Source organism: Heliconius melpomene, chromosome 11 (assembly GCF_056956725.1).
Source record: "Heliconius melpomene rosina isolate 202511_hmr_F chromosome 11, ASM5695672v1, whole genome shotgun sequence".
Lineage (NCBI taxonomy): Eukaryota > Metazoa > Arthropoda > Insecta > Lepidoptera > Nymphalidae > Heliconius > Heliconius melpomene.
The window spans coordinates 9,734,380-9,936,894 of NC_140399.1; the positions used below are offsets into that span (position 1 = coordinate 9,734,380).

Genomic DNA, 202,515 nt, shown 5'->3' on the forward strand with positions numbered 1-202,515 from the left:
ATAGATATCTATTATTCTATAATATGATGTCGGGGTTTAAAATAAATAAATATGTCTGCACCGGATTCTCGTAAATACAATGTCTGGACAAAGGCTATTGAGAGCATTTATTTATTCCTCTCGCTTTAACTAGAATTTACTAGTGTATGGTGGAATTTGAAAAATGTTTTCTTTGAATTTATTCTTATCTTATCGAATTTAAAAAAAATACTGTGTTTTACAGAAAATGTTACATGCTTGTTTTTGTCTTTTCACGGTCTATCCCGCATAAAGTAGGGTAACTAAAGGTACCCAAAAGGTAAGTTGTCTTAACACTAAATTCCCTTTGCCCTATACCTTAAAGAAAATTACACATTAATAAAAATAAATTATATTTTAAATTATTATAAACGTAGCTTACTTAAAGACAACTGGGAAATCTTAAGAACTGCTGCAAGAGTTTTCTTTGTAAACTATAGAAAATCTTATTACATATTCACTGCATTCCAGCTGACCTTTTCTTTCGTGCTGCTATCGGTTTTACTTATATCTTCAGTTGTAATTTCTCTTGAGAATTCCTTTTGAAATTAGTTGTAGTTACTTGACTACTAAAATATGGTTAGCTTAGGGTTAACTGTTTTAAAAAAAATCATCCTCTTCACGCTGTATCCTGCATACAGCAGGTAGGCAGAGGGAATCTAGTGTTGAGACACTAGGTCCCTCACTTTCTGCCAATTTATTCGGGGCGTTGCGTGTTGAATGATGAAAGCTAACGTCAGGCTTTTGCCGTAGTGTCAGAGCGAAGAAATGAAAATATTAAGAAATAATACATTCACTTGGGGAGGAAATGTTTCTTAACAATATATTAAGAAATATTCCCTCTAGAGTGAAGATCGAACCCATAACTGTCGAGTTGTGTGCACCCCCTTGTGTGCCTGCACTACTACGGCCTCTAGCTGTTTTACAGTTATTATCGTTACCTGCAAGGTACCTGCAAAGTACCAAGGTACCTGCTTATGCGATTATTTAATGTTCCATTATTTTACTCTACTCTTCTTCCATGTAGTCGTTTAATATTAAAAATATTTATATTTTAGAAATGTCTTTTTTATCTCGCCCTTAACCTGAAAAAAATTGCAATTAAAATATAATATTCATATACTCGTATATTGGAATTAGTAATGTTTCTTGCAGCCTACTTGTCTTAGCATCTGCCGCATCAAGGCTAGCGGGTGACTGACTTCAGTGTAGACGCACACTGTTAACTTAACTATAAATATTTATTTAGCTTTCATATAGCAAGGTAAGTAGACGGAATTTAGTGTTTAGATTCTCCGTTCTCCACTTCCCGCTCTGCTGTCTGACATAACGTTTTGAGCGGAGTTTCTTCGTCTTAAGCAGAAAATTAATAAACAAATGTAAATGTAATCATAGCAAAACTATTCTTTAGTAATTAATATTTATCTATATATATAAAAGGACTTGTCCTCACTGACTGAGGTAACCGCTGATGGTAGAAACGTTAAATTTGGACAAAAATTTTCTTTCGTAATCTGGACATCCACTAAGAACGGATTTTGAAAAATTTTTACCCTAAAGGGGTGAAATAGGGGTTCAAAGTTTGTATGGAAAAAAAATTAAATCGGCACCGATAATTATAAAATTTGAAATTTAGATTTTTAAAAGTATTTAATTGAACACGTGTTTCATCGTTTTCTAGAATTCTCTCCCTAAGGGTGCAAATAAGGGGTTGAAAGTTTGTATAGGTTTTTTTTAAATCGTCACCAATTTTTATAAAATTTGAAATTCAGACTCTTAAACGTATATAATTAAACACATGTTTCATGGTTTTCTAGAATTCACCCCATAAGGGTGCAAATAAGGGGTTGAAAGTTTGTATGGAAAAATCTTTAAATCGCCGCCGATTTTTATAAACTTTGAAATTTAGACTCTTAAAAATATTTCATTGAACACATGTTTCATGGTTTATTAGAATTCACCCCTAAATAAGCTAGCGAAGCTGCGCCCGTCCGCTAGTAATATATAAAAAAAGTTAATCTCTAAAATATCAATTATGTATTAAATTAATATTAGTTTAGCACCAGTGTACGTCCATACTGATATTTCTCTATACACCACAGTACAACGCAAACAAAAGTAAAAGTAGCCTCATTATAATACCGGCCGCTGTTTATCGCATCTTGCTTGTATTACGAATTATATATATGTATAGAACATAAGTCAGTTTGTATATAGTATATACTAGCGGCCCGCCCGCGGCTTCGCCTGCGTGAACTACGTTATTATTTATTTCTGTCTCCATGAGTACCTACGTCCTATAAGTGACGTCCATGCAAAATTTGAGACTCCTAGCACTTATAGTTTCTGAGATTTCGTGATGAGTGAGTGCGTGACCTTTCGATTTATATATATAGATTAAGTAATTTACTTAATATATCTAAATATCTATTATATTAGAGCCCGTCGTGGCGCATCGGCACAATGTGTGACTATAAACACGACGGTGTCTAGGTTCGATTTAAGCCCGAAAATTAAATACTTCATATCCTAATTTCTTCTTTCTGGTGTCAAGGCAAAACGTGGCGTTGAAATCCGCCAATAATGTATGAATGGGATCTGAACCTAAATATTACATTTAAGCGGAACGATAATATAGATTTTTCTCTTCTTTATGCTACTATGAAAATGTCGTATAAATAACTTTTTTACCATATTAAAAATACATTTTTTTTTCAGATTGTGTCAAATATTCATATAATCAGTATAATCAATTACAAAAATGCTTAAACATGTTTCTTCACTATGATTTTTCGAATAAATTATAAGATCTGTACGTAGCCTTAATTATAAATAAAATTAAATATCACCTTAAACTTTAATATTAATATGTTTAATTATTTTATTTAGTAATTTTCGAAGGCTATGTTTATTTTTTATCGAGTACGTATATAATATAAATTAACTTTAGTTTCAATGCCTATACTCTATAGCATATTGGGCGACCGAACTTAACGCTAAGACTAAGTTAAAAGAAAATTTGGGAAAATATTTTAGTTGCACCGCTTATGAACTCTTACTGCCAGGAAGAAGAAGAGCTTATGAACTCTCACTCTAACCGCGAAGGCTGTGGGCTTGGTCCCCATTTGAAGAAAAGAATTATTTTCATTTTCTCGTTCTAGTAAGAGAATATACCGCGGCATTGGGTTCCATCACTCAACCCGCAATATCTCCTAAACGTGAAAGTGGAACACAGAGTGTCTTACTACTAGATTCCCTCTAGATATCATGTTAAATGCGGAATACGTAAAATTAAAAAACATCAACACACTTGTGCTTAGATATCGAACCCACGACCATCGCTATCATTATCGATGATGAAAAAACCTCAACAACCTACTAGAACCTACGCTACACATGTGGCTATAAATAATTTATTATAAAAAGCTTTATCAACATTCCTGTACGCATCTCCGCCTTGAAACGGACCTTGGGATTTCCTACCAGTTTGTAGGATATGTGCAAGAAATAATAAAAAATAAACTATTTATTTTACATCGTATATATATTTAAATAGCTTACATTGTTAATAATTGAAACAATAAAAAGAACTCACCTATCGATGTGTACTTTAATATATATTTAGTATACCTAACCCACCTTATATAGTGTCTCTATATTTTACCAAAAATAAATGATTAAAAATTTTGAAAAATAATTTGAAATTTCCCAAAATAATTTTAATAAAGAATTAATAAAATGTTGTTTTATTTATAGAAATTAATTTCACTTCATGAAATTATTTATGATATTTTTAATGAATACAAAAGCTTATAGCCAGAATGCAATCAACATTATTAAAATTAAAAACAAAAAAAACGTAAAAAAATATCGATTTTGTCTCGAATCCCATAAAAAACAAATAATAATTCTTATAATATTATCGATGTAGTCTTTGACGTAGTCACATTTAAAAAGGCACACAAAAATACTAGTTTTACTACTTGAAATATGCGGAATTATATGACAAAAGCATTCGCCTGTCATCTTCCTTTTTTGCCATTTTTTTCCCCCACGTGTTCATATTGTTTTACAAAACCGTAATATTTAACGGTAACCGATTTTCTCCTTTTCCCGCTATTAGTAAGTGGAAATAATAATATGGAATAGTCTATTTATAGTAGAGACCAATGTATATGAATATGGCTTTGAATAAAAATGAGCGGGACATGAGAGGCATGACAATCGATCTCAAATAGACCGCAAAGTTCAATGCACAACACTCATATATGATAAACTGAATAATTTAAGAAGGCAAGCAATTATTATGGGTTCGTAATAAGGAAACGTATTTCTCCCGAGTCGGGTTATAACGCGAAACAAGAGTGGTAGTGACGTTCACATTCACCTGCGCCTGCGACGATTCCTCAGTCCTACTTCGTGAACCAAACGCGACGCATATTTAAACGTTCTTTTTAATAATTAAAAATAAAAAAAAAAAAAGTGCGTGTTGCCAGTTGTAATATAAATAATGTAAGTTTTTTTTTTATTATTTATTTAATTAATTTCCTACGCTTATAGCTACAAATATTTTACCGATTTTGCCGATTATTTTCTATTCTAGAAATTATAGAAGTTTCTGCTAGGTCTACATATATGTTTTATAATAGATAAATCGCAACATATATTTATTATGTCACACATCAAGAACATAATATAGTGAAAGTTGTCTAATGTTGTGTGATAAATTATGAATATGTAATAATAAATAGTGTTATTATACAACTAATACTGTTATGGTATAATAGGTTCCCATAAAATTTGGTCAATAACATACTTACCTATTTTTCTATTTTAAAAAATAAAAAAAATATCTAAATTTAAAATATTTTGTAATAGCCATAAATTATTTAAATAATAGAGCTTTTAAAAATAATTCATTTTCAAATATGTTCATAGCATAATAGACAAATATTAAATGACATATATGTCATTAAAATTGAACCCTTCAACCGAAGATTTCTTTACAGTTTATAATATTGCAAAACAATAAGAGCGGTATAAGCACGAAGAATAAAATATTTTTTAAAAAAATATTAAGAAAACGTATAAAGTTTGAACTTAGTTCGAAACTACTAAGCCATATTTTCTCATCAAGCTAGGTAGAAATTCTTATACGCTTATCCCCCTTTTCCCACCACTACCTAAGGACACACTAAATTCTTAAGCTTACAAGAAATTTCTTGCAAACTTATGTCCCTAACTTACTATAAAGATACCTAGACTCAAGCCAGTCTCTAATTTCCCAACTCATATTACATACCATGTGTGTATGTCCTACTATCATTAAAATCTACTTTACCTATATTTACTAACTATCGGCCCGCCCGCGGCTTTGCCCGCGTGAACTACATAATTATTTATTTATTAATTTGTATTACTTTGTCAATAATATCATTTTAAAAACAATTTCTAAAATAATACTTAAAACAGTTATATATAGGAATTTTGTCGAGCTGCATTATTAAATGTACTTTTTTATTTCATAAACAGATTGGAGCATTATATTTTGAGAAACTTGCTAAAATACAATAGAGCAAAGTGTATTTAAATCGGTTCAGTCATTTCTGAAATAAGCGTGAACACAGAACGCAGACAAAAATTGAATATTGAAATTTATTAAATTTAAATTAAAAATGTAATTTAAAAAATTTACATTGCTTTCGTTCTATAAAATGAACATTTAAATAACATTTTTTCTTATATATGTACAGACCAACCCATTACGATTTTATTATAACTATAGATTACAACTTAAGTGACTTTTAAAACTTCTTCAACATGTCTTCCCAGTTCCCAAATCATTTTTTGCTTTTCAATCATTCTTTGTTTTTCTTTAATATCAAACCCAGTTTATAATTTTAAAATTCATAAAATATGAATTTAGAGGCTAAAGGAATAAATTTAAAAACAGTAAAACCCGCCGTTATGTTTCGTCGCCCCTTATGTATAACGAGTAAATTCAGCGGAAAGTTGGGATTGGCTGTTGAATTTTTAAATTTATTTTTATGTACCTTTTAATTATATAGATATCTAATTAATAGTAGCTGGTGTGTATTGTTTTTTTAAGCTTACAAAGCCTTCTCCATAATTAACGAGAATGAACATAATAAAGATTCACTCTGCTTTCCAATTTCTGTCCCATTTATAAACATTAGTGGCTAGATTGCAAAACGAACTGCACTTTCTTGTTTTCCCTTGAATACTATTTCTATACGTACGTGTAGTGTACGTATACGAATTCTTTATTATAAAATTTGCATCTTACTTGAACTTGTCAATGTCAACATAGTGGATTTTGCAAGGTTATTTTAAAAAAACCGGTCAAGTGCGAATCCGACTTGCCCATTGATGATTCTGTACTAATTTCAGTTTTAAAAGGTAACAAACTTAAGTTTGCGGGTGTATGTACTCATTTTCTATGAAATTAATTAAATTGATAAGTTTGTAATAGAATTGGTTTAATGTAAACAAAGCATTGATGCTCATATTTTTTACTATATATTTTTCACTCTACGTAATATCGAAATAAATGGTCTCGACAGACGGACAGACCCACTAAAGCGATCTTATAAGGGTGCCATTTTACCTTTTAAGGTACGGAACCCTACAAAAATAATGTTGTATATATATATGACGATTAAATAAACCTATACTACATAAAGCTCTCTAATTATTATATTAATGTTACACACTTAACATCATTAATGATTCCATCAGCTCCAAAAGTGACGTCCAACACGCGACGTATCGAAAATATAGTAGAGCATAGGAACGGAGGATCTTAAAGCTAGGTTCCCTTGACCTGCCTTCTGTATGCGGGATATAGAGTGGATATATATGATAAAAAAAAATATAAAAAACGCTATTTATGAGATAAGCTGATATCTAATTTTATACATAAAACTAGCCTAGTTTAGTTTGGAATGCCTACTTGTGCGATACATGACCTTTCAAGACATTGAATATTGTTTCTTAAGGTCTATTTTACCCTATCTCGATTAATTAAGTCGGTATTTATGTAAACGGATCCAGTTTTAGTATTGATTGTGAATTTATACTAAGATAGCGATTGAGAGCGGTAGTGTCTCTCTATATGGTTGTGTGTTCGATTCCAATTTGGGGGAAGTATTATATTAAATATATATTCATTTACCCATGCTAATTGATATACTTTAGCGTTGATTTACGCCATTCAACACACAATATTTCGAAAATTATACGCAATAAATAGAAATTCGGCGGAAATTTGGGAACGGAGTACGTTAACATTAGGTTCCCTCTGCCTACCCTGTCATATGCGGGATACAGCGTGAAGCTGAAAAAAAAAGATTTATTTCACTGACCTGTAAATCGTGATAATAATAGCGAATTCAAATTCCATTTGAACATATACATATATGTATATACGATATATAATATGTCTTATCTTAACAAAGACAAAGTAGAGAAAGTAAAAATATGGCACATAAAAACTTATTCTATATGATAGTAACTGTTAATTTTCCGGCTCTTCAGCAGTCAGCAGAACTGCCTCCTGAGCTGGTCGTAGGTTTCTGTAGGATACTACTGACATATTTATACAACTTGACTTAAAAGTGCTCGTAATGGCCTAAATGAATAAAAGAATATCTTGATTTTGATAAAGTGAAAGTTCTCAGCCCTAACGACCTGACCTTAATGATTCAATCTACATCTTGAAAAGAAATGAAATTTACGCACTCTTAGATAATACGTCTGAATTAGTAAGATTCTTACAATTTTGCTTAACTGTTTTCTGCTAAAAAGCTTTGGAAAACTTCATGGCATGAGCATGGAATTTCTATTTTTTCTTATCTTACGCATTTCCTAGATGGTAAGAGAAACATACATTTTTTAGATAAGCTATAAAAATTAAGTGTAACACATCATTATAAAAAAATTTGCTTCGTGCTATATCCCGTATTTAACGTTATTCAGTTTCCATCGTTACCAGATAAATACCAGAGCTTGCATTTTCTATGCAAATATAAAACATTTTATTACCTCGAATGGAAATCGAACCCACAACTTATCCTGTTTACTGGCGCACACTTGTAGCCTCAAAATAATATATAAGTAAAATGAACACAAAAACAAACAAAATTACCTAATTGCTCCGGCCATTATCTAAATAAATCCCTTAATTGTAATCTTTTGTCACCATTTTAACTATAAATTTAGATTTTCAGTTACGAACTTTTAGGTGTATACGCATAGTTAACACTAAACAAGCAACCCAACTGTTTCAAACTAAAATAAACTCTGTTTTAGTACGCCTCGGTAATTCCATTGGCATTGGCAGTTGCCATATTCTATTTTATTTTGTGATCAATTTTAAAAGCACAGTTTTCCCCAATTGGGGGATGTTTTATTTCAAATATTATTTTATTTATTTTTCTAGTTAGCTTACAGCATTAGGTAATATCATCTAAAACGTACATGTGTCTAAATAAGTAGAAAATTATGACATTGATCAGCTTAGGATTTTTTTCTCATGTTTTTCTATGTCAAAAGCAAAGTAAGAATAAGTCAGTCGTCAAAATAAGAATTTAGTGTCAAGACACTCCACTCTTCGCTTCCATCTGCCTTGCCTTACTCAAATTATTATAGGACCAACACATTGACTTTCCACTCACCTATAATTTCCAAACTCGACATTAATCATAAAAATATATTCATTTGAAATATACACTAAAATATGTTTTTTATTATTGAAACACTTCTATCTCTATTGAAAAGCATAATATAGGTAATGACAGTAATAAATACAGTCTAAAGAGTCATTTATGTATACAACTTGAAAGCTTTCTCGTTAATATCGAATAATATAACTTATTACAGTGCTACTTAATGTTTATTTTATGTAATAATGAACAAGGTAGGCAGAGGGAACCTAGTGTTAAAACATTCCATTCCCCACTTTCCATCGAATACTCGCTGAATTTAACGCAGTCCTTTGTCTTGTTACTAAAGGGAAGAAATGAAAATATTAATAAATAATAATTCATTCCCACGAGATGGAATCGAAACCAAACTGTCGCGCTTACAGTCACACGTTCTTACCACTGCGCTACGACGGCCTCTATTGTAGGTATTTTGTAGTAAAAAATAATAATTACGAAGTAACATCTTAAATATTTAGTGAATTTCTCTATTATTTTTTATTTAACGATTACGAACGTTATGTGTTAAAGCATTAGTAAATCTAATTTGTAGTTATTATCTAACATGTTGCACAATTATGCTTGTAAACCAACGGATAACACTTCCTTGTGTTATTACTACTGCCTCTTTGATGGTAGTGGGTTCTAATCTGATATTTTACTCATAAATTGTAGGGGGGTAGTCGTGGAGTCGATTTGGTTAAAATGATTTTGCTTAATATGTAGTAGACCAAGGTCTAGATTAGAGTAAGCCCTAATCTGTAAATATTCTTGATAATTATATTTTTTTTTGGGATTTACTTGTTATACTAGTAAGTAATTTTTGTGGTTGATTGCAACTAAGGAAGTTCGATTCCTACTAGAAGAAAATTTGAGCTTAAAATTTTTTTAATTGACCGGAATTAGATATAAACAAGGCGTTGAGGGTGCATTGTTGATATATCTAGATCTCGCGCGTACAAATATAAAAACAATATAATTTTCAGACCGTCGCGTCGTGGTTCAGCGGCACGATGGTACTGGGTTCAATTTCCTTTTCCCTGATAAAAAGATAAATAAAACAAAAAGAATAAAATTAAAATTTCAAGATTCCTTATCAATGGCACGATCAAGGTATTAGAAATTGAATTTAGTTTTAGATTTACTAGAAAATTTACATACTTTGGCCTCAGTACAAAAATGTAGACAGACGGCTGCAATCGTATAAAGTAAGGTCAAACGAATTATCTAATTACTAATTCGATACACACAAAATTGACTAACAGTTATATGCAAATGCCTAATGCAACTCAGCTAGTGATGTACCACTTTTTTTGCATACTTGCTCATAAAAAATATTTTAATAGTGTTGTCATATTTTTTTATTTATTATTAAATGTGACTTATTGGTAGGTTCTCTTTTTACAAAGATCTTTTCGGAGGTGCAAAATTTAAAAAGAATGATTTTTGAAAGTTTTTTTATATATTTTAACGTAATTTAAATATGAACGATACTTTGAAGATGAGACCGCTTAAATGTAATCGATAGTTATGGGTTCGATGTCCAGTGGAATGGTTTAATTTTTTTTTTTAAATTCGCCACCCAAAATGCAATGTCTGGAAAAAGATAACCTACTGTCTTGACACTCGGTTCTCTTTATTTTGCGGGATAATGCGTGAAGGTAAAGAATATATCGTAATATAATATTTTATACCAAAAACAAATTTTACATTTGATTTTGACTACTAAAATTTAAAGAACATTTTAGCTTTTATAAAACGTAACCATTTTTCTATACAACAAAGTACAGCAATCATACGCCTAAAAGCGTTTAGAACGATTTATATTAAAAGGAATAATTCTACATTGCCAAGATTCTCGTGTAAAAGGAAAAAAATGTATGAAAAATAAAGACTGTTAAAAATTTTTCTAAGATTGTTTTTTGTTACATTTTATACAAAATGTTGAAATTAAAATAATTTGCGAATATATTTCGTGTCCTATTTATTTTCTCGTTATCCTAAGTTACATTCACTGTAATAAAAGTAGGCTTTACGACAATTTTTTATGTAGAACATTCTTTTTCTTATTGAAATCCACAAAAAAATACTATTTTTTCGTATTACAATAAAATGGCTTTTATAAGCTTCTCCAATTAACCTAAAGAACTATTTGTAACAGTTATTTGTTACAAATAATAAACTTTGCTAAAATGACATAGGTCTGGGAACCCTGGGATCTCGGTCTAACACGCAATGCCCTCAAAATTCGGCGGAAAATGAGGAACGAAAGTATCCTAACACTGGGTTCCCTCTCCTTACCCTGGTGCTCTCCCTGGCTGCTGCTGCTCTCTGTAATCATAAAATTATTTTATATCAGGAAATAATATTGAACCATAGCAGAATTGGCTTAAATAGGAATGTTTGTTTTGACATTACAAATATGTTTATTATGCATTGCTTCTCTGCAAACTTTATTCCATCGATTTTGATTGATATGATCTCAACCGATCTATTTTCCTGCCATGAGTTTGATGTGCATTATACGTACAATCCACGAGGCGTAAGCTGAGCTTTACCTTTATGTGAGTGATTACCAAAAGGACAGCTTCACGCAGTATCCCGCATACAGCAGGGTAGGCAGAAGGAGATATTTCAAAGCGGGGCGTTTAGTTCCGCCACTCAACATGCAATGCCTCCAGAATTCGGCAGAAAGTGGGAAACGGAGTGTCTTAACACTAAGTTTTCTCTGCCGACCCTGCTATGTGCGTGATACGTGAAGCTTATTAATAATAACAAACATTGTATGTGATGATGATTTATGTTGTAAATTAAAAACATCAAATAAGGGATGCAGCACTTGAAGCCGTCATTCCAGCTAGTATTATTTGTGTACACTCACACAAGTGCAAAGCTAAAGTTTCGACTCGCCGGACTTGAAGTTATACATACCATAAAATTTTTTGTTTAAAATAAAAACACTATACACTTATTAAATAGTGAGTGATTTGACACTAAAATAAAATTATAAAAATGCATGTAGAGTTACCAAAAAGCTATACATATTCATCGAGCGTTCGATATAAAGTAATAAAATGAAGCGAACCTTGATCCAAAACTAATTTTGCAATGTTACATGACGAGTGGACACCCATCACTCTAGAATAGAATAACTTGATGTAAAACAATTCTATGGTTGCTAAATTCAACATGGAATCTTGTATTATATAACTAATGACCTAAAATCTAAGCTTAGAGCTACATAGAACTCGATTAACCGGATTTATTGTTCGAATAATCGAAAATCATTCGAATAATCGAAAATCCGGATAAACGAATGTTAAGAACCCTTCAACGCTTATTAAGAATTTTTTACATTTTCCAACATACGAATTATACATATTTACGTACATATAAATTTTCATAGATTTCCTCATAATAATCCGTCCGGAGTCCGAATAATCACGAATCCGTATAACTGAGGGCCGGATGATCGAGTTTTTACTGTAGTAAAAAAATATAATAAACCAATATTTATTTTTAATAATGTCATGATAAAGTAAAATAACTAAATTAATGTTCATTAATTCAATTTGGTCCAACAGTAATATAAATCAAATATTAAGAATACAAGAAAGAAAATATTCACTACATGTGGTCCTGTTACTAGAAGCTATAAATTTATAGCAAAAAAAATGCCTCTTACTTTAGATATATTTTTCTATTTCTCTCTGTATCTGACTATATATATTTTAAGATATACCCTTTTCCCGCAAATAACAGGAAAAACTGAGGGAACCAAGTTTTAAAACAATTATAATTTTCCTAGCATTGGTGAAACATACCACGTCGTTGGGTGGTCTACCATTGAATTATTTAAAACTGACAATTACATAATAAAACGTTAAACACTATTCGCTTCACAATTTACAAATCAATTAGAAAACTCTTCTCTGGCATACAAATAACAAGTGTTAGCACTTTTCGAAAACGTCACTTCATGTTAAATCTAATAGTCTTTAGTTATATAATGGCTGTTTCATAATGTGTGAACTAGGAACGTGAGAATAGCTTTAATGTATGTCTAATTTATATTTATTTGTTAACTTCACGCTGTAACCCGCATTTAGCATAGTAAGTAGAGGGAACATGGAAACCTAGTGTTAAGATTCTGAGCCTATTAAAACACTTCCGTTCCCCTACTTTCCTTCGAATTCTGGAAGCGCTTTGCCGTGTTACCAGAGCGAAGAAATGAAATTATTAAATACTAGCGGCCCGCCCGCGGCTTCGCCTGCGTGAACTATGTTATTATTAATTTATGTCTCCATGAGTACCTACGTCCTATTAGTGACATCCATGCGAAATGTGAGACTCCCAGCATTTGTAGTAACGAAGTTTCATACAAACTTTCAACCACAAAAACAACCCCTTAGAAGTCGAATATTGCAAATTCCCGTCTTAGCGAGCACTTACGTCCTATAAATAACTCCTATGCAAAATTTCAGATTCCTAACACATGTAGTTTCTGAGATTTCGTGATGAGTGAGTGACCTTTCGATTTTATATATATAAATTTCATTTATTCATTTTTTTATTATTATAACAAATTTATTAACTTCCTTTCCCCACCCAATAGATTACCTCAACTAATTGATACAAAGCGGAACAAGCATCTCTACATATTATAACGCATTTTTTTTACATTTGTAAGTTAATAACCGTATCTGGTTAAATTAAAGTTAACTATCAGTTATAATAGTTGATATAACGTATTGTTATAACATTCTTTTAATTATCCAACTAGTGTGAAAGTTAGTTCAGTTTTTGTTAGCGAGAGAGCGTGTCGTTCATTCTTCACATTCGTTTCGGAAACATCTTTTTCAATTATATTTATGGTAACTTTTTGCTTGTTTTCTATTTTTTTTTGTGTCTTAGTTATGTATGTCTATGTTATGTATGTCTTAGTTAGTATGAGAAATTCAAATGGTTTTCTAGTTATGGTCAAAAATTAGATTCATCATTAATTTCCTCATATCAGGATAGATAGAAGGAACCTAGTCTTAAAAAACTATGATCCGCAGCTAAATTTTCGAGATTCTCTAACTTTTTTTAATAGCAAAGAAGGCAGAGAGTACCTAATATTCTCCATTCCTCACTTTCCGTCGAAATTTTAATATATTGCATGTTGAGTAACGGAATTCAACGCCGTGCTTACCTACAGCCGTCATCTTAACAAACATATGCCCTGAACGGATTTATTAAGTGTAATAATGTTTATTATTCTCATTGAAATCATTTGTATCTAAAAAACATTAGATTTTTAACTTTTATTTACTTAAAAATGGCCTTCTTTGAAGAGTCAAATTACTTAAGACAGTCGTGTCTACAAGAGTACGTTAAACCATATATATACGAATATTTATGTAAATACATTAAGTATTAGTTACTAGATGTAATTAATATTGGAGTTTTCGTAGGGAAATCTGTACTGTACATGAAAATCGTCATAATATTCATTAATTACTGTTTTTATAGCTTCACGCTGGAATCTTGTGTTAAGATATTTCGTTTCTTATTTTCCGCCGAATTCTAGAAGCATTGCGTGTTGAGTGGCGGAACTCAACACCGCGTTTTGCCTCGACACCAAAGCGTATTATCTGGACAGCGTATTATGGTGGTGTATTATCTCGATTCTAGCGTAAAGTATAGAACGGAATGTATTAACCCTAAGTTCACTTTATTTACTCTAAATCTATATACATAAAATCGAAAGGTCACTCACTCATCACGAAATCTCAGAAACTGCATGTGCTAGGAATCTCAAATTTTGCATAGGAGTTACTTATAGGACGTAGGTGCTCGCTAAGACGGGAATTTGTATTATTCGACTTCTAAGGGGTTGTTTTTGGGGTTGAAAGTTTGTATGAAACTTCGTTACTACAAATGCTAGGAGTCTCAAATTTTGCATGGACGTCGCTTATAGGACGTAGGTACTCATGGAAACAGAAATTAATAATAACGTAGTTCACGCAGGCGAAGCCGCAGGCGGGCCGCTAGTTATAATATAAATTCACGTAATCTATCTATACTAATATAATAAAGCGGAAGAGTTTGTTTGTTTGTTTGTTTGTTTGTTTGAACGCTAAGATCTCTGGATCTACTGGATCGATTTACTTTGTTTTTGTTTTGTATGAAAGCTGCATTCTTCAGAAGTGCTATAGGCTATATAATATTACATTACACATATATACTAATAAATTAAAATACTTTCTAATTTGACATGCAATTTATTCTGCCATGTTAATAACAACCGTCGTCGCTACGCGACCGCGTGCGTTACCGCGTCATTTTGATATTCATCCTTATGAAAATAAATATAATAGTCACTTTTAGCATTTCATCTAGATTGAAATTATATTTCTATAGAAATTATATTCTTATATTTCAAGCAGGCGTAGCCGCGTCCGGGTCCGCTAGTTCTAAATAAAAGCTAAATTAATATAATACAACACAGTACATATACTGTAATATATTTTATAAGATTTTCCTTTTAAGTTGTTTCTTTACGTTTTCCTTAATGAATATGAATTTCTACATAAATTACTTTATAAAGCCTCTAAGAACGATTTAGTGCCGTCTGTAAATTATTTTACAGCTTCTACTAAACTCATTTACGTTGTTTCATAATGTGTTGTAAAGATACAATGTTAGTTCTACCTCTGAACTTTGATACCTAGAGATTACAAGGAAAACTGTATTTTATTTTCTTTTCTTTCTTTCTTTCTCTTTTTCTTTCTTGGAAAATTGTGTTTATAGAACTTATTACAATTCTATCAAAACGTCATTAGTTAAAAAGTAAAGTAAACTATTTTAAATGAATAGAGGCTATTTCTTTTACTTACTTACGTTTTCTTTTTGCAAATTGATCTAAGTGTTTAAATCCGAAGAAATTACTATAGGTAAATTCTTTGAACCTTATGCTAAGAGACATCCGTACCCCACTTTCCGGGGAATTCTAGAGTCTGAAATTTCTAGAATTCTGAGTGGCGGAACTTAACGCCGCGTTTTACTTAGTTACCAGAGCGGAAAAATGTAAATTTTAAATATTTCATCTCCTCGAGTGGGAATCGAACCCACAACCTATCTCGCATACACTCGCACGGTTGTGATATTCAACAAATATGCATAATTTTAGGTACTTAAATCTATCTTTGTAGGTACAAAATGAATATTTTAAATAAAATATGTATTTTCAATAAAGTAGGTAACTGATACAATAAATTCAATCTGCATTGATTGAACCAAAATACCACAAAAAACGACCTTCTCGTTTTAAATGAGAACTAGATATACGAGTATTTCTAGTTCGTCTTATTGTCACTCAATAGTTAAGTTTTGTTTTGTTTTTATTATTATGCACTTGAAAAGTTTGAAAAATAAATATATAATAGAATGTAAACTGTTTTTTAGTAGTAAAAGTAGTATACAGTATATTTGTAATTTGGTTTTCTGGGATTGGGTTCAAATCCCTAATTTACCGTGAAAATTTACAGCTTTCACTATAACGACTAGTGCGTGAAAATTTCTTTGTATATACATAGATATTTACACAAATATACTTTTTTTGCTTCATATTATACATATCAGTATATGAAGGGGGAACCTGGTGTTACCACTGTCCGCCGAATTCTCTAGGCATTACGTGTTAAATAGCGGAAATCAATAAATAAATAGCTTTGCAATGTTACCAAAGCAAAGAAATAAAAATATATAAATCAGTCACTTCTTCGAGTAGAAATCGAACCTACAAGTGTCGCGCTTACAATCACACGCTCGTGCAACTGCGCCATGACTGCCTCCACAGAATGTACTTAGATGATTTAATTTAATCTTATAGTTAGCAGGAAAAGTTGATAAGACTGTTAACTTTCTCAATTGGTAGTAATAAAACATTATGCAGTTTTTTATATAATCAGTTCATAGTACTTATTACGTATTACATCGTTACTACAATTGTAAACAATCTAAAGGTTAGCGAATACAAAATTCTTGTTTTTGCTGCCGTTTTATATTTTAAATTAAAAAATAAATGACACGTAAAGTTATATTTTATTTAGTTTTCAATAGAAATAAAAACAAATTTTATATTCAAAAGCTTCCACATTTTTTACTAATGCAATTTTAAGAAACCCGTTGTTTTTAAATCTAAAAAAATCCCCTCTTGTTTTTAAATCTAAAAAAATCTTTATCTCATATATTTTCCAATAACTAAAACCATTTCAACATAAACCAATCAAAAATGGTTTATCCACTCTTATATCAACGATATCAACTTAACAGAAGGAAACATACTTCCACCACCGTTTAAGGCGTCAACAGACGATCCGGTCTGGAGTATTCGATTACGTAGTAAATAATCGAGACTTTCTCTCGATTCTTGCAATTCTTGCAATTGCAAAACTATTTTTTCCCGAGGACCATCGCTGATGCAACGAGAACGTGAGAAATTGAAGATATATTTCAATAAAAACGCACTTTATATATAATAGTAATTGTATGATCGTATCTAATGACACTTGCAAGAAGAATTCTCAAGATGTTAATCGGTTGGCCTTAAGAAAAAAGAATTTTTATTGCAATGTTTTTCTTTATTATGTCTTTATGGTATTTTATGAGGTTTGCTTCCTCTTTGAGATGGGAATGTTCTGAGTAATTCGAGTTTGTTTGACTTTTAGTTAATTGCATGAGATGCGGAACAATATGCTTGTTCTTATATGCTATCAATAAAAATAAGTTGTAACAAGCAATAAAAGGAAATAAAAGGAAATTAGGAAAAATACAATAATTTTACACTTAAATAATATTAAATTATTCAATTTGTCTAAATAAGAATATTATTATTTAAAATATAAGAAAGTATCAAAAACCTTTTATTAATATTTAAAATAGAACTTATAATTTACTTCAGTGTAACGGAAAGCGAAAGTTCCAAAGCTTAACTAACTTTTCCTAAGTAAATAGCATAGCGCGTACAAGATAAATATTACTAGAAAAACATTATTTAAAATATCTAAATCATAATGGAATAATTATTATATGATAATATTTTTAACATAAAAAAAAGAGAGAGAAAACGGTAGAGCCTCCGAGAGCATTATGCAATTCTTACTTATTTCCATTTTACTTAGAGAATCAAGCCGCGTGTAAAACTAGTTATAATATAAACCAAATAAAAATAATTTACCATATTAAAGTACACAAGTACAAGGTGAATGGGCTATTTAAAGAAAATTTTCGAAAGTGGGTCAAAGAGAAACAAAAATAATATTTTTAACTCTCACAAAAGTTTCTCATTAGTTGGATTTTATAAAAATTAATTACACTATTTTAGTACAAGTGTTCTTTAAAAGAAAAATATTAATATTCAGAAAAATTTAAAAGAAATTGAAATAAAAAGATTGCTGTTAGACTTTTAAGACTTTTAGAAGCTTTTAAGGCTGTTTAGAAAAGCATCTATCTTAACGATTTATGTTCACAAAAAAAACACTAATAGTTGGTCTTAGCCATGTTTCATTGTTGGTATACTCATCAATCATTGATAGTAAAAAAAGCAAACATATAGGCAGCAAAAAAAATATGGAAAGGAAGTTGAACGGACAAAAGAAAATTAATGTTTTGCTTATATGCTAAACATAGATTTTTTTATATTTTCTTTTTAAGTCAGGCCGTCGTTGTCACAAGCGAGATGGTTGGGAGTCGATTTTCATTTGGAAGAAAGAACTAATTTATTTTCTTTTTCTCCTTTCTTTCCTAATCCTTTATTTTATGTATGTCAATAGTATAACATATTTTTATCAGATATTAATCAGCTATTGCTTCTAGTGTCGATACAAAAGCGTGGCGTTAAGTTCCACCACTCAACACACAATGTCTCCAAGAAACCGGCGGAAAATCTTAACACTAGTCTCTCTCTCTCTCTCTCTCTCTCTCTACCCTGCTATATACGGAATACAGCGTGAAGCTGATCATCTGATTAGAAATAAACCAACTGAAATTAAGCATATATTCACAAAATTATTAATCAACGTTTCATTATCTTATGTTTCTGCCATTTTATGTCTATACAAATATATCCGTATATAATTGGAACCACCCCTTAATTGCTGGATTGTAATAATTATATTTGATTAGGGGAGGTATTCAAGATTAATATCACGTTTTCCTTGTTAGTACTTAATTAGGGGTATTGTTAAGGCTACAAGTTAGTATGACAACTAAATCTATATAAGAATAATACGTAAAGAATATTATTATATACTTATTCGTGTTAACATTTTTAATTTAAAATTAAAATTTATACACAATAGAATAATATTTCGAGGCCGCCGTATCGCAGCGGCACAAGGGTGCGACTGTAACGTGACGGTTGTGGATTCGATTCCCACTCGAGGAAGTGAAATATTTATTTACGCTTATATTTCCATTTCTTCGCTATGGTGTCCAAGGAAAGCGCAACGTTGAGTTCTACCATTCAACACGCAATGCCTCCAGAATTCGGCAGAAATTGGAGAACGGAGTATCATAACACTAGATTCCCTCTGCCTATTCTGGTTGTGCGGAATACAGTGTGAAGCTGATTTAGAATAATATTTTTAATCATTTACTTTCACACGGTTTTTATGAGATTTAAACCCATAAACACACATCTAATTAAACAATTTCTAAATTTAGTATGAAATCTTTTACAGAAGTCAAATGAATAAATTAAATATATAATTATACTTACATAGCATGAGAACGTTTTAACTCTAAAATAAATGTTTAACATTGAACTATTTGAATATATAATATTATTTTCGTTGCAGATAAACCACAAAATGTCAGTCGGACGGTGTTGCTCCTCTCTCATAGGTAAGTACTTCTGTTAACGTTGTTTTCTTAGATTTTATCTGGAATAGCAAATTAAGTGAAAAAAACCTACTATTTAAGACACTACTCTCTACATTTTCCCCAAAATGATATTTTTTTCTGTAAAGAGCTTAGTGCCCCGAATGGATATAGATTTTGGGGGAAAGTGGGGAACGGAGCCTTACCACGAGATTCCCTCTGCCTACCCCTGTGTGCGGGATACAGCGTGAAGCTGGATTTTTTTTTGATAAATATATACATTTGGCGCTTAGAAGCTTAGATCTCAATAAAAAAACATTACTTAAGTACTTATTATTTAAACACCAATCTATATACGATAAAGGTCATCAAAATCGGACAAGCCGTTTCAGGGATGAATAAATAATGAACACAAAAATAAAACAACGCGGAAATAATTAAGAATTTAAAAAAAAATACAATTTTATCAAAATACGCTTTCATCGTAAAATGTTTAATTAAAATGACATTTTCTTTTAAATTAAATGTCCACAAAAACGCCATTTTTAAGCTTAATTTTAAAATAATTTTGTTAATTTATTTTGAAATATAAAATTAAAAATGGTACTTTATATTAACAAAATTTCCTGAAACGAATTTAATTCGAGAAAAGATTAATTATTTTAAAATGTATATCGTGGTAAATGGAACTGCATTTTACAGTATTTCCTCCTATCATTGCCTCCAGAATTCGGCAGAAAGTGGGGGGAACGTAGTGTCTCAACACTAGGTTCCCTCTGCTCAGGGATTCAGCGTGAAGCTAATTTACGATCAGAAGAAATTAATTATTTTCATTTACCTGTGCACAAGACAAAAGGCGACGTTAAGCTCCGTGGGCTAACGGAGTGTATTGTCAATATTACTTCTGTACCTACACTATACGGCGAAACACTACTCTATATTCTGTACACTATACGGCGAAAAGCTTTAAGCTGTTCTACACTGAATATTTCTAAGAAGAAGATTTCTTAAGTTAAATTTAAACCTAAGCCTGCTTATTAAAGACATATATACATACATACATGGTCTATATTTTCATATCCACATCTCTTTCAAACGGCCATCACGACGCAGTGGAACAGTGTCTGAATGGACATGTGATGATTGTAGGTTCGATATAATCTCTATTCGGGGTCATTTTTTAATTTTTTTTTCATTTTCCAGCTCCTATAGAATAAAAGCAGTCCTAATTATTTAAATAGTTTAGAAATATTACTTTTTCGGTGACCAAAACTAACAATGAGCTTTATATATCATTTTTATTTTCTAAACAATAATCGAACCTACAACCAACACGTATAGAATCAAAGGCGAATTAACTATGCCATTATAGCAACGTATAATGTTTTAAACATACTAAATATGTATTACCTATCGAGCATCGTAACATGATAATAGACAAATATTTACCAAAACCCCAAATCAATATGTAACTTAACTCTCATAATGCGTATATTATTTCGCTATAATACATACGAATAATTTTATATTGTAACTAGCGGCCCGCTCGCGGTTTCACCCGCGTGAACTATGTTATTATTAATTTCTGTCTCCATGACTACGTCCTAGTGACGTCTATGCAAAATTTGAGACTGCTAGCATTTGTAGTAACGAAGTTTCATACAAACTTTCGACCCCAAAAACAACCCCTTAGAAGTCGAATATTGCAAATTCCCGTCTTAGCGAGCACTTACGTCCTATAAATAACTCCTATGCAAAATTTGTGATTCCTAGCACATGTAGCTTCTGAGATTTCGTGATGAGTGAATGACCTTTCGATTTTATATATATAGATTATATCATGTGTACAGGAGCACAAACGTGTGACTGTAAGCACGACAGGTCTACAGTGGGTTCGATACCCACTAGAGGAAATAGAAATATTTCACAATTTTATTTATTGAGATTTGCCTCAACACTAGAGCAAATCAATGTTGTATATCTCATTTACCAAAGTAAGCAGAGGAAACCTAGTGGTAAAACACTCCGCTCTCCACTATCCACGACATTCTGGAGGCATTGCATGTTGAGTGACGCAGCACCCAGCTCGCATTCCCCGAATAGGAAACGAAACTGAGCATCTTTCTATTTTCTATTTTTCTTTTTCTTTAAAGAAATTCTTTTAAAATAATCAAATTAATATCTTAAAATACTTGAATTCATATTAAATGACTATAACTCCATTCCGCCATAGGTTGAAGGTGACATTTTGCGTCATACGTTACATTTTAATTGAGTTCTCAGCCCACATAGGCAATCTCCTAATGAAAGGTTCGTTCGTGTAATAACATCATAATTTGCTATTTCTAAGTTGATGACTTCGTAAAAATGTAATTATTGAAAGTTTTCTTTTTGCGTGGTAATTGAATATGGATTTATTATTCATTTGAGTGTAAACGTGATGGTTGTGATATTCGATTCTCACTCTGGGGAATGAATTATTTTCATTTCTGCCTGGTAAGAAAACAAATTGCACCGTGGATTTCTTTCACTCAATAAGCAATGTCTCAAAAATTGGGGATGGAGTGTATGGTCATCACCCTCGACTCAGCTATATGAGGTATACAGCCTGAAGCTAAAAAACGAAATATAACTGCAATATAATAAGGATAACAGAGAATCACTACGTTTTCTCCACCTCCACAAATGTAAAATACCATAAATATACTATATCCTATATCTTATAAAACAAAGTCGCTTTTTGTGTCTGTCTGAACTTTCTAACTCTTCTTCTTCTAAACCACCCAACGGATTTTTATGCGGTTTTCACCATAAGGTCGAGTATTTCTCAGGGAAGGTTTATATATAGTTTATTATTTGTACATTCTTATGTAAATTAACATAAATACGATAAATGTGTATAAAGTCCTACCCGCTGAGACACTTTGGCGCATGCGCTGCTTTAATGGTAAATACTACATGAAAATGTACTGGAGTATTGTTCCTCTTAATAAGATCTACAAAAAAGTCCGCGATGGCATATTCGTATCTTTTAAGAATAACGTGTAGTGATCATATTTCTGTCTAAAAATAGTAATTTAAATATATTTTTTATTGTGAGGGATATTTCTCCATAATGGTATTAATCCTTATCCTTTAAAATACTTTATTAAATTTCTACGTTAAACGAAGATAAAATTTGCTTTTTAAAATATTTCGAAATTGCGAATAGTTTTAGAGAAAAACGCATTTAATTATTGACACATCACGCCGTTCACACATCAACTGTATCGAGTTAAGTTTCACTTATCCCTTACTCTCAGCATATAAATAAGCATATTAGTTGGCCATTTAATGTAGATCAAAACTGTCTTTTCTGTTTTTCATTTTAATAAGTACTTTAGAAGTTGTTACAATATCAAAAAATCCTTGCTGCGAAACGCGCCTCGCGACGTTATGCTTATACAAGCGAGTCCGCCGCGCCCGCCTGCCTTACACGCATCGGTGGTTCAGTGGTAGAATGCTCGCCTGCCACGCGGGCAGCCCGGGTTCAATTCCCGGCCGATGCATTCTATTTAATTTTCGTCACAGGCAGCCACGTAGTGCTTGCTTTTCATCAGAGACAGAATACCCTCTTCAGCATTAACCACAAGATCGAAAAAAAAACCCGCCTGCCTTTATAGCAACGAAGATTTAGATGCGTTTGCACGTATTGGATAATTCGAGTTGAATGTATTATTTAATGTCATTTAACTATCTAAAAATAGTAATTTAAATATATTTTAATAAGTACTTGAAAAGATTAGTATCACAGATATAAAATTACGGTACCTACTAAAAAATCCTTGCTGTGTAAAACAATTGGAAAATCCTTATTGAAACTACGAAAATGCGGGTTGCATAAGGGGTTTAATTAATTTTCACATTATCTTAAGTGCTTTGCAAACATACATTATATGAATAATCCAGTAGTAAAAGCGGGCGAAGCCGCAATAGGGTCGCTAGTCTATATATATAAAAGGACTTGTCCTCACTGACTGAGGTAAGACGCACGCACAGCCGTCACCGCTGTGCGTAGAAACGTGAAATTTGGACAGATTACTTTCGTTATCTGGACATCCACTAAGAAGGGATTTTGAAAAATTTTAACACTAAAGGGGTGAAATAGGGGTTAAAATTTTGTATGGAAAAAAAATTAAATTGGCACCGATCTTTATAAAATTTGAAATTTAGATTTTTAAAAGTATTTAATTGAACACGTGTTTCATAGTTTTCTAGAATTATCCCCCTAAGGGTGCAAATAAGGGGTTGAAAGTTTGCATGGAAAAATCTTTAAATCGCCACCGATTGGCTCAGGCGAAGCTGCGCGCATCCGCTAGTATAATATATTAATCAAAGCCAAACTACATTTAACTCCTGAAAACAATAACTTAAAAAACTTATTAACGAAATTGTAATTTTTTTCGGGCGTTTTCGCTTTATAATTGATTTTCCCTCACAAGCAATTTTCTAAATGGACACTTCTGGTAATAACACTATAGAGTCATGTCGTGCTTTGTTCCACTTTGGGCCGCGTCATTTCATTCCAGTGGAAAGCCAACAGGGTTGAATATTAAAGTGTTATTTTTGTTTACTTTAAATACTGTAAAATTATATTTATATTTGTTGTAAAATAATAATAATGTATTATTATTACATTCAAATTAAGTTATTCGAGAGGAAGATTGCAGGTTCGATATCGTGGATGTAATGAATTATTTTCATTTCCTCGTTTTCGTAACGGAAAAAACACAGTGTTTAGTTACGCTGCATTACTACATGGTGTTTCTAGACGAGATCCCCACTGCCTACACTACTATAGATATAGGAGATATAGACCCATATTTTGAATATAAATACTAATTTAAATTATTAACGATAAAGTAAGGTGGATGAATAATATTACTTATGTTTTCTAGATACCCACGTAAATCTGTAGTTGTAGAAAACTGGAAAAATCGCTTTCACTTATTAGCTATAATTGCAAATATTATCGGCGGTTATGTATGTGTATAATAATATCATGCATTCACTTGACATCAGTTTCTCTTTAGTAAAATTTATTTATATACGTAAATATTATATTTTGTATCTAAACGCGGCAAGTAGTGTGTTCGATTCCTACTGGAGAAAAAAAGTGAAAAATGGAAGTAGAAAAGAAGTGTCCTAACACTGGGTTCCCTGGTTTCCTCTGCACTTTCACTATTTTGCTATGTGAGGGATTAAATTAAATAATAAATTATTTAAATTGATTACACAAAGTAATCAAGCCAATGCAAAACTTTGAGCTTTTAGTAAACAAAGAGTGTCCTTAGAAGCAGTGTTTAAATTGACTTTTCGTAGTTGACATTTCCTTCCTTTGTTAATATTTTTATTGTATGTATTTAATATATTAATATTTCGTAATAACTTTTCAAATTTGTTACACACAGACATACCGTTGTATATAGTGTTGCTGTTGAGACAATTCGTTGACCACGTAAACGTATCCAATTTTCGAAATTTTGTCTTGTGTTTTGATTGGGAATCGAACCCATTACCGACTCGATGGTTGCCGATCTATTTTAGATTTTCTATCCAGTTTTTTCGATGCGTACAAATTACTACAACGTTTACACAAAGAAGACTTGATGTGTATTTTAATTTAAATACAATAATAAAAACTCTTTTCTAGCTGTTTTCGGAATCCTATCCTATATCTTATAAAACAAAGTCGCTTTTCGTGTATGGCTGTTGTTTCTAACTCTTCTTCTCCTAAACCACCCAACGGATTTTGATGCGGTTTTCACCATTAGGTCGAGTATTTTTCAGGGAAGGTTTATATATAGTTTATTATTTGTACATTCTTATGTAAATTAACATAAATACGATAAATGTGTATAAAGTCCTACCCGTTGAGATACCTTTGCGCATGCGCTGCTTTAATGGTAAGTACTATATGAAAATAATGTACTGGAGTATTGTTCTTCTTAATAAGATCTACAAAAAAGTCCGCGAGAGCATATTCGTATCTTTTAAGAATAACGTGTAGTGATGACGTGATGATGACAGAAATATTCTGTCTAAAAATTGTAATTGTGATATTTTTCCATAATGGTATTAATCCTTATCCTTTAAAATACTTTATTAATTTTCTACGTTAAACGAAGATAAAATTTGCTTTTCACACTATTTCGAAATTGCGAATACTTTTACAGAAAAACGCATTTAATTGTTGAGACATCCCGCCGTTGACACATCAGCTTTATGTTACTCAAGTTTCACTTATCCCTTACTCTCAGCATATAAATAAGTATATTAGTTACGTTGGCCATTTAATGTAGACCAAAACTGTCTTTTACTGTTTTTCATTTTAATAAGTACTTTAGAAGTTGTTACAATATCAAAAAATTCTTGCTGCGAAATGGCTCGCCACTCGCCATGCGTCCGCCGTGCCCGCCTGCCTTACACGCATCGGTGGTTCAGTGGTAGAATGCTCGCCTGCCACGCGGGCGTCCCGGGTTCGATTCCCGGCCGATGCATTGTATTTAATTTTCCTCACAGGCAGCCACGTAGTGCTTGCTTTTCATCAGGGACAGAATACCCTCTTCAGTATTAACCACAAGCTCGAAAAAAAAAACCCGCCTGCCTTTATAGCAACGAAGATTTATTAGTATTTAGTTTCATATTTTTTGTAGTAGTTATTAGTAGGTAAGTTTTTGTTTATAATTTCTTCCGTTTAAAAATAGTCATTTAACTATCTAAAAATAGTAATTTAAATATATTTTAATAAGTACTTGAGAAGATTAGTAGCACAGATTTAAAATTACGGTACCTATTAAAAAATCCTTGCTGTGTAAAACAATTGGAAAATCCTTATTGAAACTACGAAAATGCGGGTTGCATTAGGGTTTAATTAATTTTCACATTATCTTAAGTGCTTTGCAAACATACATTAATTGAATAATCCAGTAGTAAAAGCGGGCGAAGCCGCAAGAGGATCGCTAGTATATAATAAAAATATCTTTCAAATAAAATGAAACAATAATAACTTTTCTCTAATAGGAATATATAGCAAATATAAAATAAACGAAAGGCCCATCTGCTGTCTAAAGTAACACAAGTCACTGTAATTTTGAAGAAAACAAACTCAAGAAATAAGAGAAATAAGCAATATATTTTACTGTTACATTTAACAAAGTTTCGTTCGCAATAATATATAGAAGGAAACTTCAAAACAATAATTGTTACTTTTCCTATTACGAGTTAGAAGTAACGATACTGTTCAAGTATTGTTAGGATTTTATCATTGTACTAGCGGCCCGCCCGCGGCTTCGCCTGCGTGAACTACGTTATTATTAGTTTCTGTCTCCATGAGTACCTACGTCCTATAAGTGATGTCCATGCAAAATTTGAGACTCCTAGCATTTGTAGTAACGAAGTTTCATACAAATTTTCAACCCCAAAAACAACCCTTTAGAAGTCGAATATTGCAAATTCCCGTCTTAGCGAGTACCTACGTCCTATAAGTAACTCCTATGCAAAATTTGAGATTCCTAGCACTTTTAGTTTCTGAGATTTCGTGATGAGTGAGTGACCTTTCGATTTTATATATATAGATAGATTTTTAAGGTCCTGTGCGTCAAAGGTAAAAACGGTTTGTTATAACCCGTTGTACATACTGTCAGAGTTCGTCACCAAAAACCTTAAGCACTTAGACTATGTATGTGTGTATGTCTCTCATACATAACTCACACAAGCGAAGCGAAGCTAAAACTAAAGTCTCATACAGTTCCTAATTGTCCTACCGTATCTAATTGTGAGCCTACGAAATGAATTGCAAAACCTATGTTTATACAATGACTGTGGGAGCTTTACCTTGGTGAGAGAATGCCTCATTAATTAATTATTATATATGTTTTAAGTAACGTTACTTAGATCTTAAGTTTTAGATTTTAGTATCACCTTGTAATATTTAGCTAATTTTAAATTAATATTAATTTGTAGTGCTAAGTTACTAATATTTGAAACAATGTCGACCATTATGAGTTCCATTTTCTTCGCGGAAAATAATATTATATATCAAAAAAAATATTTTCATTTTAGTTTAGAAAATTAATCGGAAAGCACGGAGAAGGGAGTGTCTTGACTCCCTGGTATATGCGAGAATCGCGTGAAATCTGTATAATAAAAATTTGTCTGCATAATAAAAAAAAGAATAATTCACCATGTAATTTTATTATTTAAATCTTATCAATTCTAACTAACGCAATAATTTAATTCATTTTGGTACTGAGATCCAATATAAAATGGCGGTATAGCATAATCTAATTCATAAATTTTGAAATAATATAATTGAAAGCTTTAAAAGCGCTCGATCCTCCTATCTGAATAAGAAGCCTTAAATCTAATACGACAGATTGATTATATTACAAATATAAATTTCAATTATTTTCAATAATGTCTGTCATAAAAGGAGACATTTTCTATTAAAAAATATGGTATTTTTTTATATTTTCACACACGAGTGATGTAATATAAAAAATAATAATTTTTTTAAATGTTAAAAGGCACCTTGTTACCTTAATAATAATTAAGAGGAATGTGAGGAACAGATGTGTTTTAACATAACGTTCCTTCTGTTTACCCTGCTAGATGGGAAATACAGTGAAAATATTAAATGTTCCTTTACAAAATATCGATATTATGACATCGCTTTATAAATTCGCTCAACATCGACCCGCTTCGCTCGCCCGCGTCTGCATCGCTTAACAGTATTAGCCGTCGTAACGTGTCCGCTTGGAGAATGAAAAGAAAATAAAAATTTTACACTCCCGCAAAGTGTTCGCCGTCTGGATAGATCCACTTTTATACTTAACTGTCAACGTGTAAACGGAGTTTATAGTTTTATTATTTGCGAAGTAAAAGTTTGTTTGAGGTTAGTCGTGTAATTACGACAGGTTGTAGGTTCGATTATCATTTGAGGAATTTTAATATTTTATATTATCGTCTTCTTGGCTCTGGTGACGAGGTAAACGGCGGCTTTGAATTCCACCAGTTAACATGCAATGTCCCCAGAATTCAGTGGAAAGTGGAGAGCGGAGTGTCTGTAGCAGGGACTTGCTTGCTTATTTTAGTAGTGTTACTTATGTTAGTAGTGTTTTAATTATTTTACGAAGTGAGATTGAAGTTATATATAAACTTTATTTGTGCCAATTATAGAAATTATAAGGTATATTAAAATTTGTATTATTTTTTTATTAACTCATATGATACACGAACATCAACATAAAAGCTATTTCCTATATACTCTATAGTCTTTATGTAAAATTAAGAAATAATGACATAAATAGAATTGAACCCATAAGTATCACGCTTAGTAAGGATTGGAGGACATCTATGTCAAGAAATCGTTCAAATATATATTTTGAAGAAGCACTTATTTAACTAAAACTCTTTTAAAAGATTTTTTTACTGAAATTGTATTAATTTACCAAAAATATATTTTTAGATTCTCATTAAGAAAGATGAAAGGATCAGTCTCGATTAATTAACGATTATCCTTGCTTTGTAATTGGACTTTTTATTTCTGATTTAATAATTGAAAAATTTTCACATTTTTGGTTTTATATCACACTAGCAACTCACGCGAGGCTTCGCCCGCTTACACTTATTGTTATATTATACATACATACACCAGTTACATCTGAATTTGTTCATTAGAATTTGCGTAAAAGTAGAGTATCTAAATATATACAAGTAGAATAAAAGAATTGTTTTTTTGTTTAATTCAGTCAAACAAATCTCAGCAACTCTAACAATTCGTTCTCCATCTCTATAATTATCATCTTTACGTTTCACTGGCGCTCAAATACTGAAAGAAGACAAGCAACTGACTAACAATATTATTTCCGTTAAGTAACGAATTCATAGGCGCTGGCGTTTTAGGAATGATTGTAAAAATTGACAATTCTTATAATTATTGCTGATATTAGAGCATCGTTCGTGGTTATATAATTATAAGGTTTGAATAAAACTATTTTAACTAAATTAATCTGACATATTTTAATAGACCACCTGTGGCCTGATACATGTTATAATGTTGATATTCAAATCACTCAAAAGTCCCACCCAGTCCGAGACTGAGATGATCATTAATTACTAATTAAATTGATATTTTACCAATTAAATCACAATAAAATCTAACTTAAATTAATCTTTTTCTCTTGAAAATTACTTTATCTTACTTTTTTATCTTTGCCTATTTGATTATCTGTGTAACATCTGAGTTATGACATGAGAAAACCTAACAGAAGCTTTAACCAGCGTATGTTGGCAAAATGAAATAATAAATAAAGGCATAATTTCATATGTAACCAGTTTTTAACTTGGGCCAAGAGCTCGTCTAGAATATTTGTTATCGCACCGATACATTTTCTCTCACGACATTCTCGTTCTCACGGAACAATGGCCATAACACTATAAGTATTTATTGACAATAATATTATCTGTAGGAACAATTGGGTTGAAACTAATATATTTTTTATTATTTAAATATTTAAGTGTTATTTATATTGTTAATTATAATTAAAAATGTTGAACTAGAATTTATTTTAAATATATTATGAATTATTAGAATTATATATTATTTTATTATTTTATATTATATTAGAATTTATTTTAAATATTTATTTTAATTATAATTATCTATGTCTATTTCGTTATTTATTTCAAATATGTCGCGCGATTATTCCTTCATCCCCTCAAATCATTAAAGCGATTACTTTTGTTCAAATAGCCTCAAAAATATATATTTGCTATACACAGAGTCTTAAAATTGTGATGCGGGTAAAATATATGTAAAGATATCTTTTCATTATTTTCAATTTTTTAAAAAAATAAGTAAAGATAAAACGCTGTGCAGTTGTTATTTGTGAAACAAAATCTTGTTCTTGATGACAGAAGTTGCAGATAAAAAGTAAAATAACGTCCCTTTCAATAAATAATTACAAAAATATTTTTTTTAATAATCCTTGCCCTAAGTGAAAATCGAATCTATTACAATTAAGCCACATGGTAATAGCCACATGCTGAAAAAAAAACACCAAGTTCTGACAAAAACATCGTTTGCCTAACTGACAGTGAAAAGATCACAGATAATAAACATTGAAAAAATATATTAGAAAGCAGACTATAAAAATTAAAAATAATTACTCGATTTCTTTCCTCAATTGTTTAGTGACTACATATTCAGTAAAAAAACTTACAAAACAATCTGAAAGTATTCTTATCATATTAATTCTTATCTCACGATTCGCGAGCACGCCACTTTCACAAATAGACAGTATATTATTATATCGTGACTTTTGACGTTTAACTGTCATAATTTCTCTAGAAAATATCTTTAAAACGATACGTTAATGTCAATTAGATTTAAAGATAGGTGTAATTAAGATTAAATATAATTAAAAGAAAGTAGTTTTTTAGCTTTACACAGACTTTAATGGACTTTGGCTTGGAAATTCAGGAATCAAACCCACAACAAGTTATCTATAGGTAAAATAAATATCGGAAAAAACTGCATTTAATTAATAATAGTACAGAATGCTCTGAATACACAATTTCAAAATGTGAATATATTATTTTTTTCGTAGTTTTAGTGTTTTAATGCCACCTGTAATATGAGCTGAGCTAAGATACATAACCCTAGTAATACTATAGTAGTAACAGAAGTAGAAATAGATAATAATAATATAATAGATAGATAGATAATAATAGAAGTAGAAATATAGATAAGTAGAAATCCGTGAAATTTTAAAATTTTAGCACTATTTCTCCATTTAAAAAATAATAGAAAAAGATATAAATCAATATAAACTAACATAAATATATGTAACATATATATATGTTTTTATATACCTAATACTGTCATTCGGTAGAACAATAAAATTGGTGATACAAATGAAAAGGCGATACTAAAAAGGACCCCCGTCAACGTCCTAAGCGGCCTGACACGTGACCCCCGTCACACAAATTGACCAGTTGCCTGCAATACGGTTGACAACGCTTACAAATAGATTTTAGATTCGGGCTATATTATATACTAGCGGATGCGCGCAGCTTCGCTTACTTATTTAGGGGTGAATTCTAATAAACCACGATACATGTGTTCAATGAAATATTTTTAAAAGTCTAAATTTCAAATTTTATAATAATCGGTGGCGTTTTAAAGATTTTTCCATACAAACTTTCAACCCCTTATTTGCACCCTTAGGGGAAGAATTCTAGAAAACCATGAAACATATGTTCAATTAAACACTTTTTTTACTTTTTTAAGAGTCTGAATTTCTAATTTTATAAAAATCGGTGCCGATTTAAAAAAAATTCCATACAAACTTTCAACCCCTATTTCACCCCTTTAGAGTAAAAATTTTTTAAAATCCCTTCTTAGTGGATGTCCAGATTACGAAAGTAAACATCTGTCCAAATTCCACGTTTCTACCATCAGCGGTTACGGCTGTGCGTGCGTCTTACCTCAGTCAGTGAGGACAAGTCCTTTTATATGTAACGATGAAGGTAGGCAGAGTAGGCAACATAGTGTTAGAACACTTCATTCCCATTGTGTATTAAGTGGAACTCCTTATCAATGTGAGGAAATGGACCTTAAAGTAAGTTCTACAATCAACATTTTTTTTTTGTTGGTTATTGAAATTACTTTATCATAGCTAAGGATCGAACTTATGGCCCTTTTCTTCTGAGGTTTGGAAATAATATGCTTTGGGTTTTATTGGTTCAATCAAAAGTTTTAAATTTTAACCTATAACAGGCAATCCTATTTAAGTTTCTCGACGTTTACAAGTTAAATAATATATACGTAATTCTTAAGAACTCCGATTCAGGTTATATCTAATATGGTGTAGAAGTATATCTGGAAATAGCGTTTGCGACACATCTACTGTACATCCTGTATATTTACACAACTAGAAGCATCCTATATATGAATTTGCTAAACATGTGCCTTATTTAGTATTTTTAAAGGCAATATTAAAATAGAACTACAGGTTCGATTTTCGTGCCATTTCTAAGTTAAAGTTGTGGCATTTAAGTATTTTTTTTATACTGGCGAGACTTTTATGCATTTTTAATTTCACTGAAACTTTTCATTAGTTTTGCAAAACCTATGAATTGTACAAAATTTAAGCATCGTCAGTTAGCTATATTTAAAATATTAATTTAAAAAATTAAATAATTTTGTGTGTATTTAAAAAAATAATAAAAAATATATTTTACAAATAAAATACAGACAAGAATATTTTATTCAAATTCAGGATTGAAATCTATAACATAAACTAATTACATAAGTTTTTGCAACTATGCCACAAACACCACTGCCCCCATAAAACACCCATAAGTAGCCCACGTATGTAATCCGCTTACGTAAAGTGGCATCGTTTGATCACCGACCAATTTACGAGGAACCAATCATATACGACCTTTTACGAATCGGCTAGTAAATTAAATATTAATTCATTTATTTTATGTTAAAAGCATTGGATACTAGCAACCCAAACACGGCTTCGCCCGCTTAAACTTATTTCTATATATATTATACCAAATCTTTATATAAATTCCGCACATTAGCAAGTTAAGCAAAGTTAACCTGGGAACCTACTATTAAGAATTTGAGATACTCAGTTCCCATTAAGACACTTCTCAATTTCCGCCGAATTCTAAACCCTGCGCTCAACCACTTTACCAAAACGAATACATGAAAATATTAAACATTTCAATTCCTCGAGTGGGAATCGAACCCAATTGGACCTGTTCCGTTAACAATCACACGTCACCCTGCGCCATGACCTGTCTCATTGAAATAAAAGCAAAATATATGCATATAAAATACTATATTAAGAAATTTAATAATTTCTTATACTTTTGCCATAAAACCCATGACAGAACATACTAGCAACATTTTCACTTAACAAATCAATAACTTCTTAAGCTTTTTCCTCAAAACCCATTCCTATTTAGTACATACCTACCTACCCACGAGTACTACCCACAATGAATCATCTCAATTGAGCACATGCACATACGAGCTCCCGTCAATGTCAGTTGCATAACTCGGAAGAACTTTCACCTGTTCGTAACACGTTATGAAGTATGGACGTAAGGCAATTTAGTGGGTACACTTGTATATACAAATGACTAGCGGTCCGCTCGCGGTTTCACCCGCGTGAACTATGTTATTATTAATTTGTGTCTCCATGGCTACGTCCTAGTGACGTCTATGCAAAATTTGAGACTCCTAGCATTTGTAGTAACGAAGTTTCATACAAACTTTCGACCCCAAAAACAACCCCTTAGAAACCGAATATTGCAAATTCCCATCTTAGCGAGCACCTACGTCCTATAAGTAACTCCTATGCAAAATTTGAGATTCCTAGCACATGTAGTTTCTGAGATTTCGTGATGAGTGAGTGACCTTTCGGTTTTATATATATATAGATTACATTTGTACCTACGTATATTAATAAGTACCTAGGTAGATATATACCTTGGGACCAGTTGTGTGACTGTAACGCGATGGTTGTGGGTTCGATCGCCATTCGAGGAAGTGAAATATTTATTTATGTTTATATTTCCATTTCTTCGTTCTGGTAGGTGGTGAAGTTTCAAGCAGGTATATTATTAAAGTCGTATATAATTTTGCAACAATTAAAATGGAAATGTCAGGTCACGCTGGGTCCCGCACACAGCAGGGTAGGCAGAGGGAACCTAGTATAACACTCCGTTCCCCACTTTCTGCTGAATTCTGGAGGCGTTCTGCGTGTTGACTGGCGAAGTGAAGAAATGGAAAAATAAATTGAAATAAATATTTCATCTCCTCGAGTGGTATCTCCTCTGGTCGAGTCTAGCGGAGTCTTAGTAATAGTTCCTGTTTTACCCTTTCAATACGGAACCATAACAAATAAAAAAATTAAAGTTTTTAACAATATTATAACCAACATTGTAATTAATAACTTTCCAAACGAATTATCAAATAATTTAACATAATATGAGCACATATATATACATAATAGAAACATATATATGTATATAAGCCTATATTGGAACTTCCTTATGCAAAATCACGTCCAAACAAATTAAATATCGCGTGTCTATACATAATTGTGTACTACGAGTATGTGCGAATACGTTATATTAAATTTGTTATAATTCACAGTTGATGATTGCTTTCCGCTACGTTGGACTTTTGAAGGCAAATTGATTTTAGTATTCAATTAGTATTCGCTAATTAAAACTGTTTTGATTGAAAATCAGATTAGTATAAATAAACTTATTTGATGAAATTTGTTATTTTAACTAATGAGTTATTAATTATTGTATGACATTGTTACTAGTGGTTAAATTCAACTCCACTCTCTGTCTTTGTCTTGACATGAAAATAATTAATTCCTCCAAGGTGGAAATGAACCTAAGACTATCGTTTGTACTGTCAGACATTTATCAATGCGCTACGACGGCCTAATCAATTGAAATGTTATATTGATATTTTGTACAAAAAAAACCAGCTTCACATCTATCCCATAAAAGCAGGATGAAAGAAGCCAAGAATTAAAAAGAACCCAAATTCAACACATTGCGTGCAAAAAGGCGGAACCCTACACGCTTACTTACATACAACAAATATAAAAAAAATGTTCTTTTTCAGTTCTTATCGCCAGTTTGATGGTTGCATCCTGCGCACAAATCGAGGATCCATGCAAAACGAAATCTCGTATAGTGGGCGATGATAAATACTGTGACAAGTACTGGGAATGTGATGGCGGTCAGTCTGTCCAGTATGACTGTCCCAACGGCCTCGTCTTCGCGGGGAAGCACCGGGGGGTGACTGAGGGATGCGACTACCCCTGGAGATCGAATTACTGTGAATACCCTAAAGTACAGATAAGTAAGTGTTTTTGGAAACTTCTTAATAAAATTATATTGAAAATAATAATCATTAAATATTCTAAAATGACCATAAAACTTTTTATATAAAAATATGTATATTAATTATACGACAACAATTGTATTGACATCATAACAAGTCCTGTCACTTCACTCTTTCATCGGTAAATATTTTTATTAGTTTTCGTAATAGTATATATATAGTATATAATATACATATTAGTATATATTATATATATATAGTAGTATAACTAGCTGATAAAGAGCTCGTCATACGAAATTCTGTCCTGATAAAGGACCAACTACTTCTGACTATCATATTCATGTACCATCAAACTAATTCTCCACAACCTTCCCGTCAGACCCACCAATCGGTACAGAACATTGCGACTGGCTGTACGGCATCTTCGGGCACGAGACATCCTGCACTCGCTACTGGACCTGCTGGAACGGAACAGCCACTGAACAGCTGTGTATCGGTGGACTTCTCTACAATGAAAACGCTCATTCCTGCGACTGGCCCGAAAATGTAGATGGCTGTCAGAAACATCGTAAGTTATTAGTTATTTTTATTATGGGGTTTTTATGATTTACGTAATAGTTATTCATCTATACTTCTATCCTAATATAATAAAGCTCAATAGTTTGTTTAAAAGAACGTGCTAATCTCGAGAATAGTCCAATAGTGTATTAAGGAAGGTTTTAGGCTCTATAATTACGTTACGTTAATGATTTCGATGTATCCAACGGTGCCTGCGGTCAGGGTATCCTCGGGCAGAATGTGTCATTCACATGTCAGAATAGCCACGAGGACCAAGGCCCATATAAAAGTTAAGGTATATAGAATATTATTTTTTTCAATTGGCAAAGTCTATATTTACTAACGCCCGATGTTAATAATCAATCCTAATCCATAAATTGCAACCATAGATTGAAATAGACAGAGATGGAGGACGGCATGCAGGTTAGTGATTGGATAGACATGTCAAAAAATCCAAGATTGACGTTAACTGGAGATCGGAAATACATTATTAACATTGGGCGTAAGTGTACTATTACAAACATTCCAAATGAAAAACGTTTAGCAGTACCAACTTTTTATTAAGAAGAACTTATGAAAAGAGTTACTTGTAAATAAAACGAGACTGTTAACAGTTTTAAATTTAAATAGACTACCTATGTACATATTTACCATAATTATATTGAAATAAGGTATTTAATTTCTCAGAACTCGCTTTAACATCCGTCTGTAGACGTAGCTTTCAAAGCATACTAAATTGTGTATCTTGCGCAAACAACTCTTAGGGAAGAAGTCACCGGAAATTGTAGTTAATATTTAAAGAATATTACTCTAGTAAAAAATGTCTGTATGTTTTTTCGTTAAATGTTTAAAAAGAATTAAAACAAAAGATGTTGTTTGATATATTGCAAAAAATGTTTTGTATAAAAAACTGTATATAAAGGTCAGACTGCTTCAGAAATAAACAATAAACTTTAACAACTACCAGAGCCATCAATTTTACCATTTTTCGTATTTTCTATTGACATTTCTTCTAAATAATATTTTCCAGCACTTCTAGAAAATATTTTTAGGCAGATGTAACTTACTGAATTTTTAAGGCTTTTGCATTGGAACCAAAGCGTAGACCAGAAATATTAATAAATAATAATTCAATCCTCCGAACGGAGGTAGAACCTGCAACCATAACTTTACAAGCATAGAGCCCTACGATAGCCAAAAATATTAAATGTAACAATTTGATTGATGTCGACCTCAATCACAATTTTTATCAGACAACGCTACCCTAATATATTAACGTTTACAATGCCCCAGGGGCATAAAAATAGTAACCCTAACAAAATCCATTGATTGATCCATTAAAGTAATGGTATAATGTAAGAAGCGCGTGTGCCTTGTTAACGAGTGTCCTCACTTTACATGATGGATCTTCTGACATTTCGAATACTTTCACTTTAATTACTTATCACGGATGACGTATGCCGGTCAGAGGCCAGTCGTGACGCAAGGGCCCAAGTTTCTGACTGTAATCGGGACAAGTGGGTTCGATTCCAATTCGAGGAATGTTTACAATGCCTTCAGAATTCGGTGGAAAGTGGAGAACGGAAATATTTTAACATTAGGCATATTATATGAGCGATACAGCGTGAAGCTTTAAATCGGTTAGAAAACAAATCGATTTATTTTTTTTATTAAATTTTCTTTACATCTCGTTCTACTGTAGAGACCTATCGTTCTCGAACTCCTGCCCCACGAATTTCCTCTTAACTAAAATAAAATGCCCAAACTCATTTCTATAGAAGAAAACGAGTAATATATATAAAAATCACTGCACAAAATGTTCAATAGGGTGAGCTTAGCTTTAAATAAAAAGTCAGTTCACGTCCCATAATCTTCGAAGGATCTCGGAACATAGTAAATTCAATTACTGATTCAATAGATGGATCAACAATACTTATTGTTGGACGTCTTGGTATTTCTTCCAAGATTTGTATGGAAGTCATATACTTATTTTCTCCGAAATGGGAGCCTTTTATAAGCGGTTTTCAAACAAAAGAAGATCTATAATACAATATATATTATTACACTATATATTCTAAGCTAATATTATAAAATTGACCCGAGAAACTACTAGCTAAAATTTCTAAAAGCTTTTGTATATCCTTTATTAAGCTTTTGTAGGTCAGTTTATTATTTGAGGATGGCCATTACATCACGTTAATCGTTTGGATACAACCCTCTGTACAGACGGACAGAGTTACCTTGAACCTTTAAAGCTTTCTCAAGTACTTTGGGTAAAATATCTCAAAGAATAATCATAATATAAAGAAATATATCTAAAGAGAATAGCATTTTTAAATTACTTATAATTTAAATTTAACGTAAAAATGACTTTTTACGTCTATTTCCTATGACTTAGTTTGAAGCTTACTAATTTTTGCTCAAATTCCAGCTCTTTGTAACGAAGATCCCAACGGCAACGTGCCCCTCGGCAAGTCTTGCAACAGATACTGGCAGTGCCAAGGTGGATACCCTCGTCTCCAGCGATGCCCAGCTATGTTGGTGTTCGATAGACGTTCCCTAAGATGCGTAGTGCCACCAACTGAGGAATGCGATGTTCCGACTACCACGCCAGCTCCTGTTGATGCTGAAGAGGAACTGAGACAGGTTATTGAAATTTGTTGATTGTTGTTTTATTTATGTTTAGGGTTTGAACGAGGAGGAAAATGGAGGAGAGTCATAACACTAATTTTGTATGTATTTTAATTGCTTTCGCTTTCTCACTCTGGTTGTTAAAACCCGACGTTGCTTGGCCAAAAAATAAAGAATGGAAAAAAAACTACTTTATATCTCATCTTATCTTTATTTAAAGTTATCACAATCAATAAACAAAAAAAAAACAAATACATAAAACATCTAAACATTATATAATAAATAATAATACAAAACTTGAACATCGTTATCTCTCTTTACATAACAAAATGTTGACTTCACAAACCATTAGCGGAGAGATAGCACACCTGGACCGAAACCCTAAATTCATTCGAACGATTGAATCCTCGATAACTGGTCGCTTTCGTTGCGACAGTACAATTTATATAAAATGGATACATAGGCAAATGGTTTATATTTATATTATATTAAAATTAAATTTACTTAAATAGTAAATATCTATGTTCTCTCGATAGTTTAGAGGTGTAGGGTAATTTCATTAACCATGCTAAATCTTATACTAGGGTAGCAAAATATTTTTTATTCTTTATGTAATATAATATATTCTTTATGTATTGTAAAATTTTTGAAAAAGAAATTAAAAATGATATTATTTTAATTATTTTATTTTACTAGTCTCAAAAAATGAGCGGAAATCAGGGAACTCGGTGGAACTCAGGGTTAATACTAGGTTCCCTGTATCCTACTTTATGATAAAAAGCGTAAAACCGTTTCTATTCCTTTTTTTTACTATATATTTGACTATAGCCATACATGCAAAATTTTAAGTCACAATAATTTAAAACGCGCGGAGCGCGTAGCCAAGTATTTTTACAAACAAAACTGGCGAGCAGCACCGTGTGTTATTTTACACGAACCATTTGAAGCCACTTTTTACCTATTCGTAACTCAAAAACTATTCCACCTAAAGCTGTCATATTTGGCTCAAATATTTAGACCCCCTACCTGTATACGTGCATTAAATTTCATAAACACAGCTCAAACAGTTATTTAGATAATGACGTCCAAAAATCGTAAATTTTTAGGGGGGTGACTGACCTATAGACCTTAATGTTAACCAAGTTCCAGATGATCTAGAATGGTGAAATTTAGCATCCGGTTAAGTAATTGGGTGTATGTCAAGGGAAAAATCCGAAACTAGTATTTTTTTAATATTTTCTTATAATTTTTCAATAAATAGATTCAATTAGGAACATTTACTTATAGCGCCTGTAATGAAAGCATAGCAATCAAAGTTCATGATAATTGATTTTTAGGCTTAGCGCCTGACAAAAAAATAAGAGCAATGCATTATTTATATATGTTGCTTTAATTTATGTCACGCGTTAGTAAATATTTTATTTGTTATGGAGACTAACTTCACTATTACTTACGTAAGCCATCTAAAACAACACGATGCTTTCAAGTATATTCTAAGATAAGATATGTCTCCATTTGTAGCTGAAAATGCCTCTAATTTATGTCCTGACAAAGCCTGCCTTCATGTGGACTTCAAGGGCTTCACGTAAAAATATAAAAATATAATAAATGGTTTAACATCCTTCATTATTATTTATTATAATTTAAGCATATGTTTTAGTACTTATTATACTAAGAGTATTGGCATAGTCGATTAACGTATTTGATATTAAATTATTATTACAATATTTAAGTACTAAGTCCTATATAAGATCCTATAAGGGTTCTGTTTTATTGCTTTCGAGGTACAGAACCCTAAAACAGAAAAAAATACACAAAAAAATAAATATAAAAAAAAATAATTATATTGATAGAAATATATATAAAATTTAATAATAATATACTATCTGTAAGGTCAGTCGTGGCACAGGGGCACAAAGTGTGACTGTTAAACCGACTGGTAGTGAGTTCGATTCCCACTCGAGGAAATGAAATATTTATTTAAACTTATATTTCCATTTCTTCGCTCTGGTGTCGAGGCAAGGCGCGGCGGAGAGTTCCGCGACTCAACACGCAATGCCTCCAGAATTCGATGGAAAGTGGGGTTATTGAGTGTATTAACACTAGGTTCCCTCTGTCTACTCTGCTGTGTGCGGGATACAGCGTGAAGCTGATTTTATTTTTAATTTGATATATTGTCAGCCTACCAGCTATCTTAACAGAAGTAATTGTAAAGTAATTATTAACAGTAAAAATTTAAGTAATCTATATATATAAAAGGACTTGTCCTCACTGACTGAGGTAAGACGCACGCACAGCCGTAACCGCTGTGCGTAGAAACGTTAAATTTGGACAAAAGTTTACTTTCGTAATCTGGACATCCACTAAGAAGGGATTTTGAAAAATTTTAACCCTAAAGAGGTGAAATAGGGGCTCAAAGTTTGTATGGAAAAAAAATTAAATCGGCACCGATTTTTATAAAATTTGAAATGTAGATTTTTAAAAGTATTTAATTGAACACGTGTTTCATCATTTTCTAGAATTCTCCCCCTAAGGGTGCAAATAAGGGGTTGAAAGTTTGTATAGGTTTTTTTTTTAAATCGTCTCCAATTTTTATAAAATTTGAAATTCAGACTCTTAAACGTATATAATTAAACACATGTTTCATGGTTTTCTAGAATTCACCCCCTAAGGGTGCAAATAAGGGGTTGAAAGTTTGTATGGGAAAATTTTTAAATCGCCACCGATTTTTATAAAATTTGATATTTAGACTCTTAAAAATATTTAATTGAACATATGTTTCATGGTTTTCTAGAATTCACCCACTAAGGGTGCAAATAAGGGGTTGAAAGTTTGTATGGAAAAATCTTTAAATCGCCACCGATTTTTATAAAATTTGAAATTTAGACTCTTAAAAATATTTCATTGAACACATGTTTCACGGGTTATTAGAATTCACTTTTAAATACGCAAGCGAAGCTGCGCGCGTCCGCTAGTTGTTAATAAAAAAATAAGAGAAAAAAAGAGAAAATTAAAAATTACTTAAACAAAATAATAAAAAATAAATAAATCCGCTTTACGATGTATCCCACACATAGCGGAGTAGACAGAGGGAACCTAGTGTTAAGACACTCAGTTCCCCTCTTTCCATCGAACTCTGGAGGCATTGCGAGTTGAGTTATTCCAATAAAATAATATAATTAATAATAAATATATCAGATTTCTAAACGCAGCATACATTAATTACTTTCTAATCTGACAACTGTCATTTAATCAACAAAATAATAACTATAGTCGAGATTCATAGATAAATATAATCTATTTTAATATATAATTAAATATCATCTTAAGAGTAATAAAATATAATATTATTGACCATAATAAAAAAGTAAATACCTAATTATATTACATATATTGTATTGTACGAAGGCGCTCATATTTTAATGGTTTTTTTGGCCTAGGTTTCATGATTTTACTGGTTTTAGGAACACTTGTGAAAACGACAGAGAACGAAGTCGACCTTGGGATCATATCAATTCAGATTGGTACCGTCAGCACTTAATAAACTTATTGTTTATATTTTTTCCAAGACATGTTGAACAATGAGTCGTACAATAGAATTGCTTGTGGTTAAACAAGAACCTTACACCGAATTGTTCCAATGCCTCCCGATGGGAGCTGTCTCTTCCATGCTATTGCATATTCTTTGTTTGAGCGTATTGATATACAACAAACTAATAAATTGCGCGAGACTATAGTAGAGTACGTATGTCGTAACTGGAATGATTTAAGTATCTACACTAGCGCTCGAAACGGGAATCCTTACTCTTCTAAAGAAGACATGCTTTGCTTAACTACGTACGGAGCTACTTCCGAAATAAAGGCTGCAGTAGATTTGTACAGTACTAGCGGACGCGTACTTGCTTATTGCTTAGGGATGAATTCTAATAAACTTTGAAACACGTGTTCAATAAAATATTTTTAAGAGTCTCAATTTCAAATTTTATAAAAATCAGTGGCGATTTAAAGATTTTTCTATATAAAATTTTAACCCCTTATTTACACCCCTAGGGGATGAATTAAAATAAACCACGAAACTTATGTTCAATGAAATATATTTAAGAGTCTAAATTTCAAATTTTATAAAAGTCGGTGGCGATTTAAAGATTTTTCCATACAAACTTTCAACCCCTTATTTGCACCCTTAGGGGGTGAATTCTAGAAAACCATGAAACACATGTTCAATTAAATATTTTTAAGAGTCTAAATTAAAAATTTTATAATAATCGGTGGCGTTTAAAAGATTTTTCCATACAAACTTTCAACCCCTTATTGGCACCCTTAGGGGAAGAATTCTAGAAAACCATGAAACATGTGTTCAATTAAATACTTTTAAGAGTCTGAATTTCAAATTTTATAAAAATTGGTGCCGATTTAAAAAAAAATCTATACAAACTTTCAACCCCTTATTTGCACCCTTAGAGGGAGAATTCTGGAAAACGATGAAACACGTGTTCAATTAAATACTTTTAAAAATCTAAATTTCAAATTTCATAAAAATCGGTGCCGATTTAATTTTTTTTCTATACAAACTTTGAACCCCTATTTCACCCCTTTAGGGTAAAAATTTTTCAAAATCCCTTCTTAGTGGATGTCCAGATTACGAAAGTAAATATCTGTCCAAATTTCACGTTCCTACGCACAGCGGTCACGGCTGTGCGTGCGTCTTACCTCAGTCAGTGAGGACAAGTCCTTTTATATATATAGATTAAGATAGAAGTGTATTATCACAATGGTGTCCTACTTGGTTTATTCGGCGAACAGAAATGTCCTTACTCTAAACTATGTTTTAAAAAGAGCAACTATTGAGTTTCTTGCCGTAGTAGCTTCCTATAGGAAAAGTACTTGTAATGGCCAAATTGAATAAAGAATATTTTGATTTTGATTACATTATAAACCTTTCTACTTATGATTTCTGTACAAAAAGTAATGATATCCCGTCAAAAACATAAATTTAAAATGAAAGCCAAGTTCAGTAATAAAACATATGCTTTCAGCGATAAAAGGAGTGAGATGTAAATGTATGCCAAGTTCAATGGTCAGTCCTGAAATTTATTTTTAACAATATAAAATATTTTATAACAACTGAAAATGTCCATTCTTCTTACAACTTGGAGACTTTATTTATGTGTAATATCTGACTTGGCCAGTTTTCAAATTAATTTACATCGATATAAATAAATGTATTCAAATTCTGTTCTATTCAGATTCTATTGTAAATTTATATGAAAACTGGCCAAGTCAGATATTACACATAAATAAAGTCTCCAAGTTGTAAGAAGAATGGACATTTTCAGTTGTTATAAAATATTTTATATTGTTAAAAATAAATTTCAGGACTGACCATTGAACTTGGCATACATTTACATCTCACTCCTTTTATCGCTGAAAGCATATGTTTTATTACTGAACTTGGCTTTCATTTTACATTTATGTTTTTGACGGGATAACGTATTTAACGGGAAAAGTAACATTAGCTAATTAAAAGACATATTCGTCTATGTGAATTATTACGATAAACTGTATTTATTTTCTATTTGTGCAAAAAAGTATTATTATTATTTAAAAAAAACATTAAATAATGATTTTCGTTACAGAGCCCCCCACATCAATCAAAGAGGCCTTCCAACAACGAATATCATGAATCTCAAGGCCAAAGTCGTCAGAGGACTAGAAACTAGAATAACATATACATTTTATATAGTATAAGTATGTCTATATATAATAATATAGTACTTCATGGGCATAATCTAAGATTACCAAATTTTCAAACAGTAATTATTTATCTATAATTTATAATTAAGTAATATTATAGGAAAATAATGGCTGTTTGTTTTTTTAATTCTATTATATTTTTTATTTTAATTTAACTGTCATTGACATTCAAAATAATAAATTTACAATAAATACTATTTAAAATATAAATTAGAAAAAATATTTATATTATAATATTAAAATTAACAGTACTTTAGTGATACCATTGTAAAAAGCAATCAAAGAAATACTCATATCAGCCGTTAATTTAAGAAAAATATCAGCTTCCATTGGTTTAGTCAAGTCTAGTTTAAGTTTATATTGTTCTAATTTTAAGGTAATATTAAATATAATTTACAAAATTTCATTGTTTTATTTGCCTACAGACAAAAGAATTACGGTAGTCAAATTTTAATATACCCAGTTGTACCCTAATATGACAGCAGTACCTAATACTCGTAATTCTAAGATTTTAAGAAGTTTGTTTATTTATTTATTTAATTACATGTACTTTTATAAAAACAATATACAGGTATACAGAGAAAGAAAATTTCTAAATATAAAATGAAAAATCTAAATATTCTTTCGAATCGTTAGGTGTCATAAGAATATCAGTAATGTTAGTCCTAAAGGAAGAGAAAAGTTAAGTTAAGTTAGTCCTAGAAGAAGAAAAGGCATTTCTGCTAAAAGGCGCCTGCAAGAAACTTAACAGAAACAACTAAAAAGTGCGTGTATATTAATATATTTTTCCTTAAAATATTTAAAAAACAATCATTTATACTTGATGCAAAAACTGTCAAACTGAAGTTAGTAAACATTATTACCCACGTCCTACAAAAGCAACGAGTTGCAATTTTCATCTGTAATAGGGTCAGTCACATAAGGGTGGAATTCCACCTTTTATTCCGTTTTTATTCTGTCAAAGTCCATTAAGTTTGGGATCGGGTGAAACGGTCCGCTCGATAATATTACATGCGGTGTACCGAAAACAGAATGCTGTCGAGAAATTGTTATTATCTAAGGTAGATATCGTTTAGTCTAAGGGATTTTTTTTTTATTTTACTTTCGTGAAAATAATAAAATTTCAAATGTATAATAAAAAAAATGCTTAAATGTAATTAAAGTATATCATTTTATAAACACAAATATCAGGTAAAAGCTAGGCTTATGTTGTTATCTATGAAAGTGATAAGAACTAAATTAAAATTATTTACACTACAATTGTAGTATGTAATAAAATATTGAATGCTTTTATAAGTAACAAGTCTACTAAATTATATATAAGTATAATCTTAAATTAAACAATGCAAAATTTACAATTATTTTCTTAATAATATAGATTAATTCAATATTAAGAAAAAATCTTTTCAAATACAAATTTCCGGAGGTTTTTTTATAATTTTTCATATACTTTTGAATAATTTCTAATTATTAAAAAGACTGTATAATACAGCATTCGTCACTGAACCTAAAATGAGTAAAAATAAACGAGACTAATTATTTTTACGATAAATAACTGTCACCTTGTCCGTATTTCTCCTGTTTAACATTAATCAATTTTATATTCAACTTTGAGCTAAAAATAAAATATTATAGTTTGCGTTTAATAAAATTAGTCTCCAGTAACCTTTCATGTCCCAAGCCAACAATATATCTAATTTGGATTAACCAGCTAATAGAATTACGAAATTTAGAGCATCATTTCTTACTAGCCGCTACTCGTAGCTTCGTTAGTATCGATTTTTTACTCTTTTCACAATATTTCCACTTCCTGTTTTCATTGAATATTGGGCTCGAAATTATATTTGGGCCCATAATTTTGCCACCTATCTGTCTGTAATTTATTTTTTTTCTTGAATATTCTTATATATTTATTTTGTCTATAAGATATTTGTCACTTAATTTAACGCCGTTTTTTTTATCTTACTATAACAAAATTAATTTAAATTAAGTGACCTTATTCCTGCTCGTTGAAATCGAAACCATAATCATCGTGTAGAGCTAGTCTACGATGCGATGATAGTCTCACGAATGTATGACACTTTCATATTTATATTTACAAAATATTGAAGAAACTTTATAAACGTACTTGTTAAATTCACTTCATTCGGATAAGTTTCCGAAACTTGTACAGTGCTCGTCTATGGATTAGAAAAGTTTAAGCTCACGTACAAATAGGACTTTCTTAAAGGATTGATTAAGATATTTTTTTTTACTTTCTCGCTTTATCCCTAGCGGGATAGCCAGAACGAACAGAACGCCAAAAAGTACGGTCCTTGTATACTACACTGTCATAGACCTCTGGCTTTTGTCCTTCAGAGAGTCCACGTTTTCACTCATCTTTCCTCATGCAATGAACGTATCATATATAATGATATATACTATAAGTGTAACCGAATTTATTATATGATAATACGATGAAAAAAATAAATTTAATTTCTTCTCCTACTTTGGTAACGAGGCAGAACGCGGCATAAAGTTTCGCAATTCAACGAATTATATTCTCTCCGCCTACCATACCACATGCGGGATAAAGCATGAAACTGGCAAAAAAATTATAGACTGGAAATGGAAATATATTTTAAATCTCAAACTTTAATTAAGCTTACAACAAGGTAACCAATCCATAGATTGAAAACAAAAAATAAACGTCTTAAAATTACTTACAGCTTTTCAAACAGGCCGATTACCTATTTAATACCAATCTCTGAGATTCATCAAAGAAGTGGAACAGAGCTTCCAGAAACTTCCCAAACTCTACCGCTAACGGTAAAAGTTTGGAGTCTTACAATACGCAAACAGAAAAGATTAATGGCCATTTTAATGGACGTTTACGCTGAAATCATATTTTATGAAGATAGAAACTTTTCTTTGTAGTAAGTAGGTAGGTATTTAAGAAGTACCTATGTAACTTTCACTCGCTTAGCTGGTTCATTATGTCTAATATAATTGATTTTATAGGAAAAGTATAAAAGTTATGGGTATAGAAGTTGTTTGTAATTGTGTAACACTATAGAGAACAAACTTAAGAGGCCAGGCCTGGTGCACGGGCACAAGCGTGACTGTAAATGCAAAGGTTTTGGGTTCAATTCCCACTCTAGGAAATGGAATATTTAATATTTTCATTTCTTCTCTGTGGTGTCAGGGCATAGCGCAGCGTTCAGTTCCACTACTCAACACGCAATGGCTCCAGAATTGGGTGGAAAGTGGAGAGAGGTGTCTTAACACTAGACTTCCTCTGTCTACCCTACTACATGCAGGACACAACATGAAGCTGAGGGAGACTTCACATTTACAAGTCCACGTAAGCAAAGTTGCGGGCGACGGCTATTAAATAAATTTGTAAATATTTTGTGCGTGTTTTATAAAAATAACTTGATGAAATGAATATGAATGGAATATACATTTGACATAAGCACACCATGGAGTTATAGGGCGGTTTTTTTGATAACCTATGTTATCACGTTATTTAAGTATACATAATAAAATACGTCTATAGCAGTATTTCACCATCATTTCGAGCAATCGTGCTCGCCCCGGAGTTAGCTAAAGACAGCAGCGCAGATTTTACTTTAGTTTAAAAAGCCTAAATTCAGGGCGACCACAACATATTGGCTCTACTTTAAAAAGTGAATGAACTCTCTTTGTCTAAGTAAAACAAGGAAAAATCTATATATAACAAAAATAACTGTTTTTATCATTTCCCATGTTGCCGAAACAGAATAGATCTACTTAAAAGTAAAGTAGATTTAAAAAAATTAGCACGTCCTGAAAATATAAAAGGATTAAAAGTATTAAACATTTAACTGTATAAACAAACACACAAATCTTAATAATAATAAAAATCTTATTACGTTGCATTAGTCATGTTGTATTGTAAGTCTGTCCCCACTCATTTAGTTATATTACATACCGCGCTCATAGGCAGTAGTGTAATTCATTCTGCCGGTATTTATTATATAATTATTTAAATAATTTACTTTGTTTATATAATTTACTTTGTTAAACTCGCTATATTTTTGTTATATGTTATTTAATTTAAAAAAAATATTTATTTTTCTATTTAAGTTTCTCAACGATCTTTAGAATCTTGATATTTAGCATTAACAATCTAATGTCAAATATGTCAAAATATTTTCACTTTTCAGGTAGCGATAATTCCCAACTATATTATCATTTAATATGTAAATGATTTTTGCTACATATAATCTTTAATGAAACGTAAATACAATGACATATTAAAATACTATAAGCTTGCCGCGTCACATTTACAGATTGTTTATATTTAGATAAGTATCTCTTGTAGTTTATTATAATATTATATTCTATTTTATCATGTATAGGTGGAGACGTCTTCTAAGTACAATAAAACAAAGTTGTGTAAAAGATCAAATAATAAATACAAAACGTAATTTGAGTGTAAATATGAGTGACAAATTCAAGTTACCTGCTCGTTATGGTGCCGGCGAAAAAAGTGTGTGGTAAGTGTTAGAAAATGTTAAAAAAAACTTATTTCTATTGAATCAATGCCAACCCGTTTATTGTATTTTGTATTACGTAACTTTGCAATTAGAACAACATTGATAATGGTATCACTGAACATAGAATTAAAATGTAAATGAAGATGTAAAAATAGCATTTAACAAAATAATTAAATTCTTATCTCTTTTTTCCATGCTATAACATATTTATAGAGTATACTTAATTATATGTTATATTTAGCATAACATATGTTTAAGTATCAAATAAAACCATGTTTACTTTGTTTTAATATGAAAGTTTCCATAGAAATGCAAATTAGTTAAACTTTGTTTAGTCTACAAAGTTGAATTATTCTAAGATTTATAATAACTAACTAAGGAATGGTTTTGGATAATTAATTATTGGTCTTTCTATCAATGATTTTCCTAAAAATAGAAAAACCAAGGCCATATGGTGCAGCAGCACAATTACTGTAGACACCGCAATTGTGGGTTTAATTTTCTTACTCTGGTAACAATGTGCGGTATACAATTTGACCAAGAAATATAATGTTTTAAAAATAGGATGAAAAATGAGGAATGTGAAATAATTCTGCTATATGCTGGAGATATAGAAAGCTAAAAAATGCACATTATATTATTGTAGTTCTAGCAGGCTGGGATCTGAACACTAGTTTTTTGCATATAAGAAGCAGATTTAATATCATAAAATTATTTTCCAGGGTGGAGTATATTCAGCTTGCCGCTGATTACAAGCCGGCAGTCAATCTTGGTCAAGGGTTCCCAGATTATCATGCACCAGATCATGTTCGGAAAGCACTATCTGATATTGCTATTGGTGAAAATCCTTTACTCAATCAGTATACAAGAGGATTTGTAAGTAAACTTTTTCTCTCGCTTGTATAGTATAGGCTGTTGTAGTGCAGGAGCAAGTGGTTCACTACAAACTTGGCAGTTATGGGTTCAATTCCCACTCAGGGGAATGAATTATTTAATTTCTTAATTTCCCCACCCTGGTAACAAGACAGTACAATTGCAATTTGTTTTTTCATGTTAACACTATACAAGTCCTTGTATTTATATAAAAATAGGATACACATAGTGGATAAATTGAATAAAATATTTTTTTTATAAAAATTATTTATCATTTTATTATAACTAAAATTACTTTCTTAATTATATATTTATTTGTCAACAGGGCCATCCTAGATTGGTACAGAACCTAGCCAAAGTATATTCCCCATTGATTGGTAGAGAATTAGATCCAAATAATGAAATATTGGTAACCAGTGGTGCTTATGAAGCTCTCTTTTCAGCTATTTTAGGTAAGTAATAGATTTATTATATTGTTAGATTAAACACTTAGACTATGTTGGTTCCATTCTCATTATGGGCAACAACAAACACAGGGTGTTGAATTCTACTGCAATTTCTCGAAAACCGTATGTATGCATAGAAGGGAATGATGTGTCTTGACACTAAATTATTTCTCTCTACTTTACTGTCTACTATAAGGAATGAAGTGTTAAATACGCTATTCTACACTAATGTATCCAACATTAGAATTTTATTCATTTATATAGTTAGTTACTATAAAAAAAACTATTTTCGTAAATCATTTACGAAACTATATTTTTTACTATAGCTCCTTCTCATGTAAAATATAAAAATAAAATACACAAACTGTTTATAAAAAGCTATATAACACTGCCGTTGCTCTAAAATATTATGAAAGAGACTTCCGGGGAAAAGGGGAAGGATGACGACCCTAACTTACGATAACCTTTTGCCGTACCAAATATCTATGGCGGTCAATTGTCATTGGGAGTAACGTACTTATGTTTATTTTATATCTTCTTATTATCTTAAAAGTGTATTAAATGCTACCAGATGCCATTGTTGGCTTTGGTTTTTTTGAATAAAAGTGATATTTCTTCTCTCTGGCACCAAGTTGCGCCACTCAACTCAAATGTCTCAAAAAAACCGACGGTATATGGGGAACAGAGTGCCTTACACTAGGTTCCTAGGATTTTTTAACACTCAATGTCTTGAAAATCGACCGGTGCGTGGTCAATGACTATCCTAACTCTCTACTTACCTTACTTTATGCGTGATAAAACGTAAAGCTTAAAAATAAATTAAATTTCTTATTCCAGGCTTCGGAAATAAATTATTTTCAATTTCCTCTTTCTGATGATAAGATAAAGCACGGCGATTAGTTCCAACACTCAATGTCTCGAAAATCGGGCGGAGAGGGGGGACACAGTGTCTTAACACTGGGTTTTGGCTAATCTGCTATATGTGAAACACAGCGTGTAGTTACAACTTACAACAAATTTTCATAAAATGAAGACCAACTTTAAGAAATCTAGTGTTAAAACACTCCGTTACCTTAGAAACACTAGATTTTCCCTCTGCCCCTCTGCATATCCTGCCATGTTCAGGTACATTAGCGTGAAGCTAAAACAAAAATTTTATTCCAGGCCACGTGGACGAAGGAGATGAAGTCATTGTGATAGAACCATTCTTTGATTGCTACGATTTTATGATCAGATCTGCGGGAGGAGTACCCAAGTTTATTGCCTTAGCACCTGTAAGTATTTAATTGTTTTACGTATATCTTTTATTGAGTATAATTTTGAGCATACTATTAAATTAATTTTTAGTGGTAAGTAAGATTCATATTTAGATCTTTTAAAATTAAATTGCACCATTCTCAAACTTTGCTAATGTTTAGCTATAGATTTAATGTTAGTACTTATTATACGTTAATGCTTTTTTTTCATAGGTGAATTTTTCTGAAGTTAGTAAGGCGGAACTTATACTATTTCTTTTATTTTATCATATATCTATCTATATCTTATATCTATCCACATCATACCTCGTAGTTACTTTTTATGAACAATAAAATTTCAACGACAGACTCAAACTCGTGCCTCTTGGAGCCGAAAAATAATTTGCACGATTTTCAAAATGCGAGTCGAAATCGAATTCGGGCCCCGCTATGTTAAAATTTTCATACGTTTTCTATAATACCTTCATTGTGGCGTCCCTTTAGGTATATAAAATAATATTTTCTTTTGCCGCAGAAATCATCAAAATCTCAAATGACATCAGCCGATTGGGTGTTAGACGAAAAGGAACTGGCTTCGCTATTCTCTGATCGTACTAAAATGATTATACTTAACACCCCCCACAACCCCCTAGGGAAGGTCTTTAGTGCCCAAGAATTGGAAGTTATAGCGAATCTGTGCAAAAAACACAATGTTATATGTTTATCTGATGAGGTCTATGAGTGGATGGTGTATGAACCGAACAAGCATATACGGATTGGTAAGTAGTTGAGGATGGTACGGGTTCGATTTTAAAAAGGCATTTGTATAAATTTTTGAAAATTATCCTAATTCCATCTAAAAATCTAATAACTCCACTATAAAAATATTTAATTTTTTTTGGAGTCAATAAATGCCATAAAAATATTTATAATTTTGCGCGGTTTCCAAGGATATGCTTTACGACAGGTTGTTAAAATTAAAAATGGAAGTTTCACCAGTGATGTTTTTTTATAAACTTAGTTCTTAAAAGGTGCAAGGTGTTAACTTCAACTCATGGCTTCATGCCATCCATTTGCCATTTTCATCAAATGAGTTGAAAAAGGAAAAAAATAAATAAAGTTCATTCAAATTCATACAACATCTTTTCAAATTAATTTATGATACATTAATCTTGAAGCTGTCGCGGCGCGGGTATGCAAGCGTGTTACTATAAACGCGACGGTCGTGGGTTCGACCCCGCTCGGGCAAATAAATGACGTAATATATTAATTTTCTTACTCTGGTAAGAACACAAAGCGTGGCGTTTAGGTCCTTCACTCAACACGCTATGCCTCGGGAATTCATCGAAAATTAGAGAATGGAGTCTTAATACTACAAAAAAAACTCTCTTTCCAGCAACCCTCCCCGGAATGTGGGAAAGAACGATCACTGTAGGCTCAGCAGGCAAAACCTTCTCAGTAACAGGGTGGAAGACAGGATGGGCGTACGCACCATCGTCCCTCATGAGGAACCTGCAAGTGGTGCATCAGAACTGTGTGTACACTTGCTGTACTCCTGTACAGGTGAGTTAAGTTACAGTGAATCTGGATGTGGATGGATGGGTGGGCGTTTTTGATTCAAATGTAACATCTCAACCATCTAATCTAATTTTAAGCACCATATGTTTATTGGAAAGGAAATTTTATATTTTATTTATTAAGAAAACTGGTTTCTTCTTATCATATTAAAAAAAATGTACACAAAGAATCAATATTATAATTATGAACACAATGCAATGTAATAGAGGTAATTTTAAATTGTTAATATTTTGCCATGCTGACATAAAAAAAGACATTTTTAGCATCACGCTGTATCCCGCATAGGGCAAGTTAAACAGAGGGAACCTAGTGTTACACTCCGTTCTCCAAGCACTGTCCGATTTTCAAGGCTATGCTTGAATGGCGGAATTTAACGCCGCCCTTTGTCTTGTTACCATAGCGAAAAAATGAAATTTGTCATTCAATCAAACACCGCGAAAAATAATTAGCGAGCGAGTTATTTTATGTACAAACCGTGAAACGTGACCTAATTTTGTTTTTGCTTTACTAAATATTATAATAAGTAGGTCAGAACGACATTTGTTAAAATTGCAATTTTACCTTTAATTAGGTATTTGTGCTTTTTTATTAAGTTTAATAAGTTCTTTAATTAGTCGTAATATTTTAGTATATCTGAAAGAAAATTGTATATTTATATTAACAATGCACATTTCTGTATATCTTGCCTTAGGAATGAAGAATTATTTTATATTATACTAGCGACACGCTCGCAGCTTCGCCCGCTAGACCTACACAGTTGTCAATTATTTATTTACTAAATTACTAACACGTTTTTTTTTTATTACACTTTTTCAGCTTCGCGCTGTATCCTTAATCGGAAGGTAGGCTGAGAGAACATGGAAACCTAGTGTTAAGATACTCTGATCTCATTAAAACACTTCCCTTACCCACTCTCGGCCGAGTCTCTAGCATTACGAGTTTATTTCTTAATTCTTTATTTATTCTTTAATTCTTTTGTTTTAGGAAGCAGTAGCACGATCATTCGAAAAAGAACTATCTAGATATAACACCCCTGATTGTTATTTCGTATCTCTTGCGAGGGAATTGTTGGACAAAAGAGACTTTCTGGTGAAAGCGTTGAGGGATAATGGGTTCAATCCCACCGTGCCCGATGGTGGATACTTCATTGTTGCTGATTGGACTAAACTTGGTAAGTTTTAAAAGGAAATATTTGTTTACATTTTTTTATTGAGTTGTGGTTTTTTTATAAATATAAAAAATAATTGTTTTCTTGTTCTTTTGCATGTTCGTCGAGCTTACTCTATAAAGGATAAAGTATAAAGCTGAAAAAGAAATGAGACTAAAATTGTCATACATTCTACAATTAAATATTTCATTAATAAATCTTGTATAGAAATACTTATGACTAAGATACTTTAGAACTATTTTTAAACATAAGTAATAAATTCTAAAACATTTATAAATATACCTTTCTTTTACAGAAAACAAAATAGATCTCTCATCAGAGCCAGATAAATACAAAGATTATAGATTTACAAAGAAGTTTGCGAAGGAAGCCGGTATACTAACGATACCACCCACGGCGTTTTACTCCGAACAGCATAAACATCTCGGCGAGAACTTTGCTAGATTTTGTTTTATAAAAGTAAGTAAAATTGGGATTTATTTTAAATTCTATCTCGCACTTGTTAGGGTAAGCAGTGAAAACTTGGGAACCTATTGCTAATACACTTTATTTCAATTAAAGCACTTCTGTTCCCCATTTGCCTTAAAATGAATATTACAACTTTTTATATAGATACCTTACTTTAACTTACTTAAATATTAATAAAACTATGTATCTTTGATTACAGAAAGACGAAAACCTGGCTCTAACTGAAAAACTACTCAAAGAATGGAATGCTAAGAAAAATTAAATATAATATGTAAATACCACATACGTTATAATGTATTGTATCCTTTATTTAAATAAGATTTCTTTTATACAAAAGGTAATGTAAAACTGTTAAAATTAATGAATTACATCATCATAATTCAGAAATTTGTATTTTTTTATATCTGTATTTACATTAAAATCGTAAAAATTTAGAATAAATGTAATCTTCGCATAGGGTGTATAACAATACAATACACAATGAAATAAATCTCAATTTTTGTTATTTTTTAGCTCTACAACGTAGCCTGCACATAGCAGGTAGGCAGAAAGACCCTGGGAACCTAGTGTGGTTCCAACTTTCCGTAGATTTTGAAAATATGCTTGTTGAGTGGTGTTGCTGCGCTTTTATTTCGTAACCGAGCGATGAAAAAATATTAAAAATATTTAATTTCCTCGACTTGGATTTGAATTCACAATCTGTTACTTTTATAATCTCACGCTTGTGTTCCTGATCGAGCTCTGATTTGTTAAATATTTAAAAAAAACTGTTTAGTATTATGTAACTTTTAAAAATAAACACTAAGTTTTTTCATAGCACATTGGACTCTGTACTAATGTTTGGAAATGAACATAAAGTGGAGAAATAAGTGTCCTATCACATATGGAAAAGTAAAAATTTATTTTAAAGTTATTCTAAGTAATAATTGGCTGGTTTCCAATATTGTATGAAGAAAATACTTAAATATTGTTTATATTTGAATAAAACTTTGTATATTGTTATCTATAACTCATTTCTTAACCAAAATACCGTTATTTCGTAAAAAATGTGAACTATGTATACCTACTTACCACAGCAAGGAAATGAATATAATTTCCGCGAGCGGGAATCGAACCTACAGTCTGTCGCCTATACGGTCATAAACTTGTGCTCCTGCGCCACGAATGGCAGCTTGTAAATTGGGCTAAAAAAATTAAAAATATATTTTCAAGTTTATTGTACTATAATTTTAGTAAAGAAATATTCCAATATTACAAAATAAATTGAAAAAATCGAATTCAATACCAAAAAAGAATCATAAAAGAGCATTAAAGAATCCTTTTTAAGATGTGAAGTCTCCCCGCAGCCATCTTTTCGCATCTCTAGTATCGTTGCCATAAGTTTTTCCAAATCTATTGCAGAGAAAAATATATAATGTACATTATTAGAGAAAAATATATAATGTTCATTATTAATTAACGTTTTAATTCATATTAATGAATTAAATCATTTTTCCTGCTTTAATCACTGAAATATCTTGCTTGCTAGCTTGCTAATAGATTGCTTTTTCAATGCGTGGTAGAGAAGTTTCGAAGGTACGTGATGGTTGTGGGTTATGCGGTGGAATGTTTAATACTCTAGTGATCCTCAAATGAAGATAGATTAGTGCGACATTAGTGGCCAATTTAACCCTTAATCAAATATTGGGAAATTATTTCCCACATGCCACTACTGTAATTTTTTTGTTTTATTTCGTTTTTGGCAACTCTAATCAGTACCAACCTTAGGGAAAAATAATCGTACAGAATTTTTTAATTTTATTTATTTGCAACATTTTGTCTTAACGCGCGAACTGTCATTGTATGTCAATGTCAAAAACACAGTTTGAAATATTTTGTGAAAAAACCGGTTCAAACGGAAGATTTAAAAGTTTTTGAAGAAAAAAAATCTGGTAAGTGCATAAACACAATAATATTGTAAACTAGACTTGTTTTCTGAATGTTTCTTACGGTTTTTGGGCTCGCAGCATTGATATTTGTTGTATTTTCTTAGGTTTAATTATGTGGGAAATTATTTCCCATTGTTTGTTCCTGCATTTGAAAAATACCAATTTCTATATATACAATAAATAATTTGTCTGTTGCACTATATAAGTACCTAAACAGGTATAGTTACTTATAATTTTATCTAACTTACACAAAATTGTGAGCGAGTAACTCATATATGGAGCTTTCTCGAGAGTTATGACTGCGATTGAGTGATTTCTCACTTGATTTTTATAACTATTATATTTTAGAACTATTTGTACTGCTCAGACTACCAAGTTAGTTTAGACTTCCTTTTATTTGTTTTAGCTATTTAAATATGGACGCTAAAAAGTTACAAAAAGTTCTACCAAAGAAAAAATTGGAGGAGGTGGTGCAAAATTTAGACAACTTGTCTGATTTATCAGCCTCAGATTCTGAAGATGAGTCATGCTATGTCAATAGCATTCATTCTCCATCCGATACTTACCTCAATCAGCTTGACGATAACCTAATTGAACAACGTCTTGAATATATCTTCGGCTTCGAATTGAATGAAGATAAACAAGAAACGCCTACTATACAAGCCCAACAGATTTCAACGGATGCCTTACTGACAGCCTTAGGAGAAACATCTCATATCACAAACTCACCAACAACAGATTGTGTTCCGCCTGTGGAGTAGCTTTGTGTGCTAAAAATTGCTTCAAAACCTTTCACACTGTTCCACCTTAATAATATTATTTTTCTTAGTAATTAAGTTTCAGTTTATATTAAAACTATATATCATTCCTAACGTTGTTGTTTCATTTTATAACTTTATTCACTCATATTACAGTATTTTTTTCAATTTTATTATATAAGACAAAAAAGAAACAAGTAAAGTAGGAGCAACTTACATGTACAGAACTTGTAGTAAAAATATATCAAAAGTTGAGAGCTATTCCGGATAATGGGAAATAATTTCCCACTTAATTATATTTTGCTTTGAAATACCGGATACTGGGAAATAATTTCCCACTGCAAAACCCCCATTTCCCCCCTTTTTATAAAAAAAAGGAGTTGTTTTTCGAAATCTACGGCACCCACTTACCTAAAAGCCGTGACCAGATTTCAAATTACTCGAAAAATAAAGTTTGTTTGATTAAGGGTTAAATAAAATATTAACAAAAAATCTCACAAAAATGTTTGAAAAATGGAGAAAACATTAATTGTAATATGTTGCTCTTTATAAAAAAAATTATTTTCTTTATATCAATATAGCAAAGATTTTTAAATTATAATTTTTACGCTTTCAAGTATGTACCCACGTTGTTTGTTTTACGAAAGCCGCAAGTAACCTATAGGTACTTACTGTAACATAATATTTTGACCTTTTTCCTTTCATATATTTTTACAATAACCATAATATTTTTAAATTAAAGCCCTCTCTAGAGAAATTGCGGTGTTGAGTTCCTCCTCATCACGCAATGTCTCGAGTTTGAACAAAAAAGTATCTTCACTGGATTTTATAAACTTGCGGTCCACGTTGAATACAATTTGAAGCTAAAAGAAACTATGAAATTATACCAACCGGAATGTATTCCCAGGCACGTGGCCGGCATAGTTGGGCAACATGCCCACGTGCTTGTGGTAGATCTCTGTAGGATTGATGGATAGGGGAGGATCGGGTCTGAAAGGGATATGAAAGTGTAATTTTTTTTAATGTAATTTTAATGAAAGTAAAATTATGAGTCTCGTCTCGTCTCGTCTGGTATACGAGAATTGAATTGTTTTGTTAGATATTTTTACTTTTTTTTATTATTCTTTAATAATAAATTTTAGTTATTTTCTGGCTTTACTCACATAAATGCAAAGGTCATCTGTATGCATCGTAAACCAATATATAAACGATTACCAAATAATATCAGTCGAATAATATCCGATGTTTTTTTATATCACTATTAAATTTTTGTGTCACATACCTCAAACAATATACCATTTATAATCAAAATTAAGTCTAAATAAAAAACCAATATACATAATAATTATTTATATACAAAATGTTTCAAATTTTCAAATCATCTTGACCATGTAGGGGCCTTCCAAATGATATCCGATTTTCGCATAATAATTTCTAGTGCCCACACCAGAAATTACTGCTATTTTATCAGATCCATGTTCCTCTTTTGCTATTCTTTCAGCTTCCTCCATTAGGAGCATTCCAAAACCTTGGTGCTGGAATTTAGTTGGATCACGCGCATTTACCTGTAATGCATAGAATTGAAAGTACAGAAAATTAAGAAAAAAAGAGAATCTTTTTTTAAGTTAAAGTTAGACGGCTCCTTGTAATAAGTTTAAAATGTCTTTAATGTATTTAGCAATTTTTTTAAGCTTCATGCTGTATCACAAACGGAGTAGTCAGAGAGAACGGTGAGCCAAACCACATGGTCTCTGCATACCTCTTTCACCTTCATAAACCTATTTTGCCATTCTTTTTTTTCGACGTGGTTCAACCACTTGAGCACGTTGTTCTAACAAAAAACGACATACAAAAACATATAAAAATACTAACCGGCACAACAGACCCGTAAACGTGCAGTTCCCTAACAATACTACACTGTTTAAACTTCGCATCGGGTCCCGGCTTCAATTCCGGCCTGTACGTATCTTTGGCACACTTTCTCAACCTTAGAAGGCCCACAAGAATATCTTGATCTGGATCTTCGTAGGAAAGGAAAGTTTCCCACCCGCCGTTTGCTACGTAATCACGTCTTATTAGTTCCACCTCGAAACAAACATTAATTTTAAACAATTTAAAAAAGTTATGAAACAATATCTGAATATAAACCAGACCGATTCCCACTCAGGGCAATTAATATATTTAAATTATTAGAAATTTCTCGCTCTGGTAAGACAAAATTTTAATTTAATAAAAAAAGAAATTGCGTTCTAAAAAACTTAATAAAAACTAAATAATGTAGTAATTACTTCAAAGTAAAGAACAATTTTAATTTTTAGCAATTTACGTAATTGTTGATACTTATATTATTCATACTTATAATATATCTATTTACTATACAAAAACTATTAAATTTGAAGTCAAAATTTATATCTGAGTTATCCATCCATGATATCCAAGCTTAGGCCGTAGTGGCGCAATGCGACAAGGCACAGTAAACGCGAAGGTTGTGAGCTCGATTCTCACTAGGGGAATATAATATTTTTGTTTCATCTCTCTGGTACCAAGACAAAGGGCAGCGTTGAGTTCCGCCAACTGAACACACAATTGGTTAGTTGATAGTTTGATAAGTTGGTAAATTGATTGTTTGGTAAACCCCACCTTACCTCATAGGGCCTAACTCTATTGTGTATCTCCTGTATGCCGACCTCCCTGCTCCTCACGTCCCTACAGTCTGTGCCGAGGTCCGCCATACGAGCTAGTGCTAACTCCCTGAGGTTACCGTGCTCTACGCCCGATGATACTAAAGGCATTGGTATGTCGCGTTGTACTCTGGATTTGATATGAAAGTTTTAAGAAAAAATATTAATTTTAGTTAATCTAATGTGTTCAGATGTCAGTTAATCAAAGCAAAGAGCGGCGTTGAGTTCCACCAATCAATATGCAATGTCTCGAAAATTACTATTTATTAATAATATTAAATTATTATTAATTATAAGGAATACAGTAGTATGTGGGATACAGTGTGAAGCTTAAAAATGATAGTTAATGAACAAACGTAAAAGTATGTCAAGTATTTTGCTGGTTTGATTAGATATAGCAAAACATTGAATCAATGCTTATTTAAAATTAACAGAATAAAGTAAAAAGTCAAGCATTGCGTCTTGATTTGTGCCGCATTTTGTTTTGTTACCGCGTTAAGCACTAAGCCTTGTTAAGTGAGATAAAATAAAATATTAAAAATATTTCATACTCAAATGGAAATCAAACCCACAACCGTTGCAAGTTTGTGCCATTGAGCCACAACCGTCTGATTTACAAAATGAGTGATCAAACATTATATATAAAAAATAGAATCATTTATCTTAGTCACCTATAGACCCTCGTCCACGGTGGAACCAAAGCCAATATCTTCGCAATCAGATCAACCAGAGTGGAAGGCGGATAACTTCTATATCTTCCTGTTTTCCACAACTCATATAAACCTGTGCCTCTTATCACAAGAGTTGGATAAATCTTTAAGCCGTCTGCTCTGAATGCAGGATTCTCAAAGAACTCCATGAATTGTTCTACATCTCTTTCGAAATCCACATTTGGTAGATCTGGCATCATGTGTGCTACAATCTGATTGAAAATTTATTTAATTGATGTAAAAATAAATCAGGAAAATAGGTTATTTTTGAAACTTAATGAGTGAAATATCAAAGCTATATAAAAATTAAAAGCATTATACCTTGTATCCAGCATCTTTAGCAAGACTGAAATTCTCACACACAGCCTTCACTGTGTGTCCTCTGTTTGTGTCTCTCGCTATATCCTCATATACAGATTGCACACCTATTTCCAACCTACAATAAACATAGTATTTCATTAAATATTTTTAATTAACATAAATTACTTATATTTGTTTAGTTAATAAAAAAAATTTTTCTAATACAGTGATTTTTGTTTTTTTAGTTTTATGCTTATTGCTAGTGATTCTATTATATATAATTATTTTCAAATAGTAAGAACAAATAGTTTAATTTCATTAGTTTTTTTATTTACATAACTTGCCTTGTACAACCATAATTGAGCATATCACTCATGTGTCTTTGCAAGCAATAATCTGGACGAGTCTCTATTGTAATACCAATACATTTAGTTTTTGCTCTTTCTGAATATTTCACAGCTTCTGCCACAGAACTCGATGTGTGACCTGATAGTGCATCATGAAGATTCCTAAAAAAATATTGTACAAAATGAAATGATTATTGTGTCAGCTTCATATTTATTATTGTATATAGTGGGAAAGGCAGAGAAAACTGCTACTATCAACACAGTGACATTATTTCTCCTTAATCTAGGCAAATTTGAGACATATGTAATGTCTTAAATTGAATGGAGGAACTCAATGTTGCACTTTGTCTCCCACAAACAAATTGGTATGAAAATAATTAATTTCTTCAAATAGAGCACATTCACTTATGCTGTCCCACTGCACCAAGCTGTGTTTTTACTAAAGTAAAAAGGACTGTTTCTACAATATTTTTATATTACTTTATATGTATTACCAATATAAAAATCAGCTTACCTTATAAAATAATCCCTATAATCTTCTGGCAAACTCATAAATGTGCCACCCATCACAATAAACTCGACTTTATCAACACTGTGACCAAGCTGTTTCAGTTGTTCCACCCTATGACGGGTTTGAAGATATGGATTATAGCGTGCCCTTATAGCCCTCATAGATGTGGGTTCATATCCAGTGTAACTTTGAGTTGAGTACTCAAAATCTGAATCAGGACCCCCAGGGCAATAGACGCATATGTTACCAGTGAAGTTGATATGAGGGCAACGATGAGGTTTACACATTACGGCGACTACAGCTATGCCGGAAGCTGTACGAATAGGCTTAGCTTTCAATTTGGGTAAAAGAATACTCTTTGCATCCGCCGGCACTGCAGCTATAATATCAACCAGCCTTGGTGATGTTCCCAGTCCATACTTGGAGGCAATTCTAGTCTTCATCTTGTTTAGGTTAACATCTTTACCTTGACGGTGAGCTATCAATAACTCTTGTATGATCTCAGATATAACGATCACCATTTTTTCCTCTTTCGAGAGATTCGGCATAATCTTTTTCTTTCCCATTTTTATTATTTTATTGTATACAAATACAACTTAAATTGTTTAGAAAACGCGTTTTAGAATATTCGCAACCTGACAGATGACAACAGAATAACGTCATACGTGACGTATAATTGGTGCTATGACAGCTGTCAGATACGTGAAACGTTCAATAATTGTAGTATTATACCACAATTTAATATACTTTTCATTAAAAAATTAGAAAATCACGAATAAAGAAAAGGATAAGCATATTTTTATTTTAGTTCGGAACACCATCTTAATTTTACAAAAGCATAACCACTACTATTCACTTACTTTACTACGTTCACTGGGGCCCACTCAGTACTTTGTCTTCGCCTGTAGTTAGATGAGAAATCACAAAGAGCAGAATTTGTTAGTTTCTTCGAAGAATCACCAAATCGTTGGAATCCGTAAGGTACATGTCCCGCAAATCCTGAAAATAATAAATTTTAAAATACTCAAGATAAGATAATGTATACACGCGCCGATATTCTAAATAGCTTGATGCAGTGTAAAGCAAATATTTTTTATCTAAAGAATTGACTTTTGCATCTTAAATTATCGACGGAAAGAACGTACGCGACTAACACTTCCGTCTCCTAATTCAAGTTCAAATAAATGCATCATAATCATTCTTAGAAACCAAGCTATCGTAAAAAAGCAAATAAAACAATTACTATAAAAATCACAACGGAAATAGACGCTTACTTATAGAGTCAGCGGGATTATATCCGTAAATTTGATTTTGAACGAAGGATTGATGAATTCGTCCATATGACATAGTATAACAATAAGAAACGAATATTTAGGGAATTTCATAAATAAAATTTTAGCAAACGTAAATATGTCAACGTAGAAATACTACTGTCATAATGACACTAACATTTTTTAAATCCCGTCAATTAATCATTTTTAATATTACAACAAAGAAAGCCTCTCTGTGGTATCTAATATTATCTAATTTGCTAAAAAAATACTCCATTAATGTAATTGTCTTTTTAAAAACCGTTATACCTTTCTTGATATATTTATTGGGATCGCTATTCTCCATAAAATAGGGGCTAACGGAGTGAGAAGGCGGTGATAATTGAGGTTCATCCATCGGCACATCTCGTAATATTCCTGCACACTCCGGCCTTACTACCACCAGCGGTAGTTTAAATTCTGCCGTGGCCGACTGTAGAAAAAAGTACAAATTTCTTTAAAACTTATGATTCTCATATCCGTCTATATTCTCAGTTTACAATATTTTCTTCCATTCCATTTATTTTCTTCTCTTACATTCTTCACCATCCAATCTTCTCTCTCGTTCTTCTTATAAAGTTTTCTTATTATAATGAAACTCACGAATCTATCTATCAAATCCCAAGGTTGTCCTTTCCCAGCTTGCAAATCGACCACTCGTTCCAGCTGATTACGTGCAGCTCTCTGATTTAGCTGCGACCTCTGGAATTCCGACAGGGCTTCCGTCGCGGACACCGTATAGCGCTGTCCGAAATGAGCGTTCAGGCGTGGCAAGAAACCTAACACATGGACTATGGCTTAATATATTTATTGCAAATACACATATCACGTTGTTAGGTCACGAAATTGAGACGTTTCAAGTAATTTTAGTACCTATATGCTATATAGGATTTTTGTTATTAATTACCATTTAAATACTAAAAGAAAAAAATTCTTAAGAAAAATAGTCAAAACCGAGAGAAATATCGAGAACGCCTGAACATTTATTCAATAAGCATTCATATCTTTGTACCTACTTAATATCGCAGACCAGTGTATTATTTATTAGCGACTAAACGAGGTAAAACGGTTTGAATTGCTGGACGCGGTGAATATTTCATGAGTTCAATTCCACGAAACGTATATTGATAATAATAATTGTGAGCAAGATATATCCCGTTACGTTCGATCTGATAGTGGCCACCAGCCACCAGGCACCAGCCAGGCGTAAGTGGAACGGATAGGACATGGTACCGTTTTCTTTAGTTCTGAGATACGACTCTGTTCACGTACAAATTGTAGTACAGATGATAAATGTACTGATAGGTACTGTTTAGACGTTTGTTAGAGTTTTCAGAAAACTGATATAGTGGGCAGGAACTACTAAAACTATGAGTTGTTCCAATTTTAATGTAGTAAATAAAATAAATACTTCAATCTTTCTCTAATGCTCTTGTTTATAGTGTTTATTATGACTTATTTTCGTATACAAACAAGTATTAATTTAAAGTGAAGTTTTTGTATAATGAAGTGAACAGGATTTGTGCTAAAACAATGCAGTAGCAAATCAACACGCAATGCCGCGAAAAATTCGGCGGAAAGTGGAGAAAGGAGTTTCTTAACCTTAGGTTACTTTACTCTACTATATGGTGGATGCAGCATGAAGATGATTTAATTTTAATTTAACTTAATAAAGAGTAGAATCATTCTATGCCGGATTCTACAGCATTATCTATATATATAAAAGGACTTGTCCTCACTGACTGAGGTAAGACGCACGCACCGCCGTAACCGCTGATGGTAGAAACGTGAAATTTGGACAGATGTTTACTTTCGTAATCTGGACATCCACTAAGAAGGGATTTTGAAAAATTTTAACCCTTAACGGGTAAAATAGGGGTTGAAAGTTTGTATGGAAAAAAAAATAAACCGGCACCGATTTTTATAAAATTTGAAATTGAGACTCTTAAAAATATTTCATTGAACACATGTTTCATGGTTTATTAGAATTCACCCCTAAGGGGTATACCCCCAAATAAGCAGGCGAAACTGCGCGCGCCCACTAGTAAATTATAATATACCTACGTCACCACCAAATCAAACACTCAAGAAAACAAAACACAAAATTTGTAACAATACACGAATATTCCTAATAATGTATTACAAGCTAATTTTTACATAATTATAACAAAAAAAAGACTGTAATATGAAGGTTATATAAAAAAGTAAGTACATTTATCCACAGGCACGAATATGAAAATAGCTGCAAGAAGGTAAATAAGATTATAGAGACTAACGACAGTATTGCTGTACACGTTGCATAACAAATTGAATGCAGCAATGTGATCGATGAGGTTTCCACCAGGCTACCGGCTAGCCAACTACTGAGTTACATATCATGTTTTATGTAATGTTGCTAAAGTAGCTCCTATGTTTTATTTTCTTTTTTTTTCGGTCTTGAGGTTAATGCTGTTAGCCCTATTGGCTTTTACAGCGACACCGGGTGGGGAAGAAAGAGGGTACTCTGTCCCTGAAGATATGCAGGCTGCCTGTGGGAGGACCACACAGTTTTATTTTCATATTGACGCATCTTAAGTAACAGATAAATATCTATAACTATATATTACAGGTCTTGTGTGTTGCTTTATCTGATATAACTGTCAAAATCTCATTTTTTTTTTGTTTTACAGAGTAGACGGAAAGAACGTATTGTTAAGATATTCCGTTTTCTAATTGCCGCTTGAATTTAAAACTCTACATTGCCTACATTAGGCGTAGAAATAGGGGAGGCCAGGTGGTCTGTGCCCACACCAGGATAGGCTGGTGTCTCTAGGCACGACCAGATTCAAGTTCCCAAATCTCTTATCTATAGGTACTCTTTAGTTAATAGTAGTACCTAGTAGTTGTTTTTGGTCCCATGTCCTGAATTCTTCGTCATAGAATAGAATCCACAGAAAATATTTAGACACAAGTCAAAACCAAACCATTGATCCAATGGGGCATAGTAAAATTGTTATAGCTTATTTTATTCATGGACTCCTTTCATTCATCTTGTGGGGTCTTATTTAGAACTGATTTGAGATAACGTTTAGTAGCTAATAGCCATAAACCGTACAGTAACCGTTGTTTCTACTAAGTATATCAATAAGGAAGACATTAAAAGTGGATATATTTTTAAAATAATAAAATTCACAAGTACTGAATCACTACAATATTAATACTTTTCAAAAATATTAAAGAAAATAGATAGATATTAGTTAATTATTTACTAGCTTACTTTTTGCTCTCGAATTATGAAATTTTCACTTAAAATGAATAACATTTTTTAACATATACATTACCACACCTATTTAAAAACCGTTTCAGATAAAAAATATTATGACATTTAGACATTAGGTAGGTACGTTCTGAAGAAAAACTTATTTGTCGTTAAGGAAAACAAAATAACATGTCATCATTCTAGATAATATTGAGAACTATCTAAGACTTAAAATATGTAGATAGGTACATCAAAGAAGTAAAAATGGTTAATTTTTATAATTTTATTTTCAGTTAGATATATGAGTTATATCTAATGTAAAGCGTGTAAAAATCGAAATTCTAAGAAAAAGTTTTATTATTGTTTCAAGCTATTTTGGAATGAAATATAAAAATATAAAACCGTCGTAGACCACACGCATGTTCGAATCCCGATCGGGGGAACGATTTATTATTTAAGCTGCCAATGTAATGTAAACAAATCCACTTTAAACAATAAAACAGAAGATATCTCAAGTACTTAACTATAAAAAAATCAACAAATCTAATAGTTTATTAAATCATTTAAATTTTGTAAATAACATAAACTTCCATATTTCGCATCATAAAGCATTATTATATAGTATTTTGATGTACTTTTTATAGGCTATTAAGAGATAACGACCTGGATGTTATAATCTCAGGAAAACGATGCATTCTGACCGGTCCAGCGCTGTGAGTCAGCTGCAAGTGCTGATTCATCACGTCTTACTGCATTTTCGTGTTTAGATTGAACTTTATCATTTCTCTAATGGCATAAGCAAGGCTATGATGAAATTATAGATGTAAACTAAAAGGTACTATGTCAGTAATAATAAGAAAAGTCGGCACCATGGCTATTTTTTATTTGAAATTTAAAACAATTTATTTCATTTCTTTGAGTGGGAGTGGAACCCACAAGATGTCATTTTCACAGTCACACGCTTGTGCCCCTACGCCAAGACTGGCCTAAAAATATATGTTAAAAATTCAAAAAGTCTATAAAGCAAAATAAGAATTTTCGTTTATAATAATAATAATAAAGAAAATTTTGACAAAAATTGAGAAATTTAGACAATTCTTAATAATCGGTCTTTAATTATTACCCTTATAGCAATTAACAACCATGACCCACTTCATTTAACATTATAAAATTTTACCTACTCCTGTGTTCAAGGTACTAAGTAATTTAAAACTCTGCTCTGAGTAATATATGGACACTAGCGGACGCGCGCAGCTTCGCTTGCGTATTTAGGGGTGAATTCTAAAAAACCACGAAACATGTGTTCAATGAAATATTTTTAAGAGTCTAAATTTCAAATTTTATAAAAATCGGTAGCGATGTAAAGATTTTTCCATACAAACTTTCAACCCCTTATTTGCACCCTTAGGGGGAGAAATCTAGAAAACGATGAAACACGTGTTCAATTAAATACTTTTAAAAATCTAAATATCAAATTTTATAAAAATCGGTGCCGATTTAATTTTTTTTTTCATACAAACTTTCAACCCCTATTTCGCCCTTTTAAGGTTAAAATTTTTCAAAATCCCTTCTTAGTGGATGTCCAGATTACAAAAGCAAACATCTGTCCAAATTTCACGTTTCTACGCACAGCGGTTACGGCTGTGCGTGTGTCTTACCTCAGTCAGTGAGGACAAGTCCTTTTATATATATAGATTACTCAGAACAGAGTATTGCATAGAGTATTGTATTGGCAATATTATTGAAGTAGAGCACACCTTTACAAAACATCATATCTATATAAGTAATATATTAATTATATATTAAAGAACCTTATCTCGAGTCCTGGTATTTATGACAAAAAACATATACAGTAGCGAAAATTGCAGACGTGCACAAAATAATGAATATAGCTATCACGAACTCTTGAAGATCGACGTAGAGAACGAAATTGAAAAATGTAATTATCACAAATAATATTCTATTGTATAATATGTATTCGGATGTAACTATGAGAAAATAGGATATTTGTAAGAATTTAAGTAATTGTTAGAAAAACCATATTTCCTTTCTTCTATCTCTCTCTCCTACTCCTACTTTCAGGGAACCAGGGAGAACCCTGATGTACAAAAAGCGGCAGTATATCGTGCTTTAGGTCACTTTCGTTTACTAAACCTAGGTATGGTATGGTAAGGTATATTTCTACTAGGTAAATGTTACCAAAGCACGAATTACTTACTGCTGTTTCATACGTAAAGGTAATTAGAAATACTCGACTGTCGGAGTTACTCAAATGTAACATGTACAGAGTAAAGTTTTTATTAAATTATTCATATAATACCTACAACCTTGGGCGTAGGAATAGGGGGTCCGGGTGGTCCGTGCCTACCCCTGAAATTTTATTAAAAAAATAATTGCCTCAAAAAAGTAAAAAGCAAAGTTTACACGATCATATTATCTGTCCAAATCTAAACTCCTGGACCCCCCGAAAATATCTCTAGATACGACCTAAAATATTAAAATAAATACATAAGAAACTGTGTGTCACTCTGTTACTCTATGTTTCGCTCATTTACGAAATATTGTGCGTCTAGAACTGAGAACTGGAAACTTAACTTGTGCCCTGAACCCTGAATGAAGTGTCGAACCCACTACCATCGCATACACCTCCCCCAATTAGGTACTAACAATTACGCCACTATGACGTCTGTTTACTTTAGCATGAGTAATAAATGTCCTTTCGAAATTTCGTAAAATTTCCATTTAAGCGCAAAACTTTTAGTCAGCTAGCTAGCTTTTAAGAGTTGATTAGGTGCGATTAAGTTAATGACGCATTTGTTTAGGTGCTCATTGGATTTGCGGTTTGGAACCTGTATCGATAATTACAATATGTATTTAACTGTTCACCCAATTTATACTGAGTCATTGAATTTGTCTCGTTTTTAAGTTAAAATTTAGCTTGTCCAGTTTTGCTTAAAATAACAATTACCACAATAATGCCAAAATTGGAATTTCAACCAACTTCATGAGATACTAGAAGCCGATAGTGATGCACGAGCGACAGGTTGTGAGTTCAATTCCTTTTGCCTTTCTTTCACACCCGAGGAAAGGAATTGTTTAATATGTTCGTTACTTCGCCGTGGTGATGAGGCAACCGTTCCACTACTCAATAGCATTGTTTCCAGAATTCGGCGGAATGTGAGGTACGACAGTGTCTTAATGGAAACGGAGTATCTTAACAATAGATTCCCATGCTCCCTCTTGCATACTTTTCTATGTGCGGCAGACAGACAAACAACAAGATATTGCTTAAAAAACAGAGTTTTTAATCAAAATGCAACTGTTATGTACTTATATATGTATCTACGTAAACAAATTGACTACGCCAATCTTATTATTATTTTTTAAAATTATGGGCGGCCACGTCACTGTTTGCACTTAACCCTCCCGTCACAAAGGGTACTCCCCTAACCCCTTCTATAGAATAATTAAAAATTCAATTGTCTAAGGGGAAAGCTTAATAATACGTAGGTAAAAATTTACATAAAACTATACTTACTATATTTAAATATAATGTCTTTATCAAAATAAAAAAAATTCAGGTCACGTCATACGATTACGTAACTCAATGTACACTCAAGTTTATCTCTTTACCTACATTTCATATAGATCTCGAGATGCTCGAACGTCATATCACAATTGTGAAATAGGTTTGACGCTAGCCACCTTTACTTACTTGTGGGCAAGTACCAAATGGAATTCCTTAAATATTACTGAGTAACATTTATTGACTATAGAGGTCAGTCGTGGCGCAGGGGCACAAGTATGGGACTAGTTGTGGGGTCGATTTCCACCTTCGACGCGTTAAGAGGGTCTAGAATTCGGCGGATAGTATTAAACGGAAGCGTCTAAAGGAGAACTGAGTAGAGAAACGGAGAAAAACCACTGATGAAAAACACAACACAACAACATTTCACAACACTTCTTATTTACCTGACAGAGAGTGATTATTCTAGGTATAAATCTAATTTTTATAAAAAAAAAAATATATCCCATTATTAAACATTCAAATTACTTTTCTCTGTCAACTCAACTATACAAAAAAAAACTATTGCTTTTTTTACTATATCTAGGTCCACGTTACCTTCGTATCCTGGTATCATAGGATGTTTGTACACGGGGTCACCATTGCGGAACCTCGCGTTCACGACGTCCACATCAGTTTGCGGCGGACGGTATATCTGATAAGGGAACCTTTTTGATTGTAATCTCACTTGGGCATGTTGGGGTTTTTGAAAGTTATTTTTGGGTATTTTATATAATAACTATGTATTAGCATAGGTTTGTTTTTTAAAATACGTATTAATTTTATTATATGTCTACCTAAGTTCACGTAGGCCGACGTGGCCCAGAGGCACAAGGGTGTGACTGTAACGCGACGGTAGTGGGTTCGATCCCCACTCGATAGATTGAATGATTATTTATTAATATTTTCATTTCTTCCTTCTGGCAACTGGTTGAGTGAGATTCGCCAAAATTGTTCAAACCTGAAAATCATCAGTAGTTTTGTCTGACAACACTAAACGCTCAGAATGGTTGATGTTGGGATCCAGGAGTATTTTGTGAGTGGTCGACCCATATGTATCGCCTATACGGAACTTGTATTCGGGACAGTGGCCTGTGTAACTGAAAAAGATGTTTTAGATACGTAATTTATATAGTTATTGCTAATTAAAAGGCTTAATCTATATATATTTTATATTATACTGTAATATAAAATTGAACCGTTTGTTTGGTTGGATGCGCTAATCTCAGGAACTAGAGGGTTGAATCTTTTTTTTTATTGTGCTGAATAGTCCATCTATCAAGAAAAGGTATAGGCTATATTACATAGCGTTATGTCCACCAGGAGTGAAGTAGCAATTGACAATGTTTCACAATAGTAGAACTTGAGAGCTTTCTTTGCAAGTAGCATACTTAGCTTCAAACTGTGAGTGTTAAGACACTATTAATATTAAAATACATCCGTTCCCAAGTTCCCCCCGAATTCTCAAGACATTGGACGTTGTTCTCAAGACATTTTTTTTCCCCAAGTGAGAATCAAACCGACAACCGTCGTATTTGCAGTCACATACTGCTGCGCCACGCCAGCCTCTAGAGTAGTATACTATGTGCTAATATTTTCATTTAACCACGCGGGAGAAGTCATATGTAAAAGTTAGTTAAAACCATTTGTATGTAGGTAATTTATTAAAGTAAATTTAAAGTATTTATTGGTACTTATTATTATGATAAGTTACATTAGTAAATAGACAGAGTGACAGGAAGGAATAAGTGACGTAACATCCTACTGGCCCTGTTTCATATTAATATTCATTTTGCGAGACGAGCGAGTTCCGATCATTTAATTGCTCTTATAAGTTATAGTCAGTTCGTTATTTAACCAAATAGTATAAAAGAGACCAATATGACGCAGTGGTAGATTGTCGCTAACGGGATCGTTTGAGGGTTCGATCGATTCGATTATGATCTCTTACAATACAAATTGCTGCGTTTAGTTCCACCACTCAAAAAGCAATGTCTAATTGCCACGAAAAGCGAAGAAAAGACACTACGTATCTCAATATTAAGGGGGGATTAATTTCAAAGTATGGTGCCGGTCAATCTATTAAAAGTTCTTAGTTATAAGAGAAAAAATGAGAACATTCACACTATCGTTCCGGTCAAGTTTCGGTACAATCACGCATATAAAAATACTTCTCATACTAGAATATTGAGGCCGTCCTGGCCAAGTGACACAAGAACGCGACTGTAAACGCGACGGTTTTGGGTTCGATTTTCAATCGGGGGAATGATATATTTAATACTTTCTTTTTTTCGGTCTGGCATTCGCAGCGTTGAGCTCCGCCATTCAACACACAAAGCCTCAGAAAGCCGGCGGATACTGGGGAAAACTAGTGTCTGAATGGAGAACGAGGAGTGCCTTAACTAGGTTCTCCGGATCCCCTTCGTCCTCGAAGACGAAGCAAGGACAAAACAATATATCAATAAAAGCAATTACGACAAAATGTTGAAACAAAAGTGAAATCGTTTTTCGCAATTCGCCCGTCAAAAGGACGTTCATCATGGTATTAGCAGCATGCAACATCTCCACCTCCATATATCACTGTTATCCTTTTATTTATAACTTCGTCTCGACGCTTAATTGCTCAAGCCTTTTAACATTGAAACCGGATTAACGATTGCGATGCTTATTTAGTGACATATTAATCAGCTTCACGCTGTATCCCGCACACAGCAGGCAAAGGGACTCTAGTGTTACAGACATTCCGTTCCCATTTTTCCACTGAATTCTGGAGGTATTGAGACCAGACCACACCAGAGCGAAGAAATACTCCATTTCCTCGAGTGGGGATCGAACCCACGATCAGCCGCGTTTACAGTCACAGACTTGCGCCCCTGCGCCATTACTGACTTACTCACCCAGGAATATAATGCGGCTGTGCAATACTGACTAAATCCAACGCCATGATTTTACTTTTAATGCTCTGTATATGATATTTACACTTAACTCATAATTTTTAAACAATAATATTACGCCATAGCACACTTGTGTCTGTAATAGTATTGTCAGAACAATGTCATTTGAATATTTTTTATTTTACAATTTACGAACTGTTTTTGGCCTTTTTTAATAAAAACTTAATATCCAACTAAAATTAAATAGATAATATTCCTCCGTTTATAAAAATAAGGAAAATTTTAAACTCCTTAATCTAATATTAAAATACTTATTTGGTCTTCATTAGCCTTGTAAAATACTATTTAAATTATTATTTTGTCATTATAAATAGAATATCTACTAATCCATAAAGGAATACTAAAAATCTATCTTTTTGCAATGCAAAAAACGATTTATTTATCATTAAGAAAAAAAAAATTCCGAATGGAAACTGAATCTATAACCATTCGCCTACACTTGCATAAGCAGGAACGCTTGAACTGTGTCAAGACGTCGTAATTATTTATATTATTAATATATTTAAGAATATATTATTATTATTTTTTATTTGAATCATTACAAAAATAACTTTAAATCTATACAAATTGTGAAAACTTGCACCAAATCACATTTGCTTTCATTCATTCCCAGATTTACTTATCGTTCACGTCACACAGTATCGTCGTTCCGTTCAGTTCGTTACATTCACCCGCCATATTGGTTTGAACTGCGGTGACGAGCGGTCGTGTCGATGGCGCGCCAAAGTGACAGACAGTTAACGATGTAAATTAAAACTTTTTGAACTTAAACATCGTTTATTATTTAACGTAAACTCATACTATTTGTGAAGTGTAATAATAAATAAAGTTTTTACAACGAAATCACAGCAAAATTAGACCGTTTGGAACTTCGGCCAGTTGAAATGCAAGCATTCCATGGAGAATGTTGAACTTTAGTTTTTTTGTTCGGTGCCGCTTTTCAATACTTTTCGAGTTATTTTTTAAGCCTATGTAACCTGCCTGCTGGAACTGATTTGTACTTCGCGTGCAGTGCTATTGTTGTGTTGTAAATGGTGTCTTCGATATAAGTAAGCATTTCACTGACGCGGATTACCGAAACATTCAAGGTTGGTACATTTTTGTTATCAAATTTTCGAAACATGTTTAGTTATTTAACATATTTTTTATAGTGATAACATCTTAATAAAGTATTAACGTGATTACAATGCTTTATTCATACAACATTTTGTATAATAGTTAATTAAATATTTTATCACTTAAAAGACATTTAGACCTATTTTAAGATTTGTATAATTATAGGATTGGGTTCGTTATTCTTTTTTATATATATGTACGAAACATAGTAAATATACAGCATATTCAAGTTAAAATAGCTAATTTAACCATTACACTTATCATGTTTATAAACTTATGCTAAAATAATATTAAAGTAATAAAACGTCTATAAAAACTTAGGCTACTTATGCTGATAACAAACAGCTGATAATACTAAAATTTAATTTCATTGTCTTGATTTTCTTCTTCATTTTTTTAATGTAAAACATCAATTTTAGTTAATTGTAAATGTAACTCCTTTTATTACGTGTCATTAATATTTTTTTTTTATACAAAATAACAAATTTAAATGTGCAAACAGGTTTATTCCACACTTTTATTGTCCTGAAGACAACGTTAAAATATAAAAAATCTTCGTTGTTATGTATAAAATTGTTTATTGTTTTAAAAAGTAATAGATAATAGGCCATATAAATATTTTATATAGCTTGGAATATTAAGTTTTGCATTTCAAAATTACATCCAAAGTTATATGTAACTACAAGTGACAGCATACGTCAGTTGCAGGTTCCATTCCTACGGAAACTGTTTTTTCTATTATAGAAATGTAGCACTGTATTTTCTAGAATCGAAAAGCTGACTGAGCCTCATATCTTATCATAGCCTGTCTTAAACGCGATTATCAGCATAAAATCCAAAACAACATTGTATTATCATAATAAAAGTAACTATATATATTAAATAGAATGAGATCACCGTGGCTGAGGGGCACAAGTGTGCGTCTGTAAACACGAGGGCTGTGGTTCGATTCACACTCGACTGGAATAAAATATTTAATATTTACTTTACTTCGCTCTGGTTTCGAGGCAAAACGCGGCGTTGAATTCCGCCACACAACATGCAAAGCCTGCAGAATTCGACAGAACGTGGGAGTGTCACAATCTTAACAATTCTGAATACAATATAGAAATTTCTATATTTCTATTTGTCCCGTTTTTAATGCCTTTTTTCATAAAGACTCCACAAAAAGACATTAAACGTGTTTAACATTACCTATAATAAAAGCAAAAATATTATTTGTTTATTTGAAATTGTTTAACTAAAATTACACAATATCTTATTTAACATCCTGCCCAGATGTCTTAATGGTATTCAGGAAGATGTATTATGTCAGTTATAATTAAGGCGTAAAGCGGATTCAATACTAGCCTTATATAATTTATAATATTTTTAAAATATAAAACAACCACGAGGCCAGTAAGGTTTTACCTAGGGTCCCTTAGCCTACCCTAAATGAGGGATACAGCTTGAAGCTGAAAAAAAAAGACCGCTATGGACACTTGTTGTTTGTACACGAGATGGTTATAGGTTCTATCTTTCATCGGATGTTTGCCTATGTTTAAAATAACTTGTTTTTCTCAGTTAGATTAAGTACGGCGTTAAATTCCGTTATAAAATACGTAGTATATCTAAAAACGTTTAAAAAATACCGATCGTGGTCTTTGCCTAACCCTCATGATGCGAGATGCGTGTAGATAAAGAAATAATAGCATTGTTTTCTATAGATAAGATGTGATACAAGGTTGAAAGTTAAAACGAGGTGACGGCTTATTATAGTCTAATTATATTCTAGGGCTTCACCTGGCTGTACTACTTCGCCTGGCTTTACATGGTGTTTCTTTATTTTATTCTTATTTTTTCCATTAAACAATTTAAAATGACGTGTAGAATATTATTTTGTTTAGTTTTTTAGTGAAATAGATTATATTTTAATTCATATTCTATCTATGTATTATCTATATAAAATTATCTGTAGAAAAAACTAGAAATTTCTATAGAAAGAAAACGACGACATAATTTAGAAATACAAAATAAAATATGCTCAGAAAATCTCTAAAAGCAACGGTCAACCGATTTACATACATAATACATATGTAACACTTCACTTCACTTCACTTCACTTCACTTGTTCTGTCTTTCGGATGCTGTCGTTTGATTTATATCTGGTCATTGCCAGTATTGACCGGTGTGGACCGGTTAGGAAGAGTCGTAGAGTGAAAAAAGCCCCGTGGCCGTTGAATTTCGAGGCCGTAACCCAATTGGGGGGCGCGGGTTTGTTTTATAGTCCACTTTCTCCGGTGCGTGAGTTGACAGAGAAACAGCTTCTTAGTGTTGAGACACTCCGTCTTTAGAAATGTGTGGCTGTATATAATGTTAGTATGATTTAAAGTTAAATACGTAGCTCTCCAAGTCATTGATGACAAGAATGTTCTTGAGTGCTTATATTTATAATTGGACTTGAGTACTTTTATCGTGTTGTTATATTGTGCTCCATCTAGATCTTACTTTTACTTGTATTATATTTTATTGGTTATTTTACAATAATGACTATTTTGCAGACACTGCGTTTCTTTCTGGCCAATTGTGGAGATATTAAATGGTGAATCAAGGAGTTCAACGCCGCAATAGGTCTACCAGGGTGAGGAAATGAAAATAAATTCCTCCAGAATTCAGCGAAAAGTAGAGAACGGAAATGTCTTAATGGGAACGAATTGGCCTAACTCTAGGTTCACAGGTTCTTTATGCCTGTTATGTGCAAGACCCGTGTGCGTGACGCTAAAAAAAATATTTCTTGATGGGAGATCGAACCCGCAACCATCGCATTTATGGTCAGCTCGTTGATTTTCGAGGCCATAACCCAATTGGGAGTCGCGAGCTCGCTTTGTAGTACACTTTCTCCGGTGCGTGACGCGCCAACGTTACTCCGCAGGTGCTTGACGATGGCCAGACTTAAATATGATGCGAAAGATAATAACTACTTGCGAATTGATGAAAGTTTGAATGAATTAGAAGATTTTTCTAGTATTTTTAGTGTGTACGGTAAACAGAGAGTTGTAGAATTTATAATTGTAGAAGCTATTTGCCTATCATATAGTGTGAAAATAATTAAAGAAATACCTAATTTCAATAGAGAAGACGTTTGAAAGTTTCTACCATCTGGAGCCTACTCATAAAATCTCTCAAATCCACCACACCAAACGGCAGCCCCATCTGCAAGAATCCAGGGCAATTAAGATATCGTTGGCGGTAGCTTATTATAATAATTATGTCCATTGACAGAAGGATTTGTATCCTCAGTGACCGTCGACGTAAAGTGTTCGAAACGTTGGGTATCTAAAATTATAAATGAAGTAAGGTCACCTCAAGTAAAATATATTTTTGAAATTATTAAATATATTTTACTTAACTCGTCATCTTTTAATCGCTACATCATTGTCTAAGTGTACTAACTGCCGCAAATTACCTGTATTCATGAATACATATAAACGGGACTGAGTCATGTATTAACATGTTCATTTTTTTTTGCTATATTAAAATCATATAGAGACAGACATTTATATATTTTTTTAATCACGTTGTATCCTATATTTAAGAGGGAACCTAGTACTTAAGCATGCCTGTTCCCTTGCCTGTTGAGTGACGGAACCCTTCACCGCTCTTTGCCTTGTTATCAAAGTCAAGAATTAAAAACGGGGTGAGCTAAATAAAACCGTTTAAAAATATTAAATAGTTTGATATCGGGTGAGAATCGAACCCATAACTATCGCATTTACCGCTATCCTTTGTGCCCCTGCTTATTGATGAAATGTATTGCGGCCGCATAAATAATAAGCGGACTCGGTCATAATTAAGTCTTCAGACTACATAATTAGGTGTCTCAGATTAAGATAAGGTAAAAGTGGGTTTGAAATTTTCGAAAAGCTATATGAATTTTAACATTCCACTGACCTGTTGAAAAATATACAAGTAAAATTGCAATTACCTTGCAAAAACAAGTAAGATAATGATCAACAATTATTGAAAATAATAGAAGAAATCGTAAAAAGTTGTTTGACGAGTATAAGAAAGATCGGGGAAAATTAATATTCATCACAAAAAGACCTTGGGACAGGATTTGAATCCACCGCTCGTCATTGTATGTATTAGATGGTCTATAAAATCATAAAATAACCATTACCATTCAAGTAAACCCAAGGACAAAGGAAACAAGATATAAAAACCTGTTCTGAAATCAAAAAGTTATACAGGTACTAGAAATCCACCACTGCTTCGAACAGAAATATTTTAAAAAATATTCTATATATTATAGCTTTTTTAGGTTCCTACTCTTCAGTCGATGTGTAAAGTACTAAACCAGGAACCTTATTAAAAAAAATGTAGGTTAAAAAGGTTTTTTTTAATTTATCAAAGTTAAGGAAGGAAAATGGAGTGATTTATCTCTGGGTCACGTACAAAAAAATTTAAAAATTCTATGTATGTAACCATTAATTTTAAGGCAAGAAATATATAGAATTTCTTCTATTGTAACTCAATTGTTTGAGATGACGTCTTCACTGGGTTTAACTCAAAAGAATAATTGAAGGCGATTTGTCTAAACATAATAACAACTATGTCAGCTATTGATTTAGCAGGTATCTACTTGTTATGCTACGAGTATCATCTTATCTTTATATATATAACTAGCGACCCCCTTGCGGCTTCGCCCGCTTTTACTACTGGATTATTCATATAATGTATGTATTTTCGTAGTTTCAATAAGATTTTCCAATTGTTTTACACAGCAAGGATTTTTTAGTAGGTACCGTAATTTTAAATCTGTGCTACTAATCTTTTCAAGTACTTATTAAAATATTTTTAAATGACTATTTTTAGATAGTTAAATGACCTACCTACTAATAACTACTACAAAAAATATGAAACCAAATATATCGCGCTGAAATAATACATTCAACTCCAATTATCCAATACGTGCAAACGCATCTAAATCTTCGTTGCTGTGCCTGTAATCAGGCGGGTTTTTTTTTTCGAGCTTGTGGTTAATGCTGAAGAGGGTATTCTGTCCCTGATGAAAAGCAAGCACTACGTGGCTGCCTGTGAGGAAAATTAAATAGAATGCATGGGCCGGGAATCGAACCCGGGCCACCCGCGTGGCAGGCGAGCATTCTACCACTGAACCACCGATGACTGCTCATGACGCGCTTGTATAAGCAAAACGTCGCGGGGCGCGTTTCGCAGCAAGGATGTTTTGATATTGTAACATCTTCTAAAGTACTTATTAAAATGAAAAACAGAAAAGACAGTTTTGATCTACATTAAATGTAAGTAATGACCTTATTTATATGCTGAGAGAAAGGGATAAGTAAAACTTGAGTCGGCACAGCTGATGTGTCAACGGCGGGATGTGTCAACAATTAAATGCGTTTTTCTCTAATACTATTCGCAATTTCGAAATAGTATAAAAAGCAAATTTTATCTTCGTTTAACGTAGAAAATTAATAAAGTATTTTAAAGGATAAATATTAATACTATTATGGAAAAATATCCCTCAGAATAAAAAATATATTGAAATTACTATTTTTAGACAGAAATATGATCACTACACGTTATTCTTAAAAGATAAAAATATGCCATCGCGGACTTTTTTGTAGGTCTTATTAAGAGGAACAAAACTCCAGTACATTATTTTCACGTAGTACTTACAATTAAAGCAGGGCATGCGCGAAAGTGTCTCAACGGGTTCCTACCCTTTATACACATTTATCGTATTTATGTTAATTTACATAAGAATGTACAAATAATAAACTATATATAAACCTTCCCTGAGAAATACTCGACCTAATGGTGAAAACCGCATAAAAATCCGTTGGGTGGTTTAGAAGAAGAAGAGTTAGAAAGTTCAGACAAACACGAAAAGCGACTTTGTTTTATAAGATATAGGATAAAATTGTGTTAAACGCTGTCTGTAGAATGTACCTACAATGTACCCACATGGTAGATAAGAGGGTAGGCAGAGGGAATTTAGTGTTAAGATAAAACTGCCAACACAATGTTTTTTTTTATTAGTGTCTATTAGTTTGTGCACGCTTACCTCCAAAACGGGTTAACAGATTTCAATGTACTAGGTATTGTCTTTAAAATTTTTGTTTGTTTTTTTTAGAACACGCAAGTAGTTCACATTAGTAAATAAATAATTGTGTAGTATAAGCGGGCGAAGCCGCGAGCGCGTCGCTAGTGTTACATATATATATACAAAATTTCTTAGACATGACTCACATCTATTAGTATGTAGATTTTCCTTCTTCGTGCACGTTATTTTTCATGCGTGAAAATATTCATCATATATCAACGCCATGTTTCTGCTTCGTACATCGGTTAAGGTAGAAAGCGACGCAGTTCTGTGTTTTGAGTGCTGATAATTTTATTTCAGAGATAAATCTGAAATTAAGTTATCTAAAAACAATGTTTTTTATATACATTATATAATTAATATTAAATAAAAAAAATTAAATAGTACCTACACAGAATATCTAACATAAAGTTTTTAAAATTATAATATTATGGAACTTAGTTGAAAAGAAATACAAATAAAAACTATATGTAGACACTGCTTTACGTAGGTAAGACGGTACGTCACTAATTAATGATAACAATCTTACATTTTAGCACTACAAAAGTGTTTAAAATTTAAACCACAGGTTGTAAAAGATTGTGAAAAAGGAACCTGTGAATTTGTATTGTTTTTGAAGATGTCAAATCGGGGCTCATCATCACATTGGTTATCTATACCGGAAACTATAAGTATAGTTCTTGGCTATTTATGAACCTTGAAAAGATTAAAAATTATAATAATTTAAAGAAAGTAAGCTTAGCATGTTAATGTTATTGCAAATGTTAATATATTTTTAAATATTTTTTATAAATTTTAAATTATTTAAAATTATATTATGAGTCCGTCCTGGCGCACAAGTTTATGACTGAAACGTAACGGTTGTGGGTTCGATCTCCACTCGAGGGAATGAATTATTGAAACTGATTTAAATACGCTTTAGAACGGTGCATACTCAGTAATTAATAACATAAAGTTGAAATATGAAGTTTCTGATAAAATAAGGAAAAAATCATTTTATTTGACAATATTTAAATGCTATTTAAACAATAATCATTAAAATCTATTCAAATAAAAAATGCATTTCTATAAACACTACCAAGTCATCTGTCACACGTACCTACTAATGAGAAAACCTTATTAATGCATCCTGGGGTGCATTTCATTTTCAATTGTAATATAGAACAATCCTGCGGTTTTGTATTACAAACGGAAATATTTTGTTCATGGACGCGGCTCTATTTCTTGGTGGCTTGGTTCGAATAATATTAATTATTAAATAAAACATCATTTTCTACATGATGGTACAGTGTTAAAGAGCTGGTTTTATGCGCGATAGATTTGGGTTTGATCGTAATTTTTATTTAAAAAAAAATTGAAAATTTGTATTAAGTTGTTTGTAGGCTGGGGCAGCGCAGTGTTTCGCTACTTAATTTATTATGTCTTTGTAAATACAAAGGAAAAAAAATCTACACTATATTCCACAATTTCTATAATTTTCAATGCGCGGCGTAGAGTTCCGCCACCCCCAACACGCAGAATTCGACGGAAAGTAGCGAACGAAAGTCTTAATGTAAACGGAGTATCTTAACACTAGATTTCCAGGTTCCCTCTGCCTACCCTGTTATGAGCGGGATACAGCGTGAAGGTAAAAAAACTTCTATAGTTCGTGTAATCAGACGCTTGCTGTAATATTTTTCTCTCTCTCTCTCTCTTGATAATGAAACATTAATAATTATCATTACTTTTTTGTAAACTGTCATGTTTATTGCTTGCTATAATTTAATTTGAAGATAATTGCATTTTATAATTACAATGCCTTATTCATTCGCATTAATTCTTAAACTTTGGAGCTGCCAGTGCAGCACACTGGCTGCTCGTTGTAAATATTTTTTTATAACTTCACGCTATCAAATTCCTTTCAGCGATAACCTATAATATAATACCGTCGTAAAAACGTTAAATATTAGAGATTAAATTTAAACTTTAGGTTTGTAGAAATAGTTGTGTAATATTATTTTAAAACTACAGAAATTCTTAATTACTGTTTTTTATACCTAATATTACTATTTATTTTATTTAAGCTTAAGCGGACAAAAGAATTTCCTTAGATTTTTTTTTTTAAATCTTGCTAACCTTTTTTTTTGAACATTCATATCGCCTTTTATTTGGCGACCCTCTGTCTAAGGGTGGTAAATACTGCGGGGTTTACCCAACGACAAAATTTACCTATATTATTATAATGCATTCTTCTAAAATATTTGCTTCATGCTTGTACACATTTTACCATATCATTAAGCGAGTGGTATTTCCGAATGCAAAGACAATTTGTATTGTTTTAAAATATATACAGTATTTTTATTTGAACAGCTGATATTTTATGTGACGTAGATAATTAAATAGTGTTTAATAGATGTTTAAATAGTTAAAACAAGGTGAAAATGACGTTTTTGAGAATATTATTTATAGCTCGTACGTATACGTATATAATAGGTCGTACGAGCAATCATTTCTTTTATCCAGATTGCATACAGTATAATTTATACTTTTAAGTCAAATAGTATAAAATAGTGTTTTTTTATTAAAACCATATTTTAATATTTTTTTTAGCTTCACGCTTTATCCAACAAACAGCATAGAGAATTTGAGAACCTTGTGTTAAGACACTCCGTTCCCATTTCCCATTAATACAAATCCGTTCCCCTTTCTGACGAACTCTAGAGCCATTGAGGGTTGAGTGGCAGAATTAAACGCCGATATATTTAATGTAAAATAAATAATTAAATAAGCATTACATATAATACAAGTTACAATATATTATCTTTATCTATATATATAAAATCGAAAGGTCACTCACTCATCACGAAATCTCAGAAACTACATGTGCTAGGAATCTGAAATTTTGCATAGGAGTTACTTATAGGACGTAGGTGCTCGCTAAGACGGGAATTTGCAGCATTCGACTTCTAAGGAGTTGTTTTTGGGGTTGAAAGTTTGTATGAAACTTCGTTACTACAAATGCTAGAGTCTCAAATTTTGCATGGACGTCACTTATAGGACGTAGGTACTGAAGGAGACAGAAATTAATAATAACGTAGTTCACGCAGGCGAAGCCGCGAGCGGGCCGCTAGTCTATATATACTTCCAATAAAAACTCACAATAAAACATTATCCAAATGCACCACGGGCGTCAAATATATCTATGTAATATTTGTTTACATATATAGTCTACCATAAATCATAATGACACTTACACGACCACGACCACATTTATCTACGAATGGGCCTATTAAAATAACAAATTCTTCGATCTGTAGATCTGTATCGACTCCATACATTGTATTAAGCAATGTTTTTTTTCGTGTACCTATCGATAGTGGGAAGGCTGGAGTAACGTTATATTCGTTTAGACATGTTTTTCGATATTTTATATTTTATTACCTTAGGCCAGTCTTATCGTAGAGGAATATACGTGCGACTGTAAAGGCGATAGAGTGTGGTGGTTCGATTCCAATTTGAGGAAATGAGATATTTAAAATGGGTTTTTAAATTTGGTGGCAGTTGGAAAACGGAAGCGTCTTAATAGGAATGGAATGTCTTAACACTAGTTAGCCAGGTTCCTTCTGCAATGTGCGGGATACAGCGTGAAGTTAAAAAATGTTTTTACCTGAAAAGAAACTTTATTAATATAGATAACCATTATATCAATACAGTACTTTCAAGCATTTTACTCTACTTATTTGTAACGTGTCGATAACATAAAATTTTGATAGCATTGTTTCGTCACTACAAAAAATATATTGTAAAATTTTTTACTATGTACTTAAATAATAAAGTTTTTATGAGTTTAATAAAATTAAAAAATATATATATATAAATACAGCTACTAATGTATTAAAGTAGAACTCAAAACAATTGCAATGTACAAAATTGTTAAGAAATTCTTAAGAATTAATAGAAAGAATCAAAGTAAATGACGCCAGTCGTGGCGTAGTTGCACAACGTTCGACTGTAAACGCGATAGGTTGTAGGTTCGATACCCGCTTGAGCAGATGAAATATTTAATATTTTGATTTCTTCGCTCTGGTGTCGAGGCCAAACGCGGTGTTAAGTTGCGCCACTGAACACGCAATACATAAATATTTACGTAGTACTCCGTATATCCCAGGATATGTAGACAGAGGGAACCAATATTAAGACAACTTTCCCCAAGCACCACCCAATTTCCCAGACATTGCCTATTGAGTGGAAAACTCAACTTCACGATTTAATATATTACCTACCAAAGCGAGAAAATGAAACTAAATAATTCCTCTGATCAGGAATCTAACTCCCAACCTTCACGTATACACATACTGTTCCACTGCACCACAGCGGTTCCAATACTGTATTAACACATGTAAACAGATTTGGGTCACAAAAACCTTCCTACCACGGTCCAATCGATCACGACCACGTTAATTGCGAAAGAGATAAATCTATTCCACATTAGTTCACGAAATGGTATTCGCCTTGAATTAGCTTTGTGGTCCCTTTGAGGCAAATAATTTAGAACACTCTATAGTTGTATTAGTGTCACGACACTCTGACCTTTTAAATAAATATTCATTTAGTAAAATGAGTGAGGCCAGAGCGATCCCCACTTGAGTTAATGAAATATTAATTTTAATTTATTTTCGCTGGTATGGAAATATGTGCTCAATATTTCACTTCCTCGAGTAAGAATCGAACCCACTACATGTCGCACTTTAAGGTGTTCTATAGTAAAATAACAAAAAAACAAGAAAAAAACATAAAAGTTCACAAAAAGTTGTACAGTTGGCAACAGAATCGTAATATATCTGTGAAACCTGTTCACCTGGTGAACGTGGCCGACTCCTATATTGGCTTTGGCGCAAGCCGAAATAAATTATATGTATATAATAGTCCTTGGCCCGCCCACGTCGTAACTAGAGCACTTATCTAATTTGTATTGTCTGTTTGTACGTACATTCTGTAAACAATATTTTGATAATAATAAATTATAATTTAAGATTTTTTTCTCTCAAAATATCACTTACATAGAACTAGTTAGTTTTCTAGTCCAAAAGTACCTTATTATATGCAAATCTAACCATTTTATTAACAAATTGACGTGCTTTTTTATATTATTATTAATTAAAACACTCGTCGTTTAAAACCTCTTTCGTATATACTAGTAAGAAATAGTGATAAATCCTACGTAACCTTTTAACCATGTCAACTTTTAAACTTAACACTATTTGTGGTGATTTCCTACGATAGAAATATTGTAAATTGTAATTGTTATATGACTAATCGACTGTCGTCTAAGATATTTGCAAAGAATGTTCCATATTACTCGTTAAGTTGTCTAAGTTTTAACAATATGGCCTAAGGTCCGAAGAAACTGGAGCAGAAGGCTATGTCCGTTTTGATGAAACTTCGACTCTTCTCTAAGTAGAATTATGAAGGTAAAATCATTTCGATACAACTTTTAGTTTCGGAGAAATTTGTGGACAAACGAAATTTACCACTAGCCTTTAGAAGGTTAAATAGATCATCCTCAAATTTTATCCATTTCCTAGAATATCACATAATTATGTACATAGAGGTCAAACTGAAAACCTCCTTTTTTAAATTCAGTTAAAACGTTTGTTAGACCAAATAGGAAAACTACCTTATGCGATCAACGACTTCAACGAACTCAATGGTGTTCTAACGTAGAATTAACAACAATCAAAGCAAATATTTGGTTAATTGTCCACGTGACGTTTATACGTTGTTTTACGTCACTATTACAAAATACATGTATGTACGTTTGTCTGACGTAATTATTAACTGTTTACCCAACTTTTTTTATTATGTTTTTCACTTAATCGCAACGAAATTTGCTATTATAATTGTATTGCGCCATCTTAAATGAAACTATTACATTAACTTTAAAAAAAGATGGCTGTCTTTTATGAGGACTTATTTAATATAGAAGCTCCAGTTCTATGGGCAAAAACAGGTGGTCTTTATATCTATCTGGATTAATTGCTGGTCCGGTTTTAATGTGAATTATTCAACTCGGCGCCTATCCAGACCTTACGTGGATAGTGTAAAAACTAGCCCAGTAATTAAATGGTCGTGGAGTTCGTTGTAACACAGTGGAATTGGTAACGAAATAAATTTAAATTACGTTTTTTTTTTAAATTTATAGTTAAGTCGTAGCCAGTCGTGGCTATAAAATCGACTGGTTGTGGGTTCCCCACTCGAGGAAATAAAATATTTATTTAAATGTATATTTTCATTACTTCCCTACGGTGTCGTAGCAAAAAACATTGTTAAGTTTCGCCATTCAACATGCAATGCCTCCAGAATTCGGCGAAAAGTGTAGAGCGGAGTGTCTTAACACTAGGTTCCCTTTGCCTTCCCTGCTGTGTTTGAAGCTGCGTGATTTACAAAAATGAAATATTAAAAAAAATACCAATATATTTTATATTTTATATAACGTTATAATCAATTTAAATTTGAATAAATTAATAGGTAATAGTGATTTTTAATAGAAATAACAGTAAAATTCACATTTACGTGTGGCAATTTTTATTGCTGACCGTAACACCATGGCTCACCAAACGGGTATAGCGTGTGACCCGTTTCTACAGATATGGATATCCGGTTGGCTTATAAGTAAGGATAATGGGTGCATAGCTGGCCGAATAGGAAAGCTTTGCTTTGCTATGTCTACACTATGAGAATAGAAAATTCTAGATTTTATATAGGTAGTCTAAAAAGTTAAATATTAGACGCATTTTATGTCTTCGTATATTTAAGATATTTGGTTCCAAGAGGCTGCAAGAGTTGTCTGGATTACAAGAGGCCCAGGTTCGAATCTCGCTAAGTATAAATTTTTATACGTTTCTTAATAATGTTTCTTTGCTTATTTTTGTGTATAAATAACACTTTAAAAATATTTACGATTTCTTATATTTTTTTTTAAATAATGTTGCTTGGCCGGTGTTAAATAACCCGTAAGGTGTAACGTTTGACAGGAAAAAAGTATCATTACAAGTTCTCACACACTCGTGTTCGATTCAGTTAATTATGCGTGACTGTGAAACAAAATCTTCGAATGCAGGAAAGAACTAAAGTTTATTATATAGCATTAAAATAAAAAGTTATTTTTTATGTATCTTAGGTTAGAAAAATCAGTGTTCAAACACTCTATTCTTCACTTTTTATCTGAATACGGGATATCATAAATGTAGAGTGGCAGAACTCTACGTCGTGTTTTATCTTGTCAATCCGGTAAAATGATAATATGTAATTTATTCTCCCGTACTGACTGTTGAACTTTAATATTAAACATCTAAAATATTAAATTAAGTAGGTAGTTTTTTTTTTTATTATTTCACGCTGTATCCCGCTCATAATAGGATAGGCAGAAGCAATCTGGGAACCTATCGTTAAGACAATGCGTTTCCTTTAAGATACTACCGCTCCCCACTTTCCGGCGAATTCTGCAGGCATTGATTGTTGAGTGGCGGAACCCAACGCAACGTTTAACCTCGGCTAGTAAAAACATCAAATATTTAATTGTTTCGAATGGGAATTGAACCTGTGCATATGACACAGCTACGCCTGGTTTCAAGTAAATATATTTTATTAAAAAAAAAAATTCTAGCCACCCATAGTGTTCTTAAAAAGGAATCCTGTAGTTTCCGTAACAACAGGATCTGCTAGTTTTTCGACTATTTCTTTAGACAAATAGTAGTCTGATGTTGAGAATCTGTACACAAAAAGGTCTAAAAATGTACGGAATGTTAACAGGTAGACCCGACCAGACCGAAACTGGTTTCAATCAAATACTTTTTCTTTTGCCGTACTAGTTTAATTATAATGTTTAATTTATATAAAAAAATGTGTAAATATGTAAATATATTTATATTACACATGATGATATTAATTTGCAAGTTCTTTTTTTTGTGGTTTTTTTTATAAAAAAAAAATATATCTTCGTTCTTATATTATTAAAATACAAACATAAACAAGGAAGTGTTCTTGGAATGGCAACATTGTTAAGTTTAATAAAAAAAAAAATAAACCAAAAGCTTAATCCGTTACGTATTAACCCGTGAACTCATTTTATGCCGTATTTACAATAAGATAAATTTTGAAGTTGACGCTATAAAGGCTGAATCGTGACCAGACCATTTAAGTAGTCAAGGCGGTCAAACAATGGGTTTTAATTTTATAACAAACACCATATGGCCCAGAGGTCGTTGTGACGCAGGCGAACAAACTTGTGTCTGCAAACGTGAAGGTTGTGAGTTCGATTGGCACTTGGAAGAATGAATTAATATTAATGATATTATTTTGCTCTCGCTTGCGCTTTGGTACAATGGCAAACCGTGGTGAGTGTCACAACTCAACACGCAATGCCTCCGAAATTTAGCGGAAATTGGGGGACGGAGTGTCTTAACACTAGGATCACCTCTGCCTATTGTGCTATATGCTCGAGATACAGCTAGAAGCTGAAAAAAAACAAAAAACATATAACCCAATCAAGGATTTCATTGACCTTAAAGCATACAATAAACTAATTAAATATCATGTTATAGAAATAGATAACAGAACAGAACAACTAATTTAATTACTATTATCGATTTTACTTGACATTTATAATCGTCTATACAAAATAAGGTTTTCTATTTAAACCTTAAATAGCTTGCTTGTACCTTTCTTATCTTACGACGATACATCAGTGACAAGGATCGTCGTATATGTCAGCCTTTGCAATTTTTTTCATCTTAGAAAAGATCTTTATCTTAGACCACACAAGGAGCTACAATTGCTTTGTAAATAGTACCTGACAATGTTTTGCTAACAAAGTTAATTTTTCCTTTTTTTTGTACGGTGTATCCTGCACAAAACAAAATAGGCAGAGAAAACCTGGCAACCCAGTATTTAAACACTCTGTTAACATTGAGACATTTCCGTTCGCAACTTTCTGCCGAATTCTCGAAGCGTATTGAGTGGCGGAACTTAACGCCGCGCTCTGCCTCGTTACTATAGAGAGGTTATTACAACAAAGAAAAATAAATAAAAGAATTATCCAGCAGAATGACTAGTATTAAAAAGTTATCGCATTTTAAGAGTTCGGTTTATTGTAAGTGCGCAGCAACGAGTTTGGAATGTTGACTTAACACGTAACAACTTGACCAATGACATGTATCGAAAATAAAAACGTAGTGTACGATTTCGTAATAAAAAAATATATTTTTGACACAATTAAAAAATATTATTATTGAGAATAAAAAATATGAAGATAATCCAGAGAGTTTTGTCACTTAGCAGGGTAGACAGCGTAACCCTGTTCCCCAATTATAGAGATATTGTATGCTGAGGGACTCAACAGGACTCAACGTCCCGTTTTGTCTATAGAATTGGTGAATGAAAATAATTTAAATGTCACGTTTACAATCAAAAAATCTTTAAGCATCTCGGTAAAGAACATAAATTACTGTGAAATTAAATTCCAATTGATTTCATTCAAAATTTGAGCTCTCCGTAAACAAGATATAGTCGCATTAGTTCTGAAACCAACCAGATATCGAAAGCTATTAAAGATTATAGCCGAAAATTAGATATCGCGGAAGTGTGTGAATTTTTTGTCTCACTCTTAATCTCAACGGCGAGATGGTCGTTGAACTCTAAATATTTATAAATCTTTTATTGTATTTGAAATCATAGGATTCGATATAATGATACTACTTTAGTGTCTTATATAAGAAATACTTATTACTTATTTATATTTTGCTTTAAAAAACACTATAAAACTGATACTACGAAAATCATTCTTTGAAATTCAACGATAATAAAACTTACATGCGTTATAATTATCTATTACATATATGTATATTGTTATTATTACTTTAAGTAATTTAAAAATGTTAGATATTCTATAATAGTCTTATTTATATAAATTTAAATTTGTGCTGGTAATCTAAATAAACATATAAATAGATGCAATTAAAAAAATCTAAATGGCTTAAAATATTAATTTAAAGTTTTTTCATGAATGCAGCTATGCTCTAATTGCTGCACACGTGCTTTTAATAGTTTACCTTAAAGATTATGCAGGTGTTATCAATAGTGACGTGGTTTCTATTTTTAGCAATGATCGTTTACTTCATTTTAAGATTTTATTTAATAAAATGAAAATTTACAGCGGTACAGTTTATGACTAAGCTCGACGGGTTATGGGTTCGATTTTCATTCGGAGAGTTTCTATTTTCATTTTCTCGCTTTGGTAATTAGATAAATGTATTGATGATAATTAAGTGGAAAGTGTAACCGAGTGTCTTAACTATATATAGATTTCCTCTGCTTACGCTAAAGCTAAAATAAATATGTAAATTGTTATAAATTTCTTTAAATAATTATATAAGCAAGCCTCTTTATTCTATGAAAATAGTTGATTTTAAATTCATTTTTACCGGCCGGCCGTCGTGGCGGAAGGGCACAAGGGTTCATAAGGGCTAGGGCTTCATAACACTAGCTTCCCTCTGCCGACTTTGCTATTTGCGGGATACAGCGTGAAGCTGATAAAAAAAATATATATTTTTAATAGGACAATATTATAAACCGTTAACGAAATTCATCGGTTCGTTCGCGTGTTTCAACGCCGTTAATTGAGTATTGTGCGACTTGCGTGTCGTTCCAGCTGATTGATTGCGGTTTAAAGAGATGCGATGATAAAGATGTGGCTACATTTAACTTACGTTTACGCTACATAATGCTAGGTTCCCGGGTTCTCTCTACCTTGCTATGTGCGAGAAGCGTGAAGCTAAAAGAAAAACTTCCACTTTTCTCTCAATTTTCGATTTATTGCGATTGTGTGGCGGAGTTCAACGCCGCGGAACAGGGAATATTACCTATTACAGCTGTTCCACTTTTCCACGTAATAAGCCAATAAATTAATAAAAAAATCTTCATTTGTAGAAATTTTATTAATCGACATAGCATCCGTGCGAAGTAAGATCGAGCTACTTGTTCTCGCCATTTAACTCTATAAAGAATTCTCATTTGAAAGTAGATGTAAATTTAATATCCTGTTCACGTAATCTAAAAGCATTGAAACATGACTGACAGTCGGTCAAAGTGTTATATATATATGTACTTATATGTACGCATAGAGTGCACCACTTCCTGTGCGTTCGCGTGTTTGTTTGCTTTTCCTGAAAGAAAAGTGGGATATTATCATATTTAAACACACGGTAAATTTAATTTTAGTCAGTCACGCCTATAACTGTTGTGAGTTGGTGTTAAGTTTTGTTAATAAGTTTTTCGACTTTAATAATTAAAGTTGGATAAGCAAGATATATGGATGAGAAAAAACATGGATGTCATTTTTATATCAAGTAAGGGTATACTAGTTTTATTTAATTTTAGTTACTTTGGATACTCTTCTCTTTTCTCCTCTTTTATACTAAGATTGTACGCAAAAATTGACACGTGATAGAACTTGTTAACGTTATCTTTTAACTTGTTTATATAACTGTCTGTTTAACTTATTTTAAAAAGTGTAAAAATACCTGTAGTTTTGAGTGCACTTTGCTTTACCAGAACAGGGAAATGTTAATAATTGGTAACCCCAAATGGTGATAGAACCCACAATCTATGTATTTGCAGTCAAATGTTGAACCACTACGCCACGATAGCTTCTATTTCACCATTTAAACAGTAATTGCAATATACTTGGGTAGTTTAACTATTGTCAGTTAATATCATAACCCGCTTGTTTCTCATTAAAGTTGTTGCAACTGCTTGTTTTCTCACATGCTTTGTTACCCTTTTCTTTGTTAATTGAAGGACATTTATACCGATTATGGTGTTTATTCAGTTTTATTAATTAATTTCACTTGTTCGCATACCTTATGTTTATAGAAATAGTTATTTATTAAATATTTATTTACTATAAGGTTTAGTGAGTAAGGATGGTTCCCAAAAGGCGTGAGTTCAAATACGTAATTTTTTCATACGTTATCTAAAAAAGTAATTTTGGTTTTATTATGAGATTATAAATTATATAAGTTTGCTCTTAAAACTTTCATATTATTTTTGAATGTCCTTGTAGTAAAATTCTACGAGCGACACTTAAAAAATCAATTTCAATAAAATTTCGCATGCTCGTCGTCAGTATCCATATCTCTGTGCTTGTGAAAGTAATTTAACGTTTATAGCTAGTACTATAAAATGGTATAAATTTATATCAAAATCTGAAATAAATCTATTTGTATTGTATACGTACCGTACCTACTTATTAAACATAAGTATAAAATAAGTATGAGAGATCTTCACATATGCATAGACGTAAAAAAATGGAAATCTTAATTTTATTTACATAATCTTAAACTAACTTCCTTATCATCCATAACATCTCTATAGAATTAAGTCGTTATTTTTTACTACACTCATTGCGTAACTTTAACTTTTCGACTATTACAGTAACTGCGGTACATATAAATCAAACTACAGGCTGTATAGTAAATTGCATACATTATCGCTATCGCTCATCTATCAACTGTTAATGGATTCGATCCGTCTATCAGTATGTCGATCGGCTTATCTAAATTGCTAAGTCCTTGGTGCGTTTCAACACTTTCAACGCCATTTTCGAGCACGATCTGTGTCTCTATTGTAGGCGTTTGTGTTGTCACTATAGGAAACGAAGGGATTTCTTTATGCATTAAGAAACAAAAAGCAATAAATCAACTGATATTTCATACATTTTGAGATCAGACAGCCAAAACGTTGGTTAATATATTATCATTTATCTTTAGCCCATCATCTTTTAAAGGCTATCTCTCACGTATCAGGGTAGGCAGAGAGAACATGAAAACCTGCTTTTAACATGCTCTGTTCCCATTAAGACACTTCTATTCCCTTCTTTCCGCCAAATTCTGGAGACATTGCGTGTTGAGTTGCTGAACTCAATGCCACGCTTTGCTTCGCTACCAGAGAGAGAAAATGAAATTAATAAACATTTCTAGTGAGTTCCTCGAGTGGGAATCGAACCTAGAACCTGTCACTCTTATCATCGTCACACGCTTGCACCACGACTGGCCTCAACACTATTAATTAATTAACTAATAATTAATTGTTTCAGGGTAATCGAGCCATCGAAAATTTTGATTGGTGCTTCAAAGAACAATTCAGCGTAGAGACACCATTGTTTCAATAAGAAGTCAGTAGAAGACGTAGATTAAAAAATTGAGTGACTGACACTTGTGTGATGTGCCGGCAACACCACAGCGAAGTGCAGTTGGAGGTTACCTGATCATATAGTATCTGAGGACTGGTGTGGAAGATGAAGTTCTCAACGGGCTCGAGCTCCAGCAGTCTCGCCAGCGACTCGCTGTCGAGGAAGTCTACTCTCTGCATTTATACTGAAGTAGATGCTGCTATGCCACCTTGCGAAAGGGTAAGTTTTTTTTGGGTATAATAGCATTCTTGTCAGCATGACATGTTTTTAGATTTCATATGCTAAGTAATTTCACTGATTAACATAGTTAAGGTATCCTGATAACATTTCTACATTTAGCAACGAAATTCGTGAAAAAAATAAGGTTTTCAAGGCAAAAAATCTTTACTTTTATTTGTTTTTTGTGGTAAAACATAGTGATTGATCATTTCGTTCACAATTTCTTGCTATTTTTTTTAACTTGTCATTACCCAATTAGTGTACGACAGCAGGGTTATTAAAGATATATTTATAAGTATATCTATATGATATGTTTACATAGGAAACGGAACTTATTATCCATATATATGTTATAATATATACTAAAACACAATTGACACGAATATAAAGTTTTATATCCTGCTATACTTGTCCTAATGTAGAGCGCAACGAGAACTGGCCACTAACTTATATAATGTAGTATAGGTGTGGGTGCACAATTTTAATTGTTAACGAACTTGTTGTATGCAAATGTAATCGGCTTATGAATTTTAAAATACTAGAGAATTATCTGGATTATGCTACTTTTTAGTTTAGTTTAGTTGTTTAATATGCAATTGGATTTTAAAGTCTTAGAATAAAAACAAACAAGACGCCATTCGTGGCACACAGGCGTAAACGTGGTAGGTTGTGAGTTCGATTTCCACTCGAGGAAATTAATTATTTAATATTTCATTTCTTCGCTCTGGTGTTAAAGTAAAGCGCAGTGTTGAATTACGCCAATCAACACGTATTGCCTCCAGAATTCGGCGGAAAATGGGGAGCGTAGTGTCTTAATAGTTGGCCCCCTCTGCCTATCCTGCTGTATGTAGGGTACAGCTTGAACAACAAATTAATATATACATAATAAACATACATGTTAATTTTAATAAAACTTCGGCCTTCTCGTGTTCGGTATTCCTTTATAAAATAGATTTATACTCCAATTAAATGGAATTTGAAGCCACAATCATCGCGTACACAACCAACTGCTCTAACATTACGATAAAATGTTTGACAATAAACAAACTAATTCCGTTATGCAAGTTGCAATTCATTTCAATTTCATATGATAATAACAATATTATATTATATTAACTGAAACAATGCAGAAACTTGTGCGTGTCCGGGTTTGGAGAGTTCAGGCATTCGAGAGAAAGTTACATGTCATATCAGCCAGTTGGTTTACACTTGGATTGCAACAGCCAATATCTTCAATATTATGTTAAAAATATAGCTACATTGAAATATCTTAAAATTTCAATTACTTTTTTAATAATTTAACTAAAAAAGTAAGAAATATATGATACCTTTTGAAGCATGTGCTACTGATATATCGTTATCGCCGGTATGATATTACCTATCTATTATAGAATAGAATTTTCCTCTTGACGCACTGTCTATATTAAAATCACTTTTTGTAACTTGGAAGACATACACACATACGATTGTTTTTATATTGTTTGAAGAAATATTAAATTTGAAGAAGAATTTTTGAATTTGAGTATCTCAGCAATAGGTTCCCTCTCGTATACGGGATACATAGTGAACCTAAGTACATTAAACATAACTAGCCAACAAACAAATTACTGTCAACATCACAAGTCTTTGTTTACATATAGTACATCTCTCACGAGATATTACATTTGACGTTCTTATAACGTATGACTAATGAAGCTACTAAACTAACATATAATAATAAATAGTAAAGTAGACATCACGTTTTTTAACTCGCTTATCGACAAGAAAGACATGGAGACAGCTCGCTTAGTCATCTTTTTATTGTAGAATCTGTTTGGAATATTTTATGTGTTTAGTTATTTTTAAACGTATTGTAGTGATAAAGTAAATTGTTGTTGTTTTTTTGTGGGAAAATTGTATGTTTTTTTCTTTTCCGCTTTTAGCGGAACCCAACGCCGCCGACATCTTAGAAAACCTAGAAATATATTTTATAATCCACATCCAACTAAATCAGTCCTACACATCCCATTTGAATAATAAAACATAACAAACTATAAAATAATTGCATACGATTTCGATACTTTAAAAGCTCTACATTAATGGGTATTGCATCTTGACAGCCTAGTTATGTTCAAATAACAAAAATTATAAACATATATAAACATTTAAAAAAACCATTGAATAATAATATAAAAATAAAAAATAAATATACGATCATCCCATTCTGGTCTCCAAAAACAAAAACCACGACGTTCAATTCCGTCACTAAATACGCAATGTCTCAAAAATTGGGCGGTACGGGAGAAACGGAGTGTTTTAACACTAGGTTTCCTTATAGGGCACAGTGTGGAAATAAAAAAAAAATCCATTATTACTTCAGTTATTGCAAGAACTCAGATGTAGTATTTAACGTCGAGCAAGTCAAGGTCGCCATTGTTAGCAGTCTCGACTATCACACGTGACGATCAAATGCTTTTGCACTTTCACGAATATAACATTTATATATAACTTTATTGATTTTGACATTGCCATCTCTATGCTAATTTGCTATCATTAACCTAGAAATATCTTGGTTTTGTTTGGATTCGTTTGTTAAATATTGTATTCTTATTTTATTGTTACTAAAATATTCTATTTAAAATATTTATTAAGATTGTTTTTTAAATATAAACTTGCTTATTTTGGATTTCGATTATTTAAAGGTTTCGATCTCCTATTTCTGACTCCTTTAAATTAAGAAATGTATTTAAATAATGTTGATAATAACTTCTCTCCAGTTAGTTGATGAGTTCCTAATGTTTAAATACTTCACGTGTGGGTTGATAAACAATTGTTATTTCAGTTCTCCTATTGCTTATTCGGTGAAATTGCAAATAATTGTATTAAACTTTCGTTTTTCTTCTTAGTAACGTTTTGACGATGTGTTATTTAAATAATGCTATATCCATACAATATAGTTTAATTTCTTTTTTGTCTAAATTTGTCTTTTCTCAGAAAATATATAAATTACAAATAAATAATATTGAACGATTACCTGTGAAAATGTTTCCCACCATAGTTAACCTAACCCGACAATTGTTCACCCAAGTCCGTTTCGTCACGATCTCATATTCATTTCACTTGTTTATCGGAGTGTGTTTTTACGGTCCTTTTATTTTATAGCTAACTGACACCACACCGCGACGGCCTGCGGTTAAAACGTTAACGTGAATTTAATGGGTACAATGTATACAGTATACAGGTTTGTTGTACACGTAGCTATCGATCTATTGGTTATCAGGGTTTCTGATAAAACCTCTCGAAACACTTACGTTTGTATCTACGTCATCTCTACAGTTTCATAATAGTTAATATTTTATTTTAAACTCTCATTCATTTAAATATAGTTATTCCAGCATAGCAGGGTAGATAGAAGTTACTGTCTACCTATTCTTTCCACCCAACTTTTGAGAGGGAGGATAATTTAAATATTCCCCCAACTGGATACCAAACCATCGCGTTGACAATCAGACGCTGCCCCATAATGCCATGACGGCCTCGAATATTAATGTAATAGGTAACTTAAAAATCATGTTCTTAATTTAATAAGCATCACAATTGTAACGACGCGTTCTCTCCACCGCGTGATCGTCCTTGATCTGCGCGTGCGCCGATGCACGATTCTTTTCGGAGCGTGCCTTGTCAAGTGTTACATCAGAAAATGCATCTCGAGACATTCTTTGGAAATTTGTACAGGCGTGCTTAAGTACGTATTATAGTATGTAACTATTTTTTATTGTCTAGCATTTCTCATGGTTTTCATGCTAAGATGATTTTGTATACAGTTTCACCAGGTTAGAGAAATTTTGTAATATCATTTTTGTTTTAGTACGGTTTGTAAAACGCATATGGCTCTAACAAGTCTATTACTAATAAATAATTTTAATTTGATTAAGCCTAGGATTTAGGTTATTGAAATTAATTAATTGAAATGAATTAATTGAATATATTATTAGTTATAGAGAAGGTATTCCTTTGATCTAACTTCTTAAGTTTGAATATTACTTTTTTACTTACTTTCAGACGTTGAAATTACAGATGCCCTTTCGATATTTTATAGAGATATCTCGTTAAAGTTATCAACTTTCATCGTTGACCCCGCGATATCACCCTTAGCCATTACTGTTCATCATATGTCTCTTATCTGTCCTATACGTTAGACCTTTATCATTTTTCATCGTTTCAAGCTTTCGTAATTGTAAGCTTTCTATTGTAAAGTACTCAAATTTAAGGGTTAAGTTCCTTCTGTACTTAAAGATATTGTTAGTTTTGAGTTCAAAAAAGAAATATCAGTATTATAATACGCCGCACTTTTTTATAAAGATAAACATTTAATCTTAAGAAAATTATAATTATTTTTACTAACGCTTATTTCGATTGACATACAAGTAGGTTTAGGAATCACTGACAACGGCCAGCAACGGGAAATACTGATTAGTTTTATTCTACCCAACTTTTTTCAATAGAATTAACAATTAAATAAAACTTTACTAGTTGTGGTATCAGCAAAATAAAAGTAGTTTTATTTGAGGCTACAAGAAGTGAGACTTACAAGGGTTATTTACGTTGCACTTGATACAATAAATTAGAATAAAACACCTACACGCATGAATTATCAAGCACTAAACTCATAAATCTATGTCGTCTGTCCTTGAGTAATGCACACAGTAAAGGGAATCTGTATCTATTATTATTAGAAGAACATCTGGGGGTGTGGAATATGAATGGAACAGTACAACCCAATAGGCACAAGTTCGAATCTTAGATAGATAGATAATAAAAAGCAATTACAGGAAGAAAAATAAAATACAAAAAGAAAATATAAATATATGAAGTAAACATAATTAGAACTACGTTTAATGCAGGCAATTATTGATGTTTACTTTAGCCAGTATTTTACTAGTTAGGCTGTGAGAGTAGAAAGACGCAAGGCAGAGCGAACGTTTTCCAGTTTTATCAGAAACAGGAGATTGCTTATTTCAAAATGAATGAATCCACATTCATAGCCACACTTCTCCATTTTTGCGAGCAGGCGTTAGATAAGCTTAAAAAACAAAATTTGCATAAGATTAACGTAAATGGATTTTAAATGTAAATTACCCATTCATTGGATTTAGATATACGTGCGTACCTACAAGTAACAATAAATCGTTATCAGTAATATAAATATCAATAACACCTTATCAATTGTTTGCAATAAAAAATTGCCTGGATATCGCCAATGGCACTGATAGAGTGTTATCTTTGAAGGAGTTTGATGTTGATATTCTCCACTTGTACTATTATTACTATCATCTTTACTTAGTATTTCAAGTATAATAAAATTACATATTTAAATAAAACCAATATGATTTTATTTATTTAATGAAGTCCTATTTAAAAAAACATTATTCTTGAGATAAATATAATAATATTTTTTAATTGACTTATGCGATTATTTCACTGCAGCCAGTCTCGTTTCACCTACCCCCTGATAAATTATTATCACATACTTTACCGCCTAAACATAATTAGCTCTACGTCCATTTATACATTCTTCTTTACAAACATAGATATGATAGACTTAACACTGTTCTTCTTATCTTTGTTTTTGTTACCCGCATTGTAATAGGTTCCTTTTGTCTGCGGGTGTAAACGGCTTTCAACGTATTTTGTTATGATAATGGTGCTGTGAACACTTAGAAGTGTTGAACTTATCGCTAGTTTGGTGCATTGGTGATGTAATTGCTTCTTTTTAAAGTAATAAATTAAATTTCGCGCACGTGGCAGAGTAGACAGAGGGAACCCGGAAACCTAGTGTCACTTCCGTTCCCCATTTTCCGCCAAATTCTTGAGGCATGTTAAGTGTTGGAGCTCAAAAAATAAATAGAAAGAATTCTTCTAATGATAATATATTACACTACATACAAGCGATATTTTAAAAAAACATAATTCTTGTCTTGACCTAAATAAAACATTATAGTCTACAAACCATTAAGAAAACATCTATATTATAATAACAAAGAATAGCAAATATTTTAGTATAAAGGTATAATAGAGATCAGACGCGATACCCATGTTTCTTATTTCATCACAGTTTCACGCAAATTTGCATACGAGTAAGTTGTATACATAGTCTATAGAATATGTGGCCCAATACTGTTGCACGTCGAAACGTCCGTATAATTTTCCGCTCGAAAAGTTAACTGAGGCTCTCTTGAAACTCGTTTTACAAGAAAGATATGTTTTGGTCCTTCGAGCCGGATTTTTAATAGATGTAAATTTCAATTGATTAATTATAAAGACCAATATGGCGCACTAGTCTGGTCATTTGACGGTTGTGGGTTCAATTTCCACTCGAGGCTTACTACGGGGCCGTAATTGTATGTTATTTTCGTGTTTGGCTTTGATAAGATAAACTACGGTGTTAAGTTTCGCTAGTCAACAGTCTACACAAGATGTATCAAATTTGTTCGGACAACGGAGAACGGAATGTCATATCACTAAGTTTCCCTTGTTTATATTGTTATATACCAGGGTTTCTTAAACTATGGGTCGCGACCCCAAAAGGGGTCGCGTAGCAAAATTCTGGGGTCGCGAGAGATTGAAGAGAGATGTTGAAGAGGTCTTACGTCCAGCAGTTGAAACTGCATTCCACCAAGATTTGATTTGTTATACAATAAAAAACAGGCGCATCCATCTCATTAAATTTCTTACTTATATTTTAATTTAATACTCACCACGCAACTGCTTGAATATATTCGAGCGAATTAAGACGGTCAGAATCCACTTTTATTATAGTACTAGCGACCCCCTTGCGGCTTCGCCCGCTTTTACTACTGGATTATTCATATAATGTATGTTTGCAAAGCACTTAAGATAATGTGAAAATTAATTAAACCCTAATGCAACCCGCATTTTTGTAGTTTCAATAAGTATTTTCCAATTGTTTTACTCGGCAAGGATTTTTTAGTAGGTACCGTAATTTTAAATCTGTGCTACTAATCTTTTCAAGTACTTATTAAAATATATTTAAATGACTATTTTTAGATAGTTAAATGACTATTTTTAAACGGAAGAAATTATAAAAAAAAGCCTACCTCCTAATAACTACTATAAAAAATATGAAACCAAATATATCGCGCTGAAATAATACATTCAACTCCAATTATCCAATACGTGTAAACGCATCTAAATCTTCGTTGCTATACCTCTATAGCGGGCGGACAGTTTTGATCTACATTAAATGGCCAACGTAACTAATATACTTATTTATATGCTGAGAGAAAAGGATAAGTAAAACTTGAGTCAGCACAGCTGATGAGTCAACGGCGTGATGTGTCAATAATTAAATGCGTTTTTCTCTAAAACTATTCGCAATTTCGAAATAGTCTAAAAAGCAAATTTTATCTTCGTTTAACGTAGAAAATTAATAAAGTATTTTAAAGGATAAGGATTAATACCATTATGGAAAAATATCCCTCACAATAAAAAATATATTGAAATTACTATTTTTAGACAGAAATATGATCACTACACGTTATTCTTAAAAGATAAAAATATGCTCTCGCGGACTTTTTTGTAGATCATATTAAGAGGAACAATACTACAGTACATTTTTTTCATGTAGTACTTACCATTAAAGCAGCGCATGCGCGAAATTGTCTCAACGGGTAGGACTTTAGACACATTTATCGTATTTATGTTAATTTACATAAGAATGTACAAATAATAAACTATATATAAACCTTCCCTGAAAAATACTCGACCTAATGGTGAAAACCGCATAAAAATCCGTAGGGTGGTTTAGAAGAAGAAGAGTTAGAAAGTTCAGACAGACACGAAAAGCGACTTTGTTTTATAAGATATAGGATAATAAATAAAATTTTATAATTTTTTGTGCAATTTTTAATTTTAGATTTTTGTATGTTTTTGTATGGTTTGTACGAATTCTGTATTATGTATATGTATATTGTTACCTAATAAATAAATCATCAAAAAATATTAATTTCTTTTTCTTTTATATTTGTATGGGGGGTCGTTAAGAAACTCGCAATCATAAATGGGGTCGTGAATGACAAAAGTTTAAGAAGCCCTGTTATATACGAAAAACAGACAAAAATCCCTCAACAACATTAAAATTTACAGTACTTTATATAAGACTAGCGGACCCGGACGCGGCTACGCCTGCTTGAAATATAAGAATATAATTTCTATAGAAATATAATTTCAATCTAGATGAAATGCTAAAAGTGACCATTATATTTATTTTCATAAGGATGAATATCAAAATGACGCGGTAACGAACGCGGTCGCGTAGCGACGACGGTTGTTGTTAACATGGCAGAATAAATTGCATGTCAAATTAAAAAGTATTTTAATATATTAGTATATATGTGTAATGTAATGTTATATAGCCTATAGCACTTCTGAAGAATGCAGCTTTCATACAAAACAAAAACAAAGTAAATCGATCCAGTAGATCCAGAGATCTTAGCGTTCAAACAAACAAACAAACAAACAAACAAACAAACAAACAAACTCTTCCGCTTTATTATATTAGTATAGAAGAAATTTGTAGGTCTTACTTATATTTCATTATAATCGGATATACATTTTTCTACTTAACATTATGTAAATTTTAAGGCTTAACCTCGTTAATTGACATACTGACAGTTAACCTATAACGGTAAGCTAAGGTTACTAGTTTAAAACAATGTGCCTCTTAAACATTTCTCTAATTTTATAGTTTTTTTTTACTGCAAAGTAGCGTTTCTAAGTATGCAAATATTTGACCTACTAGCTGCTTCTAGTGCAGTTTTGTAATGAACTTTCGTTTCAGTTCAAAAGGTCTCTGTACCTGCTGGCATACTTTTAATTTGTCACTAATATTTTAAATAGGATTTAGACTAATATATTTTCAAAAGAATTTTTAAACAACTTAAGATTCGTTTGAATAGAAAACATATATCAAGTTTAGTTTTTGAAAAGAGATTGTATAACTAACTTGGACATGATTAGAAAGGGGCGAGTGAAATCAAAGATTAATGAATTATTTGACAAAGATCAAATGTGACAGTTGGTTGACGTGGGCCTTTGTCTCGAACGACATTTATATTTATCCTTGGCCGGCATGCGTTTATATACTTGTACGATGATAATATGTCATATTATGTTGAAACTAATTGATGGTTTCGTGTTAAATTATTGATTGATTGCTAATTTTATTTATTTATTATTAAATAAATAAGCTTTACGCTGTATCCTGTACACAGGAAGGTAGGCAGAGGGAAGCTAGTGTTATGACACTACCTTCCCCACTCTCTGCCGAGTCTTTAGAGGCATTGCGTGTTGATTGGCGAAACTCTACGCCACGATTTGCCTCGACACCATAGAGAATAAAAGAAAATATGAATTTAAATAAATATTTCATTTTCTCGAGTGAGAATCGAACCCACAACCAGTTGCGTTTATTATTATCTACTTATCGACAGATAATATTAATTATTATTTGGAATGTATATAAATAACTATTTTGTAATTTTGTTTAAAACAAAGGATAATAGTAAATACCAATAATACAACATACGTGACATTTTCAAGAAGTAAGTTTATTAATATTAAAGCTAGATAGTAAATGTCGCGAAGTTATTGGCATTAAGACTTATAATCCTTCTCCTATTAAACATAAATTTGTATTTATTGTGATTTTCATGTTTTTTATGTATGTTTTTTTTATTTTTGCCATAATAGACCAATTTCTATCAGTTCAGAAACTAAAACAGAAAATAAAAGTCAGTCAGTCAGTCAATATAATTAGATTTGAGTTCAAAGAAAAGTATTGTTTAACTAAATTTTTATAGTCAAATATAAGCATGTCCTTTTACTTATATCATTAATACCAATTTATATAATAGTAATTTCTTTTATATATATTATGTATTTTAATTATACCTAGACGTAGATGCAAATGGTGAACTTTTCATACAAATGCCAATGTATAAAGGTCTTCAGTAAATAATTTGTTTAACAGTAATCCAGTTAAGCAATAAAGTGGAAACCATAAGAAATTATAATCCTTGATTTGTGCTAGGGTTTCGTGGTATTAAGATAAGAGGATAAGTATGGTTTTTGTTATTATTCATGAGATATGGCATATTATGTGTATGTTAATTAAGTAAATATGTTAAGTTAGGCAAGTATATCTTTTAAAAAATACAATAGATATCTAAGTTAATTAATAAAAGGAAAAGTTTATTTAAAATTAAGCTAATTTCATCAAAATATTAACCTTGAATGTGTAGGCTTTTTGCTATCCCGATCGTTATAAAAAAGGGTCGTAAAATCTGGTTCAGTGGAAATCACTGAAGTTACAAGTTCAATTCTGATATTTGATTATGTACTCCTAGATAAATTTTTAGGCTAGTTTTTTTAAATATTTATTAAGAAAACATATAAGAATTAGAACGTTAACCTTCCGTTTCCTATTAAGACACTTCCGTTCCCGACTTTCCGCCACCAACTCAACGCCGCGTTTCGTCTCGTTACCAGAGCTATGCAATGAATGTTATGTTAAGTTTGTGTGTGCGAGAAAATAAAATATTGAAATTTCATTTCTCCGAGTGGGAATCGAACCTACTACCTGACCCGTTTACATTCGCACGCGTATGGTCCTGCACCACTACTGACCGCAAAAAATATCTTGTTTAAATATAATAATCAAGATGTCTTGTGTGGATTAGTATTAATTGAGATGACATCTTATAGAGGATTAAATTGACTCTGTCTGTTAAGTACGTATGACTGATTTTATAATGCCCTGACAATCGATTTGTCTTTATTTTGCTATATCTACGTATAAAAAAATATTAGTATAATTTATTATTTTAATATGACACCGTAGTCTTTCGTATTATTTATTTAGTGTTATTCAAAGAGTAATCAATATTTTTTTGGATTTACGTTGTATACCAAGGAAGGCAGAGAGAAAATGGGAACTTAGTGTAAGACACTTCGTTCCCATATATACCACTTTCCACCTTATTCTGGAGGCAATGAATGGTGAGTGGCGGAGTTCAACGCCACAACCGTCGCGTTTACAATGACACCTTTGTGCCGCCGGGAACCGACGACCTCAAATATTTCATCAAATATGCATTTCTACATAAAGCTTATTAGACGTAACATTGACGTATTTGCAGGCATATATTATTTTATTTTTATTTTTTTTTAAGTGCAATTGCGCCTTTATTGCACCAAATTGACGAATTATCTTCCACATCTAACTGAGAAGTGTAAAGATAAATTTTCAAAGTAAATTCGGACTTTACAAGAAAAGATAAAGCTCGTGTTGTAATGGATAAACACTTCAAGATATAATATCAGTTATTTTTATTCTAACGCAATAGCTCGGTGCGTGACGCCGTCAGATATAATCCTCATGTAATTTCCTGCAAGTGTTCTATTTCTTAACTACCTTCTGTGTTTCACTTATCAACCATCTAAGTGGGGCTTTTGGTTTTCAATATTTTATTATTTATATTTTTTTATATATTGTATGGTAAAAACAATGTTTAATAATATCATCGTTTTTCCCAATTTCTATACATTTACCACATTTACTAATAAGTTCAGTATTAAGAAAGTAGAGATGATATTGAACTCCAAACTGAATAGGTAACTACAGTGTTTATACAGTTTTTTCAGTTTGAAGTTTAATTTAACCTAAAGTAACAAATCTATCTTTAATTTCTTTAATTTATGTTCTTGTATGAGAATACAAATATAAAACATATTGCAGATTGGGTGGAGGAATCCAATTAATTTAACGGCCGATACAGTAGCTTTTATACGACAAAGGCTGTCTTTATTACCCAAATCAGCATATAAATAACAAGAAAGTCTATCTATCTATATTAATCTATATTTTCGCGATACTTAATATTAACGACGTGATGTAATATGGTAGAAGGAATAACATATTATGTATTAATTGATGTTAGATAATAAATATGAATTCAGAAATTATAAAATTGATAGCTCTAAAAAAATTTGCATATAGGCTTCTAGTGTTGTTATGGTTCTATAGAAAGCTGGTCTAGGAGTTACAGAAAGCAGAATTGTATAAATAAATGAGTATAGAAATAAGTAAGCGCGACAGTTGTGAGTTCCATCCCCACTCACACTAATGAATATTCTTATTTCCTCGCTTTGGTAACGAGACAAAACACGGCGTTAAGTTCCGCTACTTAACAAAAAAGAAATAAAACTCATATATATATATAAATAGATGATTTATGCTATTATAATTATTCACATGTTCGCAGTACCCCGCCATGCGTGAATTATTTTTTAATCAATACAATCTTACCATTTAATAGTTTACGTTACTAATTACTTAGCAACAATTGATTTTCTTACACTAGCCGACGCCAACGTTCCGTTTTCCATTGCACGCAAAAACCTAACCCTCCAACGATTATACGTTCCGTTGAACGGTTTGATGAGCGCGTGCCTACGTGACCTTTCCTTTTAACCATGCTTTGGATTTTATCAATATTATTATTATTTATCTTCTAGCCAACGGTATTTAATTATAGTTTATATAAACTAAGTCACTAACTCTTATAAATTACTGGCCAGGTCCATCTTCAACTCCGAATCTTTTTGGTTTTTGTATTTATGTTTCTTAATTTAATAATGATAGCTTTCGATTAAACATGGGGTAAAATGTGCTAGTGCTAATTAATTAGATTATATTTTTTCAGATTTATATTAGTATATGCCTAAATAATACATAATATTTTTGAATAAATAAAAAAAATGCATTCTTTAACACATTATCATTCACATAATAATTACCACATTGCTCACATTGAACCCACTACCCCCAGCTTAGCAGTGTCATATACCACTAACATGCACAAACCTAAACATCCCCACCACTGAAATTAAGGCCAAGATATGATGTAAATCTAATAATAAACGCATTACCAAGTGCCATCTCGAACGATATCATTATAAACATATTAAGATTCGACTATAATAGCACCTGCAGTGCAAAGCTGATTTATATACAAAACACAAAGCGGGCCCAGGTCGGTGAAACTCGATTTAAATAGCGTAATATCTAACCTTAGCTCTTTGTAACGTAACAATCGGTACTATAGTCCACATTACGTAAAGCCAGGGGAAAGTAATTGTAATATTAAAAATTGTATTAAGGATTATATAGGCGCTGTTAGTGTATTGGTGGGACACTTTGTACTGTACGGTGTTGTTTTATGGGTTGAAATCGTTTTGTTTTGGAGTTTTTTGAGAAAATAAGTTGTTGTTCCAGAATATACAGAAAGTCATGTCAAATATTTCTGTCTCTTTAATAATTATCACCTAACCTTAAATATATATCAAAAAATATATAATTAAAATAATAAAATATATAAATTCCTCTACGTTATCTTCGTCTATGTATGTGAATGTGAAAATAAAGAGGCAGCCAGATACAACAAAGGTACGACTATAAAATTGAAAGGGTGTTGGTTCGATTCCCACTCGAGGAATAAAATATTTTATATTGTCATTCTTCTTGCTCTGGTAACAAGGCAAAGTGCGGCGTTGGGTTCCGCACCCTACACCTAAAAAATCCCAAAAAATTATGCAAAGCGGAGCACGGAAGTGTCTTAATGGGAACGGAGTGTCTGAACCCTGGCTTCCAGGTTCCATCTGCTTAATATACTATGGGAAAGCATGAAAGTAAATAAATGTATTAAAAAAATATAAAACGGAAATAATAATTCTAAGCTCCTTTCATTCATCTTTTATTATACTGTTACATAAAAGTAATAGGTTACAATACTAAGATTGTAAGATGCATTTGGTCTATTAAATTTTAAATAACAAAGCGCATCCTGCTGAGAAGTATAATGTCATCTTTTGTACTGCATTAATATAATTTGAAAGGTTACTTTGAAGCTACTTTTATTTATATTAAAATTCGTTATTTGCAATTTATATTTAATTTAACGTGACGTTTAATATATTCATTATGCAATTTATTTATTTTTTGACAGCAGAAAAGGATTTTCAGAGTTGTCGTGTAATTAAAATATTAATCTTTTTTTTTTAGTTTCGATTCTGCATTTTTCGTTTTTTAGATACCTACCTATATGTATACATAAGTAAGTGTTGGTGGGTGTCCGTCATTAAACCAGATAGGTGGAACAAATTTGATGTAAATAAAAGTTAAATTCATCTTAAATATGGTATATAGTGTAGCATTCGTCAAAAAACTTTTTTTCTTTATAAACGAGACAAATTTTTTTTTGGCTTCTAAATCTTAATATAAACAATACTCTTATTTTATTTTTAATCAACAGGTTTTCATTGTCAATCAAAAAATAATAATCATATTTTTATTAAATTGACATATTCATATACACAGATACAATTATAAATAAACTTAATTATTAATTAATGAAGATTTAAAGATTTCTTTGAAGGAATGTCATTTTAATATCAATAGTTATATGAATTCATTAAAGACTAATTAAAACCAGATTTTGCAGACGACATTTTCATGTTTGAGATTCCGGCTCGATCCGTCAATTTTACAAGGCAATATATATTCAATACATTAAATATGTATACATATTTATCATTTAAAGAAGTGAACTTGTATGACTGTTACTGTTGACAGCTTGTGAGTTCGATTCCCATTCGAGGTCCTGGTAACGAGGCAAAACGCGGCGTTGAGGTCTTCCATGCCTACAAAATTCAGCGGCATCAGTTCAGTGTTTTAATGGGAGCATAGTGTACTTACCCCGGGTTTCCAGGTTCCCTCTGCCTAATATGCTGTATGCGAGAACATAAAGCTAAAAAAAATATAAAATAAATATAAAACGGAAATCAGTTGAAATTCCAGCTCCATCATCAATAATGATAATAATAAATATTCGATACATTAAAAATATGTATATCATTTAAAGGAGTGGACTTGTACTTTTAAATACATAATGATGGCAACACTTTTGATACCATTAATTACGCACTTGAATTTTTGTACTACAAATGAGGCCGATACCGACTTTCCACGATCAAGATTCGTGAGTTGTCTATAAATCTCTCCGTCATACATTCGTCAATTGAACGAGAAAGTTGATTTTATTAATAATCATTATCGATCAAGTCGAAATCGATTTCGGTTGAACTCTCGGGGTATGATTGTAATGAGATTAATTATTTCTTTCTTTTTTTTAGCGTCACGGTGTACCCCACACACGGCAGGGTAAAGGCAAACGAGGATTAGGCAGAGGCTTTTTGCAGTCATGGACGGTTAACTTTAACACTGTTTTTGTGACTTCTAATATATTTTATTGGAATTCCAAATTACAATTACCGTTTGTGTAATATGTAAGTTAAGGCATAACGAGAGAAACAAAATTCGAATATTTTCTAAGTGGCAAAATAAGTAAAATGGATTTTCTATGTATCTAAACATATAAATAAAAGTGAAAAGGTCTGTCTGTTATTTCAAAATAATAGTGTTTTTCTAAATGCACACGTTCCCAAAACATTTGTGTAACATTTGTGTACAAATACCTTTATTTGGAGCAACCTATAAGCTACTTCATATCCCGGAACTCCCCTACGCACGCAAATAATTAATAGCTAAGCCGCTAGTAATTATTAGAAAATAAAAAAAAATCAAATTTCTTTTAGGACCGCAATTTTATCGTCTTATCAGAATCATTTTTGAAGCTAGTCTCGAGAAGTTGTTCAAATAGCTATTTTAGGCTTCCAACGGACTAGTGTTAATTAAGATAAGAACTGGTTCCAGCTTTCATTATGTATCAGCGATTTTTTTTCCAATGTCATTAACAAATTACTATATATTTATAACAGTATATAACTTAAAGTATGTGAAATTGATATTTTAAGAATTTTATGAGGTAGGTTTATAGGTAGGATCCATATTATCAAATACCTCAAAATTGTTACCCTAAAATAGAAGCTTACGGTATTTATTTTTTCTTATATTCGTAATTTCAAAATGTTACTTCTGTTATAATTTTCCTAAAAAATTACTGTAAACGTCTCCAATTACAAGATCTGTTCACGTTATACTTATTTTATTCAGCTTCACGCTGTATCCCGCATGTAGCAAGGTAGTGTTAAAACACTCCACTCCCCACTTTTCCTTCTCCCTCAAATACTTTTATACAATAAATTACATAGATTGTAAGTATATCTGTGGATCTCTAAAATATTAAGGTCACTAGACTAATATTTTAAGAACCAAATAAGGTTTTAATATGTAAATGTTTGACACCTCATAAAAGTTCATTACTGTCGCGTTCAACACCGCCTCTGCCACAAGCCCTTTCCTACTTTCTTCTACGACCCACTAACGTCTGACCTTTGAAGTGCAACGATGGATTTTGATATTTGGTGTCAAGATGGTTTGTGGCTAATAATAATATGGAGAATATATATTTGGGTATATGTATTTATTTTTCATTTTTTAGATTAAAACAAAAATTTATATATTTTTTTAAATATTTAGAATTTTATAAAATTCTAAAAGTCACTCTCAAATCTGTAAAATTATTAATTTATATAAACTTACCTATTTACGATTAATAAAATTTATTTTTAGGGACCGGTGCCAACTTTATGTTATTTATGAATTTATGTTATTTTTCTGCTTCACTGTGGTGTTTATAGTAGTAATATATAAATGTTATTTTTGGCCTGGCCTAAAAAAACAGATTTTAAAAAGAAAATAGGTTTATAATAATCATTATACCACTATACAATTTTTTACAAACACAGTTCCCCACAAAAAAATCGGATGTTAAATTTGAATCACATACATATCCGCTTACTCGACCTTGTTCAATTTTCCTTTTACCGATCGAAAGATACGAATAATAACACATACATATGTCACAGTTTCACCTTTACCGCGGCAACAAAGAGGGCTCAGACCGGCTCGCCTTGGTATTGTACCCGATATATATATCATATACTAGATTGATTTAAATGATTTTTTTAGTATGTTTTTGTACGCGGTTGTGCTCTTTAAATTTTTTAGAGATTCTTATGGCGACGTTTATTGGTATTATAGTTTAACTAAAAAACAGATTGTCTTTATTTTCTCTATGATGGTTCATTTACTAACTTTTACCTACGGCTTCGCCCCTATTGTCAAATGGACTTTAATGTCTCGGGTAACTCTCATCGTGAGCGGGGAAAGACACACGAATATCTACAGTACCTTATATCGAAGCTAAATGTAACATAGCCTTATAGCCTTCCGCTATAAATGGACTATCCAATACTAGGAGCCTATTTAGACTTGGCTTTTCTGGGTTTGGGGAGGAGGCACGGAAAACCCGGCACCCTCCATTCCTACGTCCATAGTAGTACCTGAAATAGCACGATTAAACAAACAAACTTTTTGTTATATTAGTTATTGTTAATGTACTTTAATAAAGATCTAAGTTGTGACTAGACTGATCTTTTAAAACCTCTCATAGACTAACATGAGTTCCTGATTTAAATTAAGATAGCGGCTCCTTTATAGGTAATGCAATATGACATAATTAATACCTTTTGCATATTCATTAGTGAAGATCCATTAAGTAAATCTATATATATTAATATTGTAAGTAATCTTTATATGTAATGTATAAAAATTACTAAGATACTCCGTTTCTATTAAGACACTTCCTTTCTTCACTTTCTGCCGATGCTGGAGACATTGTGTGTTAACTGGCGAAACTCAACGCCGTTTGTATTTATTTGGACAATGCTTTAAACTCCAAAAGGGTAAAAGTATGTTTTATAGGCCCTTAGATTAGTATAATGAAATACCATATTTGTCATTACTTACTTTGTTCAAAAAGATTCTTTCACGCGGATGTCATTTATATTCTTACCAAACATACCTACCTATAGATAATAATGATGTCACCTGAGAATATTATAATAATAGCGAAAGCGTGGGTATAAAAACATTTTATCCCTTTAACGTTTTAATCTCTAACGTATCACGTTATATTTCTACCAAAATTAAAATTTTAAACGGAGCGGGATTTGAACCCTCTGACTTCGCCTTCGTAGTGAAATGGAATTAACAAAGAGTGTACGTTTGTATGACACGTGCTAAATGCCCTAAGGTACTCAGTCTACAAATGCAGTGGATCTCATAGAGACGATTGAAGTGACGTAATAAAGCCTATTATAGGTTTCCTCCATAAAAGGACTATTCATCACAAAAATATTTTTTGATTTCAGGCCAGTAGCCCCAGAAATTGGTATATCCCTATTTTCTTTTTTTTTATTTCGTCACTTAACACGCAATGCTTCCAGAATTCAGCGAAAAGTGGGGAACCTAATTTCTTAATACTAGGTTACCAGGTTATATTTGCGTACCCTGCCATGTACCGGATATAGCGGGAACCTATAAAAAATTAATCTTAATTTTTTCCACTACTAATAAGAAAGAAAAAAAAATGTATAAAATTAAAATTTACCTAAATAATATTATATTAATTGCTTCACTCTTAAACCAGTAAATAAAATTACCACGAACAAACGTAATAACTAGAATCGTAGGCTGTTGCTTGACTCAATTAACTTGTGTTTTAATTATGATCTCATTACGTTTTTTTTGACGTATATAACGAGATCGGCGTCTGATGTAATTAAAAGTAAAACTTATAAAAAACGTAATAAAACAAAATTAATAAAAAAAAATAGTTATTTATATTTGATAGTACCCTCATGACGCAGTGGAACAGCGTTTGTATATTTGTAACAAGATAGTTGTAGATTTGATTCTCTGGCAAGATAAAGCGCAACGATTAGTTTCATTCCATTCAACAGTCTCTAATTTGGGTCGAAATTAAACACTGGAGTGTCTTAACACTACTTTTTCTTTTCCTTTTGAAAGGATAATGCGGAATGCTATTATTATTTATTGACATATAATAATAATAAAATAACCTTAAATATTTTTTCCTTATCCCTCATATTTTGCTAAATAAGCTTATTTTTTCCTCGTTTTGAACCCACTATAACATCCAACAAAAGCTTTATCATTTCGTCACCCACACAACTACTACGCTTAACAAAATATGCAATACAATCCGGAACATGTGACCAAACGTTCATTGCCAAATAATATCGACATGTATGATTCATCTCATTAGCGGTCACGGGCACGCGTTACCTTCGCACAAGTCCACATTTTACATAGTAATGTGGTTTTACTTCCTATACGACTTTATTATAACGAATATGAAATCCGCATATGGGGTATGCAGTGAGAGCCTAGTGCTAGGAATCTCCTCACTTCACAGCGAAGAAATGAAAATATTAAATATTTCATTACCTGGAAATCGAACTCACAACCTGTCGTTTATAGGCATACGTTTGTACCCCTGCGACCCTACTGTTCATAACGATATGATTATATTATATTGAAGTTCTTCAAAAATACAGTACGACCTTGTTATTACTCAGATGAAATATCGCAAAAACATTACTGATTTTAAGAAACTCTAAAGTCAAGGAATATTGCAGTTCAATGTCGACTTGTACTTAATAAGAAATATTTTCAAGGAAAGTTGGTACAGTAAACCTATACGAGCCATAGACGTTACCTCTCTTCATGTTAGATGTACGGACGCATTCTTATGTTAGAAGAAAGCTCTCAACCTTGAAAGCTTTCGCAACTCCCAACCGGTTCGTATAAGGAACATAAAAAGGTGCGCACGCGCATGCTTCTAAATGCTCCTATATATGTATGTGGAATATGGTATACCTAACCTATATACGGTGGTAGGTTTATTATACTATGAAATTTGTATTGTGCTATTAGAATTAATAATACTTGAGTTGTAGAGTGTACTTCCTGTTAATCTATAATTATGAAATTGGTACGGAACCCTTGGTGGGAGAGTCCGACTCGCACTTGACCGGTATTTTAGTTATTTCATAACTAAGACTAGGAATTGTTCCATACTCTCCATATTTTATAATGTTTATATAAATCATCATTGAATTCTGTTATAATAATTACACAAAATATTCAAATTCATTCATTCCTTAATAAAAAAAATCTATTTCAAAACTAAATTAAGATTCATTCCCATAAATAGACTATCTAACGACGAAATACGCGATGAAGCGTAGATATCTTATTTTACTCCAGTTTGGAATCTGTTTCATTATTTCGAAACTCTTACAACAGCCCGGCTAGCTCAGTCGGTAGAGCATGAGACTCTTAATCTCAGGGTCGTGGGTTCGAGCCCCACGTTGGGCGAATTGTTTTTTATTTATTTAATATATTTATTTTGCTTTTTTTTAATAAATATAATTTATATTCATTTACAAAATATTTATAATATAAGCAATCATTTTAATAAATTATCATTCATCTATATGAAGACATTTATAGGCTATTACTTAACCTCTACCTGTGAAAGTTGGGAGTGGTTCGTAATCAAGTGTAAATGAAACTACCGGCCACCCATGTCGATTGGAAATATACACTTTGTGACGTCACTCCACTTGTATCTCAGAGAAAAATGGCCGCCAGCCACTCGTTTTACGCATTTTTTTATGGTTTGCCAATAAAAAGTGAACTTTTGGAACGAATGAAATTGTATTATTTTAATAAAATCAAAGTTGAGAAAGCTGACTTGATCTTTAAGTTAAAATTTCAACTTTTTTTATTTTATTATACTACACATAAACTTACATTTTGTAGCTTATCGAATATACATATATGCTGAATTTGAGAGGCATTGCCTGTTGAGTAGCGAAACTCAAGACCGCGTTTTTTGTCTTGGTAAAATATGAATAAATAATAATTCACTACCCGATTACCTAGTGGGAATCGAACCAGTAACCGTCGCGGTACAGTCACACACCGGTGCCCTTGCGTTCCAACGGCCTCAATTTCTTTATATATACTTACAATTAGGTTCCAAAACACCTGACTACTTAATAAATCAAAATAAACATGATAATTGTCTTAAAATCACTCGACATTTTTTCCCATGTGGGTTTTCCACCATTCTAAACAATCTGACAAGTTATGTAGTAAATCTAGCATTAGTAGTGCTGGGGCTTCAGTAATGTCACCGATTTGACACGTGCATCCCCTACGCACGTGTCAAATCGGTGACATTACGTGACATAGAATAATGATAATCTGATTGTGTTGAAGAGAGTTCTAAATATTTATTATATACAAACAGACAGATAAACATTTGAATTTTATGTGCTATTAGTGTTTTTATATCGTCATTTAATATTATTAATGTATAGATATCAATATAATTATTTTGTATTTCTTTTCTCTGGTATTCTGCGTTGTATGTAGAGACAACGTTATAAATTGTATCTGAGTTGGATTGTAATGTTTTTTTAAATTATTAATTACTAGCGGACCCGGACGCGGCTACGCCTGCTTGAAATATAAGAATATAATTTCTATAGAAATATAATTTCAATCTAGATAAAATGCTAAAAGTGATTATTATATTTATTTTCATAAGGATGAATATCAAAATGATGCGGTAACGAACGCGGTCGCGTAGCGACGACGGTTGTTATTAACATGGCAGAATAAATTGCATGTCAAATTAGAAAGTATTTTAATTTATTAATGTGTAATGTGTATGTGTAATGTAATATTATATAGCCTATAGCACTTCTGAAGAATGCAGCTTTCATACAAATCAAAAACAAAGTAAATCGGACCAGTAGATCCAGAGATCTTAGCGTTCAAACAAACAAACAAACAAACACTTCCGCTTTATTATATTAGTATAGATATTTTTATAATCATTGATTTATGATTGTAGAGCATTATTCTTTACGCAGAATTCGGCAGAAAGTGGGGAGGAGAGTGTCTTAACACTAGGCTCCCTCTGCCTATCTTGACACTGAAAAAAAAACATCAATTAAAGACAGTTCAAATCTGTATCAGTCACTGAAATAAGTACCTATATATTAACAAAGTCATTCACGCAATGATTTTCGAGGCCATTAAAAATCGAACTCACAACCTGTCGCGTTTAGACACACTTCGCCACGACGGTTCTCAATTAATATTTTTATTTCCCAAAAAAAAAAAAACAAAGTTATTCACTATAGCTACTCTATAACCACTTCCGTAACAAAACACTGTAATAAAAGTACAATCACGTGCTCTGCGGTGTAAAGACGATAGCAGTGACCGACTAGTGGTCGATATCCTCTATGAAGGTTTGTTCTTACTTGTATACCTTGCGAACTGCCGAAGCGGAAATTTTATATGTACGTACAGGTACCTATGTGGGATTTACTGGGCCAGAACGTGTGGACTTTCCTTGAAAAATAATAGGTAGTTTAGCTTAAGAGCTTTGTACGCTAGAATTAATCCTAGCTAGGTAGTAAATTAAATATTCTTTTCAGATTATGAATTCTCTTGATATTTTCCTTTTAATTTCCAAAATATAGATGTTGTTTTATATTTTATTAAGTTTCTATGTAATGAAAATAAACTAAAGTTGTAGTCTAAAATAAAAAAATATTTCAAATTTTGTGCTATATTCGAACGTGTACTAAGCGGTATTAACCCATGTTCATCTGCAAAATTTTTCTCTAAAAAATAATGATTGCAATCTCATATTACACAAATTACCTACTATTCGTATATATTTCATAATAATAAAAAAAAATCTTTAATATTCTAACAACATTCATATTAATTGACGTTAAAAAAAACCTTATAAGTGTCCAACACGCAACGCACGTTATAGCGACGTCCGATGAATATTCAAGCTTAAGATAAGAAAAGAAAGTTCCGCAGCAATAAACCAGCTGTGCACTATTAGCTATATGGTATATGGTATTGTAACATATTTAAATTTTATGCAAAACATAAGAAAAGTATGTTTTTCGAATACCTTCATTGGTGCAGGCGTGGTATATGTTTTTATGAAGTATGGGAATCTAGTATTAAAACACTTCGTTCTCCACTTTCTGCTCAATTTTTGAGAATTTGTTACCAGAGCGAGGAAAAAAATGTAAAAAAATATTAATTTGACCTATATTTACCTATTGAACTATATTTATAAGTTTTTTAGATCTGCTTTTGTCTCTCTTTTTAATTTATTTATTAGGAGTTTTTTAAACGATTTAGATTTAGTACTATGTATGTCACCAATTTCTCACAGTATTTTCGACTAATTTTATTCTTTAAAAAAACATATTTCGCAATTGTATTATTATGATAAAATATATAAGAAATAAAATAAAACGTTTTACGTTTTAAAAATTGGAAATCAAAAGGCTTATTGTGTCGCATAACCATTTTTATTTATTTTTTTAAAACTTTACAACGCTTAATTAAAGAAAAATGCTATAAAAATCCGAAACGAGGCAATACGCAATCATTTTTTACATATTTTTAATTGAACATATATGTAATACAGGCTATGGAGTGAACCAGTTAGCCATATTTGTAAAACCAGTGCAGTTCTGTACTCAAATTTTGTATATTTTTCGAAAATTATAACCCTATTTTATAGGGAAAGTTCATCTTCTTCTCGCAATTATATAGAAGCAGTGGCACACCTAATATGGCGGGACTACTTTCATTTTTATGACTTTTCCCGGCGTGGGCGGGTGTTAACGTGCGAACAAAAGGTTTTGATATGAGAAAACATTATCAATACATCTCTTTATATTTACATATCCAATCCATATATACATATACCTTTATAGTTTTGGTTTTATATTATTAGTATATCGAAACAAATTACTAAGAATAAAGTAACAGTGTAACAAAAGTAAGCTTTGCCTTGATGCCAGAGCGATGAAATGAAAATATTAATAAACAATACTTCATTCCCTTGAGTGGGAACCGAACCCACGACCTCTCGCGCTTAGAGTCACGCTTATGCCTCTGCGTCAAGGATGCCATAGTCGTTTTAGCGAAAATATTTTCGTCAATAGCTTATGTAATGTTTGTTTATAATCGCTGCTATATTATTAAGAAACTGCTGCATTCTGCATTAAACAGAATACACCTTAGCTGTCAAAACAACTTGCATATTCAAAATTACAATAATATAGTACAAAGTTCGTTTTATATTTGTTTATAATTGTGGAAGTGTTTACATTTTATTTCAGTAATATATTGTTATGTTTATAGTTCAAAGCGAGAAATGTGGAAAGTACTAAATTGTTTTTATTATGTGTAAGGTTAGTTTTGTTTTTTTTTATAATATATTATGGTACCTATAGATGGATATATATCAAAATCATTATACTTTAGTTTATGGTGTAATTTTGATGAGTTTTAGTGGAAACGGTAAAAGTTATTCATCAAAAGTACATATTAATAATACTTGTAGTGTATTATATTTGGTACATTATGTTATTACGAAAATTATTCTTTGAACCGGTGCTCAAGTTAAATAAATGGAATGAAATGGCTGTATGCGGCGTTAAATTCCGCCAGTCCACGCGCAATGTTTCGGATTCGGACAGTGTTACCAATAGATTATTGGACTAAAGCTGAATAAAGGATGAAGCTAAATAAATATTACTACATAATATTATCTAAAATTATAAAAAAATATAATAAATACATATTCACTTTCATAAGTTGCTATTCAAAATGTGAAATATTATCGTTAATACTGATTAAAACAAGTGACGTTTGTCGGATTATAAAATTTCTTTCGATTGCTAGAAAAAAAACCACAAAAATCATTCATTTCAATGTTATTTACAAATATGTACTTCATACAAAATGGTGCAATTTAATTGTTTCTTTTGCTGGACTGTAATAGTCCTAGCATATTTCGTCGTAATGTAAGATTTTTGGATTCTCATAGCAATTTCAAATAATTTTATTTATTAAATAAAAGGCAAACTTGCCTATAATTTAGTCTTAATTTTAAATCTCGACTATACTATATTATATAGAATATAAATTATCATTTGTGTAATGTGAAGATGCACGTGCAGACCATATATAGAAAAAAATTGCTGCTTTACGCATTTGGGGCAGAGGGAACATAGTGTTCAATAACTTCGTTCTCCACTTTCCATCTAATTTTCGAGACATTGCTCGCGCAACTCAACGCCGTAATAGAATGGGGACCTCTTCAATAGCACGCCACTCAGTTCGATCTTCAGCTTATCCCATCCAACCGATGAGTGATCACAATTTCGCAGAAAAGCCGTCTTAGGTGTCGTCGTATGATATTTATTTGAACGTACCGGGATTTGAACCCGTGTCGCTTAGAAACTGTTTAAACCCAGCTATGTTCATTTTTTTATACGTTTACTAAATTAGTAAAAAGCAATTAGTTTAAACAATAAAGTTTTTGCTTAAAACTATGTTTTGCTTAAAATCTAACTTATAAAACTATTTGGAGTGGTCAATTAGACAAACTTTTTATTTTACAAATACTTAATCAACGTTTCCAAATTTGTTTTATCATTATTTAAAATGTAAAATCATTAATAAAAATGATAAAGAAATGTCTCAGCAAACTTAGAAAGCTAGTTTCATAAATCTATTTTTAGTACTGTTACTAATCTTAAAAACTTTTTTTACTAAAGCCAAATTTAGTTAAAACTAGATACTAATATAGTAAAACTAATGTTGGTACACCGAATACGAATAAATCTCTGCCATTTCATAAAGTAAATGCTTATTCCGCTTTCGATAACAGTTTCCTGATACCGTTGACCTCCTTATCGAATTCGTTGCGGACTTTGTACGATTGAGACGTCAATGCGAATCGCTTAACCATCTATGAAAAAAATGTATTTTGCTCATAGATTATCTTTTTATTTTCTTAATATTTGGGTTATTGCAATAAAAAATTGTATATAAACTTTGTTTTTTGTTGTCATTATCATTATCAGATGATTTACTACTTATTACTATAATGTCGTTAACGAGACGCAGTTAGGTTAGTTTTAATTGAACCTGATAGTTGTCAGTTCAAATCTGACTTAAATATTTTATAGAATTAATGTTATAAATTAATTAACTAATTATATGAATTTATGAAATTGAATAATGTATATAATTAATGATTTAGTTAATTAATTATATTTTTATTGTTTCCTGATTTGACACAGCTTGACCTTGAATTATGTTAGTAATAAATTAGTAATATTAAATGCTTCTTAAAAAGGAAAATATTTACAATGGTATAGAAATTTTAACGTAGCGAGATTCAAACCTGCTCCTCTTGCTTACTATCGATACACCCTAACCAATTCAACTATACATATATTCTTATCGAGCTTCGTTGAGATTCTTATTTGCTGTGTCAATAATTTATTTTTTATTGTTAACGTCTCTGTAGGGATTTAGATTTTGTATAGGATAAAGAAGGAAATCGGAATGCATACTCTATTATGTATCACTATATTTGACCTCACTGTCAATTTAATCGTATATTTTATTAAATAGTTATTTTTATAAAAACGTGCAACTCTCGATCTTGACATTTGGTTTCTTCTAAAGGCCTGTGTTGAAATACTATATCTATATTTTAATGTCACGTTGGATATTCTTGCCCACATTATATATCTTAACAATGGTATCATAAATATTAAGATTTTTAAACTTTTATGTTTTAAATTTTAATAAATAAATAATAAGCATAATGCAAATATAACTATACGAATTATTTGTATACCACAAAACCCTAATTCGTAATGAATTGTTACAATCAAACTAATATTTTCATTTTCTCTTCTTACAGATGGACAGTAGTTCAGAAGCGATGGAGCTGAGACGGGAGCTTGACGCTGTGAAGAATGCATTACAACAACAGTCAGAATCTGTTCTAAAGCAACGTCACCAGCTCGTTGAAGCCAGTCAAACACTTGCAGCACGCGACAAAGATGCTGCCCAAGAACGACGCCTTAGACAAGACCAACTCGCAATAGTTCTCCGATCTCTAGTCCTTCTAGAATCCAGATTGAGTAGAGAGCAGAAACAAATAAATGTCTCTCTCTTACAAAAAGATAAAATCATCAGATCACAGCAAGAGGAAATAGTAAAGTTGAAAGCTCGAAAGTCATATTGCAGCAATTGCCAACAACTCCTTGGCTTCACGAGTGAGCAAACAAACATCGAAACCGACCCAGAGTTCCAAAGCTTAGAAAGCACAGATTCTAGATTTCAAAACAGTTTCGTAAGAAGCTGTAGCTATCGTGAAAGGAAGACGCCACCAGCATTTCAAAAAAACACTAGGTTAAGTAAAAGTTTTCAATTGCCTAAAAATGACATAGTTTATGGAAATTCGAGTTCGAGTGAAGAGGGTAATACAGTCAGTGTTGGAAGTAAAGGAACATTTATTAAAAATAAACAAGCCTTCAGCCGCAGAGATGTATTTCGAAGATCTAGAAAATATTCTGGTAGAAAGAATAACAATAAGAACAACGAACATATACAAAAGAATGTATATAACAATCACATGAATAGCAGTAGTACAGAAGAATGCATCAGCATGAACTATCTCGTTAATAGTGACGATGCTGATATAACAGCAAGTCAAATAGCAAGTGACATAAGGAGAGCTTCTCTGAAAATAGATCAGCTGATTGATGAAGCAGCTAAAGAAAAATCTGAAAATACTCAAAGTGATACAGATAAAACATATTCAACGAAAATGGAAAGACTCCATGGAATAAAACGGCAGGCGTCCGATGAAATCAAAGCTAACAGGCGAATATTTTTAAATAAAATTCTAAGTGATGAAGGAGAAGAAAAGCCTTGGTATTGCAATGTTAGCGATCCCGAGCAAGAAATGGATAGTCTAGACCAAAGAGTTTCTCTTAAAAATACGAAATCAAAATCCACCGATAATCTTTTAATGGAAGGTTTAAATAGCGGAATTCTAAACGCTGAAGTTATATCAGCTAAAAATGAAGTTCTCTGCAATAGTCTGTTGAAAAACAATATTAATAATAATTTTAAAGCTAACTGTCAAGAAAAATCTGACATCTTAGATTCTAATAAAAACATTCCTGCAGATGCCAGTGAGAATTGGTACGCAAGTACAAGCGATGCCGACGACACTCCACCTAATGAAATATATAAAAATAATCCTGTCTTGGAATGTGTAAATCAAATTTTGCTACAAAATTCTTTAGATGACAGTAGCAATGATAACTCTAAGTCGAGTGAAACACCCAGTCCAAGTCCTAAAGCAGCTACAAAACGAGTGCAGTTCTCTACACTTAATAGTATCTCATACGACGATAAGATAAGAGTAAGCCCTGGTTCAAACCACACTTTGCCAAGGACAGACAAAAGAGCTAATAAAATCGTCAAGTTTAGTTTAGAAACAGCTTCAGAACATAGTTATGAAGTGCCAAACACGGCACAAGGCTTTCAATATGAGATACAAAGTATTTATAGTAATGAATATGAACCGATCATTACTAAAAATTCCGAACCTAAACCTGCGCCTCCTACGCGTTCATCACCCGTCATGGACAAATCAAACACTGTTCCTAAAATCAAAGGTTCTATAGTCAAAAATATAGCCGCGAATATAGAAAGTCGCAATCAAATGAACATGGATCTTAAAGATAACAGCTTGGGTGCCATGAAAATTTTTAACAAGAAAAAGGTGCCACGAACTCCTCCAGCACTGCCGCCTAAACCAAAGAACTTGTCAGCTAAATGGAAAGCTGAAAACTCTGTCAAACAAGCGATGGAGCCTTTAGACTCTGACGCCGTTGCGGCTAACCAACGGGTTGCAGATGTTAAGACGAGAACCGTGGGACAAATGGCCACTATAAAAACCGTGGAACCGGACTACTGCTCCATTTCAGAGATAAATGTTCCAGTAGTCAGTAACGGCAAGAGGGAATTGCTACTCACGCAGCCCACAGTCGAAATTCACAATGAACAGTATCCAGTCCACACCAATCAGAGAGACAGCGTGGCTAAAGTGGTCTCCTTACCAAGAATACAGAATAAAATAAGCGACAAAGATATACCGAAATTACCACATGTAACTGAAATTATCATACCAGATGAAGACGCTCACGCTCTCCAAGCTAAAGTAGATCCGCGTGGCTCTATTCAGATGGGTAATACAGTGTCTTCTATTCTCTCAGAAATAAACAAAGGTTCCAAGACAGGTGGTAAGCAGATTAATTTAACAGATCTAGATAACCAATTCAATAGTACACCAAAAGCAGCAGAGCCACGTAAAACTGAATATTTTGATGACATAGACAAGTTTGATTTGTCTCAAGACTTCGAAGAGTTTAAAATAGATGATGAACTCGGTAGCATCGTTGCGGAGGAATATCGAATTAGCTCTGGCAGCAGCGACGGTTCTATATCTGATGTTGTGACAGAACACCCTGTCACCAATACTGTACCTGAAAATGATAATAATAATGAAAGCGAAGAAAAAAATGAGTTATTTCTTCAGAACGAGAATGTAAATAAAAGCAAAAATGCAAAGCTTTCCAATAAACCTGATCTCCTATCAAATATCGAAAACGTTGAAACTGAATCAGTAAGGAATTCTGATATTGAGTCTAGTAACTCTTCGGGCAGCAACAGTGGATCTTACAACACAGTTAAATGTGAACCGCGAATGATCTTAAATAACACCGTTACTAATTTCAACAAAAGTAAAGGATCTTTTGATTTCTTTCTGGAAACTTCTGGACTCAGTTCTAAATCCATATTTTCTCCTTCTAAAAATTACTTAGGACTTAGACCGCCTAGTGCTAATCATAAAAACGTATTAAAGCCTAAAGATATAAAGATGAGAGTGAAGAATCCCTTAACAACGAACAAAATCAACGAAAAACCTATGACGACTGCTATTAAATATTTTGAGCCGTATGTGTAACATATAATGTATTTGTTATTTTAATGAACTTTTTTATTTTATTTATTGTAAAAATGAACTTGCCTGCATAATATTACTTTATTTATGTTAATATGTTTGTACATATTTTAATTATACCTAGTTATTATACAAATATATAATATTAAATGATATAATTGTTTTATTTTATCATTAAACTAAACACTAAAATTTTAACTTTAAATTAAAAAGGGTTTTAAAAAGAATAATAAACGATAAGCTTCCACAAAATCTTATATATTTACTAATATTAATAATAACAATGTAATAAATAACTGAAGTGTAATAAAAATAACATAATTTCTTAAAACTAGAATAAATTCATTGGTTACGTTCATCCTGTATACCATTAGACGTCCATACAAGTTTCACAGGAAATACATAAATTGTAGGACTTCTGCGAATTTAAATGTCTATCAATTAAACTAAAGCAATAGACACTATACTTCCGTCAACGCAATGCTTAACACTAGTGGTCACAGGTTCAAATCTTCACACTTTTCATCCACAGATTTCAATCTTTCGGATTTTTTCTTAATAATTGATTTGGACTTGATGATTGGACAATTCCGATATTGTTACAATAACGCTGTAAGAATAATAAAATCATTTTGTTCCATTGTGGAACTACACCATGGTATATCACGCTTCCCTTTTGAATTTTTTCTCTAAATATTCTATAGTATTCATCTTGAAGTTCTTCACAACATTCTTTAATTTCCACTTCTTGATAGATGAAATCTTATTACTTTTATCCTCTATAATCACTATATTTTCAGTATCACATATTAGTGTTTCGTCACTAGCACTAAAATTCAATTCTTCAGTAGACGAAATTCTCGAAATGGAGATATTAGAGAACGAATCGCATCTTTTCTTGTTAACCTTTTTAGGCCTTAATGTCCTTAAATAGTCTTCAGAGGAAAACGTTGTATTTGGGACGTCTACTATCGCTGGAGCACAAGTATTTAGATTTTCATCTTCCAGATCTACAGGTGTGCCCCACTTACGATCCAAAGAACGGAAGGCATAAGACAAATGTAGATGCAGTTCCATCTTTTTTGATACAGTCAAATATTATTATAAACACTAACACTGTTATATGCGAGAGACGCGTAAAGATAGTAAAATAATGTTATCACAATGGAATAGAATATGGTAATGATGTTCAATTGCGAATTATTCACCTATTTAAATCAATATTTTACCCCCACCTATAATTAAGAAAGGATTAAATTAATTAAATAATCGACAATTATAACAAAGTAATTATTTTAATTGTAGTAGTTACATAAGTGATATGAAACAGTAGCAATCATTAATTAATTTGATAAATACTCATTAAATTGTAGAATTGAATATTGAATCATTAATTTAAGTATTATTAATAGTTCTGACTGTTGGAAGAAATTTAGGCAGAAATGGGCTTTAATTTTTTTATGTAATGAACGTAATGAGTTGATATCTATTCTATATATATATAAAAGGACTTGTCCTCACTGACTGAGGTAAGACGCACGCACAGCCGTGACCGCTGATGATAGAAACGTGGAATTTGGACAGATGTTTACTTTCGTAATCTGGACATCCACTAAGAAGGGATTTTGAAAAATTTTAACCCTAAAGGGGTGAAATAAGGGTTGAAAGTTAGTATGGAAAAAAGTTTAAATCGGCACCGATTCTTATAAAATTTGAAATTCAGACTCTTGAAAGTATTTAATTGAACACGTGTTTCATGGTTTTCTAGAATTCACCCCCTAAGGGTGCAAATAAGGGGTTGAAATCTTTAAAACGCCACCGATTTTTATAAAATTTGAAATTTAGACTCTTAAAAATATTTCATTGAACACATGTTTAATGGTTTATTAGAATTCACCCCTAAATACGCAAGCGAAGCTGCGCGCGTCCGCTAGTTTAATATAAGGTTATACACAAGTGTACACAAGTTGTAAATGAAAATTTTTATGTGTAAATACGATTTTAGAAACCCGCTGTTTCACAGGTCCCAGGAATACTGCAGTAGCATTCACCTGTCAGTTTATTGTCGGTTTATTGCTAACAAGTTATATCAAACTGCTAAGCTTCATATTAATGGAGACTAGACTGCAGCCAGATTTTACCACCCATAGGGAGAATCTTAGAATAAAATAATTATTAAATTCATTTATATTGTTAGTGTAGTCATATTGCTGTACTACTAATAAATTGTGGGCATTTTGTTATAAACCCCAGATGCTAACTATTAATACTAGATAAATAAATTTAAATAAACAAAACTATATATATATATATAAATAATTCTGTGTAAACAATCTCTATATTCCAGACATATACAGTGTTTTTGTTAGCACCACTTTAAATGAACCACAGTTTTTTTTTCTTGCAAAAATCACAAATTAATTATACTAATGAATTAACTAATTAAGCAACCTTGATAATTAAATGAAATATACATTTATTTCTAGTATGTATAATTTTAAATAATATATCAAAATGATATATGGATTCTTCAGAAAAAATAAACAGTTTTGTTTGATTAAATATCAATTTTATTTACATAATCTTAGTAGTAATAATTATATTTATTAAAAATATAGGTTATTTCTTTCTCTTTTTTCCTGCTCCTTTTTCTAAGTCCTTCTTCAAGTCTTTCTTGTTAACCTGAAATTTAAAATGTTACATTTGAATTTATGAATATTCAGCACCAAATAAAAAGACTATTGGAGGAAAGATTTCTCTTTACCATAATTAATTACAGAAGCACATAACAAGTCATAAGTGGACCCGAACGCGGCTACGCCCGCTTGAACTATACGAATACGATAAAATATATGTATGAAATTATTTTCAGTTTTCAATAGAGAGATGCGTTAAGCAAGCTCATTTTGGGTGACGTTTTCTAACAAAAACTTTGCAAATCGTTGCCTAGCAACGACAGTTGTTATTAACATGGCGGAACAAATTGCAAGTCAAATTAATAAGTATTTTAATATATTGGTATATATCGAAAATATTACATATATGAGAAAAAAAAGTATCCTATGTTCATCCCGAGACCCTCAAGTATCTCTGTATGAGTATTTTATCACAATTAAATTAGCGGTTTGACCCTGATTGCGTAAAAGACAGACAGACAGACAGACAGACAGACAGAGTTACTTTCGAATTTATAATATAGGTATGGATAGGTATGGATTGTTAAGTATTTTTTCAGGTTAATAAATACCTTTCCATAACTGCTTAACAAATGTCCCACATCATTTTTCGTATTTTTTTTCTTCTTAATGCCAGTTGTTAAAACACTTTTTGCTATCATTGATTGTTTTTCTTCTTCTTTTTTTAATTTCTCTTCTTTTCTCTGTTGCATGAGCTCCTTATAATTTATATATTTTCTTTTAGGCGGTATAGCTCCTAAAAAAGTGACACAATGTGAATGTAATAAACATATTAACAATTTTATATATTAAAATATCAATCTCCATTGGCAATGGGATCATGTCTGTTTGAAAACATGATAGTTGTAAGTTCAATCTCTACTCAAAGAATACTACTTATTCACAAACAAAGTAGAGAAAGAAGTATCTTCACACTATGTTCTATATGCCTAATTTGCTCTCTGGAGATACAATGTGAAATTCAACAAATGTAAGTATGTGTAAACATTATGAAAGTAATATAAATCTAAATCGGTAAAACAATAGGTATACCAGAGGGAATTAAGTAAATAATATTTTAATTTAAGTAGAAATTTTAAAAGTTTAAGTAAAGTAAAAAAAAAAGCTTATAAACTAACCTAAACTAACTGCCAAAGCAATTTTTGCTTCCTTCTTCTTTGTTGGATCAAAACCAGACATTCCGAATTTGACGATTTCGTGCCTAACTTTCTTTAAGTCTAAATCCTTCTTAGTATTATCTATTTGTCTCCTTTCTAATTTATTTTCAACTGGTTTCTTTTTTGGTTTGTGCGCTTCAAATTTAACAACTTGAAAATTGTTATCGGCATTTTTTAAAGCTAGTGCTGCTTTTGTTACAATTAAAGACATTATAGTTGTCGTTTTTTATTCTAGGCTGTTTAAAATACCTATTCATTTAAATATGAATTAGAGAAAATAAACTAACTTGACAACTATAACAAAACAAAACGTGAGCCGAGCCGTGAGCCGTGAGTCAAATATCATTTTTGACTTTGACATTTTAGAATGTAATAGATGTATGATGCGATCAATACAAAAATATCTTAAACATTTTTATAGTTACCGTTCATAATTATAGTCATTATTTCAGATAATCTAAGTGGGCATTAATAATTAAACATGTTTTGTTTATCTATCGACGGGCATACCTTTATTTCAACTTTAAAACAAATATATCGCAATATAAATAGCTAAACTATCACTTAAATGTAAGATACATTTAATCAAAACTTCTACATTTTTATAACAATTATAAGAGTTATTCATTTATATTTAATAGTTTTCTTAAAAACAAAAACTACAAATTTTTAATAAAAGTGACACTTGACGTATAGTCAACATCTGTAATCTACATGTTTGTATTTCAAATGTCAACATAAAAATGAATTTGGCGCACCTGAGGGCTAATATTAGAATGGTTTTTGTTTATTTTCCGCTGTGATATTTGTTATTATGGATGTGCTACGTCTAAACTAAAAATAATGTAACCGATATTGAATATGTATATATAGAAAAGCAGGTATTGAAGTTAATATTTTGAGCTTACATACGTAAGAGTTAGTCGCTTGCGTTTATACATTCCTCAATTTTAAAATCGACTTGTTAGATAATAGGAAGAAGTATATTTTTAAACTTAGACATTCTATAGTCGTAAGAGCTACGGGAAAAGCATTAAATAAATATGAAAAATAAATTAAAAAGAAATGTAACGGCAATCAAAGCCGGCGATCTTATATTGACAGAGCAACCTTTTGCATTTATATTGTCTTCAAAAGAAAAAGGCATAAGATGTGATAATTGTTTACAAAGGTGAGTGATATAATTTTAATATTTTTATAAATAACATTTTTTACATTCAATTAAATAAAGATTTACAAATTTCACTATGTATTTAAAGTAAATAATAATAATAATAATTTGTACATTTTATTGTTTTATTCAGATGTAAAGTACTTAAATGTTCTGGATGTCAATTTGTACATTATTGTGGCAAAATATGTCAGAGAGACGCATGGAGTGATCATAAAGTAAGTAATTGATTATTTATTTTAATTTAATTATTATGATACTGTTGTGTAATACCTAGGTACTACTTTACCTACTTAGTTTTAAAAAGTTTTTAAGGCAGAAAATTCATATTTTAACAATTAATTTCAAATTCAAATAATCATTTTAAGCATATAATATGTAAGTGGTCCATATAGAATGGAGTGTCTTAACACTACCCTGCTGTGCATGGGATACAACATGGTTGCTGAATTTTTAATACCTACTAATGTGTGGTATTTAAACCTTCAATTAAAGGCAGGTTGAGTAAAAGAAACCCACTGTTAATACACTTCATTCCCCACTTTCAACTTAATTTTTGAGACATTATGTTTTGAGCAATGATTCATTAGACACATCCATTACACTATAATATTCATTTATGAGCACATAACAATTGTGTGAGATTTAAACCCTCAAACGATTAAAAACAAACAATTAAATACAAAAGTGGTAAAATAACAAGTATTTATATCAATAAAATATTCTTGTAGCTATGATTAATACAAACCAAATGCAAACTTTATGGCTCATTGCCATTTTAAACTAAGTTGTATATAGTAAATTGAAACATTATATTATTATTGTATGAATGAATATTGGCCTATTATTAAATTTCTGGCATAATATCAAATGAGTATTATTTCCTAGTGGTGGGTGTTGTATGGATATACAACCAAAATACTACTGATCTTGTATCTGTTTACATGAGTTTTTCTCAGTAATTTATTATCATATTTCATAGTTATATATTTAGATATTTATATTTATAAATATCCAGAATAAGGCATTTGAACAAAATATTTTTGTTAACCAACTGTGGTAAAACCGAAAAGAAGGTTTAGGTTTTTAAGACAAATGTATATGTCTTTTGCATTGTTTCTTATAAACTGATTTTGATAACCTGGCAACCTACTGTTAAGACACTCCATTGTCATTAGACACTTCCGTTACACATGTTTCTGTCAGTGCTGAGTGCCTCGTTATCAAAGTGAGGAAATATAAAAGATTACATTCTCCCGATTAGGTGTCGAACCCATCGCAATTACACTCGCATGCTTGTAGCCATAACGGCCTCAAACCTATTAAAACTTTAAGAAATACATTTAATATTTATACATTCATAATTTTCAGTGGGAGTGTGCTAATTTAAAAAGAGTATCTCCAAAAATAATACCTGATGCAGCTCGTATGCTAGCTAAAATAATAAATAGAATACAAAGAGGCGATGGTGCCACTTACAAAGCATTTTACTCTGTAACTTCATTTAGAATGTGGAAAGATTTAATGTCACGTAAGATAAATTATATTTTTATTAATAGATATAATTAAAAAAAAATTAAATAATTTATTTATATATATATTTTATACTTTTTCATTTTTCACCTAATTTGTATTTGTATGTCATATATATTATATTATTTATTTATATCCAATTAAAGTATTATTTTAATTTTATAACAGCATTTCAAATACATTAAACAGATAATGCAAGTCTTACTAAAAATATTAAAATAAATGATTTTAAGTTAAAATATACATTATTTTCATAACTTTTTAATTTCTTCTTTTCCAATTAACTTACTAATAATTTATTTCTAGATTATTCCGATTTAAAAGCAGATAAAAAGAGAATGGATCATTTTACTTCATTATGTGTAGTGTTGTTTGAATTTCTAAAAGATCTGTCATTACCAAATACCGTTGAACTTATGGGTATATATGGAAGGGTAAGTAATATATTAATATAACTAACAAATCATGTTTTCAGAAACTTTTTATTATATGATAATTGTGTTCTATTCTTCAATTATCTATATATATAAAAGGACTTGTCACAGGCGTAACCGCTGTGCGTAGAAATGTGAAATTTGGACAGATGTTTACTTTCGTAATCTGGACATCCATTAAGAAGGGATTTTAAAAAATTATAACCCTAAAGGGGTGAAATAGAGGTTGTAAGTTTGTATGGAATTTTTTTTAAATCGGCACCGATTTTTATAAAATTTGAAATTTAGATTTTTAAAAGTATTTAATTGAATACGTGTTTCATAGTTTTCTAGAATTCTCCCGCTAAGGGTGCAAATAAGGGGTTGAAAGTTTGTATCGATTTTTTTTAATCGGCACCAATTTTTATAAAATTTGAAATTCAGACTCTTAAAAGTATTTAATTGAACACATGTTTCATGGTTTTCTAGAATTCAACCCCTAAAGGTGCAAATAAGGGGTTGAAAGTTTGTATGGAAAAATCTTCAAATCGCCACCGATTTTTATAAAATTTGAAATTTCGACTCTTAAAAATATTTCATTGAACACATGTTTCATGGTTTATTAGAATTCACCCCTAAATAAGCTAGCGAAGCTGCGCGCGTCCGCTAGTCTATCATAAAACTTTTTGTCGGTTTTTTAGTTTTACAGTGTATTCTGCATTTAGCAGAGAAGCAGATAAATGGAACCTCCCATTTACAGTCACACGCTGTGCCACTTCGCCACGACTGTCTCTTTAATGAGAATAAAACTTCGAATTGAATGGTTCAGTATAAATTGAAATGTTGTATATTATAATTTCTAGTGATATCAACATTTTATATTTATTTTTTAAAATAACTTCAAATAAATATAACAGTTATGCTAGTAATCAACTTCGTTGCTCCAGGACCCAATAGCTACTTGTAAATATTGTAAATATATATTTTATTTAAAAATTACATTTTATTTATTTTATTTTATTTAAAAAATATATTTTTAATACATTTAAGTGTATTGAATATTTTTATTAAGTATAAATAACAGTCAAATGTCCTTAATAATATCAAACTAAAAAGCAACATGTTCTTTTTTTTTACCCTGGTATATGCGATATAGTGCAGGAAGCTGTTTACAGCATATAGCAGGGTAGGCAGAGAGAAACTAGAGTTAAGACTCCACGTTTCCCAATTATGAGTGGCGGAACTCAATGCTGAAGAAGCAACAATTACCACTAAAATATATTCACATAAAATAATCTATCTCAATTACAGATGATAATAAACAGTTTCACAATCTTAGACATGGATATGAACTCTATAGGTTCAGGTATTTACATAGGTGCCTCTATCATAGACCACAGTTGTGAGCCCAATGCGGTCGCTACATTTGATGGGAAAACTATTAATATTAGAGCTATAAAAGATATGCCTTGCTTGGACTGGAAACAGGTGATTTTTTTTAAATAATTTTACTTGAGGACATACAATTAAACACACAAAAATACTTATACATAGACATACAAGGATATAAACTTCATATATTTAATTATTTACATACCTGCTCTCATTATCAGCCATAGCTATAGTGTGTTATTAATATTAAAGCTATAATGGAGCATTTCTTGTTTTTTTTGGAAATTCATATTTTGTTTAATATTTATGGATATAGATGTGAATTCCATAAGTACCGCAAGGATTGGTTCCGATAAAAAAGATTGGTTCAGATATTTGAACTAATGGCTTTGGTTGGACAGGAAAGAGGTTATACTTCTGTTATAATGCATAATAAAACCTGATTATGTCCATACATCTAAGATAATTAAGAAATAGTGGTATTTCAGAATATAATAGAACCAAAAAGAATTATTTTAATTTTGAGATACTTAAAGGCACATTTTTCTATTCTTTCAGATAAGGATATCCTACATAGACTTAATGAAGACGCCGTACGAGAGGCAAATGGAGTTAAAAGAGAACTACTACTTCCTGTGCCAGTGTGACAGGTGCTTCGGTAAATGCTTTAAATGTGGATAGTATTGTAGATTTCGAGGCTGGCTGTAAACGCGACGGGTTGTGGGTTCGATTTCTATTCAAATGGAATGAATTATCTACGGTTCCCCTAGGAGTAATGAATTATTTGAGCTGCCCCAGTAAGACATAACGCGGCGTTACTTTACACGTAATGTTTCGGAATTGGGCGGAAAACGGAATGTCTTGTCACTAGATTGTCAACAGAATATGCACCATATACAAGTTGAATGTAATAAAGTGAACAGGTTCCCCAATTACTACTGACCCTGGGACATAGCGGTAACGTAAACTATATTTTGAATGTGCAACTTGAATGTACAATAAGAAAATTTTAATGTTTCGTATACAAAAGTAGTTTGGTTATGCCACAATATGAAAGTATAATATCTAAATAAAAAGCTACGGCGTTTATAGAGATTATCTTGTCATTTTTTATTTGTAGTGTTAAACAAACAGTACTTCACATAGGTAAAATGTATAAACACCATTTACTACAATTTACTTACTTTGTTGTTGTTAAATTGAAACGTAATTTTTATAGCATTAAAATATTCTGATATCATTTGATATTAAAAACGTTGAATGGCATTTAATAAATTAACCCATCACTCATTTGTAATATGTGTAATATAATATGTAATAATAATTTAGACGTAATCATTTCCCCAAGTGTGGATTGAACCCACAACCATTATGAGTGATCACACCCAGCCTCACTGCCATGAGAGTGTTTTATTTATCCAATTTCTTTAGTTTTATTTTAATAATATATTATATATTTGTTTCAGATGAAAATCATTTAAAATATGAGCATGCAGCAAAATGTCTCAATGCTAAATGTGATAATCCTATAAATATAACTTGGAAAGAAAATTTAATATTAGTTAAGAAACCAAAACCTAGAGTGGAAGAAACTAATGGCGACGATCAAAATGGCGACATTTGCAAAGAAAATGGAGTTTTAAAGGATGTCATAAGATGCACTGAATGCGGGACCAAATATCCTGAAGAAAATGTCGAGAATTTTATCAAAAGCATGGAGTTTAGTGAATTGCATTTGTCTAACATGAAGGAGTCTTCTTTTGCTTGTATCCTTTTTTTCTATAAAAAGATATTTTCCTTGTTGGCTTGAGCGGTATCACGCATAAGCAGGGGGAACCTAGTTAAGATTCACTCCCCACGGAACTCCAATGCTTGAGGCATTGCGTGTTGCGGAACTCAGCGACGGCTTTTATCCTGTTACCAGAGCAGAGAGAAATGAAAATAATTCGTTCCCACAAATTGAATAGAATCAAACAAACAAGCATGTAAGTATAAAGATACGAAAATCGTTTGAAAGTAAAGAACATAGCGTATAAAGTAGGGTAGTGTTATAACAATTCTTTCCTACCTACTTTAATCAATACAGAAAATACATTTATATGAAAAAGCATATTTTTATTTGATTGGTCTGGTAACATGGCAAAGCACGGCGAGAGTTCTGCTACTCAACACGCAAAGCTTTGAGAATTACGTCTGTGGGATACAGCGTGGAGCTAAAAAAACCTATCCTATCCTTATTTAGAAAACGTGTATAAATTTTGAACGTAGAAGATTCAAATCCAAAATATTAAATTTTTATGTTTTCTAAATATTTTTTTTTTCCTAAGTGTGGAGTAACACTTTAAAAAATGTTTTCACTGCAAACTATTATCACTGCAAAAATACTATAATTTTAATCTACACGAAAATCAGATGTAGACATATGCAAGTTCTGTCTAGAGAAGCAAGAGGGGGTTCTCCATCCCCTAAACGTATTATACGCTCAGACGTTAGACAACGCGTTCGACGCGCTCATACAGGTGCAGCTGTGGGAACACGCGTGCGAGTACGCGGAGAGGCTGTTACCCTGCTTTAGGTTGGTACTATTAATTCATCTTTGCCTCATACGGCGTTTAGTTACGCCATTCAACACGTTTTGTGAAGTTCCGGTGGATAGTGGAGAACGAAAGACCGTCTTGCTTTATGTAATGTTACCATTCATTCATTCTCTCAACATGTATTCTGAATTTTGAGTGGAAACTTGAGAACGAAAGGTAAGGCCATACTTCAGATATACGCGGAGATAATTTTACCTTGCTTTAGGTAATTTTCCATTCATTCATTTTTATGTGGGGCTATATAGCGTTAAGTTCTGGACAATAACACGCAGTCTTTAATTTTAATGGAAACCGAGAAGAAAGAAGGGAGAGATTATTAGAGATTTTGAGAGATTTAACACCAGATTCTGTCTCCGTACACCACTATATGGTGAATAAAGACCTAAAAATGTGTACACAGATAATGTGGCCCTTAACAGCTTTGAATTCCGCCGCCCAGCACGCATTCCGAAATTCGGATAGAAAGTGGAGAACAGTCTTGATATTGTATTCTGTCTACTCTGTAATTTGCTTTAAATCTACATAATCTATGTGGCTGATGTGTTGAAAGACATTAGATACTTCTTACAGTAATTTTTTTGTGTTTGTTTCTGATCAATATAAAAATACTGTTTTTCCAATCATTTCAGATTTTACTATGGCAACTACCATCCATTAGTTGGTCTCCTACATATGAAATATGGGAAAATATTGTTGTATAAAATGGACTTAGCAGGGGCATTGCACCAATTCAAATGTGCTGAAAAGATAATCAAAGTTACTCATGGGGAGAAGCATACTTTGTATAAGGATCATTTAATGCAAGCTATTGACCAAGCTATTATAGAATCTACTGATGATTAAAATTGTCTTATTTAGGGAATATCCATATTTGTTTATGTTAAATTGCTTAAAATTACTCTCAATGCTATTTAATTTAAAGTGTATGTATACGTATGTTTTATCAATGTTTTACTTTGTTGTTAAATATATATTTTTTTAATTATGTAATATTTGACTTCAGATTTTTTTTTCATTTCTGTTACTCGAAACAGTTTTAAGATTCAGTTTGCTTCTACTGTAAACTTCAAAGTAGTTCAGTAGTTTTAGACTAGTCAATATAAATATTATTTAACATTAACAAATATGGAACTCCACCTAGAGAACAAACAAATATGGCCTTAAATAAAAGCAATAGTTAAATCATATTCATATGTTTCGAAAAAGAATAGTGTTTTGTCATATTTTTATATTTCAGTCTTATAGTGGTCATTTTAAATAAAGAAAAATCTAGCAATTTTTCATAAAAAAACATAATATGCAATATAGCAGATTTGTTCAAATTAGTGTTATTGGTTAGGATTGTCAATTATTTTGTCATCAAGCAATAAGGCTGTGTGTGCAATAACTTAAAATAAATAAAAAAATATCCTTAGAGAGTCTGTTTCATTTGTCTGTCCACTTTAAAAGGGATAATTTTAAAAATATTATGATTTATAATTGTTACGGAAAACAAGGGAAGGAGACCAAAAATGGCCAAAAATATTGTCTGTTTGTAAGTTCATATGTTTATTAGTTAAAGTGATATAAAGGATAGTCTGTAAGTCTACAATATTGTCGTAACGTCTGTCTTTATTCATTTCTCATCCTCTTAACGGGTGCCTCGGCATCCGCTTCAAGGACTTTAATGCGTATCCCACATACTTCTGCCCCATGTAATGTCTTAATAGCTTCGTCAGCCGATTCACTGACTGCATATCGAGCATATCCTACAGTTTTGCTATATAAAGTATATACGTTAATTAGGTTACCAAAACGACAGAAAATATCTCTTAATACTGTAAGTGGTGGAGGTTGAGGTTTGCAAACTAAGAAGCATCGCTTAGCGACCGGGCTATCAATATCTGCTAGCGGCTGAGGAGGAGGCAAACTAACACTACAATAATTCAAGTCGTTACTGTTTGGTATATTATCATCGGAAACCCCTGCTGTGGCCATTTTAATCAGTTTCGAAGCCTCTGCTATAGCTTGTGTCAATTGTGCTAAGTCTGGAGAGGCAGAATCAGATGTTGTTGAAATAGCATTTCGTAAGTTACTAACAGCGGAGGATATAGAAGGCAAGTCTTGGTCTTCTTGCTGATTGTTTGTGGGTCTTACAAAAATTTTACAACCAGGTGGATATTCAAATTCATTTAATTTCTCCACAGCATAAGCAGCTGAAACAGGGTTGGAAAAATGTGCTGTTCCTTTACCAAAATTTCTCATCAAATCAACAAAGTAACGACATTGCACCAAACCAGGGACTATGTTAAATAATGACTCTACATGCATTTGTGTTAAAAAGGGACTGCATCTAAATGAGACTTTGGTGTAGCCTTTCGGGTCAACATTCATCATACCCATAATTGAATTTCTTTGGTTTCCTGTAGAAACTGCCAAATTATTTATATTTGTTTCAAAAGCAGTTTCTGTTCTCTTATTATATCCTTTAGGCTGAGCAAATATTGCTCGATATCTCCGTTCACAATTCTCAAAAGCAGTTGCTGCTTCTGAAAATTTTCTGTACTTTATATAAGCAAATCCTTTAGATTCCCCACTTTGCCTGTCTCTTTGTATCAATATGTCATCTATAAGGCCATATTGTTTGAATGTCTCTTCCAATTTTTCTTCATTTACATCCTTAGAAATATGTAAAAACAATCGTCTATACTTATCGCTGTTATAATCATCAGACTGAATATCAGAGCGATTCGCAGCTACCATGATTTTAAGAGGACGGCTGCTGTTAGCAACTGTCTTGCCATTCAAGGACTCTAAAGCAATGGCAGCTTCAGAAGTTTTGGAGAATTTAACATACGCAACACCTTTAGGTTCTCCAGTTTTGTGGTTGCAAGGTATATAAATGTCTTCTACTGTGCCATGTTTTGAGAATACTTCTCTCAATATTTCTTCGTTTAAGTCCTTTTGACGAACAACAAACAATCTAGAATAAACGGGAGTATCCTCGCGATCTCTATCATCGTGACGGGGAACTTTGCGTCGATATTCCATTTTAATAATTGCAGTTTGCAAGTTTGCATATAATATATTAATATGTAAGATGTAAACTATATGAAAGTATATAGTCTAAGAAAAGCTAGTTAAGTATTCAATTAATAATCACAAATACGTACTACTACGTAAAGATAACTAATAAATCTTTTCGATCTACATTAACACCTAACGCAATATATATTCTTATAAATATTTTATGAGTTTATTTAAGTAAAAATTGTAGGTAAAGAGAATAACTACAGACTCATAGATTAGAGTAAACACAGAGGGACAACAGAGGTCACTGCACCGTGCACGATAATGTAAAATGGCCGATTATGCTTAATACAGATTAACTATAAATAACACGACGAGATTTGAGCAAATAAAAATTTACCCAAGAGTGCTGGACATCCGGTATTATGAATTTCGCTCTTCGCTTCGTTTCTCCTTGCCCCACATAATATAGTAAACAATATTTAAAATTTTCATTAAAAAGTTTTGCTATAATATATAACACTGATTCACTATTTTTGATATCACAACTAAGCAAGTAGAAAACATTATATAAAAAATTAACAAACTGTACAATTTATCATACAATTGCTTGTCTTTTTACATGTAGTGTCACAGTATGCCATTATATTTTAAAAAAGCACAATTATTTGATTATTGAGATTTTTTATACATTTTTCTATTCAAGTAATTTGAAAGCTTATTATAAGAAATATATATTTATCAAAAATGTTATTTTTAAATATTAATTCCATGATTCCTCTGTTTTAAATATTAAATTTGTAATTTTTCTTAGAATTTGTAGTGCAACAGATAATATATTACATTTGATCCTTTTTGCGCGAAACCGTTCGATTTAAAAAAGAACGTTACAATTTTAATGGCAACACAGTGTTTATTTATGCCAAAGGCTAAAAGTGGTTCGTATTTTACGTAAAATTTATTATATTCCAATCGTTGGTTTGTACAAATTGATTTGTTATCTAAATATACAATATAATAGTTACCGTGAGACAATATTTGTTGGTGTGAACTGTTAAGATTAACTAATATGATTATTGATAATAGGAGCGCTATGGGGAATGTCAGATGGAGACTCGTTCAAATGATTGTTAGCAGTCGAGGGGTACAGTAGTCTTCTTGCTGCTTATCAGATCACTAATAAACATTAACTTTGCCGGTGTGTTACATTGAATTGAACTTTAGTATGATCGGTTAATAATCTACCCTGTTTTAAAATAATAATCTAGCTGCTCTTCCATTAAAGTACCCTCGAATACCTAAACAAATAAGAACTGTGTTGAAATTTCTTAGTGAAAGACTTAAAAATGTTTAGTAAACCTTATGAAAAAAGGCTGTTAGAGCAATGCAGTCCCACAGGAAAGAAATATATTATGAGCAGGCCTGATTGCTCTGACAGATTTATTCCATGCAGAGTTGAAAATAACTGGAAGACCAGCTTTCAAGGTAATTTTATTATAATATTTTACTTAAAATTTTTTAGTTTCAACTTTTCTTAATTTTATAAATTTATAAAAGGCTAGAATATTATTTAAATTCTTAAAAAAATTGATATGTATTTACTTATTTTTTTGATTTGTTAATTTTTTATTTTTCTAGATATTTTATTAAAATATAGCATTCTATTCAATATATATTAAATATTTTTTATTAAATATTTATGTAAATTATATTAATAAGAAAATTATAAAATTTCTATATTCTTCAATAGGATGCTATATTTAAATAAAACTATAGATGCTATATATTAAAGTTAAATAAGAGTTTATTAGATATTCATATAAATTATATTAATAAGAAAATTAAATTGTGTAGTTGTATGTATAGCTGCACAAAATGGTTTTTGGAGTCTATCCCCATTATGGGTATTCACCTCATGCAAAGCTTAGCATGGAGGTCCACCATCCAATATATTGTCTCAAAAATTAGTTAGTGTATTAATATTATGTTACCTCTGTGGACCAACAATGTGCAGGATAGTGTACAGAAAAAAATATGTATATAAAAAAAATTGCAATAATGTATATATATTGTTTTAAAAAAAATAAAAAGTCAGTTATTATAATAAGAAAATAACTTTTTATCATACAAGTAAAATGTTTATAGCTTCTTTTGAAATTTTTTTATTGAAAAAATCAAAATATCAATAGCACCTGATTTTGTTTTCACAAATATTTTTTTGGTTAAAAAGTCCAACCTAATTATTTAGGTCTCATTAAATTGGAGGTCACTATATGTGACACTTTGTTATTAACTTGACCTTATAGTATAAGATTACTTTTTATTATTATTTTATCTCTTGAAGATGTGCAGTTAACATGCATTTGGTTGCGGCTAGCTTTTTTGTTTATTTTTAAAGTTTACATCATTCATTCTTTTTCAATATTTAATATTCTATTCATATACTGTCTAATGATTGTGGTTCAGGGTTCTGTTCTGGAAAGTAATTTTGTTACTATTTCTCATATTTGACCAGAAAGTATGTAAAGTATACTTCTGCCTACCCTGCTATATGCGAGACGAAGCGTAATACCAAAGAATATCATATAAATATCCCAAATAGAGTAACTGCTAAAAAAACATTTAACCATACTATGTTTTTCGATTTACTGTAACGAATTGACCATAACTTAGCAATTACTTAATAAGACTATAATCTACTTTGCTTATTGTACATTATAATGACAATGATTCGGCTGAAATTGTTCTTCTAATAATTATGGCCTCCGAGAGTTCATGATTATATTTCGCTACTATTGCAAATGGATACCTTATATGTAAGAAAAACAACTTTTATAAAACAATAGTTTTGCTATAGTGCTGCTTATTTGTTTTTTTTTAGTTGTATAATCTTATTTTATTATTTTTTTGTTATTGTTCCTAGTAATATACTCCAAGTGATGATAACAATTCTAATATTTTAATATATATGTCATACAAAAGACTTTTGTAACATAGTAATAATTGTTCTATCAGTTATATCTGACATACAAACACAATAAACATATATTTATATATGAAGAAAAGTATATACTTACTACATCTATGATAATTATTCAAGGTTGTTCGGTACTTCAAAAGATTTGCTCTGTAACAAGATAAAATGGCAATTAGTATATCTAATAGTAAATAACCATATTATTATTAGTGTAATTTTTTTGTTATATTACATATTATAGAACTAATAGTATATTTTTTTTTGTTATTTTATCATGGCCCATTAGAAAAAATTATCACATTAAAGTATAATAAGACTGCTTTGGTAAAGAATATGAATTCAATATACCTAATATATTATATACAGATTTAAGTAGTAATTTTTGTCTTTGAAAAACTTTTTAAGTATAATTTACTATGAGTGTGTTATTTAATTCATTAAGTAACCAGTATTTCATTGATAAATTAATTATAGCAATTGTTGTATTATTACATAATTGAACTAATTGAGGTTTAATTTATCTATATTCTATATATATAAAATCGAAAGGTCACTCACTCATCACGAAATCTCAGAAACTACATGTGCTAGGAATCTGAAATTTTGCATAGGAGTTATTAATAGGACGTAGGTGCTCGCTAAGACGGGAATTGGCAATATTCGACTCCTGGGGGGTTGTTTTTGGGGTCGAATGTTCGTATGAAACTTCGTTACTACAAATGCTAGGAGTCTCAAATTTTGCATAGACGTCACTAGGAAGTAGTCATGGAGACAGAAATTAATAATAACATAGTTCACGCGGGTGAAACCGCGAGCGGGCCGCTAGTATTTTATATAATATTTATTTTTTTCTTATTTTTAGAACAGAATGACTTCATTCTTGTTCCATGTTTCTCTAGCATTTCTTTCTTTAGTATTAAGATTATCTCTGTTTTCAGATTTATTAATTTAAACATACAGACAAACCAAATTTTATTTAAATAGGTTTTCGTTATGAACTGTTGATGATTCCTAGATGAACTATTATAGAATGAAAATCAGACGAAAATAGTAGGCACATTATATTGTGTTACTTTTACCAAAATTTACTAAGTTATAAAAACGTAACTTTGATTTTCTAATAAGAAAATTCAAATTAAAAAGTTACGGTAACAAAAATTCTGTATAATTTAGACAAGATTTTTTTTAATTAAGTCATAATCTACAAAGTAATATACTCCCAACTCATTCGTTTTGAAGGTTAATGGCCTTAGACCTTTTAATTACGTATTTAATAGCAAAATTAGAAATGCGACTTAAATCAGGGCTACCATAAAACAATGGGTATTTGCTATTCATTAAAAAACGTCGTCACACACGGCTACCCCTGGAAGTACGTATGAACTGTATAGATTACAACATTCAAAGGGAAAAAAGTCTTTAAGCCGGTGAAATTAATGGTTATAATACCATGACCTTCCCGTCAGAGACACGTGTGTGAAGAGATGGGCATTAAAGTTTACTTACCGACGATTTCCTATTTCGTAATAGAAGCTATAATGAGTTGGGTTTTGAGATGCTTTTTCTGCTTTCTACGTTTAAATAATGATAGGTTTTAAATTTACCGTACAGTTTTATATCTAAACTAATGTTATAAAGCTGAAGGGATTGTTTGGATGAACACGCTAACCTCAGGAACTATTGCTTGGATTTTTTTTATTTTCTTTTATAGTGCATTGTTCCTGCTCCTAGAGTTATTTTGGACACTTGCTATTCATTCATATTCAACTCTTAGGCCCGTATTTATAAACAGCTCTCAAGCCTGAGATCGATCTTGAGATGTCAATTTGATTCGTAAGTTATACATCTATGAATAAAAACGGCATCTTAAGCCCGTTAAATTAACATTTGATCATGCGAGCGAAGTCGAGAGTAAAATTAGTATATATTTATAAAAAATATTTTATAATAAATACTCTGATTAAATAAATCTAGATAACTATAAAAATGGCACAGCGAATGCAGTGACTAAACGCGTAGGCAGGCACTCGACTCTCCAACTTGTATTAGAATGGTGAATGCGGGTGTCTAGGATATTGACTTCGTACTGTACCTGTTCATATAAAACAAATATATTAAATAATCTTTAAAACTTTGTTAATTTATTTTGCTACTATCAGATCTTACCCTCTTTAATATCAAATATATAAAATATTCAAAATCTAACAGTGTTCCCTATTATTCAAATGTAAATAGATTTGAATTCTTTAATAGGGTGGATAAAAAGTAGTATCGTAACTTGTAAAGGCTATTATATATTTTTTATTATACTCGTGCAATATGGGGTTTAGCGAAGGGATCTTCCAAGCGTGACGTTCATTTGCATCGTCCGGTCAAGAGGCCTTTTGTAGGATATCGATTTTATTTTATATTATTTCTATCGGAACCATTCGACCGTAGGTCTGTGTAAATCGTTCGATTACTCCTTAGTCGCGAGAAATCACGTCTCTTTCCAGTTAGAAATATTTTGTTTTTTTGTTAGTTTAGTTAGCCTTGCATTAGATTCGGATTGCGCAAACCAAGCGCCGTTATCTTTTTTCTGTAACTTTTACTCCACTGCATGCCCCAGTGCTCTTGCCGTCATCGACCACTTCTAAATTCTCATGAATTTGAAAGTTTATAAAACATTTATCATCTCATAGTTAACAATTTGTATAAATAATACAAATATATTGATATATTCCATTTAAAATAGAACCAAAACATTACAATTGCTAAAATACACGTTTAAAACGTCCCTTCTGTGGCTAATGCTCCTTTTGCGTGCTCACCTCAGCGCCCGCTTCCTCGCAACAAAATAGAGAATAAAATACAAAATCTGGTCTATCGTGAAACTATGTATATATAAGTGCAAAATCCGTGGACCGTAGAACGAAAGGGCGACGCCCTAGGTATAACAGAGTCTAGCTCGCAGGATCTCATCCGAGACGGCTATCTTTAATAAGGTAACCCGACTTGTTAGTTGCCCCCCTCTGCTCTGCCTTGTTCCGCGAAGTGTTTTTGTTTTTTTAATTAAGTTTCTTTGGCAGATTTGATTTTTTTATAATATTAATTAACACGATAGTTGTAATGCCGGAAAGTAGATAGCAGAAGTGGAAACATTTGGAAGGGAGTATATTGACACTAGGGTTCTCAGGTTCTTAGGGTTTCTGTGTACCTTTTTGAGATTTTAAAGAATATAATATTATCATCCCAATTCTAAGACAGCAATTGTCAAGATTAGTAGTTCCAAGGCAATTTGCTTCCTACACGGTTTGTGTTGTAACAGTTTGATTGTACCCAATTTAGTTCAACGCTAAATGACATTTCAGGTTCAACTTGACAAAGAGGCCAGTGACACATGGCAAAGTAAAAGCTCGGCGTTGAGTTCCGCCTCTCAACACGTAACGCCTCGAAAGATTCAGCGGAAAATGGAGAACGGAGTGTTCTAAAACTAGCTTCCCTCTGCCTGCCCCGCTGTGTTATTAACTTGACAAGGTCTATTGTGACGTCAACTCATTGTCTATTATGTGATAGCGTGAACTAATTAACACCGAAACCATCTCAATAATTTAAAATGATAAGCACTCATTAAAATTCATGTATGTAGAACTATTTTATAACGTTTCGAGGGTTTTCTGTGCAGGTTTTATTACATATTTTACCTCTTTTTATTTATATTGTTCGTGGTAACTAAAATTATTAATGTTGTAATTCTTTTTTAAATGGTATCTGCTCATGGTGTGGTTGGAGCGGATGAGAGGTTTTTTTATCGTTACGGTTTTGTGGTAGAGAGAACGCGTGTTATTATTATTATTTTCTATTAATTAAGCATTTAGCTTCTCTTGTTCGTCGGGAAAATGGGGAACAGAGTGTCTTAACACTAGGTTCTCACTGCCTATCCTGCTGTGTACGGGCTTTTGCTACTTAGTGCCGTAATTAAGCGGTGTTTAAAAGTGCAATCAAGGAAACTATGGATATTTAATTCTTTTTTGTCGATGTTGCTTTTTTTTTCTTCTTATAGATTAACTACTATTACTGTTTAAAATTAGACGGACGTAATTCAGACATCCCCTATTTAGTACGGTAATTAGACACTATAACCAATCGGGGCGGGGTCAAATGGCACCAATCAATTATCCTTCATTATGTACGCCTAATCTCATAATTCGTCTTAACAATTTCAATTTTTTTAAGTATAAATTAGATCAGATTTGATATTTAAAATTTTGTTTTTTTTATCTACTACTAATATTATAAGGAAGAGTTTGTTGGGTTGGCAACGTACGTGTATTTCAGGAAGTACTTCCAGATATAAGACAATTCTTGAGATTGAAAAAATAATTCGATTTTTTTATAGTATTGCATAATCCATTTATCGAGGATATTGGCTTATCATTTGTTTTGTCATCGTTTTTTTAACTTAGTTATTGTTAGGGAACGGAGTATCTTAACACTAGGTCCTTTCTGCTTATCCTGCTGTGTCAAATACAGCGTAAAGATGATTTTTTAAACGTTATTTCCATTTGACCACGGTGGCAAGAAGAGCTCGGTTTTAGAAAATCATCAAACTATTTTTAGTCTTGGTATGTGTGAGTATCAAGATATATTGGTTGAGTTGTACAAGCGTCTGAATATAAAACAGTAAAGTTGTGGGGGAAATCTCCGCTAGAAGAATAGTTTTTTTAAATTTCTTGAAAAAGCAAGACATTAAGTAAATCCACTGATCATTCAATGTCTTGAATGGGGTTGGAAGTTGGAGAACGGAGTGTTTTGACAGTAGATTCTTTTTGTCTATCCCTAACACGCTACAACCGGGATAAAGCGTGAAGCTAATTTAAATCTTGCTAAATAACCTTGAAATTATATACTTCCTACTAAATAGGTACCTCATTACTAATAATTAGTTACTAGAGGATGCTCCGCAAGCTTTCTCTTTTGCTTTTGAATAGTGAACTTATTTTCTTTTCCATTAGAACGTGTCCATTAAATGATTCCTTTAGAAAATATAGGTAATTTTCAACTTAAATGGTAGTTAAGTTGGGCATGGTTGTTTACAGGAATGATGTTTGAACTCGTTTAAATAATTGTCTATGTTTCATATATTATTATGTTGTAGAAGTGATGTAAAAATACTATATTAGAGTAAATTGAACAAGATATATTTAATTTTGTTAAACATTTCTATTGAGGCGAATGGTGTGGCATGTAATTGTAAAGGTGGCGGTTTGGGTTCGATTGCCAATTCATTTAGACCAAATGACGGTGTTGATTTACGTCAACCCAATGTCTTAAATTTAGTAGAAAAGTGGAGAACGGAGCATCTTGATAATAGATTCTCTGTATGTATTCTGTTACGCGGAAAAAAACGAGTTAAACTAAAAGAAATACCTTTAGATCTTTCTGTTTGTTTAAACTAGCGCCCAGTCCCTTTATTTTAGTATTTTATAGATACGTAGCGAATAGGAGCTGGCTGAAGCTCCGGGAGTTAGAGGTGAGTGAACCCGATTTGACGGTAGTCGTGGATCTCTGGCCGTGGAGAGTTGGCTTTTTGCTCGTCGTTACTTACTTCACATGGTCTAATGGATTGACTTTCGTGCCCTTTAATAGATCTTGATTGTTGACAATTGCTTTATAATAGTCTGTTCTGTTTGTATTTTTTTTTGGTAAAAAAAACGTATTCAAATTTTTTTCGTATTCAATTTTTTTTAAGTTAAAACATCTCCCACTTTTCCCATTTTTTTTATTTTTTAATTAAATAAAAAAATCTAAACAAATAAAAGGAACCTTCAAATTCCCGAAGCATTGCGTGTTGAGTGGGAGAAAACATCCTTCATATTATAGTAGACTAAGTTTCTGGGAAAAGGAAAACCGGCGGTAGAAGAAAGTCATGGCTAAGGAACATCAAAGAATGGACTGGAATTAAAAACGCTGTAGATTTAATTCATTTGGCTAGGGACAGGACCAAGTATGCGAAGTTGACTGCCAACCTTCACTAATTGGAGAGGCACTTTAAGAAGAAGAAGAAGAAGAAGTAGACTAGGCAAAAGTTTAGTGTTAAGGCACTCCTTTCTCCGCTTTACAATTTTTCAATTGATTATGCGAATCACTCTGTGATATAGTGCATAACTGACCTTAGTTAATGCGCAGCTGCGTATTTTTTATCTCAACTTCGGCAATGTTTTTAAGTTTCATATCTCAAAATAGTTTCTTATCACTGTATTAATGTTCAAAAATGCAATTTTAGATAGCTTCTGCAACCTGTTGCTCGAGGTGGCCATATTTTTTTTCTTAATAGTATTTTTTTAATAGTATGTCCTACTAACACACTACAATCAGAACAAATTGCTTGACTTTTGATAAGTATCGATAAGGTTATTGTTATCTTTTAGGTAAACATAAGTTTTTGCTTGTATTGTCATTTGGTGGATTTTTTTAAGTTTTTTAAACCATATTAAATTTTTTAAAAATACACTTAGTATTTTTTTTTATTTGTCATTTTAAAATACTCATAGAAGACGGGACGTTATTTAATATTTTTTTGTTTATTAATGTATTTTCAGAATTTATATTAAAATACTACTTATAACCAATCTTTTAAATGTTATATTGTATATAAATAAAAATTATAGTTTATCAATTTAAGATATAACTGATAAATTAATTTCATAAATACGAAGAACTCATATCATGATAAATTCAAAGGAAACCGGTGTAGTAACTGGAAGTAAATATCTTGTCACATACAATTATTCTTAAAAAGAGCGGTACGTCAAACATTTTAAATTTGCACTTGCTGAAAAAGAAATAAGATTTCTTTGATCGACAGTACTGTGGCATTTTATTTTAGTTTTACGCATTTCCCGCTTATCAAGCCTTTGTAAATCCAATACCAATTTCCAACCAAATTAGCAATTTTATTTGTCCAATATTCTATGGCGAAAATCAACGCCATTTTGTCTCCCTCAGCAAGGAAATTAAGGTAATCTACTGACTGACAGGCAACTCACAACCGGAACAACGCAGCGTAAAACACTGCAAAATACGATTCTAAATCTTTCACCCGAATTGGATTCGAACCTATAACCAACATATATAGACACTGCCCCACTGTGCCAGGATAACCAGTTAAAAGTTATGACATAAAGTAACAATTCTTTTAAAGGTGCCGTCGAATCTTCGCCTTACCGTTTCGGCTAAATCAATATTGCAATTTGCACTTGTCGAAAGATATAATTTTTGCAGGTGTTCAAATATTGACTAATGTTTTGTATCATTGTGTGGATTAAAATGCATATTAGCACTTTTATATACGAATTAACACTTTATGCTTAGTATTCAAATTTTTTATATATGGTAAAAAGTATGAAATTGGTATTATTACCATATTTAAAAATAATTAATATTATTAATTATTTTTTAATGAAATTTCGTATTCCAAATAGATTTTTTTTTAGTTTTATAATACTTAACTAATCTCAAAGGCCATTCATTATCTAAAGCTTACTTTTAAATTTAAGTTAGCATTTAGATATAATGCTTATTTTCCATTTTTACAATTTAAACATTATTTATGTAAAGCCAATATTTTAAAATTATAACTTTTTTTGCTAATTCTTTATATTCTAAGTCTAAGCAAACATATTTGTCATCCTTTCGATGAATAACGACCAATTTACTTCGTCATAAAGTTTCCAAATGTTTCTCCAATGCAGTTAAATTCCAAATATTTAGAATACAATAGTATCGATATTAGTCAGCCAGGACTTGAAAGTCAAAGTAATAACCTCAGCACTAATGTACCTCTACAATACCTGTTTCAACTTAGCACCTAAACATAAAACTTATATTTAACACTAAAATTTTATAATCCTGAATTGTTAAAATTTATTATAATTAACATATCCTACGTTGATTTTAAACAAAGTATTTTAAATTTTGAAATGTCTTGATATTAGATTCCTTCAGTTTACCGTGCTACACGCGGGATAAAACGTGAAGCTAAAACCTATCGTTCCGCCTCTAAACACGCAATGTCTCGATTTCGGGCATAAAACCGAGAGCGGAGAGCTAATTTCTAAAATTGAGACAGAAATAGCCTAAAATTGATCAAACTAAATTAGCTGTTCCACATATCGTGCTAATATTTCGTAATGCTGCATGAATTTGATTTGTAAATATCTCACCTACGAATGCGGTGTGGTATTGAGGCCACTATAGGGCTACACCTACTGGTCTGCCTGTCATGAACAGCCTTCAACTACACATCAGCTGAGAGGCTGATGTCATTTATAGAATTATGAAGTGTTTACTTAACGCTTACGCCTAAATACTCAATGGGGCCCATGTTGATGGCGGAAAACCACTCGGGTGGTAGCTTAACTAAGCAAGTAATCAATGTTTTGATTTAAAATGTTTATCACGTCAGCTATAAACTTTTGGTAATATCTTGGATGAATCGATGGAAATATTTTACAATTAGAAGTTCATTGAACACTATGGTCTATCTTTGATTAATTAATAAGCGAAAAATATATTTTTTTGGACATTTTTTCTGATTATTGTCTTTAATTTTAGTTTTTTTTGGTTAATCTTAATAATGAGGTTGTGGACTGAAAGAGAAATTGCCTCCTATGACGACTTCACCATAATTAATACTTTCACAACATTAGCTAAAACAAACCTAAAAGACCTAAATTTGCGTTTGGCGTGGCGTATCGGGAGCAATCAGCTGACCGTGTGATCTGGTTCTTGAATTTTAATGTAGCATTTTTCAGTACGTTTTACCTGTTGTGAGGTTCAACGCACCAGCCCGGCCAATCAGCTGAGTCAACATGCCCCTTCATTCCATTTACCACGTGTTGGTATAATAATTTTCCAACATTGTTGCTCTATGGCCCTCTTGGGACGTTTAAGCCTCACGTTTTATTATTTTCAAGAATAATGCTTTGGTGAATTTTTGCTATATTTCCATATATGGTGATCGTTTGTTAAATATAGGTATAGGTTCGAGCTGGAACAGTGTTGGTTGCCACGTGCTTTCGGCTTAAATTATATCACGATTACGCAACGTGTTATTGGTATGCAGTGTATTGCACAATTTTTTTTTTCAGTGCTCTCCATCATATTGAAATATAAAAATGTGTAAAACTGAAAACTATTAGGTTATTATAGTTTGATAAGATATTTTTCTCTTTCTTTTAATAACTTCTTGTTGTGTATATGTGTATATGTAGAGGGTACTTAGATAGTATATTTTTGTACCTAATCTAAACATACCTTTAATTAAATTTATTTTAGAGATAAGTTATTTTTTTCATTTCATTAAATGAATAAAGTTTTAATAACTAGATATAAAAGCTTTAGTTTACTAAAATACTTATTAAACATTAAACTTGGAAGCAAATATAGGCTTGGGGCCATATTGGCTATAATCCAGATTAAAATGAGCATCACGCAAGACTAAAGTTACAAATAATCTCATGTTTCCATAGCCTACACGGCAGGTATACGCATTCAGCCCTAATTTAGGTCACCTAAGCAATAATACCCTAAAAAACTACCTGATCGCTTAGTAAAGTTTTTAGTAAAATTACACATTTTATTCGGATATACCCGTATCAATCAGCTGGCGGTGATGTCATTGGTAACATTACGTGCGTTTTGGGCATTTTTATTTTATCCTTTTCCTTGCACTCGCGTAACATGTTTGGACATGATTTTCATATGACCAGCCTTCACCTTAAAACACTTAGATCAGCTGTTTCAAATAATATAGCTATGATTCATTTGTCTTGTCGTGTCATCGCTATGGCCGTTTAATAAAAAAGAGCAATAGAATATTATAGGTATTATGTTTGTATTATTTAATTTGATTTATTTTTTTTGAACGATATGCCTTAGGTTTCCTGTGCGTACTGTAGTATATGGGAAAAACGTTCACATCCTGGATATATGCAGGTTAGACAGGAACCTCGTGACGACACTCCGGAACTTATTTTAGGGACGTTGCATATTACTCTGCACCTCCCACCTCGCCGCCCTTGAATCTTAATACATTTTAAAATAAAATATAGAAGAAATATTATAATATTATAATAAACAACGATATAAAACATCGACTTGTTATTTCTAAAAAATGCATCATACAGGTTCGAGAGATCCTCATAATTTAAACCTGTTAATCAGTTCATTATACACTCTTAAGGTGGAAAATTAAATACGTTTAATTAGGGAATAATTTAATTAAATAACTCACACGAGAGACTTTCTAAAGTTAATAGGCGTGCTCTCCGCATGTATTATAGGAAGGAGCGGATTTGAAAATCGCCGAAGCGTGAATAACTATGATAATGTAACTGTAAGGGCAAACATAAAAAAATAATGTTCCCAAAACATTGCCGTCTGTTTAATCTTTTTATTTCACGCTTCACGCTGTATCCCGCACGTAGCTAAATAGGCAGCGTGAGTGAACCTAGCGTTAAGACACTCCGCTCCCTATTTTCCGCCAAATTCTGGAGGTCTCATGTTTATAAACATCCGTTATTTAAAAAAAAAAAACAGCTAAATTTGCTTTGTCTATTTGAAATAATATGAAAAATTCCTTAAGATAAAAAAAATCATTTCGATAACCTAATTGCATTAACACTGATAACCACATATACAGAAGAATCAGAAGGCACCACCATGCGGCCCCAATATCGCTGGTGGTATTGACACAAGTCATACTAGCACGGTTTATCGTTTGCTTTTCTAACTACTCACAGTTAGGTGCTAAGTCTACGGTAATTGCGTTTGTCAGCAGGAACTGACTTTACGCACCTTAAGGCCCCATTAATTGAGGCCAGTCGTGGCGCAGGGGTGTCGAGGCAATTCCACCACGCAACGCTTTTAGAATATTCGGGAAAGTGGGGAGCGGAGTGTCTTAACAATACGTTCTCTCTGTCTACCTTGCTCTATGCAGGATATAATTTGTGTCACGCAAAAAATAGTTTTTTTTTAAAGAAAATTTTGTGCTTTTTCTCATTTAAATACCGGATGTATACATATACATATTCTCACACCGTCGACTACTTCCAACGTAATGGCGTCATTATTTTTGTTAATTGCATATAAAGATAGATAGGCAGGTACATTATTAGACTTGTATTTTTTACTTGTACGCTTTGTACACGTGGTGACAAAAAGTGAGGCTTCTATTGTAATACGTACGTATGGTAGACGACTCTTCTACGTACGTCACATAACTAAATGATAGATGATCGGTCTGTCAATATTCTTTGCAGTCTTTGTAAGTGCCAACGGATTTTTAGGGTTCCGTGCTTCGAAAGCAAAAAATCCCTTATAGGATCGCTTTGTTGTCCGTCCGTATTTCAAGACCCCTTTTTCTCATAAAATGATTGAAATAAAGGAAACAATCCAATAAGTGATAATTTATGGATATTTCATAGAAAAAAACCATATTCGACTCAAATTTCTCAACTACCAATTATACTTCCCATTGACATACAATCCAGAAATTGGTACGGAACCCTCGGGTATGTGAGTCCGACTCGCATTTGACAGGTTTTTTATTTTTCCGTACACGAGTTTTTGACACCTGAGCATGAGTATAAATCAGTTGTCAACGGATTTGAATCTAGGCCGACTGCGAATAATGTTGAGCAATCAATTGATGTCGACTCAGGTATTAGGTATCTATCCATCTGACATCATCATCCGTGGCTAATGTCAGATGAACTTTGACAAGTCTAAAGCTGTTCCTGTCATGATTATAAACGCTATGACTGGAGATGACGATTTGCATCGTAATGCCTATATTATAATTGTAATCATAATGTTTATTCGGGAGCGTCGTGGCATAGGAGGACAAGGGTGTGACTGTAACGCGACGGTTGTGAGTTCGATTCTCAATCGAGGGAATGAATTATTATTTCTTATTGTTTTCATTTCGTCGCTCTGGCACCAAGGCTAAAGCCAGTCGTTTAGTTCCGCCAACAACACGCAATGCTTTGAAAACTTCGGTGGGAAATAGGAAAGCGAGTGACTTAACACTATGTTCTCTCTACGTACGTGAAGCTGAATTGATTTGAATTTTTTTGGTTAAGTTTTTGGATTTCGTCACGTCACCGATCACCAACAAAAAAAGATATATTTTTATATTTATTGACATAAAATTGGCAAAAACTTCTAAGCAAAAAGCTTCATTATATTATTCGATCACGACCTCGGCTATGTCTTAAGTAATCAACCACGTTTTTGGTTCAATGCACTCACTAAAATACATTTTACTGAATGCCCGTAACCATGACGACGACGAGGACTACTTCATTTGGATAACCACTATCTGCAACGTCGGTGTGGTGTGTTTGTTCAATTGGTAATTACATATTATTAGATATTTGGATACTAGTGTAAGGCTCTAGTTTTAAATAGAATATTATCCATGTTTTGTTTTTTCTTTTTGTGATTTATCTCTCTGTTCTTTCCGTTCTCATAGAATCCAAAGCTGTAGCGTACAATGATATTTTCAATTTCCTCCACAATTTTGTATAGAAATGTATTTATCTAAATAAAATTCCTGTAAACGCGATAGGTCGTGAGTTCGATTTTCACTCGAGAAAATTAAATATTTCGTATTTTTATTTTTTGGCTCTGATGTCGAGGTAATGCGCCGCGTTAAGTTCCGCCACTCAATACGCAAAGCCTCCTAATTCGCCGTAAAGAGGGGAGCGGAGTGCCTTGACACTAGACTCCCTCTGCATACCCTATTACTTGCGAGATACAGCGTAGAACATAAAAAGAAGAAAAAGATTTACTTTAAATTACAACCAACAATTCCAAGTCATTTGGTCACAGACGAATAATAATTTTACATGACAATGAAAACGCCTTAAAATAGTATTGTTTAGTTCTGGTTGACACGGCGCCACATTGTACAGGTGCAACGCACTCTATTTGGGTTACATCTGTATTTTCCGATTTTCTCGTCCCGTCAGCTCGCTACTAATAATGTGTTAGTTTTAGTATAGATGTTACTTTAGCTGTTTATTTGTTACTAGTGGACCCGAACGCGGCTACGCCCGCTTGAACTATACGAATATTTATTAAATATATTTATGAAATTATTGTCAGTTTTCAATAGAGAGATCCGTTAAGCAAGCTCATTTTGGATGACGTTTGCAAATCAAGCAAATCGTTGCTTAGCAACGGCGGTTGTTATAAACATGGCGGAATAAATTGCATGTCAAATTAATAAGTATTTTAATATAATAATATATATCGAAAATATTACAAATATGAGAAAAAAAAGTATCCTATGTTCATCCCGAGACCCTCAAGTATCTCTACATGAGTATTTTTTCACAATTAAATCAGCGGTATGGCCCTGATTGCGTAAAAGACAGACAGACAGAATTACTTTCTAATTTATAATATAGGTATGGATTTAGAAATACTGCTTACTGGGTTACTGGTCAGTCGTGGCGCAGGGGCACAAAGCGTGACTGTTTATGCGACTGGTTGTGAGTTCGAATCCCCACTTGAAGCAGTGAAATACTTCATTATAATTTCATTTCTTCGCTCTGGTGTCGTGGCAAAGCTTGGCGTTGAGTTCCACCTCTCAACCACGCTATGCCTTCAGAATTCGGCGGAAAGTGGGGAACAGCGTTTCTTAACACTAGGTTCCCTCTGCCTAAATTGCTGTGTGCGGGATGCTGCATGAAGCTGGAAATGAAATTTACTGTAGCGTGAACTTTGTCGTAGCAGGACAGGAAATTAAATTAATTTTTAAATATTCTAAGCCAATTCGAATCCAGAATTATTGTAAAACATTGTGTAATATCGTATTTTGATAATTTTGAACCAGAAACAGAAGTTACGCTCGTATATTTTTTTTATATATCGGTGTGTAGAATATAAATTCCAAAGGTAGTTCATCAGGTTGGATACGCAAAATACTTGTTTATTTGGCAAACTGCATACGATAACGTGTGATACATATCGTACACTCGCAAATGTTTATTCATACTTTGCAGCGCATGAGGATATTTCTAAATGTCTTTTGCACCATGCAATTGGAATTTTGTTCTCGTCTCATCTCTAAATCTCTGTTGTATATTGTTTTATTATCTTTCGTTTGAATTAAATTTAATTGAAATAAATTAATAAAATGCCTTTTATATAAAAATAAATATTAATTAATTAAGTTTAATTCAAGAATAAGAATTTGAATCTAAAAACAAAAATATCATAAAAAATAGAAGCATAATACAAAAAATAAAGTAAAAAAAAATGTAACTTTTTTACATTTGATAAGTCTTATTAATTTAATTCTACAGGTTTCCTTAATTAATGCGATCCAGATTGTATCGGGGGCTTCAATTGTACGTTGAATTGAAACATTGTAGACAGCTCATGATTAAATGACCACATCGTTAATACGATTTTTATGCCATTGGGTTGGTCCTCAAGTGCCTGTTCACGTGATGGTCGTGGGTTTGATTCTCATATCTTAAAATATTATCCTTGTCCTGTTTGGATCATTTGCTAGAACAAAATAATCATAAGTAAATCACATTTTCTTTAAAATAAAGGAATAAATTTTGTTAAATATTTGAGATTTTTTATGTCTATCTTCTCAAATGCGGAAAGTATATTAAAAAAATGGTATTTTATCATAATAATACCGTCTTCCTTCATTCAATATGCAATGTCTCGAAAACTGCGTGAAAAGTGCGGTACGGAGTGTCTGTACCCTAAGTTTCCTCTGCCTATAATGCTTTGCGGGAAAAAGCGTGAAGCTGGTTCACTTGATAATAATAAATAATAATATAATGGTGATTAATAGTATTAAATTTTGATTTTAAGTGCTAATTTGTGTCGAGCTTTGCACAGCGTCGTTTAATTTTTTACAACATTGCAAGCAATTAATACGTATTTTAGAAATAAATTTATGCAAATCTGTGCTTTTTTTAATACTAAATATTTTTCATTAATTATTGAATGTTTGACTATCTCAATTTCGTATAATATGTTTTAGTTTTTTACTTAGTAAAGACTAGCTTGAATAAGTCAACGTCCTTTGTAATTTATATAAGTACGTAAAATCTGTAGTTTAATGCGGCTATTTTATTTTTACATAACCGACTATAAAGAAGAGAAGTATGAGGCCGTTATCGTTCAGCGCCATAAGATATAATTGTAAGCGCGATAATTGTGAATTCGATTCCTATTCTAAAAAGATAAAATTAATTAATAATAAATAATTTCCTCGATCTGGGATACGCAATTTCAATTGGGCTAAAGAGAAAATGATAGAACGAAGTGTCTGAACACTAGACTTTTTCTGCCTACTTTGTTACATGTGAGAAATCGTATTGAAAAAAGGACACTAAGCCCTCTATAAGTAAGCCCCCTAAATATCATCTATAAGTCGCCAGGACTTTATCACCGACTCATTTTCCACAACCAAACAGTTAAATATTTAATCTTAAAGCTTGAGTGACTCAAATAGTTTCTCAAAATACTATTGTTTTACTCAATAATACGATAAGGTCGTTGATAAGCGATGCATTTTAAAACAATCAGAACTACTGTTGAGATGTTTAAACTCCTATTCAAGTTTGATAAGTAAGGTTAAGGAACTTCCCCAGTGAATGCATGATGATGCAAGATGCATTCGCCCGAGCAATGCAGCCTAGCTTTGAATACCGTTACTGACCTAGGTGCTTGGTTAGTATAGGTAAGTAGTTTAGACTGGAATGAGCCTAGCTACGAGATACAATACCTTAGGTAGGTACATTCCATTAAATCACTGGTGGTGTCTTCTAAGGTTGTTCTTTGTGGTTGTTTTAGTTTTAATTTTTAAATAATGAAATATGCAGAGTGAAGTTAATAAGTCTCTCGGTTGAACTAAAAGGGCTTAAAATGGCAATCCATTTAGTTCAATGGTTACCTAAAGCCTCGTATTGTATGACTAAACTAATTGAATTGTATATTTTTTATACTTTTATAAATATTTAATTTCCTTGGAATGTGACTATATATTTTTTTTTATTTAACTTTTCCTACGCATCAAATGTGTAACCCTGACCACCTTACTGAAGCAAGGCACGTCCCAATTGCACCTCATTTACAATTAATATGGTTGATAATAATGAGTTTTATCGTTTCTTCTTAAACCTTTTAAAGGAATATTGTCGGCAAATAAAATTAATTGCAGCTTACGGTTTAAAATTGATAAGGTATTAGTAGGCGTGATTTTTACTTTTACATTTTTAATAAATTAGAGAAAATGTAATATTTGTTTTACTTTCATAATTGTAAATGTTTTGTGTTCAGGGGGTTTTGAACCCTCAATGTAGCAGGGTGTCTATGCAGAGAGAACTTAGTGTCAAAACACTCCGCTCTTTATTTCGCAATTCGCATAATATAACGTCATCGTAAAACGAAGCGAAAATATTACAAGAAAATCGTTAAAGATAAAACATGCGGAAGTTATATCGCCATAATAGATTAGCCGCAATAAACCTGGCAGAAAATGGGCTTGCACGAGAAATTTCTAGATAGCAGGTAGGTGTGTATATACGAATAGAAATTGCAATGTGGAAAAAGCGAGCTATATCGATATACGTATAAACTACAAGTGTTCGCCGGTAAAGATTAGATAAGCTTAAAGGAATTTTCTCAATATCGAATGTATGTCATATTTTTGCCAATCATTTTTTTTTTTAAATATTATGCAATCCAGGGTGGGTTGGATTGAAGTGGGAATCGAACCCATAACCTGCTACGTTTACATTCACACGCTTATGCCTCAATACTTACTTTTACTTTTATGTTAAACTAGCGGTCCGCCCGCGGCTTCGCCTGCGTGAACTACCTACTTTATTATTAATTTCTGTCTCCATGAGTCCTACGTCTTATAAGTAACGTCCATGCAAAATTTGAGACTCCTAGCATTTGTAGTAACGAAGTTTCATACAAACTTCCAACCCCAAAAACAACCCCTTAGAAGTCGAATATTGCAAATTCCCGTCTTAGCGAGCACCTACGTCCTATAAATAACTCCTATGCAAAATTTCAGATTCCTAGCACATGTAGTTTCTGAGATTTCGTGATGAGTGAGTGACCTTTCGATTTTATATATATAGATTAAAAGGCAATAAATTGTTAGAAACATGCAGCCCCACCTATTCTAGTAACATGCAATTGCAACGTGCATGTGTTTTATTGGACGCCAGTTTGATACTATTGGTGCATTGTGAAGCCGTATTGCAATTTAGAATCTAGGTCGTACATCGGGAACCTAATGACGGTGGAGTCGACTAACAATGATACTTACTGTAATATGCATTTCATCTCGACCGCTTCCTTATTGAGAACCACATCAGGATGTTTTATTTACCCTGTGGTTGGTCTAGGGGCTTATTTATAGCTTTGACAGAGGTCGCACGTTCAATTCCGACTCATGGCAGATATTTAGATGATAAGTTTTTTCATTATTATATAAAAGATATTGTATCTTTTGGCGTTAACCTACAAAGTAAACCAAAAGAAAGTTTATTATCTAAATTATTCGAGAAAATTGCAAAAAATAGAAATATAATATATGTAATTAGGATTTTAATTACTTTTCTGTGAGCTGTGACCGACGTCCCTAATCTCGGAGTCCACTTAAAGTAAACATAAGTCCATTTGCATCCGCCAACATCCAGAAGCGGGGCGAATGAACCAATTAGTTATCTTGTTTATATTAAACAAAGTTCAAAGAGCCCTTGAAAAGAAAGTCCTTATATAATATAATGTGTTAGCGTAATTTATGGGTTTATGGTATTTATTTGTGGTATTGGTCCCAGTCGTCCACCATTCCCTCACGAGGGAATGTAATATTTAATTAATATTTCTATTTCCTTCGCTCTGGATTTCCTACGGTCTACGGAATTCAACGGAAAATCGGGAACATAGTGTCTTAACTCTACGTTCCCTCTGCCTAACCTGCTGTGTGCGGGATGCTGTGTGACGCTGAAAAAAAAAAACAAAAACTTATTTAATTTCTTTCGGCAGCACTTGCCGTTCAGTTTAAAGTATATCTTTTGACAGGCCGCAAGATCGATATTGTAATAAAATTTTTACTCTTTGCCCAAATTAATATTGTATATAATTTTTATATTCTGTATCTTTCACATCATCTTCACGTTTGAGCAGTTTACGTTGCTCTGGTCGAACTGATTTTTCGAGGCTCGTGGACACAGACAAGTTAAACGGACGCCTGTATAATGAACGTCGTTTATCTTGATTTACTACTACACTGATTGTAACTTATACAAGTGCATTACGGCGAATCGATAAATAAATAATGCAAGTGCGCTACCCTAGCGGTGTAGTTAAACGCCGTCGTGGTACAGTGATAGCGTTTAATTGTAACTGCGATGGTCTTGTGTTCGATGTTCACATTATTGAAGATTGTAACTATATTTCAGTTAATTTTTATTTCATGATCGCGCGCACGGTTAAACGTGGCGTTGAGTTTTGCCACCGAACACCCAATGTCTTGAAAACTAGGCACAAAGTGAGAAACATAGTGTCTTAACACTTCGGTTTCTCTCTAACCTGCCAATGCTTTTATGTCTCTTTCGCTTATTTTCATTGACGTTTACAGTAAATTCTAAACATTCCAACATTTTTCACCTGCTACGGAAAGATAAGGGCGAAGTGCGTGAGTCGTGACACACTTTCAAATGCAATAGATAATGATAACCATTAAGTACTTTAAAGTAGCTATTTTGTTATCGTTATCACAAATTGTAACCTTTTTGGTTGCCATGTTACTACGGGTTGACTGATTCATCGAAATTCTTTAGCGTATGATATGGCTTTAACTATTAGAATTGTAATTTTTAAAAAGAAATAAATAAGAAATATAAAAAAATATATAAAATTTCACTGCAGGATCTAATTGTGTAATATGAACGGGTGGGTGTACGCAATAAATATTGCTAAAAGTAATTCATAAAAAAAATATATAAAATTTATCCTTTTGAAATAGGTTCATAAACCTCTGGTCAGATAAAATTCGGGTTACCTAACCTAGCTACTTATTATTTGTAATTTTGCAAAGTATATTTTTTCAAAAATTTTCTACATTTACACTTAGGTATATACAATTTTTCTGCCTTTTCAATAGCTTTTATACTAATTTATTATTGTACTCAAGAAAAAAATGAAATTGGAAATCGGTAGTCGGCATATTGTACTGGATCTTAAGTTACCATTTCACGGGAATTTTTCATCGTGCACATTTAATTTAATTGCCATTCTCAATAAATACATGATATATTTTAAACTTTGCTGTAATTTTTAGTATTTTAAATATTTTTTACATCATGAGATTCCCTATTTTGCTTTAATTTTCTAGAGATTTATATGTTTTATATTAACAGTATAAAACACATACCTACTAAGTAGACCTGGAGTGAAAGGGTTTTAATAATAAAATCACGATGTACTACTGTATTCATTTAAATATTAATTATTATAAACGCAATTTTTTTTAGCAAAATTTTGCATTTAGTTATCGCAATGAGAAATTGAGAACACCCGTAACATTCAATTATTTAATCATAGCGATTGTGTACAGGAGATATCGAAATTTGGACCAATTCTTGGTCCAAATTGGATGTGGGCAGTACTGTAGGTGGAGGCCTTGCAAAAGGCGGTTAGAATTAGACAATTATTTTCCCGACCTAACCCAGGATAGTAGCCTTTATTACAATAATCATTCAGCGTATATTCGCATCCGCTGGCACCACGACAAATTTGGCTTTCCTCTGAATTAATTATCCGTTGTTTTGTCACGTAGATCACCAAATACGTACAAGTGTAACGTCGTCGTTCCTTATATGGTCAGCGCTCAGGAAGGAAATTGTGTGATCGTACTTTGTTATTAGATGGGTTCCGGATGGGTTCCCGGCTGATGATTGTTGTTACGCCCAAATTGAAATGCAATTTTGGTTCGCATTTCCGAAGTTCCGTCATCCGGTGTTGGCACGTTGAACCCATATGTGTGGTAATATGGGTACGTTATCTATTGATTGATAGGACTTGTTGATTGGTTTGTGATTATAAGATTTTTTTAAATATATTATTGATGTTTTATGTTGATTGATTTTTTTTAAAGTAAGTAGTTAATTTAAAATTCATTAAGTTTTTGTTACTATGACATAAAATAAGATGCACTGAAGAATATTATTCTCGTATAATCTAACATTGAATTACCTTATAAAAAACTTGCGGATAGAAATTGTAATTGGACGTCGAGGAAAATTAATATACCTAGTCGTATAGTGAAACTGCGCGATTACTATTTGCTAGTACCAGAATGTAAATATCTAATGGAAGACTGGTCGTTATAAGCGCTAGGATACAGTGAACCCTTCCAGTTTTATTAATGAAATAATTGGTTTTTATATTTCTTTTTTTTTTTTAGAGATATTAGAGATTCCGTTCCACGTCCTTCTTCTAGTTTCTGCCGAATTCTGGAATCATTCCGTGTGGAGTGGCGGAGTTTAAATATTTAATTAGCTCGAGAGGGAATCGAACCTATAACCTGTCTCAGTAAGAGTCGCACGTTTATTCCCTTGCGACTAACCTTCTTATTTTATGAAGATATGTATTATATATTTTTTGGGTTTGATATTTTTATAATCTAAAATATTTCTAAAATCATATTCTTTACTCAGTTTACGATTGAAGCTCTACTGTAGAAAATTGCATTTATCATGTACCTACTTAACTGTATAAAGGAGTAATTACACTCGGTACTGTGGCCTCGGTCGTATTTATGCAAAGTATGAATCACGACGAGCAATTTTCTCAGTTAGAACACTATTGAATTGCCTCCAGCTTTGCATTCTCATCATTGTGAGAAATGGCGTTCCCCTATCTCTGCATCTATCTCGGCATCACCATACTGAAGCTGGCCATGTTTCTGAATATTACACGTCGAGTCACTATTTAAATTAGTTCCAAGTACGGTTGGATTCCTATACTAGGTATTAGACGTTGCGAGATGTACGGCTGTATCCTTATTTTAACTTTGTTTTGGTCTGGAAATTAACAAGTTTAATGCAATCGTAGGGTAAGACATGCCTGATAGGAAGGAAGGTTGCCAGTTTAAATTTTACTGTATGATTATTTTTTTTGTTGGGTTGTTTTAAAGAAAAAAAATGCTTTGAGATATATTTTGCCTATTTATTCTCTCTGTTCGGTTATTGTTTTTCAAATTAGCGTCACGCTGTATCCCGCACACGGGAGGCAAGCAGAGAGAACCTGTTATTAAAACATTTAGTTTCACATTTTATATTATCATTTTAAATGCAGTTGTTTACATTTGATGTGCCTGCTATTTTCGTATATCAAAATATTATGATTTATTATTATTAATATTATTTTCCTCAAAATTCAATAACAAAAATGTATGCAGTGACCGGTGAATCATGAATGCAATGCTTCTTCCAATGAATCACTATCGTACTAATAGCCAACTTAATTTTGGCTCGTCGTTAAGTAAAAAATATTTCGGTAATGTCTCCCAGGTCGTTGCAAATTATGTTAGATATATTTTTGCATCATTTAGTTTTAGAGTTACATTCGTTTAGAAGTAATAAGTGTGGTTCTTTTGCTATAAAAGAAATGAAAATGTATTCTTTTGAAATTTATTTTCTCTATTATTTTGTATTGTAAGATGTTTTTTTTTATATAAAAGACTTTGTAAATTAGACAGAAAGAACTAACACTAGTCCCTCATATCACTCAGATTTATACGTATCATTGATCGAGGGTCTATATTTTACAAAGTGGGAGTAATAGCTAATGAGGTCGTGTCAGGTCCAATGGTGATAGATTGTGGGTTCGATTCCTAGTCGAGGGAATGAAATATTTAAGATTTTCTTTTTCTTGCTCTGGTAACGAGGTAAAGCGCGGCATTGAGTTTCGCTCATCATGCTATGCCTCAAGAATTTAGTGGAAAATGGAGAACAGAAGTGTTTTAACATTAGTTTTTCAGGTTCCCTCTGCCTATCCTGCTTTGTGAAGGTTAATTATCAAGCGCACTGCCACATTTCTATAGTAGAGGCATTTGACCCTGCCTAAAAGCCTTATACGTTGTTTTTTTGTATTATAAGGGCCTTCTACTACCTACTTACTCCTTTGTGTAGTAATTCTACAAACAATTCTAGCGTAGGTACTAGGTTGTAATAAAAGGGTTTAGATTTTTCAATTGTGCCTTGAAAAAGGCTAATGTTATTTTAATAATTCATTTGCTTCTGGCAACGTATGCACTCATTGTTCTTTTACAATGCCCATGATTGAATAGTATGTATTTAGCTTTAGTCGAGTCGATGGCTTTCTTTTATTTTTGTTTCTTATATACAAGAAACTACTAGTACGTGGCTAGTCGTGGCGTAGTGGTTTGTGGGTTGATTTCCATTCGAGGAAATAAAATATTTATTTTCTCCAGAGTTCGGGGTAAGTTGGGAGCGGAGTGTTATAACGCTAGGCTTCTTCTGCCTACTCTGCTAGATGCGGGATAGAGCGTGAAACTGAAAAAACAATAATACTACAGAACCTAATTGTTTTTTAAAAATTTATTAATAATACGCTACAATTGAGAAACAATGTGTACTGCTCTGTAACCTGTCACTCGATGATTAATTACACTTTTAGTATTATCAGTATCACCAAAATGCAGATAGCCGCTTTGTTTGTTACGTACATGTGGTTTAGATATCTACATTCGTCTCTGGCTGTTATATGTGACAATAAAAAAAAACAATAAAAAAAATTGGTGCGAGTTAGAGGCCAGTCGTGGCTGAGGAGCACAAAGTGTGAATGTACTGGGTTCGATCCCCAATCGACGAAGTAAAATGTTTACTTAAATTTATATTTCCATTTCTTCCCTCTGCAATCCCTCTGCCTAAGCTGATTTATTTTTTAGAAGGAAGCAAAAATGGAACTTCTTTAATTTTGTTTTCGTTGTTCACAATCACAAATAAAATATTAGGTACTATATTCTAAAAAACTTGTTGAAACGTCTAAATATTTAGAATTTGTTCGTTAATGAATCATTCCGAGCCCATATGGCTGACGGGACACAATCGGCGCGTGCGCATAGCTATTTATGGATAAGTTAGACCACCGTAACTGGGTGTAGGTTTTTTTGTTTCTTTCTTTTTTTTTTACCTGTCTCTTGATTGTGTTTTTTAGATAATAGCTTTGGAAACGTTAAACAATATTATTTATATTATTGTCAAAGTTCAGGCCGTAATGGTACAGTGGTAGTGTTTTCCTATAAACGCGACGGTTGTGGGTTTCTTTAACTTCCTCAATATTATTTCGAAAAATTGGGGAACAGAGTGATTATTAATAGATTCTTCCTGCCTCTTCTGCTATATTAACAGCGTGAAGGGCAAAAAAGATATAAATATATATTTTATTTAGCAAATCAAAGCATTATATAAAAATATTTTTTTTTGTATAATACTATTTAAAGTAAATAGTGCAAAATTAATTTTATTTCCATTACATTTATCATTGTGTAAGTAATGCGCTTATGGACGTTGCATTTTCACATAACAAATTAAAATACTTCTCTTTGCGGCGCGTTTTATATAAAAGTAAAAAGTATAAAAAACAAAAAATGCACCAGATAGCGATTGAAGCCGTTGTCAAAAATACGGACACGATGTTCTCATATAATATAAAAGATTAACATATATATATATATATGTTAATCTTTTATCTCTCTCTCTATATATATATATATATAGAGAGAGAGATAAAAGATTAACATATATAAAATATATAAAGATTAACATATATATATATATATATATATATATATATATATATATATATATATATATATAGAGAGAGAGAGAGAGAGAGAGAGAGATAGAGAGCTCTTTGAACTACGTTTATTGTACTCTTCTAAATTGAACCTTTATATTTTCACATGCAAGTACCTATACATTATCTAAGTCATGAATCATTAAACGTAATGTGACAAGTCTTTTGTGGTAGTGTGAGAATACATAAACTAATATTTATACTTTGTCGTTAGTACGTTTGTTCATTTGTTTATTTTTTTTATTGTTCTACACTGTATATCGCATATAGCAGTTTAGGCAGAGCGAACTTAGTGTTACGACACTCCGTTTTCCATTTATCACCAAATTTTCAAGGCATTGCGTATTGAACAGTGTTTAGCATTGTAAAGCGGAGTTCAACGCCGCGTTTTTTATTGTATCATGGCGAGGAAATAAAAACCCAATTTATTCCCTTGAGTTGAAATCCAAACAGACGCTGTTCCTCTACGTTACAACGTCCTCAATCATTAATTATTATTTATGTCAAAAATAATTATTAAAAAGAACATTTTATTTTATTTATAGCGATAAACCACGGCAACGAGAACCAACCAGCTAAGAAGTCACGCAGTGATGGAGGCAACGACGGCGCGGGCGGTCCGCAGCACTCTTACGATTGTCTGCTTCGTAACGAATTACTTGGTGCATCAATAGAAGAACTTCGAGGGCCCCCAAAGAATTGTACAGAGGGAAACAGAGCTGCCCTAGGATTTGTCCAGCTGGCGTCGGCGACGAGGGCGGCACAGGCCTTCTCACCACCTGTGTTTAGATATCGTACACCAGTCTACAGTGCTGAAGTAAGTATTACTATATTGTTTTTGCTTTGGAATTTAACCTCAATTGAATCAATATATCACATCTTAGAATATTACATTCTGTCTGTACTTAAGATTTTTTAAATTTTGGTGGAAAGTAGAGAGCGGAATATTTTAGCACTAGACTTTCCTATTTTGCTGTGCGGGATAAAGCGTGAAGCTTAGAAATATATCGAAAAATTTGAAGTTATTAGTCCAAGAAATGATAAAAATATAGAATATCTAATATCATCAACCTGCATAAGCATATTTATGCGACAAACACGATTCCGCAAAGGGGCCGATATGTAATCGAGTTCCATACGAAATACCTTTTTCGTTCGAAATCTGGAATTCTCCTGGTTCAGGTAAGCGGGGGCCTCGTGGTATCTATACTTAGAATGTTTGCTCTTAAATTGTAAAAAATTATGGCGAACGATTAAATTGCTAACATTATATTATACTGACTTGAGAGTTTTATATTTAATTAGAATCGTGATTTGAGATAATACATCCATCTTTAGTTTTATGTCTTCCACTAATGTGTTTGATATTGGCAGTATAGATACATCAGAACTTGGCAAGTCATAAACTTGGTTTCTTGCTTTGCGTTTTAGCTAAAGCTGTATCTATATTGATTAGGTTGTGCTCTTATATTGTATGTAAATTAAAATTAAATATTTCTTCAGCTTCATGCTGTATCCCGCATGTTTCGGAATAGGCAGAGGGAGGCTAGTGTTAAGACGCTATGCTCCCCACTTTCGACCGAATCCTGGAGGAATTGTTTGTTGAGTTGTGGAACTCAAAGCCGCACTTTGACTCCACACAGAGGGAAGAAATGAAAATATCAAATATTTTATTTCCACCACGCCTCATCTGGACTTAAAAATAAATAAAAACTAAATTATTTAGATTAAAATAGATTTCCCATAAATTCATTAACTTGTACTAATTTTACTATTTCAGTAAAAGGGCAAATTAATTAGATATACGTTCCTTTTTTTATCCTACGTCTATCCTATTGGAAAAACAATTACGAATCCATAATAATATTTTAAAATTAAAGAGTTTGTTTGGTTTGTACGCACTAATCTCAGGAAGTATTGGGTCTAATTAAAAAAATCTCCAAATACAATATACACTTTTAGTTAGAAATAACCAACTTAACGAATTCATTATTTAAGTCATAAAAAGATAGCAGATTTAATTAGCACAATCCTTATAACAATACTATCTATATGTGATATCTGCACGGCTGACTCTAATTACATTGAAACTTTTATTTAGCGTCAATAAAACATAATTAAGGAATAAAGGATCGAGGCTGTCATGGCGCAGTGGTAGAGGAGTGTGGCGTAGAAGCGGTGGTTGCGGGTTCGATACCAATCCTGAGGAATGAATTATTAAATATTAATATTTTCATTTTTTCGCTTCGTCAATAAGGCAAAGTGATTGAGTTCCGAAAATAGGCGTAGTGTCTTAACACTAGGTTCTCTCTGTCTATCCTGCTACATGCAGGAATAATATGTGGTAATTAGTGATTTGCACGTTTTTTAAGTCTTCGAAACGGTGTTTTTTTTGTAAATTTTTGATTTATGTTTATATGCAGATTTTGAATGGTGTCGGTTGTAAATTTAGTTAGGTGGATGTCTGCTTGAGATCCCATTCTTTGATGTCACTGTGATATTTATGAAGGCATCATGTTGATATATTTAGAAATATCCTTTTTCTTTAGAGCTTGATGAGTTTTAGAATTTGAATAATAGGTGACGTTTTGTTTTGTTTTTTCGATTTGTTATGCCAGAAATCGTTTTAGCGTCTGACATGATATGAAGGTTATAATTCTTTGGTTTAAATTTCAAGTTTTTAAGTATTAACAAGCCTTGTTTTTAGGTGCTTTTGTCTACTTGTATGTAATATGAAGCCCGTCGTGGCGCAGGGACACGTCAACACGTATGCGTGTGCTTGTAAACGCGACCGGTAGTTGGTTCGATTCCCACTCCGAAGAAATAAACTTTTTAATGTTTTCATTTCTTCGCTCTGGTGTCGAGGCAAAGTGTGGTCTTGAATGCAACTCAACCCGCAATGTTAGAATTCGGCGGAACGGTGAGAACAGAGTGTCGTATCTTTGGTTCCCAGGTTCCTATTATGTTCTGCCTATCCATACCTTTATGCGGAATGTATTCCACAATTTGTTATGAAAAAATATGTACTCGTATATGTAATGTTCGGTGGACTTACATCTACCTACGTGCCCTAGAAGACACCTCAATAACCTACGCCTATACACAATTAAATTAGAATACCTCATAAAAAAAAAAATCAAACGTAGATAAATGATTAACTTTGCTAAAACTGGTCAAGCAAATAAATGAAAAAAAAAATATATATGTGCATATTTTTTATATGATACTTATTCGATTATATCTGTGTTTCATTTTACTCAAAAGGGGTAATTTTGTGTAAATTGCTCGTTGCACTTCAAAAGTGACCCGAATGTGTTTTCTAAATTCGATAAGCATGACCCGAGTATTTAACCCCCACGATTGTAATTTCAAATTGAAACCGATGTATTCAAATTGGCTATTATGTCGCGTAAACTTGACCATCTAATGTGGTTCACTCCTTATTGTGACAGAATATTTCTTCCAATACAAAAATAAAAGGTATTTTATAGTATTAAGGTTAGCAGTTTTTTTTATTGTTTGCAAAGAACGGATGATATTTCGCAAAGTATTTTTTTTTTTAGTTGTTCTCCAATAATCTTTATAGCTCTCGTACCCTCATTTGGCTAAGTTTTTGTTTAAAGTTTTTCTATAGTTATTGTTTAAGGGAATAGCGCTATCTCAATAAAATTGTATTTTTTGAATGTGTAGCCCAAAATTTATTTGGATTTAGTTTTTCGGTGAAATTTGAAACTTAGGATTGCTTTTGTAACTATAAACGGTCAATATCGTAAATGTTGATCACCACCACCTCAAGTCTAAAGGACGAAATTTTTGTACGTTTTGTAAAATAATTTTAGCGATTTTTATGGTAATATAGTAAAAAAAATATTAATATAGAGACGCTTTTATATACCAAAAGTATATTTTATATTACATCGGATTGTAAACGCGATAGTCGTAAGTTCGATTCCCACTCTGAGAAATATTAAAATTATTTTAATTGCCCCATTTTATTAGACAAAGCCTTGAGATTGGGCTGAAAATTCTTTTTCTCCACACAGTATTTCACATTTCCCAATGTTTAATCTGTTCGGGATGCCTATATATAACTATGGAAAATGAAAATATTAAATGAAAATTTAAGTAATTCTCAAGTTTTACCAATATTCTCCAGTCTAAAATGAAATATTTTTCCAATAACACAATACATCGCGAGTAGCAGGTATTTGTTTGCATAGCATTGTTATATTGAAAAACCCTGAACGCGTTCGGTTCGCTTTGTAATGGAGATACAATTATCGGGTGTCACTGTTTTCTAAGGTAGCGTTACATTCGACGCCAACTTCGTCCTCTAGCTTGCTGATGTGTATTTTTTTTGTTATAAGATATTCTTTTTTTTTTAAGTACTTAGGCTAAGATATCGTGGCATAGCACAATTGCTTTGGGTTCGTTGCTAATTTTCGAAAATGATTTCATTTAATTTCTCCGCTCTAGGTAGAGAAGGTAAATTGGGTCACACAACAAATAATTTCTTGAATCTGTACGGAAAGCGGAGAATGGAATGTATTAACACTAGTTTTTCCTTGGTTACCATGCTAGCTGTAGGTAGCATTTTCATTTCATTTTACATGTGACTGCTTACAAAATTATTATTCAGGTGTTGTTTTTAGCTTCACAATATATCCCGCACCTTTAGGATAGTCAGAGCGAACTTGGGAACCTAATGTTATGATACTTCGCCTACTAGAGCGAAGACATGAAAATATTTCATTTCTTCGAGTGGCAATCGAACCTACAACTTGTCGCTTTTACCAGTCGCACGTTTGTGCCCCTGCGCCACAAATGACCTCAGCCATTATTTGCGTCAGCGTCTCAAAACTATAATTAAATAGTAGAAAAGACTCGCGGGAAACACATAGTGTGTGAAACCAAAAATATTGCATTTATTAACGTTCCAAGAAGGCAAATATTCTTTTTTGTTTGTTATTTAACAATTTTTGCATAAAACAATATTATGTTTGTACCAAAATTAGCATAAATCCACGTTACCAAGCAAACGTGTAATCTAACACAGCCATAACCCAATGCAAAAACTCGACGATTGAATATTCATTACCTTAAACGTGAGGTAAGTTATATGTGTATGTATGTACCTACCGTTACACCTCACGAACAAACATAGGAGCATCATATTTTTTTAGTGCTAAGTAAACGCGTCGGTCGGCGAAAAGAAACACTGTGAAAATGTCCACTAGTGAGAATCGTGTCAATCATCGCGAATATAAGCGTTTAGCGCGGTAGTGACAATGGGTGTATGCTAATAAATACCAGCTGGTTTTTTTTCCTAGTTCTGTTCGCAATGGCATAGAGTTTGAGTGGTAAAGCGATGGGTGTGAGTTCGATTCCCATTTCGGGGTAATGATTTATTTTCATTTCGTCGCTCTTTCGATGATTCCGCCGTTCTATATGCAATTTCTGCATAATTGGGCGGAAAGTGGGAAACGCAGTGTTTTGAGCTTATCACTACATTTTCCTGTTTACCTTGCTAATTGCAGGATACAGCGATAAGTTAAAAACATATATTTGTTTTTATCGTACCTACTACTTCTAATTTAATTGTGCATTTTTTTTTTCATCGGTCATTGCGTTGTTCCATACAATACCATTGTTTTTTTCTTGCATAATTTTTGTTCCGTCATTTGTCCGTCCGTCTGACATCACTCACGCGGCGACAAGAACCTAAAATAAATTATTAAAATTTTACGGTCAAACGTTTGGAATATTAACTTTGCATGTCGTTTGTGTCGATGTTTTTCAATTCAGTTGCAAATGTCGCTCGTAGTGTCTCGGTCACGACTGTAAAGGAAATTCCTTTATCCGACTTCAAGAAAAATGCATGCTTTGTTGTTTACCGTTTCACATTAAGAAATTTTTACATAATATCCTGAACGCATACTAAGTATTTGTGGATTGTTAATTTCAGCCACTTATCTTAAAAATTCTTTAAACAGGGCAAAAACCTTTAAATATCCTCCCTACATTTATTTACTTGAAAGGCTGTTGTCATGAGCTTAAAGACATTCGTTATCTATGATAATTCAATTTTTAATTTTTTTTTATGATAATTTTTTTTTATTTTTTTTTATGATAATATTATTTTTTTTTTTTTATGATAATATTATTATTTTTTTTTATGATAATTATAATTTTATATTGATTGAGGCCAGTCGATCCAACTCGAGAAAATTACATGTTTCCATTTCCTCTGCTCTGGTGTCGAGGCAAAGAAAGGCTCCAGAATTCGGCGGAAAATAGAGAAAGGAGTGTCTTGACGTTGGTTTCTTTTTGCTTATCCCGCTGTGTGCGGGATATACCGTGACGGTAAAAGAAAAAAGATTGTATAACTATTATATTTTTTTAAATAATAATATTTGATTAATATATATATTAATAATTACTCGACTGTTGATTGCCAATCACGAAGTGGTTAAGATTGCTCACGTAACTCCTATCGACAGTGTACAGTGAAAAAAATATTTAAAAACTACATCTTAGTTACCGAGGTGAGAGGTCGGCTAATGGTTTTAGAACATGTTCATTTGAAAATGCATTAGTGAAATAATACGAGGTCTTTTCGACGCCTTGTCTATTTCAATTTGGCTGTTTTAAGAAGTAAAGACTTCATTTAAAGTATATATTTTTAAAATAATAAAAAGGTTATTTCTTTTCTTAGCTACATGCTGTATTCCGTATATAGGGGGAATTTAGTGTTAAAACACTCCGTTGTCCACTTTCCGCTGATTTGTCTTTTTTCTTTAGTAATTTTTTTAAAAGTATAGATAGATGTATAGTGGACTTTGACCGTTTCTGAATTTGTAATTATAACGGTAAATTCTTCACCAAAATTACTTATGACATTTAAGTAAAAAATGCCATTTTTTTCTTGCAATTAACATTTCATACTATGCGCGCAGAACTTTTTAGTGGAAATAATATTTAAAATCACGTTTATTAATTAGCGGGTTGCATTAATTGAAACTCGTTCAATTAAATTTTATAATTGTTCTTTTGATTATATTTGCGTTGTTATTAGCAAATATAATTAAATATGATTGAAGCTTTTGGATATTTATGTGAATTCTTGCTATTCTTCTGCTTTTCTACTTAATTTTTGTTAGCTTCATGATATATCTTCCTAGCAGGGTAGGCAAAGAGAACGTGGAACAATAGTGCTATAACATTCTACTCTTATTAAGATACTTCCGTTCTCCACTTTCCGCCGAATTCTGAATTAGTGGAATACAGTCTAATTGGATTAAAAAAAAACCCTATATTGTAATTTTAAACAGTTTCCTAATGAAATAACTACGATACAGCCCATTACATAAATAAACATTACATGTACCTATTTTTTTTTGTTTTTTCTTATAATACAATCGATCTCAGCGCACTTCGGAATGATATTTTTGATTTCGTATTCCTTTCAAGATGTCAACAAAAAAGATTAAAACTATTCATGTCATTCTAGATCTGTCCTATGGGCACCACCCACTGGATTATGTGTGCATTCTTGTAGAATACAAATTTTCGGCAATTTTTAAATGCACGTACGGACAGACAGTGAGTCAATTCCGAATACGTATCCATATAAATTCCGTTCGGTGCTTTGAATGTATGATAATTCTTCGACCACCTTAGAATTTTTGGTCAATACAATACAATCCATCAATTTATAAATATCTCACTGTAAATTTATTTAGTTTTCCTTCTCTGAATAATAATTTTGTTTTCTTTAATTTTTGTTGGCTCGGCGCGTCGTACATTGCTATGTACCTTACTGTGCTTGTTTTTGGTTAGTACCTACTACCATAACATTCGTCAATTTGGTCGTACTTTTATTATAATTTATAATGTTTAATAATTTATTTATTATTTCTACGAATTACTTCTACTAGTATATAATCATATTTTTTTATACAAAAGCGTAATTTGGGTAGCGCACAAACAAAAAATGTATGATGTTAGAGAACACGTGCCAATTTTTTATATGCGCTCAACTGACATGTTGGCGGGTTAAAGCACCTCTAATTTAACATTTAGCATTGTACATCTTGTCATACATTATTACTTATTACAACCATACTGAGATTATAATCAAAATAATATTCTGGTTGCTTAACACGTACCTAATACCTCATCCGTCGGAAAGTGGAGAGCGGAGGATGTTAACACTAGGTTCCCTCTGCTTATAGGAGTGAAGTTGGGAAAAAAAATCTGGATTACGTCATATAAATTGGAAAGAAATAATTGTATTATAGATTATCTTAATTTTGCATTTTGTATAATTAAATGCGCCTGTCTTGAACTGTCTGCAATTATTTTGCAGCACTCCAAAGTTCTGGGACTTGTGCAGGCGCGACGTATCGCGTTATTGCGGTTATCTAATGCTTTTTGCCTCAAGACCTTGAACGGATAAAAGTCTAGACGCTTTGCAATTTACAAATTTTGCGCTTGCGCATTTCAATGATGCGTGCGATCCTAGGGTTCATTGGTCTATTCTTGTTACAGTCATTGCTGACTCTTTTTTTTTTCTTTATAGCCACAGGTAAGAGCTGACTGACTCTTTCTTGTCTATTGTAGCCGGAATTAAAATTTTCAACGCACGATCTGTATAGCGAAATGTAATTTTTGCAGTCATGCAAAAAGTAATTGTAGGCCCAATTGAATTTTTAATTAATATTAAAACAGCCACATAGTGTATCACCCGATAGAATTTAATTTGATCGTTTCACGCTACGGTCAATTGATTATCCCTATCCGGTACGGTATCCTTCGGGAAAAGAATTTAATGTTTGTAGAGAAATTGATGCTGATTTTTATTGGTTTGCCAAAATCTTTGCGTTAACTGGCACTTCTCACGTGAATGAATCATTACTTTTAATAATTGAGATACAAAAAGTAATGTATTTTCAATTAGTGGCTAACTTTTTAAGACAGTAATAACGTTTAGGCACAGGTGTGGTTAAGCGTTTCTAAGTAACCATAGATAAAAATCTAATGTTACGCAATTAGTATTATTATATTCGAAATCTAGCAGCTTCGTGAGGTATTCTCCGTACTGTTTTTGAGACATGTTGAGTGGCGGAACTTAACGCCGTTTTTTCAACCAAATAGTTATTATTTTCCTTCAAAGCCAGAATAAGTCACTGAACTGGTTGCAAGGCTAAATCTAGACCCGCGGTCATTGTCGGGGGATGAATTGTAGCTTTTAATAACTTCTATTTTGTTTTTTTTTTTAATCTAACTGCAAATCGATTTCTTTGTAGTTGTTTTTGAGAACACAGGCAAGCTGCTGTTGTGTTTTTATAATCTAGATCATGTCTCAGATTGTTCCAGAATTACAGCACAGTCATGCTCTGGCTTCATTGTACAAGTCCTTCTAATTTCCAATACCTCTTAGCAGCACTCGCAATTTCATATTAATTATATCGAAACTATTTTTTTCTAATGCCCACCGGTGTTTGTACGAGCCGTATTCGTGGCCTTGATTGTTTGATGTCATTTACTGACACAAAATATATAAATATATATAAATATATATAGAGGCACTTACGTGCCTCTATATATATTTATATATTTTTATTTTACAACAATGATCGAAAGTCCGCTGATTGACATTTACAAGTCACCAATCATCATGCATATGTCCCATATGCTATCTGATATATGGGATGGTGGAGTTTCCTGTGACAAAATCATTGACTGACATCCCACGGCGAGAATATGTACCTTGACAATAAGCTTTTTTATTGGCCGATTGCTAGGTATTAAATCTATTCTGAACCTAAATGATTTGGATATCCTAGGCGTATATTAGACGTTCGTTTGCCGCTATTGTTATTCGATCATTTAAAAAAGAAATGAAAAATATATTCACAATCACAATGCCCGAATCCTGCTCAGACACCCACATGCAATGCGCTTGCCTCTATAATAGCCGGGTACAATAGTTTTTAAATGTATTTTGTTATTTATTAATTTGAATTGATGATGCTTGTATGAGATGATGCCATTTTTATATTTTTCCTCCTGTTATATCTAAATTTTTTTCAATTTTCCAAACGTTGTTAGCTGCCGTGTTGTCAGCTTTTAAGTGGTCAGAAGTGGTCATCCGTGTTTTCTAAGTGGTTTGTTTATTGAATCAACACCTACCGGTACGCGAGGGAATTTCGCGAGAAGCATCTACTCGGCCTTAATTTTTTTTCCCACTATATCAACAACTCCTTGTTTGTGGAGGCTTTTGCGATCGAGGCCCGATAGGGTTTCCTTTGTTTGTAGTCTTAAGTCAATTGAATCAGCATATAGGAGTAAAATTCGCGACACCATTTTTAAATTAGCCATACTTTTAAGTGAAACCACATAAAAAACGTTGAGATTTTACGTTCGTATTGATTTTCTTTTCTTTCTTGCCTGGCTGTTATCATATCTTGCAGCTTAATTATAATTAATTTTGAGGATAATTATTTTATATTTCTTTTTGGTCTCTCGAAGAGAGATTTACGCCTCTATGGATGTAATGTATAAACAAGATATATTTTTGTAGCTGTGGGGTTAATTTTGTAGATTATTTTTCTACAATGATTTTATATATTCAAATAAGTTCCGTGTTTAATATTTGTTATTCTCTCCACACCGGATCACTGAAAGTCCGATGGTACGGCTTCTGTACTGTACTGTAGTTTATTTTTGTTTTATTGTTGCGCATCTGACGTGACCTGTTTACGGATACGTGCAGCACCTAAAATGTGCCATTCATTTATAGTACCAATCAATCTGCTATCTAAGATCTAGTAGGACATGGTGGATTTCTAGCTTTTTATGCGTCTGCCGTCTGAGGTTAATAAACTTGGAATTCTGATTGCTCATTCATCTTACATCATTGTGGTTTTATGTTATATTGAAATTTTTCTTTTACCTTTTTTCTCAAGATTTCTGTCCGTATCATTAGCGTAATGCCTGCGTACATTACATTTTGTATTTCTTAATTCGTTTAATGCAGTGCTTTGCAGTTTCCCCGGAGTTGTCAAGTTTAATTTTCAACCTGTCACTTGTTGCTATCTTCAGATTCGTTGGAGACTTGATGTATATTTTATTTTTTGCTCTGATTTTGGAGTTTTTATACGACAATATTGAATTTATAGTTGACATTAACTATGAAAGCTGATACGTGTAGGAGTGAGTAATGTTTCGCATGCACAATTCTCATATCATATTCAGTCGTCTAGGTTTAATGCCGTTTCTCGAGATACCGTTTTTTTCTGCTATTCCCCTATACCTCATATTTTATTTAAATTAACATAGCGTTAATGAATGCTTCAACACATAAAGTGCAATAAAATGTTTACGACGTACATTTATATACATTGATTGAATTAATATAAAATGATATTATGATTTATTGTCTATATTATTGGGACCCTGTTTTTGATTGGAATTAAATGAGGATGTGTAAAGCAGATATATTTTATATAATAATAATTGGCTCTGGAGTCTGGACTAGGGTTTGTCGCCGTCTATTCATCACTATAATATCGTTTTGTGATCTATTGTGCGTCCCTTTTTGTCTATTTTTGTTGAATAAGGCAATTGTGCATAGAGGAAGTGGTCAATTGCTTCTATCTATACATTGGCCACAAATGAGCCTGGACTGTGTTGTCGCCGTCACACCATTCTCAGTTTTGTATATTTATTTTAATTTCCAGCTTCACGCTGTATCACGCATGTAGCAGGGTAGACAGAGTTAACCTAGTGTTAATACACCGCATTCTCCACCAGTACCAGAGTACCAGAGTACCAGAGTTTAGTAATGAAAATATGATTAAATAATAATTAATTCTCCCGAGTGGGATTCGAACTCACAACCGTAGCGTTACAGTCACACGCTTGGCCCCATACCACAACCACGGCCTGTTTATACAAATTATTTATTAATATATGGACCGTTTATTTTGAAAGTGGTGTAAGTCCATTTTTGAGAAAAATGAGCTATCACGTAATTCATGCTTAATTTAATGTAATTTTTTTATATATAACTAGTCCGTGTTTAATTTCTCAAAAAAAGCCCATATTTTGAACAACTTAAAATCGGTCGGTAAATGAAATTGCATAATCATCGACATACTAACCTTTAATTTTCTCGAAACAAAAGAAAATGAACTTACACCGCTTTCAAAATAAACGGTCCATATCAATATTAAGTTACACATTAGAATTATTCATTTTAATTCATAGTCTTTTTGTTTTAAAACTATGTAGGTGTTAGCAAAGTTGCACATTTATTTTTATTGCTATATGACGTGATTTCGGATTATTATATTATTCATATTCTTTGAACGTTTAGATGATGATGTTTTTTTGTTGCTTCAAAAACTAATTTGTCCAATCAAAATAGCATTAGTATATGAAATTGTTGGAGTTCTCAAACTTTTGCCGTGGTCACTGGTCAGCCTTTATAATCCGGCTTAGTGTGGTCGCACTTTGATATATTAGATAAATGATATTTTAATGCTTACGTAGACTGTTAGTCGCGTTACGTTTAATATTCTAATATATCAAAGGATTTTGTATCAACAAATCTCCGTGCCCAATTACAGAATTGAAGTTGAATTTCACGTGTCTCCTCCAAGATATCATCGCTTGAGCTGGAGACTTTTTTTTTATAGTAAGCGACATAACTATAAAAACTACTATGGTAAATCGAATCTCTGAATTTTTTATTCCGCTGATCTCAGTTAAATGTTTTTTTAGCTTCACGCTGTATCCCGCACACAGCAGAGAAGGCAGAGGGAAGCCAGTGTTAAGATGCTTCGTCCCCCATTTTCCGCCGAATTCTGGAGGCATTGCGTGTTGAGTGGTGGAGCTCAACGCCGCGCTTTGCCTTGACACCAGAGCGGAGAAATGTTAATATTAAATATTCCGTTTCCTCGAGTGATAATCAAACCCACACGTTTACATTCGCACTCCGTGCCCCTGCTCAACGACAGGTCTCAACCGACCAAGTTACATACCCATTTCTAAAACCAGTTGCAACATCCTTCAGGCAATTTTCGGCTTACGTAATACAATATTATGCATTTGTTTTTATCCATACCAAGGCCACCATGTCGACGGCCACTCGGGGGCGGGGCGGCTACTAAGTCAATATATCCTTAAGTGGCTGTTGTGAGTTAATCATCATGCAGAAACTGAATGCACTTTCCATCTTGTTTTACTGGTACCGTTAACGGTTCATTCATTTACTATGAACGGAATCCCAAAAGTCTAGTTTGGATTTTTTTTGATATTTGGGTAGGTTTAACGGGTTAGGTTGTTTTATCATGTGGAGGATAGTTTTGGTGCACGGGTACGAAGAGTAGGTAGAAGTGAAAGCGAGAGGTTGTGAGTTCGATTCCCACTCGATTTTCATTTTTTTATTCTGGTGTGAAATGCGCGGCGTTCAGTTCCGCCACTCAACACGCAATGCCTTCAGAATTCTGTTACGGAGAAAGTAGGCTACGGAGTATCTTAATACTAGGTTCCCCTCAGTCTACCTTGCCTCATACGAGATACAGAATAAAGCTGAAAAAGAAAAACAAATCTTGTAGTATAGCGTGCAAACTGCTTCTTTTATCAATAATATTTATTGTGCGTGCTCTCAACGTCCATGTTTACGTACAATTTTCTTATGTTTTGCTTGAAGTGGGTGTTACAGAATATATATAAAGTATGTCTATATTCGTTCATCGCGATATATCCTAAGATTCAAGTTTCTTAGTCCGAAGATACACCTAAACCACCTACCTACGTTATTAAATTCTATACAAAAGTCGAAATTATTATTCTCTTAAAACATCATCCTACGTTCAATCCCACGAAATTTGCGATGGTTTATGAACCATCTAGATTGTTGAAAAGGCACAATAAACCCGGGTTCACGGTCGTGATTATTGCCGTGAGTTTACGCGAATTGTGCAGTTTTTGCAGTCAGTTTATACGGAATTTTATTACCATTGTTAGTGCTATGTCAGACATTAAAAATGTTATGTTTTACTTATAATATTATGACATTTATCATGTCTAATATAGGGTAAAATGTGTCTTTATTATGGTATTATTTTGTAAAGTAGGTGTTTTACTATGGTATAACTATATACCATCATTTATATAGAAAGGTTTTTACGTAATTGGAAAATCAATATAGATTCTTTTTCTCAGGGTAGACAGAGGGAACCTAGTGTTAAGATACTCCATTACCCACTTTCTGCTAAATTTTCATAAATAATAATTCATTTCCTCGAGTGGAGATTGAACCCATAACCATTGCGTTACAGTAACACGCGTGTGCGCCTGCGCCGACGGCCTCGATATAGAAAATGTATGGTAGTTAAAATGATAAATTGAAATCTGCAAGTAAAAAAATCGCTGACAAATCGAGACGCTATCAAATGTGAGGAGTTGATTTTGTTACGTTAGAGTTTTTTTTTCAGTGTTTTTTTTTTACCTTGTAGTGTTGTACAAAAGGCTGCGGGTAGGCGAACCCTCCAAGGACTCTCGTTGCGCTTCAGGAGGTCGCTAGCCAATTCTGCTATTGTTTTTTTAAAGTTTTCTCTTATATGCGTTAATTAATGTTAATTAACATAGTTTCGTATATTATAGTTTTAGGTAGTTTTGAGCATTCGAATTATAGTGATATTTTAATATTTTTTACTGTTTTTTTTTTATATTGTATCATGTAGATTTTATAGTTTTTGTGTTGCCTAAAACAATATTTAATTACATTTACTCTTGCATGGAAAAAAGGTTATGAACTGAACTCAAATTTTTAACTAATGTATACAATTTATGAGATAAATAGGTTACGTTCCTTTTTTTACGCTGTATCCTGTAAGGAATCTGGGAACGAAGATTTAAGATACTCCTTTCCCATTAAGACATTTATTAAAGCGTGTTAAGTAAAGGAACTTAACCCGTATTTTGCCTAGTTATCAGAGCGAGTAAATAAAAATATTAAATATTACATTCTCCCTAGTGGGAATCGAATCCACAGCCTTCGCATTTACAATCACAAGCTTCTGTCTCTGCATCACGACGGCCTCATCAACGAAAAGCCCATTAGTGCTACCTTATACATACATCATATTATTTAACTAGTGGACCCGGACGCGGCTACGCCTGCTTGAACTATAAGCATATTTTCGCGTCGGTCATACTCATACTATGCCGCCCGAAGGCTAGGTCATTTCGAATCAGTGACATCTCCTTAATTATTTATTAGAATGTTATACAGCAAACTATAATTTCTATCTAGATGCAATGCTAAAAGTGACTATTATATTTATTTTCATAAGGATGGATGTCAAAATGTCGCGGTAACGGTTGCGTAGCGACGCGACGTTTGTTATTAACATGGCAGAATAAATTGCATGTCAAATTAGAAAATACTTTAAAATATATTAGTACATATGTGTAATGTAATATTATATAGCCTATAGCACTTCTGAAGAATGCAGCTTTCATACAAAACAAAAACAAAGTAAATCGATCCAGTAGATCCAGAGATCTTAGCGTTCAAACAAACAAACAAACAAACAAACTCTTCCGCTTTATTATATTAGTATAGATGTAGATACCAACACTTACTTTACCGTTCTACGCCGCTAATAGCAACACTTAAGTTAAAATTTCGTAACTCTAATGAAGTCTCTACACTGTTGTTATGTGTTTTTTTTATAGGCGGTGGAGGTACCTACCTACTTCCATTCGTTTACCGCGTTGAAATTAGTTGATTCAATTTGTCAGTGGTTTTTGCCGCATCAGTGTTTTCTGTTTCGCAACTTGAGCATTTGTCTTTTTTATTGCCACCAGTCTAATGAGTGCATCACCATTTGTTATTTTAACACCGGTTTCTAACGCCTCTTGTAGATCTTCGTTTTTTTTTGTGAGGCCCAATCACGATTCGTTTTGTAAGCTTCACGCTTTATCCCGCACATAGCGGGAGCAGAGGGAATCTGGGTACCTAGTTTTAAGATTCTATTTTCATTAACACATTTCCATTTTTCAATTTCAGCCGAATTCTGGGTGTATTGTGTATTGACTGGCGTAAATCAACGCCGCGCAAAAATATCAAATGTTTATTTTTTTCAAGTAGGAATCGAACCCGCTACCTGCCACGTTTATAGTCGTACGCTTGTGCCCCTGCGCCATTTCTGGTATCTACGATTCGTCGACTTGACCAATATTCTATTGTTTGTTAGTAGCTGCGAAGTCAATTTAGACAGAAATCTAACTCTATTATTCTCGTCATCGTATCTTGATTAGTTTTTCTATCGGCCATAATGAGAATGTCGAACTTTCGACCGTTTCGATTTTTTCCCCCCCTTCCACAGTAATAAACTTTATTTTTATTATTTTTTTGCACGCACACTTAGAAATACTTCTTTAGAAGATCTGTTAAGTAGTTAAAGGATTTCGATTAAATTTAATTTATTTCCTTGTCCATTTATTTTATTAGCTCTCAAGTTGTCGAATGTTGATTGAATAACAAACAACATGTCTTTAAGAGCTATATGCAGTTTGGTCTCAGCTTTATCTGTACGACCAATATATTTTAGTATAGGTATAGTAATAAAATACTTGTTAATATTCCGGTCTTTTTAATGTAATTTAATATTTATATCAAATATGTTAGAAATAATCGATTTTATTACATTTATTACGTTGTTGCAGCTATAATTGGCTATATTTTTGGATGAACATTTAATACTTGTTATAATATTAGAAATATTTTTATTTATCGCTCAAATCCAAGTTGAAAAACCTATTGTCGTAATAAAAGCCAACCCTAAAACAATAAAAGATTCGATATTTTCATCATTCGACTTTGAAATATTGAATTAGGTGTTCATTTTGTCATGTTTATTAGTTGATGTTTTTTTTTCTATACAATTTACTTGTTTTGGTGCATTTTATTGATATGATACTAACTTGATGGGATGTAAAATGTATATTTGTATGCATATATGTTTACGGTCGCGAATTCTAGAGGTTATTAAGCGTTGTTTTTACGTGTGACCTTATCCTTTTAAACGTATGGATTATGTGTAAAATCCTATCCTATAAACGTATGGACTATTATGTGGAAAACCCTAATTATGATAGTTCGTACAATGTGTGGATCTAATACTTTAACGACAATTAGTTTAAGTTAAATGTGCGAATATTACTAATGCGCTATGGAGTTCTAAAAAGAATACTGGTCTAAGTCTGTTAAAAATACATATTAAAAATAGTGTTTTTCTTGTTACAGGAAAATATAGATCCGTCACCGTACAGCTTATCACCAGTATCAGCAAAATCACAGAAGCTACTGCGGTCCCCGCGCAAGGCGACGAGGAAAATTTCTAGGATTCCTTTCAAGGTGAATATTCATATATTGAATTATGCTTTATTTTCAATTACTATCTGTGTTGCTATAAGTAAACTTTATAATATCTGCATTAGTCTAATATTACTATACTGAGTTATTCTAAAAATCAACTTGTGGTTTTATTTTTACTGATTCTGAACTCTGTAAGATGTTATCATAAATATGAATAATTGCAGATTATTCTTATTGTCATATTAAGATATTTTTTATATAGAACTGGCTAAAAAGACTACCTTGCGATACACTATAATAAACCTTGCCATAATTTCTACCTTATAATTTTTTGAAATAAATTTATTGTTTTTATTACAATTTACATGAATTCTATTGAATATTCTAGGTGCTAGACGCCCCAGAGCTACAAGACGACTTCTATCTAAATCTAGTGGACTGGTCTGCCCAGAACGTCCTCAGCGTCGGTCTTGGGAGTTGTGTATATTTATGGAGTGCTTGCACCAGCCAGGTGAGATACAAATACATTGGGGTTTTGCTACTTTTACTTTTATATTAGGTATTGCATGAAAATTATTCTGTATTATTTAAGAAAATGAAGGGAAGCTGGAAGTGGATTATTTTTTTCTATGCGTTATAGCTAAAGTCTGAACTAAATGTCCTCAGAAACCGATAGTTTACAGGTACATACTTACAAATTTTATTATTCTATAATTCTGGGAATGGACTAAGTTACAGCTTCTAGTGTTACCATTACGCCTTTTCTTGTTACATTTTACATATAGAACAGGTTAAATTATTCTTGAAGGTCCAAGAAATGCCTCTACTTGCATTTTATTTAAGCAAGTTCCACTAACTCGTATAAAAATCTGCAATGTTTTATTCAAATGTCTAAGCAATTCCTAAGCAAGTTTTTTTTTGCCCTATTTATATTTGAGCTTTAACACTGACCAAAAACACCTCGCGTCATAAAATATATTAAACGACTATTTATCGGCCGCGATATCTGTTAAATATCTTCGTTATAATACGATTCGAAAAAGAACGGAAATCACACAAAAAATACAACTTCATATTTATTATTTTTCGTATTTTTAGGGTTCCGTACCTCAAAAGGTAAAGACGGAACGTTTATAAAATAATTTTATTGTCCGTCTGCCTCTATGACTGTCTGTCTGTCTGTGAAAGTCATTTATTTAAAGATCACGTGGAGGTATTTCAAGTTAAATATAACATCAATGTCTACAGTTCTTGGAGCACGAAAAAATTAGCTTCTAAGTTGAGGCAATCAAAAGATACAAGTAATGAAATTTGGCGGATACAAGGAACCCTCTGTAGGCGAGTCCGACTCACACTTGACCGGTTTTTATGCAAAATAACAGACCTAATGCAAATATATGTTATACCTAAATAATAATGTGCAATCTAAAATGTCATTGGCCCACGAGGGGATCGAACCCGCGACCTTCGCGTTCTTAGCGCGACATAAAAAACTGAACTAAGTTGATGGGTCGTTGTCATTGTTGTCGGAAACTTCGTGTATTATCTATATCTATAAACTCTGTCAGAATTATTTTTATTATGAAACAAAATTATGCAATGTTTTTGTTTATTATTTTTTCTTTACTTTTCAATAGACATAACAAAAGTAAGCTCCAGTATGTTACAATAGATATATTTTCTAGAAAAATAAATATATAGTTTAGTGAGAAAAATAGTTTAGTGACATATTACTCCGCTCCCCACTTTTAAAGGAAAAGTTCGAGTTTCCCCAGATACTCTAACGTTTCCTCCAAAATAAATTGTCAGGTTGATAGTCTTTAAAAAATAAAATATGTTTTTTTCTCAGACATAAACTAAAATATAACAGTGTTTTTTTTATTTTTATAACATTATGTTCACGCTTTCTGATCGATAATAATAAAATATATAATATTTATCATTATTTATAAACGAACATAACATGAAACATTACTGTCACGAAAATGACACGAAATTATTTAAATTGATAAACCTGTTTCTGCACACGCCATAAAATTCGTCTAGCTCATTGCATCTTGTTTAGACGGATTGCGTGAAGCGCAAGCGTGATAGAAATAAACACGCGGTTCGGATAGCGCCGCGTGTTACATATTTTTATAGTTACTTTTGGATTTGATTCCCATTCGGGGAAGACTTGAGTTCACACTCGAGTTCTGTTACTCGGAAGTCTCAGAATGTATGGCACGGAATAAACGGAGTGTCATACCACTAGGTTTCCACTGCCTATCCTATTGCATGCGGGATACAAGCTGAAAAAAAAAATAAACCAGTTTCTATACGCGATATTATAATATGTGAATTCGTCTAGTGCTAGTCCATTGCATCTTATTAAGATGGATTACGTGAAGCGTAAACGTGATAGAAATAAACACGCGGTCCGCGGGTAGCGCCGCGTGTTTTATATTTATATACTTTTCTTTTGTATTTGTTTGGCAGAATGAGATCACTGTATATATTGTATAATAAGTAGTGGTGGTAGTGATTTTTAGATTATTTTCTTTATTCTATATATATTTTAGTGGTATATCGATAATACTTAAATTGTAGAGTCGATGTTGTTTTTAGTTGCTTCAGTCTTTCAGTGTAGTTTAATATTTTTTTATAAAGTAAGTAAAGTACGCAGCACTGCAGAGGGAACCTAAAACATTGTGTTTCTATTGAGACACTTCCTTTCTCCATTTTCCGCCGAACTCTGGAGGTATTGCGTCTAGAATAGCGAAACTCAACTTTAATTATTCATCTGAAGGAAAAATTATCTTCATCTGTCCAGAATCTTCTGTCTAGTTCGTTTTTTTATATTTTTTTCAATTGATAGTGTTATCCGATTCCTTTTATTTTATTAAATTCTATCTATAAAATTACCTATTCATTATTATGTATTTTAGCTACCGAATGCTTGAATAGCTTCCGAATATCGGTAATTATTCGGTTTTTTATTTTAATCTTAGTTATTATATTTAGTTTTTTTTAATATAATTTTAATAACTGTCTCAGTTATTATATTGTTTTTCATCTATTATTACCTGTGCAGTAAAAACGGAAAGCCACCAGACCAATAATAATTATATTCATCCGGTAGCCAAATTAATGGATTCATCCATTCTTTGTATTTATAAAATATGACTCATTGAATTTGTAACTTGACACGAATCAAATATATTTAGCAGAGGGAGACGGAGTGTCTCAACCCTTGGTTCCCTCTGTCTACCCTGCTGTGTGCGGGATACAGCGTGACGCTAATCTAATTTTGATTTATGACTATGGTAATCTCTTTGATTACACGTATAAGAAAATTTAGTATACTTATCATATAATAAGATTTTCTTTATTATATTAAAAGGCAAGCTCGAAGGTTTAGTCTCGCGCCTTCGGGCACCATCACCAGGCCAGCAATCGATGGTTTTGACAATTTATCTACTTATGAAATAGGTGAAATTAAGCAATTTCATTTTTCATGAAAATATTAAATATTTGATTTCTCGAGTGGGAATCGAACCCACAACCATTATCACCATTTACACCGTGTTGGTGTAAAATAAAATAAAATTAAAATGATAAAATCGTATCGTCCAAATATACGTATATCACTATTTTACTATTAGCCATAGAGAACCCAAAAAACAAGATAGATTCTGCCATTGCATTACCGGTGCAGGTTCCAGTTCAATTATGTAGACGGTTTTTTTTTGTTCACCATTAAACCAGTATTAGACGTTTGGTATTGCTATACGAATGCTAAGTTAATTTTATAATTACACCTATATAAATGTCCAATTTTTGTATTTTTATTGTATGGGTTTTGATGAATTTTTATACTTTATGTCTCACGTCTCGTCCCGGATGTAAAAGTTGGTGTAAATTGCAATCGGGTTTTTTCAGTCTTAAGATTTTTTTATTACTTGTGTTTTTGCGTTAGTAGAAGAAGTAGAAGCTAACTGTTTTGGGCTTATCAAAATTTCACCTTTTTTGTTAGGTACGTAGTCTATATGTAATACTAGCGGCCCGCTCGCGGTTTCACCCGCGTGAACTATGTTATTAATAATTTCTGTCTCCATGACTACGTCCTAGTGACGTCTATGCAAAATTTGAGACTCCTAGCATTTGTAGTAACTTACAAGTTTCGTACAAATTTTCAACCCCAAAAATAACCCCTTAGAAGTCGAATATTGCAAATTCCCGTCTTAGCGAGCACCTACGTCCTATAAGTAACTCCTATGCAAAATTTGAGATTCCTAGCACTTGTAGTTCCTGTGATTTCGTGATGAGTGAGTGACCTTTCTATTTTATATATATAGATTACATCAACGCGAAACTAGGTTCCCTTCGCCTGCTACATAAAGAATACCGCGTGTGGCTAAAAAAAATTACTTCCTTCTTACCTTCAAATAGCAAGGTAGACAGAGGGAACCTAGGTACCTAGTGATACGAAAATCCTCTCCCCAATTAAACGAAACTTAATCAATATTATGCAAAGTTAAACCTAGTTTTTTTTAACTTTAATTTTTTGTTGATTCTAAATGATAAAAGAGCCATTTTATTATTGCACAATTTAATAACAATACTATTCAATTGCCATATTATTCACGTTTCCGGATTCCCTCGACATTATTCAAACGCATTGAGAATTGTTTCTTTTAAAAGCCAAAGGTCTACGTCCTTATTGAAAGGTTGGACTTGTAACTTAAATATTTATCTAACTATAGACTAGTTACGTACAATTTGGTTTTAATATGGTTCTAATAGTAATATACATTGGTAAACTAGCGGACGCGCGCAGCTTCGCTTGCGTATTTAGGGGTGAATTCTAATAAACCACAAAACATGTGTTCAATGAAATATTTTTAAATAAAAATCGGTGGCGATTTAATTTTTTTTCCATACAAACTTTCAACCCCTATATCACCCCTTTAGGGTTAAAATTTTTCAAAATCCCTTCTTAGTGGATGTCCAGATTACGAAAGTAAAGATTTGTCCAAATTTCACGTTTCTACCATTAGGGGTTACGGCTGTGCGTGCGTCTTACCTCAGTCAGTGAGGACAAGTCCTTTTATATATATAGATTAGTACTCTTTATAATAAAAATATTATAATTGTGAAAGTGTGTGGGGATAGATATGTTTGTTCCACTTTCGAGAAAAGGCTACTTACTAAACGAAATTTTACATAGAATTTAAGCGAGCGAAGTCGCGTTTGAAATATGTACCTATCTGGAAATCAGCTCCTTAAATCCGCAAAATTCTCAAAATTCGCAAATTCTTTGCGGATTTTTTTATTTAGATATATATAGACAGGTAATATCTAAATCGGTATAAAAGGGAAAATTTAAAAATTATTTCAAAGTCAAAATAAAGGATTGGAAGGCTCGAAAGATACAGCTACTCGCTAATGTTTTCCCCCGAATGGGAATCGAACCCACACACTCTAACATAATATATACCTATATATCTAGCAGCATAATTAAAAATAGTACTCCAATCCCAGCACAGTAGCCAAGTTTTGTGGGCGTGACGCGTTCGCGGGGGTAGACGGGTTCTAGATCGGCGGAGTACTCGGGACGATGACCCTCTAGTACGTTCGTACTAATAATACTAGCCCTGATAACACGCTTGCAGTATGGATTGCGAATACGAAGCATTAGATTAATAATGATATAAAAAATATTGATTTTTTTTGTATAGTTATATGCTGCATCCCGCAAGGTAAGCAGAGGGAACCTAGAGGGAACTTCCTTTACCCACGAAGCGCCGAATTTTCGTGATATTGCGGGTTGCGTCGCGGAATTTAACGCCACGCTTCATTTTGTTACCAGAGCGAGGCTTGTTAGACTGATCGGGATTGAACCCACAACCGTCGCGCTCACTCAGACTGCGGAGACGGCTTTGAAAATAAATTTTAACTATCGTAATTAGTGTTCGGGGAAAGAGATTTTATCTAACGATTTTATCGACAAAATTTCAATTTTATAACGTCAATCAACCATTTTATATTCTTGTTTCTAAGTGCAAAAAGTATGAAATTATAAATACATATACATAAAAAAATATTAAATTATTGGCTCGCGTCGCGTCCAGTTTTTGCTCAAATTGTAGAAACGTAATTTCCTTACACTTCAAAATTGTTGTAATTATTTTTAAGTTGTTAAAGTAAATATACACTTTTTTATATTTACTTTAATGTAAATGTTATACTGTTTTTTATTGGTTTTGGGTTTTTTTGCGCAACGCCGCACAGTGAAATGAAAAAATAAAGTCAACTTCACGCTGTATCCCGCACCCAGCAGGATGGGCAAAGGCAACCTAGTGTTAGACATTCTGTTCCCCACTTTCCGTCGAATTCTGGAGGCATTGCGTGTTGAGTGGCGGAACTTAACGCCGCACTTTACCTCGACACCAGAGCGAAGAAATGAAAATATACAGTTAAAAAAATATTTCACAGTATAATGCCAAACGTTTTTTTCCTTTTAAATTATACTGATTGTAACAGATATGCACTATCAGGGGTAAAGATAAAAGCCAGAAAGCTTAAATTGAACAGATTACGCAAATTACGGGGTCAATGTTTGTCAAATGATAAAAAAAGTTTTTTTTCTTTTACCTTAAATTTACTCTTAACTATTGATAAATCGAGGATTTTTTTAAGAAGAAAAAGAAAAATGTGTAAAAATAATTTGGTTTTGTTCATTGTTTTGGCATCTGGTACTCTCGACTGTAAACGCAAAGGTTATGGGTTCGAGTCCCACCAGAGGTAATTAACTATTTTCGTTTCGTTGCTCTAGTAACAAGGTATAGCGCCGAGTTTAGTTCCGCTATTTATGTCTCGAAAATTGGGCGGAAGTTAAAAAAGTAATTGCGTCAACTACTTCTGCCACCTGCAATGCTTATAGCGTTATATCTCTATTAATGTAAATTTTGTTAGTTGGCACTTGAATCTAAAAATAACGGATTTTAAATTCTTTAATTTTATTTTAACTTTGATTTAATTAAAATAATCTTTCGCACTTTTTAGATTTTGCTTAAGTTTGTGCACAAGTTCTTATATACCTGTGGTTTTGAACTCAGTTTTTTTATTAGTGTTTTTGCACGTAAATACTAAGAGTTATAATAAAAAAAACATTCATAATACGAATCTTATACGTATATTTTGTAAAATATGCGTTATACCTAATATACTAATTTTCTAGTTTAAAAGGTAGTTTTTACATAAAGAATATTGTAAAAAAAACAAGAATTATCGTTTTTATTTTCGTCTTTTATATAGAAGTTTTTCTTATTAATAATATTATTTAATGTTTTTTTCAGGTAACACGCCTATGCGATTTGTCTTCAGAAGGTAACGCGGTTACGTCAGTGGCGTGGAGCGAGAGGGGTCACCTGGTCGCCGTTGGTACCCAGAAGGGTCATATTAGCGTTTGGGATGTCACTGAGAATAAGGAGGTTAGATTTCTTTTTATAATTTCACGCTGTATCCCGCACATAGTAGAGTAGGCAGAGGGAACCTGGGAACTTTGTGTTAAGACATTCCGTTCTCCAGTCAGACACTTTGGTTCCCCGGTAATTTTTATACCGAATTAATCACTAATTTGATAGCTGAATTATTTTTATATCTAAAAACAAGTAACGATTTTTTTTGTACATATATATTTTTTATTTGATTTCATAGTATTTTTTTTTTAGTATTTTTATATTTAAGCTTATATTAAAGATTTGGATATTGATAAGAATGTTCAAAGATTTAGAATTTATTTAAAGTTTTTATAATAATAATAATAATATATTTTATAATCACAGGTTACAAAATTGCAAGGGCACATAGCTCGCGTGGGTGCCCTGGCGTGGAATGGCGACATACTGAGCTCAGGTTCCAGAGACAGACATATTAGACAAAGAGATACCCGGACACCACGTGAGTGTATATTTATTTATCTTTCGTATTGTATAGGAAAGGCAGATAGAATAAAATGATAAGATGCATCTTTCTCCAAGCTAAGCCCAATTTCCTTTAGTTGATTTGCGAAAAATAAATTTAATTATAATTATTCCCCTTCTTAGAGATCGTACCCACAACGTACCAACGCATTAACAGTCAGCTGCCCTACTCCACCATGACGGCCTCAATGCAGAAGTCATTTTACCATTCGACATGACCTGCGATCAAATGATAATTTAGTATAAGCAAATATTTTCTAATACTTAATTTGTTTTGATTGGAAATTACTTTGAAAATGGTGGGTCCATTTTATATAAAATAGCTATAGCCTTCGGTAAATGGACTATTCAATAAAAGTTCCTGAGCCTAGCGCGTTCACCCATACTCCTCAGTTTTTTAACATAGATAATAAAGAATATTTTTTCTTTCAGCATCCCAATCGTCCCGGATATTACAAGGACACAGGCAAGAAGTGTGTGGCTTGAAGTGGTCGCCCGACGGTCAGTCACTAGCGTCTGGTGGCAATGATAACAAACTTTTTGTATGGTCTAATGTAAGTAGTTTTTTTTATTTTTTACGTATTTTAATATTAGTTGCAAATTTAAAATTAAAAATAGACAATATTTAAAATAGACGATAAAATTTAAAATAGACAATAGTGTTCTTTTCAAGTACAGTAGTTTTCAGTACTTCATTCCTTCGGGTGGGAATCGAACCCACGTTAAATCAAACAAACTCTTCAATTTTATCATATTAATACAGATTTACGCTCCATACTACTTCTATTATGCAATAACTAAATTATTCGCAGTGACTCGTTTCTTAGTAACCATGACGATATTATGTTCGCAAGAAAACATTATATTTTATGCATTAATATTTATAAGGAAAAGTATCGATTTTCCTCGCTTTAGGAATTTCAATTATATGTATTTATATTTACACAAAAAATATAAAATAATTTCCTAAACGACATCGCCGTTAGCTGTACAATTTTTTGTGATATATAAAAGAAAGAAAAAATAACTTAAATATCTTTTTTAGGTAATTACAAATTCTTTTCCTTGGTCGTAATGCACGATCGAGAATACGACTTTTTGAAAGTAATTTTTCACAAATTTAATTATTGAACTTATCTAAAAAGAGGAAAATGGGTAAAGATAACCATATTGGATATTATTTATATGAGGATATCCTGTAAATAGTTCTAAATAAAGCGTAAGACAGACACTTTGCGGTGTATAGATAAAAGTTTGTGGTCATTCGTTTTATTATATTAAAAAAAATGTATTTAACCTCATATTTCCCTATTATGTTTTTGTTATAGTAAACACAGTGTAAATAACAGATATTGTCTCATTTTTAATTATTTCATAATTTGGATAAAAAAATAGTTTTTTTTTACAAAACGTGTAACAATTTAAACGTCACGCAATATTACATACATACTAAGTTGGCAGTGAGAACCTAGTGTTTAGACACTCTGTTCTTCAACTTTTATAACAAAATAATATAAATACAAAGTATATTTTTTTAGACGACCACGTCGTCGTTAAATTTAAGGGTACATAAATATACCCTTATATACCTTTAAAATTAAGATGTCTCTGATTAGATAAAGACACTGACACTGTCTCTAAATGGATAAACGGATAAATCACGCATCAACGTTCACCAGACTTGATGCGGTCAAACGCAAGCCTATTCCATATAAAAAAAAAAAAAAAAATCACATATCAGGTCGATATTAATATTTTAATAAATATTTTCATATTTGTGACTCATTTACCAAATATGAGAAAATTATTAATATTATTAGTAACATTCTATTAAAATAGGTAATTTGAAAACATTTGTAAACCCATAAATGTAATTACTATATATTATGTAAAGATAACAATTAAATATGTTTGACATGTGTATACTCGTAAAATGTTGTCTTACCAGTGACGAGTATCGTCGAAGATCATATGTTAGTTTTTTTTAGCTTCAATAGCGAAGGGATACATCGGTGACGGGACACATGGTAGGCAGAGGGAATCTGGGAACCTAGTGTTAACCTCTGTTCTAATTGAGACACTTCCGTTACCTATTTTCCGCCGAATTCCGGAAGCATTGGGTGTTGAGTGGAATGAAAAAAAATTCCCTCTACGGGCAATCGAACCCACAACCTGTCGTATTTACATCGGCACGCTTATGCCCCTGTGCTTGACCTCTCTCTCTCTATCTGGCCGGTGGCATGGTCTCATATATTGGTTTTTTTTATTATTTATAATTTGGAAATACGAATTGAGTCATTGTAATTAGTAGTTAATGTATATAATTACTCATTTGAATGAGTTTATCACATTTTTTTTATATTCTCAAATAAAAAGCCGGAAGCAAGATTGCTCAAAATTGTGAAATCATTTTATACCTGTATTGAGAATTTTACGTCTTATAGATTCATTTTGTTAGTCTTTTAAAATTATTATTATTATTCTTATAAACACGGTCGACAAAGGCTGAAAACGTACCTGTAGCTCCTCTGGTGTAATGCGGCAGTAATTACTTACCATCACCTTATTTTTTTATTAAATAAAATGTAATTTCATCCCTCCCTTCCAGCATTCAACATCGCCCGTCCAGACCTACTCAGCGCACGTGGCAGCGGTGAAGGCAATAGCCTGGTCACCTCATCAGCACGGACTCCTGGCTTCCGGTGGTGGTACCGCCGACCGGTGCATACGGTTCTGGAACACGCTGACGTCGCAGCCTATGCAGTGTGTTGATACTGGTGAGATTATTGTTATTATACTTGTTTTTGTTTAGCTTAAGGGGGGTGTATATTGCAGGGTAGGTAGAGGGAACCTAATGTGAAAACACTTTGGTTTCGGTCACGTTTCGAAATATTGTGTGTTGAGCGGTGGAAGTTGCTGAACTTTGTCTTTTTACCAGAGCGAGGCAGAGGAAATCAAAGTATTAAATATAGATTCATTGCATAGAGTAATTCGCACCCGCACGCTGTGCCACTGCTCCACTACCGACTCTTGCTGTGGAAGTTATAAACTTATATTATATACAATCCTGTTGATTTTCTTGCCGATTTTTCTCGAGAAAGAAAGCATGTTGCTTCTTATGAATAAAATTATTTTGATGTGATTTTCAGTTTCACACTTTATTCTATGAGATTAATAGTGAAACTAAAAAAAAGTGAAATTAAGCGAAAAAGGCTCTTCCGTTCTATCCTGCTTCATATAGCATGACATGGTGATGATGGCAGGGTTGACTTTAAAAAATAAAAAAAATAAAAAATTATAAACAAAATTGTAGACATTTTATACTATATTACAATTATTAATGTTAGGAAAAAAATGTAAATTTTACTTAATATTTTATTTTTTTATAGGTTCCCAAGTCTGCAACTTGGCGTGGTCGAAGCACTCCAGCGAATTGGTGTCCACACACGGTTATTCACAAAATCAAATATTAGTGTGGAAATATCCTTCTCTCACACAGGTATCTATATTATTTTAGATATAACTGTGAGTTTTTTAGCTTACAACTGCATCTGGCACATGGCTGGATAATCAGAGTTAAGAAAACCTAAAAAGAAAGTTTAACCCAGTGTTGAGACACTCCGTTCTCCTTCAGACGGTTCAGTTCCCCAGCCATTAAGACAGTTCCGTTCCCCACTATCACCTGAATTTTGGACGCATTGCGTGATGATTGATGGAACTTACCGCAGCGAGTTTTTTGTTACGAGAGCGAGAAATACAAAAAAATTTCGACTGAGAATTTAATTCGAAACCTGTCGCTTTTACAGTTACGCTTGTGCTCCTGCACCACGTTTCGCCTCTAACATAGAATTTCGTTGACAACTAAGACATCAGAATGTTATATTTTTTGAACTTGTTTAATAAAATAATAAATTTTTAAAAATCATAACACTTTAGGATTAAGAATCATTGAAATTTAACAAAATGAACTTCCTGTATATTCCAGGTGGCAAAATTAACAGGCCATTCGTACAGAGTTCTCTATTTGGCTCTATCACCAGACGGCGAAGCGATAGTGACCGGCGCCGGTGACGAGACACTCCGCTTTTGGAATGTCTTCTCCAAGACACCTTCACACAAAGAAAACAAAAGTGTTTTAAATTTATACACTGCTCTGAGATAAAGTGTATAGGCCATTAGTAGGCCATTCCTACGTAGTACTCTACTTGGATATATCACCGATAGTGACAGGCGGTAGTGACGAGACACTTTTAAATGTCTTCTCCAAAAGACACATGTAAAAGAGAAGTGTATTAAATCTAATAACATCGCGTTTAGATAAAGTGTATGAAGAAGAATGTTATATTTAATAAAAAATCGAATTGACGTGACAGTGACGTTGTGAGTTAAATTATGTTGCCACTTTTTTGATTTTGGTATTCCTAACATAAAAAATTGTGATTTAGAAAATTTACATGGGATTTTGTAATTTTTTTTTCTTGTAATACATATTACCATATGTATAATGTCTTCGAGATGATTGTTTTTCTTAGTTTATTGTTGTATATAATGTGTTGAGATAGTTATTTTTTTCCTTTGGGATCATTTTTATTTTTATTTATAAGCTTCAATCGATTTTACTTTTTACAATATTTAGATGATAGTTAAAAAAAAGACAAACAAAATTGACTATTACTAGTTCATTCAAGTTTTCCGTTTTTCATAAACTTTTAATCTTAATTGTTTCTTTTCGATTGATACACATTTTAGTAAGGTTTTTTTTAGTTTAGTATTAATTTTTTTGTGCACTCGAAACGCTATTATTAATTTAAGAACTGAACTGAACTGCATATTTTTTTTTTTCATAGTATATATGAACGTCAATTCTTTTAAAAAAAATATTTCTCTCATACTGATCAATCTCGTTTCTTTTTATTTTCTATACTATGATACATTAATTACTCAAGAGTTGTAAAATGAACAACATTATTATTTATTGTAAAGAGTAAAATTGATAAATTTTAGTTTAATGTGTACAAAGTTATCTTAAAAATTTGTAAATCATGTAGTTTGATAAATATATATGTATTTTTTTAAATATAATTTTGAGTTCTATTCCCCTGTAAATTTTGATCTGTTTTTGCATATTGTTTAAAATTGCTTTACATTTTTATGAATTTGAAGAATTTTGATAACTTTGTACATTAGTTTGTTTATATAATATACAATGTGTTGTATATTTTACGAGTCATTTATATTATATATTATATGCTTTAGTTACTTGCATTTATATGTGGGAGTCATTGTAGTTATATTAATTTCGCTATTTTCATAATCACTCTAAACACTATGTCATGTTTTTAGCCAAAGAAAATTGCAAATGATTATTTAAGCTAAGATACATTTTGCATTTTTTCCCGAAATAATTGATAAGAAAATAAAGAAAAGGTTTAATGATATTTATTTTCAATAGTTGTAAACTAAATATAAAAAAATATACATTTCATAAATTACCTCTGAAATTCGGCTAAAATTTACAAAAAATGTAGTCATTAAATAATTCTAATATTTTTTTCTATTGTAAACAAATTTTTTCATGCAAAGGTCTTTAAATAGCTGCTCAATGATCGAGTTATTAGATGTGAATATAATCTGTATTAGTTTTGTATATATATTGTTATAGGATTTTTTTATATATGTTGAGCCTTTAAAATACTTATACTTTTTTTTCTCAAAATATGTCATAAGATTATAGAGTAAAGAATAAATTTAAAACATATTTAAGTATCATATTTGTATATATATTATATATTTAGCTACGTACTTATTATTGCTAACAGATAATGTTAATTTGTTTATAACTTGTATGACGTCATATCATGGCCGAGCAGGATTTTGTCTTTTCATAAAAAAAATGCTAATAATGCACTTTGCAGTAAATAAAATAAATGAACTTTTAGTTTTCTAATCAAAAAGCTATGAGAAACGTTTATTTATTGTATGATATTCGAAACGAGTTCAGTAGCCTTTAGCATTTATGTCCTAAAAATATGTATATATTTATATTATATATAAAAAAAATTGCCAATCAAATCGTGACTTGTGACTGCAAATTGTAACAAAGTAATGAAAACATGATCTCATAAAAGCATGTTCTATTATTATAATAATGATAATAACTTATAGTTATTTTGTGTTTATTAAAAATAACTAAAGCTGATTAATATTTTATGTACTTTAGTTCGTAATAAACTATTAGGTTTAACATTTCTTAAATAATCAGATTGCTTTACTCATACCATATACAGTGTAAGCTCTCTAAAACGATACCTTTACAAACATTAGTATTAAAATTAAGTTTTGTCTTATATTATATCTTATGAGGGACTCATATATTATATCTTTTCCTATGTACATCTTTTCGAAAATAAAGTGTTATTCCACACTTAAGAAAGAAAAATACTTATAAAGAAAACATTTAAAATTTTAAGGTAGCAGTATTTGAACCCGCGGTTTTGTGGATTGAAAATCTTGGATGGTTTCCAAAGATGCGTGGGTCCAAATTTTTGTACGTTTTCTTAATAAGTATGTTAAAGAAATATTATTTAAATTACTATAATTGAGCCAGATATGTGTTCATCTCGAGTACTAACTCGAGATGAACATTATATGTTACTTGTAGTTATCATTTTTTGTGTATTAATATACTAATGCATAACAAATAAAAAATTATAATATTTAGGAGTTTATTATACACTGTATATGATAGACTAGTAGTAATAAAATGTACCACCGTAATATATCAAAGTTGTGTTTAAAGCAATCATGTGTATCTCTTTTATTATTTGTGCAATTTAGATGTAGATTAATTATTAATAATCGAATTAGTTTTCCATATTGCTTTGGCTGAACGACTTACGATCTAACTGTTCGGCGAAACAAAAAATATATTCAAAATGGCGGCTGATTGGCATTACGCTTCAAAATTTATTCTTGCTTAGTGAATTAGTGAATTTTGTAAATTTTTATTGCGCAAATAGCAAATGTGCCGTTATTTTGAAGTAATTATTTTTTTAACATAAAGCAGAATTAGAATATTAGATAATAAAATATCTATAAGGTAACGTTTCACCAAAAATCCAAATACTTAACAAGTAAATCGTTAAAATTTTAAATTGTGTGGTAAAGTTTTGTATTTTCTAAATTAATAACAGTGTGTGTTTTTTTGTGTACAATGCGATTTGTTTAATATCGAGCGGTTTAAGATTTTTCTTTTTCTAGTGCATGTGTAGTAATTAATTTTTCTTTGGCTTTGTTTTCTTGGAAATTTGTGTTCTTTTTTCGTCGTCTTTACTAAATCTTAAACTCTTGATATTACTCAAAGTGGTTTAGGTAATAAATTGTAGTGCTTCTTATCCTAATTTAGTAATAAATGTCTCATTCCTTACACCGTATTATAGTCAAAGCTTAGCTATTCATAAATATAAAATGTAAAAACAGTGGCGCTATAAAATGGAAAGAATTTTAGAATTATTTTTTTTTTGCCTTTGTTTTTTTGTCCACGACTGGCTTCGCCACTTATTGTAATAGTTAAAGCGATTAAGCTTCCTGGCTAATAATGCCTTTCGTCGCCGTATATACTTAATATTCTTCTTATTTTTCATAAAAATCAGGATAAATATTAATTAGCTCCCAATTGTTTGCTAAGAATAGATACCATTAAGTTATTTATTAGTGATATATAGAGAAAATATAATATATTGTCTAGTGTCTTCTTTATAAAACAAATTTAGAGTGTTTTATTTATCATTTTCTTGATATAAACTGAATTATGGAAATTTGATTTTGTTTCATTTGTACCTTGGTATTGTAGTTATTTTTTTATATAAATGAGTTTTAAAAGAAGTTTGATATTATAAACAGTATTTAAAAATATTCTCTGTATAAATTGCTAGGTGAATTCCGATAGAAAGTGGGGAACCCCATGTCTTATTGTCTCTTCTGAAATATAAAAAAAAAAAAATATTTATACTACGGAACTACTACGGAAAGGCATGAAAATTCTTAAAGTCTACGCAGAAATAGTTGCGGGCGATGACTAGTATACGTTATAACTTAAAAGAATATTATATTACTTTATTATAAATATAGGAACACGTTCGTCCTTACTTAGTTCAAGTACCAACCTACTGCGCCCCTTGAGTCCCGTCTACGTAGCTCTTATATTTATTTTAAAATATTAGATTTATTTAAAATACGTTTCTATAAGAGGCCAGTTGCAGTGCAGCGGCACACGCGACAGTTCTGGGTTCGATGACCACTCAAGGAACTGATATATTTAATTTCTATTTTCATTTCCTCGCTCTGGTAACATGGCAAAGCGTGGTATTGAGTTTCGCTACTCAACCCGCAATGCCTCCAGAAATCGGCGGAAAATGGGAGACGGAGTGATTTAACACTACGTTCCCTTTGCCTATCCTTCCTGTCCTATGTGCGATATATAGAATTACGCTAAAAAAACTTTTCTTTTCTTTCTAAACACTAGACACATTGGTCCAATAGAAATCGATTGCTTCCTACGTCGTCAGTTGGACGGCTAAGATTATTTCCGGGGCTGTCCAGAACCGATTGCTTCGTTTCTCATACCCTCGCTATGTATAATTATACAGTATGCATACATATATAATATGGACCATATATATAGACATACGTCTGTATGCTATGTTCCTATTCTAAGATACTGTATGTAAATATATCATTTTTGTACTATATTCATATTTGATAGATTTTGTTGTTTAAAAAAACATGCTGAATTAATTATCTCTGGGGTATCTACAGCCCATATAATAAAAAAGATCAAAATTGATTAATTTAGAAAAACACCCAGTTGTAAAAATATACGCGTCAAACTGAAAACCTTCGAAATTTTCGCCGATTATCAAAAAAGACTACAAATTATTATATAATGTTTACAAAGCTACAAGAATAATTTAATACAGGTTGCTAGTGCTATTTATAACTACTCTCTTTTCTTAACACTTCTCTCTTTTCTCTGTGCTATAGCTTTAGTTCAAAGCTCATAGCGTAAATAGCAATTTGCACTACACGTCGCGTCGTACTATTGCAATAGCTCCGGCGGAAACAATCACACCACCGGCGGAGGCCTAAACTGATTTATGAGAGCTAGGTGTTAAATGTTCTTGTATTTATTATTGTATATGGATACTAGTGACACAAGCGGTTTTGCTCGTTTAAAGTTATTGTTATTTTATTGTTGAATTTAACAAACCGTTTATATAAATTGTAGCATAAAGTTTAATCTAAATCCCTTCAGCAGTTTTTAGGTGAAAAGTGGTGGTCTTTCTTATCAATAATCGTGAACTTGGACATTTGTACCGAGTTACTCATCTTGTTAGTTAGTTATAATATAAATGTTAATATGGCCGTCTTCAATATTCGACTGGTCATCTAAGATCAATCCTATATAAATGTTTACTAATTGCCAAAGAATAGGTAATGTACTCAAAATTTCTCGAATTGGAGTGAAAACCAGTGTCTGGGTTGTCTCTGCTTATACTGCTATGCGGAAGAAAGGTTTTTCCAATAGTATCTTATATTATTTCTCCTTAACCATAGCAATTCGTTAAAATAACTTTACGAGGTGACATTTTTCTTAAAATGAGAACCTTTACTTTAGAAATTGTTGTGGAAACATATTTTTATTAAATGTAATATTTTAAAATAAATATAAGAGTTGCCTAGACGGGACTCAAGGATCCCAGTAGGTTGGTACTTGAACTGAGTAAGGACGAATGTATTTCTACTTTTATAATAAAATAATATAATACTCTTTTAAGTTATAATATACACATACCAATCATCGCTCGTAATTTTGTTTGTGTAAAGAAAAATGGAAAATTTCGTTGTATCTCGTTTTCGTTGTCATTTCGAAAAAAACTGTCTTTTGTTCCTCCACACTCCCTAAACTATTTACATGAAAAATTTCAACTTTCTAAGTTCATTGTTTTCAAAAGCAAATGTATGATTAATATAACTATTTATTTAAAATGGAATTCGAAGCCATTATTTTATTAACATATATATATTTTTGTACAATTTTCAGAATTTATTTGCAAATCAAACATCAAGAAAAACAAAGTTTGAATCCTTTTGATCCTCAATTCAACTTAAAGTTCTATCCGCTGAGAATCTACTACGAACTTGGGAAGTAGTTTCGCATCTACAAACTCAACAGTTGCTCTTTTTAAAATAACCATTTCAAGCAACGTGATAGACTATCATGAAATAAGTAATAGCTGAAAATAAATTTTTTAAGAATTTTTAATATATTACGGTAAAAACAAAGAAAATCCATTAAATTGTTGGAGTAATACGTAAATAAGGAATAACTATAACACAATGGTTGTACATTCGATTCCTACTTTTTAAATTAACTAAATTAATAAATTAATTAATTTAACTTGGAGGAATCGATTAATTATATTCAATTATCAATAAGAAAATAGAATGGAAGCATTAAAAAAAACAAAGTAGCTGTAATAATACACTCTAATAAGTGCAAAATATAGCGTTGAATTAAAAAAAAGATTTATAAGACAGCAGGTAATTTTAATTTCAATTCTATTTATTTCAAAATAAAAAAACAAGGATAGATATTTATTAATGAATTATAACTTTGAATCAACAAAAACATCTCAACAAAAGCATATATGTAATACATATAAAAGTGACAAAATGCACTTTACCCTGCACTTTCACACGAACGCAATTTGTACGCGGTGACAGCCGGAAGCTATCTCATCGACGGTAGTCCCGCAGCCTTCTCTATAGTGCGCTTAGCTAGTAATGGTTCAATTTTAGTTATAAGTGACAGAAAAGTAGGTATAAATGTAGGTTTAACTTTTTAATTTAAATGTTCTTTTTAGCTTTACCGTGTATTCAGCATGGTAGGCAGAGGGAATTTGTGAATCTTGTGTGTCTCTCCTTTCCCATTAGGACACTTCCGTTCCTCACTTTTTGCAAATTCTGGAGGCTTTGCGTGTTGATTGGCAGAACTGAACGCCAACAAAGAAATGAAAATATATAATTTTCTCGAGTGGGAATCGAACCCACAACCTAGCGCCCCCCCTGTGACAAGACTGAAATACTAAAATATGTGCTTAGAAGTTATATTTTTAAGTAAATATTTCTTAAATTTTATTATATTCTGAGACAAAAAATCAACTATGCCAGCTTAGTGCAACACCGAACTGATATCTGAAACGTAATGATTATGAGGTTGATCCCGATAGCAAAAACGCAAATACTATTTAAATGCATTCATTCAACCGCGTGAGAATCGAACCCACATCCGTTGCGTTCACATTGAAATGCTTCCCCACTGCACCACGAAGGCCTGATTTTATAATAATCCATACCTATATTATAAACTCGAAAGTAACTCTGTCTGTCTGTCTGTCTGTCTGTCTGTCTGTCTTTTACGCAATCAGGGCCAAACCGCTAATTTAATTGTGATAAAATACTCATACAGAGATACTTGAGGGTCCCGGGATGAACATAGGATACTTTTTTTTCTCATATTTGTAATATTATCGATGTATACCAATATATTAAAATACTTATTAATTTGACATGCAATTTAAACCGCCATGTTAATAACATCCGTCGCTATGGGACCGTTGCTAAGCAACGATTTGCAAAGTTTATTGTTAGAAAACGTCACCCAAAATGAACTTGCTCAACGCATCTCTCTATTGGAAACTAAAAATAATTTAATATATATATTTAATAAACATTTGTAAAGTTCAAGCGGGCGTAGCCGCGTTCGGGTCCACTAGTTAGTAAATAAAAAACAAACCACGCTCATTTCCAGCAGTAGAAAACCAGAGACATCTGCTATTAGGTCCACAGAGAAGCTGATATAAAAAGCTATAACAAAGTTATAAGAACTTTTGTCTCCGAGGAATAAATTTAGCTCATTCGTGCCGATGCCGAAACAAAATTTAGTACTGTTTAAAAAGAAAACGATTTATAACAACTTTCCTCTATTACGTTTACTTTAGACTTTTTCTTTCTTAAATCTTTTTGTTTTACTTTTTTGTGTGTATTGTGGAAATTACTTTTTGGTCTAGATCTACGTATCTCTAATGTCTATAGTAAAAGCGCTGTTGTCACATCTAATATTATAATTCTGAAGAGTTTGTTTGTTTTGACCCGCTAATCTCAGCAACTAAAAATTAAAAAAATGTGCTTAATAATTCATTTGTCAAGAAAGATTTCCATGTGACTTGTGTTAATTATTGTTTATTTTATTTTTAATTAAACATTTTAAACGGGAAGCATTTAAATTTCCTTCGTGAAAAAGTGGCGAACGGAGTGTCTCAACATTAGGTTCCCCTGTTCCCTTTGGTTGATGTTGAAAGAAAGTAAACTCAAGAAGTGAAATATCACTAAGTTCCCCGCCTACCTTAAAAGATAACAAATACAATAGTTTCCTTATAAATAAGTTAATCAAACTAAATATTCCTTTTAAACTAAAAGTTATAATAAAACGGGGACATTTAAAATAAAATTTTAATTGTGCTATGATAGTAATGTCTTCTGACCTCGCAGCGACCTGATC

The 202,515-nt window shown here is 32.1% G+C and overlaps 10 protein-coding genes and 1 non-coding gene across 17 annotated transcripts; 7 read left to right on the top strand and 4 right to left on the bottom strand.

The window, feature by feature from the left end:
- Positions 1 to 4,380: 4,380 nt before the first annotated feature.
- Positions 4,381 to 44,885, top strand: LOC146534813 (protein obstructor-E-like). Of its 2 annotated transcripts, none has more exons than XM_085193731.1 (6): positions 4,381 to 4,530; positions 19,586 to 19,631; positions 35,320 to 35,559; positions 35,921 to 36,109; positions 38,531 to 38,745; positions 44,367 to 44,885. In XM_085193731.1, the coding sequence occupies exons 2-6, from the start codon at positions 19,598 to 19,600 to the stop codon at positions 44,448 to 44,450; spliced, it is 762 nt and encodes a 253-aa protein (XP_085049857.1). In that variant the 5' UTR covers positions 4,381 to 4,530; positions 19,586 to 19,597; the 3' UTR covers positions 44,451 to 44,885. The 2 variants fall into 2 exon arrangements, with proteins under 2 accessions (XP_085049857.1, XP_085049856.1); XM_085193730.1 differs by lacking the exon at positions 4,381 to 4,530 and adding an exon at positions 13,597 to 13,615.
- Positions 44,886 to 48,412: 3,527 nt separating this feature from the next.
- On the top strand, positions 48,413 to 55,774 carry Kyat (Kynurenine aminotransferase). 4 transcript variants are annotated; one of them, XM_085192599.1, is made up of 10 exons: positions 48,413 to 48,471; positions 48,867 to 49,004; positions 49,727 to 49,880; positions 50,203 to 50,329; positions 51,488 to 51,597; positions 52,094 to 52,337; positions 52,955 to 53,121; positions 54,121 to 54,307; positions 54,600 to 54,763; positions 54,972 to 55,774. In XM_085192599.1, the coding sequence occupies exons 2-10, from the start codon at positions 48,949 to 48,951 to the stop codon at positions 55,032 to 55,034; spliced, it is 1,272 nt and encodes a 423-aa protein (XP_085048725.1). In that variant the 5' UTR covers positions 48,413 to 48,471; positions 48,867 to 48,948; the 3' UTR covers positions 55,035 to 55,774. The 4 variants fall into 4 exon arrangements, with proteins under 4 accessions (XP_085048725.1, XP_085048724.1, XP_085048723.1 ...); XM_085192598.1 differs by lacking the exon at positions 48,413 to 48,471 and adding an exon at positions 48,658 to 48,744; XM_085192597.1 differs by lacking the exon at positions 48,413 to 48,471 and adding an exon at positions 48,672 to 48,707.
- A 210-nt stretch (positions 55,775 to 55,984) lies between these two features.
- On the bottom strand, positions 55,985 to 73,064 carry LOC146534815 (CIMIP2 protein CG18335-like). The gene is made up of 8 exons (XM_085193351.1): positions 73,018 to 73,064; positions 71,082 to 71,220; positions 70,679 to 70,775; positions 63,921 to 64,096; positions 63,588 to 63,750; positions 62,868 to 63,006; positions 58,350 to 58,448; positions 55,985 to 56,164 (listed from the first exon to the last, which is right to left on the bottom strand). Exons 1-8 carry the CDS (start codon positions 73,062 to 73,064, stop codon positions 56,095 to 56,097), a joined length of 930 nt encoding a protein of 309 aa, XP_085049477.1. The 3' UTR covers positions 55,985 to 56,094.
- LOC146534816 (uncharacterized) lies at positions 56,441 to 57,572 on the top strand. The gene is made up of 2 exons (XM_085192600.1): positions 56,441 to 56,703; positions 57,107 to 57,572. The coding sequence occupies exon 2, from the start codon at positions 57,117 to 57,119 to the stop codon at positions 57,459 to 57,461; it is 345 nt and encodes a 114-aa protein (XP_085048726.1). The 5' UTR covers positions 56,441 to 56,703; positions 57,107 to 57,116; the 3' UTR covers positions 57,462 to 57,572.
- Elp3 (elongator complex protein 3) lies at positions 58,794 to 62,667 on the bottom strand. The gene is made up of 7 exons (XM_085192595.1): positions 62,011 to 62,667; positions 61,494 to 61,658; positions 61,171 to 61,285; positions 60,811 to 61,061; positions 60,104 to 60,269; positions 59,331 to 59,543; positions 58,794 to 59,023 (listed from the first exon to the last, which is right to left on the bottom strand). The coding sequence occupies exons 1-7, from the start codon at positions 62,571 to 62,573 to the stop codon at positions 58,832 to 58,834; spliced, it is 1,665 nt and encodes a 554-aa protein (XP_085048721.1). The 5' UTR covers positions 62,574 to 62,667; the 3' UTR covers positions 58,794 to 58,831.
- Positions 73,065 to 73,752: 688 nt separating the features above from the next.
- LOC146534818 (uncharacterized) lies at positions 73,753 to 123,816 on the top strand. 3 transcript variants are annotated; one of them, XM_085192713.1, is made up of 3 exons: positions 73,753 to 74,162; positions 93,432 to 93,746; positions 120,539 to 123,816. In XM_085192713.1, the coding sequence occupies exons 2-3, from the start codon at positions 93,633 to 93,635 to the stop codon at positions 123,659 to 123,661; spliced, it is 3,237 nt and encodes a 1,078-aa protein (XP_085048839.1). In that variant the 5' UTR covers positions 73,753 to 74,162; positions 93,432 to 93,632; the 3' UTR covers positions 123,662 to 123,816. The 3 variants fall into 3 exon arrangements, with proteins under 3 accessions (XP_085048839.1, XP_085048840.1, XP_085048841.1); XM_085192714.1 differs by lacking the exon at positions 73,753 to 74,162 and adding an exon at positions 91,573 to 91,683; XM_085192715.1 differs by lacking the exons at positions 73,753 to 74,162; positions 93,432 to 93,746 and adding an exon at positions 117,984 to 118,007.
- On the top strand, positions 114,000 to 114,072 carry TRNAK-CUU (transfer RNA lysine (anticodon CUU)). The gene has a single exon. It is a non-coding gene; the product is annotated as a tRNA-Lys (tRNA).
- Positions 123,817 to 126,205: 2,389 nt separating the features above from the next.
- Positions 126,206 to 127,824, bottom strand: LOC146534820 (40S small subunit processome assembly factor 1). Its single transcript, XM_085192472.1, has 3 exons — positions 127,473 to 127,824; positions 126,906 to 127,090; positions 126,206 to 126,340 (listed from the first exon to the last, which is right to left on the bottom strand). The coding sequence occupies exons 1-3, from the start codon at positions 127,720 to 127,722 to the stop codon at positions 126,278 to 126,280; spliced, it is 498 nt and encodes a 165-aa protein (XP_085048598.1). The 5' UTR covers positions 127,723 to 127,824; the 3' UTR covers positions 126,206 to 126,277.
- Positions 127,825 to 128,234: 410 nt separating this feature from the next.
- Positions 128,235 to 136,031, top strand: Smyd3 (SET and MYND domain containing, class 3). The gene is made up of 9 exons (XM_085192469.1): positions 128,235 to 128,682; positions 128,816 to 128,900; positions 130,054 to 130,213; positions 130,522 to 130,649; positions 131,940 to 132,116; positions 132,579 to 132,678; positions 133,487 to 133,786; positions 134,433 to 134,595; positions 135,247 to 136,031. Exons 1-9 carry the CDS (start codon positions 128,555 to 128,557, stop codon positions 135,458 to 135,460), a joined length of 1,455 nt encoding a protein of 484 aa, XP_085048595.1. The 5' UTR covers positions 128,235 to 128,554; the 3' UTR covers positions 135,461 to 136,031.
- Positions 136,032 to 136,148: 117 nt separating this feature from the next.
- Positions 136,149 to 137,934, bottom strand: LOC146534822 (RNA-binding protein 45-like). The gene has a single exon (XM_085192471.1). It carries the CDS (start codon positions 137,645 to 137,647, stop codon positions 136,229 to 136,231), a length of 1,419 nt encoding a protein of 472 aa, XP_085048597.1. The 5' UTR covers positions 137,648 to 137,934; the 3' UTR covers positions 136,149 to 136,228.
- A 592-nt stretch (positions 137,935 to 138,526) lies between these two features.
- Positions 138,527 to 197,715, top strand: fzr (fizzy and cell division cycle 20 related). Its single transcript, XM_085192760.1, has 10 exons — positions 138,527 to 139,111; positions 165,074 to 165,345; positions 181,855 to 181,965; positions 182,315 to 182,437; positions 189,267 to 189,401; positions 189,756 to 189,870; positions 190,326 to 190,447; positions 192,502 to 192,670; positions 193,283 to 193,392; positions 193,879 to 197,715. The coding sequence occupies exons 1-10, from the start codon at positions 138,973 to 138,975 to the stop codon at positions 194,053 to 194,055; spliced, it is 1,473 nt and encodes a 490-aa protein (XP_085048886.1). The 5' UTR covers positions 138,527 to 138,972; the 3' UTR covers positions 194,056 to 197,715.
- Positions 197,716 to 202,515: the final 4,800 nt, after the last annotated feature.

Bases quoted from the DNA above. Each gene is read 5' to 3' on its own strand.
- LOC146534820 (XM_085192472.1), bottom strand. From the start codon at position 127,722: ATGTCTTTAATTGTAACAAAAGCAGCACTAGCTTTAAAAAATGCCGAT. The intron at 127,091-127,472 runs GTTAGTTTATAA...TCACTTTTTTAG, and splicing joins TGCTTTGGCAGTTAGTTTAG to GAGCTATACCGCCTAAAAGA. The intron at 126,341-126,905 runs GTATTTATTAAC...TTTAAATTTCAG, and splicing joins TGTTAAGCAGTTATGGAAAG to GTTAACAAGAAAGACTTGAA.
- Elp3 (XM_085192595.1), bottom strand. From the start codon at position 62,573: ATGGGAAAGAAAAAGATTATGCCGAATCTCTCGAAAGAGGAAAAAATG. The intron at 61,062-61,170 runs GTATAATGCTTT...ATTTTCAATCAG, and splicing joins CTAAAGATGCTGGATACAAG to ATTGTAGCACACATGATGCC. The intron at 59,544-60,103 runs GTAAGGTGGGGT...GTTTGTTTCGAG, and splicing joins ATAGAGTTAGGCCCTATGAG to GTGGAACTAATAAGACGTGA.
- LOC146534813 (XM_085193730.1), top strand. The intron at 35,560-35,920 runs GTAAGTGTTTTT...CCTTCCCGTCAG, and splicing joins ATACCCTAAAGTACAGATAA to ACCCACCAATCGGTACAGAA. The intron at 36,110-38,530 runs GTAAGTTATTAG...CTCAAATTCCAG, and splicing joins AGATGGCTGTCAGAAACATC to CTCTTTGTAACGAAGATCCC.
- LOC146534818 (XM_085192713.1), top strand. From the start codon at position 93,633: ATGAAGTTCTCAACGGGCTCGAGCTCCAGCAGTCTCGCCAGCGACTCG. The intron at 93,747-120,538 runs GTAAGTTTTTTT...CTCTTCTTACAG, and splicing joins CTATGCCACCTTGCGAAAGG to ATGGACAGTAGTTCAGAAGC.
- LOC146534815 (XM_085193351.1), bottom strand. From the start codon at position 73,064: ATGGCGTTGGATTTAGTCAGTATTGCACAGCCGCATTATATTCCTGG. The intron at 64,097-70,678 runs GTAACGTGGACC...TCCATGTGTTAG, and splicing joins TATGATACCAGGATACGAAG to GTTTCTTGCCACGCCTGAAC. The intron at 63,751-63,920 runs GTGAGTTTCATT...TTTTTTCTACAG, and splicing joins GGGATTTGATAGATAGATTC to TCGGCCACGGCAGAATTTAA.
- LOC146534822 (XM_085192471.1), bottom strand. From the start codon at position 137,647: ATGGAATATCGACGCAAAGTTCCCCGTCACGATGATAGAGATCGCGAG.
- LOC146534816 (XM_085192600.1), top strand. From the start codon at position 57,117: ATGGACGCTAAAAAGTTACAAAAAGTTCTACCAAAGAAAAAATTGGAG.
- Kyat (XM_085192596.1), top strand. From the start codon at position 48,859: ATGTATAGGTGGAGACGTCTTCTAAGTACAATAAAACAAAGTTGTGTA. The intron at 49,881-50,202 runs GTAAGTAAACTT...ATTTGTCAACAG, and splicing joins ATCAGTATACAAGAGGATTT to GGCCATCCTAGATTGGTACA. The intron at 52,338-52,954 runs GTAAGTAGTTGA...CTCTCTTTCCAG, and splicing joins GAACAAGCATATACGGATTG to CAACCCTCCCCGGAATGTGG.
- fzr (XM_085192760.1), top strand. From the start codon at position 138,973: ATGTTTAGTAAACCTTATGAAAAAAGGCTGTTAGAGCAATGCAGTCCC. The intron at 189,871-190,325 runs GTGAGTGTATAT...TTTTTCTTTCAG, and splicing joins AAGAGATACCCGGACACCAC to CATCCCAATCGTCCCGGATA. The intron at 192,671-193,282 runs GTGAGATTATTG...ATTTTTTTATAG, and splicing joins TATGCAGTGTGTTGATACTG to GTTCCCAAGTCTGCAACTTG.
- Smyd3 (XM_085192469.1), top strand. From the start codon at position 128,555: ATGAAAAATAAATTAAAAAGAAATGTAACGGCAATCAAAGCCGGCGAT. The intron at 128,901-130,053 runs GTAAGTAATTGA...CATAATTTTCAG, and splicing joins ACGCATGGAGTGATCATAAA to TGGGAGTGTGCTAATTTAAA. The intron at 130,650-131,939 runs GTAAGTAATATA...TCTCAATTACAG, and splicing joins TTATGGGTATATATGGAAGG to ATGATAATAAACAGTTTCAC.